At 41.0% G+C, this 263,356-nt stretch overlaps 3 protein-coding genes and 1 long non-coding RNA gene across 7 annotated transcripts; 1 reads left to right on the forward strand and 3 right to left on the reverse strand.

Moving 5' to 3' along the window:
- Positions 1–327: 327 nt before the first annotated feature.
- Positions 328–40,279, forward strand: pigx (phosphatidylinositol glycan anchor biosynthesis, class X). Of its 2 annotated transcripts, none has more exons than XM_062452700.1 (6): positions 328–449; positions 24,143–24,224; positions 38,546–38,681; positions 38,792–38,996; positions 39,148–39,248; positions 39,578–40,279. In XM_062452700.1, exons 1-6 carry the CDS (start codon positions 389–391, stop codon positions 39,713–39,715), a joined length of 723 nt encoding a protein of 240 aa, XP_062308684.1. In that variant the 5' UTR covers positions 328–388; the 3' UTR covers positions 39,716–40,279. The 2 variants fall into 2 exon arrangements, with proteins under 2 accessions (XP_062308684.1, XP_062308685.1); XM_062452701.1 differs by having other exon boundaries at positions 38,615–38,681.
- On the reverse strand, positions 16,949–17,608 carry LOC134013134 (uncharacterized). The gene is made up of 3 exons (XR_009928678.1): positions 17,422–17,608; positions 17,233–17,335; positions 16,949–17,043 (listed from the first exon to the last, which is right to left on the reverse strand). It is a non-coding gene; the product is annotated as an uncharacterized LOC134013134 (long non-coding RNA).
- Positions 40,280–48,767: 8,488 nt separating the features above from the next.
- On the reverse strand, positions 48,768–203,505 carry cdc14ab (cell division cycle 14Ab). 3 transcript variants are annotated; one of them, XM_062452672.1, is made up of 15 exons: positions 202,953–203,504; positions 191,666–191,756; positions 162,956–163,031; positions 131,981–132,073; positions 116,791–116,870; positions 108,486–108,552; positions 108,034–108,096; positions 103,665–103,752; positions 100,701–100,931; positions 99,159–99,297; positions 80,303–80,465; positions 80,007–80,107; positions 66,470–66,592; positions 65,661–66,030; positions 48,768–49,907 (listed from the first exon to the last, which is right to left on the reverse strand). In XM_062452672.1, the coding sequence occupies exons 1-15, from the start codon at positions 203,047–203,049 to the stop codon at positions 49,878–49,880; spliced, it is 1,812 nt and encodes a 603-aa protein (XP_062308656.1). In that variant the 5' UTR covers positions 203,050–203,504; the 3' UTR covers positions 48,768–49,877. The 3 variants fall into 3 exon arrangements, with proteins under 3 accessions (XP_062308656.1, XP_062308655.1, XP_062308657.1); XM_062452671.1 differs by having other exon boundaries at positions 66,470–66,595; XM_062452673.1 differs by lacking the exon at positions 65,661–66,030 and having other exon boundaries at positions 66,470–66,595; positions 202,953–203,505.
- Positions 203,506–228,010: 24,505 nt separating this feature from the next.
- On the reverse strand, positions 228,011–257,516 carry rtca (RNA 3'-terminal phosphate cyclase). The gene is made up of 11 exons (XM_062452529.1): positions 257,220–257,516; positions 257,026–257,126; positions 247,309–247,452; positions 246,971–247,094; positions 243,263–243,321; positions 242,961–243,102; positions 240,888–241,009; positions 235,731–235,789; positions 233,945–234,039; positions 233,152–233,256; positions 228,011–228,521 (listed from the first exon to the last, which is right to left on the reverse strand). Exons 1-11 carry the CDS (start codon positions 257,250–257,252, stop codon positions 228,432–228,434), a joined length of 1,074 nt encoding a protein of 357 aa, XP_062308513.1. The 5' UTR covers positions 257,253–257,516; the 3' UTR covers positions 228,011–228,431.
- Between the last annotated feature and the right edge of the window lie 5,840 nt (positions 257,517–263,356).

Genomic DNA, 263,356 nt, shown 5'->3' on the forward strand with positions numbered 1-263,356 from the left:
GTACTTGTTGATTTCCAACTGCTGCATTAAAGCTGATATTATCGGACCTCTGCGACTCCAGACCACTCTTTCTAGAACACAGACTTGTGTCATTGAATACCATCATTACATATTGGAATATACACAAAGACTTTAAATCCTTCAGTAACCAATAACCATGTCGATTTAAAGCGTCTGGATTAAATATTTTTTTTAATCTTGAGTTGATCGTGGGAAACTAAACCCTAAACCCATTCAAATTTTTAGACACACATGCACATAGAGAGATTCCTGGCAGTATTAGAGAGATGACGATTAGGTGGGACCTTTATTTTGAAAATCCTAAAATCATGTTTGGTGCTGGCTTCACAGTACTCTTCTGTGTATTCCTGAGAGAAGGATTGTTCAGATGTATCCCGTGCTGCTTATCTGTGTTTACTTGAATTTGTTTTATGGATCAACAAAATCAGGTAGAGTATAGCTATATCTATGAAACGTAAAGCATATTGCAGCATAATGTTATTCAATGTGCAGCAGACGTACTCGAAACATAGTAGCTCTAGCCTACTGTAACTAGAACTAGCCCCTTTTGATAGCTAGCCTAACTTGCTCTAACAATTGACTCCTAAAAATCTACAATCTACAAAATCCGCCATTTGAGGACTGCAATGAATAATATTTGTAGTTCATGATTCTGATACCAAAATCGCGCAAACCCAGTTAACCAGATCAGTAGTCGTAAACGGCCAACGAAAGTTTCGTCGTAGCAACGTAGTCAGTTACAGTACGTGACAACCGGAGAAATGAAAGTCTGTTAAAGGGGCGATTGATTGCAAAACCGATTTTACCTTGTCATAGTTGAAAAATGACAGTTTGGTGTGTAAAATAGACATACAGTGAACCTCAAAGTCCATTGACGCCTCTTTCCTATATAAATCTCACAATTTGTAACTGCTGCTGTGAAAAGATAGCTTTCAAAAACATTCACCGCTGTGACGTCCCAACGGGGCTCCACCTTTTTTGGCTCTTTGTCACGCCCCAACATTTACCTTCAGACCAGCCCACCGGTGTTCTGGCCCAGGAACATTACTGGAGCTCACGTAGATCTCAGACACTAGTTTATCGGCGCGCTGCTCTGTAGCCTACTTCCACGGGAATTGAAAGAATAAACTTTTTCAAAGGATATTGAAAATGGACCACGGTCGTAAATGCAGTGTTCCAGGCTGTACAGGGAATGCTGACAGTCAGTCTTCCCACGGAACCAAACACTCGACGTTCATGGCTGATGTTTGTCTACGAGAAGATCCCTGTGAAGTTCGACCCTCGGTTCTTCATTTGCTCGAACCATTTCACTAATGACAGTTTTGAAAACCTAGGACAATTTAGAGCAGGATTTGCAAAGAAGCTGTTGCTGAAAAGAGGTGCTGTTCCGACCGTATGCTCATCGCAACCGCAAGCTATAAGTATGATGTTTTCGCTAACAGTTATTAGCAATGCTAACGTCTCCTGTATCTACTACTATAGGTAGAATGTGTGATTTATTGGCAATGGGGCTAGTGCTGAGTAGAATCACGATAGTTTGTTTGCTAAGCTGTAACGTTACCCACCTAGTCGATCCCGTTTGCTTCGACAACAGAAGTGGAAACGCTAACAACGTACTTGCCATTTCTCATGATTTGTAGGTCGTGGTGCAAAGGATCACGAATTTCACGGTTCGGATTGAATCACGGTTTCTGAGTCACGTATCATGGATCAAAATAAAATAAAAATATCAGAAAAAAAGGCACATTTAACTTTTCTATGCATTGATTTATTATCACTTGTCAAAAGAAACTTTTCAATATTAAAATAAAATCATAAAATACAATCTTAAATACTCAGTTGTTAAATGAAAGTGTCCACATAATTTATTTATTAACATTTAACACAAGGACCCTTTCGGTATTTAAATACAATGTTTCAATAAAATATGACCTACTCAGTTGTGTCCATCATATGAAAAAGAAACGCAGAGCAGACCTGAGCTTATAACTTTAAAATGTTCTTCCAAAAAATGTGGATGTCGACATTCACTGGGAGGAGGGTAGACCTCTTTGCTGTTACAATGTCCCCTACATAGGCCGCAAGGTGAACCACGAAAACTCTTTTAGAAAATGATTCCCGCTCCACAGTCTGGCATCTACACAATCTTTAGCTCACAAAAAAGAACGAGTCGTGCTAACCTACCAAAAAAAAGTTTGTCGCTGAAATTCCAGTTGATTGTCGATGCGTCTATGTTTTATGTAGAACTAGTTTCTTCAGAGCGTAATAGACCAATTATTTGTTTGTAAACATTCGGGATACGCGCGCAATGTGGCTGCAGAAAACCGGGAAAGGATAGCCTTTATAATGGCTAGAGAAGTACACGGATTATACAAATAGTTCGAATTCAAAAGACCAAAAAGGTCGAGGAGGACAGCCTTTAAGAGAAAAAGCGATTCCCCATTGATCTGATGTTGATAACAAACCAAACCGTTTTAAAAATCGGTTGAAAATTGAGCAAGTTATGGTCATTTAAAAAGTACATGTAGCACCAACACAATGTTATGGGTGAGCGAGTTGACTGTAGCAAGATGGCCGCCATGTGCGGACGTTTGACTCCGTTGTCCGGCAACGCGGACGAGACATCTACCCTTTATATATATCTATGGGTCTATCCACCTTATTCCTAGCTCCCATGATCCATTTCCTGAATTATGGGCGTGACTTCCGGAGCTGGCGATTGTCATGGTAACGCTCATAAACAGTCATTGCGGTAAGCTAATTCTGATGCGAAGTAAAACATGTGGGAACGCAGCCTGTTACACCTGAAACGGGACAATTTGATCATACCTCTGCTGAACCTGTAAAGCTGAAAAGCTCTGAGTCTTATTAGTAGCTACCTCCACAGCAATAAAGTTGGTCAAGTTTTAATAAAGGAGGTGGGACACAACCTTGTCTAACTTAAAGCAGACATGGAGCCTAGTCGGAGCCCCACATCACCAGTCCTGGGTTTTAGTTTCATCGTCAGGTGAAATACAAACGGCTGGGTGCTCATGTGTTGCTGGACCAGGGCACTACTAACTCACAACAATTCCTAAATTAACACTTGCATCCCACCTTTACTGGCAGTACTGCAACTAAATCTGTGGAGGTCTTTCGTAGCCCAAACAAAGTAGGATGCGGATTTCCTCCGTCGGCTTTTTGTCCCCCAAATGAAATGAGTAGCTACGATAGTGTTTTGGGTGGTCTCTTCAATGTTAGGTTTTTCAGCTACATTCTTTTATATTCCTCATCTGTTGGCAGGCGATGGAAACTGCAAAGTTTGTCACAAGAACAATCCCTTTTTGTTGTAAGTGTGTATTCAACACACTGTCGTTGAAGCCACAGATTCAAGTCTGGTTGTTAGCTAGTACAGCCGCGAACAGTGCAACAGGTAGCCTACCAGAGTTCCGCAATGACATTTTGTAACAATAACAATATAAATGACAACATATGTTTAAAAACAAAACAGTTTTAGTTAAATTATAGTTGAAATTACTTTAGAAAGAATCACTGTTGACGGCTGGCTGGGACTAACGTATAGCAAACCGCAACTTCCGCTATCTCACCGGAAGTTTCACCCATAATAATTTCTACAGTAGACCCCCTGAGAATAAGGTGGATAGGTGGATCGTTCTACACCAATAAGGTAGCTGCTTTTTGTCAACATGGATGGATATGGTTGGCAAATAGAGGATGGGACCTTGCACGTCACCTGGATGACCAGAAATTCGGCCCCTGACAGTGTTTTGCATTATGATACACTGCGGCTGCAGAAGTGCCTGTGAGACAGGCAGATGTTCCTGTTTTTCTGCAGGACTGTCTTGCACAGACTTATGTCGTTGTTGTAACATTCAATTCATTCATTCTTCCACAAATGAAAACAACCAAGGCCGTAGCCATGGAGTCAACATTGGGGGGCGACAAATTAATTTTTTAAATAAGAATTTCGGACAGCGTGCGTGGTTGCCTGTCGTAGAGTAGAACATTTATATTTTTATATCAATATATTGGGGGGGACATTTTGACCAGATTTGGGATGTCCCCCCCCCATATATTATGATTACGGCCTTGAAAACAACACTGATCAACCATAAAAACAATCTTTATGAAAAATATGAAATATGATATATAAAACTGTACAAAACAGAATAAGGAATAACAGATTAAGGACACTCAGTCCTCACTTTCAGTGTCAGGACAGTTATCTTCCAGTTCCTCAATTTCTTTTGTGTTAGCACAATTACAACAACGACATAAGTCGAGGGGGACAACATGTGTGTGTGATAGATGGTATGACCCATCTGTACTCTACGTTAAACGCTATGATCCTTTAAAATGCATAGTAGCTAAGCTGGCATATGCCCTGCCCTAAATCAATTCCTGGTTCAGTCCTAAAGACCTACATCCTTGGTGCTCTGAACCATCTGAAAGGATAGGTCCAAAACTAAGCAGGCAACAGTAGGAAATTTAGACTATCACATAAACTTGTCTCTCCTGCAAAGGACTGGATCTAGATTTGGGATTGAGCAAGACTGAGCGCTTCATGCCAAAACTGTTTTCAGCACATGTTCTCCTTTGCTGCACAGGACAGGCTTAGAATGTTTGCCTTTGACGTGTGTTGGTGGTCATAGTTTAAGTACAGTTTGAGTATAGAGAAAGAGCCTCCATTCTGTTTTCACAGTGGTTTTTAAACAAGCCCTTTGTTAGTGCTAAATGCAACAACACGTTATGTCACTTATTGTCAAGAGTTTAATAAATTGTACTTTAGGGGTGTAACGGGGTAGACCTAGCTGTAAAACCAGCCTGGTGGGATAATTACTTGTATGTGAACAGGCCTGTACAATAGCAAAGGGTTTACAATAAAGGTGATGGAGAAGGTGTGTAGACCACAGACAGTCAGTGCAAAAATAAAGACAGTTTTTATTCTTTAGAATATTATTATTACTACAGATTTCTACCAGTATAAGTGAGTCAAAGACGGTCTTAATCTGTTAATATTTCATCTAACTGGCTGGAAGGTTGGTCCCTTCTGAGATGGCGCTAAGCATAGCCCACATTTAAACGAACAACATAAGTCTGTGCAACACAGTCCTGCAGAAAAACATAAACATCTGCCTGTCTCACAGGCACTTTTGCAGCCGCAGTGTATCACATGCAAAACACTGTTTATTTCTGGACATACTATCCAAAACCAAAGTGTGTTACACATTGCCTATACTCGTACATTGCTTGGTATTGTAGCGACAATGCCCTTGGTACCCACAATGCCCCGCGGCAAGCTGAAAAGCTACGAAGTTAAGGGCATTAGCTTAGTTAGATAAGCATTGTTCGGAGTTCTATTGTTGATTGTTTGTTCTGTTTTGTTATGTGTAATGCTATGGTCTGTAGTTGAGATAATTTGAGTGTTCACCCTGATTGGGAATGTTGTCTAGTTAGATGGCTATCCAAGCTGTCCAATAGGAAAGTGTTTCCGGGTAAATAAACAGTTGTGAGCATTGTACCGCTCAACGCTAGCCGGCGCTACGGTATTGTTGTTCCCGTTTAAAGTGCGGCCAATATTCCAGTGCGGCCTGTACTCCCGATTTTCAAACAAAGCTCCCATTCTGGTTGGGTGCAGCTTATAGAAAATGCGGCTTATTTTCCGAAAAATACGGTAAGCACTTTCATCATATTTTTAAAGCCTTTGTTTTCCACATCAGAATATGGCCTCATATCTGCAGCAATAAACATCCCAATATATTTGGGGATGGCTTTAGCCTGGTCTGACTCGGCAGCAAAGGGCTGCTTAAAATGCCGCGGTGAGAAATTGTTGTGGACAACTTCACTAAAACACCAGGGTGATGACGTGACATTTAAATGTGTGGCCATGCTTGATGTATTTCCACATTCATACGACTTACTTTCGTTACAGTGCCTACACACTGTAACAGTTTTGTCTACCACCCCTTTTCCGTTTTCATTTTTGACAGCTGTTTTTTATTCTTTGTTTTTTGCAATGCGGGGCATGTTGGGATTCAACATTAACATAAAGAGTAAACACAACCCCTAACAAATTTGATTAAATACAAACACGCATCTGTGTTGTCTTTAACTTTTTCTTTTCACCGCAACTCTGCATCGATAATTAGGGAATTGGACTGAAAAGACATAACATAACATCAACTGTATTTCACACTGGCAGTTAAACTTTGCCATTGATCCATGGATCACACGCCGAACCGTGGAGGGTGGTCTGTACGGATCACAGATCTATGATCCGTTACACCACTAGTATGCCGTATACCTGCGTATACCCCGCACTACACCACTGCTTGCAAGACTGCGAGGACGGAGAACGCACATCTAGATTGAGATGCGTGTGTGCTTGGCTATTGCGCAGACTCAGCACATTAAGGCAGCGTTATGACAACACTGGCAATATCAGAACAACATTTGATACATTTTTGCTGTGTATTACATTTGTGTTTGATGTAGTCTCATTCTTACAAACTCAAAACCAGTGTTTCCCTCATCTGTCCGTATTTTTGTGCCGGGAGTTTGATGAATGCTGCGGGCAGCTAACTATATAGAGTAAATGGCAGTCTGTCAATGCTCAAAATGTGTAAGTGGCACTCATGGAACTTATGCTTGAGTATCTCAAAAGTCCCAAATGGAATAGATAAGACTTTTGTGAACAGATTGACAAAGTTTACGCAGTGGCGTTGAAGTAATAAGAAAATCAACCGAGCATTTGGGATATGTTGCTTGAATTTTTTCCCGTTTTCCCCAAACAGTGACTTCTGTGTACTGTTACGCCTGGGACACACTGGCTGTGAAGCCCCATGATTGGCCACTAGGCTGTTCACGCCCAGGCAGGACACTGCACTGCGACCGAAATGGTCGCATATGCGACCTTTTGAAATGCCATTGCGACCGTAATTTTTAAAGGGTCGCAGATGTATCACAGATGTTATGTTTGTGCTTACCTTAGGTTTCAGGCAATGATTTATTATGAGCATTTGTTAAAACAGTAATGTGTATTTTAAGAATATGTTTTAAAACGTGCTCTGAGCATTCAACACAAGTTGATTTTAGCTCCGCGACCCCCGCTCCCGGAATGGTGTAGCCTAACGTTGATTTAAAAAAAATCTACCTCGTCAAGACGCGCGCATATAGGCTACTCAATCTGACGTGTTAAAATTAAGCGGACAATTCGCCATGTACGGAGCATGTGAATGAGAATAATACGGACATATGAATTTCGACACCAGTGGCTCGAAGAATACCAGTGGTCATAGGTGCCATCACCAGCGTATAAGTGGTATTGCCAAACTTTTTCGCCAGCGCAAGGCGCAACGTGTAGCCTATTGAAAAATCTGATGTTTTTGTTTCAGATTCCTCACTACATAAAATGTGGTTGTCATTAGAGTTTACTTAAGTCTTCTAAATTAAATAAACCTCATAAGGTCTGATAAGAAATGATGCAATACTTGTTCCAAAAGTAGTATTGCCATGGCAATACTGACGGCGGCGGCAATGGTTAAGGTACCAAGACGGAGCAATGCACTGTGTGTACCGTATTTTACGGAAAATAAGCTGCATCGTGTACAAGCCGCACCCCCCCAGAATGAGCACTTTGTGTTTGTAGATTTGAGTATAAGCCGCACCGGAATACAAGCCGCACTTTATAAGCAAACAACGTTGCCGTTGCGCGGACCAATGCTCACAAATGATTACTTGCACATTCATACTGTAGCTGCGGACAGAGATCTAACTAGACAACATTCCCAATCAGGGTGAACACTCAAATTATCTAAACTATAGACCATAGCATTACACATATCAAAACAGAACGAACACAACAATAGAACTCCAAACAATGCTTATTTAACTAAGCTAATGCCCTTAATTTAGTAGCTTTTCAGCTTGCCGCAGGGCATTCTGGGTACCAAGAGCAATGCACGAGTATAGGCGATCTTACAGCATTGTGTAACTGTTACCCACATCGGTTGTGGATACTATGTCCAGAAATAAAGCCAAGTCACTCATTTAGTTTGTCTAAATTAGTGACTTTTTGTTATGTCTACAAAATTATTTTAGATATATTATAAGTTTAGCTAGCTTGCAAATCCTGAGGATAGCCTACTGTAGCAGACCTTTCTATGTGACAACGGACAAGGGTGTTTTGTCCCTCGGGAGTTGCCGTAGGCTTGATGCTGAAAGCATTACGTGAAATCAATGAGGGCTGTTCGAATGGCGATGTCAAGAAGAGCAGTGGTAAAATACAAGTTATGAAAAGAGACCGCGTCCGTGTCTTATTGTCCACACGATCATATACAATTATATCTAAAACGAACTTACAAAGAGCTCGGTTAGACTACCAAAGTTGAATTAGTAATGTTTTTAGCGATGCTAGCGTTATTTTGCTAGCTAGCCAAGCCTATAACATTTCATTGGGTCTTGCAGCTGTTTGATTAACTGAAATTATTATGAAATGTTATGTTCTACTAGCCATTTGCCTACTTTAGCAAGTCACTGTATTTCCAAGCCCTGATAGTGTAACTGAGACTACACAGTAAATAATTACTCTTTCAAGTAATAAGCCCCCGTTCAAGTGTTGAGCATAAAATTAGCTGCACGGTCTGTAGAGATCTTGAGACGAAGACACTTTTTTGTTATAAAACTGGACTATAAGCCGCTTCAAAATATAAGCCGCACAAGCACAAGAAAAATCGGAGTACAAGCCCCGGCTTATTTTCCGTAAAATACGGTACTGTAAATTCTGTGGGCCTTCAATTGCAGGATTGTCCAAATTTGTAACAGCGTCAAAACAATTCAAACACGAAACATTGAAGCTTCACAATGACGATATGAAGCACGCGAAGTGTAGAGACAGGTAGGGCCTACATATCCCGTCTCATTCTCATCTCATTTCGGCCGCTTGTATTCGCGATCTCGTTCTTTCGGTCACTACCCACAGTTTGTGACCATAGGGGAGGGTAGGAACGTAGATCGACTGGTAAATAGAGAGCTTTGCCTTTCGACTCAGCTCTTTCTTCACCACGACGAACCGATGCAGAGCCCGCATCACTGCGGACGCCGCACCGATCCGCCTGTCCATCTCGCGCTCCATTCTTCCCTCACTCGTGAACAAGACCCCGAGATACTTGAACTCCTCCGCTTGGGTCAAGATCTCCTCCCTGACCCGGAGATTGCACTCCACCCTTTTCCGGTCGATAACCATGTCCTCAGATTTGGAGGTGCTGATTCCCATCCCAGTCGCTTCGCATTCGGTTGCGAACCGCTCCAGTGAGAGCTGAAGGTCATGGTCCGATGAAGCCAACAGGACCACATCATCTGCAAAAAGCAGCGACCTGATCCTGAGGTCACCAAACCGGACCCCCTCAACGCCCTGGCTGTGCCTAGAAATTCTGTCCATATAAGTTATGAACAGAATCGGTGACAAAGGGCAGCCCTGGCGGAGTCCAACCCTCACTGGGAACAAGTTTGACTTACTGCCGGCAATGCGGACCAAACTCGGACAGCCCCGATCAGGGAATCCGGTACCCCGTACTCCCGGAGCACCCCCCACATGAGCCCCCGAGGGTCACGGTCGAACGCCTTTTCCAAATCCACAAAACATGTGTAGACTGGTTGGGCGAACTCCCATGCACCCTTCAGGACCCTGCCGAGGGTGTAGAGCTGGTCCACAGTTCCAAGGCCAGGAGGAAACCACATTGCTCCTCCTGAATCCGAGGTTCAACAATCCGACAGACCCTCCTCTCCAGAACCCCTGAATAGACTTTTCCACGGAGGCTGAGGAGTGTGATCCCCCTAAAGTTGGAGCACACCCTCCGGTAGGGATGGGTATCGAGAACCGGTTCTTGTTTAGAACCGGTTCCCAGTGAATCGATTCCTTGGAATCGTTAGATAAATTCCTTAACGATTCTGTTAACAATTCTCTGTGCCGTTAAACAATTAAAATGCTAAGTTTAATAATGGATTAAAAATCGATATGCTCAGTTTAATAATGGGACACGCGAACGTCTGTCTGAATAAACTATAAAAGTTCGCGCATAGACAGACTGCAGCAAACATGGCAACTAGGAAGAAGCGTTCTAAAGTTTGGTTGTATTTCACACGACGAAATGACAACAACGCCACTTGTAGCGCGTGTAAAAAGTATATTTCGTCGAGGAAATACTACAAATATGAAGAAGCATTTGAACACACAGCATGGAATGAAGTTATTGGAACGTCATGTGTTCGATGCATGCAGCAGCGCAGCTAACGTTCGCGCTTCATCTCTAACTATCTAAGGTAGAGCTAAACTGCTCAAAAGTGATCACAACCACTTGTTACTGTGTGAAGCAATTTGCCTTTATTATGTGTAGTCGATCTAGTTATCTTCTGTCCCGTCGTTTGAAGCATACATTTTAGCTCCGGTATTCGTCTCCCATTAGTATTGATCTTATTGATCATTTGACGTTATCGGGGCGGCGTGTGTTATCAGCAAACGTTCGCGTGTCGCATTATTGAACTGAGCATATCTTTTTTTTATTCCATTATTAAACTTAGCATTTTAATTGTTTAACCTTTTAATAGTCCTGTTAAATGTGCCTGAAAACGCCTAAACAACATACCCAAAGTACATTGAAAGCTGTTGTTGAACCATTTGGAGTACATGCATGTAAATGGTCTCTTTTGAAAGGTGACACTGAAGTTATTTCCCCTGTTGTTAGGACCCCTGTAAGTCCTACTGGTGTTGAATAATAGAAGCTTGAACACAACGAAACTGAAAGTTTCTATCTCCGACTAGATTTTGTTTTGAAAACAGAGGCCTGAAGAGGCCTAGAGGTGGTAGGTATTAGCTCATTTCAGAGCCAGTCAAAGCCAGTTTGAGAAATTTGTTTAGAACGAGTGTGTGTGTGGGGGGGTGCAGGACGCACAGACCTATGGCTGTAGAGGGGAACATCGATGAGAGAATCGATAAGGAATCGAATCGATAAGCAGGAATTGATAAGGAGCCGGAATCGTTAAAATCTTATCAATACGCATCCCTACCCTCCGGTCCCCCTTTTTAAAGAGGGGAACCACCACCCCGGTCTGCCAGTCCAGAGGTACTGTCCCCGATGTCCACGCGATGTTGCAGAGTTGTGTCAACCAAGACAGTCCTACAACATCCAGAACCTTAAGGAACTCTGGGCGGACCTCATCCACCCCAGGGGCCCTGCCACCGTGGAGCTTTTCAACCACCTCGGCAACCTCAGCCCCAGAGATAGAAGGGACCCCCCCGATGTCCCCAGACTCTGCCTCCACGTCGGAAAGCGTGTTGGTAAGGAGGTCTTCAAAGTATTCCTTCCACCGATCCAGGACGTCCCCCGTCAAGGTCAGCAGCGCACCATCCCCACCATATACAGTCTTGACAGTGCACTGCTTCCCCCTCCTGAGTCGCCGGATGGTGGTCCAGAACCTTTTCGAAGCCGTTCGGAAGTCGTTCTCCATGGCCTCTCCGAACTCCTCACACGCCCGGGTTTTTGCCTCTGCAACCGCCAAAGCCGCATTCCGCTTGGCCTGCCGGTACACATCATCTGCCTCTGGAGTCCTACCAGCCAATAAAGTTCGATAGATCTCCTTCTTCAGCTTGACGGCATCCCTCACCTCCGGCGTCCACCACCGGGTTCGAGGGTTACCGCTGCGACATGCACCGACCACCTTGCAGCCGCAGCTCCGGTCATCCGCATCAGCAATGGAGGCCCGGAACTTGGCCCATTCGGACTCAATGTCCGCGGCCCCCCCAGAGACATGATTGAAGCTCTCCCGGAGGTGGGAGTTGAAGCTCCTTCTGACAGGGGATTCTGCCAGCCGTTCCCAGCAGACCCTCACATTACGTTTGGGCCTGCCAGGCCTGACCGGCGTCCTCCCCCACCATCGTAGCCAACTCACCACCAGGTGGTGATCAGTTGACAGCTCCGCCCCTCTCCTCACCCGAGTGTCCAAGGCATTCGGCCTCAGGTCCGACGACACGACTACAAAGTCGATCATCGAACTGAGACCTCGGGTGTCCTGGTGCCAAGTGCACATATGGACACCCTTATGCTTGAACATGGTGTTCGTTATGGACAAGCCGTGTCTAGCACAGAAGTCCAACAACAAAACACCGCTGGGGTTCAGATCGGGGGGGCCGTTCCTCCCAATCACGCCCCTCCAGGTCTCACTGTCGTTGCCCACATGAGCATTGAAGTCCCCCAGGAGGACAAGGGCATCTCCGGGAGGAGCGCTTTCCAGCACCCCCCCCAGAGACTCCAAAAAGGGTGGGTACTCTGAGCTGCCGTTTGGTGCGTAAGCACAAACAACAGTGAGGACCCGTCCCCCCACCCAAAGGCGGAGGGAGGCTACCCTCTCGTCCACCGGGGTGAACCCCAACGTACAGGCGCCGAACCGAGGGGAAACAATGCCTCGACGCCTCTCACCAAGGGCAGCTCCAGAGTGAAAGAGAGTCCAGCCCTTCTCAAGGAGACTGGTTCCGGAGCCGATGCTATGCGTCAAGGCGAGGCCGACTATATCTAGCCGGAACCTCTCCACCTCGCGCACCAGCTCCGGCTCCTTTCCCGCCAGCGAGGTGACGTTCCACGTCCCTAGAGCTAGCTTATGCAGCCGAGGATCGGACCGCCAAGACCCCCATGACCCCTCCTGCAGATGGTGATTCCCAGTTGCCCTTGCCCGGACGCGGGTCACCGGGGCCCCCCCCCTGGAACCAGGCCCGGGGGTGGGGCTCGATGGCGAGTGCCTGGTGGCCGGGCCTTTTCCCATGGGGCCCAGCCGGGCACAGCGGCAACGTGGGACCCCCTTTCAGTGGGGGAACCATTGTTATTTTTCTTCATGGTAGGTTTTTTTGAGCCACGCTTTGTCTGGTCCTTCACCTGGAACCTGTTTGCCTTGGGTGACCCTACCAGGGGCATAAAGCCCCCGACAACTTAGCTTCCAGGATCTTCAGGACACGCAAACCCCTCCACCGCGGTAAGGTGGTGACTCAGGGAGGAGTACATTTTACTCGTATTGTTAATTATCATTAAAACATTGAATCATGAATCATGAATCAATGCCTCATCGTACTTGCCACTGTCCTCAATCCAGAAGAATTTTACCTTTGAGTCACTGGCATTGAGAACACTGAAGAGCCCAATGTGACATTGAACAACGTTTTAAGATCTTGCAATGAGCACGTCTCTGTCACTTTTACAAAGTGTACAGACACAGCTTTCTTCTTCCACTGCTCATAGGTCAGGATCACTTCCTCTACCTCAGGTGTTTCAACTTCATTATAGCAGCAGTGGGGGCATACTCTGTACATACAATTTTTGTTCTTGAGGTAACACACTATTCCAGACAGGATCTCTGAAATGCTTAATGTTTTGAGCATCTTCTTCTGATTCATTTTTTCTAAGAGAAGCCTCATATTTTCATGGTCAAAGCACGCACAAGTGTTGCGGTCCCTCGGTTTTGCCTCTGTTACCCAAAAAGGGCAGTACCTTGCAAACTGTAAGACAGAGGCATGTGTACAATCTCTTGGTATTCAGCATGTAGCTCAACCAGTGGTTTTGTTAGCACACGTCGTTCTCTTTTTTGCTTTTACTTTGTAACTGTATCCTTCTTGCCAGGTAACAGTCTGCTGTTCTCATCCCGGCAGAGAAATGCCTTCACGTTGGCTTTTCTTCGAAATGCTAATTTTTTGGCACCCCTGATGTTGAATTTCTTATTTATACGGGTAGTTTGCTTTCTTTCTGAAACCTTTCAGATTCGGTCACATTGCTTTTTTGACTTTGCCAATTGTTGCTTTAGTCTTACTGTCTGCTTTATTATTCATGTCTGCTCATTTTTTCGTTTCAATTCCTTGCAATCATTTGCAAGTGAACGCGCAGATCTGGTGGGAGGGAGTGGATCTGTCAGGCCAAAAACTGTCCTAGTGCCAAAAACTGTCCTATCTGACTTAACAATGCCGTTCCGATGCAAGGACGCGTCCGTCGCTATGCCGACCTTAAATTCCTGAGATATCTACGCGTGCTAGCAGGAAACCTTCCTTTTTGCTATACTGGTTACTAGTTAGGAAGTTTTGTATTTAGGCCTATTTAAACCAATTTATTCTACTCTACTATTTGAAGTTTTCACTCGTTCGATAGCTAGTGCTAGCTAGCTTTTTTCGTCAAAAAAATAACTTATTTAGCATCAATTTTAATAGACCGGGAAGGCAACACGTATAGTATTCTACCTGCGCGCGTTGCTGTCTCAGGAATGTTGAACGAGAGCATCGGAACGGCATTGTGACGTCAGATGGTGGCACTAGGACAGTTTTTGGCCTGACAGATCCCTCTGTGGAGTTGAGGTAGCCAGTGGCGGTCCCCACTTTGTAAATGAGACCACTGGAGGTAAAGGATCAGGGGCAGGCTCCCTCTCTGATTCCAAAGGTGGTTCCTGTGGTACCTCATCCATTGGAATTTCAGGTGACACATTTAAAGACTCTGGGGTCAGGTTCAGTATATTATTTATCTTCGCTTGCTTCTCTGCCTTCGTTTTGCCCTTATCATATACACCTCCTTTTTTCTTTATCTTTTTGGCCAAGTTCATCAATTGGCAGGTGTTCTCTTTTGCCACTGAGTTTTCTTCTTTGTAAACTGAAAACAAAAAGAAAACTGTACTATTTTACAGGGTGCATCAGGGCGCATAGAACAGCACCCGGGCCATTTTCAGCCCAACCAATGTCACATACCCTATTTGGAGACCTTAAGGAACAGTGTGAAATACCCTATAAAATCAGTTAATGACCCCTTTAAAGCAGATTTAATAATTTTGTAATGAATGACAAACGTAATTATAGCCTAATATAATTTGTGATATTGTGGCATGTTAAGGCGTCATTATAGATTGTTGACATGTTTTTTCTGGAGCAAAGACAAAGATGGATAAATCATGTCTGATAACCACAATATTGTTATGGTTATGCAACATTGTCAGTTAACACCACAATGATGGCATTAACAATAACGGTAAGCTAGTAATAGTAAAGCAACACGTCATCATCATGATAATAGTAACATATATATATAGGACTATTTAACTTAGCTTTCTTTGCCGAGCTAGAACAACGAAGGAGCCAGATATTCAAGTTTATAGTTTCTTTAATCCGACACAATACTTAAGCAGTCATACTAAAAACACGAAGCAAAAAGAAGAGTCATATGTGTAACATATGTTCCATCTAGAATAGTGAACAGAATAGTATACAGTATACAGTGATAGCATTGATTGATTAGATTGAGTTTGCATCATACTGATTCTTAATCAGACTTTTACCCCATTCTACAAGTTTTCTGACTCTACTGCAATGCCTTAGCTCACACGCTCGTGACCAGATGTCGCAAAGTATGACGTATACAGCTAGTTGCAAGCGTGCACGAAACTCGGAGCTAGGAACAAGGCGAGCCACTGTTCTGCACAAGACCAGACGAGCCGGAACTGGAAAGATGGTGCGGTCCGTTTCTCGCTCTCTCTTGCCTCACTGCGCAACTGAGAACTTTTCATAGAAAAGAATGGGGACGCCATCTTTAAAGAGCAGGCTCGCTGTGTCTAATGCAAAGAGTATAGAAGAACAAGAGGCAAAACTCTGATGCTTTTTTGGTAACAGCCACTAGGTGGTGCGGCCACCATTTTGGGGTGAAGATTCCTACTGGACAACAGCACAGATAGTTAGCTACATACTACATTTACATTTAGCAGACGCTCTTATCCAGAGCGACTTACAGTAAGTACAGAGACATTCTCCCCGAGGCAAGTAGGGTGAAGTGCCTTGCCCAAGGACACAACGTCATTTGCACAGCCAGAATCGAACCAGCAACCTTCTGATTAATAGCCCGATTCCCTAACCGCTCAGCCATCTGACCCCCATACTAGCTAGTTATAGCTAACAGCAGTTATACAGAAACAGACAGAATGACAACGAAGTCCAAGTGGACTAAAAGAACGCAGTGTTCGGTAATCTACTGCAAAAACTATCAGTGTGACAGCTACAAATCTTGCCTTTCATCGTTTTCCCAAAGACCCTGACAGGTAAATTTGGCCGGTAGCGCAATCTTATGCACCTGCTAACTTTAACTGTTTTTTAGTCTAGTAGTAAACTTAATTCCTTCTAGGAACTGCAGGTCCAAGCCATAGAAACCATAATAATGATTTATATGGATATGCCACTAAGTTAAAATTAGCTTATTAAATTCATTTGAAGAATTCATTTATTTCCTTGATAACTTATTTTTGTATGTAGCCTAACGTTATGTGTACCTCCTGGGAAACGGTCTAACCCAGCTAACACAGTTACGTTGCCCTTACGTTGCCGCAACATCACTCGATGACCAAACATACGTTGCCGCAACGTCTTTGGCGACGTTGCGGGACCGTGCATCTGTGGGACGCCAGAACGTAACCGCAACGTAATCTTGTGACGTTGCCAGTCCGTAACCGCGACGTCGTGGCAACGTTATTTTCCGACGTTGCCAGTCTGTAACCGCGACCTCCTAGCAACGTCATTTTCCGACGTTGCCAGTCTGTAACCGCGACCTCCTAGCAACGTTATTTTCCGACGTTGCCAGTCTGTAACCGCGACCTCCTAGCAACGTCATTTTCCGACGTTGCCAGTCCGTAACCGCGACCTCCTAGCAACGTAATTTTGTGACGTTGCCAGTCCGTAACTGCAACGTTAACTAAGTAACCTATATTTCTCAATTCTACTGCTTATATTGGGGCGGTTCATATGCAGACCTCATTTGCCCAAAATGCTACTTGTTCTTGTATAATAGGCTACATGGTAGCCAACTTTAGGAGGACTATGTTTGTGTGATGTGTAGCCTAACTCCAGCTAATCATAAACAAGGCAGCATTTCCATGTAACATTGTCATTTTATTTCAAACAAAGTGCCAAACAGTGAATTAAAATCTTCTGCCAGTCCCCGCTACAGGTCCTGTCTGTTGGCCCTGACAATGAAGCACAAAATAAGTTAGTGTTCTATCAACATAATTGCACGTGTAAAAAGGCACTATACAAGTCATAAAAAAATCACATCTAAAATAATATACATCATCAAAAAAAGATGTGATTCTAGATTTTTGTCACATAGCCATGTGAAAGGTTGGATATGGAAGCTGCAATCATGATTCATTCACCTGGCTTGTTTTGAATGGGCTGCCGGGGTGTGTTTGAGTGTCTCCTCTATGAGGAGCTCCACAGCTTTCTCTCCCAGTCCCGTCTTCCACTTCATCACAGCGTCTGGAATTAGAAGTCATTAACTTATTGTCAGCACCAATGTGAACGCTGCGTGTAAGCCATAGTTCATGGCATCTCCAAACACTTACCACTCTCTTTCGCAACTCCAGCACCTTAAGGCGCTCCTCAAGGTCTTGGAGTTCAGCCTGTGTTTGGGCCACCTGTAGGTCCATCACTGGCACCTCTTCAGTGTGTCTGCCCTGTAGTCGCCTGAATAGGAGAGCCTCTCGCTGGTTCTCCTCCAATGTCCCCATCTTCCGGAGCATAACCTGTAATGTGTCTGTCATTAAAGACAAGTAAAACAAGTTTACAAGAGTTAGCATGATTGGCATACACTGTGGTTCTTCTAGATTAGCTGTAACAATGATGTAAATAACAAATGTTACCTTGAATGGTTGTATACAAAGCATTTTTTTTTGAGTGTCTTATATTTGCACTTGCCTGGCTGCCAGCTGTTTTCCTGGGCCCCCAATTGGTTCACCTCCAGTTGACATCTAGGGGTATGGAATCTGGTGATGCAAAAGTTTTAAGTCATGCTTTTGCTTCAAAACATAGCCTTTAGGTTGCCATGGCTCATACAATTATTGTCACCGTTTTAAACGGTCATTCATTACTTTACCATCATTTCCCAGGGACACAGTGCTAGGCCGTGTGGCGGTGGTAGGATAATCTGTACAGAAATGAAAATGGAATGTAGTTTATGTACATAGTTATAGAATATTGATATTAAAGGAGTAGCATTGCACATATGTGATCGTTCGAAAGCAGGGCCCCACATCGTAGCGTCGCACATGTGTGATTCTGAACATTCCAACCGACTGTTTTCCGATAGACAAAAACTATATGACAAACGCTATAGTAAGGCTTCAAAATTTACAATTAGTAGGCTAACAAGTAACACTAGCAGGTGGTAGCATTGCTACGAGTATTATGCTAGGTTGCTAGGTAACGGAAGCTAATTAAAGCTACCTAGCTGCCGTTTTGGAAAAATAACTGGTGGAAGCGTCGGAAATATTTAGAACTCACGCATCTAAAAGGTTAAAACGAATAAACTTATCCAAAAACAGATGGCATGTACAAATTGGAAAAATTAGTGACATGATACTTTTATAGACGCCATTGCTGTGCATACCATGGCCGACTGATTAAAACGTGATCAGCCACGCTAGCTCCACAGTCTTTGAAAATTCCGGGCTAAATAAACTATTTTGGGACAAGGTTTTTTAACAGTTCTGAACGTTTATTTTCACTGATTCTTTTGTGGGTGATTTGTGAGACGCTAAACTTTGATAACATGTAGGCCTATGCATTTTCAGTATTTCAACATAACTTTCTGGAGGGTTTAACCTCTACTGTACTGTAGCTAGCGAAATCCTAACGTAAACAATGTGAATCTGATAGCACATAAACAGGCTAAATTTCAAACATATACGTATTAGCATGCCCCATCCAATTTCTGAAAATATGTTTATATATTTAAACTATTTCTGTAAAGAAACTCACCTTTTGAAGTAGCTAATTTCCAGTTGAAATCCAATGCGTACAAGACGGTGTTGAACCCCTGCAAAATCTCTTCTGAAACCCCAGTTTCAGCGATGCGTTGAAATGGGCATGCGCAAAGTTGTTGCTCAGGGGCAGGTTTGCTAAGGAAGAATTGTAATATTCTGTGATGACTTGTCTTTGGAAATGAAACTCTTAAGAGTCGCTTACCTTTTGGTCACATTTAACAATTTTGTATCACAAAAATTATTGGAGCACAAATTTGCATTGTGTGTCATACAGCTTTGGTGTGCTATACAAATAATGTTTGCTTAATCATGTTACACATCACACATTGATTGCTTTTGTACATGTTTATAGTAAAGAATGAAAGACTAAATTATATTCCAAATTCAGTCTTTTATTTATTAAAGCTATGTTTCTGCATATGAGAAAATTGATGACCAATGACATGCTGGGGCTGAGCTGCACATGCATTGTCTACATTTATACGTGCTGGGTGCAACATTTAATATTGTGTGTGATCGAAATTCATGTAGACTATACATTGCAAAGGTGTCAGAACTGAGAGCAGTCCAGTGTGATCTCTCCATCTCTGGATAAACCACTATATTGCACTCGAGATCCGTTGTCCTGCGACCAAAGAGCGACTTAACCGCAACTTAACCCATGGTACCAAAATTAATGTATCCAGCCGACCAAGGTACAACGTCACGGCAACGTTGCCCACGGGACCAAAAAATAACGTAACCAGCAGACCAAGGTACGACGTCGCGGCAACGTTGTCCACGGGTCTAAAAATAAGGTAACCAGCCGACCAAGGTACGACGTTGTGGCAACGTTGTCCATGGGACCAAAAAATAACGTAACCAGCCGACCAAGGTACAACGTCGCGGCAACGTTGCCCACGGGTCTAAAAATAACGTAACCAGCCGACCAAGGTACGACGTTGCGGCAACGTTGTCCAGGGGACCAAAAAATAACGTAACCAGCCGACCAAGGTACGACGTCGCGGGCACGTTGCCCACGGGTCTAAAAATAACGTAACCAGCCGACCAAGGTACAACGTTGCGGCAACGTTGTCCAGGGGACCAAAAAATAACATAACCAGCCGACCAAGGTACGACGTCGCGGCAACGTTGTCCACGGGTCTAAAAATAACGTAACCAGCCGACCAAGGTACGACGTCGTGGCAACGTTGTCCATGGGACCAACTGGCAACATTCACCTTTATAACGTTGCTACGACGTTGCCACAACGTTGCCAGAAGGTAACGTCGCGGGTTACAAACTGAGCACTTACTGGCAACATTGCCGCAACGTCATGTGTTAGCTGGGAACGTTATATGAACTCATATCACTTTACCTGTCACACTTAATGTAGAGAGTAATATCATTAATTAGGCTAATGATTGTGAGTGAGTGCAGGGGAGTAGTGTGTGACACAGAGAATTGTAAAAAGTAACTCATCTACATGGTCTCTTGATACTACAGACCGTGCAGCTAATTTAATGCTCGATACGTTAACGGGGGCTTATTACTTGAAAGAGGAATTATTTACTGTGTCGTCTCAGTACACTATCAGGGCTTGGAAATACTGTGACTTGCTAAAGTAGGCAAATGGCTAGTAGAACATAACATTTCATAATAATTTCCGTCAATCAAACAGCTGCAAGACCCAGTGAAATGTTATATACAGCTAGCAAACTAACGTTAGCTATCATCGCTAACGACATTGGCTAACTCAACTTCGGTAGGCTATCCTCGGTATTTGCAAGCTGGCCAGTGCAGAATTTCAAACTAAAATGAAGATTTTGTGGAAAAAAGAGGAAGACTTGTCTGTGAAATAAACTGTTAAAAGGGATTTGATGATCACTAGTCTAGTGATTACGTTATTCTGTGTTGTCATCATTCAGTTTTTTTTTAACAAAGCAGCTTATATTGCCAAAGCGACAGCAAGAAGCTAGTGGACTGCCGAGTCGCTTTCACCCCAAAATGGCGGAAGCGTAGCGCTGCTACTGGGCGCTAGTGTTGCAATGGAACGTTCTATTGGCTTTCACTTCTTGTCAATATAAGTCTTTGACCTTGTCATCCTTTGCAGGTGTCTGAATGATGTCACATCCTGTCCACATTATATTGACCACATGACTTGATCCAAAATGGTGCCTTTATATTGGTTACTCCGAATGACATCAATGAAAATAATTTTTCCCGACATTCTTTCTCATAACAAAGCACAAGCTTCTACACATAATTTGAATACCATTTTGCACAATGTTGATATATGATGTTATAAATAATGCCAGAATAAAAAATATTTTAATCCCAAATGAAATGGCTGTATTGGCCTTTGGACGGTTAAACCGAATGACCTTTTTACACTTCAAAATCTTTACCTTTATATGTATCAAAATATATTTAAACCCTTTTAGATTCAATAAATGAGATCAAGTTGTACTACCTTACATATGTTTGATGTCATAGATTTGTTTTTTTATTATTAATAAGGCCTTTGGACCAAAAAAAGACCCGTCACGTCATTGACCCAGACATTAAGCAAACTCAGCAGATGACTTGGCGATCATTTGTAGAGCTCAAAAATATAAATCTTGACTTGAACATAATTTAAGAAGAAGAAAGAGTGGATTCAACACGCTTCATGGGGCTCTTATCTTCTCTTTTGGTCGCACTACAAACACAAAACGTAAATATACATCCCAAACTGTGTTGTGCCCTCTCCTTTCGTATGCCCCAGTATTGGGTATTGCATTTAGCTTGCTGAAAAAGGACATGAACGGTCAGGGCTCTCAAGTCTCATGCATTCGCCGTGAGACAATACATTACATGTATGGCAATCTCACACCAAACTTGAGATCAAACTTTAGAGCCCTGAAAGGTGATGTTTGCTAATTGTTTTCTGGTGATTGACAATGTTCTTAAATGTCATCTGCCTCACACCGAAACTATTTCCATACGTGGCTATTCCACGTATGGAATACGTGCCAGCATTAGCTGGTTGTCCAGTGTTGCCAATTTAACAACGTTGTCGCTAGTTTTAACGACTTTTTGACAAGTCGTCGGGGCGACAAGTGAGATTATTTTGGCAACACTGTGCTTATCAGCGTTTTTGAGCACCCACTTGGTACCCGGGTACCGTTTTTTGTGACACTAAAGTTAATGTCTTTTTTTAAGATGGTTTCTGTCATTTTAGGTAGTTATTATCACTCTGATGTCTGTGCTAATTTTTCTGATCAGTTTATTTTTCATTAGTTTGACGACATAAAAAGGGGGTGAGATGTGATTGACAGTTGAAGTTAAGATGTGTTACTTTCTAAATATGACTACGTAGTTAGTTGTTGTATTTACCTTATTTTAACAAGTCTTCAGTCCCAGTACAACCAGTGGGAAAGATGATTAGCTCTAACATTTGCGTAGCCAGGCTATGTAAAAGTTATTGGGTCGGGCGAGTATGTGTGGGACCTCGATACCGCGGCTCCACCACCCAATCACTACTGCGCAGTCTCCCGTAGCAGAAACCGTGTCCGGGATATTTTGGCTTCATTTTTGTACAGTGAGAGGAGGTGGAGAAGCGTCGTCCATCTTTATATCTGTCTGGTCTCCTTTTTGTTGAAACGCAGGAATCGCATGATTGCCTGGAATCTGTTTTGGGACATTGTTCTTGAAAAATGCATAGAAACAGACAGCCGACCAAAAGCTTGCCAAGTCCATGCTTTTTCCACCTCGCGCACCACAAATGTAGACTACAGCAATGAAGGCCTGTAGCTCATCAACTGTCATGAGCTGTTCTCCTTGACTGTGAGCCTCAGCAGCGGTGCAGTCCCTAATGTGCTTCAACATACCATCATCAACCAAACACAGAAAAGCAGTGAGAGCAACTTCAGTGTTACACTTGGCGTGCCGTATGGGGCTAGGAGCTTTTCTCATTATATTTTGACTTCTTCCTCTTTTTTTACCCGACTGTATATTAGTTTAGTTTAACCCTTAGATGCGTGAGTTCTAAATATTTCCGACGGTCCCCACAGCGCAAGTTATTTTTCCGAAACGGAAGCTAACTAGCTTTAGTTAGCTTCCGTTACCTAGTTACCTAGCATAACTCATAGCAGTGTTACTACCATGCTAGTGTTACTAGTTAGCCTCCTCATTAGTACATTTTGAAGCCAAACTAAACTGTTTGTCGCATAGTTTTTGTCTATCGGAAAATATTCAATTGGAATGTTCGAAATCACAAACGTGCCATGTTACGCTGTGGGACCCGCATTCGAACGATCGCATATGTCGCTCTGGATAAGAGCGTCTGCTAAATGACTAAATGTAAATATGTGCGACGCTACTCCTTAAAATAGTTTTATTTAATGAAATATCAATCTTATTTGGGTAATATAAACCTATTTATAGGCTTAGGAAACTCACAAGATCGCCTCGCTAAGAATCAACCTAACGTACTTGGAAGATAAGCAGAAAGAAAGAGCAGGTGCAGAATTTTTTAGTGTGCATGCTATTGACTCCAATTATCTTTTAGTAATAAGTCTTCAGGTTCACTTACTTTTTCGTCCAGCACTGTGAATGTTGAATGGGTGTGTTCAGTAAAGACATGGGAAATGTGTATTGTTTGTATGTTATCAGCTTAACCCGTGTTATCTTCGGGTCATTCTGACCCATCAGTCATTGTGACCCACCGTCGTATTGCGACAACTTTACCGCATACAAAAACAAAGTGAAGCATTTTCTTTTAACCGTTGGGCTGTCTCAGACCCCCCACATTGCAAAGGTTAAAAGAAAATTATTTGTATTTGTTTTTGTATTGGGTAAACACAACGATGGTTCGTTATGAACCTTTGGGTCATGTGACCCGAAGGCAGCACAAGGGTTAAGCACATTGTGTTTGTCTATTGTTGTGTGTGATGAGGATCAGATCACATTTGTATGGCAAATTACTGTAGAAAATCAGTTAATTCCAAGAGGTTCCCATACTTTTTCTTGCCACTGTACCTAGTTTGTCGGAGCTGCATAGAGGCACTTTCCCTGTGGCCAAGTAGCACCTTGTCAAAAACTTGATTTCCGGTGTAAGTGACGGCATTCCTGATTAACTCTACAATCATAATACCCTTGTGATTAAGACGGTACTTAAAAAAATAAAATATGCAGTTAAATTACCAAAATAAACTACATTTATAAGCCAAACCCTGCATAAACATACATTTTCTTGTTTTGATGTTATTCAACAACCAGTAATCACTTTTACTGTAACATCACATCTCATCTGCTTTACAATATTTCTCTTTTTTTGCAGATGAGAACAATTGTGGTTTGTCCAGGCAAGTGCTGAAGCATGCATTTGTTTCAATGAATATCAAGAAAAGTGGATTTCACAGGTAAATATATTGCCTGATTTAAACAGTATCTATTTGTGGTAGTTTTGAATTATCTATCTTGATTTATCCATGGTTTGTTTCAGCAAGAAAAAAGACATTTAATTAAGAGAATGGTCTTACTCTAACATAGGGGAGTCAGGTGGTGAGTGGTTAGGGAATCGGGCTAGTAATCTGAAGGTTGCCAGTTCGTGTCAAATGACGTTGTGTCCTTGGGCAAGGCACTTCACCCTACTTGCCTCCTGTAAGTTGGGACATTCCCCGTCTGCTAAATGACTAAATGTAACATGTCAGCTAAATTATGTTAGAAGTTTCACTCACAGGGCCCTAGCCAGGGTAAAAAAATGTGTGAGGTCTCAAAATCAAATAGCAACCAGCGAGGCGCACGTGCTTTATAAATGCAACAAATATGTCAACAGTGAGGAAGCATTTCAAAGTGTCTGTGAAAGATGCAAAAATTACCGTGGTCAAGTTAGTTTTAAGTTTTGGACAGGCAGTGTCCTCTTGTCTTGTTGACTTTACTACACGTTCACTCAGGCTTTAGCACCGCATGCATCAGTCTTCATTTACAACCAGCCGCCTAGCCAATGGAAATGTTTTTTGAGAACATTTGCAAGAAGTAGGCTTTTCTGTGCATACAGAGTACATTACATTATTTCAGTAGTCATAGGCCTAATATAGGATATATTCACGGAAGGGGACTCAAAAATTGCCATATAAAAGTATTTTGTTTTACAAATGTATTTATTTTAAGTTATATTGTGCTTTGTTGGTATAGTGTCTGCTGGAATGAAGACATTCTAAATACATATTGGGTCAGATGGCTGAGCGGTTAGGGAATCGGGCTAGTAATCAGAAGGTTACCGGTTCGATTCCCGGCCGTGCAATATGACGTTGTGTCCTTGGGCAAGGCACTTCACCCTACTTGCCTCGGAGGAATGTCCCTGTACTCACTGTAAGTCACTCTGGATAAGAGTGTCTGCTAAATGACTAAATGTAAATATTTAGCCATTTTTGTTTTGAAATAGTTTTTCTTTGAAAAGCAAGACAATAAAAATAAAAAGCACAATTTGGCTATTTAATTCATGCAATGGCAAAAAATATACAAAAACCGCGTTCGGTCTTCGGCCAAGTGTTTCATTTTGTTCAGCTTCGGACAATCATTTTCATTTTGGTGCATCCTTATGCACCCGTTCATTAAGTATTGTTAATTTATCTAAAGTTCAATAGTTAGTTAGCTAGCTAGCGTTGCTGTGCTTCTCTTAATGGATACATTAAGAGAAGCCGTCCAATTTACACTCATTCACCGACCCAAAGCCCTTGACAAAAAATGTATCAGACTGTCCCTGCAATTGCTTATTAAGATGCTTTGCATAAAGATCCTGTAAAGTGGACCTGGAAACGAGTTTTAAGTTCGCCACACCACAGAATAATGTGTTATTAACTACCCATCCAAATTCGAATGAAAAAATAACACCGACAAGTATGTTAAATTAGGCTTTGAAATCGTGAAAAAAAATGGAGAGCTTGCGACTTCTCACCTCCAATGATGTCGAGGACCACATCTGTGTAATCTCCCCTCTTAAATGGCTTGTTGCCTGTTTGTGGGTTTTTGGCTTCAGCATGGTGCTTTGTTGCCCTGGCCTTAAGATTCTTCCACCGCAATTTGATTTGGTCTGTGGTCCTCTTCTGGCCAGACCCTATGGCATTCACATTTTCTGTGATTAAAATCCAAACATCATTTTTCTTTTTGTTGGTATCCTTAGCAGAATTAAAACTTCCCACTATTGTTCCATAATGGCACCGAACACCCTCTAGTAGTGCATTGGTTTCAGCAGCAGTGAAGTTACAGCTTCTTGAGTCCATGGTTCCGTTGCTTTACTATAGTGAACATTGTTCATCAATTATAGGCCTTGGGTCCAATTGCCTCAATTGAACACAAGCCAAAACCAATCAGTTGTAATAGGTGTGTTTGAAAAGACCAACTACACAGCCATGTAAATCAGCCTTTCTCAGAGGATTCACAGAGAGACAGTGAAATGGCAGGTGTTGTCCACCGCCACCACCACTTTGCCAGGAGAGGATACCGTCAAAGGGTGAATGTTGAACGTACCAAGCCACTGGAGCAATACACCACTGAGGAGCTGTATGTCCGGTTTTGCTTTGGGAAGGCTGATATAGAGTACCTTGTGAACCTTCTCAGGCCAAAACTTCAACACAGAACCCAAAGGAGTCACGGTCTGTCTGTGGAAGACCAGATCCTCATTGCTCTCCGATTTTATGCATGTGGGACTTTCTATCAAGTTGTTGGTGACTATATGGGAGTGGTGAAATCAGCTGTGTGTGATGTGGTGAGAGATGTGTCAATCGCACTGGCCAGCCTGGTCAATGAATTTGTTTCTTTTCCAAAGGACAACCAGATTGCCCAGGCCAAGCGCAGCTTTTTTCTTTTGGGGAATATGCCCAATACTATTGGAGCAATTGACTGCACACATCTGCATATACAAGCACCTCATGAGAATGAATGGGAGTTAATAAACAGAAAGGGGAGGCACAGCATCAATGTCCAACTTGTGTGTGATGCTGACCTCATCATCACCAACTGCGTTGTCAAGTGGCCTGGGTCTGTCCATGATGCACGCATCCTGAGGGAGAGCTCTATATATAGACCTCCAAACCAACCGACCGGATGGCATAATATTAGGAGACAGTGCCTACCCACTCCTACCATGGCTGATGACTCCTTTTCTAACAGCAAATACACCGGCGCAGGCACGCTTCAACACTGCTCATTGCAGAGCAAGATGTGCAATTGAGCGTTTAAATGGAGTTCTTAAGAGGCGCTTTGCATGCCTTAACTACCTGAGAGCGGAACCACAGAAAGCATGCAACATAACCCTTGCCTGTATTGTCCTGCACAACATCGCTACTAAGCGCAATGTCCCTCTCTGTGCTGACAATAATGCACCTGAGCCCCTTGGAGACCCTAACCAACCTACTGCATTCTGCCAGAACGAGCAAACAGGACGTGCAACAAGGGACGCAATAGTTAGACACTATTTCTGATTTGGATTTGTTTTGGATTTAAAAAATCAGTGATTGTCATTCTTTGCATTTATTTGGTTATTCTGTAATCATTGCATGCATCACCAATAAATATTCTAAAAACAAAAATATTTTCGATTGTGATGAATATATATATCAATTAGTGACAGAATAAAATTTATTGTTTTTGGTCAATTTTGACAGCTGTTTGGGGGATTATTTTATGAGGCCAAACTCTTTCTACTTTGCTGTAGGCCTATACTGAAAGGCTGAATACGTTAAAGCCTACCTAATCACTGTAGCCTGACGGATGTACAAATAAAATTAAAACCTTATGAATAAATAGGATATCTTGTCAGATACTCATGATCCAAATATAGTATTATTTGATACATTTTAAAAGTTTTCATTACATTTTGGGCATGAAATCCACGCTGAATCCACCCTTCTGATGGGATCAGTTTAATCCAGATTTTTTGGATCAAAGTGATCCAAATCCTACAAAAAAGTTCTGAAAAACCCAAACTAAAGGTTTGATCCAGATCAAAACCAAGATTGGATTACGTGATCTAATCCGATTATGTAATCCGTTTTTTCTTTTGAAAAACCCATTTTCAAGATTTGATCCAATCCGTTATCCAAAATCCTACTGGATTACTTTTGAAAAACCGGGCCCAGAGAATCAGTTATGGCAGACCCGGGCATTGTATGGCCCGCAGGCCACAACCGGCCCACGGGCTGTCCCAATCCGGCCCGTATGAGGTAAATAAAAAATTACAAATAAATAAATGTGTTGAGCGGCAGTAAATATGTAGTCCTGAAAGACTACAGTGATCAGGCGATTTACATATGTGCGCTTGCGCAACCTCACCGATAGGAGAGTTAGCTGTTGGTTATCCCTCGAAAATGAAAAACGAAAGGTTGATATAGAATGTAGAGTTTTTAACAAGACATGCACTTCAAAGTATCTGTTTACTGAGGTCAAAGTCAAAGCTGTGTTCTTAGTTTGTGGAGAACAGGTCGCTGTGTTGAAGGATTACAATTTGAATTGGCACTAAGGGACTAAAGAAAAAAACTAACGCGGACATAATAAGAACTTGACTAATTCAGTGGGCGCGGGCTGATGGTTTGCTAGTTAAACTGCAGACCCTGATCATCACCTGTCAGCTGTCCTTCGCATATCCACCTCAGACATTCAGCCAGATTTCGATGCACTTGTTCAAGCCCACTGGATTTCTCTCACAGAACAAAATGAACTGAAAAAAAGTATAGCTTTTTGTATAAAGTTGATCAATTGCATATCTTTAACATACTGCAAAACAACTTTTCAGTGTTTGTGAAGATTAACTAGTTACAAATAAAATGAAACACTGATGTAATGATTGTTTTTACTGTTTATTACTTCTAGTCCTTTCCTATTTGACCTACACCAAAATGTAAAATATTTATATAAATATTTACAGAATATCCTTATTCTTCTGATAACCAGAAGCAGCTAATCAAAATACATACTTTATTGTTTTTTACAATGGGAGAAAATGAATAGTGAGCAGAATTAAGTTCAAGTTATCGTTGATGTGGCACTCCAACACATTTCAGGTTTCTCATGTGGCCCCTTGTAAAAATTAATTGCCCACCCCTGAGTTACGGAGCTGGACCATGGAGCTAACCCATGGAGCTAGGATTTTGATGCTAGGGAGAGTGTGGCAAGCTGGTTTAGCCAAGGCCAAAGGGCAAGAAGGCCAAATTACAGGTGTTGGCCATCTGAAGGGCATGCGACAGCAAGGGGGGACCCGCTATAAGACTGAGCCATGAAATGTTAGGTCTCAGTTCAGGGAAGCACTTTTAAACAGTAGCACTTTCTATTTTGAAATGTTTTATTTTGCTTAAAATGTGTGAGTTTGTCAGCTCAGTGAAGCACTTAAAAGATTTTTGTTTTTATATACAGTATAATTGTGCTTCAAATAAAAAAAAGATTTACCTACACCTTATTCTTGTTTAAGATAATTTACATAATATATATGAATGTATATGGAGCGTGATAAAAAGGTGACCTTGTAATTGTGGCGACGCAAGGAAAAATTTGGGTGCACCTACATTTTGTGCTGGTGCACCTAAATAAAAAAGTTAGGCGCATCAGTGCAACCAAGGCAAAAAGTTAGTCTGGAGCCCTGTATAGGCAAAAAAGTCAAACCTAAGAATGTTTGCTCAGATCTATCACCCAACGGCACGGCCGGGAATCGAACTGGCAACCTTCAGATTACTAGCCCGCTTCCCTAACCGCTCAGCCACCTGACTCCCTCCCCTTCATAATTTATTATCTTTCTCAAGGCCATGTCCAAGACTGCATCATCCAAGACTGCGCATGCAATTTCTGGAATTGTCTTGAAACTGACCAGCGGCTTGCATCGCAGCTCCGCCGCAATCCATATATGTCTGTGACAAAGGGCTCTGTCACGGGCCTGACTAGCAAATGGAAGAACCCACACCTACCATCGCAAGTTAATCTCCGTGGGTGCACACTCAAGAGTTCCTTTAGCCCAGTGGTTCCCAGGCTTTCTCTGCTGGGCCCCCCTTTGGTACATAAGAAAATTTTCGCCACCCCCCCCCCCCCCCTGTTATCAATAAACAGTATTTGTTACTGTCAGTGGCTTCATCCATCTGCAGAGAAAAGCGGCTGTCACGCACATTATCATTAAGCTGCTCCTCTATGTCCTTTGACATGTCATAAATGTGCCTGCCGATGGTGTTGTTGGACAGAGGAATAGCGCTTAGTTTGCTGGCTGCAGTGTCATCAAGCATTGTTGAAACCATGTCCATAGCACAGGGAAGTATTAATTCCTCCGCTATAGACCAATTATCACCCTACGTCACGACTGTCAAGCATGCTCAACTGCGCATGTCGGATGCAAAAAGATTAACTTCTCCCAGGTGTAATACACTTGGTGTCGATCAGGTCATCATATATCTCTGGCCACTGGATTTCAGGGCTTGACATTAACGTTTTGAGGCTCTTGTCCTTTGGACAAGTACATTTACGTTTCATTTGTCCATGCACAAAAGTCACTTGACCCCGATACCTTTAAATAGCCTGACCAAGTGATAGGGCAAAACTAGCCTGGCTAACGGAGGTCACTTTCTCAGGCAAATGATGAATGAAGCAGGCTTGGTTAAAGAAATCCGAGATGCTGGCTATCTTCAGCAGGCTTGTATCTACAAAAGGCAGTCCTCCCTGACGTTTATAGTGTAGAATGGAGTGAAATACAACATTGTGCACACTCTGAGCGACCCGAGTCTGACTGACGCTAACAACGTCAAAACAGTGTAACGGGGACGCAGTCTCACTCAGATTGCCAGTTTTACACATCCCAAAAATAATCGGACCATCTGGCAGAATTCCCATATCTCTTGAAAGCTGCCCTGCTCGACTTTTTAGGTGTAGAATTGACAGTAAAACTGTAAAATGATTAACTTTGTGACATGACGTTAAGACATGGCTGCCGCCTAAGACTATGCGGTCTACCGGGCGACATTCTCACTCAAATTTCAAGACTTTCGTAACCCAAATCAAAATTCTGATGTGACAGATCAATAGGGAATCACTTTCTCTCTTAAAGGATGCCCTTCTCGACCTTTTTGGTCTTCGAACTATTTGTATAATCCGTGTACTTCTCTAGCCATTATAAAGGCTATCCTTTCCCGGTTTTCTGCAACCACATTGCGCGCGCATCCCGAATGTTTACAAACAAATAATTGGTCTATTGTGTGCGCCTTTTTACACTGTGCCACTCGGTAGGCAACTTTATATGAGGCGAGTTGAGCATTTGCCGGCACGGATGCAGCTTTAATAAAGTGAGACTGTTGAGCACGGCAGTTTACGAGTCTTTGTCTGAAAAACTCAACTGGCTTGTCTTTGTGCTCTGGATGTTTTGTCTCCAAGTGGCGTCTAATCTTGTTCGGCTTCAAGCTGTCACAAGCTAGCACTTTAAGACAGACAATACACTGCGGACCCCCTCCCCGCCAAAAAAAATAAATAAATTGGGCAAAGATATTTATTTTTTTCAGGAATAATATTGCTATTGTTTTAAAAAAACGCAAAAGTACTTGAGTAATCAACAAAATAAACAACGTTTATATTCCAAAAATATTTGATAGTTGTATACTATTATATCTTCAATAAATAGAGTGTGTTGGGGGTGCTTAGACACAGCTCTAATGCTATTGTTTTGCACTTGCTTTTTGGATTTCTCCCTACAAAGTTGAAGGGCCCATATTGCATGGAGTACTCAGCCCCTCTAAAGTCCTATAGATAAACTGAGGGGATAAACACTCACTTGAAAGGTATCATGGTTTCTTTCTTGTGATATCTTCAAAGTGAATGTTTAGGCTATTTTTTTGTTTAATCAGTAGGACTTTTGGGGCCCTGTTAAAGACATTAATGACTTAAGCCTAGCATAAACATAGACTATGGCGCATCGTGTCATATCATCATATCAATACAATACATATCAAGTTAATAACAGAGACGTCACGCAGAGGCTCTGGGTTAGGGGCCCCCTGAGCTCATGGGCCCCTGGGCCCGGTAGGCCCGTTGGTTAATCCATCCCTGAATATCATGGTAGGGGAAACACTGATATACGCTAACATACACGCCACCTATATTCCCATTCTTGCAGTGTAACTATTTACAAGTACACACACCCATACGCACAGTAGGGTTACACTTGGTGAACTTTATTTACGTAATGTCTGTTCTGTTGTAGTATTGAGTGAGCTGTCGATGTTCTGTTTGTTTTGCCGTGTTGTCCGCTGACTTCCGGGTATGGCACATGAGGAAGGCCAATTAAAATGGGAGCCAAGGTTGGGGGTAAATGGTGTAGTTGTCGCGTTGCGCAGGTGCAGGGCGAGTGGTAGAATTGACAAACAGACACATATCGGCTGTTACCTCACAAACGGATGATAAGTGTTGTATCTGTCTTGTATGTATCTGTATATCTCTCTAATAATTACAGAAATTTCTGTGTGTGTGTGTGTGTACAAATTAGAATGGGTTTAGTTTCCCAAGCTCAACTAAAGAACCAGACTCTCTGCAAAGCATATTCATAAATTAAATAATAAAAAATTATGAAGAAAGAAAATCGCTGCAGCTTGGCTTCCTCTCCGCGTCACAGCCCCATCACTCTGATTGGTCCACTGGTCTGCAGCAAGTCTGGTCTGATATTTTGAGAACCGGGCACTCTTCAAAGTTAATATTTTGTAGGTGTCCTTTTTATGATCCTAAGGAGTGCAGTAGGCTACCGTGATTGAACTTATTCCTTTAACAAAGGCATTCGCAATGAAATGAAATTAAGCTATAGGGAAATTCTGTTTAGTTATTTAGAAGGTAATTCGCGTTTACGCTACAAACGATATTCAGCTGCTTTCAAAGGGGCTGGCTAGTTAACAGAACAACAATATAAAGTGGATATACTTTCAGTATCAGTGAATTTTGTTACAGAAATGAGTTTAATGATTTCAAAACAGTCTAAGTAGCCTACAGCAATGGAACCAATGTGATTATAAAAGGCATTCACAATGAAATGAAACTAAGCAAGGAAAATAGGGAAATTCTGTATTGTTATTTAAAAGCAAATTCGCGTAAAGGCCGATATATGCTTCTGCGTTTTGCAAAAAACGGACACATGGGAACGCCCTCGTCTCCGTGGAACGCCCTCTACGAGCTCTCCGTCAGCCCTCGGAGAGCCCCGGAGTGCTCGACGTGCACCTCCTGAATTTTCTAACTATCCGTCGTAATTTCGGAGAGCGACGGAGAGCTACGGAGACCCCTCTGGCTGTGATTGGTCAGTATTAAGAACCGCTTGCGTCAGGGGCGGGGTTGCCGTGATAAACAGGACGACTTCTCGATAACCTAGGTAAATAAACACTCCACAACGACTTACAAAAAACCGTTGCGCCACCTACTCTTCTGGCAGTGAATTGTTTTCAGCACCCACAGCCTACGGAGAACCATAAACGAAGTCTATCCGTCCGTATCCGTGCGTATCCGTGCGCCCGCCCATCCGTAAACGGAGACGCAGAAGCATATTTCGGCCTTAAGGCTACAACCGATATTCAGCTGCTTTCAAAGGCAATATAAAGTGGATATACTTTCAGATATATAGATCAGTAAATTGTTACATGATTGAATGTGTTGATTGATGTCCAAATGTATAAGCGCTGTATGGTGAATGAGGCATACAATCAGTAGCGGAGGGGTGGGGGGGTGGGGCGCCATAAACCCCGGGCCCCGCACCCGAGGGGGCCCCGCGATCTATGATTTTTTTTTCTTTTTTCATAATTTATCTTTGGCAACAAAACGTTGATTGTATCCATGGTAGACAATTTTACTAAATACAGTTTTTCCATATAGTTGTGTGCAATCTCTTCGCAAATATAGCCTATCAGATTCCTTCTTTGTAGGTGAGATTATTATTGTGGCGCAGTGTTCCTGGGCTAGTTGTATGAACAAGGATTATCGTGATCATCAGGTGGTGTTAGTTTCTCATTCATTCCTGTTACTCCATCAAGCATGGGGATTAACTAAAAGACAATTTTACTGAATATATATACATTTTCAATTTGTTTACATGACGTAGAGACGTACAGTAGGATAGACGTTGAGTAAACTTTCGCAGTTTGAGCATCGCTTTGCTGATTTCAGGAGAATGGCTGAGAAATTTTCTGTGATGAACCCGAAACATTTTTGTCACCCTGATGCTGCTCGAAACGTTAGAGCGCTTGCGGAGTTCTATTCGGAATATCTGTCTAAGGCCAATTATGTGGTTGATGAATTTGTTACACTTCGTACTATGTACCGTGAGCTGAGCATGGAAAAACATGAACTAAACACACACAGCATCCTACCATTTCTCATTGACAACGACATGGACCGTGCTTTCCCCAACCTTGCCATTCTTTATTGCATTTACTTGACAATACCGATAAGCAGATCGAGGCAGAGAGGACTTTCAGCCGTCTGAAATGGATAAATAATGTGTTTGTGTTTTGACCTGTGTGTGTTTTGACCTGTGTGTAGGCTATGAGTTTGCTGGTTTTGAGAGATGCACAATACATGTCAGTTCGGAAAAGAAAATGATTATAGTCTAGTGGAATTTTAGGTGGTCAACTGCAGTGCACGTCACGCGTGTGTGTGTTGCACACTCGTTTTTTTTTTCATGGGGGCTTGGTTTCGCGTGTAGCTTGCCCAAATTGTTGTGGAAAGAATTGTTATATAGGCCTATGTTTGTTTATTATTAGTTGTCGGATGACTATAGGCTACTGTCTTTAACTTCATTTTGGGGGGCTTATGACCGCTTATCGTTGAATTTGAATATAGTGTATTTGCTAAATGGACAGATCATTAAACCCATGTTATGCATGGATTTGTGTAGGCCTACTGTGTGTGAAAGATTCTAATGAATGCTGAATGCGAGGCTAGTGGCCTAGGCCTACATTTTGTTCGCACATTAGGGGCTATGATGACTGAACACATTTATTATATAGGCTAATATGTGCTGTTCACAATAGAGGTTGCCATTGGTTACTTTTTATTGTTATATTTTTTTGCACTGCAAAAATTAATAACAAGGGGGCCCCCAATCAGTTTCCGCCCCCCCTGAGACACAACCCTTGCTCCGCCCCTGCCTACAATTATGACAACTGGCTCAACCACTGTGCTTGTAATGACTTCTGTTATGAACTGAATGTTTAGATGTTTGTAGTGGTTAGACCATTTAAAAGAGAACCAATATAGTACATTTTGATCAACATAACAAAAGCAATTGATAACGTAGGAAACAGCAGACAAATGAAGGCTACATAATAATTTGCATGAATGAAGGCTACCACAGCATTGGCAACTTGACTAGAATAGATGTGGAGGTTGAACAAATACTTCAGAGATGACAGAGAATTTCAATTGTGATCTGAGAAATATAGGTACCAAAACCACTGAAAATAAATGTCATCACCAGTTGCATCATGGGCACTACGCTATCTATCTATAATTCCAGAAATCACTGGTGTCACCAACATAATCACGGGCACTGTGCCCTATCTATAATTCCAGGAATCCGTGTATGTGCCACCAATTTCATCACAGGCACTATTTACATTTACATTCAATCATTTAGCAGATGCTTTTATCCAAAGCGACTTCCAAGAGAGAGCTTTACAAAAGTGAAGGTCACTGATCATAACAACGAGATAGCCCCAAACATTGCGGGTAGCCAAAACATGAAGCACATATTGTGAAAAATCAAATAAGTGCCAAAGGCAAGAACCATAAGAGCATGTAGTTAAACAAGTTACAATTAAACAACATGAACCTCAAAAGTGCAAGAGTGTACCTGCAGAAAAGAAAGCAACAATAATATATTTCACAGCGAGTACAAGAATTTTAAATCAGTTACAACTAACCAACAAGAGCAACAAGTCTCTCAATGAGAGTCATTGTGATCCTGGAGGAAACTAACATCAGGTCCAGCAAATCATTCCTAAGTACCGTTGTTATGCACTGGTTATCTTTAATTACATTGTCAGTGATGTGTACAGCATAATCATTTATTGTGTAATAGGTATGTTCCTGGAGGGCATGGCTACCTGTATAAACGAAGCCTCAACCCCTATTCACACTGGACGTGTCTGCGGCTCGTATAGTCTGTGACGCGACTGTTGGAGCTGATTGCGGCCACTCTAGTCAATGGTGCAGTTCACACCAGAAACGCCGCAGCACATTTCAGAAGCATTCCTCCTCGCAGCTGTTTTTGACAGAGGTCGCGTCAGGCCGTAAGGTAAAATACAAAATAAAAGTCAGAAAAGCACATTATCAAATAAACGGGAAAGTAACTGACATGCCTGGCTTAAATTTGCTTTATGGAACATTCCGCCGGTCCCTTCAAAGTAAAAACAGTGTGTTCAAGTATTTTATTGTCAGATGCACAGAACAACACAAGGTCAGACTGGGCACTGAAATTCTTAAGAACAAGACAACGCAAAGCAACCTGGCATAACATAGATTACATCTATGATAAGCAAAAAATATATGTACCTCCTAAATATACAAAATAATATACAATACAGTATACTGAACCTCTAATACACATAATAACCTATACTGCCCTTATAAACCTATACTAACCTAAAGACAAGTGGGGTACAATTAGTGCAATATTGCTAATAGTGCAACCAGTAGCTGAAACTGACAGTGTGTACAGTTGCTAGTGAGAAAGTGTATCAATATCCATATAAATGTCCATTCAGAAGGCTGATGGTCCTTGGAAAGAAACTGTTATCCAGTCTGAGACCGAATGCTTCGGTATCGCCTGTCAGAAGGCAACGGGGTAAAAAGACTGAAGGATGAGCTTTCCTGAGGTGTGCATTTAAACACTGTGTGCAGACTCCCGATCGTATTTCACTTAATCGTATTCAGCCTCCTTTTGAGGTTGCGTCGAACTTGTGTCACATCTGTAACGCGCCTCAGACGCGTCCGGTGTGAATAGGGGTCAGGCCCTGATCCCAGAGAACAGGGGGTGGCCTTAGGAGCTGTAGGCCATGCTCTTTGGTAGGATGATTGTCATGGACTTTGTTTATTTTTGCTGTTTTCGTCCTTTTGCACTCTGTCCACTGTAAATATTAGGGATGGGCAAACGATGCCTTTTGAAGCTTTGGTGGTTTCTACCGGATTTTGCCGGCCCAAAGAGCCGAACTATCGGCGCATTGAAAATGAATAGCACAGTGACATCTAGTGTTTAACTAAAATTATAGAATGAGGCATAGTAGTATTCTCCGTTGGTAGCCTACCCTACTACGTTATTAAATTTTTTAATTAAGGCCACGTGTGTTAATTTTGATCTGCTATTAGTGCTCACACTGTTGTGTACATATGAAGGCCTATGTTAGAATTGTGTCATTTTCCCACAGTAAAAATGGTAGCTTACATCAAACCCTTTGCAATGTGCAGCAAACGGTACCTATAAAAGGAATAGGCCATATAATGGTATGGAAGCATTTAATTATTTCTTATACTTTTATACAGAGGGGATAATACATTAGGTTATTAAATAGGTTAATATGCAAACTCTTGTCCTCTGACTCACAAATGCAACGCTTTTGAAAACACAGCTTTAACCATCTACACCACCGAAAAACTTGTTCTTCTCTGATGCGGGTGGGCGGTATTTATACTGAAGAGTGAGTTAAATTAATGAAACTTGTGAAACACTTGTGATTTCTTCTTATTCTTAACATTTGTGATGTGTATTGTGAATTTGGGGAATAATTGTGGGCACTTTAAGGTTTTATTATTAATAACTCTGCTCCTCTGGCAATGTGTGATTTGTCATCAAATAAAACAAGAAGCGGTGGCTTCGTTTCCTCTATGGCTCTGGTTCAGAAGAGCTCCAAAACTTCAAACCAGTTTGTGACATTTGTAGCATCGAACGTCATCAATCATGTGGTTATCATAATTTGACACAAGCTCCAAAACACTTTTTTGAAACTGCGTATTATGTTTGCGATACAAGCATCGATGCGTCAGTCCAACCAATTTCTTACCATGCACACAGTAGGCTGCGTTATGCAATAATGGCTGTCTTATTGATAGGCAAGCTGTCAGTTTTAAGCGGTTTCACAGTATTCAGAAGCAGAGAGAAAGTCGGGTACGGGACTTTCCAATTTAAGAACATTTTTTATTTAACCTTTATTTAACCAGGATAGTCCCATTGAGATTAAAAATCTATTTTTCAAGGGAAACCTGGCCAAGACAGGCAGCAAGAACACATAGTTACAGACAGAAGAACACAGAATGAGACAAGTTAAAAGAAACTAAAAGTTAAGAGTCAGTTACGTAACCTGGTTAATTTTAAAACATTTAAATTTTTGGGAACCTGCCTCTATTTCTTGCATTTTAGATATAAAAACAGTAAATGTTATCAGTTCTTTGAGTTTTAAATCATTCTGCAACATATTCCATGATAAGGGTGCACAATACATAAAAGCCCTTTTTCCCATTTCCATTCTGGCATTTGGGACAGCGAGCATAAAGAAGTCCTGAGAACGCAAGGAGTATTGTCCGGCACTTTTCTGCATGATTATACAGTTATCTAGCACCAATTTTGTTTTCCATTCAAACCTATTTCAGACCTCGGTGACCTTATAGCTGGCCACGACCATGTTCATACAGACAACCACTGTGACAATTAAAATGGAGATTTATCATGACTGACCTTGTTTTGTTTCAGGGAGTTGGTCACCACTGTTGAGTTTAGTCCTGAGGCACCAAATAGACTCAGAATATTGCTGTCCTACAGATTCCCCAGTGGACTCTACATTGATCCATACCAACTTGCACCTCAGAAAGAAGACCAAGATGTACAGGTAATTTGATGGCATATTGTACTTAACACAAATGCAGAGCTTTGTGTTAAGTGTTGTGGTAATTGCAAGGCACATTACCAACTTAATATTTTACTACTCTGTTTTGATAGGTGCTGCTGAATTCAGCAATTGATGTAGAAACTCCTGCTCACATGTCTGCGGGATTCACTGCACTTGTGTATATGTCTCTGGTTGGCAAGAAGCTCAAATTCCCCATCCTGATCCATGGGCGCTATCACAAGCCCTCTCTTACTGAGGAGAATTTTCAGTTTGTCCAAATTGAACTTCCAAAGCTAATGTTCAAAGCTGACAATTGTGCGTTTTCTTGTCTTGTGTTCAGTTTCTCTTAAATTTACCAATCTTTAATGAAGAATACATTATTTTGTGTACTGCTGCTTTGGAAGTCCAAAGCAGTGTGTTTACTTATATTATAAACATGTAGAACTATTATTTTTTTCTCTCAAAGGTATACCAGTCCATCTTCTTCCACCTCACAACATTGTGGATGCACCATGCACAGCTGTCAATATAAGCATGTGCCAGTGGCTCAACATTCAGAATCTGCAGGTATCAGAATCAAGTTTAATCAGAATGTATGATTATCAGTCAGCCTTATTAGTTCATTACATTCTTTTGTTCAAAGTTTTGTGGCTTTTTCGCAAACTGCCAAAAAATAGATTTAATGTTTTAGAAAGTGTATCGGTGTCTTATCCCCTTCATATGAAATCAAAGTGCTTTTTAAATTTTTATCAGTGGGGGCAGTTTTCATCTGTACCTTCAGTACAGTAGATTAGGCTACTAACCCTAACTCTAGATAGACTAAGGCAAGTGAATACATGTTTAGATCCCATAAGCTGTGCTGCTCTCACTCACCACCAAATGTTTCTCTACTCTAGGAGCACAGACATGTAACTCTGGAGATGCCACTTGGGGATGAGTCTGTGGTGAACTCTGTGTGTGCAGGAACTCTGCTTGTCACACTGCTATGTTGTGTAGTTCTTTCAAGAAGAATTTTGAAGAATGGTCAATGTTAGTGATTGTTAATGTCTATTGGAAAATAAAATAATACTCCATTAAGCCATGGGATGTTGGGAAATAGCAAAACTGTACATGTATAATATTTTGTTTTGTTGAACTTTGAACTGCACTTTTTAGAGTTGTTTGTAATTTTCTTGTTCTGTAACATACTGTTCAAAATGTATTGATCCATTTGTTTTGGCATGATTGTATTCCTTAATTTTGAATGCATTTACAGCATGCTACAGTGTAATAGGTTCTGAGACAAACAGGCATTTATTTCAAATGCATCAGAATTTTTGTGGGTTATAGAGAGGTGACATATTTACAGACACTAGAGAATACAGAGCCAGATAGATTGACAGAGCTAGATATAAATAGATAGACAGAAATAGATAGATTGACATAGTGTGAGAGATATTGTCAGAGTGTGAGGCTATTGGATCATGAGACAAAAATGTACCCAAATCTATTCCGACTATGTGAAATCTACCTACATATGCCAGCAACATCAGTGCCATGCGAAAGTGTAAGCCCTGTAGAGAAAATACATTTTTTAAATAAAAAATCTTTGAACCATCCCCAATTGACCAGTTCTGTAATCAACACCTTGCATTGTTTATACAAGCACATCCAGTAGAGATCAAAATTAAAGAACAACCTACAATTTCCTACATTTCACGGTCACTGCTTAGTCCTAGTTGAAGCTATCAGTTAACAGGAGTAGAATGGCAGTTTTTAAAGCATATTTCACGAGTAAAATATTTTCTGAAGCACCGTATAAAAAACTTATATGAGACATTTGAAAAAGGCAGAGAATTTGGAGAACACTCAGCTACATCCCAGTTATTGGTGTTTATCTGGCACCTGGAAAATGTACTTAATTATCTGACAAACCCTATTTAACTGGCTGCATTCCTGTTAGGGTAACTTTCACATTTTCACTGACTTTGCAAGATGGTGAGCCGTACTAAAGTGACTGAAACCCTGCGACAGCAGGTCGTCCAGATGAAGGCCAAAGGGAAGACCCTAGCAGCCATTGCAAGAGAAGTTGGTCGTTCCAAATCTGTGATTTTTAGAATATTGCAGCTTTATAATGACACTAATTCATTCAAGTTCCCCAAAAAGGCTGGTCGTCCATGTAAGACAAATTCACAAGAGGACAGGATAATGTGGAGAGTGTCAATGGGGAATTGGTTCAACACTGCAGCTGGAATTGCTTGCCAGTTCAATGCCAGGTCAACGCCAGTTCAAGGTAAGGATCTGTCTCGGCATACAGTGTCTCGTCGTTTAAGAGAATTCGGACTGAATGCCCACACTGCAGTGTCCAACCATCAGCAGAATGAATCAAAAGAGAACCGGTCCAAAGTTCACTTTAGTGATGGGAGCAAGTTTAATGTATTTGGGTAAGATGGGAAACATTATGTTTGGCATTAAACTGAGGAAAGACTGTGTAAAGAAGTCAGTGAGAGGAGGAGAAAGTGTCATTGTGCATTGGGGGATATTTTCTGCAGCAGGAGTTCAGTTCCTCTTATACAGCTACATGGCAGGGTGAATGCAAATGTTTATCAGAACCTCTTTCGGCAACATGCGGTTCCTTACCTGCAAGGAGCTCCCAATCCGACCACAATTTTCATGCAAGACTATGCCCTTTGTCTCACTGCAAACGGGTAAAGCAGTTCATTGAAAATAAGAACATTGAAATTATTAAATGGCCAGTCCAAAGTCCTGATCTTGTCCTCCGATACTTTATGGTCTGTACTGTGTCTTTTCTACTGCTGCTGAGTGGGCTTTACAAGCCAGTAGCATCTCCACTAGCTCTTTACCTCTGCTGCAAAACTAGCTTCACAAGCTTGGTAATAAATGTCTATTGTTTTCTAGAATTATGTTTGTGTCCTATGGTGTTTTCAGGTAATATAGGCCTTTTTAGGCAGGTAAGTATATAGGCCTCTCGTTAATCAAAATTTTTCCAGTAGGTTACTCTTAAATGCTAAATGAGTTTTGAAATGTATATACTTTTAAATGCACATATATTTGCCTACCATTCATTGTAAAATGTTGTATTTATTTTATTTATTCACTTCATTTCTCTTTTAATTTTTGGTTTGTATAACATGTCATGTTTCCTATGATATAGTATTCATTCTTGCTGTGTGCGTGCTTTGTAATATGTTGTTACTTAATATTCTCCAGGAGAGTGCTTGATCATCTCATTTGAGAGAGGTCAGGGAATACTTTTTTACATTTCTCCTCTATTGGCCCAAATGGGTGATCTGTTTTTTTGCTTCCCTCTGGAAAATGTGTGTACTGTGACCAACCTCCAGACCTAAATCGGGATTAACACCAGGCCCTACTGGCTCAGGCGAGCACTTTTCTCTCCACCAATCCCGCCCAAACCAAACGCTGGATCTCTGCCTTTACAGCCTGTTTTGGAACAGCGATACTAAAGTGCACGGCTATTGTACATTCATCAACTTTGCGACACTGCACAAAAACGCAAGAGAGGGCTCATCCAAGAAACCTTGCACTACCGTGGTTGCCATTACACAAAAGATAACTACGGTCTCCCACCAAACTTGTGGAGTAACAGTTTAACAATATCCCAGACAAGCCCCCATTTGTTACATACCTTCCCCCAGAGATGGTGTGCCTAGGACGGGAAAAGGAAATGTAACTGCAGCCTCGACATGGGTACAAGGGAACTGAGAGCAGTGCCAAATAAAATAAGAGTAAAACAGCCCTTCCCTGCCTAACCATATACAAATACTAACAAACCAAAGAGCAGAATGGGTGGCACCCATATTTTCTTTGACAAAAGGTAAATCCTAAACGTACGAACACAATTACGAAGTCACAAACAAAGCTGCAGAACTCTCTCACAGAACTCACACACACAAGGTCGTGGACAACACAGCTCTCGCCTGGAGTGTTGAGAGCGGCCTTTGTAGACTGACGTGGGGGATGCCTGTAGCGCCCCTTGTGCCTCGTTTTCGGGCATAACTTACGTTAACTAAAACACTGGTTGGGGCGGCCTGAGTTCTTTTTACTATATTTACTATTTAGAATAAAATAGGTCCTTTACTTTGAAGGATTCAAAATCTTTGTGTCTATTCCAATATGTAATGATGGTATTCAATGACACAAATCTGTGTTCTAGAAAGAGTGGTCTGGAGTCGCAGAGGTCCGATAATATCAGCTTTAATGCAGCAGTTGGAAATCAACAAGTACAGAGCTCTGGGGTTGTCTAAGTTTCCCTACCCGCAACAGAGTTTGGGCTGGTTCACGAAGTCCAACTGGCTATCTTTCCCTCCCCAGCATATATTTATACAGTGCAATTGAAACACAAGTATTAAAAAAGGGTTGAGCTTGTTCTCTCGTGCATCAGGGAGTTGTTCTTGCCTACGCCCCACCTGCTCGGGTGCCGTCTCCACCCGGTTTCAAGGTTGTTTCTGAAAATGAAGAGATAGAGACACAAAGAACAGCCTGCTTCCCACACCCAGTGTGAGACCCAATGTTTAAGCCTGAGCACACTTCTAAGTTCATAACTTTAATAAGCACAATGCATAACTTTAATAAGCACAATATATTCTTTAACTTTAACAAAAATACATGTTTAATATAAGCATATCACTCGGTAGTAAACATCAATACACCATGGTTATTATCTGCCTACCACAGTCACTTGAAAATAAAGAGAAATAAAAGTCTGTCGATTGTTGCCGAATGTTGCTAATGTGCGTTGGGCCACGCCGTGCGATCTCCCTCAGTCGATGGGCAACTCGGTCGATGGGCCACTCATGGCGCACCAGCCACCTCGTGGCTTGAAGAGTAAAAGTTCGGTGAGTAGCTCAGTGTCCAGAAGAACAAGAAAGGCTCCTTGAATTGGACTGTCCGTCGAATTCGGTTCCTTTCCCGTCTCAAGTCCAGTATGCACGTGCAACCTGCTGCTGAGTTATCTGTCCGACAGCCCGCACATTACAGGTTACAGTCATTCAAAGGTCCCCTAATTGGCAACTCAAAACTGAAACTCTGGACCCGCTCTCCACCATCTTCTCCCCTCTTCTTCCGTTCCTTCCCATACATATACCTCGACGACGACAGGTCAAAGGTCAAATAAAACTTATGAGCCAATAAGCTCACAGACATTCTACTGTAAATATGAACAATCTGTTTACATTATTATATAAAATATATGAAACTTAACAGCATTAATTTATCTGAACAGAAAAACAATAAACAAATGCAATATGAAATAAAATACTAGCAAGGGGCTACATGCCGATTGGTTGTTATGGAGAGGACAGGTGAGTGGCTAGCTGAGGGAACCGGAATGGACCAATCAGGAATCAGGAAGTTTTGGCGAGATTGACTAGGAGACAAAAAGACGGGTAGAAAACACAAAACGAAACACAAAGCCAGGTGGCTTTTTAAGCCCCCCTCCAGTAAAATTTCAATTTCTCCTGCCGAATTCTCGTATAAAAGCAGACCCAGCCCACCTCCAGTTGCGCTTATGTGATTGACACAGGTAAAAGACAAAAACAAAATCATGCAAAAGGCCTAGCAGGTTGTCACAACCTCTAAAAAGGTTAAAATACTGGAGGGGGACTTTAATGTAGTTTACCTCGCCCTTACTTTTAGCTGTACACCTATAATTATTTACCTGGTCTTCTCTCCAAGCAGCCAGGGGAGAATGCTCGTGCTGGAAGATGCAGAAGGCTAGCAAGGGACATTCATGGCCAGGAGGCTGGAGAGAAATGCTGCGCTGACTTAGATGTGTCCGCTGCCAGCTGTGCTTCTTCAGTGGGGCCTCATATCAATCATGGTGAAAGCAGACCTTTATAACATAAATGTATTTTCTTCTATTGCTGTAGTTTCCTTAACTAGCATTTTTATGGTATTCTATTCCAACATATGACAAATAAGTTCACTAACGAAGAGCCATGATTGTCTGGTTTGTGATGTTGTCTTAAAACAGTCACCTTTTGATCACATTTACTACTTATTATTGGAGGGCAATTTTGCATTGTGTGTGATTCTACCATTCTAATGTTCCAAATCACCAATTGATTGCTTTTGTACTTTGTTGCTAATAAAGAATGAAAGACTAAATGATTTTACAAGTTCAGTGAATTATATTTATTTAATTGTATTTGTTAAGTTCCAGTTAGTGTAGTTGGTGTTTGGTGTGAACCACTATACCGCTTTTTCCTAATAGAGCATATGTAAAGATGTTTTAACATCCATTTTCATTTCTATCTCTACTCTTGATGCATGCCTATGTTTAGCCTCTGATCTGCACATCTGTCTCACTGACAATCTCTGGAGGAGGGGAACTCTAACTGAATTGCTCCAAGGTTTCTTCCATTTTTTCTGAATTAGTTTTCCAAAGAGTTTTTCTGTGTCCTTCTTGAAGGTTGGTTTAGGTGTAGTTATATTGATGTATGTGAATCCCCCTGTGACAGCTTGTAAAAAGAGCTATTCCACGTTACATATTTCCAGATCTGGTCTCAGACATTGATAATTAAGCTACTCAATGGTTGTCATTCTCAGAACAATAATGCCACAATACAACATAGTAAAACCATGTTAACATTAACAACTAACCTTAACTAATTTTGTTTTGTTGTTGTTTTGGTGCTTCTAGTAATCAAACATAAAATCGTTTTTCAGTACTTCATCAGGTCCACTGTTTCGTGTACATAACGTGTCTTGCATGTGATTGGAATTATTTCTGTCTGTAAACGGTAGATTATATAAAACATGCAAACTATGGAGAACTAAATGTGCCATAAATACATAAATATATAAATACATAAATAAATAGACATCTCTTAAGTGATGTGCATAAATGTAATGTAATGTTAAGTTGCATGTCTTTCAAAAGAAATACACATTTCATTTAAATGATGTGACACATTTCGATTTAAATGCAAAGGGGCGGGACATAACCCATTACATGGAGCTGTCGTCATGTGCTTGGAGCATTGTGATTGGACACTTGAGAGCAAACTGTCAGACCTGAGCTGTCAATCAAGTAGCAGACATACAAGTTTCAGTCTTATTGAAACACAATTGGGCCACTTTGAAAAATATTTAACCAGATATGTTATTGTTAACATGTGGCCAGTTCTCAGTGACGTTCATTAAAGCAAGTGCATGATCAGGTAGAGGGTCAGAGAAGTGTGTGTGTCTTGGTTGTGCCAGGCTGCCAGCACCGTTCTACAGCTCAATACCAGGCATAAACCTTTACAGGTTATGTTTTAGGGCCATTTAAAACATTTCTGTTTTACAAAGCATAAAACACTGCAGTTCAATGAGGACAGCTCTATCAAATGGCTTATGTCCCACTTTTTCTTTTCAAAGGGGCGGGACATAACCATATCAAAGTTCCGCTTTTTAGCATTTAAAATTAAATGCATCTTTTCTTTTCCAAGTTCAAGTTCAAGTCTTTTATTGTCAGATGCACAGAACAACACAAGGTCAGACTGGGCACTGAAATTCTTGGGACAAGACAACACAAAGAAACCTGGCATAACATAACATATAAGTACTCAGAACATAGATGACATCTATGATAAGCTAAAAAATAATAAACCTCCGTATTTTGTGACTATAAGTCACACTTTTTTTCATAATTTGGCTGGTTCTGCGACTTATAGTCAGGTGCGACTTATATATCCAAATATATATAATTTAACATGTTTTGAAATGTTAATTCATACTGACATGAACCAACGAGTTCAACAGATTCCATGATGTGGAATGAGATTGGGAGCTTTGTGATGCAACTTATAGTCCAGCGCGACTTATCTATGTTTTTTTTCTCTTCATGACGCATTTTTTGACTGATGCGACTTATACTCCGGAGCGACTTATAGTCCGGAAAATACGGTATTTCTTTTGAAAGACATGCAACTTCACATCACTTAAGATATGTCTATTTATTTATTTAATTATGGCACATTTAGTCCTCCATAGCAAACAGTATACATTACGCTTGAAATGAAAAAGGTAGAAGAAAAATGGGTAATAATAATAATTTAAATAATTTATTAATATCAAGTTATGAAAATAATTTACTTGAGTAAATAAGTGTGCTTGTCAGATAACAAATAATAACTAGAGAGGGTACAATTTCTGGGGAAATTGTGGGGTGTGCTTGCGTCGGTTGCAGATGGGTCCGTTTTTATCCTGAAATTTTACAACTGATATTTCTGTATATTTTATATAAAAGTAAATAATTATTTATGAAGATTGCATCGATTTAAAAGAATATATTTGTTGCTGCTCATTTACAATTCAAAATACTAAGAGTGAAGTGTAGAATTAAACGGTTGTCTTCTCATTTCCCCTGCAAGAGGGAATGGTGATAGGCTGTATAGCAGCCTCCTATAGTTGAAAAGTTGCATCAAAACAAAGAAATGGGGCAATCCTGTGTAAAAATTGTCCTAACCTCTATGACTTAAACGTCCCTTAAGTTTTTCCCTTCAAGTGATAATTTCAAGCATTTAGCCTACTCATATTGCATTCATTCATTAATAAAGAACCCCCTTTGAAACAAGCTTATTCTAACAACGTTGTCACCGGCAGCATCTCAGATGGAATCACGATTCAAACAGTACCATCTGCTAACTGGGGGCAACATCATGCCACAAAAAACGTAAATAATCTTAACATTTATTTAGGGGGAAATGGCTCATTCAAAAAAAGTTTACTGGAAGCGATCATTGTCAGTAACAACGCAAAATGTGACCATTTGGTCACAGTCTACAGCCCTGCGTGGAGAAGCTGACCCCGGTAAATTGTACTATGGACTAGCTAACTACTATACTACTGCTGTGTGGGAATCGCAGGAGCTAACCAGTTGAAGAGCATACAAAAATACAGGGTGTTGATATCACAGCCTGGAAACATACCTAGCATGTTTGGCACCAACATTGTGTATGTAGTGCAAAAAATTTACTGAATTTTAAGGGTGGGAAAATAGGTAAGCTAAGTAGAGCTACCACAGCCTACTAGTTTTGCATTTCAACCACGTTTCCTGCGATAATGTGAGATTACAATAGATTGTGCTCTTGCCAAAAGCAAGCACACCCAATAATAAATAAAAGTGATCGTAGCAAACACACTCACAAGACTGAGACAAACAGCTGACAGTGACACATAATGACACTAGTCACAGTAGTTGTCTTTCCAATCTGCTAAATAACACGATAGCTAGCTATCTTCTTATCATCAGTGTAAATTTCAGATGTCAATTTGGGGTCTCTTGTAACATTAGATTCCCCTAGCTATAATAACGTTTAATTTGTTGACATAATTAAACAGCCAACCCTGATACAGCAGGTTAGAACTGGCCCTGTATACAACTTGTCTATTTTCTCCCTCTCGATCTCTGGAAATTTCTGACGACACATAGAGAAGTCATGGACTGATAGACATGTATTAATTCATGTATACATTCAAACAGTCATTTGCTTTTGAAAACACTAAACTGTCTGGGAGACTGGTCCAGTCGTCTTATTGTTAATACTGTTTGACAGTCTTCTCTCCAGATCAACAAAAAAGGCTCAGAAAGGTGAATGTCCTACAGTTAGTTCTGGTATTTATCCCATTAAATGTGTGTTATTATTTGAAAATGGTGGTCCTCCAGCATTGTTCAACCAACCTAAACAACCTGGAGAATATCTGTGAAGACAAAAATCTCTGACACTGTAAAACTGGTACATCCTTATCCCGAAAGCTGCTATTGCAGGGAAAGGTTGCTCTATCACATATTGTGTTGGCATTGAGTACTTTTGCAAGCAAGACTTTTATTTTCCACAACATACTTTCCACCTTACAATATTTTGAGATTTTAGTGTTGTCAAACAGAACAAAATGTCAATGTAGCGCGTTGCATAGAAAAGGGCATTACTGTACATTTGTTTCAACTTAGGCAGACAAAATAAATCTTTGTGGACCTACAATGTTCCACTCACATTTATGATGTATACAATACTTTACAATTCATACATATCCCTTTATAACAGACACTCACATACGCAAACATTGGTCCCCACACAAGAAAGGTATTCATTCTTACTTTTATTTTGTGTCTTTATACACACACCCATGCTATGACTTGACTCGTATTTCCTATCTAGGTCAGGGGCTGGCTAAAGCCCAACACCATCTTGCTGACAGTCAAAACTTTGATCAACATACGTGATGTGTAGTTCACCCAGGACAAAAATAATGTACAATCAAAAACATAATGAATATAAACACACTGGTTTCGTATCCAAACACGTATCCACGTATTTCGTATCCAAACACTTCAAAAGGTCCGGGAGTCAGATGGCTGAGCGGTGAGGGAGTCGGGCTAGTAATCTGAAGGTTGCCAGTTCGATTCCCGGCCGTGTCAATTGACGTTGTGTCCTTGGGCAATTTCACCCTACTTGCTTCGGGGGGAATGTCCCTGTACTTACTGTAAGTCGCTCTGGATAAGAGCGTCTGCTAAATGTAAATGTCCCTTTTCAAATATAGATAGTTTTAAAATATATTTTATGTAAAAATATTTGCTTAATGTACATTAAATTATGTACATAAGGCACATAAATACAGAATATAAAATTATGTATGGAGGTTATAACAGATAAGCCAAACTGCTTACAGAGTGTCTAAAGTTTATTATTTAGTGTCTTAAATATTTTCTATTCAATACATCATGTCAGATTATTAGACATGTTTCTGCTCAATTCTGCCACTACAATGAATAATAACAATCATAATAAATACTTATTCATAATCATCATTTAAATTATGGATAACTTGCATTGACTTCATCCAACATTAAGGGAGTGAGAAGATACATGTAAAATAAATGAGAACCTGTGTAAGAAATTAACCTAAACTTAAAATAACAATGGAATTCCCTTCAAGGAGGTATCAAAGACATTGACATTGTAGGCCAACCCGATTAAAAGGGTTTGTATCTCTTCCAGATGCTTAGAGAGTAGTTGAGTACACAAAGCACAAGCAGGTCTATCAAAAAGATGACACAATGGAGGTCAGATGACAACGTTGATGGATATTAGAGAAAGTACTGTCTTGATGAGAAGTTAACAGAAGTCTGAGCAAAGATCGATGTATTGGGGTGAAATCTCTGTTCAATCCTATCCAAGTTGCACTGAGACTTCAGTACTGGTCATATTCAGATTGAAGGAACTGTAAGGGAAGAATTTTAGACAGAAACATGTCAAAGAAACATGACTTATGTGAATTCATGTGCATGACTATACATTTTATTGAAAATGTCAAAACGAATTGCAGTATGTAGTATTCCTTAAAATAGTCAAGACAAATTGGATAACAAATGAAGTATTGACAAATAATTATGTCTATCTCTTAATATTATTGGTAGTAGTAGAGTATTCTGTTTATTCATCAAGTTATTTTGTGAATGTTTTTTTTACAATTCATTGAAATGTTGTATTTAATTAGGTTTAGAAATATTTTCACGGTTTAACTATTTTAAATCGGTATATTTAAACAAAAATACATTTTTGTTACTGAATAATATATTACAGCCAACATCATGTTTCTAGTCATTCTTTTTTGGGGGGCAGTATTTTAACTTTTTAACTAACTTGATCAATTGACACAATTCTATGCAATCCAGATAGTCATTTGGAACAGCCTAATTATTATGATATATTTCCCATAACAGTAGTAATTTTAAAACCATACTGATCATAATAATCGACCCAATACTGAACAACTATATAAATATCAAGTGTTTAATGCAGCACTCTATGATTGGCCTTAGACATAGGCAATAGTAAAATATTACATATCTTCTGAAGAGAAGAGTCTCTTATGTGTGTACTGTGTAGACACCAGAGGTGGGAGTCCTGTCTCGAATAATGACAGAAATCTGTGTGTGAGTTTAAATTTGAATGGGTTTAGTTTCTCACACTCAACTAAAGAACCGGACATTCTGCAAAGTTCATATTCTGCATAGGTCCTATAACCCAACGGAGTGCAGTGCCGGGATCGATGTTGTTCGGTGCGTTCTGATAATCAAATAATGAAAAATAATGAAAAATAATTCGCTGCAGCTTGGCTTGCTCTCCGCGTCACAACCCCTACACTCTGGTCCTCTGGTCTGCAGGGAGTTTCCTAGGAAAATGTTGACTCGAGAACAGGGCACTGGAAAGTTAATATTTTGCAGGTGTCCTTTTTATAATCCAACGGTAACAGTAAACTACGGCAATTGAACTAATGCGATTAACAAAAGCATTTTCAACTAGAGAGGGTACAATTTCTGGGGAAATTGTAGGGTGTGCTTGCTTGCGTCGGTTGCACAGGGGTCCGTTTTTGAATGACATTTTTACAACTGATATTTCTGTATATTTTATATAAAAATGCATACTTATTATTTATAAAGATGACATAGATTTAAAAGCATTTTTTTTTTTGCTGCTCATTTACAACTGAAAATACGAGTGAAGTGTAGAATGAAATAGATGTCTTATTTCCCCTGCAAGAGGCAGCCTCATCGTTGAAACAAAACAAATAAATTGGGCAGACCGGTGTAAAAATTGACCTAATCTCTATGACTTAAACGTCATTTTAAGTTTTTCCCTTCTCATGATATTTTCAGGCATTTAGCCTACTCATTGCATTCATTCATTAATAAAGAACCCCCTTTGAAGATTATTCTACGACGTTACCCGGCAGTAGAAGATGGAATCGCGATTCAAACAGTACCATCTGCTAACTGAAAATATGCCCCCCAAAACGTAAATAAGCTTGACATTTATTTAGTGGAAAATCGCTCATTCATAAAAAGCTCACTGGTAGCGATCATTGTCAGTAACAACGCAAAATGCGATATAGCCCTGTGTGGAGAAGCTGCCCCGGTAAATTGTACTACTACGGTACAGTACTAGACTACTGCTGTGTTCGTCTTGGTAGCGATTGCGTTGGTTGAATTGGATTTAACGTTCCGTTGTACGGTTTAGGCTGAAATTAATTATTTTCATGAACAGATTGACAAAGTTTAGGCTGTGGCAATGAAGTTCAGGTTAGTAGTTAGATAGACTTTTGATTTAAGTAAGGGGAGTGCCGAACATGTTCTGTCGCCGTTTGACTTCCTAAACAGCTGTGTAGTGTAGATGTTTTTGTAGTGTGTCTCACGTAAGCTACAGCGTTGCAGTGAGCTACACTGGTTTGAAACCACACGTAATGGTAATTTCACCAACAAATCGTTTACTAATGTCAGAATAAACCCTACAACGAAAATGTATATGTGAGGAATGTTTATTTTAACGATTGAAAACAGATAACGCTACATCATAGACCACTGTAGTATGTGTTGCCCGGGCAACACAGGCTAATGTCATGATGCTAATACTTCAGTGAAATAGTAGACTACTGTTTCCGAAAGTAGATGTACTTCCTTAATAATATCAGCTTATACTGTACATTACACATGACAATTGTGTGTCATATCACAAAGTAAAATGAGTAAATAGTTATCACCCTGGCCTCTTTGCTTGTGGCGTTTCTGCAGCTGCCTTGCAGTAAAGCTATAGTTAGCCTAGCTATCCCCCAAGTTAACAGATGCGAAACGAATGTTCTGCCAAAGGTAGTCACGCGTGTTTTCGTGACGTTAGTAACGTCAGTGACTGTGGCTAGCAAATTAGCCACCGTTAGCTTCACTTTTCGCCACAAAAACGTAACTTCAGCCTAAACCTTGCAACGGAACGTAAATTCCAATAGAAGCAACTCAATCGCTACCAAGACGAAACATTTGACACCTACTTTGTCTATGTAGGCCAAATATTGACTGAGTTTTAGGGGGGCAAAAAGAATAATAATAATAATATATATGTGAGAGAACAAAGGTTGTGCCCTTGCCGAAGGCAAAGCACACCCAATGAAGTAGGCTACCGCAATTAGATAAAGGCATTCGCAATGAAATGAAACTAAGCGTAGCAAGGAAAAGAGGGAAATTCTGTCGTTATTTAGAAGCGAATTCACCTTTATAACCGAAAATCAGGTGCTTTCAAAAGGGGCTGGCTAGCGAACAGAACAGCAATATAAAGTGGATATATTTTCGGTATCAGTGAATTTTGTTACATAACTGTGTTTACTGATGTCAAAACCTAAGTAGCCTACCGCGATTGAACTAATGCGATTAACAAAGGCGTTCGCAATGAAATGAAACTAAGCAAGGAAAGTAGGAAAATTCGCTCTTACAACCGATAGTCAGTTGCTTTCAAAAGGGGCTGGCTAGTGAACAGAACGACAATATAAGGTGGATATACTTTCAGATAGCCTATATAGATCAGTGAATTGTTATAATGTGTTTACTGATGTAAAAACTGCCAGCACATTGCAAATGTACAAGCGCTGTATGGTGAATGTTAAGAATGTTTGTGCTGGTAAGACAATTTAACAAGAGAACCAATATAGTACATTTTGATCAACATAACATAAGCAATTTATAACGTAGGAAACAGCAGACAAATAAAAGCTACATAATCATTTGCATGAATATAGGCTACCACAGCATTGGCAATTTTACTAGAGTAGATGTGGAGGTTGAACAAGTACTTCAGAGATGACAGAGAATTTCAATTGTGATCTGAAAAATATAGGTACCAAAACCACTGAGAAGAAATGTCATCACCAGCTGCATCACGGGCACTGCACTATATAATTCAAGGAATCTGTCTGTTTCACTGACTGCATCACAGGCAGTGTGCACTAGTTGTTTTGAAAAACACAAGTGAGGCCAAATCCCAATACTCTGTCTTACCCTTACCCCTAGCCCTTAGTTTACCCCTAGCCCTTAGCCCTCGAAACTGAGGGGTAAAGGCTACATAGCCCTATGAAATGAGACACCACCTGGTTACGGTCACGTATATCGATGTCTCCAAAGCAAGTAGTGTTATGCACTGATATCAAACTAAATTCGCCGCTAATGGAGTTTAGTTAAAACTGTAGACATGCATGGAGTCCATTCAAGGCTAATCTGAGAAATGCGGGACTGTTGTTCAAATCAGCAATGTAACGTTAGCGTAGCAAACTAGTGATTTTTAAAAACGTTTCAATGAAGAAAATGGTTGCAAATACATATGTACAGGACTGTGTAGAGCACAAAACAAGACTCATCATTTTTTAATAAATTATTTAAGCCGAAAATATTACATTCATGGGACTCTGGATGATCTGTCTGCCATTGTTGCAGATTGAGCAGGATTCACATACCCCTAGGTTTCAAGTAAGCTCCCGAAAACACTTGGTTTTAAGGGGTGTATACCCCTTCGTCTTAGCCCTACCCCTCGATCAAAAAGAGTATTGGGACACCACTCACTCTCACGTGAACGTGAAAAAGTAAGGGCTAGGGGCAAGGGGTAGGGGTAAGACAGAGTATTGGGATTCGGCCTTAGTCTCAAGTCTTCATACTTAAGTCCCAAGTCAGGGCAGGCAAGTCCTGAGTCAAGTCCCAAATCAAGTCCTAAACTTTGAGTTTAAGTCACATTGAGCTCTTCACCAAATAATGAAATCTTAACAGTGTAATAATATCTGGAATTTACACAAATCATGAACTCTTACAAAAAATTGTTACGTTAATTTAAACGATGGTTGATTCAGGAAATGGAGGGAAATTAATTTTGGGGCACACTTTCAATCTTTGGGCTTGCGAGAAAAGTATCAAGTATTTTCAAGTCAAAAGTCTCAAATCCACATGACCCGAAGATTCACAACGAACCATCGTTGTGATTGCAATTGTGTTGCGACAACTTTACCCAATACAAAAACAAATAAAAAGCATTTTATTTTAACTTCGCGATGTGGGGGGTCTGAGACAGCCCGACAGTTAAAAGAAAATGCTTCACTTTGTTTTTGTATGCGGTAAAGTTGTTGCAATACGACGGTGGGTCACAATGACTGATGGGTCAGAATGACCCACAAGGGTTAAAGTCAAAGTTGAGTCTTTTTTGTTAAGTCGAGTCAATCAAGTTTGAGACTTGATTCCACACCTCTGGTAGATTCACATACAGGACTTCAGCCTAACAGTACCTATATAGTTTTAATTTATTTAGTTTTAAAATATTTTTAAAATGTATGTTATGCTTTAAGATTTCCAAAACGTTCTATAATCCTTAAGGCAGGGGTGGGGAACGTCCGGTCCACATTTGGTCCGGCCAGCCATGGTACTGGCAGGCACCATATTATTAGGTGCATTATTCGTTGGCAGCAGCACTATTTTAATATGTGGAGGAGGACCGTGGAGGCGCCCAGCGTCACGTACCAATGTACCAAAAAATTCCACTTGTGTGCTCTGCGCGCTCTCATTAAGTGTGGAATTCCTTTCTAGCAAATCAAAGACTCGGATCGATAATCAGTCTAAAACATTGTAGCAATATAAAAAAAAATAAGATCCCTTTCCGTAATGATACCCCCCCAGAAATGTTCACTGCACCCCCAGTCAAAGCAGGCTGCAAACGGCCCTGCCAGTTAACATCACAAACCTCACCAAAGAGAAGCAGTTCCAGCCATCACATTAGGGGTGAGTTAATTATATGTTTTACCAAATATAGCAGGCACATTTTTAAGTTGATAGTTCTGTACGGCCCCCCGATTGATTTTATAAATATCCAAATGGCCCTTGGCAGAAAAAAGGTTCCCCACCCCTGCCTTAAGGCCGCAATATGCTTCTGCGTCTCCGTTTACTGATGGGCGGGCGCACGGATACGCATGGATAGACTGCGTTTATGGTTCTCCGTAGGCTGTGGGTGCTGAAAACAATTCACCGCCAGAAGAGTAGGTGGCGCAACGGTTTTTTGTAAATCGTCGTGGAGTGTTTATTTACCTAGGTTATCGAGAAGTCGGAGCAAATTTACAAATTAGCCGTTTCATCAATAAAATACGCACATTTTCAGCAACGACACTGCCCATTTCTCGTCACATTTTAATTCAGATGCTGATTTACATGTACTGTTTAGCTGAAATATGAATTGTGAAAACTTACAGCAATGGCGGTCAAAGGATTCTGTTCGTCCTGTTTATCCCGGCAACCCCGCCCCTGACACAAGCGATTCTTAATACTGACCAATCACAGCCAAGGGGGTCTTCGTAGCTCTCCGTCGCTCACAACGGATAGTTAGAAAATTCAGGAGGTGCACGTCGAGCTCTCCGGGGCTCTCCGAGGGCTGACGGAGAGCTCGTAGAGGGCGTTCCTCGGAGAAGAGGGCGTTCCCATGTGTCCGTTTTTCGAAAAACGCAGAAGCATATATAAGCCTTTACAGTGCGTTCACACTGCAGCGTTTTTTAACGCTCTGCACCGCTTGCCTTCCTACAGTACACCACGCTCGGGGGCGTGTTAGAAAGGTTAATACAGTTGTAGTTCTCTAAGGTCACTGTTGTAGTCATGACCAAGCGTGCAGACTTAGGTTCATGTACTCACAATATCGATCAAAATACCACTTTTACACAACCTTTGTGTAAAAATACTTTTTACTAGTGCAAGATTACAGTAGAATACACGTTACGCCACCGGTCACTCAACCAGTCGTTTGTAGGCTGGGCTAGCAAGCTAGCAGTGTCACAGAACAGTCACGTAATGTGACCAGACTGAATGTAAAAGTATAAAAACACACTAGGGACACTGACAACGTCGGCAACCCTGCACCATGCATTATTAGTTTAATGTAATCTTTAAATTCAGGCTTGTCACATTACGTAACTTTGTTCTGAACAGAACTAGGTGTGCAGACACATACGATAAGTTTCTCCTCCATCTTGAAATTGTAAAACCTAGAAATGTTTACCATGACCAACAGTTGCTACGTTACAAGAAACAAGAAACCAATCCGATTGGCCAACGCTAGCGTTTTCACGCTCCTCATTTACATAAAGTTGAGAAAATCCAACTTGCAACGCTCCGCTCCGCTCGCCTTCCCACAATGCCCTACGCGAGCGTCAACGCCTGGTTTCATTGAAAATGAATTGGAAGCCGACGCCCCGCGCCGCCCGCTCCGCTGCAGTGTGAACGCACCATTAAGGGTTAAGGCCGATATATGTTTCTGCGTTTTTGCATCTGAATTAAAATGTGATGAGAAATGGGCAGTGTAGTTGCTGAAAATGTGCGTATTTTATTGATGAAACGGCTCATTTGTAAATTTGCTCCGACTTCTCGATAACCTAGGTAAATAAACACTCGACGACGACTTACAAAAAACCGTTGCGCCATCTGCTCTTCTGGCGGTTAATTGTTTTCAGCACCCACAGCCTACGGAGAACCATAAACGAAGTCTATCCGTCCGTATCCGTGCGCCCGCCCATACGGAGACGCAGAAGCATATTTCGGCCTTGAGTGTTTCAAAAGTCTTCCGGTCAGCCTTTGGCCAGTAAGGCAGTTCAAAACCAAAAACTTAAATGGTAACTAAGATAATTCAGAAGAAATATATGACATATTTGATAAAGAATGAATTTGGTAGTTCAATATGAAAAAGCAGTCATTCAATTATTAACATTATTAATGTTAATTGTTAATATCGACATTTCATATTAGAAAACTAAACCTCATGAAGCTGCATTACTACAAGCTACATTTACATTTAGTCATTTAGCAGACGCTCTTATCCAGAGCGACTTACAGTAAGTACAGGGACATTCCCCCCAAGGCAAGTGGGTGAAGTGCCTTGCCCAGGGACACAACGTCATATTGCAGAGCCGGGAATCGAACCGGTAACCTTCAGATTACTAGCCCGACTCCCTAACCGCTCAGCCACCTGACTCCCATGACTCCTGTCATCAAGGCAAAGGGTGGTTACTTTGGAGACGCTCAAATAAAAAATATATGTTAATCAGTTCAATCAGTTTTTTATATATTAGTTTTATTCTACAATGTTGAACATGGTGTGCTCAAATATTTGACTGGTACAGTGTCTGCTATAAGTGTAAGGACAGACAAGTTTAAATTACCATTATGGCTATCAATTTAGTACATATGCTAATAAGATACATTCACCAACTAAGAATTACAGTGCTTTTAAAGTTCAATTCCCCCAATTTTATGTGATATTTGGCTTATAGGTGTTTCTAATTGATCAGGTGTTTCCTGTTGCATTGCTGTTTCACACAAAATAGATGTGGATGTGTAGTCTCATTGTATATTTTTGTCCTCAGCAAATAAACCTGAACTTTGAAAAGGTAAATACAACCCCAATTCCCCAAAAATTGTGGTTGTAGAATGCAATGATTTGCAAATCTCAAACTCATGTCATTCACAATAGATCATTGAAAATATAGAACATGTTTAAACTTAAGAAATGTACAATTTTAAAGAAAAAATAAGGTAATTTGGAATTTTCAACTCAAAGTTGGGACAGGGGCAATAAAAGAAAGTGTTACAAAAAATAAACAGCTGGAGGAACATTTTGCAACTAACTATTAATTGTTTAATTGCAAACAGGTTAGTAACATGATTGGGTTAATAAAAGGTATCTTAGAGAGGTAGTCTCTCGGAAGTAAAGATGAGCAGAGGTTCACCAATCTGCAAAAACCTCCATATTGTGGAACCATTTCAAAATAATGTTCCTCAACGTAAAATTGCAAAGACTTTGAATATCTCATCATCTACAGTACATAATATGATACAATTATTCTAAGAATCTGGAGAAATATGTGTAAGGGGGGAAATAAATACTGCATGCCTGTTATCTTCAGGCATAAAAAGCAGATATGATTCTGTAACGGAAATCATTGCATGGGCTCAGAAAACCTCCAGAACTCATTGTCTGTGAACACAGTTTGCCGTGCCATCCACAAATGTAGGTTAAAACACTATAATGCAATGAAGAAGCCATATGTGAACATGATCCAGAAACACTGCTTTCTTCTCTGGGCTCTTGAAGATCCAAGATAGCGCCAATGAAGGCTGCCTCAGTCGTTATGTGCGCTCTTTTTTGTCTCGTTTTGTCTGTTAATTCAGTGTTCTGCCAAGATTTCCGGGGTTCTCTAACGAGAAGTACTTCTAAACATCAGGACTACAACTCCTGTGGATTTATTTCCCACTTTTCTGCTTCCAGCGGCAGAATTAGTGGGAATTATAGTCAAAGCCACCCTCGGCTTTGTCCTAGCAGCGAAGCGTCGTAGGAGAGGCAAACGAGCCGGTGCACTGGTGCGACTCTGTCAGCGTGGAGCACGCACAGCGTTACCGGGGATATTTCTCTCCAACGTGCGTTCACTGAGCAACAAACTGGATGAACTTCAGCTACTGGTGTGGAAAAACAGAGACTTTCATTCATCTTCCGTTTTGTGCTTTACGGAGACATGGCTGAGTGAACTGATCTCAGACTCTGCGCTACAGCTAGCAGGTTTCAAACTGCTGAGAGCGGATCGTGACCCTGTGTTTTCTGGCAAAACGAAAGGCGGTGGTATTTGTTTTTACATTAACAGTGGCTGGTGTGAAGATGTGACAGTGATTCTGCAGCACTGTTCTCCTGATCTGGAATCATTTTTTATTAACTGTAGATCTTTTTACTCGCCACGTGAGTTTGCATCATTCATTCTGGTTGGTGTCTACATGCCTCCGCAGGCTAGCGTCAACGAGGCTCAACTTGTGCTCGCCAGCCAGATACTGAGTGTGGAGCATGAAAATCCAGATTCCTTGGTTATTGTGCTAGGCGACTTTAACAAAGGCAATCTCACTCAAGAACTCCCCAAATACAGACAATTCATCAAATGCTCTACCAGAGAAGGAAACACCTTGGATCACTGCTACTCTTCAATCAGCAAAAGCATACCATGTGGCCCCCGAGCAGCACTGGGTCACTCTGACCACGCCATGGTCCACCTGATTCCTGCATACAGGCAGGAGCTAAAGCGCTGTAAGCCTGCTGTGAGGACATCGAAACAGTGGACCAGTGAAGCTATGGAGGATCTGCGGGCGTGCTTGGACTGCACTGACTGGGACATGTTCACGACTGCTACCAATAGTCTGGATGACACAGACTCACAGAGGCTGTGACATCATACATCAGCTTCTGTGAGGACTGCTGTATACCAACATGCACCAGGGTCAGCTACAACAACGACAAACCCTGGTTTACAGCTAAACTCAGAAGGTTGAGGTCAGAGAAAGAGGCCGCGTTTAGGAGTGGGGACAGAGACAGTTTCAAGGAGTCGAAGAACAGGTTTAGCAAGGCGGTGAAGGAGGCTAAACGACTGTACTCCCGAGAGACTAAAAAACCAATTCTCTGCAAACGACTCTGCTTCTGTCTGGAGAGGGGTCAGGCAGATTACCAACTTCAAGCCCAGAGCCCCCCACTCCACTAACGACTCTCGCCTGGCCAACGACCTGAATGAGTTCTACTGCAGATTTGAAAGACAATTGGAGGCCAACAGGACATAATGACATACAGACCCGTCGCCCTGACCTCTGTGGTAGTGAAGTCTTTCGAGCGCCTGGTGCTGGCACACCTGGACCCTCTACTGGACCCCCTGCAGTTTGCCTACAGAGCCAACAGGTCTGTGGATGATGCAGTTAACATGGCCCTCCACTTCACCCTACAGCACCTGGACTCCCCAGCATCCTATGCCAGGATCCTGTTTGTGGACTTCAGCTCTGCCTTCAATACCATCATCCCCGCCCTGCTTCAGGACAAGCTCTCCCAGCTGAACGTGCCTGATTCCACCTGCAGGTGGATCACAGACTTCCTGTCTGACAGGAAGCAGTGCATTAAGCTGGGAACACAAGTCTCTGACTCCCAGTCCATCAGCACTGGATATCTTCAGGGCTGCGTCCTTTCTCCTCTGCTCTTCTCCCTGTACACCAACAGCTGCACCTCGTCATCCGTCCGTCAAACTCCTGAAGTTTGCGGACGACACCACCCTCATTGGGCTCATCTCTGGTGGAGACGAGTCTGATTATAGGTGGGAAGCGGCCAACCTGGTGACCTGGTGCAGCCAGATCAACCTAGAGCTCAATGCTCTTAAGACAGTGGAGATGGTTGTGGACTTCAGGAAGAATACAGCCCCACTCACCCCCATCACCCTGTGCGACTCCCCAGTCAACACTGTGGAGTCCTTCCGCTTCCTGGGCACTATCCTCTCCCAGGACCTCAAGTGGGAACTGAACATCAGCTCCCTCACCAAGAAAGCACAACAGAGGATGTACTTCCTACGGCAGCTGAAGAAATTCAACCTGCCAAAGACAATGATGGTGCACTTCTACACAGCCATCATTGAGTCCATCCTGACCTCCATCACCATCTGGTACGCTGCTGCCACTGCCAAGGACAAGAGCAGGCTGCAGCGTATCATCCGCACTGCTGAGAAGGTGATTGGCTGCAATCTGCCTGCCCTCGAGGACCTGCACACTTCGAGGACCCTGAGGCGAGCGAGGAAGATTGTGGCCGACTCCTCCCACCCTGGTCACTCCGTTTCAGTCACTCCCCTCCGGCAGAAGGCTGCGGTCCATCAGGACCAATACCACACCCCACAAAAACAGTTTCTTCCCTTCCGCTGTTGGCCTCTTCAACAAGGCCAAGGGTTCAAACTGACTTCATGACTCAATGTCCTTAAAACACACAGCTTTTTGCACTGCACTACACAATCTTGTACCATTTGTATTTTTTGTAATATTTGTATTTTTATATTGTAAATTACTGCAACTTATATTTTATTTTATATTTTATTGTATAGGTTATTTTAATTCTAATTCCACTTAGTACTGCTAGTTATGTACCCTTAGTATAGTTAGTCCTCATATTTAAATTTTAGATTCCTATATGTTTAATGTTTGCACCTTCCTGCCAAAGCAAATTCCTTGTCTGTGCAAACTTTCATGGCAAATAAAACCCATTCTGATTCTGATTCTAAAGATCATTTAAAATGGACTGAGGAAAACTGGGAAAACTGTTCTGTGGTCAGACAAATTGAAATGTGAAATTATTTTTGGAAACCATGGATGCTGCATCCTCTGGACTAAAGAGGAGAGGGACCATCCGGTTTATCAACGCTCAGTTCAAAAGCCTGAATCTCTGATGATATGGGGGTGCATTGGGCAGTTGCACATCTGAAAAGGCACCACCAATGCTGAAAGATATATACAGGTTTTAGAGCAACATTTGCTTCCATCCAGGTGACATCTTTTTCAGGGGAGGCCTTGTATATTTCAGCAAGACAATGCTAAATCACATACTGCATCTGTTACAACAGCATGGCTTCATAGTAGAATAGTCTGGGTGCTAAACTGGCCTGCCTGCATTCCAGACCTTTCACCAGTTAAAAACAGTTGGTGGATCATGTAACAAAAAATATGACAAAGAAGACCCAGGACCGTTGAGCAGCAAGAATCCTGTATCAGACATGAAAGGGACGACATTTCTCTCCCACAACTGGACTCCTCAGTTCCCATACAGACTGTTATTAAAAGAAGAGGGGATGCTACAGAGTGGTAAACATGGCCATGTCATAACTTCTTTGAGACGTGTTGCTGCCATCAAATTCAAAATTACCGTATTATTTCCTTAAAATGGTACATTTCATTAGTTTAAACATTTGATATGTTTTTTATGTTATATTGTGAATAACATATGGGGTTCTGAGATTTGCAAATCATTGTATTCTTTATTTAACCCTTGTGCTGCCTTCGGGTCACATGACCCAAAGGTTCACAACGAACCATCGTTGTGTTTACCCAATTTTACCCAATACAAAAACAAATAAATAGCATTTTCTTTTAACCTTCGCAATGTGGGGGGTCTGAGACAGCCCGACGGTTAAAAGAAAATTCCTCACTTTGTTTTTGTATGCGGTAAAGTTGTCGCAATACGATGGTGGGTCACAATGACTGATGGGTCAAAATTAGGGATGAACGATTTCGGGGAAAAAGATAATCGCGATTAATTTGCAATTGCGATTTATTATGCGATTATTATGATGTATTATTAATATAGATATATACTAGCCTACTGATTTCCAGTCAGAAAAATAACACAAAGTTCAGAAAAACAAAGGCGAACATAACGCCTGTAGCCTACCTCATGGAAAATATTTTGGTAAATCAAAGCTAAACTAGAAATGTAAGCTTTAGTTGCACTTTCTTAACTAAAGCTAGCTAGATAGCTACCGTTTCGGAAAAATAACTTTCGCTGTGGAGACAGTCGGAAATATTTAGAACTCATGCATCTAAAGGTTAAATCTTAAAAGAAAAAGAGACACTGTCTGAACATTTCTGATCCAGTCAGTAGCCTAACAGAAACAGTATGGCACCGTCAGCCATAGTGATTCTACTGTATGTGTATCACTGAGGGGTATCATATATTTCGTGATGAACGCTTACTGCTTAAGTAATTTTGTAGTAGGCTACATTGAGTTAGGCTTTGAAACATTTCGATCAGTGATCCTGTCGGGTGTTATTTGGATTATTTGACACACTGGTGTTCAGAATTTTAGCTATGCATCGTACATGGCTTGTGGTGTTTTTTTTAGGGCCGAATTAGGTTGGTGGTGTTGCCGTGAGGTAGCAACGTTAGTAGGGTTGCCACCCGTCCCTTAAAATACGGAATCGTCCCGTATTTGAGAATAAAATAGCGGGAAGGGCAGCTCCAGATACCCCCCGCGTAAAAAGAAGTACACTTATAAAAGGAAGTAGGCTTGACATGCTTCAATACCGCACACTACTACTTCTGGTCCACTGATGTTAAAAGCCTTTTTTGTGGTCTCACTGTCAAACTTTGTTGGCCTATGGTTATTATCGTCATAGCTGTGTATTCAGCTATGACGATATGACCACTTGAGTTGTGATAGAGAGACGCATCTGTTCACACTGATTTCAATAGTTATCTTTTTATAATGTCCATGTATCAATCTTAGTATTTTTATGAAAACATGTTTTAAGTTGTGATTTACCGCCACTGCCCCCTAATCCCCCCCCCACACACACACTTGACACTGCGCAGCATCTTTTTTTTTTAAAGGCAAAATTGGCAAAGTGACTGTAGTCTCAGGTTCTGTCAAGCCTGAGGCCATGATCGTACAGGTCAAGGTACAGTGTAGCATGCAAAGTTGATCCTTCGTCTGCAAACTGCGTTACTCTCGCCTGTCACGTGACCAAAGTAAAATCGCAGCCTTTGCGATTACAAAATTGCGTTATGTCCCATCGCGATATTAATCGCAAATGCAATTAATCGTTCAGCCCCAGTCAGAATGACCCGACGATAACACAAGGGTTAACACAACATCCCAACTTTTTGGGAATTGGGGTTGTATGTGACAAGTGGGGTTACAAAGCTTTTTAGAGTGCATCCCTATAGACAACAGGGCCGTATTTACAAAACATCTCAACTTGCCAATTTAGAAGAAACGGGGGGTTGGAGGTAACGGGAAAAAAATAATAATAATACACTGCCTACGTAGCTTCTCTGACTAAAAAAACCTAAACAACGCTGTGTGTACATCAGGGCAATGTTTATTTTAATTTCAGAACATGCACTGCATGGGTGCAAAATGTAAAAAAAAAAAACACTGCAACAACCGTTTTTACAAGCAGCAATTATCCAAACGAAACAAGGCTAACAGCTAGCCTACTCAACCAGCACAAGCCGAAGTGTCACTTGAAGTGCCTCCCCCTTTGTCTTACCCTGAAAATTCAACTCAAAACGCATCGAAAATGCAAACAAGATTTTTGTGGAACTTCAATGGGGAATAAAGACTAAAAAAACAGATTAGAACATTGAACACTGCTTGAACTTATTAGTATCACCTTAAACTAACTTAATATCACCTTAATCGCAAGGGTATTATGATTGTAGTAGAGTAACACTGGAGATACAGGTTGATAACTCTACGCCAATTGGCCACAGGGAAAATGCAGCTATGCAGTGCAGACAAACTAGCAGTGTTTCCCATACATTGATTTATTTTTGGCGGCCCTCCACAATAAAAAATGTATTCTCTCTCTATGTCTCCCTCTCCCCAACGGACCCGTCAGTGAATAGCCCCCTCTCTCCGTGCACGCTCTGAATCAATGCGCGGGATGAACAGCTTTTTCCGAGAATCGACAGGAGAAATAATCTGTTTGAGTTTACGAACGGTTAGTATCATAATTCTCTGGACGAATGTTTCCAAAACGGATACATTCAAGTTAAATATAATAATATTCATAGTTAAATACATTCTGCAAACAATGAGTCCAACATAACGTTTATATTACGTAAAGCTCCAAAAACTATTTTGCTCTCAAATGAATACAAATTAATTGTACAGAGTTTTCGCATTAATTGTTGAAGTCCCTATCTATACTCACATCTAACTGATACTAGGAAATAGGTTTGGGCTGAGGCCCACATTTTTACAACATCTGGCTCTACCCCTGCATACCGCCACAAATACAATCACATTCTGTGGGAAACACTGAACTAGGTATATCTCAGCCATCCTTCAGTAGAACATTGCATCAAGCAATAAATACCCTCTCCAGACCCCACATCGACAATTAACATGGCTGCCTATTTGCTAATTTTTTACGAGATGCACATGCAAGAGACTGACATTTAGCTGAACATAAACTTGTTTAATTAGTGACGCTTTGCCTAGATTTTGAAATATTTTAGAATATGCCAAAAAAATGAAATTAAAATCTGTATTTGAATATGGTAGCTCGTTCGAAAATATTTATACGATTAAATCACTGACAGAGACCCATCAGCCAATCACTGTTGGCATAGTCAGTAAGCTTGTTGGCAGTATCCATGGCAGAGGTCAACCCCGCCCTTTCTCCTAGCTTAAGATTTCTCCCCATTCCTTAGTAAAAGTTGGTCTCAGCAACTTTATGAATAGGTTTTAGGAGGAAACTCTTTGCTTAAGAACTTTTACTGCTATTTAGGAGAACTCTTAGTGGCAAGAACTGTTTTGTGAATACGTCCCCAGGTAGAGGAGTCTAGTCACACTTACTGGAATGGAGCGGCAAAGATGGCGAGTGGAGGGTCCACTGAACCCCAAGTATCTATCCTGGGTTCGGTAGTGTCCCAACTCCTGGGACGCCGCCCCTCCAGGATGGTGGGGTGTTGAGCTACCATGGGCATAGGCAGCGCTTTTGCTGAGGCATGCAGTGCCAGCAGTAGATGTTGGTGAGTTATTGTACTGATTGTTGTTGTTAACCTCATGGTGGGGATTAACATATTTTCCATGCCCAAGTGTGGTCCTGGCTGATGGGGAAATTGTGGAGAAGGTAGAAGGAGAGGAGAATGGCATCCTACTGTCGTTACATTCCACTGCATACAAGTTGCCTAGGGAACTGGCAAGCCTGGAGTTGATAGAAGAACTGTGTATGTTTGTGTCATGTTTGTGTGTTAGGGTGTGGAGTTGGGGGTGGGGAGATGGTGGTCACAAAGAAGGCACAACAAGGTTCAAAATAAATGTTACTGATGCGGAGCCCATTAAAACTTTTTTACAATGAATTATATGTACTTTATGTATGTATTTTCTATACAAATAGATACATCCATTTGTAAAACATCCACCTTTTCAAAAAGTGTCACAGAATAGGGCAATCTCAAAAAGACCACTAAAGGACAAAGACAACCAACAAAAATAAGACTAAGACAGAACAGTGAGAAAGAGAAACAAAGTAGCTAAAGTATAAATGCAGCCTGCAGGACATTTACAAATAATAGATATCTATACAGATATAGATGATAGATATACACATAAACAGTGGAAAATCTGTTGACATCTCAAGAGCTAACATTGAGTTTGCTCACCCCTTTAGGTTAAAAGATGACGATGAAGAATTACAGCTGATCCTTTTGGCAGAAGCAGAGGGTGGTACTTTGGAGACCTTCACGGGGAATATAGGTCCCTGGGTGTTTGTTCCGAGATTTGTCCTGCTGGAAAAGGATAAAAAAAGGAAAGATGGTGGAGGGTGATTTTGGTTCAGTTTGTTCACTTTGTCAACATATGCTAACATCGATGATAAATCCAGGAAAACTTCACATTGGATTACACCCCTACTGTTAGATGATGGCCTATATTTTGGAATCGCAAAGGCTCCTTACATTGTAAGCGCTACAAATGGTACAGGCAAAATGAAAATTGCATCTTGTTGGTGTAATTTACCAGGAGTAAAGACGGACAATGTCATTCATGTGGAAGCAATAATTTATCATTTGATAATTAGGCTTATATCTATAACCAATCAGGTGCCCAATGGTACAAATGGGGGTTGTGTGAAATGAATGAGAAACTATGCAGAGATTAAGAACAAACATTTTTATGGAAATTCACCAAGGTAAAGATAAAAAAAAAAGATATGTCTAAAACTGTGTGGGAGGATTTAGTCGTGGCTGTCAGTGCATCTTTGTCTGGGCTCTGAAGAACACAGGTTTAATGAACCGTTTAATGATACCTGTCCAGAGCTTTGCTCTTGAAGACAGCAGGAAGTTAAGAATTCAGTGATACAAAAGTAATGTGCTGAGCCAGGGTAATAGACATCAGTAGGCTAACCTATTGCTTTGCAGACAACCTAAACAATTATTGAAAACCTTGCGATTCACATGTATGGTATTGTGCTCTACAAATACATTTTCTTTATTGATTGATGGTCTTAGAATAATGATTATACGTATCTCTCTAATAATGCCAGGAATCTGTGAGCGTGTGTGTGTACAAATTAGTGCTGTCAAACGATTAAAATATTTAATCTCGATTAATCGCATTAATGTCATAGTTAACTCACGATTAATCGCAATTTTTATCTATTCTAAATGTCCCTTGATTTCTTTTTGTCCCATAATTTTTTCTCATTTTAATGCTCTTATCAACATGGAAAAGTGGATTGGATTGCTTAGTTAGTGCAAATGTTTTTTTTAAATTTAAAACAACATTGCCTGGCTTTGAGAGGGGGCAGAGAATTCGCATCAGCTGTGTGCTTGGCCATCAAGTGGTATTTCAGACTGGACGTGCTGGGATGATAGCTCAGTTCACAACGACAAAACACACAGATAAATTTGGTCTTGTCAATGGAACCATTTGGCAACTTTTTAAAAGTAACCTTTCCATTCAGAATCTTATTGGCATCCATTTCGGCGTCTCGCGCTCGCTATCCACTCAAAACGTAACGTTAGCCTACTACTCTTAAGCCGGCTCGCAAGCCCAAACAAGTGTGTGCGGCGTGCCTGTTGTTTTGTTTCCGGTCTAGCTATATCCGGTGTGGTGTTGTAGTTTTTATAACGTCAGTAGTCGTTGCAACAGCATGTAAAAAAAAACGAAGTTTGCTAGGCCAAAAAGAATGTTAATTTCGCGATAAAAAAATTAACGCCGTTAAAATGGGTTTGCGTTAACGCCGTTAATAACGCGTTTAACTGACAGCACTAGTACAAATTAGAATGGATTTCGTTTCCCACAATTATCCCAAGTGCTGTGCCGCAATTGACGTTTTTTGGATAAGCATTTCGACATTTAAAATGCCTCTTCACTGTGATTGGTCCTCTGGTCTGCAGCGAGTTTCCTTGGAAAATGTTGACTTGAGAACCGGCACTGCAAAATGCATTTTTTGCTAAATTAATATTTAGCAGGTTTCCTTTTTATAAGAGTTTTCCTTTTATAGAGTGCAGTACCGTGTAGGGATGGGGATTTGAAATGATTTCACTATTCGAATAGTATCCAAAATGATTTTCGAATATCCGGATAATCTATTTTTATTAATGCGGTTCCGTTATGTAATTAGCCTGACATGACACAAAGCATACAGTAAACACATGAACCACCACACATTCTGGCAATAATTGTGACTGTTAAGCTATTAGATTAAATAAGGGTTAAATAAAGAAAACAAATGTAAGATCAATTTATTAACATGACGAAAAGACAATGAACTTGAAAAAATGCTGCGTCTTCAGACGTAGGCTCTTAAACTTGGCGGAATAGCGCTTAGCCTATAATTATGTGAAATAAAACGTACAAAAAATACATTGGACGAAATTAAACACATTGGGTAGGCTATCCTTGATAAAAACGAAAGACACACATGGAGAAATATTGCATATTAACTTGGATATTAACTTGGAACCGGAATCCTATAGGATACGGTGAGCCACCACACAATGCAAAAATAAATAGCTGATTACGCTACATGGCTACTGGTAAAAAAAATTATAAGCCACAACTGCATTAGCCCTACGCATTTTTATTCAGGAAAATTAGCATATAAACATGCTCAGGGGAGAGGCGAGTACGGAGTCGATTTACAAGCAGGCCAACGTAGAACAGACTCTCTTTGCAGGAACTGCAGGTTGCTGCGAGGTACTGCTTAGCCAGGTCACTCGCAGCAGAACGCAAGGTCACGTAGCCTACCCTTTTGGATTATGTTTTTATCATTTATAACGTCACAACTATTAGAATTCACGGTTTTTCACAAAAAAACTTTTTTTTAAATTAAACTACGCTCATAAGTATTCGAAAAAAGTATTCAAATACTAATTTACTTTAGGATATCCGAATATTCAATGAACCACGCCCATCCCTAGTACCGTGATTGAACTAACGCGATTAACAAAGGCATTCGCAATGAAATGAAACCAAGCATAGTATAAAGTGGATATACTTTCAGTATAGATCAGTGAATTTTGTTACATAAATGAATGTTTACTGCCTAAATAGCCTACCGCGATTGAACTAATGTCAAAACTGCCTGCACATTGCAAATGCAGGCTACAATTGCTGTATGGTGAATTAGGCCTACAATTATGACAACTGGCTCAACCATTGTGCATGTAATGCTGCCCTCCAGTCTGCCAGAGCGGCTTCAAGGTCATCCGTCATCATTTTGCTGGACCTTTCTGCAGCATTTGATACAGTTAACCATCAGATCCTGCTCGCCAGACTTTCTGAGATGGGCATCACTGGCACTGCACTTCAGTGGATCTCATCCTACCTGTCGGAAGATCCTACCAGGTCTCCTGGGGAGGCAAAGTGTCAGGCCCCCGCCAGCTCTCCACCTTGGTCCCCTCCTCTTCTCCCTATACACCACCTCACTTGGACCAATCATCACCTCCCATGGCTTCTCCTACCACTGCTATGCTGACGACACGCAGCTGTACCTGTCGTTCCCCCCGACTGATCCGTGGATCTCAGCTAGGATCGAGGCCTGCCTCACAGACAACTCCGCCTGGATGACCAAGCACCACCTCCAGCTGAACCTCGCCAAAACAGAACTTCTCATTATCCCGGCCAAGCCCTCCATCTACCACGATCTCTCCTTCACCCTTGGATCTGCGACCCCTTCATCCTCTGCCAGGAACCTCGGGGTTACCATGGATGACGAGCTCTCACTCACACCCCACATTGCTGCAGTCTCCCGGTCGTGTAGATTCACCCTCTACAACATCCGGAAGATCAGGAGATACCTGTCTGAGCATTCCACACAGCTGATAGTCTTGTCCTCTCAAAGTTGGACTACTGCAACTCGCTGCTCGCCGGTCTCCCAGCATGCGCAACCCGCCCTCTCCAGAGGATTCAGAACGCAGCAGCCCGCCTGGTCTTCAATCTACCTAGACGCTCCCATGTTAACCCGCTCCTCATCTACCTCCACTGGCTTCCCATCACGGCCCGTATCAGATTCAAGACCCTGATACTGACCTTCTGAGTGGTGAACGGGACTGCACCCGACTACATGAAGTCTCTCCTCCAGCCTTACACCCCCACCCGCCACCTACGGTCTTCTTCTGACAACGTCCGGTGGTCCCACCGCTCAAGAGTGGCCGGTCCCAACACAAGCTCTTCTCCTGTCTGGCCCCCCAATGGTGGAATCAACTCCCCACCTCCATCAGAGACACTGACTGTCTCCCTACCTTCAAGAAAAGGCTCAAGACGCACTTGTTCCGGGACTACAATGGTACTTACGAATAATTTGCAGGACCTGATGTTAGTTTCCTCCAGGATCACAAATGGCTCTTATTGAGAGACTTGTTGCTCTTGTTGGTTAGTTGTAACTGATTTAAAATTCTTGTACTCGCTATGAAATACATTATTGTTGCTTGCTTTTCTGCAGGTACACTCTTGCACTTTTGAGGTTCATGTTGTTTAATTGTAACTTGTTTAACTACATGCTCTTATGGTTCTTGCCTTTGGCACTTATTTGGTTTTTCACAGTGTATGCTTCATGTTTTGGCTGCTCGCAATGTTTGGGGCTATCTCGTTGTTATGATCAGTGACCTAAGCACTTTTGTAAAGCTCTCTCTTGGAAGTCGCTTTGGATAAAAGCATCTGCTGAATCAATAAATGTAAATGTAATGACTTCTGTTATGAACTAAATGTTTAGATGTTTGTGCTGGTAAGACAATTTAACGGAGAATCAATATAGTACATTTTAATCAACATCAGAATCTGTGTGTGTGTGCCACCAATTTTATCATGGGAACTATGCTATAGTGTATAGTACACCATCTATAGTTCAAGGAACCTGTATTTGTGTGTTTCACTGACATCTTAATCACCGACTGCATCACGGGCACTGTGCACTATTTTTTTTAATTTTTTTAACAATGTATTTATTGATTTTCAGTTTGAAAATCACATCCAATTGTACAACAATAGAGCATTACACAGCAAACATTATCACCCTATTCCCCCCCTCCCATAATAATAAAGTAACTAAATAATTAAGTTCAAAACATAATAAAAAGAAACACAAAAGTATATTTTACAGACTGAAAAGTGTTTTTTGTTGTGGTTTTTCCTACTAGTCAATGTACATAATCAGATAGGTGTCCTACTCCCCCATTGCCTGTTCTTGCTGAAGCAAGTTACCAACATTAGTATTACGTCTTAAGAAGTACATAAAAGGTCCCCAGATATGATCGAAAACATTTTGTTTACATCTAAGAATATACGTTATCTTTTCCATTGACATGTTTGAGGCCATTTCTTTAACCCACATACCGATTCTTGGTCCATCAACTTTTTTCCAATTAAGAGCAATTATACGTTTAGCTTGTAATATACACATATCTATGAATCTGAACTCTTTACTTTGTAGAAGTGGTATGGTAGGATATAAACCAAGAATAAATAGCTTGGGATTCAGTGGTAATTTCTGTGACAGAATTTGATCAATCATATTAACAACCTCTTGCCAGAAGATTTTCACTTTAGCACATTCCCATATACAGTGAAACAGTGTCCCCCTTGCCTCGCCACACTTAATACAGGTATCAGGAATATTATCATTAAATTTATGCAATTTCACAGGAGTTATATACACTACCGTTCAAAAGTTTGGAGTCACTTAAAAATGTTCTTATTTTTCAAAGAAAAGCACTGTTTTTTTCAATGAAGATAACGTTAAATTAATCAGAAATACACTATACATTGTTAATGTGGTAAATGACTATTCTAGGTGGAAACGTCTGGTTTTTAATGAAATATCTACATAGGTGTATAGAGGCCCGTTTCCAGCAACTATTACTGTATGTGTTCGAATGGTACATTGTGTTTGCTAATTGCCTAAGAAGACTAATGGATGATTAGAAGGATTAGAATTAGAATGCCAAAGGTCTGCAATGTTGTAATTGCTGCAAATGGAGCATTATTTGACGAAAGCAAAGTTTGAAGAACAAAATTTATATTTCAAATAAAAATTATTATTTCTAATAATAATAATTAACCTTGTAAATGTCTTGACTATATTTTCTATTCATTTTGAGTCAAGTTATTTGATAAATAAAAGTGTGAGTTTTCATGGAAAACACGAAATTGTCTGGGTGACCCCAAACTTTTGAACGGTAGTGTATGTACACATCAGCCATTTATACTGTAGGAGTTTTAGGCTGCTGCTAACTGTCTGCCTCTGTGCCTCTTTACATACCTCACCCCATTCTTTTAAATATATTTCCTCTTCTATATCTTCCTTCCATAATCTCAGTTTTGATTCTGATGATTCAATAGATCCAGCCCTAAGCAAGTTATACAGAGTTGAAATTAAACCTCTATCATGACAGTGTCTCGTGACTGCTACTTCTAATGCAGAAATGGTCGGTATATCCAATGAATGGTTTTGAATCAGAATCAGAATTCGGTTTATTCGCCATGTATGTTATACAAACACGGAATTTACTGTGGCAGGGAGGTGCAAAACACTAAACATATACAGATCTTAAATTAAGTAAAAGTACAAAAGTTTAACTATTTCTAAGAACTAAACAATCTAAGAATACAACAATTTAAATATAAAATAAAGTATATATAAAAATAAGAATAATGAGCAGCGTGAATGGTCAACATAGTGCAATCGGATTCATTGGGACCATAAACATAGATTTGTGAATTAGTATCATAACCCCTCTAGCATGAGTGGTGTAGGGAGCAGACAACACTTGACTTCACTTCAAAACACTGTCAGGGGCCGAATTTCAGGTCATCCAGGTGACGTGCAAGGTCCCATCCTCTATTTGCCAACCATATCCATCCACGTGGACAAAAAGCAGCTACCTTATTGGTGTAGAACGATCACGTGTTGAACCATGCCACCAAAATCCTATTACGCTCTGAAGAAACTAGTTCTGCATAAAACATAGACGCATCGACAATCGACTGGAATGTTAGCGACAAACTTGTTTTTGGTAGCTAAGCACGACTCGTTCTTTTTTATGAGCTAAAGATTGTGTAGATGCCAGACTGTGGAGCAGGATGAAACGATAATGGGGTTCACCTTACCATGCCAAAACTAATAGTTTCATTCATCAATCATTTAATGAAATGTATATCAGTTTGTGGTTTGTGTATGTATAAGAGAGAAAGAGAAAGTGTCAGTGTTTCATTGAGACTTGAGATTAAATAAACTGCTTAAGTATTGTAGATCTTTTAGTATTATTTTTACATGCAGTTACACATTGTCGGTTAAAAACAAGAAAGTGTCTGGTAAAAAAATTGAGTGGCTGGTAGATTTTGAAATGTAACAATAATAAACAAAAATAATAATTTCCATCCCTGCTCCCCTCCCATCCCACCCTTTTAACTACCAATAAAGCGAGTTTCTCTAACTTTTCCTTCTCCCTCTTTAGCTCTAACTAGCTTTCTCATTTTTTCGGAATACTAATCATACGTAAAAATGTAACAATGAACTATGCAACACTTGCAACCTGTAGCCTAGTCACCAGTCCTACTATAAAGTTAAACCGCCCGAACACATTCAACACAAACCTGGAACCCGCGCATGCAGGCTGAGGACGGAGATAAAAGAAAAAAAGTCCATAGCCTGGCCACATAAACTCCGCAATGCGTCGAAGCCTACGTCCGATAGGCCTAAACCAATGTCGAGTCTGTCGCGTGGGTGCTCCATAATGTCTCTCATCCAGGTTCATGTCCATTGTTCACAACCGTAAAGTAACATTTTTTACGTAGGCTATGTTAGCCATATGCCTAAGGAGGCGAAACTCAGTCCTGTCCAGGTAAAAAGGATAGGCGTTAAACAAAACAATAATAATAGACTGATCACCTATCCTTTAGTGGAGATGACTAAAAAAGAAAGTAGGGCTACTGTGTTATTTTCCTGTCGTAACCTTCCAACGTCGAGCCCGTCTCAGTCCTTAAGGCCGAATTATACTTCTCCGACTCCGTTACGGACAGACGGACGGACGGAGTCGGACGGATTGATTGAATTTATAGTACTCCGAAGGCTGTGGGTGCTGAAAACAATTCACCGCCAGAAGAGTAGGTGGCGCAACGTTTTTTTGTAAGTCGTCATCGAGTGTTTATTTACCTAGGTTATCGAGAAGTCGGAGCAAATGTACAAATTAGCCGTTTCATCAATAAAATACGCACATTTTCAGCAACTACACTGCCCATTTCTCGTCACATTTTAATTCAGATGCTGATTTACATGTACTGTTTAGCTGAAATATGAATTGTAAAAACTTACAGCAATGGCGGTCAAAGGATTCTGTTTGTCCTGTTTATCACGGCAACCCCGCCCCTGACGCAAGCGATTCTTAATACGGACCAATCACAGCCAAGGGGTATCCGTAAAATGACGGACGGATAGTCAGGAAAATCAGGAGGTGCACGTAGAGCTCTCCGAGGGGCTCGGAGAGGGCACGGAGAGGTCGTTCCTTGACGGAGAAGGCCTTCCCTGTCTCCGTCTCCGTAAAAACGCAGAAGTATAAATCGCCCTTTAGTTCAAAGGGATTGGATAAACCTGTCCACTTCTGCAGGAGTTTGCAGGGAGTCAGATGCAGGGAGTCAGATGGCTGAGCGGTGAGGGAGTCGGGCTAGTAATCTGAAGGTTGCCAGTTCGATTCCCGGCCGTGTCAATTGACGTTGTGTCCTTGGGCAAGGCACTTCACCCTAGTTGCTTCGGGGGGAATGTCCCTGTACTTACTGTAAGTCGCTCTGGATAAGAGCGTCTGCTAAATGACTAAATGTAAATGTAAATGTTTGAAAGGTCTGAGATCTCTCGGTGTGTTACCAGAAGCCGGGCTGGAAAGATGATTCTGTGCTTGTGAATCCCCTTGTCTCGCAGCTTCTTACGCACCTCATCATAATCGCGCTGCAACCTGTGCACACCAGCAGAGAGGTCCACATGGAAACGGACCGGCTCATTCTTGTAAAGGACCTGTCCCTTGATTCTAGCTGCCTTCAGTACTCGTTCCCTGTCCTTAAAGTTCAATAACTTCATAATTAATGTCCTTGGACGAGCCGTGCGAGAGTCATTGTTTGGCGGAGCGCCTATTCTATGAGCCCGCTCCACTACCAAGTTCTCTCGTGGTTCCATATTCAGAGCCTCAGGTATCCATTTCTCCAGAAACGCAGTTGCATCCTAGCCCTCTGTCTTTTCCGGTAGCCCCAGCAATCTCACGTTGTTTCGTCGACTTCTGCATTCCAAATCGTCAACTTTGTCGGTAAGGCTTTTAACTGTGCTTTCCAGCACACTAACTTTGGATGATAGCTTGTTAACGTCGTCCTCCACATCAGAAATCCGTTGTTCGGCCTGTTCCATGTGGTCTGTGCAGTCCTGTATCAGTTTTTTTTTTTACATCCATAATCGTTGCTTGCACTCCATCAATTTTCTTATAGAGTCCACTTTTCAAGGACAGTATGGCTTTTATGATATCTTGATTGCTATTCTTGTCTGGGTCTAATATTTCGTTGTCTGCTTCGTCGAGGTCGTACTCGTTAGCCATATTGTCAGCCTGCATGTTGCTAGCCTCCTCAACCTCCGAATGTTCGTCGTCTTGCCGTGATTTCTTTGTCTTGTCTTTTGCATTTTTTCCTGACATTTTAATTCTGGGTACTCTTATACAAGTGTTGTGTGACTTTGGATAGGATTCTGATTAGTATTGTAGGATTAAATTACATGCTAGCAGCAGAGCTTAAAATTTGCGACCCCCTAGCACCTCGCCATAACCGGCCACTGTGCACTAGTTTATATAAACTGCAGATGGCTATTTGGGAAGAGGACCAGGATATGAGATGGTATGAAAAATATCAATTTACAGGAACGTTAGCTATTAGACAGCTGCAAGAGTAAAGAGCACCAGCATAAGAGCCATAGCTATATGTATTTTGGAATACACCCTAGAGTAGTAGTAGCAAGTAGTAATAATATAGCTGCAAGCAGCAAACGGTTGATTCCACCTCAAAATTGCAAATAATGTTTAAATTGATGTTAGAGGGTAAGGGTTAAATCCTCCTGGCGCTTCAACCTGGTAGAATCTTAATTAAGTCCTGGAGGGACTGGGGATCGAACCATCAAATCTTAGGTTACGAATGCCGTGCTCTACCGATTCAGGTATGGCCACTATGTTGTTTGGTAAAATCAACTGTGTTGATTGAAGTTCTGTTTCTGTATAAAATAAAAACCATTGGCCCAAATGGATTTTGATTTATGGACACAAATATATTGACACGATAAGTACATTTACATATATAGGCTAATTTCAGCCATTTTGTATTCTTTATTTCTTGACAACAAAAAGGAAGACATGTATCCTATACATCTGTACCGAGTTTTCAATTGGGCCTATTGGTTCATGAAGAGGAGAATTTTGTAGGTTTTCCCAAACTTTATGGGTCCTCGAGGATTTTTTGTTACCCATGAGAAATAATGGCCTGTAGTGCATCCTATGGGCGAATGTGGTCCATATGGGGTGTGGGAGTAATGATTGGCCTGTAGTTTAAATATTCCAAATGAGAAAATGTTTTAACTTATGAGTTTGTGAGCTATTGTTTCACTGAGAATAATAATAAGCATACTAACAATAACAATTGGTTTCTTCCTGATGGAGGAATCTTAATAATAATAAGAATACTTACAATAACAATTTACTCATGTTAACGATACAGCAACAACATCCTATATTTCCAATCTATTTTGGCACTGCATTTTGTCTGTTGTGCTTACTACCCGCAATGTTTTTGGGGCTATCTCGTTGTTTATGATCATTGACCTATGCACGTTTGTAAAGCTCACTCTTGGAAGTCGCTTTGGATAAAAGCGTCTGCTAAATGAATAAATGTAAATGTACTGATTTAGTGTTGGCGCTGGTTGCATATGTGACACACACTGGTCAAAAGGGGTGAGTCAGCCAACGTCATTCCTAGTTTTTTTACATATTGTGAAAGTGCAGATTGTAAGCTTTCAAATGATGTGTCATACATTGAAATCTGAAAATAGTTGAAAATACGCGCATCTGAATGTTGATAATCCCGGATAGCCCAAATATTCGGCTTCAAAGATTCTAGACCTTTTCACACCTTTAACCCTATCCTGCCAAAGCCAAAATTCTGAACATTCCATATGCTGTTGAAATATGATTCATATTAATATTAATATTTTATTAATTTTCATATTAAATCATACACCTTAACTGTTTATACCATATTGAAGAGGAGAACTAGGGGATTTTTATGATGTGAATAAATATATGATTACTTAAGTCAAATCATATTTTATCAAGGTGATTTCAGGCAGCCATTTTTTACTTTTTTAGTTTTTTTTTCATCGCAGACTTTTTTTTGCCTTAGGCGCTCGGGATTTGTCATTGGCGCTCGGGAAAACGGCTTTGGCGTGCACCCAAATTTTCTCTATGCAGGAAAAACCCTGGAATTGTAGATTTACATGACAACATGGGTTATTTATTTGAATGAAACACAGTCAGGGACATGAAATAACGTTAGCCCCATTGCCAATAAACTATCTATCATATCATCTATCAAACTATCATCACACATTCTACCGATGCTAGATACAGGCAGGATACGTTAGCATTGCTAATAACTGTTAGCGACAACATCATACTACAGCTTGCGGTTGTGATGAACATAAGGTCGGAACAGCACCTCTTTTCAGCAACAGCTTCATAGCAAATCCTGCTTTACATTGTCCCAGGTTTTCAAAACTGTGCTCGGTGAAATGGTTCGAGCAAATGTGTAATTGAGGGTCGAACTGCACAGGGATCTTCTCATAGACAAACATCACAGCCCGTCGAGTGTTTGGTTCCTTAGGAAGACTCTGAAAAGTGTCAGCATTCCCTGTACAGCCTGGAACACTGCATTTACCACCGTAGTCCATTTTCAATATGCTAGATCAGTGGTTCCCAAACTGGGGTGCGCGCACCCCTAGTTGTGCGCAGACTGGCCGGGGGTGCACGAGAGAATGTTTGTAATGGCATATTAACGTATTTAACTGAGGTAAACTTCTACGACGCCGTATTAGGGCCAGATAGGTAAAAAAAAAAATCGGAGCCGGAGGGGGGGTAATATTCTGAGATTAAAGTCGTAAATTTGTAAGAGAAAAGTCTGAGATTCTCTGAGTTTATAAAGTCACAAATTTGCAAGAAAAATATCAGAAATATACTATTCAATAGGATTCAGCAACAAGGAAATAGGCTGCCTAGGCCTACTCCTAATTTTAGCCCAGAATCACCAGATTGTAATAAGCATTCGGACTTTGAAAATACATTGCCGTGATTTGGGCCTATTCAGAAGGAAACATCATACTTATTTGGATGAGGTGATAGCTTTTGTGCATCAGGAACTACAATGCAATGGACAGATACAAGGATATCGCTGGTTACATCTACGGACAATAGCGCAGCGTCTTGGCTGTGTCCTGTTGAACCACGAACCTATTGAAAAGTATAATTTGATCAGGCATTCATTGCTGCAGGCTTTATACATGGCAAGTGGCGGCGTCTGTGATGTGATGAGGTTGACCATGCAAAGTGAAGCGATGAGGTTCCTTGACTATTTTTTTTCTCTCAATTTCTCCATTTTCGACTATATAATAATAACCTTTTTTTGACGAACGAAAGTTTCGGAGGCAGTGTGTAAGTGTGATTGACATAACGTGAGGTTGTATTTATTTTTTAACGTGCGAACATTTCGGACACGGATTTCAGACTCAGTGTGCAAAGGCCAAGGTGTTGGGGGGTGCTTGACAGGTGTCAAACACTAGAAAGGGGTGCGTGCAGCAAAAGGTTTGGGAACCACTGTGCTAGAAAAACGTTCTTCTTTGTAATTCTGAGGAAGTACACAGAGCAGCGCGCAGCAAATTTTGGGGCGTGACCAAGGTACAGACCAGAGCCAAAAAAGGTGGAGCCACCAAACTGTCAGTCACTGAACAATCAGTTCGGTTTCAAAACCTACCGTTTTACAGCTACATTTTTTTTATTGTGAGATTTGCATAGGAAAGAGGTGTCAATGGACTTTGAGGTTCACTGTATGTCCATTTTACCCACTGAACTGTCGTTATTCAACTGTGACAAGGTAAATTCGGTTCTGCAATCAATGACCCCTTTAAGTATTTTCCAAAAGAGACGCAACCATTCACTGAAACTAGGACTAATCTCCCCACAAAACTGGAAGATGCTTTGCTGGAGCTGTCCAGTGATCGAACATTAAAAACATTATTTTCCAGTTCCACACTGCCTGAATTTTGGATCGCAGTAGCAGAAGAATACAGAGAGTTATCAGGTGTGGCAATGGATGTACTGCTTCCATTTGGATCTACATATTTGTGCGAGCAAATATCATCATCAGGCCACAGATTGAGCTTTTGTGCACCAAAAAAAGTCCCATCCCACTGAAAGGTAAGCCTGAATTTATATACAGTACATTTTTGTTTTTTGTTTGCTGTGTTAGTGGGGGTCGCAAGTTCTTGTCTATTTTAGTTTAGGGGTTGCTGGCTTAAAAGTTTGAGAACCACTGTGCTAGAGAAACAAATGACATAATTAAATACACTTAAAATTGTCTAAAGAAACACATGGGATATGGACTGTTAAACAATACATACGAAACTCCTACCTTATGGCTCTTGTGGTAGGAGACCGTGGTTGCCGTCGACCCTTTAACACACGCAATTTATCTCCTTGGGTCATGCATAACCCATTCTCGCCAAAGTCATTCTGTGGAAAGATCATATACCATGTTCTGCATCAATATAAGACGGTACATGGTAAACAATTTTTTCAATTATCCATTTCCGCCAGGAAGTTTATTTTCTAGTGCAAAGACAGTTGATGACTATTTTATTTCATCAAAATGTTATCTGCTTGGTAAAACAATAATCTAGACCTGTACTGAGTGTGTTTGGAACCCACCTCTGGAAGGTGGTCAGTGCTTGGGGACTTGCAGATGCTGGTGTTTGCTGGGCTGAGAGTTAAATCATCCATACTGGAGATCAGGTGAGACACTCCCTTCTCCAGTAACTGTTTCTGTTGCGACCGTCGAGCATCCCCCTGCATCCACATAGCAGCTTGCTTTCTGTCAAATAGAAACAAGGTGTGTTTGTATGCAGCAAAATTGTGGTTGACCCCACCAAATCTCACTCCAAGGTTTTTTGAAAAGTTGGCAGCCCTGCAGTGAAGAGAAACATTATTGTGTTAACCCTATAACTATATATAGGTTGTTTGCTAATTAAGCATTCAAAATACCTATGAAGCAGCAATATAGAGGCTGTCAGGATGGTCACAGGTAAAATCTTGTAGTAGTTTAGTCAAATAGTGTGAGGCACAATGTGGCAGTAATGTTTCATTCAGCAACCCGTATTTATTTTAACCATATTATGCCGGACCAGTCTTTTCAACAATACAGACCATATAGAACATTAGTTAATACAGAGTAGCTACATTTGTAATATGTTATTGTTGGTTTCTATGGGAATTGTGTAAGGGGACTGGGATGATAATGGCAGAACTCTGACTGACATAGGTTCCGTTGCAAGGTTTAGGCAGAATTTAAGTTTTTGTGGTGAAAGGTGCAGCTAACAGTAGCTAACTAGCTAGCCACAGTCTGAAACATCAGGACTTCACAATGTCACGACGCATGCCTTCATAAGAAGGCCTGTGCAATAAATACTAGCTGATATGTTCACTGCGTTCAGTGATCAAGTCAAGTTGGTTTATTTATAGAGCACATTTAAAAACAGCCAACCAAAGTGCTGTACAAAGTCATCAGGTAAGGCAAAACACAAAAACAACACAATTACAATAAGCAAGAGTGACCCTAAACGAAAGCCAAAGAATAAAAATATATGTTTTAAGACGAGACTTAAATGTCTCAGTGATGGGGGATGACCTGATAAAAATCGGCGGTTTATTCCAGAGTAGGGGCCATAACAGAAAAGGCACGATCACCTTTTGTTTTCATCCGAGTCTGTGGAATGGCTAAAAGGAACTTGTTTGATGATCTAAGGGGCCTGGAAGTGTGATACAGCATAAGAAGATCTGAAATATACAAAGGAGCCATTCCATGTAAAGCTTTAAAAACAAGTAACAACAGCTTAAAATCAATTCTATATTTGACGAATATGTTGACCAACTGAGTGAACGACAAGTCTTAAAAGGGTCATTCACTGCAAAACCGAGTTTACCTTGTCATAGTTGAATAACGACAGTTCGGTGGGTAAAATGGACATACAGTGAACCTCAAAGTCCATTGACACCTCTTTCCTTTGCAAATATCACAATTTGAAACTGCTGCTGTAAAACGGTTGGTTTAAAAAAATCCACCGAGTTGACGTCAACTCGGTGGCTCCACCTTTTTTGGCTCTGGTCTGTACCTTTGTAACGCCCCAAAATTTGCTGTGCACTGCTCTGTGTACTAGCCTGGTCCTAACCAGGCCCTCGTACATTTCATTTGTACAGAGGGTCTGGGATCGCTCCATTGACAAGCGTTAACTTCCTTAAAGGCGGGTACTCTGTTGAAGTTTAAAACTATTGGATCTGCCCAGAGCCACTCTGATCTGCCATAACCAATCGCTAGTGTTCGCCTAGGCCAACTCCTTCACTTCACTGTACCAGAGCTAGCTGCCGTAGCTGGAAAATCAAACTTTTCCCGAACCCCGTGGGGAGGAGGGCCACAACATCATGGCCACCAACAAAACTCAGCAAGGATTGTTCTTGCTCCGGCTTTAACTTCTGGATATTCGGCAGCGTTGCCACAACGGACCAAATAGCTTCGCTTGCATCTTTCTCCGCCGCCATTACTGAACTACAACTCAAACTAGCGCACAACATCGTCATCGTTCTCAGCCACTCCCTCTGTTCGCTGATTGGACCTACAAAAAGTTGATTTGAGAAAACCGACTTATGCCAAATTCCCAGACCTAGTACATAAGAAAAATTAAAATTGGGCGGAAGTACATAGGAGGGCAGAGCCAGGCTACTGTGTTCTTCCACGGAATTACAAAAAAGAACGTTTTTCAAGGATATTGTAAATGGACTACGGTCATAAATGCAGTGTTCCAGGCTGTACAGGGAATGCTGACACTTTTCAGAGTCTCAAGGAACCAAACACTCGACAGGCTGTGATGTTTGTCTATGAGAAGATCCCTGTGCAGTTCGACCCTCAATTACTGTTGCTGAAAAAAGAGGTGCTGTTCCGACCTTATGTTCATCACAACCGCAAGCTGTAGTATGATTTTGTCGCTAACAGTTATTAGCAATGCTAACGTATCCTGTATCTAGCATAGGTAGCTAGAATGTGTGATGATTTAGTTTGTTGGCAATGGGGCTAACGTTATTTCATGTTCCTGACTGTTTCATTCAAATAAATAACCTGTGTTGTCATGTAAATATACAATTCCAGGGTTTTTCCTGCATAGAGAACATTTTGGCCCGCGCCAAAGCCGTTTTCCCGAGCGCCAATGACAAATCCCGATTTGTCCCATGTAAATCTACAATTCACGATGCATGTTTGTCCAGATCGTCGTCGTCGTCTGCCGCCGCTTGTCGTTCTTTCGGTCACTACCCACAGTTCGTGACAATAGGTGAGGGTAGGAACATAGATCGACTGGTAAATAGAGAGCTTCGCCTTTTGACTCAGCTCCTTCACCACGACGGACCGATGCAGAGCCCGCATCACTGTGGACGCCGCACCGATCCGCCTGTCGATCTCGTGCTCCATTCTTCCCTCACTCGTGAACAAGACCCCGAGATACTTGAACTCCTCCGTCAAGATCTCCTCCCTGACCTGGATATTGAACTCCACCCTTTTCCGGCCTCAGATTTGGAGGTGCTGATTCCCATCCCAGCCGCTTCACATTCCGTTTCGAACCGCTCCAGTGAGAGCTGAAGGTCATGGCCCAATGAAGCCATAAGGACCACATCATCCGCAAAAAGCAGCGACCCAATCCTGAGGTCACCAAACCAGACCCCCTCAACGCCCTGGCTGCGCCTAGAAATTCTGTCCATATAAGTTATGAACAGAATCGGTGACAAAGGGCAGCCCTGGCGGAGTCCAACCCTCACCGGAAACAAGTTCGACTTACTGCCGGCAATGCAGACCAAACTCTGGCACCGGTCGTACAGGGACCGGACAGCCCCGATAAGGGAATCCGGTACCCTGTACTCCCGGGAGCACCCACGAGCCCCCAAGGGACACGGTCGAACGCCTTTTCCAAATCCACAAAACGTGTCGACTGGTTGGGCGAACTCCCATGCACCCTCCAGGACCCTGCCGAGGGTGTAGAGCTGGTCCACAGTTCCACGGCCAGGTCAAAAACCACATTGCTCCTCCTGAATCCGAGGTTCGACAATCGACAAGTGGGATCACACAAGGAGTGTAATCCCACTAAAGTTGAAGCACACCCTCCCTTTTTTAAAGAGGGGAACCACCATCCCGGTCTGCCAGTCCAGAGGCACTGTCCCCGATGTCCACGCAATGTTGCAGAGTCGTGCCAACCAAGACAGCCCTACAACATCCAGAGCCTTAAGGAACTCCGGGCGGACCTCATCCACCCCCAGGGGCCCTGCCACCGCAGAGCTTTTTAACCACCTCGGCGACCTCAGCCCCAGAGATAGAAGGGCCCCCCCCCGATGTCCCCAGACTCTGCCTCCGCGTCGGAAAGCGTGTTGGTGGAATTAAGGAGGTCTTCAAAGTATTCCTTCCACCGATCCAGGACGTCCCCCGTCGAGGTCAGCAGCGCACCATCCCCACCATATACAGCGTTGACAGTGCACTGCTTCCCCCTCCTGAGTCGCCGGATGGTGGTCCAGAACCTTTTCGAAGCTGTTCGGAAGTCGTTCTCCATGGCCTCACCGAACTCCTCCCACGCCCGTGTTTTTGCCTCCGCGACCGCCAAAGCCGCATTCGCTTGGCCTTCCGGTACACATTAGCTGCCTCTGGAGTCCTACCAGCCAATAAAGTCCGATAGGCCTCCTTCTTCAGCTTGACGGCATCCCTCACCTCCGGCGTCCACCACCGGGTTCGAGGGTTACCGCCGCGACATGCACCGACCACCTTGCGGCCGCAGATCCGGTCAGCCGCCTCAACAATGGAGGCCCTTATGCTTGAACATGGTGTTCGTTATGGACAAGCCGTGTCTAGCACAGAAGTCCAACAACAAAACACCGCTCGGGTTCAGATCGGGGGGGCCGTTCCTCCCAATCACGCCCCTCCAGGTCTCACTGTTGTTGCCCACATGAGCATTGAAGTCCCCCAGGAGGACGAGGGGCGCTCCTCCCATCTCCGGGAGGAGCGCTTTCCAGCACCCCCCCCCCCCAGAGACTCCAAAAAGGGTGGGTACTCTGAGCTGCCGTTTGGTGCGTAAGCACAAACAACAGTGAGGACCCGTCCCCCCACCCGAAGGCGGAGGGAGGCTACCCTCTCGTCCACCGGGGTGAACCCCAACGTACAGGCGCTGAACCGAGGGGAAACAAGTATTCCCACCCCAGCTTGATGCCTCTCACCAAGGGCAATTCCAGAGTGGAAGAGAGTCCAGCCCCTCTCAAGGAGACTGGTTCCGGAGCCGATGCTATGCGTCGAGGCCGACTACATCTAGCCGGAACCTCTCTACCTCGCGCACCAGCTCAGGCTCCTTTCCCGCCAGCGAGGTGACGTTCCACATCCCTAGAGCTAGCTTCTGCAGCCGAGGATCGGACCGCCAAGGCCCCCGCCTTCGGCCGCCCGTCTCACACTGCACCCGACCCCCATGACCCCTCCTGTAGGTGGTGAGCCCACTGGAAGGGGGTCCCACATTGCTTCTTCGGGCTGAGCCCGGCCACCAGGCGCTCGCCATTGGGCCCCACCCCCGGGCCTGGCTCCAGGGGAGGACCCCGGTGACCCGCGTCTGGGCAAGGGCAACTGGGAACCATTGTTGTGTTTCTTCATGGTAGGTTTTTGAGCCACGCTTTGTCTGGTTTTTCACCTGAAACCTGTTTGCCCTGGGTGACCCTACCAGGGGCATAAAGCCCCCGACAACATAGCTTCCAGGATCATTAGGACACGCAAACCCCTCCACCGCGATAAGGTGGTGACTCAGGGAGGGGGTTAGCAAGATAGCTTAGCTGAGTTGAATCACGATAGTTTGGTTGCTAAGCTGTAACGTTACCCACCAAAGTCGATCCCGTTTGCTTCGACAACAGAAGTGAAAACAACTAACGTTATAATTTCAAATGATATTTAGTCAATCTGTTAGTGTTATGTAGACAATATTTATTTGTACTTGTTTTTATTTCAAGTCTCCACCTTAGATGTTTCAGTGAGTGCTGTTGGCCGTGTTGTGTCTGCTCTGTAGCTTCGCTCGTTGTAAACCAACCAATCAGCGCGCAGCTCATCTATATATTCATGAGCGTTCCATAAAAGGGAGAAAACCAGCACCCGGGCCATTTTCAGTCCAACCAATGTTACATTCTATTCGGAGACCTTAAGGAACAGTGTGAAATGCCCTCTAAAATCAGTAAATGACCACTTCAAAAAAAATCCCGAATCAGAACGGGAAAAAATAATGTAATGCTATTTCACTGTTTACTGTTAAATTGCTGCGAGGTGCGCGTTCAGCCATTTTTTTTCCCTGCATTCCAAGGCTTTGATTCTCTTTTCTATCAGCAGATGTCGCAAGAACTCCCATATACGAGTCTTCTGTCAGACAAAGTTAATGTATAAATATACCTAATATGTATAGTTTGGATATATATACAATTATGTGCAAAATCTAAACAAGAATTTAACTATATGAAGTGCATTTGTGTCACATACATTTGTGTGTAGACAATGGTATAAGCGCAATTCTTATGTCCCATTATTTGAGTGGCAACAATTTACAATGGTAGATTGCAAATAAGCTATGTTTTGTAAAGCAAATAAACGTAACTAATAAACACATTTTTGCATGTATTCAAACATGGGTCAAACGAATCATTGGACGATTGTCAATATTCATAGGTGATTTTATGTGTGTAAGGCGAATTAGTGGATACACAAACTATAGTTTGCGATCTGTAGTTATATTAAAGGAGCAATTGAAAATGTCTCAAACATTCAAGGGTCTGATAGATCCAGTTATCCTGGCAAAACAGTTATTGTTCTTTATTTATTGACAGGGCACGGTCCAAATAGCCTATTGTAAAAATAAAAGAAGTGTATTAGTTTGGAACTTCTAAGCTAGATGCTACAACCTCTGCTTGCTCTCCCGTACTCTCAAATGTTTGCTCCCTGAACAATAAATTGGACTGTAGCTTGTGTGTTTACATCAAATCGAAATGGTGCAAAAACTCTACTCTAGAATTAGGCTACTGCTCATCGTTGGTGGAGCTGTTCCCATTTGTAGTTTGGTTCTCTTGGATCTCTTGGTCCATGCAATTCATAGTTTTCACGTCACGCCCCCTTGGAGGGCAAAAAAGACTTTCCGCTGCCCGCCACCCATTATAAAGTCATACATTTTCTTTGAGTCTGATGCTTTTGTGTTGCCAAAATGCCGGATAGTTGTTGTTCTATCAGATGCAGTAATCAAAGAGGAGACAAGCCTGGGCTGTGTTTCTTTAGAATTTCATCCAATAAAGAAAACCGAGAGAGGAGTAGATTGTGGATTTGTGACATTAAACTTAACGTTACTTCTGTCTCCGGGGAGGGCAAACAATGCCAGCTGTCCAAATATACACGTATTTGCAGCTAACAATTCATCAAGCTCAAGTAAAGTTAAACATAAGAATATACAGGTATATTAATTATGGTATTTTTTGCCATAAAACATTTGTTTGGTTTGACATAGTTTGTTGTGTATCGAGGCGACCAACTGCAGTGGTTGTAGTGATTTAAAGTTAGCTAGTTAGCTAAATAGTTGGGTTGTTGTGTTAGACACAACTAAACTCGAAATGCATTTGGAATTAAATTATTTGGAAATCCCTTTACACCGATATTCAACTGAATGTAAAACAAAGACAATGTGTGAGGCTTGTGTTAAGACTGATTGGTTTTTCACTAATTTGGTCCTTTGTTTTTATTTACGTTTTTCACAGCATCCCAACTTTTTTGGAATTGAGGTTGTAACAAGTAAAAATAAATTTTGAATAGTTAGCAGTTGTTTAAGAGAGAGAGGGGTTAGCTAGTTTACAGTAATAATATCACAGTCATCACATATATAAAAACCTTGCGGTTTTTAGGGGCAGAAATATGGCCGCGGGTGCTGTATATGGATCGCAGTGCACAACACTTGCAGTTTGTGTCCATATCTTTCCTTTTCTTTAGCTAAGAGGTGATCCAAAGAAACATGGGAGGGTAAATTTGCCGGCTTTTGCTGCGTCTCAACGGTGTGAGCCGCCATAGCCAGCAGCTTTCTGCCCTCCAGGTCACCGCGGATGTTACGTGACTGAAAACTATGAATACACGGACCGTGCACTGTCAATAGATAAAGAACAATAACTGGATCTATCAGACCTTTGAATGTTTATGATGTCCCTGTGTGTAAATATATGCTACTGACAATCTGACCCGCTAACCCAAAACTCCCTTTGCAGGGTCGGTACACTACTTTTGACTGGAGACAACAAAGTGATCATTGCCAGCCGACAATATGTTGATAATGTCCGGTTACGCATTTAAAGACCAAATTCAGTCTAACCCGCAACTTGTGTAAAATCCTTTATAATAAATTACATTTTGCTGAATGATTGAAGGACCAGACAACAAACGTTCTAATTAAAACGGGGTGTCAGATGGCTGAGCGGTTAGGGAATCAGGCTACCAATCAGAAGGTTGCTGGTTCGATTCCTGGCCGTGCCAAATGAAGTTGTGTTCCTGGGCAAGGCACTTCACCCTACCTGCCTCGGGGAATGTCCCTGTACTTACTGTAAGTCACTCTGGATAAGAGTGTCTGCTAAATGACTGAATGAATGTAAATAATCACCGACTAATACGGAGGTCAAGGTCATTTTCCGACCTTGCCTTTAGCTCCGTGCAAGAAGCGCCATCTAGCAACCATTACGTGACAGTAACAACATCCCTGTCTGTAGAGTCACGGGCCAATTTGACCCCTAATGGCGCTATAAGTAGGGGGAAATGGCTCGGCGCTTCGAATGTGAAGGACTGAAACTGAACATTTCAGTTGAAATGGAAAAATTACAGCAATTGGATGAAGTTTAAGCAGTCAGTTGGATGGTTTGGAAAGCAAGCCAGACACTTTGGACACATTGTGTTGCTGCTGACAGTAGCGGGTTCACAAGCCACTGAAGTATTTAATGCGTTCATCTTTGAAGATATGGAAGACAATGGAAAGTATTTTGCAAGTTTGAAGTTGAAAGAAAATTAACTGTATGACAGGTGCGTGTTGCGATCACACATGCAACAGCAAGGAGACTTGAAAGCACAAACATGTGCTTTCAAGCACATGCATGTGTTTTGTACAACACTGTTTGGTCACTGATTTAATGATGGATAATACTGTAAAGATATGTATGCAAGGAGCTTGCCAACAGATTTTCATTAAGACAGATGCCACCACTTTAAATAACAATGCTGTTGTAGTTGTTAATAGATAGGTGTGAATGTGAATTTCACAAATTTTGGACTCAACAGTTTTTTGGTTTCATTCCATTATACTTTACTACTTTTACCATCTTCCCAAACTAATGTGAGTTTCTGTTCAAATTGTATCAACCATGAGTATCTCTTTACCCATATTTTAGGGTAAGAGAAGATACTGAATCAATTGTGCAACAGTAAAGACTGCTCAATTGCAAGTTGCAGCAATAGTTCAACAGTTTCCAGATGCATTTAAAGGCAGTGGTCCACTGAGTCAAAGAACCTACAGATTGCTACTACAGCTACAGCATTGTGAAAGAGTGCACCCGATTCGGTCAGAAATGAAGAATGCACGCAAGCACCGCAGGACTTCCATAAATGAAATAGGCTTTATAGGCCGTAAGGTGAACCCTGTTAGCGTTTCAACCCGCTCCACATTCTGGCATCTACACAATCTTTAGCTCATAAAAAAGAACGAGTCCTGCTAAGCTACCAAAAAAAAGTTTGTCGCTGAAATTCCAGTCGATTGTCGATGCGTCTATGTTTTATGCAGAACTAGTTTCTTCAGAGCGTAATAGGATTTTGGTGGCACGGTTCGACACGTGATCCTTCTACACCAATAAGGTACCTGCTTTTTGTCAACATGGATGGATATGGTTGTCAAATAGAGGATGGGACTTTGCACGTTACAGTGTTTCCTCTATGTTTATTTTGCCGTGGCGGCCCGCCACGACTAAATTTCTGCCGCCATGGTATCAGAAATAGGGCTGTACAAAATTTTAGGACGTCTATGTGATCGTTAGAGTGCATGTCGAAGAATAGCATGGATACGCGCTTCACACCGCAGTTGAGTGTGCGTCTTTGAGAAGTCGTATAGCTAACTTGTCAGTTAATTTAAGCCTGTTATTGTATTAGTCTATATTCTTGCTAATTTAAATTAAGTTAACTGGTGATCTTCGTTGTTTGTATTATTCCCCTGCTAGCTAAATTGCACATGTCTGTTGATTCGATAGCGATTGCTGCCTTTGCTTACGTTTGTATTTTCGGTGCATTACTATGCAGAAGTAGTTTTAATTAATACATAGTGGGTTTATTGTTATTATTTGCTACAGAATGCTTAGCCTATCAAGCTCAAATGAAGCAGACAGTGTACATGCTTTCGAGTACCTTAATGGATAGGCTAGGCTACTGACCAACGTCAATTATTAATACATCAATTAATAATTGGCAGCATTTATGCCATTTAGAACATACTTTATGAGTGGAAGGTCTCTCAAGTAGCCTAACCTTATTGCTTCAGGGGAAATAGTACGAAAATATGTGCAATATTAAATTAGTTATTAAACTAGGCAATTACATTAAGCTGGGGGGGGGGGGCAGACAGACAGACTTATGTCGTTGTTGTAACATTCATTCATTCATTCTTCCACAAATGAAAACACTGATCAACCATAAAAACAATCGTAATGAAAAATATGAAATATGATATATAAAACTGTACAAAACAGAATAAGGAATAACAGATTAAGGACACTCAGTCCTCACTTTCAGTGTCAGGACAGTTATCTTCCAGTTCCTCAGTTTCTTTTGTGTTGGCACAATTACAACAACGACATAAGTCTGTGCAACACAGTCCTGCAGAAGAACATCTGCCTGTCTCACACGCACTTTTGCAGCCGCAGTGTATCAAATGCAAAACACTGTCAGGGGCCGAATTTCTGTTACGTGCAAGGTCCCATCCTCTATTTGCCAAACATATCCATCCATGTTGACAAAAAGCAGCTACCTTATTGGTGTAGAACGATCACGTGTCGAACCGTGCCACCAAAATCCTATTACGCTCTGAAAAAACTAGTTCTGCATAAAACATAGACGCAACGATAATCGACTGGAATTTCAGCGACAAACTTTTTTTTGGTAGCTTAGCACGACTCGTTCTTTTTTATGAGCTAAAGATTGTGTAGATGCCAGACTGTGGAGCGGGAATCATTTTCTAAAAGACTTTTCGTGGTTCACCTTGCGGCCTATTATTGTGCATAACGATTCCTCCCAATGGACATGCTCCTGCCAACCAGCCTCCTAACTGAGCTGTGCGGCCCACCTTTATTCACCTGGGTGACACCATATGACATGCGTCACAATAAATTAACAATCAATTAACCAATTAACATGCTCACCCGGTTTTCCCCCTCTAACACCATAATGACATGACACATTTCACACATACATTATGTCTTATCATGGACTGCCATAAAATCACTTCCTACATTACTTTCTTTAAACAGTTTCCTGGATTCGGCCGAGAGCCACCGATTTACGTGGCAGACGCCTTGCGTTCTGTCACAAGCATTCAAAAGCACAGCATTGAGGGACAAGAGGCCATACGTGTCAAAATAGTTGTCCTAGTGGTTTGGGGATGTATCTGAGAGGAGCACAACTTCAGGCTAAAGAAGGTGTTGCACAGCATTCAACATTGTGGGCTGAAATTCAACAAGTGTCAGTTTTGTGTCAGAAAATACATTTTCCTTGGAGACAGGCTGTCTGGACAAGATATTAAACCAGACAAGTTAAAAGTGCAAACTATCCTATACGTGTCACAAGCTGATGACAAAAATGGACCACTGCAAATAATGGGTATGATTAACTTGTCTTTAAAAATGTCTCAGAGAATTGCTGCCCTTCAAAGATAAATTCCTATGGACCGAGGACAATACTGACTACAAAAATCAGTCCTCACATTTTATGAGAAACAAAATATACAAACCCAATTCCAAAGTTTGGACGCTGTGTAAAATGTAAATTACATTTACATTTTGTCATTTAGCAGACGCTCTTATCCAGAGCGACTTACAGTAAGTATAGGGACATTCCCCCGAGGCAAGTAGGGTGAAGTGCCTTGCCCAAGGACACGTCATTTGGCACGGCCGGGAATCGAACTGGCAACCTTCAGATTACTAGCCGCTCAGCCACCTGACTTCCAATACTACACAACACTGTTTAACAAGATTGTCTAGATATCATTTGAAATGATTACGTTAGTTGTTTCCACTTCTGTTGTCGAAGCAAACAGGATCGACTTAAATGGGTAACGTTAGCACTACAGCTTAGCAAACAAACTATCAAGATTCAACTCAGCTTCAGTTAGCTCAAGCTAACTCGGGAAAACGGCTTTGGCGTGCGCCAAAATTCTCTATGCAGGAAAAACCCTGGAATTGTAGATTTACATGACAACATGGGTTATTTATTTGAATGAAACACAAGTCAGGAACATGAAATAACGTTAGCCCCATTGCCAGTAAACTAAATCATCACACATTCTAACGATGCTAGATACAGGCAGGATACGTTAGCATTGCTAATAACTGTTAGCGACAACATCATACTGCAGCTTGCGGCTGTGATGAACATACATAGAGTTATATTACTAGAGGCAGCTACTTTTGGCTTCCAAGATGGCGTCCCCATTCATTCTATGAAAAAGTGCTCAGTGGCGCAGTGAGGCAAGCGAGAGCGCGAAACCGGACCGCGCCATCTTTCCAGTTCTGGCTCTTCCGGTCTAGCGTTAAAGAGTGGCTGTTTATCAATCCGAAGTACGCTACGAACACAAGTATAATATTTTGAAGAACGTTCTTGCAAGCGTCCTTGAATGGTCTTGCAAGACCGCAAGGACAGAGAATGAATTGAGATGCGGGTTTTCTTGGCTATTGCGCAATACCCTGGACTCGCTAGGTTATCGAAAAGTCGGAGCAAATTTACAAAGTAGTCGTTTCAACAATAAAATAAACACATTTTCAGCGACTACACTGCCCATTTTTCGTCACATTTTAATTCAGATTCTGATTTTCACGTACCGTTTAGCTGAAATATGAATAGTAAAAACTTAAAGTTATGAAGTTTGTCCGCCTCTCTCCTGACATCTTGCAATGACTTCTGGGAAATCATGTGTGTTCTCGCTGGCCAAGTCACCATCCGATGCATCCTCGATAAAAGGGGCGGATGAAGAACATTTCCGGGTATTTTTGGCATTCTTGGTGACTTGTGTTCTTTGGATTGGAACCGTACTTGGGTAATGAAAGATGTCAAACGAGTTTGCAAGAACACAACGGAGAAAAACGTGGATTGATAAACAGCCAGTGTAGGCCGTAAGGTGAACCCTATTATCGTTTCATCCCGCTCCTACATCTACACAATCTTTAGCTCATAAAAAAGAACGAGTCGTGCTTTAAAAAAAGTTTGTCGCAGAGATTCCAGTCGATTGTCGATGCGTCTATGTTTTATGCAGAACTAGTTTCTTCAGAGCGTAATAGGATTTTGGTGGCACGGTTCGACACGTGATCGTTCTACACCAATAAGGTAGCTTTTTTTTGTCCACATGGATGGATATGGTTGGCAAATGCAGGATGGGACCTTGCACGTCACCTGGATGACCAGAAATTCGGCCCCTGACAGTGTTTTGCATGTGATACACTGCAGCTGCAAAAGTGCCTGTGAGACAGGCAGATGTTCCTGTTTTTCGCTAGGACTGTGTTGCACAGACTTATGTTGCTATACTTTGTTTGAAAGCTTAGGTCCTCTAGAATTCAATCATTTGATTAATTTTACAGTCAGTACATGTATTTGAGATTCCCCCGCAAAACCGACCAGCTAACATTGTTAGCAGTAGAACGTTAGCTTCTTGTTTATCTACTTGAGGCTCTAGTTTTTACATCAGGTCTCTGCTATTAGCCATAAACTGCAAATGTATGAGTGACAAATTACACAAATTATGCTGTAATAATAAATAGTAACAGCTTTTTCATCGAGGGTCTTTGGTACAAGCTTTATGCAACGTGTTAAAACTTACATGATATAGGGTGTGCACTAGTAATCTTCCCTCCTATCCAATGGCAATTAGAAAGACTATTAAATAATTTTAATGCTGCGTTGTTTCAAAAGCTTTACATTACATTTAGATGCACTGCAGCAGTTGTTTTGCTCACTGCCATGCCCATACATTTGGTTATAATCTTGTATCTACTAATATCATACATCGAGAATACTAAAACATACAAAAATATAACCTAGCTAGTTTATCTCTTATTACACACTTGATGTTGCAAGTGATACGAGCAGACAAAAGGAAACTTCAGTGGGTCTTTTAAATTCAGCGCCTTCAGCCAGGGACGCAGATCCTCAACTTTGGTTGGAGGTCGATGCAAAGTATGTCAGCCCACAACACTCGGACCTCTTCTTTCCATGGTCAAAACAATGATAATACAGGGTCTGATTCCGTTTTATCCAGCTGTTATGGCAGCCACGAACTGCAGTTGACGCTGGGCATCTCTATTAGCCTTAAATTAGTAGCAGAGCCTGTTTAAGCCATTCTCTTTTAGTACCATTATGAAGCGGAAAGTATCCCAACCGGAAATGAGAATACGCGGATGGCCGCGCCCATCGTGACTTCCGGAATAAGGTGAATAGGCTACCTATGTTACTATTATAATGATGATGAGTGTTGCTTACTATTACTATCTTATTGTTAATGCCATCGTTGTGGTGTTAACTGACAAAGTTCTAACAATATAACGACCATAACAATATTGTGGTTATCAGACATGATTTATTAATCTTCGTCTTTGTTCCATAATAACATGTCAACAAACTATAATGACGCCGTAACATGCCACGATATTATAACTAATTATATTAGGCTATAATTACATTTGTCAAGCCATGAGCATAATATGCGTTCATTACAAAATGGTTAAATCTGCTTTAAAATAACGGAAATAAACTCTACAAACAACCGTCATGTATGTCTGCAACCATTTGTAAAACTTGCTACAATAAAGGCAGGCAACTGTAGATTATCAAGTCCTTTCTCCTTGTCCTCATTCAGCTCAGGTAAGTCAGCGATTTGCTGATGTTCCCTTTTGTGCTCGTCCCCTGTTCGTATCCGCGAGCACGTTTCCAGGTAACTTTTCTTGACGTAAGCAAATAAATGGGGTGCTAGTTTACCCATTTCGTATTGGTTTCAAACTTAGCAGAAAAATTATTCTATGAAAAAGCTAGTAGTATGAGCCAGGTTCGAGAATCAAACTAAAATTATTGGGGGACATAGTTTTGTAAATGTTGACTGGAGTTAATAGAATATAAACGACCGGAAGAGCCGGGTGCCTAACCGTAAATGCAATACCACCTACATCCACCGTTGCTTCAAGCCGAGGGGCGAGGGTCTGTGAACATAAGGTCGGAACAGCACCTCTTTTCAGCAACAGCTTCATATCAAATCCTGCTTTACATTGTCCCAGGTTTTCAAAACTGTCCTCGGTGAAATGGTTCGAGCAAATGTGTAATTGAGGGTCGAACTGCACAGGGATCTTCTCATCGACAAACATCACAGCCCGTCGAGTGTTTGGTTCCTTAGGAAGACTCTGAAAAGTGTCAGCATTCCCTGTACAGCCTGGAACACTGCATTTACCACCGTAGTCCATTTTCAATATCCTTGAAAAACGTTCTTTGTAATTCTGAGGAAGTACACAGAGCAGCACGCAGCAAATTTGGGGGCGTGACCAAGGTACAGACCAGAGCCAAAACAGGTGGGCTTCGGTGGCTTTTTCAAAACCTACCGCTTTACAGCTACATTTTTTAATTGTGAGATTTGCATAGGAAAGAGGTGTCAATGGACTTTGAGGTTCACTGTATGTCCATTTTACCCACTGAACTGTCGTTATTCAATGTGACAAGGTAAATTCGGTTCTGCAATCAAGGAGTCCTTTAAATTAGCTGTCTGTACAGATCTTGGGACAAAGCCACTTTTTTTTCTAAAACCGGGCTATACGCCGTTTCGAAATATAAGCCGTACAACCACAAGAAAACTGTAAAATCGGGGTACAAGCCTCGGTTTTATTTCCGAAAAATACAGTAAGGAACATTACATCTATCAAATCCTTCTCCAAATACATAAAACATTGGTTATTGACTAATCAAACATGCAGCCATAATCCTGGATATTGTGTTTATCTTTGTCGTACTAGTATTGTCTCTGTGTGTGCTTCTGTGTGGTTGTTATGTTCTAATGCGTGTCTATCCACTTTTACTTGTGTCTACTGTATTGCGTTATGTTTTTCTCATGCCATTAACCGGCCAGCTGTCATGATCTGGAATAGTGGCTGTGTCATTTTACTTGTCTATGCCTATGTGTTTCTTGTTTTATGCTGTTATGGTTGTAACTTTTGTTTGTTTTAAGCCATCAACCTGCTAGGGACTGCAGATGAAAATGAGCCTGTATGGCTAAATCTGGCACTTTACATGTTGAACTGTGCTCATGTTGATTAATGTGCATTGTCCCTTTAAATACAGAAATTCAATGATTCTGTAATGGAAGTCATTGCATGGGCTCAGAAATACCTCCAGAGGCCTGTTCTATAAAGCGAGTTTACCGAATAAGCCAGATTTATGTCAGTTAGTCGGACTCATTTCTAGTTCATTCGGTTCCATAAAGCTAGCTCAACGTAATTCGAACTCGGTTACTATGGCAACTTAGGCTGCGAAACTAGTCTGGTCCGGGGCAGGCTAACTGTCAGGCTTAGTGTGACTTGGTGCTTAACCATACCTTCCTGTAACACTGACCCAACAGGAAAACAATGATTTACCACGGATATTCTAATTTTCAGCAGTTCAATATGTTCAACATTGATAGCAAATCAACTTAAATAGCCTACATAGGCTACAACATTTAGCCTAATGCATTAAACGATGATGAACAATGATTTGATACGCCACGTTAAACGTAGCCTATGGCTTGCCTAGTTTGTGATTTCAAATGTTTAGGCATCAGGCATAGGCCTATCTCAATCTAAATTATCTGAGTATAATTAGCATAGCTCTATAGTTGTTAACAGTAGTATACAATTGCAAAACAAACCTAAATCCATAGGCTAACTTACATCTATATCCTCCATTTTCCCGACACAACCATGTTAAAAAGTTAGGCTACTGGGTAATGTATTGATTAATAGTAGGCTATTTATTTAAAACAATGTCAAAAAAGTAAATTTACATGTGTTTAGAGGGTGTCTGTTTTTTAATCAACGAAGTAACTAAAGGTCTAAAAAAGGACCTCAACCTACGTAGCGTTCACGTCAATCATGGCGTGTCGTTTCATTTTGATGAAGAGGTGGATGAGGGAGCTGTCATAGTACAAGGCTTAAAGGGAACGTTCTTTCTGGAAGAAGTCACGTGGTCGTGTGCATTGCTTTTGACGTGGTGGATTGTATGATCCATGTTTTACCTCTCTGGCTGCTTAAGAATAGGGTGCACGTGCAATTAGCTTGATTACCTAAATCTGACTTGAATTAGTTGGACTGCGTGAGCTGAAATTGGCCTTTATGGAACCGCTTTAGCCCCGCTTGACTTGTTAAGCTAATTCAAGTCTGGTTTGGGACTTTAAGTCCAACTTATTTGAGCTGCCTTTATGGAACAGGCCCCAGAACTCATTGTCTGTGAACACAGTTTGCCATGCCATCCACAAACGCAGGTTAAAGCTCTATCATGCAAAGAAGAAGCCATATGTGAACATGATCCAGAAACACTGCCATCTTCTCTGGGCTCAAGCTTATTTAAAATGGACTGAGGCAAAGTGGGAAAACTGTGGTCAGACAAATTTAAATTAGAAATTATTTTTGGAAACCATTGACGCTGCGTCCTCCAGACTAAAGAGGAGAGGGACCATCCGTCTTGTTATCAGTGCTCAGTTCAAAAGCCTGCATCTCTGATGATATGGAGGGTGCATTAGAGCTTGCACATCTGGAAATGCACCATCAATGCTGAAAGGTATATACAGGTTTTGGAGCAACTTCCATCCAGATAACATCTTTTTCAGGGAAGGCCTTTCATATTTCAGGAAGACAATGTTAAACCACATCCTGCATCTGTTACAACAGCATGGCTTCGTAGTAGAAGAGTCTGGGTGCGGAACTGGCCTGCCTGCAGTCCAGACCTTTCACCAGTTAAAAACATTTGGTGGATCATGAAACAAAAAATATGACAAAGAAGACCCAGGACCATTGAACAGCAAGAATCCTGTATCAGACACAAATATCCAGCAACTGGTCTCCTCAGTTCCCAGACATATACAGACTTGTTAAAAGAAGAGGAAATGCTACACAGTGGTGAACATGGACTTGTCCCTACCTTTGTGAGGCGTGTTGCTGCCATCAAATACAAAATTACTGTATTTTTTCCTTAAAATTGTACATTTCATCAGTTTAAACATTTGATATGTTTTCTATGTTATATAGTGAATATGGGTTTATGTGATTTGAAAATCATTGTATTCTGTTTTTTATTTTACACAACATCACACCTTTTGCGGAATTGTGGTTGTAATTTAAGGTTTCACCAAGCCTCCACATTAGTAACTTCCTATCTAAATTACTTATTGCTTCCTGAATTGAAGGCTCTAAATTCCCCCCAGGAGGTTTTCATGACACTTGTCAGAATGAAGTTATAATGACTACCTAGATACTTTGCCTACTGAACATTTAATTTGCCAATGGGAGAATATTTGCCACACATACTAGTAAACATTTATGTTTTGCATTTTGTTGATGAGAAAACGTCATGTTAATGAGTTATCCACATCATTTTGTTTTCATCATCACTAAATGCATGAAAAGAAAACTATAGAGCCATCAATATGGTTGATTTGTCTGAGCTGGTATACTAACTGACCACTACATAAATGCCATGCACCAAACACATGTAAAAGTGTGTGGCGTAAACCATCTCTTGGATCTTAACAGAACAACAAACATACAGTACAAGCTTTGCTGCAAGTTTTGCTTTAGATTGTCATGGATGAGACAACGTTTTGATTTTGTAATAATCAGCTAAATAGCAGTGTTCTAAAGGCAATCATATTATTAAATCGCCAAATGGGTTTGCTAGCGAGAGATAACCGACAGCAAAGGCTCCAGGTTTTCTAACTAGCAAGCAGGTTCATCTGTCTTTTCATTTCATTTTCAAAAATATATAATTAGAAACCCTAGTGCAGCCACGTAAACTTGATGACATATGTATGATCTTTTGCATACAAATAATCATTTGCTCGTATTGAAGCCAATAATCACACCGGTGTAACCTTCAAAGACCATTCATTTAATACACATTAACACAATCCATAATGTATATGAAGGAATCTAGCTAGAGGTCCAAGACCCTCTACGGAGTACTTACTCTTCTAGAAAGTGCTGCTGTGGCCCAATAACGGAGCCTGGACGGCAGATTCTGATCCAGCCAATGGCCTCCGCAGCCATGAAACGATAGTGCTTCATCAGGTAACAACCGATCAGAGTTCCTGTTCGTCCAAGGCCCGCTGATCATGTTGGAGGGAGCAGCAGAGAAAGAAAGAAAACACTGAAAACAGGTTCCAAAAAACGTAATAATAATTTCAGAATGGAACAGAGAACATGGGAGACAGGATAAAATAAGGAAGTTATGAGAGCAAAAATAATTAAATATGAATGTTAATGTAATTAATAATGAATGTTAATGTAATGTTTATATGTATTTCGATTAAGTTCATTAATATTCACGTTCCTTTACAAAAAAAAGACCCAATCAGAGGTCAGGGTGAGAAGTTGTGGGGTGTGGAGAAAGAGAGAGAACGGAGAAAAAAAAGTGTGAGATTTGCGCAGAGCACTGCGGCGGTATAAATTAGTAAAAGACTAAGTAAGCCTAAACGTGAGTGTAATGTGTATGCAGACTGTACAGACAGTGAGTCTGAAGAAACGTTTGAAATACGTTGCCGGTTATGCTACTGTTGTGTAAGACTCAAATAAAGTTTACAAGAGAGAGAGCTAGCTAGTCAGCTCGAGCTAGGAGCTTCAATGAACTGTGGCCTGCAAGTAGCCTGCTCGGCTGTCTTGGGCACATGTTTCGAGAGTGCAAATCTCCAGGAGCATCGGTGGTTATGACGTCTACCTCACCAGCACCACCAGGAAAGTGCTGCAACGGCGAGGAGGACATCTAACACAGCAACAGTATTTTGGGGGTTTTGGTTTGAGGCGCCATGGCGCGAACTGACATTTTGTTGAGAACTCTCCACGCCAAGTCATGCAACGGGCCTGCATCATGGTTGGTTAATTTGATCGCCTGTCTTTCCATTTAGTGGATTAGTTAAGTTACATGTCGGCTTAGTTTAGGATACCGAAATTGAGGGGTGTAAAGATTTGTTCAATTCAGTGTATGTTTGTATTTCATGTGTATTTCTATATATTTTCAGTAAATATATAAAACGTGTTTCTTTTTGATCATTGTTTAAGCATTTGGGTTTTACACAGGTAATATTAGGGGTTATCATAGTAGGCTAAAGGAATCTAAAGTTACATTCTAGGACATTAATTAATTAGAGAGATCTTTCACTGAAAGAAGAATTCGGGGAGCACACTCTAAACTAATAGAAGACATGCTAGGGGGCGCTACATGGAAAAATGACAGCACTTGGAAGTTTAAGCAGTCAGTTGGATGGATTGGAAAGCAAGCCAGACACTTTGGACACATTGTGTTGCTGTTAACAGTAGCAGGTTCACAAGCCACAAGTTTTTATCGGTCACAGACACCACATTTTAATCTTAGCGGTTAACAGTTAATGGTCGTTAACGAGTGTCGATTATCAGTCAGAAAAAAACATCTAAATGAGCATCCCTAAACATGTGGTGAAACATTTAAAGAATTGGGTGAATACATCAAGGGTGCATTTGGATTAGACCGTCTTACCCTTGCAGTGGACAGCCAGAGCACCATCAGTGCTCTCACAGATTTGCAGAAAACGTTGAGTGATGATGTCGCTGGGAGTGCTACCATCCACAAAGAATAGTTCATGGTGGTCAAAACCAGCATCTGTGAAACGCTTTGAGTCATAGATCTTCTTGTTAAGCCGCACCACTGTAGTCACGTTGTGTTTCCTGAAGTAGGGGAAGTAGGCCTCAGGAGCATGCAGTGGGTAACCTAGAGATTTGGCAGTAAAAAGAAAAAGGTTCTGAGGCAGTTCATCTAATATATTATATTATGATCTAGTATTTATGTTTGTGTCTGCTCAAAAGATATATATTTTTTGGTCTGACAAACTGCTGCAATGTACCCCAAACTGCAATTTACCCCAAACTGCTGCAAATTCCCCTACGGCCAACTCTTTCACTCAAAAGTCAGATGGGAGTCAGGTGGCTGAGCAGTTAGGGAATCGGGCTAGTGATCTGAAGGTTGCCAGTTCGATTCCTGGCCATGCCAAATGACGTTGTGTCCTTGGGCAAGGCACTTCACCCTACTTGCCTCGGGGGAATGTCCCTGTACTTACTGTAAGTCGCTCTGGATAAGAGCGTCTGCTAAATGACTAAATGAAATGTAAAAGTCCTCTTTTATTATTATTATTATTATTATTAAACTTAATGTCTACCATAATGCATGTGCATTTAACACTAGAAGCGCCAAGCAGGTGTAATTTGGCTCCGGCAAAGAGATAATTTACTTTGCACTCAATCAAATCTATGAAGTGCATGAAGCTGGGAAATTAAGTCTCTGACTCCCGGTCCACCAGCAACGGATCTCCTCAGGGCTGCATTCTTTCCCCTCTGCTCTTCTCCCTGTACACCAACAGCTGCACCTCCCGTCATCAGTTCATCAAACTCCTGAAGTTTCGAGTCGCAATAGCAAAGATTCTACTCAACCTAAAAGGTTCAGAGTGGTCCAGGAATTACATTTACATTTTACATTTAGTCATTTAGCAGACACTCTTATACAGAGCGACTTACAGTAAGTACAGGGACATTCCCCAGAGGCAAGTAGGGTGAAGTGCCTTGCCCAAGGACACAACGTCATTTGGCACGGCCGGGAATCGAACTGGCAACCTTCAGATTACTAGCCCGATTCCCTAACCGCTCAGCCACCTGACTCACGTATGCAAAATATACCAACATAAATTGTCTGGTTACATTCCCAAAGGTCCAAACTATCTAACCATTTGACCCAATAGGAGCTTCCATGCCCTGTCCATAGCCTTCTAAAGCCAACCAGGTGGCTACCAAAATCTGTGCGTCCTGCCTTCCCACACACACACTCTTACTTTGGTACAAAACTGAAATTGGCTTCAGCTGGTTCACAAATGAGCTTGTTAGCCTTATCCAATGAAATTCTGCAGACGCTGTCCCTGTACTTACTGTAAGTCGCTCTGGAAAAGAGCGTCTGCTAAATGCCTAAAATAAAATAAATAAATCCTGGTTAATCAGATAAAGCACTCCAATTTGTTCATGCTTCAGTTTTTGTGTTTCAGCAATACTAATGGGGGATTTAGCTATAATATACGATAGTGGGGGATTTAGCTATAATATACGATAGTTCTAAGTACCACCTTTCAGCCTAATTATTTGACCTTGGTTACCAAGGCTCCTTTTGGAGTCTCCAAAAGAAAACGCCGGGATGTACTCTTAGAAAAACATGTGTAAATATGAATATATTGTGGTATTATATTTGACTTGAATTAGGTAAGGTTTCATGCTGTGGTCCAATTTTGTCTTCCAGCTAATACCTACCACCGCTAGGCCTCATCAGGCATGTGTTTTCAAAACAAAATCAAGGCAGAAATAAACCTTTCAATTTCATTGTGTTCAAGCGTCTATTACTCAGAACCAGTAGGACTTACAGGGGTCCTGACAAAAGGGGAAAGAACTTCAGAGTTTCACCTTTCAAAAGAGACCACAATCCTGCATGTACTCCAATGGGGGTCAGATGGCTGAGTGGTTAGGGAGTCAGGCTATTAATCAGAAGGTTGTTGGTTCGATCCCCGGCTGTGCCAAATGATGTTGTGTCCTTGGGCAAGGCACTTCACCCTACTTGCCTCGGGGGGGAATGTCCCTGTACTTACTGCAAGTCGCTCTGGATAAGAGCGTCTGCTAAATGACTAAATGTAATGGTTCAAGAACAGCTTTCAATTTACTTTGGGTATGCCCTTTTTAGGCGTTTTTTATTTTTTTTGACAGGATTGAGAATAGGTTTCTTATTTGTTTACTGTATGCACCTGCCCACCAAAGTAAATTCCTTGTGTGCACGACTTGGCGATTAAACTTTATTCTGAAAATGTTTCTGATTGGTTAGATTAACAATGCAAGCGTGGTATATATTTATATAGTTACACTGGCAACTCTGTGCTGGACAATTGGTTGTATACTAATATACATAGCCTTAACCATTAACTTTATTTTATAAACCTTTAGCTATGGAGCTTGCTGTGCAATCTTGGTAATTTGTCAAAGGTCAGTTAGCAATGCAATTTGTCAACTTCATCCAAATTGATGTCAAGATGGATAGATTGATGCATGTAGTAGATGACTGCTATTAAAAATTAATACGCTGGCTGTTGCACAAAAATCTGTGTGGACTAATCTTGATTAATTTTGCACCAGGCACATGCGGCCATGCAGCTCAAACCCTGTAGCCCCTACTAAAAACTATAGGCTGCTTGACGCTTTGGCAAGTGAAAGCACAATCGGCGAGGTCACTGTCTGTACATGAAATGCGCCGAAGGAAACTAACCCTATTTTGTCATGGGCTCACCTCTGAATATTCCAATTGTTTTGTAATATAGATGGTTTTGGGCTAGAGAACAATAGACAATTATGCATGTCTCTACTGAAATGGAAAATGTGACATTATACGGTAAATGACAAGTTAATTAAAAATGTATCTTACCATTTTGCACTTTACTTTTGGGGTGGGGTCCGCTGAAGGCCAGCAACTTTCCTGGCACTATCCAGTTGAAGTCACCATTCTCAACTCGCTAAAGTGAAAGAGAGGAAACACAGCAATTGCAAAATCATAAGCACCTTCACCTCCTGTGAAAATGTTGCTAGGTTTATTCTAACTAGTTCATTGCCAGTTGCCGGTAACTGCTAGTGTCCGTTGGCGGTGAATGCAAGTGCAGTGCCCTCATTGGTGGCTTGTGAGATCCATGGTTCCAACACTTCAGTGCATCTCAATTCAGTTATATTTATTTATCGCAAGATACATGGCTTCATTGCTTAGTACAGCTCAACATGGTGGCAAACGTATTTATATATTGAGGCCATATTTATTTCTCGCAAACACAAACCGCTCATCCAAACCACTTCACATGCAACACTGCACGTCCTTGGGTCCTGTGCAATACACCCAACTTTTCTGTTATTCAGACATTCAAAATATGTTAGCCTCCAGCGTGATTAAACACAAACTCAAACCAAAGACCCAGTTTCCCAGACATGGATTAAGCCTAGTCTTAGATCAAAATCTTTTTCAAAGGAGATCTTCATTGCATTGTTCTCTTTAACTAGGCGTAATCCATGTCTGGGAAACTGGGCCTGTTCAGAAGTCAGAAGTGTTCAGAAGTCAGGATTTACACATTTTATAGCAATGCTTACACGTACACACACACTGGATCTCATGACATTCCTATGATATGTAGAATATACAGCCTAGAATATATAATATACAAGGATACACTTACATTCTCGCATGTTTTATTTATTGTGTGCCCTCGCTTTTTTTGCTCAGACCGGCCCACCACAATCGGTCGGACGGAGGGGTGGAGCCTGTTAAGAGATGTGATTGGGCCAGCCCAGTGTCAGTGTGGAAAATGAACCAACGGGCCGCTGTCCCTGCTTTATGGGCCTTTTTTTACCGGCATTTGCCCGGTATGCCAGATTACCAGTCCAGGCCTGGTTATACTGCAGTTGGTCTATAGTAGTCCGACATGATCAAAGATTCATAGTTGGCTGACAAAATAGCGTTGTCCCCAGTCAAAAGTATAAACACACAGGGACATCATAAACATTCAATGGTCTAATTAGATCCAGTTATTAGTGACAAAACATACAAGTTCTTTATTTATTGTCAAGACATGGTTGAAGCAAAAAATTTGTAATTTGTTTGGAAATTCTAGGCTGTAGGCTTACTTGATGTTTGCCTACATGTTGATGCTTTGCTAATTTAACAACTTTCGGAATTGCAAGACAGGCAGTGTAGCCTATAATAGGAAGTGGATAATATAATACTGGTTGAGAATGTCTATTGTGGCTTTATGTAGGCTATTACTGTAACATTGGGACTCCAGTTTCAAATGTGGATGGCGTGTTATGCAAGGGCAGTAGCGCATATAAAATGAAAGTTGCATTTGATAAATCAAGTAGGTGGCCTATCTACTACAATTAGACTGACAGATAATTTAGAATGGCCGACGTTTTGTTCCCGTTACGTCTATGGACTAAATAGAATAATGGTAATCTCGGGTATCGCGTTGTGCACAGGATTTCTTTTTTTGCTGGTGAACCGTGAATGCATCTTTCAGGCTGTTTGACAGGTGCGATATTCCATCCCTCCTTCTAATGATAGATCGCACAGTGAATCAATGGATTTGGTTCCTTTCAACGTTGTCCAGCTTACTCAAATCCAGTTAGCCAACATTCCAAGAATTCCATTCTAATAGGCCTACTTACAGCTCAAGAATAAATGAATTTAGCCTATTGTTACCTTCACGCACTTTGTACAAAATATGGGCATTCAATGCAGCCAGATGTAAGAGGCTGTAAAATGCTCATTTATACCTCTTGATATTTCAGATATGCTTTTGTAAGCACTACTATTGAGTGGCTTGTTATAATGTTAGGCAGGAATTAGAAAAGGGGGACATTGATTGTGAAGGAGTAAGTCGAGTACAAAGAGTAGAGACAATAAAGTGTGGCCGGCCGAATCGAGGAGTCACGGAGCCCAGTAGTCTGTCCGTGTCTATAATTATTATAATTTATAAGCCTTCAAGAACGATCGGTTACACTATTGTGAATCCAATGATCATAACAGTCCCTGCCCATGCCGTCATCTCCTTTTATTATATTCATCAATGATTTAACCTACCATTTGCAAAATAGTTGCAAACTATCAACGTCATAATATGATTTGATTCGCTAATGTGTGAATGCAAAATGCATTTATTAGTTATGTTTGTCTGCTTTACAAAACATATTTGCATTTCACGATTACAATTATTATGCGCTATGTCATGACATAATTGCGCTTACCAGTTGTGGCATCACGAGAGGACGTGGTAGAGGGGCATTATGTTTCTCTCCAGGAGTGGCTACCATGCCACAAGATCAAGAACACAGAAGAACTACGTCTCCCAGAATTCCCCACGCAGACAGGTGCAAATGCCTCAGCCCTCTGAAGCGGGAGCTCAGGTGTTGGAGAGAGAGGGAACAAAAGAGTGGACACACACACCAAGCAAAGGAGAGCGTACCTGGCACAAACGGAGTTCGATGCCAGAGGAACTTTGATTTTGAGTATCCCGTTGGTAGGATCCAATTGAGGAGCAACTTTATGAAGCCTCTGTTTTGCTTTAAAATGATTTATGTTTGCTTCCTGAAATGTTTTTTTTGTTGGTGAATAAACCGGTTTCTTTGTTTGAACGCACTTTTGCCTGCTCTGTCCGGTTGTGATGCACTGCCCTACACCCCGCTTAGTGGTCCAGCCTCTCATGATACCACACAGTCAACACACAGACATCCATGTGAAGCTAATGCACTTCATAAAATTCACTTACATTTTTCACATCATTTTTCACATCATTACAGACTAGTCTGGGCATCTGTGTGTTGACTGGTAAGCGCAATTATGTCATGACATAGCAGGGGCGGATCTAGAAAAATATTCATGGGGTGGCAAGAGGGTGGCAGGAGATTTTGAGGGGTGGCATCCCGTGGCAAATGTGTGTGAGATCAAAATGAAAAAACTAAAGGCTGTGCAACATGTATGCATAGTCAGTGAACACTGAAATGAATTTGAGGATTATAGGTCACATGACCAAAAAGCTATTGAAGTTTGAAGATTTATTTTGAATAAAATATTTTTTAATAACCTGAGATGAAAATGAACAAAATAAAGGCTTTGCAGCATGAATGCATACATCTTCAACAGTTTAACATTATTTTGACGCTCCTAGTTCATGTTGTTGAAAAGCTATTGACTTTTGAATTTGTTGACGGTCCCTAAACGTACGCGTTGTTTAGGCAGCCAAAAGCATTGGCTAAGTGGCCGGTCGTAGCAGTGCTAAACACCGGTTAAAATAACACAATACTGGGCTACCGAATATCTGTTGAATATCAAACTTCAAACTAACTTTACCACAGTCATCTTTGTTGTTGCTTTGTTGCCCAAAGTATTCACGGTTAATGTTATTAACCTCAATTCAACAGGAAAAGTAACATTGCCAATCCGTATAGCCCTGCACTTTTGTAATTATTCTTAGTCATTAATAGATAATTGCTTAACACCTCATTCCTCCGGTGTGGTCTGCTGTCTGTGCCGACGATTTCTTCCTTGAGTTGAAGCCTTCTATGGTCAGTTTGCGCCTTCCTTGTGTTCAAATGAAAGCAACTTCGGTGGCGGTGTGGGGAGGGTGGATGGAGTCGTTTTCGTGCTGCATTTACTCGCATTCGGATATTAGAAATTCGCTCTCGCAAATGTCCGATGAGCCACAACTTTTCTTTGTTTTCAAAGCTGCCAACTGGGGTGGCAAGGCTATTTTTAGGGTGGCAAACCCCGGTAGATCCGCCCCTGTGACATAGCGGTAACAATAATTGTAATCGTAAAATGCAAATATGCTTGCTAGACATATCTTATTTAGGCTATTTAACTTTTGTCTGAAGGACAGACTTGTGCAAGGGAACCCTTGCGACATCTGCTGATAGAAAGGCGAATTGCAGCCTTATAAGGCAAAGGAAAAGATTGACAAATGCACAATTGAACCAAAACATGAGCAAAATAGACTTAAATTAGCTTTCCCCGGTGTGATTTTGAAAATGTTAAAATACTGGATGACAGAACACACATCTAGAAAAAGTCAATAAAGCAGGGTCCTGGAATCTGCTAAGAGTGCAAAGATAAAAAGATGTTGTCTATGGGTCAACTATGGTAACACAGCACTACCTTCTGTGAAGGTAAAGCTATTTAGGTGCAAGGAAACAAAGCACCTGTGAGAAGCAGATAAGAATGTTTGCAAGTGCTTCCTTTCTCTTCATTATATCATCACCTCATAGTGCTCATATTCATCCACATCAAAGGTCTCAAAGGTGAAGAAACCATGCTGAAGGGCCTGCAACACAAGAGCAGAGGGGATAAATTCCTCTTAAATAGTTTTGGGACTTGACCTGGGCAATCCAGACAAAAGTGTAATCTTTATGCACAGTAACACTGATATGTTGCACTGTAATTAGGATTCCTTCCTACGTCACTTGATTCCCTAATTACAGCTGACAGTCTGCACTTGTATTCCATTGTCTTTCTTAAATCATTAGGCAATAAACTGGAAAAGTAGTATTGCTCAATGGTAGAGCATTTGACTGTAGATCAAAAGGTTGTAGGTTCAAAATCATCATCTGTATGTGACTTTGGATAAAAGGCACTATGTATCCAGTACATTATTATATGAGTATACTGCCAGAATTTTCTAAATACTACACAAGATTAATAAACAAAACCTACCTTCCGGATTCCTTGAAGGCAATCAAGAATGGTTAGATTGTATGTGCAAGTTCCAAAGGAAGCATCCCTAAAAATAAAAGTGTGTGTCATTGAAAGTAAAAAATAATTTTCTAAAACTTAAAACTAATGAGCAAAGCCTAGTTCAGGCATGGCACTCGGGCAGCGTGCCTAATTACACTCATTAACTACACCTGTGTTTGCCTGCTTCAAGCCCATTGGCCCACGTCCGATAAGGCGGCATTATAAGGCTGCATGGATACTCCTACACTCACTCACGGTTATTGTATTATCGTGCTGCTGCCATCCTCCACCAACCCAATCTCCCCCATGTTGTCTGTATGTTGCGATCCATCAGGGAGGATTATTTCTCCATTTGCTCCCTGCCTCATATTCTATGTATTTTGCTTGCTAATGCTAGAGGCAGGGAGTCCTTCCCCCGTAGATACATCCACTCCGCCAAAGTCAAACCTATCTATCCATGTCTATGGTAGAATAAATAAAATGACGTGTCTTGACTGAAATGACTTAAGAATTAAGAATACATCAAACAAAATATAGCTGCAAGCAGCAATGGGGTGGCCAAGCAGGTCAGATGACCCAGAAGAAACTTTCGACATCCTCAGAAGTGTTCCAAGTACATGCAGCAAGTTTGGCGTGAATCCATCAAAGATTTGCTGAGATACGACACAACTTTCAGTTTGGCGGCTCTGCTGCCGATTTCGATTGGCTGAACCGGACAAACGGTTTCGAAAATCTAAAATCATTTTGATAGTTTGTGTGAAGATTGCATTGACTATAGCTTGTAGCTTGACTACAGGTAACTAGCGACTGCGGTGTACCTGGCTTCCTTTGCAGTGGCTTACAGTCTCGCTAAACAGAGAATCAGAGACATGACAAGCTCGTCGGCTTTGGCTAGATTCAAACCTCTGACGTTGCCGTTGCCAGGACACCAACTTATCCTAGTGAGCGATTCTCAGTGCTGCAAATCACAGTTCAGTTACTGGGTAAAAATATAAGCAGTTTTTCCTGTGGCAAGCGGTTTGTCCGATTTGGCCCAAGTTTAAACAGCTGTAATTCAGTCCTATTTTGACATCAGAATCAGAATTCGGTTTATTCGCCATGTATGTTATACAAACACGGAATTTACTGTGGCAGGGAGGTGCAAAACACTAAACATATACAGATCTTAAATTAAGTAAAAGTACAAAAGTTTAACTATTTCTAAGAACTAAACAATCTAAGAATACAACAATTTAAGATTGTGGTCGGCCACAATCTTCCTCGCACGCCTCAGGGTCCTCGAGGTGTGCAGGTCCTCGAGGGTCCTCAGGACCTTCTCAGCAGTGCGGATGATACGCTGCAGTCTGCTCTTGTCCTTGGCAGTGGCAGCAGCGTACCAGACGGTGATGGAAGAGGTGAGGATGGACTCAATGATGGCTTTGTAGAAGTGCACCATCATTGTCTTTGGCAGGTTGAATTTCTTCAGCTGCCGTAGGAAGTACATCCTCTGTTGTGCTTTTTTGGTGAGGGAGCTAATGTTCAGTTCCCACTTGAGGTCCTGGGAGAGGATGGTGCCCAGGAAGCGGAAGGACTCCACAGTGTTGACTGGGGAGTCGCACAGGGTGATGGGGTGAGTGGGGCTGTATTCTTCCTGAAGTCCACAACCATCTCCACTGTCTTAAGAGCATTGAGCTCCAAGTTGTTCTGGCTACACCAGGTCACCAGGTTGTCAGCTTCCCACCTATAGTCAGACTCATCCCCGTCAGAGATGAGCCCAATGAGGGTGGTGTCGTCCATAAACTTCAGAAGTTTGACAGACGGATGACTGGAGGTGCAGCTGTTGGTGTACAGGGAGAGGGGAGGGGAAAGGACGCAGCCCTGAGGAGATCCGGTGCTGATGGACCGGGAGTCAGAGACTTGTGTTCCCAGCTTAACGCACTGCTTCCTGTCAGACAGGAAGTCTGTGATCCACCTGCAGGTGGAGTCGGGCACGTTCAGCTGGGAGAGCTTGTCCTGAAGCAGGGCAGGGATGATGGTGTTGAAGGCAGAGCTGAAGTCAACAAACAGGATCCTGGCATAGGATGCTGGGGAGTCCAGGTGCTGTAGGGTGAAGTGGAGGGCCATGTTAACGGCGTCATCCACAGATCTGTTGGCTCTGTAAGCAAACTGCAGTGGGTCCAGGAAAGGGTCTGTGATGGCTTTGAGGTGTGCCAGCACAAGGCGCTCAAAAGACTTCATTACCACAGAGGTCAGGGCGACGAGTCTGTAGTCATTGAGTCCTGTGGGCCTTGGCTTTTTGGGCACAGGGATGATGGTGGAGGACTTGAGACAGGCTGGCACATGGCATGTCTCCAGGGAGGTGTTAAAAATGTAGGTGAACACCGGAGACAGCTGGTCAGCGCAGTGCTTGAGGGTGGCAGGAGAGACAGAGTCCGGCCCAGCTGCTTTGCGGGGGTTCTGCCTCTTGAAAAGTCTGTTAACTTCACCCTCCTGAATGGAGAGAGTTGTCACTGTAGAGGGGGTGAGGGAGGAGGCCCCGTGGGTGGGAAGGGGTAGATCAGGACAGTCCAATTGTCTTTCAAATCTACAGTAGAACTCATTCAGGTCGTTGGCCAGGCGGGAGTCTTTAGTGGAGTGGAGGGCTCTGGGCTTGTAGTTTGTGATCTGCCTGAGCCCTCTCCAGACAGAAGCAGAGTCGTTAGCAGAGAACTGACGCTTCAGTCTCTCTGAGTACAGTCGTTGTCAAGGTGATTGTGGTCTGAAGATAATCTGTCCCAAATTTGGTGAATATTTGATACATTTTGTAGGAGGAGTGAACAAAAGCGTTTTATTAATTCATTCAAAATGGCGGCATCAATTCGGCTGGTATCACAAATTAACATGTGTCAGACACGGGATCGAAACCCTAGAGGTTAGAGGACACATATATACAAAGCACAATAAATCTGACTCTTCTTGAGTATAGATCCCCTGAGAATGAAACATGATCATTACCATTATACTGTTAGACAGCTACTGTGGCATACCTGGCTTCACTAAACAGATAAACCAGTATCATGACATGCTTGATGACTGTGGCTGGGTTCGAACCTATGACCTTGCACTTCAGAGGAACCCGTCTTATCCCAGTGAGCTATTCTCACTGCAGGGAAATGCTGTGTTCAGTTACTGTATAAAAAAAAGTAAGAAGTTTCTCCTGTGGGAAGCATTGTCAGATTTGACCCAAGTATAACAAGCTGTAATTCAGTCCTATTTTGACATTTCAAGGTGATTGTGGTCTGAAAATGATTTGATTACATGTCCATGAAAATAGGAGCAACGGCGAACGAGGAGTTTGTTTTAATGAAAATTCCAAATGGCCGACGCCCAAAATGGCAGACACGGGACAGTGTGATATATTTCGACTTAGTATGCCACGTAGAATCAGAAGAGACCAATCTTGTGATTTATGACAAATCTGTTCAGAAGTTATGATGCAAGAAATCCGATGCACTGGCTAGACGTAGCATCACTATATCGACAAAGCACAATAAATCTGACTCTGAGTATAAATCCCCTGAGAATGAAACATTATCGTGACCATTATGATTATACTGCTCGACAGCTACTGTCGCATACCTGGCATCACTAAACAGATAAACCAGTATCATGACATGCTTGAGACTTTGGTTGGATTCGAACCTACGACCTTGCACTTCAAAGGAGCCCGTCTTATCCCAGTGAGCCATTTTCAGCGCTGGGAATTGCTGTGTACAGTTACTGTATACAAAAAGTAAGCCATTTCTCCTGTGGCACGCGTGGTCAGATTTGGCCCAAATTGTTGCCCCAACAGCTGTAATTCAGTCCTATTTTGACATGTCAAGGTGATTGTGGTCTGAAGATAATCTGTGCCAAATCTGGTGAATATTGGATACATTGTGTAGGAGTAGGGAAAAAACGTTTTATTCATTCATTCAAAATGGCGGCCTCATCAATTCGTCTGGGATCACGCATTAACATGCGTCAGACATGGGATCTCCTAAGATATCATGAGACATAGGAATCACTGAAATACAACAAACAAATCAACAGTTATTGGTCAAAACACAATTTTGCCTATTGTAGCGCCCCCTAGAGCTCAAATGACCCTACCTTTTTCGGACCTCTTAATAACAGGGTCATGAATCCATACACCAAGTTTGGAGTCAATGCATCAAAGATTCACTAAGATATGACCTCACTTCCCTTTTTCCGGATCTGTTGCTGAATCTGATTGGCTGTAACTAACAAACGGTTGCGAAAATCAAAGCTCCAGGGGATAACTTTTGTGAGGTTTGGTCTGAAGATCATCTGTGGCAATTTTGAAGAAGATTCGTTAAGAATTGTAGGAGGAGTAGCGAAAAAACGCTTTTCGTTAACATTCAAAATGGCGGAGAATCTATATGACTGGGTATGACGTCATAGAGTGCGTTGAACTTGTCTTGATCCAGGGAATCCAATGATACCTCATTTTGGAAAATGCGGCATATGGTTCAAAGGTAACGTGTGTAAACACACCTTCAACTTTGACCCATTGGTGGCGCTAGAGGGTTGGAATGGGAGACATGAAACTTGGTGAAAGTGATGAGGGGACAGGTCCCAAAGAGTGTGCCAAATTTCACAACTTCTGACCATGTGGTTCTAGGGGCTGCCATAGACTCCCATGGCAGATGTATAATAACTAGAGAGGGTACAATTTCTGGGGAAATTGTAGGGTGTGCTTGCTTGCATCGGTTGCACAGGGGTCCGTATTTCTGTATATTTTATATAAAAATGCATACTTATTATTTATAAAGATTACATATATTTAAAAGCATATATTTGTTGCTGCTCATTTACAACTCAAAATACGAGTGAAGTGTAGAATGAAATAGATGTCTTCTCATTTCCCCTGCAAGAGGCAGCCTCATAGCTGAATCAAAACGAATAAATTTGGCAGAGCGGTGTAAAAATTGACCTAATCTCTATGATTTAAACGTCCTTTTAAGTTTTCCCTTCTCGTGATATTTTCAGGCATTTAGCCTACTCATTGCATTCATTCATTAATAAAGAACCCCCTTTGAAGATTATTCTACGACGTTACCGGCAGTAGAAGATGGAATCGCGATTCAAACAGTACCATCTGCTAACTGAAAATATGCCCCCAAAAACGTAAATAAGCTTGACATTTATTAAATGGAAAATCGCTCATTGATAAAAAGCTCACTGGTAGCGATCATTGTCAGTAACAACGCAAAATGCGATATAGCCCTGTGTGGAGAAGCTGCCCCGGTAAATTCTACTACGGTACAGTACTAGACTACTGCTGTGTTCGTCTTGGTACTGTAGCGATTGCGTTGGTTGAATTGGATGTAACGTTCCGTTGTACGGTTTAGGCTGAAATTAATTATTTTCATGAACAGATTGACAACGTTTAGGCTGTGGCAATGAAGTTCAGGTTAGTAGTTAGATAGACTTTTGATTTAAGTAAGGGGAGTGCCGAACATGTTCTGTCGCCGTTTGACTTCCTAAACAGCTGTGTAAGTTAGATGTTTTTGTCGTGTGTCTCGCGTAAGCTACAGCGTTGCAGTGAGCTACACTGGTTTGAAACCACAGGTAATGGTAATTTCACCAACAAATCGTTTACTTGTAATGTAATGTCATAATAAATCCTACAACGAAAATGTATTTGTGAGGAATGTTTATTTTAACGATTGAAAACAGATGCATCATAGACCACTGTAGTAGCTATGTGTTGCCCGGGCAACAGAGGCTAATGTCATGCTAATGCTTCAGTGAAATAGTAGACTACCGTTTCCGAAAGTAGATGTGGGCCTACTTCCTTAATAATATCAGCTAATATTGTACATTACATTTCACAATTGTGTTTCACATCACAAAGTAAAATGAGTAAATAGTTATCACCCTGGCCTCTTTGCTTGTGGCGTTTCTGCAGCTGCCTTGCAGTAAAGCTATAGTTAGCCTAGCTATCCCCCAAGTTAACAGATGCGAAACGAATGTTCTGCTCTACGAATGTTATAATTAGGTGCCTCGCAGCTTCGCTGCTTGGCCCCTAATTATAAGAAAAGGTAGAAACCCTTAAGGTGGCTTCGCGGCTTGGCCACCAAATATGTTAATTTACCCGAGTTTAGTTCTGAACAATTCATATTTTTAAGACATTTATTCTGAGAGAATAGGCGAGTGTGATGCGACGGAGTAAAATGCAAAACAACTAAATGTATGACCATTTAAATCGGGTGGGGAACGTCCGGCGGTCCGCGAAATCATTTGGTCCGGCCCGCCATGGCACTGCAAGCACCATATTATTAGGTACATTATTCGTTGGCAGCAGCACTATTTTAATATGTGGAAGAGGACCTTGGAGGTGCACAGCGTCGCGTACCAATGTACCAAAAGATCTCGCTTGCGCGCTCTCCGTAATCATGATACCCCCCCAGAAATGTTCACTGCACCCGCAGTCAAAGCAGGCTGCATCCGGCCCTGCCAGCTAACATCACAAACCTCACCAAAGAGAAGCAGTTCCAGCCATCACATTAGGGGCGAGTTAATTAAATTTTTGACCAAATATAGCAGGCACATTTAAGTTGATAATTCCGTATGGCCCCCGAATGATTTTATAAATATCCAAATGGCTCTTGGCAGAAAAAAGAAAACACCACCCCTGATTTAAATAGTATGACACTGCCATCTAAAAAGTGATAGTTGAAACAAGCCATGTTACTAATGTTTATCAAAAACACTAAATGATGGAAAATCTATAATGGCAGATCATGATGGCTGTTTGATTCATCTTGAGGAGTTTAACCTATCTCTCTAATAATGCCAGGAATCTGTGTGTGTGTGTGTACAAATTAGAATGGGTCTATTTTCCCACAATCAGCTCAAGAACCGGACACTCTGCAAAGTTCATATTCAGCATGTGTCCTCTTTATAATCCAACGAAGTGCAGTGCCGCCCGCCACTGACATTGTTTGGATAAGCATTTAGACATAAAATAATCCCCCCAAAAAATTCCGCCAGTTTGGCTTGCTCTCGTTGCATCCCAGCCCCTTCACTCTGATAAGTCCTCTGGTCTGCAGCGAGGTTCCTAAGAATAGGCTATCTCGAGAACCGGACACTTTGCAAAGTTAATATTTTGCAGGCGTCCTTTTTATAATCCAACGGAGTGCAGTACTGCAACTGAATTTATGCGATTAACTAAGGCATTCGCAATTAAATGAAACTAAGCATAGTAAGGAAAATAGGGTGTCATACAGTGTGTTGTGAAGTAGAAACATTTTGTACTGTTTCGTTATTTTGAAGCGAATTCACAAATACAACCAATAATTAGCTGCTTTCAAAGGGACTGGCTAGTTAACAGAATGACAATATAATATGGATATACTTTCAATATAGATCAGTGAATTTTGTGACATAAATGAATGTGTTTACTGATGTCAACTGCCTGCACATTGCAAATGTACAAGCGCTGTATGGTGAATTAGGCCTACAATTATGGCAACTGGCTAAACCTTTGTGCATGTAATGACTTCTGTTATGAAGTAAATGTTTAGATGTTTGTGGTGGTAAGACCATTTAACAGAGAACCAATATAGTACATTTTGATCAACATAAGCAATGTATAACCAAGGAAACAGCAGACAAATTAAGGCTACATAATCATTTGCATGAATGTAGGATACCACAGCATTGGCAATTTGACTAGAATAGATGTGGAGGTTGAACAAGTACTTCAGAGATGACAGATAATTTCAATTGTGATCTGAGAAATATTGGTACCAAAACCACTGACAGGAGAACTGTCATCACCAGCTGCATCACAGGCACTGCACTATCCATCTATAATTCCAGAAATCTGTGGGTATCACCAACATCATTGCGGGCACTGTGCTTTATCTATAATTCCAGGAATATGTGTGTGTGTGCCACCAATTTTATCACGGGCACTATGCATATCTATAGTTCAAGGAATCTGTATTTGTGTGTTTCACTGACATCTTAATCACTGACTGCATCACAGGCATTGTGCACTAGTGTAGTAAAGTCTAGGTCAAATGGCGAGGGGAACTATGGACTCAAAGCTTAAATTTGAGCTACCATGAGATCAAATGGCAAACTACTTCATGTAAGGGTGTGAGTAAGTGTGGTACAAAAAATGTTTATCAAAATAAATAATACGTGTTATAAAATGCATGCCGAAAATAACAATTGGGGGCTAATAATCCCTTGGGTACTTCAGACAAAAAAGCTTAATGAAAGCCTCATCTGTGGTTGTCTGTCAACTCACCTGAATGGCAGATATGATGCATTGGAGCCAGAAATCAGAGCCTTGTATGCCTCCTCTGGTGTCTTCTTTAGGTAGATTACCTGCACGGTAGAAAGACAGAGGATTATTTATTTTTTTTGTCGGTAAAGTTTTGAATAAGGCTAAGTATTCAGTTAAGCATTATTCAAGTCTTCTAAACGTAGAATTCCATACAGGTATTACACAGATAGAACAGAAGCTTTTACAGCCCATCACTACCCCTCCCTTTTTGTTGTACGTATATGTCAGTTAGAGGCTTTTTGGAAGTAAAACACAGTTGTTGCCTTCATTGTTATAAGTGCTACAGATGGTGGCCAATCAATTTGAGTGATGCAGTGAGTGGACTTTTGGTACTAGAACGGAAGATAATTAATTCAAGTAAACTCCTTAGTAGCCATCTTAGAGATTTCCGGCTTTGCTCAAAACCAAAATAAATAAATGCTTGCCATCATGCAGGGCCGGCCCAACGAAATAAACAAACAAAACATTTGTTTAGGGCCCCGCGATTGTTTTTTTGTCAATCAAAAGGGCCCCATACACTATTTTTGATTAGGGCCCCCAAAACCCTAGGGCCGGCCCTGCCATCATGGTTTAGCATTGACTCAAATGTTTTCAATGATGTGACAGATTGAGGAGATTTGTTTGAAGGTGAATTTGGTTTGTTAAGTTTTGAAAGTTTAAAACTGAACGTAAACGTGGCATTAAGATTTTTATCTTCATAACCTGATTTACTTAACCCTAGAAGGAGTAGCATTACATATGTGAGCATTCAAAAGTGGGTGCCACAGCACAACATCGCATATATGTGATTCGACCATATAATATTTACATTTATTCATTTAGCAGACGCTCTTATCCAGAGCGACTTACAGTAAGTACAGGGACATTCCCCCGAGGCAAGTAGGGTGAAGTGCCTTGCCCAAGGACACAACGTCAGTTGGCATGACCGGGAATCGAACTGGCAACCTTCAGATTATTAGCCCGATTCCCTCACCGCTCAGCCACCTGACGCCCCAATATTTGAATACAATTTGTTCTGATAGAAAAAAACGTAAAGTAACATTCTCTAACCGCTGGGCTAGTTACCCAAGTTGTTTCTACCAGCCCACCCTAATATGTGACACTCTGGTGAAAAGGGGTGGTTGTCGGCCAACGTAATTTCTAGATTTTTACAGCCCCTTCTTGCCCTGCTCGCATTCTCTTTCACTACAACGGACCTGTCTGTGAATAGCTCCATCTCTCCGTGCACGCTCTGAATCGATGCGTGGGACAAACAGCTTTTTCCCTCAGAGAAGACTGCAGGAGAATCAATCCAGAGTTTACGAAATGTTAGAATTATAATTTCCTGCACAAATGTGTCCAAAACTGATACATTCAAATTAAATATAATAATATTCATAGTTAAACACATTTGGCTCATATAACAATATGAGTCGAACGTAATGTTTATATTACGTAAAGCTCAAAAACTATTTTGTGCTCAAATTAATGCCCAAAACATTCTCGTGAGCTCGCATTGCTTCCCTATCTACACTCACATCTAACAGATACTAGGACATAGGTTTGGGCTGAGCCCCTAATTTTTACAACGTCTGGCTCCGCCCCTGCCTACCGTCACAAATATAATCACATTCTGTGGGAAACACTGACAAACTCATCAAATATGTCAAGGCACAGCAACCAACCAAACTCATCTCTGCAGTTTTTTTTTATGACATTGTGGTGATATGAGACAAGGGGAAGCAATATGAGGTGACTCCTTGCTAAGCCAAGATAATAAAATAATTGATATATCCCCCAAACCATTAGATAACCAAGGATAAGAGCGAAGCGGTTTTTCCCTTCTTACAGCGCAGATAGTAGTTCACATGACCCTCTAGTCTTCAGACACAGACAATGGGCCTCATTCACCAAATGTTATTAAGAACTCATTTGTTCTTAAATCCCACTTATGCAGTTTTCACAAAGATTCTGGCATTCACCAATGTTTTCTTATTTGGGATTTGTTCTTAGGTAAGAACAGAATTTACGCACACTTGGGTGTGCACTCTTAAGGCCGATTTATACTACTCCGTTTTCACGGACACAGGGAACGCCCTCTCCGACGTGGAACGCCCTCTCCGAGACCCTCGGAGAGCTCTACGTGCACCTCCTGATTTTCCTGACTATCCGTCCGTCCGTCATTTTACGGGCTGTGGCTGTGATTGGTCCGTATTAAGAACCGCTTGCGTCAGGGCGGGGGCGGGGTTGCCGTGACCAACAAGACGAACAGAATCCTTTGACCGCCATTGCTGTACGTTTTTACAATTCATATTTCAGCTAAAAAGTACATGTAAATCAGCATCTGAATTAAAATGTGACGAGAAATGGGCAGTGTAGTTGCTGAAAATGTGCTTATTTTATTGATGAAACAGCTAATTTGTAAATTTGCTCAGAGTTTTCGATAACCTAGCTAGCAGTGCAGCGCCACCTACTCTTCTGGCGGTGAATTGTTTTGTAAGTCGTCGTCGAGTGTCGTCATCGAGTGTCGTCGTCGAGTGTTTATTTACCTAGGTTATCGAGAAGTCGGAGCAAGTTTACAAATTAGCCGTTTCATCAATAAAATACGCACATTTTCAGCAACTACACTGCCCATTTCTCGTCACATTTTAATTCAGATGCTGATTTACATGCACTGTTTAGCTGAAATATGAATTGTAAAAACAGCAATCGCGGTCAAAGGATTCTGTTCGTCCTGTTTGTCACGGCAACCCCGCCCCTGACGCAAGCGGTTCTTAATACGGACCAATCACAGCCAAGGGGTATCCGTAAAATGACGGACGGACAGACGGATAGTCAGGAAAATCAGGAGGTGCGCGTAGAGCTCTCCGAGGGGCTCGGAGAGGGCGTTCCACGTCGAAGAGGGCGTTCCCTGAGTCTGTGTCCGTGAAAATGGAGTAGTATAAATCGGCCTTTACACACAATTGAGAGCTGACATGTTTGCGCAAAATAAATAGTTATACAATTTTCGTCCGTTCTAATTTAAAATTGAATATTTCTCTTCTTTATAATTTTGCAACTAATAATTGTCATTATTTTACACGTAATTATATGTTTGTTTGTTTTAAAGGGGCGATTGATTGCAAAACCGATTTTACCTTGTCATAGTTGAAAAAATGACAGTTTGGTGTGTAAAATAGACAGTGAACCTCAAAGTCCATTGAAACCTCTTTCCTATCAAAATGTCACTTTTTGAAACTGCAACTTGCAAACGCTAGCTTTTGAAACAGTGCTCACAACTTGCAGCATCAACTTTGTCACACCCCAAAATTTACATTTACCCGCCCTCTGGTTTTGTGGTCCAGGAACATAAACGGAGGTCGCGTAGATCTCCGACACTTTTTAAGATAACTGCGCGCTGCTCGGTACTTCCACAGGAATTAAAAATAAGTAAGTTAATAAGTTTTCAAGATATTGAAAATGGAGCGCCGTAAATGCAGTGTTCCAGGCTGTACCAGGAATCCTGACACTTTTCACTATCTTTCCAAAGAATAAGACACTTGACAGGCATGGCTGATGTTTATCTATGGGATTATCCCTAATAAGTACGACGCTAAAGTATTAATTTGCTCGAACCATTTCACCGAGGACACTTTCGAAAACTGGGGACAATTTAAATCAGGATTTGCTATGAAGCTGTTGCTGAAAAGAGGTGCTGTTCCGACCTCATGTTCATTACAACCGCAAGCTGTAGTATGATGTTGTCGCTAACAGTTATTAGCAATGCTAACGTATCCTGCCTGTATCTAGCATCGGTAGAATGTGTGATGATTTAGTTTATTGGTAATGGGGCTAACGCGTTATTTTATGTTCCTGGCTGTGTTTCATTGAAATAAATAACCCGTACATGTAAATCTACAATTCAAGATGCATGTTTGTCCAGATCTTTGGCAGGTTATTTTTTATATAGCTAACTGAAGCTGAGTTGAATCACGATATAGTTTGGTTGCTAAGCTGTAGCTAACGTTCTACCCACCTAAGTCGATCCAGTTTACTTCGATAACAGAATGGAAACAACTAACGTAATAATTTCAAATGATATCTAGTCAATCTGTTGAAAACAGTGTTGTGTAGACACAATAGATTTATTTGTACGTTTTTATTTCAAGTCTCCACCTTCTTTGTTTCAGTGAGTGTTGGCCGTGTTGCGTCTTTGCTCCACAGCTTCACTCGTTGTAAAACAACCAATCAGCGCGCAGCTCATCTATATATTAATGAGTAGGGATGCGTATTGATAAGATTTAACGATTCCGACTCCTTATCAATTCCTGCTTATTGATTCGATTCTCTTATCGATTCTCCCCTCTACAGCCTAGGTCTGTGCGTCCTGCACCCCCCCACACACACACTCGTTCTAAACAAATTTCTCAAACTGGCTTTGACTGGCTCTGAAATGAGCTAATACCTACCACCTCTAGGCCTCTTCAGGCCTCTGTTCTCAAAACAAAATCTAGTCGGAGATAGAAACTTTCAGTTTCCTTGTGTTCAAGCTTCTATTACTCAACACCAGTAGGACTTACAGGGGTCCTAACAACAGGGGAAATAACTTCAGTGTCACCTTTCAAAAGAGACCATTTACATGCATGTACTCCAAATGGTTCAACAACAGCTTTCAATGTACTTTGGGTATGTTGTTTAGGCGTTTTCAGACACATTTAACAGGACTATTAAAAGGTTAAACAATTAAAATGCTAAGTTTAATAATGGATTAAAAATCGACATGCTCAGTTTAATAATGTGACACGCGAACGTTTGCTGATAACACACGCCGCCCCGATAACGTGAAATGATCAATAAGACCAATACTAATGGGAGACGAATGCCGGAGCTAAAATGTATGCTTCAAACGACGGGACAGAAGATAACTAGATCGACTACACACAATAAAGGCAAATTGCTTCACACAGTAACAAGTGGTTGTGATCACTTTTGAGCAGTTTAGCTCTACCTTAGATAGTTAGAGATGAAGCGCGAACGTTAGCTGCGCTGCTGCATGCATCGAACACATGACGTTCAACTTCATTCCATGCTGTGTGTTCAAATGTTTCTTCTTTTTTGTAGTATTTCCTCCCTTCGACGAAATAGACTTTTTACGCACGTTACAAGTGGCGTTGTTGCCATTTTGTCGTGTGAAATACAACCAAACTTTAGAACGCTTCTTCCTAGTTGCCATGTTTTCTGCAGTCTGTCTGAATAAACTATAAAAGTTTGCGCATGCGCAACGGCACAGAGAATCGTTAACAGAATCATTAAGGAATTTTGCTAACGATTCCAAGGAATCGATTCACTGGGAACCGGTTCTAAACAAGAACCGGTTCTCGATACCCATCCCTATTAATGAGCATACCATAAAAGGAGAAAACCTAGCGTTTTTTCCCGGGAAAATTTCAGAGGATGTATCAGGGAGCATAGAACAGCACCCGGGCCATTTTCAGCCCAACCAATGTTACATAACCTATTCAGAGACCTTAAGGAACAGTGTGAAATACCCCAAAAACCCAGTCAATCACCCCTTTAATAAATACACACTACGCTTTAGGGCTGGGCGATAAATCGATAAAAAAAATATCGAAGTAATGACTTCCCTCAATAAAGATATCGTGAAATGAAATGGTAGCCTACACTCACTAAAATATACTGAGCACCTCGAGTGGAGTAGCTAATGTTAACCGCGGAAAATGAGTCTTATTGTCTAAAACAGTGGCAGCGATAGCCATGGCGAGGGAGCAACTTCCAATGAAGAAATTATTGATAAAAAGGGTTAGTCTTCTTCAGTAATTTGGAAGTGGTTTGGCTTTTTTGAAATCCGACAAAGAGCAATGTTCGGTGCAAATTGTGTAGTAAACAAACAGGTGGCTACCAAGTCTAGTAATAACCTTTTTTACCACCTGAAGCTAAATCACTCGTTGGAACATGCAGAACGTGTGAGTTTGCGCCAAGGTATTGATAAAAAGCAAGGTTTTAAAAAGCTTATGTTACCTGGGTACCCCAGGTACGTGCTCCCTGGCTGCAAACATTTCTTTCACACCGCGCTGCCTAAACTTTATGCCGAGTGTAGGTAAAAATACTTATTTTGCTACTACTACGGATCTGTGGTTTATCGTCTTCATTCTCGTTATCGAATGGAAATATAAATATCTATATCGAAAAAAATTACCAATATCGCCCAGCCCTACTACACTTACACTTCTGCTAATTTGTAAAGCACTTTGAATTGCCATTGTGTATGAATTGTGCTAGGCCTATATAAATAAACTAGCCTTGCCATCAATTCACATCAATTATGTTAATGGTGAACCTTGCCATCCAATAATAACTGACTTATCACGGTATTTATGAACCCAAAGTAGGCTTATTCCGCACACTAGGACAACACCACACAATGGCGCACAATGCTGCAACATTTAGCAGATCGTGCCCTGAGGAGGGAACACATCTTCCGTGACCATACCGATTTATTTGCAGAGAGTGACAAGTACCTGTTGGGACGCTTTAGGCTACCAAGAGCAGTCCTCATGGATGTTTGTAACAGTCAACTGTCTTCTAGGCTATGTTTTTAAATATGTTTTTTTTTTTTTTAAGTTAAACCATTTATTTTTCACTTCATCAGTTCTGCGCCCTTCTCCAGATACAGCGTTCACTGCATGAGTAATTGCATTCCATGCATCGGTTTTTATTTACTGCTTTATGATGTGTCGTTTGTCGCTAACTTCTTGCAGCTGTACCTCCACTTCAGAATTAATAAAGTTTTGCTGTATTTTGTCGCGGCCTCCACCGTCTTTACCATGTCTTTTTTACATTTCTCATGGCAGGGCTGTGTGCACACAGCCCTGCCATCTCATGCCCTTTTATGGGAATTAACGGGGTGTTTACTTATGCTAAATAGGAGCCACGGGACACAAGCTTTCAACTTACAACATATTGGGATTCATCATTCTAAGACCACACCTGCGAACAATTCTGCTGTTTAGGAACACGTCATGAATCACACGTAGACTTTTCTTAGGAACTTTCTGAACCCGTTAAGGAGTAGCGTTGCACATATATGATCGTTCGAAAGCGGGCCATACAGCGTAGCGTCGCACGTGTGATTTTGAACATTCCAACTGACTTTTTCGATAGACAAAAACGATATGACTAACGCTATAGTATCGCTTCAAAATTTACAATGAGGAAGCTAACAAGTAACCCTAGCAGGTAGTACCATTGCTACGAGTATTATGCTAGGTTGCTAGGTAACGGAAGCTAACTAAAGCTGGCTAGCTTCCGTTTCGGAAAAATAACTCATTCTGGTGGGAGCGTCGGAAATATTTAGAACTCACGCATCTAAGGGTTAAGAACAAATGTAAGAAATAACTAAGGAAGATAGTGGTGAATGAGGCCCACTGTTACTGACACATAATGATCTCTTCTATACCGCGTTCCAAATTATTATGCAAATTATATCTTTCTCTGATTTTTCTAAATAGTCGATGCAAACGACAGTCAGTATAATTTAAGTCATCAACCGGGTATAATTTGAATTTTATTGAACAAACCTCCCAATGATAACCGTATTTTTTTCAAAAATGTAAAAACTCAAAATGCACTGTTCAAAATTACATTTACATTTAGTCATTTAGCAGACGCTCTTATCCAGAGCGACTTACAGTAAGTACAGGGACATTCTCCCCGAGGCAAGTAGGGTGAAGTGCCTTGCCCAAGGACACAACGTCATTTTGCACAGCCGGGAATCGAACTGGCAACCTTCAGATTACTAGCCCGCTTCCCTAACCGCTCAGCCACCTGACTCTCCCTTACCTGAAATTATTATGCACAACTGTTTCAAAACATTTTATAGGTTGTAAAGAACTGAAAGTGGTCATTTGTTGAATTTGCAGCATTAGGACATCATATTTACTGAAATCAAAAGCTATTTCAATCAAAAACATCTTAATAGGGCAAGTTACATGTTAACATAGGACCAGGGCTGGACTGGGCCAAAAAATCGGCCCTGGCATTTTTGGCCCAGGCGGCCCACACCCACCGTGATTGTTCAGACACATTCCCTGCAGACAGTCCTCAAAAAATAGGGGTGCATTCTATGATACGAGTTGCCTAGTGTTCTGCGTTCATGTGATAGTTTTGGATCCTTCAAGAAGGGTCTCAAGACTTATCTGTTGATCTTACACTTAAATAATTAATTAAATCTTAGAGTTATGATTTGTATATTTATGGTATTGTATGGTATTTATTTATTTATTATTATTGATATTTGATATTGTATTGCTATTATTACTATTTTGCTTAATATTGGCTTAACAACTTTTAAAAACTGTTTCTGTTAATTTTAACTATTGTAAGATTCATATTTTGTCGCTTTGGACAAAAGTGTCTGCTAAATACAATAACCACCACCCTTCCCAAAAGCTACAATAAAGCTGAGAGTAGTATATGCCCTGGAAAAGAGCATCAATACAAGAGAAGCAGTGTACTCTCACTTTTTATTGACGATTTGGAGGCCATATAGTACACAATGTCCATACTCAACTGCAAGTAACAGTGGAAAGCTGCATGGCCCTCTGAACAACACTGGATTATTACCATACAGATACCTTTTGATACCATTTTACCTATGCTTGGTGGCCGCAGGGGTTAAAATAGGGTAACCTAGTAATACTGTGTCCTCCAATTTAGCTAGATAGATTTATTTTATTTCTTATACTAACCTATAACAAATCAGTTGTGTGAGCATGGTATATGCCCATAATCTTCCCCTTCAGTACTTCATTCAGTATTATTCATGTTATTGGATTTTTGCAGTTACGACGTAAGGCTCACATACCACTAGGGATGTCACGAGAACCGATACTACCGATACCTTCCGGTTCTAAAATGTCAAAACACAGACGATGCCCATTTTTTTGAAGCACCGTAGGCACCGTTAGCGACGATGCCAGTGTTAGCAGCATCGGTTCCTGAACTGATGGGGGGCAGCATACGCTTCAGTGTTCCAGTATTTGTTGCACTATAAGCATTAATTGCACTTTATTATGTTGTTCTATGCTATATTGCACATGTTTTTATGTATTTTTATGACATTTTGATATTTTTCAAGTATTTTAGACGTGTGAGTTCTAAATATTTCCGACAGTCCACACAGCGCAAGTTATTTATCCGAAACGGTACAGTAGCTAGCTATCTTTCGTTAGCTTCATGGCTAAATTAGCTAGCATAATACTCGTAGCAATTCTACTACCATGCTAGTGTTACTTGTTAATGCCGAATTATACTTCTCCGACTCCGTTACGGACAGACGGAGTCGGACGGATTGGTTGAATTAGCCTTCTCATTAGTACATTTTGAAGCCATACTAAAGCGTTTGATGCATAGTTTTTGTCAATTGGAAAATATTCAGTTGGAATGTTCGAAATTGCATATGTGAGACCCGCATTCGAACGATCACATATGTGCGACGCTACTCCTTTACGGGTTAATAAAGAAGTTCAAGTAAAAAATCTTAAAAAAACTTTTTTTTTAATATGGTATCGAAATCAGCATCGAGAATCGTGTTATTTTACTGGTATTGGCACCGACTACTGAATTTTTGGTATCGTGACATCCCTACATACCACACACACACAGCCTCCCTCCCTTCCTGAGAGTCCCTGTTAATTTGCCTACTCCTTACCACATCGTAAACTACTCTTTCTTCCATCTTTGGAAGATGGAAGAAAGAGTAGTTGAAAGAAGTAGTTGTCATGGTCACTCGGCTTCTTCCCTGACCCTGTCAGTATGTTGTTTCTGCTTCTCTGAGCCAGCCACCTCTCCTTCCTCTAGTGATGCTGATGTTGAAGCAGCTAAAGCCCCCCCAAACATGTTCGAAATTTTTGCACATTTTGTGGCATTCGCCCGTAGATTTTGTATCTTTTTCTCCCTTAACTTTTCTGCACCTTCCTTGCGCTTTGGTGGTCGTTTCTCCATTTTAGCGATGCTAAACTTTAAGGATGCTAAACCAGCATACGCATTAGCCAACAGCTCGTGTCTCAGGGTCTGCGGGAGGCGATATTATGAATCAGGGGAAGGGGGTTCCGGGATTTGATTGGGTCCCGCTCTACCAAAAGAAAATTAAGCAATCCGCTGTCAGTTCTCTATGGGCCGGCCTGACCAAAAGAAAATTAACCAAAGGGCCGCTGTCAGTTCTCTATGGGCCGGCCCGACACCAAAAAAATTAACCAATGGTCCGGGCCGCTGTCAGTTCTTTATGAACAAATTTAAAGTGGTAAAAAAAAACAATAGTTACTCAATAAAATTGACATTTTGCACATAACTATATACATATAAACTATACATATTATGCTAGAATTATAAATCTTAATTAGGCTACATGTCTGAGTGACAGAAAACGTATGTACGAATATGAGGGAGTCCCTGCGACATTTGCTGAAGGAAAATAAATGCAGTCTAGAAAGGCAGGAAAAAATTGCAGAGCGCAAGGCTGGCAGCAATTTACCAGAAATAGGAGAAAAGTTGCTTTTATAGTTCTTTAGGTGATAAAACACAACGTTTTTTTAAACAGTAAAGAAAGCAGGGACCTGGAATTTGAAAAAATCCTCTTTTCACTAGCTTTGTACTAAACTCCTCAAAAAAAGTTCGGAAAGGATATTTTGATCGATTATTCCTCCCCTTCAATAATACCAATTGGTATTTTATTTTATAACGTTGGAAAGCCTGATTAGTCACCATTACAACAAGATACAACTTGTAAGGATCGTGCATTCATGGAATGAGCAACACAGCTAACTGTGTGGGTAGTGGCCCCAAAAAATGTGCCAAAATGCAATATTCTTCTGTTGGTATTCACGTTTTGAGTTGCTTGGTGGATTGGATGATTGCACTCTCCCACAGTAATAAGGAAAAAACAACACATATTGGCCATTTTTACACTTTACTCATTTTACACTGTCAGGGACCTCAGTAGCGTGTGGAAGATCCATACGCAGCCACAACAGCTTGGCACCTCCTCCTCATGCTGGTCACCAGCCTGGTCACACACTGCTGTGGGATGGCATCCCATTCCTCAACCAGGATTTGTTGCAAGTCAGCCAACATGTTTGCGTTGGTCACTCTGGCACGTACAGCGCGCCCAAGCTGATCCCATGAGGAGGAGGTGCCAAGCTGTTGTGGCTGCGTATGGATCTTCCACACGCTACTGAGGTCCCTGACAGTGTAAAATGAATACAGTGTAAAAATTGCCAATATGTGTTGTTTTTTCCTTATTGCTGTGGGAGAGTGCAATCATCGAATCCACCAAGCAACTCAAAACGAGAGTGAATACCAACAGAAGAATATGGCAGGGGATTTTGGCAAAATATTTTGGGCCGCTACCGACACGGTTAGCTGTTGCTCATTCCACAAATGCACGATCCTTACAAGTTGTACCTCGTTCTAAAGGTGACTAATCAGGCTTTCCAACGATATAAAATACAATACCAATTGGTATTATTAAAGGGGAGGAATAATCAACCAAAATAACGTTTCCAAACTTTTTTTGAGGAGTTTAGTTTAAGAGATTGATATGGTAAAATTCTAATGGCACTGTGTAGATTTGAATAGTCAAGAGATGGCGGTTACAATAAATTAATTTTGCTTGTACAAATCAAGATTGAACAAAGTACTTTGTGATCAGTCTAACGAAGGAGGTGCTAGCCACAGGTCGTTCGCCAGAGTGATGAAGAACAATCACAAACGCTACCTTATATACACGTTAGATCAAATGGCATTCTATAAGGTCAATCCATCAATGTAATCAAGTCTATGATTGGCTTACTCAATTCAGTGATAGTTTGAAACAATACATCTCTGTACCATTTGTCCCACAATCCTTTGTGCGGGCCACTTCAAACAAGTTTTTGATTAACCCCACTCAATGCAACAGGAAGGGTCAGAGCAGCAGATCACAATAACAATACAGTTGAATACACATTGTCTCTAGACCAGCTGTCTCTTCCTCCCAGGTGACAAGAACTCTCTCAGGTCACCCAGACTTCCCGTCTCTTAGACTTCACGTCTCCTAGTTATAAAACTGCAAATGGCATCTCTACCAAATGGGTTGAATCGACTGTCACTGTATTAAGCTTCTTAACAAACTTTTAGACTTCCCTTAAAACACATTATAAAACACACATATTATAACTGTATTCCAAAATTTCCATGACAAGATCCATACATGTCTCGATCACTAGTGACAATTTTTGACATGTTTAATAATCCATGTTGTGTGAGAAAGTTCACAAATGTTACGCTAACTAACTAACTTAATGACACTAGGGGTGCAACAATTCAACAAGCCTTCGGTTCGTTTTTTTGGGTCACGGTTTCGGTTCGGTTTGTTTAGCACATTAGGTGGAAGAAAAAAACATTACCATTTCAGCGTTCTCTCTGTATTTTCTCTGTATGAATAACATTGTCTTACATCCAGAGATTTGATAACATGAAATCAACATTATTTCTAAAGCAAATGTTACTCAGGCTATTTAAAGCAAACATAACAATTCTTCAATCTTGTTTTTCCTTTATTGCAAAAATAACATTTTAAATTCAAATGTTAACAATAAAATAACATTATGTAACATATAATCTTTCTAAATACTTAGCCTGCCATTTAAAACAAACTAAATACTTCAGTGTACTGCATTACAACATCTGTAGTGGCTTTACTTTAAGTTTATTTACTTTCTATTCCTCCATTGTCAGGTTCTTCTGCAAAAAGATAAGCTTATCAACACTCTCTGCATTAAGGCGAGATCTGCTTGCACTTACAATGCCCCCTGCAGTTGAGAAAACTCTTTCACTTGGTACAGATGTTGCAGGGACACAGAGGTGTTGTTGTGCAAGTTTTGCAATGTGAGGATAGTTACTCTCATTTGCCTGCCACCATGTCAGTGGGTCAGCATCCACATGAATGCTGTCTGCTGATTTGTATGAGCTGACCTCCTGCTCAATGATTTGGGAAAAGGGCTTGGTCTGCTCCTCTGCTCTGAAAAACTCTCAAAATAGCTCAGCCATAGCTGTCTTCTTCTGGGGAGGTGATGAGGATTTCTCCTGTGGCTCTGTGGCCAGCGCAGCTCCCCCTGCTTCACTGCATTGACCCTAAGAGAATAATAAATGACATACATAATTTATTAATTTGACATTAACAACTCGGAAAAAGCCTTTGGGTGAATAATAAACGATAACAACTGTAAAAATAAAATGATAAACAATACCTGCTGTTCATTCTCTAGAATGTGTGTGGTGAGATCCCTGTAGGCAAGAGGCATCATCCAGGTAAGGCAGGGATTTAAACCTTGGATCAAGGGCTGTAGCTCTCTGGAGATGGTCTTTAAGATCAGGGTCTGTGTACCTTCTTTCAAGTTCTTGGGTGATTGCTGTTTTTGCCTCTTTGCTGGTGGCACTGTCTTCATGTACTGGTACCATGGATTTGAGCAACATTTTCTTTAGTGGGAGGATCATTGACACAGAGGGAGATGTTTCAGTGCTCATGAGGGCTGTTATTGTTTTCAGCGGTTGTAGTAGCTGAATTAGTTCCTCTGCCAGTCTCAATTCACTGGCAGTCAATACGGCAATGCCATTGTCCTTGACAGACCTCTTCACAGTGTTGTCCATTAAGGCAGAGTAGATGGCAGGCTGCTGCTCCACATAACGCTTAAGCATGTCATGTACGGTATTCCATCTAGTTGAGACATCATGGATTATCTTATGTCTTGGTATGTCTAGCATCTCCTGCTTGGTTGACAAAACATGGTGAGCTGTGGTGCTTTTCTGGAAATATGCTACCACTCTTCTGACCTTTCCCAGGAGGCATTAAGTGAGACTGCCCTTTTAGCTGCAAATCTGTCCATTGTCTGTGGCGACTGGGATTGTGATGTTGGGCCTAGCCAGTTTCCACTCATTAACTGCAGTCGTCAATTCATCAGCTATATGTGTGCTTGTGTGGCTCTCATAAAGGGGACGTGTTTGTAACACTGCACTTTTCATCTCCCAGTTCAAAATATAATGAAGACTCAAGGTCAGATAACTGAGTTGCCCTTGAGGTCCAAAGATCGCTGGTGAGAGCTGTGTAGTGAGTCTGGGAGTCTCAATTCCCCCACGTGTCTGTTCAAATAGCTCAGGGATTACTTTGTTCGTGAAGTGCGTTCGCGATGGCAAAGTGTAACGCAGCTCTAGGTTTTTCACCAAATGGCAAAATCCTGCATCGGTAACAACTGATAATGGCTGTAAATCTTTATCTATAAACTTCCCTGTCAAGTCTGACTCTTTTCTCGTTCCGGCCAGGGATATGTTTGGGTGGTGCCGGCGTAGATGCCCCATCATGTTCGAAGTATTACCGTTAGCATAATTTACAAATGTCAAGCAATGCTTACAGACGGTCTCTTTTTTATTGACGACCTTTGCTCCATCGCTACTGTAGTCAACACTAAATCCAAAGTTTTTCCACACAGGTGATTTAAAAGATGATGGTACCTCCTTAAAAGCTAATCTTTCGCCTCCACATGCCATCTTGCCTAGCTTGTATGATTTGCCTCTCTTCAGTTCGTTCCAGTACGTGACTTGTCATTGATATACTGACAGTTCATTGCACAGATACTCTCCGGGAAAGGTTACGGGAACAGGGAAAGACAAAGGGTGTTAGTTTGTGTTTTCTCGTAGATACAAAAAACCGTGGTTTTCATGTAAAACCGAACCGTGGTTTGTGGGTTTAACAATTCGTTTTTTTCGGTTTAGTTTGCACCCCTATACGACACCTATACTCTCAAGTTCTCCTCACAGTTACGTTTTGTTCAACAAATACATTTAGCTTAACCCTTGTGCTGCCTTCGAGGCACAACGACCAATTGTCGTGTTGCAACAACTTTACCCAATACAAAAACAAATAAAAAGCATATTCTTTTAACCTTCGCGCTGTGGGGGGTCTGAGACAGCCCGACGGTTAAAAGAAAATGCTTCACTTTATTTTTGTATTGGGTAAAGTTGTCGCAACACGACGGTGGGTCACAATGACCAAAAGTGACGAGAAAGAGAAAAAAGAACGATGGCAATTAACCTGAGAAATGCAAAGAGAGAGTGTGGAAAAAAGGAAAAAGATACTCACAGAGTATGCACCAATAAGGACAGCAGCATTAGCTCTTTTCCTCTGGTCAAAGCTGGTGTAGTGGACAATCCTCTTTCTGGTCAATGTAAAAGACTGCAGACAAAAGCAAAAAAAAAAATATATATATATAAGACAATAGGCTACAGATGTTTCTTGTTTAACCTGCAGCAACAAGCAACATTTTCCTGCCTTCTACTGGAGTGGCCGTGGCTCATGGGGTTGAGAGGGTTACCCACTAATCACAAGGTTCACTGTAAAAACATTGTAACATCAGTGTATTTTACTGATTTTTTCAGTATTTGTGAAATACATTAAAATATTAATTAAATTACAATAATGGACTGTGAATGTACATGTCGAATATCAAATCAGATTTAAAAAAACATGTTACCGTGAATAAGCATAGAATATCCTTTTTTAAATCAATATTTTTTTTTTTACATAAAGACTGTAAAAATCCATAAGAATTCATCATAGTTAGTTTTTATCTAATAGATAGAACTGTTCAATTTAAGTTAAATAATGTAAATGATTACAATTAGATTCAATGAGCTTTCAATTCAAAACTGAAACAGAAGTATGAAATGTAATATTAAACAACAATGCTACACTTTACTATCTGTCAAAAGCCCTCCACAAAAGACAGATATACAATAACTTCGAGGACAAGTGAGTGGCAAGAGTTTTGAGGTTGATTTCACTTTTATCGGTAAACGTGGAGGCGGAGCTCTAACCTACGTTGCCCATTATCAACCCACTGGGGAATCATTTAAAAAATGCATATTACTGAAAGCCCTAACATACTTTTTCATACCTAGGCCACCCCTGCACCCCCCTGGATCCGGCCCTGTTGTAAAATTATAGTAGCTTTCACCACAGAAAAGTTTAATACATTTGTTTTTATCTGTGATTTCTGTATAATATCTATAAGCATTAGTAAACTGTCAAAATACTGTTTTTGTTATTATATTATATCTTACTATCATCTTATAATTTCATAGATGGTAACTTTTATTTTTGTTCCTATTTTATTCTTTACGTTCCTTATTTTGTTCTTTTTATCTAATTAATCAACCAAATACTAAATAATACTGGAATTACAAAAAGTTATTCATTAAGAATTTTAGATTACATTTGTGTCTTCCTGGGTCTGCATATCACGAATTGCCCGCCCTAAAACCCCAGAGAAGAAGAAGAAGCCAATCAGAATTTGTATTCTGAGTTTTGAATATAAATACCGCGACGCATACAGCAGGCACTCAGCGGTGAAACTTCAACTGCTACGAACTTTCATGTCTGCAAAAACGAGGTCAGGAAACAGGTAATTTGTTAGTCTACGCTGGCGGGGGGGGTTTATTGTTAGAAAGTGTGGATCGAAAGATCCTCTACTGTTCAGAGACGGGCACAGTGGATGGGCAGTTGCAGCTAAAAGGTAAACAAGTATAGCGACCCAAAATTTCGGGGTTCTTTAACAAGAGACATACTTCTAAACATCAAGACAACAACTCCTGTGGATTTATTTCCCACTTTTCTGCTTCCAGCGGCAGAATTGGTGGGCATTATAGTCAAAGCCACACTCGGCTTTGTCCTAGCAGCAAAGAGTCGTAGGAGAGGTAAACGAGCCGGTGCACTGGTGCGACTTCGTTGGCGCGGGGCACATACAGCGTTACCGGGGATATTTCTCTCCAACGTGCGTTCGCTGAGCAACAAACTGGACGAACTTCAGCTACTGGTGTGGAAAAACTGAGACTTTCATTCATCTTCAATTTTGTGCTTTACGGAGACATGGCTGAGTGAACTGATCCCGGACTCTACGCTATATCTGGCAGGTTTTAAATTGCTGAGAGCGGTCGTGATTGTGCTTTCCGGCAAAACGAAAGGCGGTGGTATTTGTTTTTACACTAACAGTGGCTGGTGTGAAGATGTGACAGTGATTCTGCAGCACTGTTCTCCTGATCTGGAATCATTTTTTATTAACTGTAAACCTTTTTACTCGCCACGCGAGTTTGCGTCATTTATTCTGGTCGGCGTCTAAATGCCTCCGCAGGCTAGCATCAACGAGGCTCAACGTGTGCTCGCCAGGCAGCCAGATATTGAGTGTGGAGCATGCAAATCCGGATTCCTTGGTTATTGTACTAGGCGACTTTAACAAAGGCAATCTCACCCAAGAACTCCCCAAATACAGACAATTCATAAAATGCCCAACCAGAGAAGGGAACACCTTGGATCACCGCTACTCTACAAGCAGTAAAGCCTACCATGCGGTCCCCCCGAGCAGCACTGGGCCACTCTGACCATGCCATGGTCCACCTGATTCCTGCATACAGGCAGAAGCTAAAGCGCTGTGAAGGCCTTTACTCCAACTCCGTTTACGGATGGGCGTACGGACGGCTACGATTTTCGTTCATGGTTCTCCGTAGGCTGTGGGTGCTGAAAACAATTCACTGCCAGAAGAGTAGGTGGCGCAACGTTTTTTTGTTGAAGACGACCTTAGAGAAACCGTCTTTGTGTGGAAGTCGTCGTCATCGAGTGTTTATTTACCTAGGTTAAAGAAAAGTCGGAGCAAATTTACAAATTAGCCGTTTCATCAATAAAATAAGCACATTTTCAGCAACTACACTGCCCATTTCTCGTCACATTTTTCAGATGCTGATTTACATGTACTGTTTAGCTGAAATATGAATTTTGTAAATAAAAAATAAAACTTACAGCAATGGCGGTCAAGAATTCTGTTTGTCTTGTTGTTCACAACAACCCCGCCCCTGACTCAAGCGGTTCTTACTTCGGTTCTCAATACGGACCAATCACAGCCAAGGGGGTATCCGTAACTATCCAAAATTAGGACGGATAGTTAGGAAATTCAGGAGGTGCATGTCGAGCTCTCTGAGGGCTCTCGGAGAGGGCGTTCCACGTAGACGAAGGCGTTCCCATGTGTCCGTTTTTTGGAAAACGGAGTACCCTAAATCGGCCTTTAGCCTGCTGTGAGGACATCGAAACAGTGGATCAGCGAGGCTATGGAGGAACTGCGGGCGCACTTGGACTGTACTGACTGGGATATGTTCATGACTGCCACCAATAGTCTGGATGACCTCAGGGAGGCTGTGACATCATACATCAGCTTCTGTGAGGACTGCTGTATACCAACACGCACCATAGTGAGCTTCAACAACGACAAACCCTGGTTTACAGCTAAACTCAGAAGGTTAAGGCTGGACAAAGAGGCCGCGTTTAGGAGTGGGAACAGGGACAGATTCAAGGAGTCGAAGAACAGGTTTAGCAAGGCGGTGAGAGGGGCTAAACGACTGTACTCAGAGAGACTAAAACACCAATTCACTGCAAACAGACTCTGCTTCTGTCTGGAGAGGGCTCAGGCAGATTACCAACTTCAAGCCCAGAGCCCCCCACTCCACTAATGACTCTCGCCTGGCCAACGACCTAAACAAGTTCTACTGTAGATTTGACAGACAATTGTACTGTCCTGAACTAACCCTTCCCCCCCCCCCCTCCGCCCCCCCCCCCCCCCCCCCCTATTAACACAGAGACGACTCTCTCCATTCAGGAGGGAGAAGTTAACAGACTTTAAGAGGCAGAACCCACGCAAAGCAGCTGGTCCAGAAGCTGTCTCCCCTGCCACCCTCAAGCACTGTGCTGACCACCTGTCTCCGGTGTTCACCTACATCTTTAACACCTCTCTGGAGACATGTCATGTGCCAGCCTGTCTCAAGTCCTCCACCATCATCCCTGTGCCCAAAAAGCCAAGGCCAACAGGACATAATGACTACAGACCCGTCGCCCTGACCTCTGTGGTAATGAAGTCTTTTGAGCGCCTGGTGCTGGCACACCTTAAATCAATCACAGACCCTATACTGGACCCCCTGCAGTTTGCCTAGAGAGCCAACAGGTCTGTGGACAACGCAGTTAACATGGCCCTCCACTTCACCCTACAGCACCTGGACTCCCCAGCATCCTACGCCAGGATCTGGGACCCAGCTGAACGTGGACCCAGCTGAACGTGCCTGATTCCACCTGCAGGTGGATCACAGACTTCCTGTCTGACAGGAGGCAGTGTGTTAAGCTGGGAACACAAGTCTCTGACTCCCGGTCCATCAGCACCGAATCTCCTCAGGGCTGCGTCTTTTCTCCTCTGCTCTTCTCCCTGTACACCAACAGCTGCACCTCCAGTCATCCGTCCCTCAAACTCCTGAAGTTTGGGGGCGACACCACCCTCATTGGGCTCATCTCTGGTGGGGACGAGTCTGATTATAGGTGGGAAACTGACAACCTGGTGACCTGGTGTAGCCAGAACAACCTAGAGCTAAATGCTCTTAAGACAGTGGAGATGGTTGTGGACTTGGAAAGAATACAGCCCCACTCACCCCCATCACCCTATGCGATTCCCCAGGAAGATTGTGGCTGACTCCTCCCACCCTGGACACACTCTGTTCCAGAAAGTCCCCTCCGGCAGAAGTCCGGCTGCGGTCCATTAGGACCAAAACCTCACGCCACAAGAACAGTTTCTTTCCATTTGCCACTGGCCTCTTCAACAAGGCCAAGGGCTCACACAGTCTTTAAAACCACAGACTTTAAATCTTTGCCGTATATTGCACTCATGCCATCTTTGCACTATGTGCCCTATTTGTATTTTTATCTATGTATTTATAGTGTACATTATAGCTATTTTATACATTATATTTAGTTTATTTTACATACCTGTCCCCTTAGTATTAGTTAGTATTAGTTCATTAGACTCTGCACCTTGTATAGTATAGTTAGACTTGGTTATTTATTTAAGATTTACTCCTATATGTTGAATGCATGCACCTTCCTGCCAAAGTAAATTCCTTGTCTGTGCAAACTTTCATGGCGATTAAAACCCTTTCTGATTTTGATGCTCGTGTTGATGTTTGCCTCCTACTACTGCCTGAACATCTCTTACCCAGCAGTCCAAGGAGCAACATTAGAGTTATTGCAGAGGTAAATAAGCAGAAGTCTATTGTATACATTAAAACAGATAGAGAATGACCCAAAATAATCAATTTATAAGTTACTCATCTATAATCTGATGCAGTCTAATACAACAGCCTTTTAATAAACCCTCCCTATCAGACTGTTGATTCAATTTGGTGGGCATTTTTAAGGCTGCAGTTTGTGCTGGTGTTTGATTGGATTGCACTATATTCAAATGTATTTCAAATGTTGTCCACCTACATTTTGAACGATGGGACTTTACATGGAGGTTACATGTTCTTGTTGTGTTTGCAAAGGCATGCTCCAGGGCCCCGTTCGTCGTAAGGGTTGAAGCTAAGTTAATCAATTGTCCCTTTAGCCCGTTAACATTAGCGAGATGATTGAGAACAGCAAATATCGGTTCGTCAACGGCTAATCCGCATCCAAATCATGTGGTTAATTTCAATCAGGCTAAACTTATCAGGGAAATTGCACGTGCACGTCCTACTTCAAAAGGCAGGAAAGGTCGATCACCAAAACCGTGATTTTCTAACGGTTTGATGGCGAAAATAATGATCTCAACTCTTTCAGAATAAGTAGGCTCGATAAAAACAAGGCCATGAGGATATATGTAGGCTACTGCACTTATATCATGTACTATATATGTGTATATGCATGTAGGCCTATGTGTAAATCCCTCTTTGATTTCATTGACTGGGACATGGCCAGGGAATATGATGAATTGATTCATCAGCTGGTTAAGCGCCAAGTACACTTTTCTTACAGCAACGCATGCTGCGGCTTTGCCAATGTTTTCTGCATCGCCTATACTGTATAAAAATGTAGCCTATACCTGACGCAAAAAACCTCAAGGCTATGCAGAGTCTGAAGCACAGTTAAAGTTTCAAGTAGCTTTATTGTCAATTTCTTCACATGTCAAGACATAAAAAGGAATCGATATGACGTTTCCCACTCTCCCACAGTGAAACATATAAAAAGCACAGGCACAACAGATAAGACAAGACATTTCCTAAAACATAGCGATACATATTCACATACAGCAGCATAAGCTCATAATAAAGCATAAAGCTTGCCGCGGCGTGTGATATTTGCAATGTACGGCCCGAGAAGGTCTTGCAAATAAATGAGTCCTTGTCGGCTGAATCGATATCGCTCAAACAAGAACTCATCCGTGTGAAATAAAGGATCTTGGCGATCGCAAAGAACTCTATTGGTGTGGAAAGGTAATCGAACTAGAATATAGCTACTTGGTCAACTGGGTCTCTCAAAAAGGGAGCTGCCATGTTATTTTCCGGGGGTGTGGCGAGCTTATCCAGCTACACTTACGTTAGCCTGCTCTGGAGCAGGTTAGTGCTAATTGATATGTTACTATGGTGATTTATCAAAAGTTGCTTCCATGAACCAAAAAGAGGGGCGTTTTTTATCTTAGTCTGAAAATTAGCTCGCTAAACCGCTTAGCGAGCTACGACGAATACCCCCCAGGTGCTTGGGTTAAAGTGCTACACAGATCCAGTTAAAAAAATATGTGGAAATGCAACAGCCACTGTGTGGTGGGAGTTTGCATGTTGTATTTCATTCGACAGATGCCTTTTCAGGATCAACCCAGACAAGGGATCGAAAGTGGAGAAGAATGCTTCCAGAAAGCCGCTGGCGGTCAGTCCAAAGGTGCTTTCCCTGATGACAAAAATTTAGAATTACGAATGGAGGGAGTAAAAAGAAAAACCATTCAGAAGGGAAAACATTGTAGTCCAATCTCCCTCCTTCTTTCACATGCATATTAATTCATGTCAGTGACTTACATGTCAGTTATGGAAGCAAATCGTTACCAAAATTCAAATGCAAATGCATTTCCAGAAATGCATTTGCATTTTAAGAATGTGGCTGCATTATTTGACTCATAAATGAAATTAGTAATCAATCATCCTATTTGCATTTTAATTTTCTTCTTCAAGAGTGCTCAATCTTTCACTTAATTAAAATTAAAAAGAAATAGACATTTGAGATTTGATTTTCAAAACATTCCCCAGCAAATAGATACCAAAATTCAATTTGAAATGTAAAATTTGAAAATTTTCAGAAATGCATTTTCATTTTAGGAACGAGGCTGCAAAATCGTGACCACAATTCAAATTCAAATGCATTTCCAGAAATGCATTTTCATTTTAAGAACGTGGCTGCAAAATCGTGACCACAATTCAAATTCAAATGCATTTGCAGAAATGCAAAATGAACGAAAAAGCATTCTGAGCGGCACAGCAGAGTGACGTCAGTAGCCGCTCTTCTTCAGCTCCCTGCTGACCGAGCTACCCATCTTGTTCGGTAGGGGGCGGTGTGCACATCTGCATTGCATTACATTGCAAATGTGCCGGGAAATTGATTGAAATGCCGGGTCTTTAGAGCAGCGTTCCCCAACCGGTGCCCACCGGTCCGCGGTGGGTCATTTCGTACCGGGCCGCACAAAAAAGAATTAATAACATTATTTCCTTTTAATTGATTATCAGAGTCTGAAAGACGTTTTATTCTGAAAAATGACCTGATTCTCTCCTTCTCCGCGGGCCTTTTCCCCTGAGCAAAAAAGCTCTGCAAAGACGTGTGTTTACTCATTTTTTAGCAAGTTTGTGGGCTTTATTGAGCTGTATAACGATGGAAAACCAGGCTAAGAAACTTAAAGATGGGGCTGAAAAATTGAGACAAAAATACATCACATTCACTAGACATGGTTTTGTCAATTGAAAAAACGGCTGTTTATTTTACATAAAACTCAAATCAGCTAAACTATTTTTCTCGCGCGCTCGCATTAGGTGTGGAAGTCACTAACTAGGATCACATCAAACCCAGAATGTGCATGCATTAGCAGCGCAGCTGTCCAGGGCCTATCTTTCCTTCCAGTCCGTCCCTGCCGGTCCGTGAAAATATGTCTTAGATGAAAGTGGTCCGTGGCGCAAAAAAGGTTGGGGACCGCTACTTTAGAGGACGCATCACAGATCATGGCGCTCCCTCAAATTGTGCAAACACTGTTAGAATTAGCTGAGCAGGTAGAATCTAATAATACATCTGAGTCTGATGCCCATGACCGAGTAGAACAAGTCATAGAGAGCTTGGCTGCATACTCTGCCGTCACAGATTTACACATTAATAGTAGCTCTGCCACTGTTTTAGTCATTGTTTGACATCAAGTTGCTCAGTCTGTGATGCGTCCTCTAAAGACCCGGCAATTCAATCAATTTCCCGGCACATTTGCAATGTAATGCAATGCAGATGTGCACACCGCCCCCTACCGAACAAGATGGGTAGCTCGGTCAGCAGGGAGCTGAAGAAGAGCGGCTACTGACGTCACTCTGCTACGCCGCTCAGAATGCTTTTTCGTTCATTTTGCATTTCTGCAAATGCATTTGAATTTGAATTGTGGTCACGATTTTGCAGCCACGTTCTAAAAATGAAAATGCATGTCTGGAAATGCATTTGAATTTGAATTGTGGTCACAATTTTTCAGCCACATTCTTGAAAATGAAAATGCATTTCTGGAAATGCATTTGAATTTGAATTGTGGTCACAATTTTGCAGCCACGTTCTTAAAATGAAAATGCATTTCTGGAAATGCATTTTAATTTTCAAATTTTACATTATCTATTTGCTGGGGCATGTTTTGAAAATAAAATCTCAAATGTCTATTTCTTTTTCATTTTAATTAAGTGAAAGATTGAGCACTCTTGAAGAAGAAAATTAAAATGCAAATAGGATGATTGATTACTAATTTCATTTATGAGTCAAATAATGCAGCCACATTCTTAAAATGCAAATGCATTTCTGGAAATGCATTTGCATTTGAATTTTGGTAACGATTTGCTTCCATAGTCAGTGTCTTACATTGACTTTACCAAAGCTCTCACTCTTTCCCACTGTATTATTGAGTTTGAATGTGTGTGAAGTGTTTTCAGATAGTACCACTATCATCTGTGATCGGTTTTGTTTGTATTACTCCTTTAAAAGCCATTTGGAAACAGATTGTTAGAAAATGCTCACAATGTCAAGTTTTTTAGGATACAATGTTGTTAGAGGGGCAACTGTTTAAATTTCACTGTGAACCTTAGTTGCACCTGCTGTACCTTAGTTGCACCTGATTGCACTTTTATTGATACATGTATCTGTCCATAAGTGGCCAATCATCAAAAGGTCTGTGGCACTAGGTTCCCTGGCCATGTTCAGTGAAGTTTATTTGCTAGTTTTTTTTTCTTTATCTCTTGTTTTTATGACGAATAGAGTTTTGAGTGTGTGGACAGGTGTCTTTTATACAGGTAACGGGTTCAAACAGGTGCAGTTAATACAGGTAATGAGTGGAGAACAGGAGGGCTTCTTAAAGAGAAACTAACAGGTCTGTGAGAGACGGAATTCTTACTGGTTGGTTGGTGATCAAATACTTATGTCATGCAATTAAATGCAAATGAAGTACTTAATCATACAATGTGATTTTCTGGATTTTTGTTTTAGATTCCGTCACTCACAGTTGAAGAGTACCTATGATAAAAATTACATGCTTTGTAAGTGGGAAAACCTGCTAAATTGGCAGGTTATCAAATACTTGTTCTCCCCACTGTATATTGGATATGTTATTGTTTTTAAAAGTGAAAACGTCCTTCATTAAACGTAAAACAAAATATATATACAACAAAATTCATGTAAAATTACTGCTACAAACTGTATTTTTAGTATGGAAAATTCATGTAATTTTACGTTATTTTCTGTAAAAAAAATTGACTCCAGTCCATTTACTTAGGGTGCATTTAACCCTTGTGCTGCCTTCGGGTCACATGACCCAAAGGTTCATAATGAACCATCGTTGTGTTTACCCAATTTTACCCAATACAAAAACAAATAAAAATCATTTTCTTTTAACCTTCGCAATGTGGAGGGTCTGAGACAGCCCGACGGTTAAAAGAAAATGCTTCACTTTGTTTTTGTATGCGGTAAAGTTGTCACAATACGACGGTGGGTAACAATGACTGATGGGTCAGAATGACCCGAAGAGAACACAAGGGTTAAAGGAGGGATTTTACATATTGGGGTAAGGAAACATTGGATAGATCTCTGGTCTTTGATAACCTGTGCATTTTACAGACTTAAATATTTAGATTTGGTGGGTACCACTAAAGTGGCTGCTTGTTCTGGCAGCTCCCGACGCAGTAGGACGTTCATTCCTTCTCCCCCTTGTACAACTCTCAACACCTTTTATAAGGCTTGGCTGACCATCTTGTTAATGGGGAAGTGTAGTAGCATGGTACTCGATACTGAAACAATGCTAATGATTTTATTGAAATTGAGTAATTTGACTATGTTTTGGTCTTATTTTCAATTGGAACTTTTTACAATGTGTATAGAAATGTAAGCATAGCCTAAATACAATGGTTCCCCGAGTGGTTGAACCCCTGTTCTCCCTGTGCTTTATGTTAGAGACTGTGGTAAAAAATTGTTATACATAATGATAATCGTAAAATAAGGAATAAAACGACTTTTCTAGGTGCGCTTCTCAGGAGTAAACAGGGGGGGGGGGGGGGGGTGGTTACTGATTGTATGGTAGGTAGCAGTTAATTCACAGGCAGCTATCAACTCCGCAGAAAACGTACCTCGTATGCCTGCACTTTGTCCATTAAATGTATATAGCGGGACAAGTTATCCCTTACTGCTCAGCGTGAGAAATACAAGGTGTTGTGTGAGACTTGAGTGCCCTGCATTAGATGTGTTTCAGACTCTGAAACGGCGAAAGCTAGAATTGGCGTACAACTGACTAACGATTGAGCAATAAAACCTCTGAAAAAATGGTTGAGTGTGAAAAGATATGCGAGATGATGTAGCGAGTGGTGATCAGTGAGCGTGAAGTAATATAAGGGTATAAGGGTCGGCAAACGGAGTGCAGTAACTAGAATTACTGTGGTTTGCCTTGGTTTTGAGTGTGATTTTGTTGTTATTGCAATTCTTTATAACCCTTTTCTTTAAAATGGAGCAAGATTGAACAAAAACTTTGTCACAAGATTAAAAAAAAACTGAGAAGTTCAATTTCACTCATAAGTCAATTTTGAAAGAAAATGTAGTTCAGTCAAGACAATCACGTATTAGATTTGAGCATTTATTGACCATGACATGGATATTGGTTTGACTTTGGCAGAGTGGATAATCTAAGGGAAGCACTCCCTTAGATTCCCCACTCTCGATGCGACACATACATGCATACATACATGGCATATGAGGCAGGGAGCAATGGAGACATAATCCCCTGATGGATAGAACATACAGACAGCATGGGGGAGAAGGGGATGGTGGAGGGCGGCAGCAGCACTGATCATACAACAACCGGGGTGAGTGTGTGCGTATCCACGCGGCCTTTAAATACTGTCTTATCGGACTGCTGGCTAACACACGTGTGGTAGTGAGTGGATTGCGGTTAGCCTTGGCATGGCAACTCAGATTGGTAGTGCAGGAAGCTCCACCAGCGGTTTGGATATCTTTTTTAACAATGAGGACACAAGCGCAAGCTCTGTTAAATTGTCAAGAAAAGGAAAGAAACACACTTAACATAAGCAATTTGATTAAACATCTCAACATTTACATGTAGTCATTTAGCAGACGCTCTTATCCAGAGCGACTTACAGTAAGTACAGGGACATTCCACCCGAGGCAAGTAGGGTGAAGTGCCTTGCCCAAGGAGACAACATTATTTTGCGATTTTCGATTCCTACTCGTTACAACATCACAGATACTGCTCTACCAAAGGTGCAGACTTCGTGAAAAGATACAGTGAAGACATTTCGGCCTTTAGATTCAGAACTTATTTTGGACTAGCGGTGTCAGTCCAATGTCACTCATCAATTTACCCATGCAGTGGATTGATGTCGATTTTACTGCCCCGTGAGTTACGTTGCAAGCAAAGTCGTTACGGGGCTTGCACACCAGCCTAGCTAACACTGATAACGAGGCCAAATAATCAATGCATGGTTCAAGTCCCTGTTCCCCCCCAATGAACTACGTTCTAAAATTGTCAACAAAGTTTGTACATATAAATGTAACCCTTTTCTTAACCATAAGGGACATTTCATCAATATAAAGATAAACTAAAACCTGGGTTCCCAGCAGTTGAATTGTGAGCTGGCTGAAATATATAAACGCTTACCAATTAAGTTTAAATAAACTAATGTCCAGTTACTATTATTTTCAAGCGCAGTGCCTCCACTAGAGAAACTTTATGATCGGTTTAAATCACGTATTACATTTCTCTAGAAACATATGACAAAAGGAAATAAATGAAATACAATGAAAACTAGAAAGGTACATTTCCTGAAGAAAATGTGTGTGTTTGCTGAAAGCAGTTGAAACGATTGTTTTGATGGCTTGAATAGTGAAGAAGGTTTTACAAAAATGTTAAAAGAGGTATGTGCTTTAAAAACAAAATGGTGAGAAAAAGTGTTAAAAGTATATCTGTAATTGTTATGCATTGCGATATTTTCTTACTATTGAAAATGGAGAAAAAACAGTGATGAAAAGAGTATCTTATTTACTTTCATACATTTTTAATCGTTAAAAGTAGTGGTGGGCATAGATTTTTTTTTTAAATCTAGATTAATCTCACTGTAATCTTGGCGTTAATCTAGATTAAAATGGCTCATTTGAATTCCACCGAAGGCATTCAGAATATGTGTGCTACCCAAATAATGACTAAAAGTAAGTCTTTGAGAACGGGTTTCTCAAGCCAGGTGGCGCATTAGACCAGGGGCTCATCTCCTGTTTCCAAAATGCATCACAAACTGCTTGAGAAAGCTGTTCTACTATGATAATTGGTGATGAAAATAAATTATGTTCAATAAGATGTACTTGTGTTTATTAACTGTTTATTAGATTAGTTAGCTTGGCTGATAGAGCTGTGCTGACGGGCTTGCCTCGGTTGCACTCAAACAGTAGTTTGACGACGACTCTTCCCCTGCGCTACATCAGTGCTTGGCAAGGCATCTTCCGCATTAGCTAAGGGAAGCTTTGCGTTTAGGTGGTATTTGAGACTGGAAGAACTCCTACAGTAAACTAATTCCGCATAGCACAAGGTGCAAACAACCTTAGTCTTGTCGAGGTTTCCATTGGGAAGCTTCTTAAAAATACATTTTCCTTGAAGCAAACCAGGCGGCTTCATAGCTGCATCCATGTTAGCACGTTACGTTTGATGTGATAATTTCATACACAAGGCATACACACAGGTTCAAAGACTCGTTCTCGCCCTCTAAAGTGCAATTCGGCAAGGTATACATCCGCGCTAAAATATCAAGGTGAAAGTCATTATAGCTTGCGTAGTACAGACCCAGCTCCCAACCCAACTTTGAGAATAGATTAATGGCGATATTTTTTATATCGCCCGATAAGAGTCTCAGGTTAACGCAGCGCGTTAACGCCGATAACGGCCCACCACTAGTTAAAAGTATTAAAGAATGAAAGATTGAGAAACAGAAAAAAGTTTGAAGTTAGAAAAATGAGCAAATATAGTGATGAAGAGTATATTGCATAACAGTTATCAATATAGCAGACAAAAGTATGTCAGCAGTATGAAGGTGAAAAAAAGTGTTGCTTTGAAACCAAAATGGTGAGACAGTGTTAAAAGTATATCTGTCATTGTTATGCATTGCAATATTTTCTCACGGTTGAAAAAGGAGAAAAAAGAGTGATGCAAAGGGTATCTTATTTAATTTCATAAATGTTAAAGCGTTATGTTAGAGCCATTTTATTTCATTCTAAACCTTTTACATTTTTAAACCTTAGTATTAGTTAGACTTGTACACTTCTTATTTAAGATTCTTATATGTTTAATGTGTGCACCTTCCTGCCACAGTATATTCCTTGTCTGTGTGATGTTTCTTGGCGAATAAAACCCATTCTGAAAAGTATTAATAATTGAAAGATGTAGAAACAGAAAAAAGTTTGAACAGTGGAACAGTGAAGAGCGTTGGCCAATCGGATTGGTTCCTTGTTTCTTGTAACGTAGCAACTGTTGGTCATTGTCAACATTTCTAACCTAGAATCTAGGTTTTAGGTTCAAGATGAAGGAGAAACTAATCATGTGTGCCTGCACAACCAGTCCTGTTCAGACACTTAATTTAAAGATGACATCAAAATAATAATCCATAGTGCAGGGTTGCCGATGTTGTCGTTGTCCCTGGTGAGTTTTTTAAATTCAATCTTGTCACATTATGTGACTTTGTTGTGCAACTGGAAAAGCTAGCTACTCTAACTCAGAATGCTGCTGCAAAAAAGCAGAACTATTGTGGGTGGTAAATAAGATCAAGCTACATCTAGCCAGCGGATCATTTATTGCAAGTGTGTCAAAGTGGTATTTTTACAGACTGTATTAACACCATAGGCATGAATAATGCATGCATCGTCATTGTCGTCCATCTTTAGCCGAAGAAGCTAGAGAGGATGCAATGGGAGATTTCCTACAGTAAGGTACCCAGCTAACACATGACGTTGCGGCAACGTTGCCAGTAAGTGCTCAGTTGGTAACCCACAATGTTACCTTCTGGCAACGTTGTGGCAACGTTGTGGCAACGTCGTAGCAACGTTATAAAGGGAATGTTGCCAGTTGGTCCCATGGACAACGTTGCCACGACGTCGTACCTTGGTCGGCTGGTTACGTTATTTTTAGACCCGTGGGCAACGTTGCCGCGACGTCGTACCTTGGTCGGCTGGTTACGTTATTTTTTGGTCCCCTGGACGACGTTGCCGCGACGTCGTACCTTGGTCGGCTGGTTACGTTATTTTTTGGTCCCGTGGACAACGTTGCCGTGACGTTGTACCTTGGTCGGCTGGATACATTCATTTTGGTACCATGGGTTAATTTGCGGCTAAGTCGCTCTTTGGTCGCAGGACAACGGATCTCGAGTGCATATAGTGGTTTATCCAGAGATGGAGAGATCACACTGGATTGCTCTCAGTTCTGACACTGTTGCAATGTAGCCATAGTCTACATGAATTTCAATCACACACAATATTAAATGTTACACCCAGCACGTATAAATGTAGACAATGCATGTAATTCATGTGCAGCTCAGCCCCAGCATGTCATTGGTCATCAATTTTCTCATATGCAGAAACATAGCTTTAATAAATAAAGACTGAATTTGGAATATAATTTAGTCTTTCATTCTTTACTATAAACATGTACAAAAGCAATCAATGTGTGATGTGTAACATGATTAAGCAAACATTCTTTGTATAGCACACCAAAGCTGTATGACACACAATGCAAATTTGTGCTCCAATAATTTTTGTGATACAAAATTGTTAAATGTGACCAAAAGGTAAGCGACTCTTAAGAGTTTCATTTCCAAAGACAAGTCATCACAGAATATTACAATTCTTCCTTAGCAAACCTGCCCCTCAGTCTGCCCCTGAGCAACAACTTTGCGCATGCCCATTTCAACGCATCGCTCAAACTGGGGTTTCAGAAGAGATTTTGCAGGGGTTCAACACTGTTTCAAAACAACATTGGATTTCAACTGGAAATTAGCTACTTCAAAGGTGAGTTTCTTTACAGAAATATATAAACATATTTTCAGAAATTGGATGGGGCATGCTAATACGTATATGTTTGAAATTTAGGCCATTTAGCCTGTTTATGTGCTATCAGATTCACATTATTTACGTTAGGATTTCGATAGCTACAGTACAGTAGAGGTTAAACCCTCCAGAAAGTTATGTTGAAATACTGAAAATGCATAGGCCTACATGTTATCAAAGTTTAGCGTCTCACAAATCACCCACAAAAGAATCAGTGAAAATAAACGTTCAGAACTGTTAAAAAACCTTGTCCCAAAATAGTTTAATTAGCCCGGAATTTTCAAAGACTGTGGAGCTAGCGTGGCTGAACACGTTTTAATCACAGTCGGTCATGGCATGCACAGCAATGGCGTCTATAAAAGTATCATGTCACTAATTTTTCCAATTTGTACATTACATATTTTTTGGGATAAGTTTATTCGTTTTAACCTTTTAGATGCGTGAGTTTTAAATATTTCCGACGCTTCCACCAGTTATTTTTCCAAAACGGCAGCTAGGTAGCTTTAATTAGCTTCCGTTACCTAGCAACCTAGCATAATACTCGTAGCAATGCTACTACCTGCTAGTGTTACTTGTTAGCCTACTAATTGTACATTTTGAAGCCATACTATAGCGTTTGTCATATAGTTTTTGTCTATCGGAAAACAGTCGGTTGGAATGTTCAGAATCACACATGTGCGACGCTACGATGTGGGGCCCTGCTTTCGAACGATCACATATGTGCAATGCTACTCCTTTAATATCAATATGCTATAACTATGTACATAAACTACATTCCATTTTCATTTCTGTACAGATTATCCTACCACCGTCACACGGCCTAGCACTGTGTCCCTGGGAAATGATGGTAAAGTAATGAATGACCGTTTAAAACAGTGACAATAATTGTATGAGCCATGGCAACCTAAAGGCTATGTTTTGAAGCAAAAGCATGACTTAAAACTTTTGCATCACCAGATTCCATACCCCTAGATGTCAACTCTGGTCTGGTGGAGGTGAACCAATTGGGGGCCCAGGAAAACAGCTGGCAGCCAGGCAAGTGCAAATATAAGACACTCAAAAAAATATATGCTTTGTATACAACCATTCAAGGTAACATTTGTTATTTACATCAATGTTACAGCTAATCTAGAAGAACCACAGTGTATGCCAATCATGCTAACTCTTGTAAACTTGTTTTACTTGTCTTTAATGACAGACACATTACAGGTTATGCTCCGGAAGATGGGGACATTGGAGGAGAACCAGCGAGAGGCTCTCCTATTCAGGCGACTACAGGGCAGACACACTGAAGAGGTGCCAGTGATGGACCTTTTCAATTTGAAGCAGTATCTAGATACTGCTTCAAATTGAAAACAGAGACGATCTTTCCTTAACCTCTGTTGTCAATATCGCCGATAAAAAGTAAATACTGTTACGAAGCATTTGTTTGTAGGTAACGAACGATAGACGTAGCTAGTTTCGCCGTTCTATGGCAGCTAGTACAGTACTGTATGATAACAGTCGTAGCTAGAGTTGTAAGCACTCGTCACTAGAATGACCAGAACTTTAAAACAAAAGATCATATTTCAAATCTGTCTGCTGTTCTACATTGCCCACACAATTTATGTATATATATCAACTCTAACATGGCCTGTATCTTGTATTGAAAGTGCTCGAAAATTAGCTCGTCTAATGTATGGTGGACTGAGAAAACATTTGTCAAAGCAGAGCGAGCGGATGTCGTGGGAGAATTCCTAATGTGTTAGATTTACTGCTTCAAATTGAAAACGGAGAAGATATTTAGAGTAAAGACAAGTTTCTTAACGTCTGTGTTCAATATCGTCAACTAAAAGTAAAAACTTTTCAGTTACGAAGCTTTTGTTCGTAGTAATGCCAGCTGCAGTAAACCTTTCGTGACCCCGGTTTAACTGTTCGTGACAGTCGGCTATGACAGTGTTGAGCCTCGATTTTTGCAGATTTCTGTGAAACTTTCTTAAAGAAAAATAATCTAGCTAGATTATGTACACTTTAAACTCAATGTACATACCTTGTTTGGCCAATTTGGTCGATTGTGAAAAAAAGTAGAACCGTTTTTAGTTATGGAGAGCCATCGCGCTAGCTTGGAATTGCGTTATCCCACTCATCACTTCAGTGGTCATAACTTTTAAACAAAATAGTATATCTTAAATCTGTCTGCTGTTCTGAATTCACGACAAACGTACGCACATTTCATACGCTCTAAATCTTGTCTTCAAAATGGTATAAACAGTTCAGGTATATTATTTGAAAAAGTCTGCATATTCAGGCAGGAAAGTGTTAAACAGTGTCAAAAATTGACGCGGTGAGAAACAGTTCTGTCAGTGCATGAAGTCACAATTGAATTTGACTTGAACATTCTGAACCATTGAAACCCATTCATTTTTTTTAGCACTTTAAACTTTAATACCTTAAAAACTTTAAAAGTTATCAATGAGAAAAGTAATAGCACACTAGAGTAGTTCAGACTTTATCAAATGAAGTTTGAACGGTGTTTCTAGCTTAAACGGTGTGAAAGGAGTAGGCGACGGGAAAAAGTGGGAGGAAAATAAATAAATAATAATAATAATAATAATAACTAGAGAGGGTACAATTTCTGGGGAAATTGTAGGGTGTGCTTGCTTGCGTCGGTTGCACAGGGGTCCGTTTTTGAATGACATTTTTACAACTGATATTTCTGTATACTTTATATAAAAAAATGCATACTTATTATTTATAAAGATTACATAGATTTAAAAGCATTTTTTTTGCTGCTCATTTACAACTGAAAATACGAGTGAAGTGTAGAATGAAATAGATGTCTTATTTCACCTGCAAGAGACAGCGTCATCGTTGAATCAAAACGAATAAATTTGGCAGACCGGTGTAAAAATTGACCTAATCTCTATGACTTAAACGTCCTTTTAAGTTTTTCCCTTCTCGTGATATTTTAAGGAATTTAGCCTACTCATATTGCATTCATTCATGAATAAAGAACCCCCTTTGAAGATTATTCTACAACGTTACCGGCAGTAGAAGATGGAATCGCGATTCAAACAGTACCATCTGCTAACTGAAAATATGCCCCCAAAAACGTAAATAAGCTTGACATTTATTTAGTGGAAAATCGCTTTCATAAAAAGCTCACTGGTAGCGATCATTGTCAGTAACAACGCCAAGTGCGATATAGCCCTGTGTGGAGAAGCTGCCCCGGTAAATTGTACTACTACGGTACAGTACTAGACTACTGCTGTGTTCGTCTTGGTAGCGATTGCGTTGGTTGAATTGGATTTAACGTTCCGTTGTACGGTTTAGGCTGAAATTAATTATTTTCATGAATAGATTGACAAAGTTTAGGCTGTGGCAATGAAGTTAAGGTTAGCAGTTAGATAGACTTTTGATTTAAGTAAGGGGAGTGCCGAACATGTTCTGTCGCCGTTTGACTTCCTACAGCTGTGTAGATGTTTTTGTAGTGTCTCGCGTAGGCTACAGCGTTGCAGTGAGCAACACTGGTTTGAAACATGAAACCACAGGTAATGATAATTTCACCCACAAATCGTTTACTTGTAATGTAATGTCATAATAAATCCTACAAGGAAAATGTATTTGTGAGGAATGTTTATTTTAACGATTGAAAACAGATGCATCATAGACCACTGTAGTATGTGTTGCCCGGGCAACAGAGGCTAATGTCATGATGCTAATACTTCAGTGAAATAGTAGACTACTGTTTCCGAAAGTAGATGTACTTCCTTAATAAAATCAGCTTATATTGTACATTACACGTCACAATTGTGTGTCATATCAGAAAGTAAAATTAGTAAATAGTTATCACCCTGGCCTCTTTGCTTGTGGCGTTTCTGCAGCTGCCTTGTAGTAAAGCAGTTAGCTTAGCTATCTCCCAGAAGTTAACAAGCTGCTAAACTAATGTTCTGCTAGAGGTAGTCACGCGAGTTTTCGTGACGTTAGTGACGTAAGTAGCGTCATTGACTGTGGCTAGCAAGTTACCCACCGTTAGCTTCACTTTTCGCCACAAAAACGTAATTTCCACTTAAACCATGCAACGGAACGTAAATCCCAATAGAAGCAACTCAATGGCTACCAAGACGAAACTTTTGACACCTAGGTTGTGTATGTAGGCCAAATATTGACTGAGTTTTAGGGGGGCAAAAAGAAATAATAATAATATATATGTGAGAGAACAAAGGTTGTGCCCTTGCCGAAGGCAAAGCACACCCAATAATAATAATAATAAGTATGCAGAATAACAATAGTGTTTTTGCTTGCAGCAAACACACTAATACATATCAATCCCTTTAAAAGGTACTTCACTACCAAATTTGTAAATGCACCTTTCACTCAAATCACTTATGGTACTGCCAATCATGTCACATTGATATCAGAACATTAAACTTTCTTGTTTTGTTCAAACCATGCACAGAAGATAACTTTACACTATCCTATCAGTCCTTAAGTTCCACACGTTGTAGCGGGGTTTGCTCGTTTAAAGATAGAAATACTTAATTTATCATAAAGTCTGGGGCACAACCCTAATATTGGTTTAGGACATTAGGGAATCCTATGTTTAATATGTAATAATCAGTCTCATCTTTAGGAATGAATTCGTTCTAAGAGTAAAGCCAATCGTAACATCAGTGAACACGCACGTCAAAATATCTTTACAATGAATTTATTCAAGTAAGGTAAACAGATCTTATGAAAAGTTGGATTATGGGTTTGATATGAGAGATTGGTTTCAATGAACAGAATGAAATGGTCTAACTTAAAGAAAGGCAGAAATTGTACAGTCAGTGATTACATCCTTACAAATCATAAACAGAGCTCACGCCAATGCCATGTCGAGGAGGAAAGAGCGTTAGCCATAGTTACGTTTGATCAGGGGTTGATCAATGATGTTGAGGGCGGTTTGCGCCGAAGGTCCATTTGAAGAATCTGAAGTCACAGCGCGGCTGCGCTGGGTCATGTGACTGAGTCAGCGGGATCTCAGTGAAGTCGCATTTGGAATTGCGTTTTTGGTTCTTCTGTTGAAACGTCCAGATAGTGACGCGTTCACTATAAAGTTGAATCTCAGGAGAAGCTTGGCGACGTCCTTTGGAACGCCAATCCTGATGGGGTTCATGCCATGGTCGGTTTCGCTGGAGTTCGAGATTGATGGTCATCTTAGGGCTTTATACAGTTCGAGGGAGGACCCGTCTGGGGTCAGATGTGGATTGGGGGAAGCTGGGTTCTCAACTCCCCCCTCCTTCCTTCACACCTACCAAAGGTGTGATCTGATCTCTGGCTGATCATTCGATGGTTCAAATATTGTTCTGGACATCTTGGTACAGTTACAAAATATAGTTGAATGATTGTTTTATTATGATAGCTTCGTGTAGATACCAAGAATGACGTGGTTATCTTTCAGGAAGAAGGAGTTAGGGTTAGAATCAAGATTTCAGTGAACACAACATTAAAACAAAGTAACAAACATAACACAAATATCCCTCTCATAATTCTCCACCTTGTACTCTTGTGGTAAAGGTGAAGTCTCAAGAACTTTCCTCAAAAGTTCTGATCAAGGTATGTTCTTTGTTCAAATCGCCGCCGAAAGCAAATGGTCGCTGGAGACGTGTTGTCTAAATCAGGCCCTTTGAAGCTTGCAAGCTAGCAGGAGAGCTGATTAGGTAGATTGGGGAGGTCCCCCCCCCCCCCCATTCTATGGTTCCTTTGCATCGGCGTTTGGTGGGTAATCAGCATACTGAGGGTGTCACAAGGGCTGATTAGGTTTGTCTGATGTGATTGAATCACTCTTCAGGTGTGGCAAGATGTTGGCTCCGTGTGGTCTTGTGGACCTCACTACAACGTGTTACCCAAAAGATAATACCGGAGCACAGGCTTACGTTGGAGCTTTTTACGCAGGTGCACTTGAAATAATGAAGTTCGGATGTGCAATATAGCAACAGTTTGCAAGATCCAATTCAATTACATAGTCCTCCTTAGGAAACGAAAAAGAAAAAGTTGTTTACTCCGTAACTCACAATTTTCATCATCTCCCGTCCCACGTGGAATGAGAACGTGGTGTGCATCAGGTGAATCCAGTCTCAAAGAAACTCACGCATCAAGCTGCTCATCCGAGGTCAGATGCACAAACTGAATATAAAAGGGGCCCAGTTCTTGGTTTGGGCCTTATACCTGAAATATATTAGTCTCCAAACGTGCAAAACGGAGTGGAGGATCAGACCCTTTTTTTCCCCTCCAAGACAAAAAAAACCTCCCTCTCTTCCCTTCCTGCGAACAAGGACAGAACACTCGGGTACAGTCACTGATTGGTCAGTGAAACACTACCTCAATTGATTACTGCTTTAAATTGGTTTAACCCCAATACACCAGCCTGGGAAACTACTACAAAGCATTCTGGTACTTGCAGTTGACATATTTTACATGCCATAAATTATAGTAACAAAAATAAAAGAACAGAAACTAAATATTTTAAACGTACTTCACCAACTGTTTCACTCAGTGTGACAAGATACATTCAAAATAAAATACTTTGTAATAAAAAATAAAATATACATTTTAGGGATCCCTACATAAAGATGGAAATGCTGGGATGCATGTAGTGTATGAAGAGATCGGCGCTCGACAGATGCTTACGGTGCGTTCACACTGCAGCGGAGCGGGGCGTCGGCTTCCAATTCATTTTCAATGAAACCAGGCGTTGACGCTCACGTAGGGCATTGTGGGAAGGCGAGCGGAGCGGAGCGTTGCAAGTTGGATTTTCTCAACTTTATGTAAATGAGGAGCGTGAAAACGCTAGCGTTGGCCAATCGGATTGGTTTCTTGTTTCTTGTAACATAGCAACTGTTGGTCATGGTAAACATTTCTAGGTTTTACAATTTCAAGATGGAGGAGAAACTTATCGTATGTGTCTGCACACCTAGTTCTGTTCATAACAAAGTTACGTAATGTGACAAGCCTGAATTTAAATCTTACATTAAACTAATAATGCATGGTGCAGGGTTGCAGACGTTGTCAGTGTCCCTAGAGTGTTTTTATACTTTTACATTCAGTCTGGTCACATTACGTGACTGTTCTGTGCCACTGCTAGCTTGCTAGCCCAGCCTACAAACGACTGGTTGAGTGACCGGTGGCGTAACGTGTATTCTACTGTAATCTTGCACTAGTAAAAATTCGGTATTTTTACAGAAATGTTGTGTAAAAGTGGTATTTTGATCGATTTTGTGAGTACATGAGTACAAGTCTGCATGCTTGGTCATGACTACAACAGTGACCTTAGAGAACTACAACTCTGTATTAACTTTTCTAACACGCCCCCGAGCGTGGTGTACTGTGGGAAGGCAAGCGGTGCAGAGCGTTAAAAAACGCTGCAGTGACGCGAGCGACGCGACAACATGCTTTCCATTCATTTTCAATGGAGCCAGGCGAATCGCTTGCGTGGTGCATTGTGGGTAGCGACGCGATTCGAGTTGAGATTTTCTCAACTTTATGCAAATGAGGAGCGATTTTCACTAGCGATGGCCAATCGGAGTGTTCTTGTTTCTCGTAACGTAGCAACCATGGTTAACATTTCTAGCTTTCAGTTTCAAGTAGTGATGGGAAGTTCGGATCATTTTACTGATTCGGTTCTTTGAATCTCGTTCAGTAAAATGAACGAATCTTTTTTCGAGTCATTCGTTCATTTCAACGTCATATTCTCATGTAGGTTAGTGCATGACATGTGCACCAGCAGATACTATTTTAAAAAAAATTCCTGCATTAAAATAATGTATCATGACAGTTTGTACGATTTGGTCATTTATTATCACACTAGCATTTAATTATCACGGCAAACAATTACACTGCACTAAACTGTAAGTGTAAATGTAGAGTGAAAATAACAAAACCAGTCAGTATGATGACTGGAGCGAATATCATTCATGTCTTACTAAAACAGCGGCCACGCGAAAGGGAATGAGGAAACTTTCCTCTACTAAAAAATACAATGCGGGTCACGTGAAAAAAGGATCCAAAGACTCGTAGAAAGTCCGAGTGGGGAAATGAACGAATCGTTCGTTTCCTCCAGTACAGAGCCTATGCAGGTCACGTGAAAAATTATCCAAAGACTCGTAGAAAGACCGAGTCGGGAAATGAACGAATCATTCGTTTCCTCTAGCTAGCACTACAGAGCCTATGCAGGTCACGTGAAAAATGATCCAAAGACTCGTAGAAAGACCGAGTCGGGAAATTAACGAATCGTTCGTTTCCTCTCGCTACCACTACAGAGCCTATGCAGGTCACGTGAAAAATGATCCAAAGACTCGTAGAATGACCGAGTCGGGAAATGAACTAATCGTTCGTTTCCTCTAGCTAGCACTACAGAGCCTATGCAGGTCACGTGAAAAATGATCCAAAGACTCGTAGAAAGACCGAGTCGGGAAATGAACGAATCATTCGTTTCCTCTAGCTAGCACTACAGAGCCTATGCAGGTCACGTGAAAAATGATCCAAAGACTCGTAGAAAGACCGAGTCAGGAAATGAACGAATCGTTCGTTTCCTCTCGCTACCACTACAGAGCCTATGCAGGTCACGGGTCACCTATGCTTCTCTTTGCTCTCTCGACGAAGGCGGTCGCATTTTTCTCTCCTCCCCTCCTTGACCTTCCCTGCTTGGCTGTGTCTTGTCTCAAGATACTCTCTCATCATCACTCTCTGAAACTAGAAGCATGGAATTAATTAGCTGGTCTCTCAATGCTATTGACACCATCTTCTCGAAGAGAAGCTCGGGTTCGGGGGAACCCAACTGTCCGGACGGGACGTTCGCAGCTGGCTACACGATGGACGCGTGGGAGAATTGGCGTGTCGTGTGTCTAGCGGCGCTTTCCGTGGAGGACGTTGAAGACATCTTCATATTCGGTACCATGATTACAGGCTTTCTGCTGTTTGGAATAAGCGCTGGCTTTGTATATCGGAAAATCAAGGAAACGGCTGCAGCCATCAAAAGCCCCGTTAGGCTGCCCGACATGATTGATGCGTTGGGCAGAGCTGTTGGAGCTCAGACTGTGAACTTACAACGCAGCATTGATTACAACAGGGATAAGTTTGCGGCTCTGCAAAGGAAGATGGAGGACATGGAGACATTCCTGAAGGGTGGACGTGAAAATTGAGTTGCGGCTACTCGTCAAAACAACTACCCCAATCTTATCCACTTTCGGCCCCGTAACCAGCACAGGCCTTGGCCAAGGCCGTCGCTGGAAAACAACTCCCCTGGAGAGCGCTGAAGCGAGACTATCTTGCTCCTCCCTTCCCCCCCCCCCCACCGACATCTGTGGTTTGGTCTCTGCCTGGGTCATGACCAAGGATGTCTCCTGGCCAACATAATCTGCAGAGGGAGAATCGGACTGATTGTGGCCTAGGTCGAGGGCGCCAACCCAGACCTACTCACACATTAACTTTCACCTACTACAGATATCACCACCCCCCCACCCCCATCCAACGCCTTCGCCTGTTTTTGTAAATGTTGTTGTACTTATGTGCTGAGGTTTTTGTCTGTTCCCACACTGTACTTCTCTAGGAGCATTGTCTGGGTGTTGCCTTTTTTCCTCCTCTCTCCTCATGTTTACCTTGTCTTGTCCTGTCTACCCCCTTGTCATGTTTGTGTATTAGAAACTGCAAGTGGCAGCTCGGATCTAAGATGGATTCGAGAGACCGCAGATAGAGTGCGGCTAGTTTAGATCAACACTTGTATTATTGTTTTGTTGATTTTATGTAAAGCACTTTGAGCTGCAATTCTTGTATGAAAAGTGCTATATAAATAAAGTCTTACTTACTTACGTGAAAAATGATCCAAAGACTCGTAGAAAGACCGAGTCTGGAAATGAACGAATCGTTCCCTCTAGCGTTTCCTCTAGCTACCACTACAGAGCCTATGCAGGTCACGTGAAAAATGATCCAAATACTCGTATCCGAAGACCGAGTCGGGAAATGAACGAATCATTTATGTTTACTTGGGCGAGCCTATGCAACAGTCCCGATGCGCGGCCACAAGAAAATGAACGAATCACTCTTTGAGAGGACTTGTTACTCCCGAGTCCTTGTAACAATTCATTCAAAATGAACGAATCGTTCACGAACGACACATCACTAGTTTCAAGACGGAGGAGAAACTAATTGCCTGTGTGGCTGCATATCCAGTCCTGTACGATACATCTCTGTATTTTGTACAGATACATTAATAAAAAGAATGAGGCCTGGCGCAGGGTTGCCGACGTCGTCGGTGCTCCTGGTGGGTTTTTTGTACTTTCAAATTCAGTCTCGTCACATTACGTAACTTCGTTCTGTGGTAACTAGCTAGCCTGGCTGGGACTCCCTACAGTAGTCGTATCGACAGATTAGCAGAGACTTCGAGTAATATAATAAAACGTTTTTACACATGTCAACGTGTATGTCTATTAAACAGTTTTGTACTTTGTATACAAGTTGTATTTTGATCGATGTTGCGAGTACGTAAACCCAAGTCTGCATACTTTGCAACTACATGACAACTACAACAGTGATTTTTGAGAACTACAACTCTACATTAATCTGATACGCCCCTGAGCGTGGTGAACTGTGGGAAGGCGAGCGATGGCAAGCGATTCGTGTCGCTGCAGTGTGAACGCACTGTTAGGAAGACTAACAATGCCTGGATGGTAGCAAGAAGCAAGGGGGAGGTATGCAACACTGCAATTGTATGGCAGGGTATGTTTATTTGCTGGTTACTAGTTGAATAACTGCTGTGTTTTACTCTGAAATTGTAGTCATTAATAAACACCGGTAAATATCCAATATGATCAGCTGTTTCTATATCCTTGAAGAAGTGTGCAGTTGCATAGCGTTGATTTATATAACCCGCCTGTCATATCTGAAACGTACGACGGCGTATTAGTAGCCTGGCTCTGCCCTCCTATGTACTTCCGCTCAATTTTATTTTTGCTTCTGTACATAGGTCTGGCCATGAGGTACGTGAGTCAGATTTTTCAGGTTGATTTTCTACCGGCGAATCAGCGAACAGAGGGAGTGGCTGAGAACGATGACGTTGATGTTGTGCGCTAGTTTGTGTTGTAGTTCCGTAATGGCGGCGGAGAAAGATACGAGCAAAGCCATTCGGTCCGTTGTGGCAACGCTGCCGAATATCCAACAGCTGCCGGAGCAAGAACAAGTTTTGCTGAGTTTTGTTGGTGACTATGATGTTGTGGCCCTCCTCCCCACGGGGTTTGGGAACAGTTTGATTTTCCAGCTACGGCAGCTAGCTCTGTTACAGCAGTGGTGAAAGAATTGGCTAAGGCGAACGCTAGTGATTGGTTATGGCAGATCAGAGTGGCTCTGGGCAGATCCAATAGTTTTAAACTTCAACAGAGTACCCGCCTACAAGGAAGTCAACGCTTGTCAATGGAGCGAGGCAACACTCTTTGTACAAATGCAATGTACGAGAGTCTGGTTAGGACCAGGTTAGCGTATTAGGGCCAGTGTAGGTAAAAAAAAAAAGAAATCCGATCCGGAGGAGGGGGGATAATATTCTGAGATTATAGTCGTAAATTTGCAAAAAAAAAGAGATTCTCTGAGTTTATAAAGTCACAAATTTGCGAGAAAAAAACTAGTAAATTTGCGAGAAAAAAACTTGCTGATTGGACATTATAGTCAAAAATAAGGATTTTTTTTTTTCAACCTCATCGCTTCACTTTGCATGGTAAACCTCATCACAGCACAGCCACCGCTTTCCAGGTATAAAGCCTGCAGTAATGGATGACCTGATCAAATTATACTTTTCAATCGGTTTGTGCTTCAACAGGACACAGCCAAGACGCTACGCTCTTCTAAACTGATCCACACCTTGAGGATCGAATAATTTGAGGATCTGTCGTATTGTGTTCTGTTGAACCACAAATCGAATTTGAATTGCTCGTAGATGTAACCAGCGATATCCTTGCATCTGTCCATTGCATTCCTGATGCACAAAATATATCACCTCATCCAAATAAGTATGATGTTTCCTTCTGAATAGGCCAAAATCACGGCAATGTCTTTTCAAAGTCTGAATCTTATTACAATCTGGTGATTCTGGGCTAAATTCAGGAGTATTTCCTTATTGCTGAATCCTATTGAAAAGTAGCCTATAATTCAGATTCTCCCCCCCCCCTTTTTGGGGCCCCTGACTGACAGGGGCCGCAAAAAATAGGTAAAGACTACATACATTATATTATATATCATATTAACCATCATCATTGAGTATATATATATTTCAAATATAATAATACAATTAATGATCTCTTTGTTTTTACTTGTGTTTGGCAATAAAAGTTAAATATCCCCATTGACCAAAAAGTAAACATCCATTGACCGACCACCCCCCTGTATCGGCATGACATGGTTTGTTCCTGCCTTAGCTCACTTATCACTGACAGTGTTTAGTTGCAGTCTGTAAATGCGCTAGTCGCCAGAAATAGTGATCACAATGTCGACTAGTAAACATAAATCAGGTTTTCAAAAAAGGTCAGAGAAAAAAGAGAGAGGAAAGACAAAGGAGAGGTTTTCAATCTGTAACCCAGTTTTTCACCGAAAAAGGTGGGTAGCCAGTAGTCTGTGGTATTAACCTGTTGGCTTAATGTCTATCGTGAAAAAGCTAGCTAGCTACAGACTAGTGTTAGCCTACATTTCATCAACATTTAATCAGTACAGGGAAACGTTTAGCAAGATATTCATATTAAATCATTGTCCCGACTCTCTTCCCCTTTTTGCAGACTTAACAACAGATGAGTCAGCAGCACCCCAGTCCCATAACTGTACCCCTCCCTGTCCCAGTGAAGAAGGTGAGCAACATTGTGTTAACGACATGTCAGTTAAAATCATTCCAGGATTTCTCTGTCCCTCTTGCTCTTTTTACCATAACAAAGAAAATGAAATATTTATTTATGACAGAAATTCAAAGTAATTATTTTCTCACATAATGATCTTTATGAAATAAAAAATAAAAAACTACTGTCTGTACTGGATGATGGACAGTTGGAAACAGTGAGTATCTTAACACCGCCTGCATGTAAGTTACAGACAATATTAAAATAATCTAGTTTGATACGTTCATTTAGATTGAATTATGACTGTTAAATGACATCTATAGATACAGACTTTATTATTCCCATCATGAAGGGCAATTTATTTGAGAAGCTTGCACACACACACACACCAAAAGATCTATTGGATCTAATGTATGTAATCAAGTGGTGGTGATACAGAACTGTACGTAATTTGGGTCAATGTTCTGTGTTAGTGTCATTTATTGGTATATGGCATATTTTTATATATACTGTATATATCACAGTATATATGTATATATCACATGCATTGTGTACATCCTACAGAGCCAGGGCCCTCTCAGGTAGAGCTAGAAAAGGAGGTGTGTAAGCACAGGAAGAAGGGAAAGAAAGTTACAGTGATGATGATGATGTACACTTGCAGACTTGCATGTACAAATCACCAGCAGTAAATATTGTGCTAGTACTAGTATTGAACTACAAGAAGCAAGACAGTTGCAAGGCTTTAATTAGAGTTATGTAAAGCTTTTGATGGGACAGTTAGGTCCTAGATTTGTGGTGACAACAGCTGCGCAGAGGGGGCCCAATTAGATTTTTTTGTCATGGGCCCAAAATTCCTGGCGGCGCCCCTGGATGGATCCCTTGGCCGCGAGTCAAAAAACGATAATCCGATTCAATCACCAGTTCACATGAGGACTCTTGACTATGTTTAGTAACACATTTGAGAAATCGGTGAATGTGAGAAGACAAATAGATTCATTGTGGATATAAAAAATATGCATACTCGGCTGAATGCTTGTGCACTCAGCTAGTGGACGTCTTCCTTCCTCCACAGTTCGCGTGTGCTCCAAATGCTCATGTAGATTCATCTGTGAGATACATTTCTCTCCCATGTCAATATTTAAATGGTTCGCAGTATTGAGGAATCCCCATTGCTGCTTGCTGCTATATTTTATATCAACCAGTGTGTATGACAAATAAAAACTGTCTTCAAATGCATTGCCTTTTAATGGTAATTGTCATTTTTATCAGAGAAATACTGCCTTATTAAGTACTTGATATTGGTACTATGCCAAGTATCCTCGCAATACATCACTTGCCAGTATCGCTGGCAGTTTTTGTTTTTGTTTTCCCCCAGTCAAGTGTCAATCTGTCAACCACATCAAATTGGTGGCCTATTATCCTATATGGGGGTAAAAAAAAAAAAAAAAAATCCAAATAGGTTTACAAATTACTTGTATATAATATTATATTGAATATAAATTGGCTTTCCTCTCCAATATGTGAGAAAGCGCGTCAGTTAGTGACGTTACATGCTCTGCTCTTTAGTTATGAGGAAGTCAGCAATGTCATGTTTGATGCACCATGTTGTTTCCCCTTGCTTAATGTTGTGCGTGAATGCAAGATGTGAGTACCCTTTTGAATATTGTTTCATGTCTTTTCACTGTACATAGGATTACTACAAGTAGCACCATTATAAATACCTAAATGTAATTTGTATATTTACTTATATTTCGAAGCTAGATTTTATCCGTTTGGTTGGCTGGTTATTCAGGTAGTAGCTACTTTACCAACATTAACATTTCTCGTTCTTGCTTCAATTAGGAAACATTGATTTTCGTAATATGTTTTGCAGGCTGGTTATTGAATTGTGTGTATGGCCTAAAAGGGTTATCTTTCCGTGTTCGTTATAGGAATAACGAAGTTTGTACTTTCATTCTGCTGTTAGATTACTGTTGATATTGTTTGGCAAGACATCATTTGTAATCTACTGTTTGTTTCCTGTTTAGCAACCACACCAATCAACTCATCAAAATAACTGCAAGATCAAATCTACAGAATAAACATAATTCAACAGGCATCTGTTTATCAGTGATTCTCTAACCGGAATCACACATCCATATATTCACCTACTCAGCGAGTGATAAAGAAACACCCTAGTCTTAAACATAATACAAAAGAAAAGATAAACATTTATATCCAGGATCGGGAAAATATAAGAATGTACAAAAATACAGACTTGATGCCTCTTTATTCATAGTGACTCTCCCCATTGACATGTAAAAGGTGCAGTATGTTGGTACCATAGCATGTCACTGTCACTTAACTGACTATAGCTGGCTAGCTAAATCTCTACACGCATAACTAATTAACAGAATGATGAGCATTCACTGATCTCACACGCAAAATAAACTGGCAAAAAGCTTGGCAAACCATTCAGTTATTTTAGGTTAACAAACCAATTTGTCTTTAAACAAAACTGAAAGAATTGAGGGTGTTGAAATATCACGTCATCACACAGAAGCAAAAGTAAGCACGGATAGACATTCCATTGTGTTTGTTTGTCCTGACTTACCTTTAGTTTTTTGTTGAGTTTACAACAGTACCGGTACAGCATGGCAAGATTGAGGGGTCCAAAATCAGCATAAAAACTGAAATATAATTGAGGAGACAAAGCGTGAAGACAAAGAGTAAAACATGCTAATTCAAAACAAAACTTATTAAAATGTATGATATGGATTCCATTTGACCTTGAGGGTTTAGGTTGGTTGAGGGGCAGTTCTATGGGCGTATGTGAAGCCCTCTGTGACATGCTTGCGTGTAAAAAGGGCTATACAAATACATTTTGATTTGATTTGACATTGTCTCACACACTGTAGTGTCCAACCTTTTTTAGGCATTTACACAAAACAATGGACTGAAAATACAGGGACCCGCACAGGTCAAGCATTTATAAATGTGCTCAATACAACTCATGGCAAACTCAAGCCCAACAAACAAAATATATTCTTAGTTTATACCTTATAACAGTGTTCATCCAAAGTTGGCTTGACAGCTAGCTAATCTTTGCTGCAACTAGCTATCCATTTGTCATATCGTATTGGGTCAATGACATGATGCACACATTTGTGTCCATATGTTTCAGTTACCTTTAAAATGGTTAAAATAAGAAAATAAACATTAAAATGTTTATTTTATTTTTGAGAACTTTTTTATATTATGAGAATATTTGGGGGATGGTGGCAAAAATGTGGTGCAACTGTAAAAACTTTGTACCAAATAATTAAAAAGGGGAAATTCTCAACTAGCATGATCTTACATTATAACTATTTAATAGTAAAGGAAATTTAAAACAATTGTTCTGAATATCTCTGGAATAATTCCAGGAATCTGTGTATGTGTACCTGTATTTTGAATGGAATTTTAGGGTAACGAGTTTCCAATGATTATCTCAAGAACCGGGCACTCTGCCAAGTTCATATTTTGCAGGTGTCCTTTTTATAATCCAGCAGAGTGCAGTGCCGGAGTCAGGTGGCTGAGCGGTTAGGCAAGCGGGCTTGTAATCAGAAGGTTGCCAGTTCGATTCCCGGCCGTGCCAGATGACGTTGTGTCCTTGGGCAAGGCACTTCACCCTACTTGCCTCGGGGGAATGTCCCTGTACTTAATGTAAGTCGCTCTGGATAAGAGCGTCTGCTAAATGACTAAATGTAAATGTAATGTAAATGTTCTGCCAGAGCCTGTTTAAGGAGAGCCTGACCACTCCCTATTAAGCCCCATTGTACCGAATTTGGTTGCAGTTCCACCAGAGTTCCACTGGGGGTGATCGCAAGCGAGTGCATGCTGAATGGGAGTCTATGGAGCTAAACGGCTAAATGTGTCTCTCGCCTGATTGTTGTTGAGAAATCTCAGATTTGATTGTAGTTTTTGCATGTTCAACATGGATTATAGGTCAAATTTGAATGAACGAGTACTTATGTCCTTTCGATTTCTTACAGGGTGAGTCGTTGTTGCCCATAACACGCTAGCATTCTGCTAATGAATGCTGATTGGTTAGTGGAGGACTGACTACGACCAGAGATCCCGCTTGATGGCATCCGAAGTGGAATCAGAATGTCAGAGCATTAGCAACATTAGCAACAACATTAGCAAGCCAAAACTCTTTCTAGCATGTGTATTGACAGGGAGAGCCTAACCTGTCAGCTGTGTTGTCGATGCCTCGAGAGAAAAAAGGAAGTGACCAGAGCTTGCCGTAATGCGGTATCTATGGCCGTACAATGTGTATGACGTCATTGACATTTTAAAAGGCTTTGTAGAACAAAAGGCGACTTTAAAAAAATCTAAAACCCAGCAGTGTGTATATTTTTTGCCTCCCCTTTCGAATTCAAAATTCAAATTACTAAACAAAAAAAATACTAAACTAAAAAATTATATCCTGAGAAAAGTGGATTTTGAGGGGTATAGCTCCATAGACCTCCATTCATTCTGCACTCGACCGTTAGCGCCCTCATATGGAACTAAAGTGGAACTGCAGAACCCGGAAGTTTCCCGAGAGTGGGAGTTCTCCCCATATTAGACATTCTCTGGTAAGAAGTTAAATGTGACTGTTTACAAAATAGCTGATGTGAGAGTAAGTGTAACATAAAGCAATTTGGCAACCGTGTTAATCTCTTGTTGCATGGTATGCATTTCTAACAACATAGGGCTATTTAGATAAACAATCTGGCGAGCGTGTTGTTTTAGGCTAATACACCAACAGCAAATTTCTGTATAATAAAGGGCTACATTTTGCATCCAAGTATATCATTTGAAATCTTTACATTGTATTGTAGCTCAGAATTCGAGTAGCCGTGTATCTCGAAACACAGATCAGTCCTTGGACCAATGAGATTGGCTAACTTATTGTGATTTTCCATTTCAGAATTAGGGAGCTTAATGAGGAGGACTCATTATATATAGCACAGCTAGAATCAGCAGGGAGGTGCAAGTGGAGCTGGGCATGGCTCAAGGTGGAAGTGAAGCAGGAAGTGAAGGGAGTTGCACATACACTACCACTTTCATTGTGTTTTTAAAAAGTAGATAAGGCAGGACATGCCAAATGTACCTTATGTACAAAAGAGATCAACTACCATATTTTACGGTAAATAAGCCGTATCGTGTATAAGCCGCACCCCCCCAGAATGAGCACTTTGTGTTTGTAAATCAGAGTATAAGCCGCACTGGAGTACAAACTGCACTTTATAAGCAAACAATGTTACCGTTGCGTGGCCCAATGCTGACAAATGATCACTTGCACGTTCATGCTATGGCTGCGGACAGCTTGGATAGCGATCTAATTATACAACATTCCCAATCAGGGTGAACACTCAAATTATTTAAACTATAGACCATAGCATTACACATATCAAAACAGAACGAAAACAACTTCAAACAATGCTTATTTAACTAAGCTAATGCCCTTAACTTAGTAGCTTTTCAGCTTGCCGCAGGGCATTCTGGGTACCAAGAGCAATGCACGAGTATAGGCGATCTTACAGCATTGTGTAACACACTTCGGTTGTGGATAGTATGTCCAGAAATAAATCCAAGTCACTCATTTAGTGGCAGAATCCATTGTTATGTCTACAAAATTATTTAGATATATTATAAGTTTAGCTAGCTTGCAAATCCTGAGGATAGCCTACTGTAGCAGACCTTTCTATGTGACAACGGACAAGGGTGTTTTGTCCCTCGGGAGTTGCCATTAGGTATGGGCGATACCAATAATTTTCTTTTCGATCCGATACCAAGTACTTTCAAGACCAGTATCGTCGATATCGATACCGATACTTCTATTAAATATTTTTTGAGTATTTTTGAGCTTCATCGTTGTTAACTGGAGTGAAATAACTCCAGATTCTTCTTTTTCTTTCAGTCATGACTGCAGCAATGTACTTGAATCTGCACTGAGTGTGCTTTCACTGAGTGAGAGTGAGATAGCGCAGCGCGCTGCCGCTGATGAACTCATGATATGTACAGACACAGCAAAAGAAAAAATATTTCCCATTGACTTTCTTATTTAAGTACATTTCTATACTATACGGCCTACTACTATTATAAAAAATATTCTAAATCACTTGTTTAAAAGAAATCCCAGGTAGGATCGATATTTCAAATTGAGAATCGATCCTTTTGACACAATGCTAGTATCGAAAATATCGATACTTTAGGATCGATCCGCCCAGCCCTAGTTGCCATAGGCTTGATGCTGAAAGCATTACGTGAAATCAGTGAGGGCTGTTCGAATGGCGATGTCAAGAAGAGCAGTGGTAAAATACAAGTTATGAAAAGAGACCGCGTCCGTGTCTTATTGTCCACGCTATCATATACAATTATATCTAAAACAAACTTACAAAGAGCTTGGTTAGACTACCAAAGTTTAATTAGTAATGCGTTATTTTGCAAGCTAGCCTACCCTATAACATTTCACTGGGTTTGCGGCTGTTTGATTAACTGAAATTATTATGAAATGTTATGTTCTACTAGCCATTTGCCTACTTTAGCAAGTCACTGTATTTCCAAGCCCTGATAGTGTAACTGAGAAAACAGTAAATAATTCCTATTTCAAGTAATAACAACCCGTTCAAGTGTTGAGCATAAAATTAGCTGCACGGTCAGTAGAGATCTTGAGAGAAGCCACTTTTTTGTTCTAAAACCGGACTATAAGCCGCTTCGAAATATAAGCCAAAAAAATATAAGAAAACTGTAAAATCGGAGTACAAGCCGCGGCTTATTTTCCATAAAATACGGTATGCCAAGAAGGGGGTGCATGCCCTAACATCCCATTGTGACACAGCCAAACACAAAGAAAAAGTGTTTAGCATTTTGACAAACAGGGCTATTCGTAGTCCCCCTGAAAATGCAGTTCCTGAGACCCAGGGACCAGAAACAATGAGAGAGAGGGAGAGAGGGAAATTGCCTGTGTCCATGTTTCAGCGTGTTGCGAATGCAGTGGTTTAGTACCTACCTAGATTGCACCATTGGTGCCATTTTCCATTGGAGCTTCACCATTGGAGCTTGCAACACTTCGTCTGATACATATAATAAGCCTAGTCATATTTTCGTTATCACACGATGACTGACATAGTCACATTATAAACATCTCTTTCCAAATACGCGTAATAATTTTATGTGTTTTGCATAGTCGATGTTATAGGTCACTTTTAAAATAATGTCATATTTTATAATTATATCCTGGCCATGGATGCATTAATCATTGCTGCCTTTCAAAGATGTCAGGTAAAAAGCAGGGGGGGGGTATGGGGGGGAATGTCACTCTTGCCCGTCTTCAAAACTTAAGAGCCCTGGTATTTCAACCTAATACAATTTACAAGAGGTGACTCTGCAAAGTGCTGCTAATATCTCTTTTACTACTATTGCTAATGGAACTGTTTCAGCTATGAAACAGTTGAAGCTTATGATGCAGTTCAGTTTCCACACTGCCTCTTTTGTGTGACTCACACATTTTTGAAATTCATTTCAGCTTGCGGGTATTTTCTCATTTCTGTATTTTCAGCAATTTAAAAAAAATAATTTCATCTTTCAGCATTCCAACGCATTTTCTGCAGGAAATGCCTTTCTAGTCTTATTTAGGGTTCCTCCGGTAGGAGGGAACCTATTGTTTTTGTTAGTATTCCTATTATTATTATATGTCTCCGTTAAATGGCTCAATAGCTCAAAAAGTCCTTGACCCGATTTTTTCAAATTTGGCCCAATGATACAACAGGTCACTCACTACTCCCAGACCGCTAATGGCCCATGTATGCCCATAGGTGGCGCTATAAGCCACGCCCAAAGTCTACGTGATTTCCCCAGCGCCCCATTATTCCAAAATGCCTGAAAATTGGTATACATACCTTATTTCTCATGGGGAACAAAAAAGCCTCAAGAACCCATAAGGTCCGCCATGATAGATTTTGCTGGACTGTCCAAATGTGGTGCTTGCTTGCGTCGGTTGCACAGGGGTCCGTTTTTTAATTCAATTTTTACAACTGATATTTCTGTACATTTTATATCAAAATGCATACTTATTATTTATAAAGATTATAGATTTATTAATTAATTATTTTCATGAACAGATTGACAAAGTTTAGGCTGTGGCAATGAAGTTCAGGTTAGTAGTCAGATAGTTTCACCTATTGAAAGACTTTTGATTTAATTAAGGGGAGTGCCGAACATGTTCTGTCGCCGTTTGACTTCCTAAACAGCAGATGTTTTTGTAGTTTGTCTCGCGTAGGCTACAGCGTTGCAGTGAGCAACACTGGTTTGAAACCACAGGTAATGATAATTTCACCAACAAATCGTTTACTTGTAATGTAATGTCATAATATGTCCTACAAGGAAAATGTATTTGTGAGGAATGTTTATTTTAACGATTGAAAACAGATGCATCATAGACCACTGTAGTATGTGTTGCCCGGGCAACAGAGGCTAATGTCATGCTAATGCTTCAGTGAAATAGTAGACTACCGTTTCTGAAAGTAGATGTGGGCCTACTTCCTTAATAATATCAGCTAATATTGTACATTACATTTCACAATTGTGTTTCACATCACAAAGTAAAATGAGTAAATAGTCACCCTGGCCTCTTTTCTTGTGGCGTTTCTGCAGCTGCCTTGCAGTAAAGCTATAGTTAGCCTAGCTATCCCCCAAGTTAACAGATGCGAAACGAATGTTCTGCTACAGGTAGTCACGCGTGTTTTCGTGACGTTAGTGACGTTAGTAACGTCAGTGACTGTGGCTAGCAAATTAGCCACCGTTAGCTTCACTTTTCGCCACAAAAACTTATCTTGAGCCTAAACCATGCAACGGAACGTAAATAAAAATACAAGCAACTCAATCGCTACCAAGACGAAACTTTTGACACCTAGGTTGTCTATGTAGGCCAAATATTGACGAAGATTTAGGGGGGCAAAAATAAATAATAACTAGAAAAGGCTGTTCCTGCGAAACAGCAGTGAGAATGCTGAAAACCTGAATGGGGATAGCTGACCATATTAAAAAAGCTGAAAAGTGAAAATTTAGTAGAAAGTTATAAGCTGAAGCTTCAAAGCAACCGAAAGGTATTTTTGAAAGGGGCTGGAGCAGCATTCTAACAATGATTTGAAAGGATTTACCATTACTTTTAAAGGGAGAATAATTTGCACAAAAACCTTAATATTTTAAAAAGTATAAAAGTGAGAAATTAGAAAATACCCGCAAGCTGAAATGAATTTCAAAAATGTGTGAGTGACACAAAAGAGGCAGTGTGGAAGCTGAACTACATCATCTAACAAAGCTAAGAGCTAAAATATCCTACAATGCGGGAGAATCTGAAAGCTGAACTGTTAAACAGAAGAAGTAGGCTAGCTAGTCGTAACAAGAATATTATCGTTTTAACAGCTGAAATTATAGTTGGGATAGTAATAGCAGTAGCAGATGTAGCCTACCATTGAGTGCGTTTACTCGGCTTTCTTAGTAGGATTCAATGTGTTGATGGAATGAAACATACAGCAGTAGGGCCGATACAGGAAGACACGGCGACAATTTGTTGCAGAAGGATGATGGTGCAAGTTTTGTCCGTGGAGCATACAACGATTAATAAAAAAGAATCATGTAGATGCATTTATTGAGTAATCGCATAACTAATTACACATGTAAACGGAGTAATCGTATAATTGGCATAAACCGACAATTGCTAGTAATCGGGTTTCTCATGGTCAAGTAAACGCACCAATCACCTGTGTGGTGCGTGTCTGTCGTTGCCACAGTGATGGTGCAGCTATGATTGCTGACGCGCTGAGGGCAGAGAATAACAGAAATGTAGCTAGAATCCACACCTCAAACAAGTTAACCTAGACGCAAAATTGTACGTCCAATCCAAAAAATAAGGATATTTTCCGAGACCCAAGACTCTGCCGAAACCAGAGATATTCTTTATATGTCTGTGCAGTCAGAAATACGACTCTACCGGCAGTTTCAAAATCTTGTTTCTTTCGCTTTCTCTGACGAATTTTACCCGCCTCTCCATTGAAGTTAGTGAGAGAATTTGAAAGGCTGCTCTCGCTTCAAGGCTCATAGCTGAAAATCTGTAAATGTGAGCTCTTTCGTAGTTACATTGGCTGAAAGAGGACAATTTTTCCTACATTTTAAGGTATAACTTGTTTCTGTAAGTTAAACTATATGAACGTTAGAGGAATTTGTTTGACAATTTAGTTGAACTTCAGAAGAGCAGCCAGCTTGCTGCTCATTCATAAAACTCAAGAAGGAGCAAACATTTTAATGTATTTCAAACTGTCATAATTCAAAATTGGCTGAATATTTGAAAAAGCTGAATCATTTGGGAATAGCTGAATGTCTTGTGAACATTTTAAAGGTTGAATGGTGTCTCTAGCTGAAAGTATGCTGAAGTAGTTACGTTTAAAAGAGGAGGAAGCTTTTTAATGATTTGAAAGGATTTACCATTACTTTTAATGGGAGAATAATTTGCACAAAAACCTTAATGTCTTAAAAAGTATAAAAGTGAGAAATACCAAAAGTCATAGCCAACATCTCCTGAAGGAGCTGAACGTTTTGATACAAAAATTGTAGGAATCTGTGAAAGTATGCAGAACTAGTTAAAGGCCAAAAAACGGCGGAAGAACTAAGAAGTTGATATAATAATAACTAGAAACGGCTGTTCCTGCGAAACAGCAGTGAAAATGCTGAAAACCTGAATGGGGATAGCTGACCATGCTAAAAAAGCTGAAAATAGTGACAATTTAGTAGAAAGTTATAAGCTTCAAAGCAACCGAAAGGTATTTTTGAAAGGGACTGGAGCAGCATTCCAACAATGATTTGAAAGGATTTACCATTACTTTTAAAGGGAGAATAATTTGCACAAAAACCTTAATATTTTAAAAAGTATAAAAGTGAGAAATGAGAAAATACCCGCAAGCTGAAATGAATTTCAAAAATGTGTGAGTCACACAAAAGAGGCAGTGTGGAAGCTGAACTGCATCATCTTAACAAAGCTAAGAGCTAAAATAGCCTACAATGTGGGAGAAGCTGAAAGCTGAACTGTTAAACAGAAGAAGAAGTAGGCTAGCTAGTCATAACAAGAATATTATTGTTTTAACAGATTAAATTATAGTTGGGATAGTATTAGCAGTAGCAGATGTAGCCTATGCGTTTACTCGGCTTTCTTAGTTGGATTCAATGTGTTGATGGAATGAAACATACAGCAGTAGGGCCGATACAGGAAGACACGGCGACACTTTGTTGCAGAAGGATGATGGTGCAAGTTTTGTCCGTGGAGCATACAACGATTAATAAAAAAGAATCATGTAGACGTGTTTATTGAGTAATCGCATAACTAATTACACATGTAAACGGAGTAATCGTATTATTGGCATAAACCGACAATTGCTAGTAATCGTGTTTCTCATGGTCAAGTAAACGTACCAATCACCTGTGTGAGAGACTGAGTGGTGCGTGTCTGTCGTTACGGTGATGGTGCAGCTATGATTGCTAAGGCGCTGAGGGCACAGAATAAGAGAAATGTAGCTAGAATCCACACCTCAAACAAGATAACCTAGACGCAAAACTATACGTCCAATCGAAAATATAAGGATATTTTCCGAGACCCAAGACTCTGCCGAAACCAGAGATGTCCTTTATATGTCTGTGCGGTCAGAAATACGACTCTATCGGCAGTTTCAAAATCTTGTTCCTTCTTGCTTTCTCTGACTGATTTTACTCACCTCTCCATTGAAGTTAGTGAGATAATTTGAAAGGCTGCTCTCGCTTCAAGGCTCATAGCTGAAAATCTGTAAATGTGAGCTCTTTAGTAGTTACATTGGCTGAAAGAGGACAATTTTTCCTACATTTTAAGGTATAACTTGTTTCTGTAAGTTAAACTATATGAACGTTAGAGGAATTTGTTTGACAAATTAGTTGAATATCAGAAAAAGAGCAGCAAGCAGAGTGTGCCACTCTGCTTGCTGCTCATTCATAAAAATCAAGAAGGAGCAAACATTTTAATGTATTTCAAACTGTCATAATTCAAAATTGGCTGAACATTTGAAAAAGCTGAATCATTTGGGAATAGCTGAATGTCTTGTGAACATTTTAAAGGTTGAATGGTGTCTCTAGCTGAAAGTAAGCTGAAGTAGTTACGTTTGAAAGAGGAGGAAGCTTTTTAATGATTTGAAAGGATTTACCATTACTTTTAATGGGAGAATAATTTGCACAAAAACCTTAATGTCTTAAAAAGTATAAAAGTGAGAAATACCAAAAGTCATAGCCATCATCTCCTGAAGGAGCTGAACGTTTTGATACAAAAGTTGTAGGAATCGGTTAAAGTATGCAGAACAAGTTAAAGGCCAAAAAACGGCGGAAGAACTAAGAAGTTGAAAAACAATAGTGAGAATGCTGAACAGCATTCTCACAACTAGAAACGGCTGTTCCTGCGAAACAGCAGTGAGAATGCTGAAAACCTGAATGGGGATAGCTGACCATGCTAAAAAAGCTGAAAATAGTGACAATTTAGTAGAAAGTTATAAGCTGAAGCTTCAAAGCAACCGAAAGGTATTTTTGAAAGGGGCTGGAGCAGCATTCCAACAATGATTTGAAAGGATTTACCATTACTTTTAAAGGGAGAATAATTTGCACAAAAACCTTTATATTTTAAAAAGTATAAAAGTGAGAAATGAGAAAATACCCGCAAGCTGAAATGAATTTCAAAAATGTGTGAGTGACACAAAAGAGGCAGTGTGGAAGCTGAACTGCATCATCTGCATCATCTTAACAAAGCTAAGAGCTAAAATAGCCTACAATGCGGGAGAAGCTGAAAGCTGAACTGTTAAACAGAAGAAGTAGGCTAGCTAGTCGGAACAAGAATATTATCGTTTTAACAGCTGAAATTATAGTTGGGATAGTAATAGCAGTAGCAGATGTAGCCTACCATTGAGTGCGTTTACTCGGCTTTCTTAGAAGGATTCAATGTGTTGATGGAATGAAACATACAGCAGTAGAGCCGATACAGGAAGACACGGCGACACGTTGTTGCAGAAGGATGATGGTGCAAGTTTTGTCCGTGGAGCATACAACGATTAATAAAAAAGAATCATGTAGACGCGTTTATTGAGTAATCGCATAACTAATTACACATGTAAACGGAGTAATCGTATTATTGGCATAAACCGACAATTGCTAGTAATCATGTTTCTCATGGTCAAGTAAACGTACCAATCACCTGTGTGAGAGACTCAGTGGTGCGTGTCTGTCGTTACGGTGATGGTGCAGCTATGATTGCTAACGCGCTGAGGGCAGAGAATAAGAGAAATGTAGCTAGAATCCACACCTCAAACAAGATAACCTAGACGCAAAACTGTACGTCCAATCCAAAATATAAGGATATTTTCCGAGACCCAAGACTCTGCCGAAACCAGAGATATTCTTTATATGTCTGTGCAGTCAGAAATACGACTCTACCTGCAGTTTCAAAAACCTGTTCCTTTTGCTTTCCTGGTGCTTGTTTGTTTGGTTGCCACGGTGATGGCGCAGCTGTGATAGCTAACGAGCTAGGCAGAGAGAAAAACGAACATTTACCTAGCATCCACACCTCAAACAAGTTGACCTAGACGCAAAACTATATGTCCAATCCAAAATATAAGGATATTTTCCGAGACCCAAGACTCTGCCGAAACCATTGATGTCCTTTATATGTCTGTGCGGTCAGAAATACGACTATCGGCAGTTTCAAAATCGTGTTCCTTCTTGCTTTCTCTGACGATTTTGTCACCAGATTTGCATTGGTCTCTATGGGGCGAGAGTTGGACTTTGTCTCGCTTTCGTGGGGCTCTGAACAAATGTGTACGTCTGTTGGATTCCACAGACAACTGTCTACGACCAGCACAAAATTAGCTATCTATTGATCCAAAAATGAAGCATGAAGAGCGAAAATTGTGGCAATGCTGGCAAACTAGAAATATTTTTTCAACGACATCCGAAGCTGCCCTCCACTCTAAGCGTTTCAGTCTGCACTCTAGGGTTTCACGTACACACCCATGTAAATCTCAGAAACGGCTTGAAAAAGTCATGAAACATAATCAGTGATATTGAAAGAAGTTGAATACATTTTAAAGTTTAAATGGTGGCTCTAGCTGAAAGATTGAGGAAGAAGAAGGATTTGGAAGTTGAAGAAGTTTAAAGAAGTTTGAGAGGATTTGAAAGAAAACTCCATTGGAAACCCATGTTAAAAATATTATGAATATTGATTTATATTAATTCAAGCATAAGAGGTACAAAGCTGAAAAGTCATAGCAGGAATGGCCTGAAAGTGCTGAATTTTTTGATAGCTGAACGGTTTTAATAGCTGAAGATTTGAAGGCGCTGAAAGGTGTCTTGGAAGAAATAGAAGAAGTTGAATAAAGATTCAAAGAACAATACTTGGAATGCTGCTTCAGCATTCCAACAATAAAGAGAAACAGGAAAACAATAGTGAGAATGCTTAACAGCATTCTCACAATAAATATATATGTGAGAGAACAAAGGTTGTGCCCTTGCCGAAGGCAAAGCACACCCAATTATTTTTCTGCGGCCATTGTTGTTTTCAACTGGAATCGCCAGATAGTGTTGGAGGCAGCCACGTTTGGTAAGTCATTTCACCCATTTTTACACATTTTAAGCTAGAATCAATGATTGGGTTCGTGAAAGTACACTACTCTTGAATTATGGTGAAGGTTTTAGCACTTTTAGACCTTTAGATCGTGATTCTGAAGTGACGGAAAACCGAACTCGAAAAGTAGCTACTGTAGCTCTAGCTTTTTCCCTCTGTTTTTAATTGGGGAGTCATTTTGCATCTCGGCGAATTGTTCATCAAAAAGGTCGAGGAGGGCAGCCTATAGGAGAAAAAGCAATTCCCCACAGACCTGTCGGCTCAGAATTTTGATTTGGGTCGTGAAAGTCTTTGTAATTGGAGTGAGTTCGGACGCCAGGGAGACCGCATAGGCTTAGGCGGCAGCCATTTTTTGGTTGCATCATGTTCACCATTTTATTTACAGTTCGGTAAATTCTACCCCCGAAAAGGGCAGGGCAGCCTCAAGAGATGTGGGAATTGTGCTTTTAGCCAGATGGTCCTATTATTTTTGTGATTTGTGGAAAACTTGCAATTTGAGTGAGAGTGCATTGTTTTGACGTTAGCCTCGGTTCGCTTACTGGCAGTGACTGTATTTCACTCAATTCTACTCCAAAAACGTCAGGGAGGACTGCTTTTTGTAGACAAGAGCCTGCTGAAGATGGCCAGTATCTAGGATTTTTCAAAGCAATCCTGTTTCCTTCGTCATTTGCCTGAGAAAGCGACCTACGTTAGCCAGGCTAGTTTCACTCGGTCAGCCTATTTAAAGGTATCTGGCAGTCAGAATCACTGATTACAGGCAAAGGTCGAGCTGGTCTTTGGTCAGATGTGTACATTGACCAGTTTAGAGCTAAATACTCTTGCCAGAGCCTGGAATCGAACCCGCGTTTGAGTGACTTTGCATGGGTCTCCATCAGGTCAACACATTTGGATTCAAGTTTTAGATCAAAATTTAGATCGTGAGTCTGAAGTGACGGAAAACCGAACTCGAAAAGTAGCTAGCTCTGTGTTTTTAATTAGTGAATCATTTTGCATCTCTGCGAATTGTTCATCAAAAAGGTCAAGGAGGGCAGCCTTTAGGAGAAAAAGCAATTCCCCACAGACCTGTCGGCTCAGAATTTTGATTTGGTGCGTGAAAGTCTTTGTAATAAGCCTATGCGCCAGGGAGACCGCATAGGCTTAAGTTCACCATTTTACAGTTAGGTCTACACGAAAAAGGTCGAGGAGAGCAGCCTTTAGGAGATGTGGGAATTGTGCTTTTAGCCAGATGCTCCGATTATTTTTGTGATTTGTGGACTTGCAATTGGAGTGATACTGCGTCCCAGGGGTACATTGTTTTGATGTTAGCCTCAGAGTCAGACTCGGCTCGCCCACTTGCAGTGTGTAAACAATTTGTATTTCACGCAATGCTTATCCAAAAACATCAGGGAGGACTGCTTTTTGTAGACAAGGGCCAGCTAAAGATAGCCAGTATATCTGATTTTTCAAGGCGAGCCTGTTTCATTCGTCATATGCCCTGAGAAAGCGACCTACGGTAGCCAGGCTAGTTTTGCCAATTTCAGTAAGTCAGGCTATTTAAAGGTCTCTGACAGTCAGAATCACTGTTTACAGGCAAAGGTCGAGCTGGTCTTTTGTCAGATGTGTATATATTGACCAGTTTAGAGCTAAATACTCTTGCCAGAGCCTGGAATCGAACCCGTGTTTTGAGTGACTTTGCATGGGTCTCCATCAGGTCAACACATTTGGATTCAAGTTCAAGTAATGCCACTGCATTTCACAGTCAAAACTGTAGTTTATGTCAAGTGTAGATGGAAAAAGCTTTGTTTTTCACAACTGAACTGACATGGATCCTTTCTTCACTTTTACAGGTCTGGAGGGTCATGCAGTGGCCTGCTCAACAGAGTTCAACAGAGGATGCTGAGATCAACACAGACCCCTTGCTGGACTACCCCTCTCTAGCTGGACAGCTTCTCTTCAGCCCTGACCCCTGGACAGCTTCATCCAGCTGGCCTGCCCTGCCCTGCCTGCCTGCAGGCCCTGCTTGCCCCTGCCTGCCAGCCCTCCAGAGACAGTCACCCCACAGACACAGTAGCTCTGCAGCCTGCTTTTTTGAGGACATTGATGAAAAAGGACAAACCATAATTTGTTACTTTGATTACAAGTTTACAATTCATATTTCAGCTAAACAGTACATGTAAATCAGCATCTGAATTAAAATGTGACGAGAAATGGGCAGTGTAGTTGCTGAAAATGTGCTTATTTTATTGATGAAACGGCTAATTTGTAAATTTGCTCCGACTTTTCGATAACCTAGCTAGCATCGCAGTGCAGCGCCACCTACTCTTCTGGCAGTGAAGTGTTTTCAGCACCCACAGCCTTCGGAGTACTATAAATTCAACCAATCCGTCCGACTCCGTCCGTCTGTCCGTAACGGAGTCGGAGAAGTATAATTCGGCCTTTATTGGCTTCAGGTGACATCATTCTGATGTACCATGCGCAATTTTATGCAATTTTACCTTGAAATGTCAACCGTTTCTTAACCCTTGTCCCAAAGCTGACCAAAGCTAATACTCTGCCCTTTCTATTCATAAAATCTAAACAGTTGGTGTGTAGCAGAGAGGATAGAGAGACTGACTTGTAACCTCATGTTCATGAGTTCAAATCCCCATTCAGCCTATTGTTGTTGGCCAAACATGAAGTAGTTTTGCTCTCTTGTGGTCCAACTCTTGACCTTCTACAATGTACATTTTTGTAATATTTTACCATTTTGCGGAGGAACCCGCATCGCTGCTTGCAGCTATATTCTTATTCTTCTATTTCTTCCGCGACACCTTTCAGCGCCTTCAAATCTTCAGCTATTAAAACCGTAAAGCTATCAAAAAAATCAGTTTCAGGCTGTGACTGCTATAGCTTTTCAGCTTTGTACCTCTTATGCTTGAATTAATATAAATCAATATTCATAATATTTTTAACATGGTTTTCCAATTGAGTTTTTTTTTCAAATCCTCTCAATCCTCTTAAACCTCTTCAACTTCCTCAATCTTTCAGCTACAGCCACCATTTAAACTTTAAAATGTTTTTTTTTAATTCAGCTTTTTGATATCTATTCAACTTTTTTTAATATCACTGATTATGTTTGATGAGTTTTTCAAACCGTTTCTGAGATTTACATGGGTGTGTATGTGAGAGCCTAGAGTGCTGACTGAAACGCTTAGAGTGGAGGGGAGCTTCGAAATCAGTTTCAAAAAGTATTTCTAGTTTGCCAGCATTGCCACAATTTTCACTCTTCATGCTTCATTTTTGGATCAATAGATAGCTAATTTTGTGTTGGTCGTAGACAGTTGTCTGTGGAATCCAACAGACTTACACATTTGTTCAGAGCCCCACGAAAGTGAGACAAAGTCCAACTCTCGCCCCATAGAGACCAATGCAAATCTGGTGACACATTTCTCTGAGAAAGCAGAAGTTACACGTTTTTGAAACTTCCGGTAGAGTCGTATTTCTGACTGCACAGACATATAAAGGATATGTCTGGTTTCGGCAAAGTCTTGGGTCTCGGAAAATATCCGTATTTTTTGGATTGGACGTATACTTTTGCGCCTAGGTTAACTTGTTTGAGGTGTGGATTCTAGCTACATTTCTGTTATTCGGTCTGCCCTCAGCGCGTTAGCAATCATAGCTGCACCGTCACCGTGGCAACCAAACAGACATGCGCCACTCAGTCTCTTACACAGGTGATTGGTATTAGCTTATTAGTGGTGACACAATACAAGCTATTCAGTCAACTCGTCTCATTAAAGGACTAAGAGCACCTACTAATTCTGCAGATGCTGCTAATATCTCTTTTACTAACTACTATTGCTAATGGAACTGTTTTGTTCTACTACGCCACTGAGTGCGTTCGACCATGAGAAACCCGATTACTAGCAATTGTCGGTTTATGCCAATAATACAATTACTAGTACTCCGTTTACATGTGTAATTGGGTGTGCTTTGCCTTCGGCAAGGGCACAACCTTTGTTCTCTCACATATATATTATTATTATTGTTTCTCTTCACACCCCTAAGTCTTCGTCAATATTTGGACTACATAGACAACCTAGGTGTCAAAAGTTTCGTCTTGGTAGCGATTGAGTTGCTTGTATTTTTATTTACGTTCCGTTGCATGGTTTAGGCTCAAGTTAAGTTTTTGTGGCGAAAAGTGAAGCTAACGGTGGCTAATTTGCCAGCCACAGTCACTGACGTTACTAACGTCAATACGTCACTAACGTCACGAAAACACGCGTGACTACCTGTAGCAGAACATTTGTTTCGCATCTGTTAACTTGGGGGATAGCTAGGCAAACTATGCCTTTACTGCAAGGCAGCTGCAGAAACGCCACAAGCAAAGGGGCCAGGGTGATAACTATTTACTCATTTTACATTGTGATGTGAAACACAATTGTGAAATGTAATGTACAATATTAGCTGATATTATTAAGGAAGTGGGCCCACATCTACTTTCGGAAACGGTAGTCTACTATTTCACTGAAGCATTAGCATGACGTTAGCCTCTGTTGCCCGGGCAACACATACTACAGTGGTCTATGATGCATCTGTTTTCAATCATTAAAATAAACATTCCTCACAAATACATTTTCGTTGTAGGATTTATTATGACATTACATTACAAGTAAACGATTTGTTGGTGAAATTATCATTACCTGTGGTGTCAAACCAGTGTTGCTCACTGCAACGCTGTAGCCTACGCAAGACACACTACAAAAACATCTACACAGCTGTTTAGGAAGTCAACGGCGACAGAACATGTTCGGCACTCCCCTTAATTAAATCAAAAGTCTTTCAATAGGTGAAACTATCTGACTACTAACCTGAACTTCATTGCCACAGCCTAAACTTTGTCAATCTGTTCATGAAAATAATTAATTTCAGCCTAAACCGTACAACGGAACGTTAAATCGAATTCAACCAACGCAATCGCTACCAAGACGAACACAGCAGTAGTCTAGTACTGTACTGTCTGTAGTAGTAGAATTTACCGGGGCAGCTTCTCCACACAGGGCTATATCGCATTTTGCGTTGTTACTGACAATGATCGCTACCAGTGAGCTTTTTATGAATGAGCGATTTTCCACTAAATAAATGTCAAGCTTATTTACGTTTTTGGGGGCATATTTTCAGTTAGCAGATGGTACTGTTTGAATCGCGATTCCATCTTCTACCGCCGATAACGTCGTAGAATAATCTTCAAAGGGGGTTCTTTATTAATGAATGAATGCAATATGAGTAGGCTAAATGACTGAAAATATCACGAGAAGGGAACACTTGAAAGGACGTTTAAGTCATAGAGATTAGGTCAATTTTTACACCGGTCTGCCAAATGTATTCGTTTTGATTCAGCTATGAGGCTGCCTCTTGCAGGGGAAATGAGAAGACATATTTCATTCTACACTTCACTCGTATTTTGAGTTGTAAATGAGCAGCAAAAAAAAGATGCTTTTAAATCTATGTAATATTTATAAATAATAAGTAGGCCCTATGCATTTTTATATAAAATATACAGGAATATCAGTTGTAAAAATGTCATTAAAATCCCTGTACAACCGACGCAAGCAAGCACACCCTACAATTGTACCCTCTCTAGTTGGGTGTGCTTTGCCTTCGGCAAGGGCACAACCTTCTCTCACATATATCTTATTGGTGGCCAAGCTGCGAGGCACCGAGGCACCTATTGTAATTGGTAGTATTATTGGTGGCCAAGCCGCGAAGCGGCGAAGCCACTAAAGTGTTTCTACCTTTTCTTATTGGTGGCCAAGCCGCGAAGCCACTTAAGTGTTTCTACCTTTTCTTATTATTATTATTAATCATCTTCCTCTCCCATTGGAGTCTATGGCAGCCCCTAAAACCGTATTGTAAAAAGTTGTGAAATTTGGCCCACTCTTTCAAGACAGTCCCTTCTTTCTTTTCACCAAGTTTCATGTCTCCCATTGGAGCGTTCTAGCGCCACCAATGGGTCAAAATGGGACTTGTGTTTACACACGTAACTTTTGAACCGTATGACCGATTTTCAAACATGAGGTACCGTTGGATTCCCTGGGTCAAGACGAGTTCAACACACCCTATGACGTCGATTTCCGGTTATAAAGATTTTCCGCCATTTTGAATTTTAAGAAAAACCGTTTTTTCGCTTCTCCTCCAATTTTGGTCAAATCTTCCCCAGAATTGGCACACATCATCGTCACAGCAACCCACACTAAACATTTCGAAAGGATTTTTGATTTTCAAAACCGTTTGTCCGGTACAGCCAAACAAAATCGGCAGCAAAGACACCAAACAGGAAGTTGGGTCTTCTTGAGAAATCAACACCAAACTTGGTGTGATGACTCAGAACCCTCTTTTGAGGATGTCCAATCAATTTGGTGCCATGTGATCACTGGGCGTGGCCGCAGGAAGCAAAAATGTGTTTTGGCCAATAACTGTTGATTTGTTTGCCTTTATTAAGTGATTCATTTGTCTCATTGATGCGGCCGCCATTTTGAATTCATTGAAAAACGTTTTTTCTTTACTCCTCCTACAAATGTTGTCCAATCTTCACCAAATTCGGCAGAGATTATCTTCAGACCAAGCCTCACAACGCATTTTCGATTTTCGAAACCGTTTGCCTGTTACAGCCAATCAAAATGTGAAGTTAAGCCATCAAACAGGAAGTTGGGTCGTATCTCAGCAAATCTTTGATGGATTCACACCAAATTTGGTATAGTGACTCGGAACCCTGTTCTAAGGATGTCCAAAATGTTTTCTGGGTCATATGACTGCTTGGCCACCTCATTGCTGCTTGCAGCTATATTTATATATATTGTTTTCCCACCCCTAAGGATCAGTCAATATTTGGACTACATAGAAAACGGCGGTGTCAAAATGTTCGTCTTGGTCTCGATTGCATTGCTTCTATTGGGAGTTACGTTCCGTTGCACGGTTTAGGCTGAACTTAAGTTTTTGTGGCAAAAAGTGCCTTTTGTCAACAAAGGGTACTCAGTGCTAGCCTACGTCACAGCGTCAGCACACGTTAGCAACGACGCATGGATACAACGTGCATAGATGTTGCACGATACAGCGAGTATCGTGCCGTGGTGTACTAACAGCATCATACATGTACATTTAAGCAAATCAAGACTTGCATGTACAGTAAGTAATGTAACATTAAAATATAGCTGCAAGCAGCGATGCAGGTTCCTCCGCAAAATGGCAAAATATTATAAACATGTACACTGTAGAAGATCGAGACTTGGACAACAAGAGATCAAAACTACTTCATGTTTGGCCAACAATAATAGGCTGAAAGGGGATTTGAACTCATGAGCATAAGGTTACTAGTCAGTCTCTCTAGCCTCTCTGCTACACACCAACTGCTGAGATTTTATGATTAGTAAGGGCTGAGTATTAACTTTTTATAGGATACTGAAACTCTTCTTGAGTTGATCTCTTTCCAGACTCTTAGTCAATGCACAACAAACAATAGTCATGTGGGCAACTGGGCTAGGGCAGCGCTCATATTCAGCTCCTTGCAAGAATAGCCTGTGACAGTACAGCAGCCGACTCTCTGGTCCCATTAAACTACACAACATGCACAATCAGGGTGACCAACAAGATTATATTAACTAACAAACATCTAACTGAACGAACACAACAACTGAAATCCCTTGCACGGCTGTTGTAACCAACTATTTTCCACAAGTCTTTGCGTTTTTTGATATGCCGCACTGCATGCTGGGTACCCAAGGGTGCTGACGCTGATTATCTAGCTGTGCTCCGACTGCGTGATATGAGTATTAGTTTTTGGTCAGCTTTGGGACAAAGGTTAAGAAACGGTTGACATTTCAAGGTGAAATTGCGCATGGTATTTCAGAATGATGTCTGCCTGTTTAACTAAACAAGTAATCAAAATTATGACAGGCCAATAGACTGTGCCTGGATACGAACCTGTGACCTTGCACTTTGTAGGACACCGTCCAACACACACTGCCTCTTTTGTGTGACTCACATTTTTGAAATTCATTTCAGCTTTCAGCTTACGGGTATTTTCTAATTTCTGTAGGCCTATTTTCAGCAATTAAAAAAATTATAATCCAACGCATTTTCTGCAGGAAATGCACTTTCTAGTGTTATAATGTAATGCTTGTTTGTGAGTCTTGTGTGGATGCTTTTGATATTGTTGTTGTTTATTTTTTAACCCTATATTTTACTGCTGTGGAGGTTAAATGTCCCTGGTGGGATAATTAAATGCTTCTTATCTTATCCTAGGTTCTCCAGTATGGCGTAGACCAGAGTCTGCCAACTTTCAGAGAAGGAGACAATGCTGTCAGCTGGTGGGCAGCTGTCTTTGAAACAGGAAGGTACCCAGGTCTCAGCATGGCAGTAAAGGCAGCGTTGTCGGTGTTCCATGGGCCACTGGTGGAGTCTTCATTCAGTCTTATGTCTGAAATCATTGACTCGAGAAGTGGCAGCATGAACATTTCCACTCTGAGTGCCATCCAAACTGTGAAACACACCTTGCTGACCCGGAAGCAGACGGCATTGCAGATGTTTAAAAGAGAAGACCTGAAGTATGGGCCAGTGGACCAAAGGATGTGCCACAACATCATGTCGGCCGGAACCAAGGACAAAGCTCTGAGGAAGCAGGCAACCCTAAAGGAGATGGAACGAAGGAGGGAGTTTGACTGCCAGCCATCCTCAAGTGCTGCCGCAGCAAGAAGAGCCAAGGCAGAAGAGGAGGCGCTTGCCAGAAGGCGACATGCAGCCAGGTGCAAGAGAGCTTGTGAAACACTCGTCAAAGCTAAGAGACAAAAAAATGTTTTTCATGTCTGTCAGTCTTTTATTTTTTATTTGTGTCATGCGTCACAACACTTCCTTGAGTTCCAGGCGTTTCCGTGTTGTAAATAAAATCATTTTTAAAATATTAAATGTGTCATTCTCTTTAAGTTACACTCAGAAATGTGTCATTTGCATATTAAAATCACAAAAAAAAAATCGAGCCAGGGGCACACCCCCCCTCATCCTCCGCGACACTGTCACCTTTTTTACTCTGAGGAGTTTGCAGGTCTGAGTATTATTAAGTGACTTTATTTGGTAAGAGTACAGTGCCTTTATTTTGAAGGCCTTTTGGAACGCTCGTGAGTTAGAGTTGACAAGCTAACAGCAAGCGAAGCACGGACAATTTAATGTTCTGATAAAAGTTTAAGGTTGTTATAACGGATGTTAGCGATCTAACGAAACCTCTATTCCATTGAGTACAGCATGCAGCCAACGAGGTATGTTGTTTTGTGTCTGTATTTTACTTTGCATGTTGCGCATGTCATTGTATGTTCATATGAAGCTAATGTGGTCTTTATTTTGTCTTTATACTGTGAGTTTAGTTTTCACGGTGGATTTGGAGAAAGGCTTCAAATAAAACAGTGTCATTGTGGGGTACATCATTCTGTTTGGGCTCATTAATGCCCTTGATCTAAGCTTTCCAGACAACCTCAAGTACACCTTTGAGTTTTTCCAGAAGGTCAATTAATTTGGATGGGCACAAGCTGAATGCAAAAAGGTACAGCAAATACTAATTACATAAGAAAAGAAACCCTTGTGTCCGTTGTTGGTACATTGATGTTAAACCTACCTTTTTCTGTGTTATCTTTGCCTGAGATGGTATAAGTACTTTACAAGTGGTTTTTGGTTAGGTTTATGTGATGGATCTTAACCTTGTTTTTAAGAATTTGGAATTTACATTTAGTCATTTAGCAGACGCTCTTATCCAGAGCGACTTACAGTAAGTACAGGGACATTCCCCCGAGGCAAGTAGGGTGAAGTGCCTTGCCCAAGGACACAACGTCAGTTGGCATGACCGGGAATCGAACTGGCAACCTTCGGATTACCAGCCCAATTCCCTCACCGCTCAGCCACCTGACTCCCGGAATTAAGCTGCACTTTTCTCTTTTTTGGGAAAATCAAGTTTGCATAAAAAGGCAACATGGGAGTCAGGTGGCTGAGCGGTTAGGGAATCGGGCTAGTAATCTGAAGGTTGCCGGTTCGATTCCTGGCTGCGCAAATGACGTTGTGTTCTTGGGCAAGGCACTTCACCCTACTTGCCTCGGGGGAATGTCCCTGTACTTACTGTAAGTGGCTCTGGATGAGAGCGTCTGCTAAATGCCTAAATGTAAATGTAACATTGTCCTTATTTTGTCAGGCTTGCCTTATTTTGCTGACCTTTATTACGTTTCCTGATCTTTGTTTTTTTGACGTCATGGATCCTTCTAGATTTTTAAGTGCGATCTTCACTTTTTTATATACATGTTTAAATGTCCTGCTCAGTCACTGTGGTTACTTGGATTCGAATTATTGGCTTAATTGGTCTGAAATAGAATTATCCCTTTCTTGTAAACACCTTTGTTCGAATAATTGCGGTCCGACTACGATCCGATCGACACCCCGAGATAACTCGGTCCGAGTCGGTTGATAATTCGGACATCGCATGCTTGTAAACGGTGAATTGGGCTATGAACTGGACTCTGCGTCTTTGCGCATGCTTGAGATCCCACCGCCCTCCTGCCCATGGAGAATTAAATTATCCATGTTCCTTCGGCGGCGGCGTCTTCTCTCCATTATCAATCTAGCCAATAGCGCCGTTTGCATTCGCAGTACTTCTATTGTCATCATGCACGAAAAGTAGAGGGACGTAGCTTCACCTTGCTCTCCGTTCGCCATCTTTCTCGAAATGTTGATGTTGTTGTTGTTGGTAGTGGTGAAGAGGTCAAGCGGAAATGGCTGTATCACCACTAGTTGAAAACAGCGCCACGTATCGTACTGGGATATGACATGCTTTCGGCCAATGATTCACTTTATTCACTGCCATTCCATGACATTCCAACTGAATATTTTCCGATAGACAAAAACTATGCGACAAACGCTTTAGTATGGCTTCAAAATGTACTCATGAGAAGGCTAACAAGTAACACTAGCATAGTAGTTGCATTGCTACGAGTATTATGCTAGCTAATTTAACCCGGAAGCTAACGAAAGCTAGCTACCGTTTCGTATAAATAACTTGCACTGTGTGGCCCGTCGGAAATATTTAGAACTCACACGTCTAAAATACTTCAATATAAATATATATAAAATATCAAAATGTCATAACATTACATAAAAACATGTGCAATATAGCATAGAACAACATAATAAAGTGCAATTAATGCTTATAGTGCAACAAGTACTGGAACACTGAAGCGTATGCTGCCCCCATCAGTTCCGGAAGAGGCGCAGCACCGATGCTGCTAACACTGGCATCGTCGCTAACGGTGCCTACGGTGCTTCAAAAAAATTGGCATCGTCGGTGTTGTCATTTTAGAACCGGGAGGTGTCGGTAGTATCGGTTCTCGTGACATCCCTACAGTACTGTGCATAAGTCTTGGGCACCCAAGATTTTTTACACAAATAATGTCTTATACTGTATTTCTTCAATTAAATGCTACAGCTTTTCTTGAATTACATGTTTCGATGAGGGCGGTGTGTACACGAGGGCAGCTTTTATTATTATTATTTAATCGTAATTAAGAACAACACAGGAATTGCGCAAAACAGTTTATGAATTAGTAGGCGACATCTCTGGTGTCTCGTCAGTGAGGAGGCAGATGAGGATACTAATAGTGATGCATAAAGTTTTTTTTAAAGTTACCGTACCTATTTGTAGTAAAAATAAATTAGAATTATAGTAAATATAAATTTAATGTTGCTGCATTTTTTCGTTTAAATGTATCAGATTTGAATGCAACGTTTAATCAAAGAAATATATGTAATATAATTTTTTTATTTGTGCAGCAGTATAAAAGTGCAATATTGCTAAACCCTTTAAAAAAATGTATTTCATTATTTCTTAAAGCATTTTTCCTTAACCTTTTTTATTTTGTATTGTGCCTAAGACTTTTGCACAGTACTGTATATTAGTATAATAACAGTTGCCCCAAAAAATATCATTGTTCGAATAAAGCTAGATTCGAATTGATACCATCATGGAAACTTACTGAGTGTGTGTGTGTACACATTTTCAATAAAAACACCAACCAGGTTTAGTCTCTTGTACGTGTTAATGAGGGATTTCATCAAGTTTGAGTTGGACCAATGTGAATGAATTTCACTTAGTTAATTGAGTTAATGTAATTATTTCCTTTCAGCTGTATTTGTTGAAAATGAGTCAGGGAAAAATATTGTTATTGGATGGAAATCCTGCCCACAATTAAATTGAGTTCATCCAATGACTTATTTTACTACAACTAAAAGAAAAACTGTCATGGTAATGTTAATTTCCAGTGAGCTTGACATTTTCCCCCAACCTTGGGAGATACCTGGATCCGTAAGATCACGACCATGCAACACGTCAACATTTGTTTAATAGAGATGACCCCCTTCAGTCTTCACTGTTTTTCATGACTCAGTAGGCGTGGTTCTCATTTCATTAACCGTCACTGTCTTTGCAGAGCTTAACCCCATTCAAAAAGTCATTGTATCTACACAAATGACCTACTTGGGATTCAAATAGGTGCATCATTCCTTCTTTCACTATTCAGTTGAGAAAGCTCAGTGTTTCCCACACATAGACTAATTTGTGGCGGTGCGCCATAGAATCAACACCGGCCGCCACATATTGCGTTTCGTTATTCTTTTTAAAATGTATTTTTGCTATTTAAAACACGCAGCGTATTCTTTCAGCTGCATTTCCTTTCCCTACTCTCCCTCCATCTCTGTCACTCACGCGTCTCTCTCACATACACACACACACACGCGTCTCTCTCACATACACACACACACACACACACACACACACAGCCTCTCCCCTCCGTGCACACCATGTCTGTCTCCATGAAAACGAGATCATCCCTGGAAGCGTGGAAGCTTAGCCTATTTGGTACAGAGAAGATGGCTGGCGAAATTCACAAGTTCACGAAAGGTTGGTATCTTGAACACCTTTACACAATTACACATTTAAAAAGTGCTATAAAAAATATTTTATATTCTGAATACAATGTTGTCAGTGTGTTAATGTTGGAGTCCCCACCCGACCCTTAGCAAACAAGCGCATTCTTTAGAAAGTTAACTAGTCGCAAGTTTGCGGTAAAATGCAGTTGGGTTGTTGAGGTCAAAACGCTATCGGAAGCAGCTATGATTCAAATAAAATTATTATAAATAATGTTATACCATTTTTTTTACTCTTACACTGAATGTTTGGTGCTTCAATCCAGAGGAGTATTGAAAAGTATTTTCAGGCACGTGTTGAGGATGAGGACCATGTCTCGCTCTCTTTTAGGGTGTTAGATGTGTAGATTTTTGGTACGGCGTGTGGATTTTTGTAGAGGTTTTTGCTGCTAAATGACTAAAATGTAAAGAAATTTGAATGGGGTGTGAATTTTGTATAGGGTGTTAAATGTGTGGATTTTGGGTTGGGCGTGTGGATCTTGTGAAGGTGTGAATACTTTTTTATTAATATTTAATATAATAAAGTTCTGTGAAACAAATTATTAACGAAGGAAATATTTTGAACCCACCCGGACCCGGTCAGACACTGGGCGACACCCCCCCTCCCACACACACACACACACACCACCACAAACTGCTTTCTAATCTGTGGGAAACACTGAACCTAAATCGGAAAATGAAAAAAACATTTGTTTGCATTTTCACAATTGAGAATACGAAACCAAAAGAAACGTGAAATGGCAAAATATTATACAAATTTACATTGTAGAAGATCAAGAGTTTGACAATAATAGAGCAAAATTACTTCATGTTTGGCAAACAACAACAGGCTGAATGGAGATTCAAACTCAAAAGCATGTGGTTGCAAGTCAGCCTCTATCCTCTCTGCTACACATCAACAGTTGAGTTTACATGAATAAAAAAGGCAGAGTAATAGCTTTGGGACAAAGTTTAAGCAGCTGTCATTCAATCATCTTTTGACATATCAAGGGGAAATTGCGTATGGTACTTCAGAATGATGTCATCCTGTTTAACTAAACAGATAATCAGAATTATGACAGGCCCAAAGGCTGTGGCTGGATTTGGACCTGTGACCTTACACTTTGTAGTACACCATTGGGCATATGTGGACCATTAGCGGTCAGGGAGTAGTGAGTGACCTGGTGTATCATTGGGCCAAATGTTTTAAAATCGGTTCGAGGACGTTTTGAGATATTGAACCATTTCATGGAGAAGATGGAAAATAATAAAAATACTAACAAAAACAATAGGTTTCCTCATACCGGAGGAACCCTAATAAAACTAACAAAAACAGGCCACGGACCTTTTTTTTTTTAGAAATGTTGTTGTGTGTCGTGGAAGTTATTGACTTTTTTGGTTATTGACCTCTTTGTGTGTTGCACTTATACTGTCTTGTTAGCTGGATTCAGTTTTGCTAGCCTCAAGTAAGAATAATGGAGTCTTATGTTTAGAGGAACTAAAAGTGTAGCTGTCAAGGAAGACGAGGTGGAAAGCATTGTGTCTGCATGCGTCTTGCCAGTTCATATAACTCTTTAATTAAATGAATGTACGGTTCCAGTGCGGCCATGGTGTCAATATCAAATTACTCTGGTATGGTAATATTTAATACTGAATGGTTGGTGAATTTGCTGCAAGCTTATCAAGTGCAACACACAACAAAGTCAACTAGAGAGGATACCATTTCTGGGGAAACTGTAGGGTGTGCTTGCGTCGGATCAGTGTTTCCTCTAGAATTTTTTTTTAGCAGTGGGGGCAGGTCTGTCTGTCCGACCGCCCCCCCCCCCCCCCCCCCCGCTGAAACCCAGTTCTAACCCTATATTTCGGAGCAGGTTAGTGTAATAGTCTAATAACTAATGTCATATTGCACATACTTTCATCCTATTTCCCCTAAAGCAAGAAGGTTAGGCTACTTAAAGAGACCTTCCACTCAAAGTATGTTCTAAATGGCATAAATGCTGCCAATTAATAATTGATGTAACAACGTATTGTAAATGGTCAGTAGCGATTAAGGTCCTCGAAAGCATGTACACTGTCTGCTTCATTTCATCTTGATAGGCTAAGCATTCTGTAGCGAATAATAACAATAAACCCACTATTTATTAATTAAAACTACTTCAGCATAATAATGCACTTCAAATACAAACGTGAGCAAAGGCAGCAATCGCTATCGAATCAACAGACAGCAGACAGTGCAATTTAGCTAGCATGGGGAAGAATACAAACAACGAAAATCACCAGTTAACTTAATTTAAATTAGCAAGAACTATAGACTAATACAATTACAGGCTTAAATGAACTGACAACATAAGTTATACGACTTACAGTTCTCAAGGACGCACACACGCAATCTCAACTGCGGTGTGAAGCGCGTGTCCGTGCTATTCTCTGACATGCACTCTAACAATCCCTGCTGATAGACGGCCTACAATTTTGTACAGCCCTATTTCTGATACCGTGGCGGAAGAAATGTTTTCATCAACATAGAGGAAACACTGGTCGGTTGCAGGTGGGTCCGTCCCCTTAAGTTTTTCCCTTCTAGTGATATTTTCAAGCATTTAGCCTACTCATATTGCATAATTCATTAAGAAACCCCTTTGAAACAAGCTATTGTAACAACGTTTTCAACGGCAGTATTTCAGATGGAATCGCGATTCAAACAGTACCATCTGCTAAGCTAGGGGGAAATGGCTTAAGCGCCGGAAATTAGAATGTTTCTTTTGACAAAGTTTAGGCTGTGGCATTGGAGACAGCGACGCACCACACAAGTTTGAGTTTAAATACATTATTTAACGTGACATTACTTACTGTACATGCAAGTCTTGATTTGCTTAAATGTACATGTGCTGTTAGTACACCACGGCACGATACTCGCTGTGCAACAGCACATCTATGCACATTGTATCCATGCGTCGTTGCTAACGTGTGCTGACTTTGTGACGTAGGCTAGCATTGAGTTCCCTTTGTTGACACAAGGTACTTTTTGCCACCAAAACGTAATTTCAGCCTAAACCGTGCAACGGAACGTGAATAAAAATACAAGCAACTCAATCGCTACTAAGACGAAACTTTTGACACCGACGTTGTCTGTGTAGTCCAAATATTGACGGATCCTTAGGGGGGCAAAAATAATAATAAATATAGCTGCAAGCAGCAATGGCAGATTCCTCCTTCAAAATGGCAAAATGTTGTAAAATTGACATAATAGATAGTTACACTGGGATTAACCAGAAGACTTGAAACTGTCATTTCTGTCAGAATAATAAAAAAAAAGTTTATACCTTTGCCTGGATGAGAACCCACCACCCTTCGCACATCAGCACTGCGTCTCATCCTACTAAGCCATATATTATTATATGTGAGAGAACAATGGTTCTGCTCCCCGAAGGCGTGAGCACACCTAATAACTGCCAGGTCACAACTAAATTTCTAAATCAAGTTTGACCCGTGGCCTGTTAATGTATTTCGTTTGTTGGTTTTAGATTCTCAATTGAAAAATTAAAATATGAATGATACAAGGATTGATTCAAAACTGCAATTTTAGTTTGATTTGGTGACAAGTTTGCATGCCTGGTTGATACGAACAACAACAACATTGAAACACAAGTGAATATAAAATAAACTTACTTTTCATAAATGAATTCGTCATCCGTGCAAAAGTAGTGCGTGTTTGTTGTGCTTTTGGGCTTGCTTCTCAGTGTAGCAAAATACAGTCGTTCTGTAAAAAGATATAAATATATACATTAATAACAAAAATACATCAATGAAAGTCTGTGATAATTGTCTTACAGAACATTTCTTTAGTTGTTTAACCCTTGTGTTATCTTCGGGTCATTCTGACCCATCAGTCATTGTGACCCACCGTCGTATTGCGACAACTTTACAGCATACAAAAACAAAGTGAAGCATTTTCTTTTAACCGTTGGGCTGTCTCAGACCCCCCACATTGCAAAGGTTAAAAGAAAATTATTTTTATTTGTTTTTGTATGGGGTAAAATTGGGTAAACACAACGATGATTCGTTATGAACCTTTGGGTCACGTGACCCGAAGGCAGCACAAGGGTTAAAAAGAAAGTCAACAGACCCTTAAAAAGGTGCCTTTGCCATGCAGTTTACCTTAAATAATGAAATTTGAGACCTGTACCACAGTTAGAGTTCAGATTTAGTTAATTAATAACCATTTCTGCCTTCATTAACTCAAAAAAATTGGAGCACCCACCGAATATTAAGGAGCACCACAACTACAATTTTAATATTATAGATTTTGCGAGCTAGTTAGCTTGTCACTTGACAAAAAATCTCTTTGAGAGCGCTTTCTGGTGCATATGCAACCAAAATGGTCGCAATTGTAAACCCAGTAGATGAATGAAAACAAACAAGTTCATGGTAAAAAATACAAAGCTCTAGTGTACACATCTTGTGCCCAAGTACAAAATAATAACATTGGGGTGATCAGATTAGCCCCAATTTTCCACAACTTCGTCACAGAGAGGGTGGGGATCATATTGGCCCGCATAATGACCATTCACACAACCCCCCCCCCGCCCCCCATCAATATTTTTAACAATTCTTTCAGATATGAATATTAAAACAGCCACTTCCAACATGAGGTTAAGTACATTGAATAATAAAATTTTAATTTTACAAAATGATGTCATTGAACAACATGTTTCCAAAACATTTCAGGTCCATGAAATAAGATAAAGTCTAGAGCACGTCCGCTTTTAATGTTGGCGTCATGGCCGCGGGAACTAGGGGTGCTGAGGGTGCTGCAGCACCCCCTGACAGCACGAGAATTTAAAATGATATGACTTGAAAATCCACCACCGTGGCACAGCCCCGCAGTAGTGACTAGCCATTGGGAACACCAGGAGAAGAATAACGATGGAAAACCAGGCTGAGAAACATATGGGGGGGCTGAAAAATTAAGAGAAAAAATACATCACCTTCACTAGACAAGGCTTTACCAATTGAAAAACGGCTATGTTTATTTTACATACAGCTCAACTATTTTGCGCTCAAATAAAGGCCAAAAAAATGTGTCTCGCTCGCACGCTCGCATTAAGGATCAAACTCCCGAACTAGCATCACATCAAACACAGAATGTGCATGCATTAGCAGGGCAGCTGTGGTGGCGTATACGGGGGCCGGTTCTGGGGGGACGGTTCTGGTGGGCCGGTCTGGATCAATGTCCAGGGCCTATTTTTACTCCCAGTCCGTGCCTGCCGCCCCGCAACATTCTAGTAGTAGCTTTTTTATGAGAGGAGGCACCACGTTATCCCACACTCTACATTGCAACACACTACCTTGGCGTGCTCCGATAAATTCTGACAGGGCTGAAGTTTGCAGTGGTTTCTTTGTTTCCATGTGGGTTTCGTTTTGTTGTGTGATTGATTAAAAAAAATCCCCAAAACACATTAAAAAGCACTGAAGTTTAAAACTTTATAAAAGTCACATAAAATCCAATACATTTTTAAGACCAGTCAAATTAAAATATTAATTATTAATTAATTAATTAATTAAAATATTACCATATTTCTTCGATTAAACGCCGCCCTCAAATTAACGCCGCCCTTGAATAAACGCTGCACCAAAAAACCCAGAAAACGGTTATTTAATTGGTTAAATTTAAACACAGTATTTATTACACAAGTAAATCACAAGTGTACAATATAAAATGTAAAAAACGAATTTGCCTTTCATCAACCCCAAGTTCGCGTGCTACAGATCTGTTGCTGCATGGTGAGTGCATGCTTTCTGCACAGCTTTCTGTTTGAAAGCTAAAGTGTAAGAACGTTTCGGCATGCTGCTTCAGATTTCGACACAATGTAGAACACTTGTATTTGAGACAGTTAAAGTACTACCAACTTTGTCTTTGTAAAAGCGCTGTGAATGGTTCCCACTTGTACTCCCGACTTACACTAGGCTTTGTGTTTGACCTTGTCTATTCTTTGTTTGTCTATGGCCGCACTGCAGCTACAATTCACTAAATCTCTAATTAAACGCCGCCCTTGAATAAACGCTGCACCAAAAATGAACAATGTGTAATAAACGCTGCAGCGTTTAATCGAAGAAATACGGTATTTGATTTTAGACTTCCGCGGAAACCCTGAAGAAGAACGTCAACTTGACAGTGACTAGTTTTCTTTTTTAAAGGCTTCTCACAGAACTATAAAACAACTAACTAGATGGATTGATGCTTTTCCATCAGACCTAGACAATGATTGGAAAGCACAAGTAGGCTACTATCCATAACTAGAGCTTGTTTGTAGGAGCAAAGAGACACTTTAGTCACTGGCTATTTCAGCTCAACCTAATCAATACAATAAAGTACTCTTGTTATGTACTTGGCTGAACAATATCAATAAGATGCCTTACTGCACTGATCAAAGTGATCAACTACTGTATGCCTGGCAGAATAATGGCTCTGTACTGAACCCAAATCTCTATCAACCTGCTCCCTTAATCTATAAAAGTCGCCTCATTGTGTCTTTGATCTTTCTCAAAATATTGCTACCAATACTGTATGTTGCAAATGGTGACAACACCCGTCTTGTGTCTTGAAAGAGGTACTACCTTTACACTTTACAAATGTGTACTTTAGCTGTGACTTACAGCAGTTATACTGGTGTGTGTCTAGTGTGTCTGTTGTGTTGACACAAAAACAGTACTCAGGTACCAAGTTGGTCCTCAAACGAAAATAACGGTACAATACCAGAATTTCTGAATATAAGGTAGTACCGAGTACCGGGTTTTACCCCGGTACCCATACAGTCGGACGCTGACAAGCACAGTTTGTCGCTAGATTAGACTCTGTCGCTAAAAGTTGCTAAATCTAGCGACTAAGTTGTTAAATTGGCAACACTTGACAATCAGAAGACACAGACATTGTGACAAGCAGCTAATGCTGCAGGGGCACCACTAAAGGTTGTCGACAAGAAAAGTGGAAGAGCCATGAATGGAAATACTTTGGGTGTGAGGCAGATGACAATGAGAACATTGTCGATCACCATAAACCAATTAGCAAACGTTATCGTTTATGTACTTTATCAGGGTTTCTGCAGGTTTCAGTAAGTCAAATTTAAGACCTTTTTAAGACCATAAAGATCGAAATTTAAGACCTACACGATGCATTACCAAAATTCAAATCAAATCAAAGAAATTCTGAAAAAATCATTTTATTTAAATTAATTCAGTAATTGAAAAAGCATTAATTTTACACATAGGTTAATCACATTAGTAACCTTCCACACCCAACAACGTGCCAAATCCCCAAAACCTTACCCCCAAAATAAAAATAGGGTAAAACAAACTTGCCCTCAAATAGAGAGAGAAAGTGTGTGAGTGTGTGACTCCAGCACCTTCACAGTTCACACCAAATGTAATATTTTTTTGGCAAAGTTTGCAGCGAGCCTCGTACCTGGAGCTGGGTACCGCTTGTAACCAACAGCGTAAATCGCTGTGATCTAGCCATGTCTCGTTGAAAGTACACTTTCCCATTTTCCAGACGTAGCCGAACTTTAACAAACTGTGAGGAGACGCAGACGTATTTCGCGGGCAGGTATTGCATTTATCACAGGATTTGTAGTTTTATCACTGCATACGTACCAACACCAAGATCCCACAGAAAGAACTACAACACACCGAACCAACGTTCTGAGGGCAGCGTTCTGCTGGTTTTGTAGCAACGACTCTGGAGCTCCACTCTGTAGGCTACGACTCAATAATTTGTTGCTACTTTATAAAAACGCTGCGATCAGCGTTTCTGGAAATTAACGAGGGTAAAACTTTTTTTAGACTTGACTAGATTAAATTTAAGACCTCGGATGAAAATCTAGCCGTTTTTAAGACTTTTTAAGGCCTTAAATTTTAAGTTCAGAATTTAAGACTTTTTAAAACCCTGTGGAAACCCTGTTTATGGTTTGCAGCATACGTATATGACAAATAGTGGTTCATATGACAAACCTTGGTTCACAGCTAAACTCAGAAGTTTGAGGTTGGAGAAGGAGGAAGCGTTTAGGACTGGGGATCGAGACAGATTCAAGGAGTCGAAAAACAGGTTTAGCAAGGCGGTGAGAGAGGCTAAACGACTGTACTCTGAGAGACTACAACACCAGTTCTCAGCTAACAACTCTGCTTCTGTCTGAGGCAGGGCTCAGGCAGATCACCAACTACAAGCCCAGAACCCCCCACTCCATTAAACTGGCAAAACGATCTGAATGAGTTGTACTGTCGATTTGAAAGACAATTGGTCTGTCCTGACCCACACCTACCCACCCCAGAGGCCCCCACCACCATTGAGACGACTCTCTCCATTCAGGAGGGAGAAGTTAACAGACTGTTCAAGAGGCAGAACCCCCGCAAAGCAGCTGGGCCAGACTGTGTCTCTCCAACCACCCTGAAGCACTGTGCTTGACCAGCTGTCTACGGTGTTCACCTACATCTTCAACACAGTGGCGGTTGGTTACTCAAAAAATCGGAGAGGACAGGAGAAAAGAAAACTACGGCGTGTTGTTTGTAGCAATAAGCCGATTACATCTTCCATAGCTCTCAGTAGCAAATATAGTATCATACTGTATAGCCTATTGATTGTAACACAAAGGATGAAGAAAAAAAAGGGCCAGTTGACCAAGAGGGAAAGACGCATCTAATCACTGCGGGCATGGGACCATTTTACAAAAGAAACCCTCCGTTTAAAAAAAGGAAAAACAAGATACAGATAACTTTATTAATACCAGGTAGGCAAATTTGGTCAATGCGGTTTTTCCCCAGAAGCTTGAATCTTATGTCGGCATTTATATGCTCCCTGCTTTTGTTTTGCCGCTGTTCCTAAGGTCGCACAGTACCCCTTGAACCTTCGCACTTACAGTCTAACGTTCTCACCTATTCCGTGTAGCCCATAAATGAAAGGGGTTCTTGATTTAAAAATCCTCACTTTTTGGTAGGGTTAGTCATTCTGGAGGAGAAAAGTGCTTGCTCTCGCACACGCTGTAGCTAGCTACTAGCTGCTACTGATGATGGCAACACAAAGTTAATGTACCATAGTTTTATCACAGAGAGTGCTGTTGAGTGACCTTCAGTTTAATATTGTGTATTTTAATACATTTTCCGGTGACAGTAATATATTTAGTATAGTTTTATCTAAAAAGTAACTTTTTGAAAGTAAAAAAAAAAAAGATTACTATTTTAAGAAATGTCACTGAGGACAATCCTCCTCTTCCTACCCTGTCAAGCCTCCACTGCTTCAACACCTCTCTGGAGACATGCCATGTGCCAGCCGTTTTCAAGTCCTCCACAATCATCCCTGTGCCCAAAAAGCCAAGGCCAACTGACTACAGACCCGTTGCCCTGACCTCTGTGGTAATGAAGTCTTTTGAGCGTCTGGTGCTGGCACACCTCAAATCCATCACAGACCCTCTCCCGGACCCCCTGCAGTTTGCCTACAGAGCTAACAGGTCTGTAGACGACGCAGTTAACATGGCCCTCCACTTCACCATCCAGCACTTGGACTCCCCGGGATACTATGCCAGGATCCTGTTTGTGGACTTCAGCTCTGCTTTCAACACCATCGTCCCGACTCTGCTACAGGACAAGCTCTCCCAGCTGAACGTGCCTGACTCCACCTGCAGGTGGATCACTGACTTCCTGTCTGACAGAAAGCAGTGCGTGAAGCTGGGTAAACATGTCTCTGACTCCCGGTCCATCAGCATTGGATCCCCTCAGGGCTGTGTTCTTTCCCCTCTGCTCCAGTCTGCAACAGCGTGGAGTCCTTCCGCTTCCTGGGCACTATCCTCTCCCGTGACCTCAAGTGGGAACTAAAAACCAGCTCCCGCACTAGGGCTATCAACGAATTCGAATATATATTCGAATAGTGGTTAAAAACAGAAATTCGAATGTGAAAATTAATATTCGAATGTAAAGAATATGTAAAAAAATTAAAACAACGCGGCAGCAGCGGCGCGTCTGTCTGCTTTGCGGGTGGGCGCGCGCCTCAGCGTCACTGCTGACAGTTGACTTGCGTGGAAGATGGCAGAAAGTGCAGAACCCAGCTTGACCGCAGCAAAGAAAGTGATTGTAACCCCAAAAAATCTAAAGAGTGATGTCTGGAAATATTTCTGATTTTGGTCAGTTGATGGTAAACTTGTTGAGCCTACAGCTTAAGTAGTGTGTAAGCTATATGAGCTAGAGTTAGCTTACCATTCAACAACTAGCAACTTGAGGCTTCAATGTCGGTTCTATACTCTAAAACTTCAATTAATGTTAATAATATTTGTTTCAATCACTGAATGAAGCCTGCCATATTTGGGAAAAGAATCGCGACCTTAAATTGCTTGCACAAAACTCTTGATCAGAACTCGGCATTTGTTTATTGTTGTCGTTCATTTTACACCGATATGCGCACAGAGCGCGACGGTGCGGGAGAGAGAGAGAAAGAGTGCGTGTGTGCGAGCTAGAGGCCAAGGTCTGCGGTCTTGGCCATTAGTTCATTTACTTCTTTTTGTGTAGGTAATATGTTGTTAAATATGTTTAAACTTAAATAAATTAGGCCTACCTACAGTATACAAGTAGTTGTATCTCGTTGTATTAATTTGTCCTGTTATTGACGTGCCTAATGCGCAACCAGAAATTCGAATATATTCGAATATATGTGTTTTTTTAAAGGGAATATTCGAACATCATTTTTGAGCAATTTTGACAACCCTAGTGGGAAGACCGAATTGCAGCAATAAATGAATGGACAATAAAATTTAAAATAAAACACAATTTCTCCAAGAATGCTTAGGTGGGGTGAAAAAAGCCTTGGGCGGGGCACCTTAACCTTTTCAAAGCAGGAAACACACTGGTATTACAGGGAGGGGCTGTTTAAGACGATACCATGTTATTGTCTTACTCAGCATTTCAGAAAGACCCTAAATGAATATCAAAACTTGAAACTGCAGCTGTAAAACGATCGGTTTTGAAAAAGCTGTATTTGTGACGTCAAAAATGTAGCATCACCTTTGTCACGCCCCAACATTTACATACAGACCAGCCCTCTGGTGTTCTGGCCCAGGATCTCAGACACTAGTTTAGCTGCGCGCTGCTCTGTGTACTTTCATGCGAATAACAAAGGAGAAAGTTTGAAATATTTTAAAGTATATTGAAAATGGACCATCGTAAATGCAGTGTTCCAGGCTGTACTGGGAATGCTGACACTTTTCATAATATTCCCTAGGAACCAGACACTCGACGGGCATGGCTGATGTTTTTCTATGAGAAGATCCCTGTGAAGTTCGACACATTTATTCATTTGCTCGAACCATTTCACCAAAGACAGTTTTGAAAAAAAACCTTGGACAATTTAAAGAAGGATTTGCTAAGCCACTGTTGCTGAAAAGAGGTGCTGTTCCAACCGTATGCTCATCACAAACGCAAGCTGTAAGTATGATTTTGTCGCTAACAGTTAGCCTATTAGCAATGCTAACGTCTCCTGTATCTAGCATAGGTAGAATGCTAAATACGTTTCAAAACACATCAACATACCTTACTTAGCAAATGACTCTAGCAAGACCATCTGTAGTCGGCCTTAGAAGGGAAGCTTCCGAAAAAATAGCCAGAAAACGAATAGCAGTCTAGCCTATTGCTAACGCCTGTCTAGATTATCTATTTGAAAGAACTGGAGAAAGGCAGGTGCTAGTGATGGGCATTCCGGCTCTTTTTCGTGAGCCGGCTCGTATGGCTCAGCTCACTAAAAAGAGCCGGCTCTTTTGGCTCCCTAACGGCTCTTTAAAAAATACATGTTTTAACTATGAATTTGACTATGATAGGTGTGAAAACAATTTGATTAAATTATGAAATGAAATCATACTCGACCGTAACCACATATCTTTAAAAATGCATTGATTTGTCATGGCTCTCCTCCGAGTTTTGACTACTCTCTGACTGTGTGAGTTGGCTTGGCCCTCCCTCATGCAGGATTGACAGGAACAGACGATGATCGTGTGCGCCTGTAAGCCTACAAGTATTTTTTCGTTGTTCTTTGAATTAGTCAATTATTTTAAATACAATTAAAATTCATTATTTCATAATCATTTAGTTGTTATAGGCTGTATTAATCTATTAAAAATAGAGTCGGCTCTTCAGATATGCGAGCCAGCTCCCGACGTTCACCTTCAAGAGCCGGCTCTTAGAGCCGGATCGTTCGCGAACGACCCATCACTAGCAGGTGCTAGATACAGGATACGTTAGTATTGCTAATAACTGTTACCAACAAAATCATACTACAGCTTGCGGTTGTGATGAACATAAGGTCGGAACGCACCTCTTTTCAGCAACAGCTTCATAGCAAATCCTGCTTTACATTGTCCCAGGTTTTCAAAAATGTCCTTGGTGAAATGGTTCGAGCAAATGTGTAATTGAGGGTCGAACTGCACAGGGATCTTCCACGCTACGGTATAGACAAACATCAGCCATGCCCGTCGAGTCAATGTTAGCTAGACTCTAGCTCATCTGCTTTTTATTAACGCTGATTTTCAAGGAATGCAAGAACAGCTAGATAGCGAAAACACCTAGACTGTAAACTAGTTTAGCTTGCTAACGCAAGAGTATAGGTAGAATGTGTGATGATTTAGCCTAGTTTATTGTCAATGGGGCTAATGCGTCATTTCATGTTCCTGACTGTGTTTCATTCGATTAAATAACCTGTGTTGTCATGTAAATCTACAATTCACTATGCATGTTTTTCCAGATCTTTGTCAGGTTATTTTTCATTTTATTGTTCAGTAAGATATCTAGCTAACTGAAGCTGAGTTGAATCACGATTTGGTTTGGTTGCTAAACTGTAACGTTACCCTCCTAAATCAATCCCGTTTGCTTTGACAACAGAAGTGGAAACAATCTGTTGAAAACAGTGTTGTGTAGACACAATAGATTTATTTGCACATTTTTATTCCAAGTCTCCACCTTCGATGTTTCAGTGAGTGCTGTTGGCCGTGTTGCTTTTTTGCTCCGCAGCTTCACTCGTTGAAAACCAACCAATCAGTGCGCAGCTCATACATATATTCATGAGCATACCATAAAAGGGAGAAAACCTAGCATTTTTTCCCGGGACAATTTCACAGGATGCACCAGGGGGCATAGAACAGCACCCGGGCCAATTTCAGCCCAACTAATGTTACATACAGGCGCGGATTAATGCACAGGCATGCCTAGGCTGCAGCCTAGGGGCCCCGTGTGTGCAGGGGGCCCCGGATTGGCCAGATTGTTTTTTAATATTTTAAATGTACTTTAGCGCGAACAAAATAAAGACGCTAATTGGCCCATAAGAAAAAAAAATACAAAATAAAAAGCAGATGATTGGGTAGATGTGACTTGGGTCACATCTGTCCAATCAGCTGCTCCTGGTCAAATCATGTCAGAAAATAATTTTCATCACTCACTGCTATATGGCATAGTGCAGAATGGCCGAAAGAAAATATTTAAGTGGAGCACTAAAACGCAAAACACAGAAATTAAAAGAACAATGAGACCAAGATATACAAAAACACATCCCTAAATTGACAGGATTCTTCAAGCCTGCTGAATCTCAATCAACATCCAGTCGAAACCATGATCCACAGCAGGACTGCCAGCTAGCATCATCGTCTAACATCGTTCACGTTATCAGTGATGTCAGACAATTCGTCAAAGAAAATGAGGACACCTCAGGAAGGTCATTACAGCAACATATAAGAGCAAGGAAACTACAATCAGTGTTTCCAAATGTTGACATAGCACTCCGGCTATTTATGACTTTGCCTGTAACCAACGCCAGCGGGGAGCCCTCTTTTTCGAAACTGGGACTAATTAAAAATAGACTCAGATCCACGATGGGCCAAAACCGACTCAATCACCTGTCTCTGATGTCCATTGAAAATGATGTTCTGCGCAAATCGTATTTAACCGGCCTCATTAAGGACTTCTCTGCCAGACAATCAAGAAAGAAAACATTCTAAAGGTAGGACTAGAGATACAATGCTGAGGGGGTGGGGGGGGGGGCTCACACAAAGAGCAGCCTAGGGGCCCCTGACCACCTTAATCCGCCCCTGGTTACATACCCTATTCGGAGACCTTAGGGAACAGTGTTAAATACCCCCAAAACCCAGTCAATGACCCCTTTAAATAAATTGCCACTGTTTCTAATAAGTGACTAATGCACATCCCTGAAACTCTACTCCAATAATACCCTTGCGATTTAGGCGTTTTAAAAAGCTCATTATGTTTCTAAAATGTTAACGTTCCCAGCAACAGACATTTTAGGATTGTTTGTGATAGGGTACTAAGCTCTGGATAAGAGCGTCTGCTAAATGACTAAATGTACTTAAGAAGAGTCCTCTTGAATGACTACCCCTAAGTTTTCACCGATTTAGGGGCTGGTTTTACCGCAAAAATGCTTTGAGAAATACACTTACAGTAACAACAAAAAATATAGGCTATAAACAAAAAGGAGTCCTACAATTAGGACCGACACGCCCATTATTTTGTAAAGAGTTTCTCCTAAATCGGTAAATTAGGATCTACTCAAGATATTTTGTGAAATCCCTTAAAATTACTAGGCCGATTAATTTAGCAGACGCTTTTATCCAAAGCCAAGTACAAACCTTAAAAAGTTAAACCTAAAGGCTTGTTGTTAGCCTAATCTACAATAGATTTCCATCCTCCTCCTAAAAGCTTGCTAGTTCACTAGTCTAGAATGCGCACAAGCGACAATTAGGTGGCTGGTCAATCAAGTGTGGTAGTTCACGAGACGGGAAAATATGTTAAAAAAAACTACATTTTGCCGACTTTAAGTTAATTATTCCAAACGGGAAGTAGGATGATGTATACTATTGCACAATTAATCAACTGTTCATATTGCAAACTTTAGCTGGCAGATAGCTAAACGTAATTCACCTACCTTTAATAAACTCAGACGCTCCCATTATGTCGACATCGTCAGCCATTTTAAACAAAGTTGATAGGATGGCAGAATGTTTAAGGCTTTCGAAAGTCATTCCCAAAGTCAAATTAAGTTTCAGAGCATGTCTTGGCCGAACAAAACTTATGACTTTACCTAGCGTAGGCTACCTACTCACTAACAATTATAACCTTAAGAACGGCAAGACAGTGATAGTTTTGGTTTTAGTTAAGTTAGTCTTAGGAAACTTATGTCTGCTAACCTGGCTGGTTGTGGCGAACTAGAGAGAACTTAGAACCGGCTATCTGCTACTTCCTCCCAGTAGCCTATTTCCCAAAAGAATGTGAGACGTCATAGCCAAACCTTCAAATTCGAAATTCGCGTCTAAGTATGCCTAACTATTCTAGCACCGTAATATAACTTTGTTGTTCTCTTTGGTTCATATTACGGGGTGTTTTGTTGATTGCTGTAGCTGGTCTAAATACATTTTCGCTGTTGATACGTTTCTCCGTTTTAGCTGCCCTTCTCACTCCAGGTACCAAATCACAGCTCCCAAACCATGTACTCACATCCCCTCCTTTTTGAACGCATGTGACAACCAGAGCCATAGAAAAAGAGTTGCGACACACTTTGATCTCGTCGACACGTGATCACGTGGTTCAAGTAGCTCGCTGTAGTTCCAAAAACCCCACTGCTGTCAACCTGTTTGAATGGTTTTCAATGCAGCTGGCTTTCTCAGGCAAATGATGAATGAAACTAGCCTGGCTCTGCCCTCCTACGTACTTCCGCTCAATTTTAATTTTGCTTCTGTACATAGGTCTGGCCATGAGGTAGTAAGTCCGATTTTTCAGGTTGATTTTCTACCGGCGAATCAGCGAACAGAGGGAGTGGCTGAGAACGATGACGTTGATGTTGTGCGCTAGTTTGTGTTGTAGTTCTGTAATGGCGGCGGAGAAAGATGCGAGCAAAGCCATTCGGTCCGTTGTGGCAACGCTGCCGAATATCCAACAGCTAAAGCCGGAGCAAGAACAAGTTTTGCTGAGTTTTGTTGGTGGGCATGATGTTGTGGCCCTCCTCCCCACAGGGTTCGGGAACAGTTTGATTTTCCAGCTACGGCAGTTAGCTCTGTTATAGTAGTGGTGAAGGAATTGGCTAAGGCGAACGCTAGCGATTGGTTATGGCAGATCAGGGCAGATCCAATAGTTTTAAACTTCAACAGAGTACCCGCCTACAAAGAAGTCAACGCTTGTCAATGGAGCGAGGCCAGACTCTCTGTACAAATGCAATGTACGAGAGTCTGGTTAGGACCAGGCTAGAATGAAACAGGCTTGGTTAAAGAAATCCGAGATTCTGGCTATCTTCAGTAGACTCGTATCTACAAAAAGCAGTCCCCCCTGACGTTTTTGGTGAAGAATGGAGTGAAATACAATACATTGTGAACACTCACTGCCAGTGAAACACAGAGGAAAAAAAGCTCGCTGCTGTTCCAAAAACCCCACTGCTGTCAACCTGTTTGAATGGTTTTCGACGGGACAGACAGCAGCACCATCTCGATTCACGGACATTTTCGGTATATTAACACATAATATCAATTGGTTACTGGTGTGTTGTATCATGTATATGTCTGATACTTTATTAACATTTATGTATATTACATTAACTTATAATACATAACGCAATATTGTGAAGCAGAGCTAGAAATGGCTATGCTAGCTACCATACTGTACCAACTGTACTATACTGTACAGTAGCCTAATGAGGACTATATTGTTCCACTTAACGTTTAACCTTCGACTGTTGAAGTAAATAGGACTTGTTAAAGGTTTTTTTATTCATCAGTTCACTTACAATTTACCACATTAACAACACTTATATTTGTAGTACTTGATGCAAGTTGAATCTAACCATTATCACCAGCAACTGCTCAATTTAAGACAAGAAAGGAGTTTGGTAAATAGAACAGAATATACAAGGCAACCAATTGCATTCAATAAAACATTTTATTGTAGGCCTACAATATGTCCAGTGTTCTTCCACTCCTTTTGTTTGTAGTGATCCGGTGATCTTCTGGCTATGATACATGTAGCCTACTCTCAAGCTAGCTACAGTAAATGTTGCTTACGTTAGATAGGCCTACTAGACCTACAGTCTAGCTCTAACTGCATTTAGAATCTAACAAGCTATATATTACTATAAACTTTAACTTAAACTGGCTATATAAAATACTACTAATAACAATTCATATGTGGTGGTTGAAATATGAAAAAATGCAGGATTTTCATCAATTTACCAGCTAATTGCTTCGGACCCCTTAATCTGCAATTCATTGTTGCTAGCTCTACTAACTAGGCTAATAAGAGAAGTATTACTTTGTATGCCAACAAACACCAATAACTAGAACTAATTTGACAGAATATAAACCAACTGACTTCTGGTTATGATACACGATGTTATGATGCTCTCTAGCTAGCTTCAGTAAAAGTGTTGCTTACGTTAGATAGACCTACAGCTCTAACTGCATTTAGAATCTAACAAGGTATAATCTTACAATAAACTTTATCTAAAGCTAGCTATATGAAATAGTACTAATAACAAATGATATGTGGAGGTAGAAATATGAAAAAATGCAGGATTTTCATCAATTTACCAGCTAACTTGCTTCGGAGACACTGAAAATGAATGGGGTTGAACGGTGGAAAACACAATGTTTGGAACTACAGGTCGCATGTGACACGCTTTACTTCCGCATTCCTCGATAACAATGGGAGTCTATGGAAGTTTCGCAACTCTCTTTTTCTATGGCTCTGGTGACAACCAGGAGGCAACAACATTACATAGCAACCACACGGGCTGAGACATTGTCATATGCTCACAACAGCCACCAGAGGTTGCCTAGTATTTCAGGTATAGCAACTTGTTAAAAGGAGTTGCATTTTGTTAGCTTTTAAAACATTTACTTGTTAGAATTGACGGCAATAAATAATACATGAATAATGAAAAAAGATACAGTTTGGATTGGCAGGAGGTAAAATGTGTAGGCCTACACAATATTCACAATAATTTTAGTTTTCATCTTACTCACCTATTTATCAAATGTGGGACTAAACATTGTCAAGAGGTTAAATTATCTGGTGATAGAATATTTTGGTTTAAGACAACCAGTTTTGTATTCACAAAACATCTCAAGGCTAAAAAGGAGGTCCTAACTTGCTGATTTAGCAGAAACTCTTAAAATGATGGGTATGTCAGTCCTAATTTTAGTTGAAAGTATTTCACTGCTTCATGCTGTAAGTATTTCACAAAGCGTTTTAGCACTAAAACCAGCTCCTAAATCTGTGAAAAGTTAGGGGTAGTCAAGAGGACTCCTACCAAATCAATCCTAAAATTGATTTTGGCTACAAACCGCCACATAACACAAAACATTTTATAATAATGAGCTTTACAAAAAGTATTGCCTTAATCGTGAGGGTAATATGATTGTAGTAGAGTTAGTCAGTGATGCAGTCACTTCACCAACAAATAAAAACCACTTAATAACCCTAACCCAATAACACGACAGATCAAGATTGACAACTCTATGCTACTTGGCCACAGGGAAAACCCAGATGAGCTAGGTATATCTCAGCCACCCATTAGTAGAATAATTGCATCAAACAATAAATGTCCTCTCCAGACCCCAAATTGTCCGACAATTGATATGTCTGCTTATATACATGTCAGATATTTGTTTAGTTGCTGCAGACTTGTAAGAGGTTGACAATTATCTGAACATACTTGTTTAATTAGTGACACTTAGTCACACAAATCTTTATATGTATATGGAAACATGATACCCCGTTCTACAATATTTCGAAGATGAAATCACTGACAGAGACAAGTAGGAGTCGTAGTAAAAACGGTACTGTACTCTTGATAGTGGTACATGACAGCGCTGCCACTGTCACGGAACATCTTACCAGTGTCTCGTGGCAGATGCACTGTCTCGCAGAAGTGTCATGCTCTGTTGATAATGGTACATGACAGCGCTGTCACGGTGGCAGTTGCACTGTCTCGCAGCAGTGTCATGCACTGTTGATAGTATAGCATAGCAGATCGAGCAGAGTTTAGGAGGGACACGAATAATGTATGCTACAGATAAGTATGTTAAATAATCTGCTAAAATTATTGTTCTTTGTAGGGTTATTTAGAGAAGGGATTAGCTATGGGTTGATATCAATTCATTTCAATATGTCAATAGATAGGTATGTAGCAGGAACTCATTGTCGACCGGCGGTGGATGGTGCATTTGATTACACTGTATGTCTGATAGGCTAATATAACTCAATTGCATTGTCTCCGGTGTAAATGAAAATCTACGGTGAATATAACTAGGCTAGAGTAGCAGATCATCTCATTGCATTGTCCATCTGATCCAACTATGTGTATTATGTTTCAATTCACAAAAACACTGAATTGTCTCCTCTAGGCTATGTATGAAGACTAACAGCGAATATCTATAGATGTTTAATTCAAAGTGCAGATCATGACACTGTCTTATATCAACGTAACGTTTATATTTAAATTCATAAAACCACTCAATTAGTCCACGTTTATGAATGAAAAATTACTAGACTAATAATCTAAAATATAGCCTACTATATATTTGCGTATATATATTTCCCCCCATTTATAACTATATAAAGGTTAGTAACTGTTTAGAAGAGTGGGACATTGTAGCTATCTGACAAGGGTATTAAGTTGGTCTAAATTAGGTAAAAGGCCATTGCTGATATACAATTCAACAAAGTTAATTTCTTAAATTGCAGAGATAAACTGCAATGAAAGATGCAAACAGAAGCCTATTTTTAGGCTTTGTTTAGGCTACTTGGCAAAGTTTGTTGCCTATAAAATTAACTCTTGATGTCATTGGTAATAGTGTGCATATTATGGAAGTAAAAAAATATAAAGCCTTAACATTATTTCCCCATATAAACTCCTCCCCCTATAGGACGCATCAGGAACAGCAGGGTCATAAAACTGTCAGGGCAGGGCCGTAAAACTGTCAGAGCCATATAAGTGTCAGCGCTACAGGTCCACATATATGACTGCAAACCATAATTTTAATGTGTAACTACAAGCTTCCCGTACAAAGTAGTCATGACATTATACATATCACAATAAACACAAGTGCAATTGCAAAAACAATGCTTTCGTGAACTAAACTAAAGAGGGTACAATTTCCGTGGAAATTGTGAGGTGTGTTTGCATCGGTTGCAGATAGGTCCGTTTTTTTACTACATTTTACAACTGATATTTGGGTAGTTGACAAATACAAATTTTGGATGACAAAAATCATGTATTTATGTAGGGTGAAATTGGATATTTGAGAAATATAAGGGGTCACTAACGTTGTAAATCTTGTTGTAAAAAAGTATTAAATAATATACAAATAGCATGAGAGAGATGTCTTCATTGTTACACACTTGTTTTCATATAGTGTTATTCAAGACTTTTCTGTCATCCTTACAAAACTGTAAAAAAAATTATACCAATTTAAGATGAGTTGAATGAAAGATATATATTTTTGCTTCAACTTTGAATAATAAAGAATATTTAATTTTAATTAACAATACAAATGTACAGCATCATGTATAATTTTAATTAATAATACGAATGAACAGTATCATGTATACCTTGTTTTTAGAAGAAGAAAAAAAAACTTCTCACCAACAAAATGAATTTGATCATCAAAAAATCTTAATTTCATGAATGTGTCTATTTGTGATATAAAATAATATAAAGTAGCTAATCAAAACGTATTTATTTATTGAAATTGCTTGAAAATTACACTGTCCTCTTGTGTGACGTCTTGTCCTGCGGTGTGACAGACAAAAAGGTGGACTTTTGGTGGTCACAGCAAAGGACGTTTCAGCTTTTGTGTCAGTTAAAGATCCTGTAAAGTGGACCTGGAAACAAGTTTTTAGTTCGCCACACAACAGAATAATGTGTTATTAACTACACATCCAAATTCGAATGAAAAAATAACACCAACAAGTATGTTAAATTAGGCTTTGAAATCGTGAAAAAATCAGCAGTCTTCTCTGCTTGAGACTGGGGGGGCGTGTCGCCAGAAGGAGCTGAAGCTCCGCCCCTCGCTGCCTAGTGCCTACCTCCGACCCAGATAATGGACGCTATGTCAAGCCGAACAAAACCGTATAGAAATATAGCTGCAAGCAGCAATGAGGTGGCCAAGCAGTCAAATGACCCATAAAACATGTTGTACATCCTCAGAAGAGGGTTACGAGTACACGCAACAAGTTTGGTGTGAATCCATCAAAGATTTGCTGAGATACGACCCAACTTCCTGTTTGCTGGCTTAACGGCACATTTTGATTGGCCGTACCGGGCAAACGGTTTTGAAAATCCAAAAAACATATGATGGCTTTTGTGAGGCTTGGTCTGAAGATGATCTCTGCCAAATTTGGTGAAGATTGGAAAACATTTGTAGGAGGAGTACAGAAAAAACGTTTTTTCAGTAATTCAAAATGGCGGCCGCATCAATTCGGCTGTTATCACAAGTTATCATGTGTCACACACGGGATGTCCCAAGATATCATGAGACAAAGGAATCACTTAATAAAGGCAAACGAATCAACAGTTATTGGCCAAAACACATTTTTGCATCCTGCGGCCACGCCCAGTGATCACATGACACCAAATTGTTTGGACATCCTCAGATGAGGGTTCCGAGTCATCATACCAAGTTTGGTGTTGATTTCTCAAGGATTGGCTGAGATATGACCCAACTTCCTGTTTGGTGTTTTTGCTGCCGATTTTGATTGGCTGTACCGGACAAACGGTTTTGAAAATCAAAAATCTTTGGATAACTTCTGTGAGGGTTGCTCTGACGATGATGTGTGCCAATTCTGGGGAAGATTAAAAAAAAATTGTAGGAGGAGTAGGCTTTCAAAGGTTTTCGATAAAACCGTAAATGGCGGAAAATCTATATAACCGGAAATTGACGTCATAGGGTGTGTTGAACTAGTCTTGACCCAGGGAATCCAATGGTACCTCATTTTTTAAAATCGGTCATACGGTTCAAAAGTTACGTGTGTAAACACAAGTCCAACTTTGACCCGTTGGTGGCGCTAGAGTGCTCCAATGGGAGACATGAAACTTGGTGAATATAAAGAGGGGACTGTGCTTAATGAGTGTGCCAAATTTCACAACTTTTTACCATACGGTTCTAGGGGCTGCCATAGACTCCAATGGCAGAAGAAGTGTAATAATAATAAGAAAAGGTAGAAACACTTAAGTGGCTTCGCCGCTTCGCGGCTTGGCCACCAATAAGAAAAGGTAGAAACACTTAAGTGGCTTCGCCGCTTCGCGGCTTGGCCACCAAATATAGCTGCAAGCAGCAATGGAGGGGCCAAGCAGTCCAGAGCAGGACATGGCCTCCATAGCACTTGCGCAACAATTAAGTCACAACAACCTGTTGCACTCATGCAACACACCAAGTTTGGTTGAAATATATGTTTGCGTTCAAGAGTACTGAGAGTTCAAAGTTATTTTTCTGGTATAACACCGCAGGCCTCCTCTGCTCCTCATAGGAACGATGGAACCCAAGTCTGGTGACAATCGCGCAAATGGTTGCTGAGATATGCTCTTGCGCCTCGTTTGGCGGCTTTGCCACCGCTTTTGATCGTCTCTACCGAACAAACGTTTTTGAAAATTGAAAATTCATCTGATTGCTTTTGTGAAACTAGGTCTAAAGATCATCTTTGCCAAATTTGGTAAACATTGGACAAAAATTGGGGCGTGCAAAAGGTTTTTACACTTTTCCATGAAATCCAAAATGGCGGCCAAGTCCATTCGAAGTTTATGAAAAGTTATTAATAGTCAGGCTTGATATCTCACAAGACATCAACAGACAAAGAAATTACTTTATTAAGGTAAACACTTCAACCGTTATTAGCCAAAACACGTTTATGCTTCCGGCCACGCCCCCTTTTAGTCACATGACACAATTTTTGGAGGACATCCTCAGAATAAGGTTCCGAGGCGGCGTACCAAATTTAGTTTCACTGCCTCAAACAACTGCTGAGATATGACTTCACTTCCTGTTTGGCGGCTTTTCTGCTGATTTTGATTGGCTGTCACGGACAAACGGTTGTAGGTATCAAAATTCTCTACCATAAATTTTGTGCGGCTTGGTCTGAAGAGCATATCTGGTAATTTTGAAGAAGATTTGACAAAGATTGTAGGAGGAGTAGGCTTTCAAATGTTTTTGATAAAACCGGAAATAGCGGAAAATCTATATAACCGGAAATTGACCCCATAGGGTGTGTTGAACTCGTCTTGGTCCAGGGAATCCAATGGTACCTCATTTTTGAAAATGGGTCATACGGTTCAAAAGTTGCGTGTGTAAACACAAGTCCAACTTTGACCCATTGGTGGCGCTAGAGTGCCCAAGTATGGGACATGAAACTTTGTGAATTGGACCAGGGGACTGTCCCTAATGAGTGTGCCAAATTTCACAACTTTCGACCAAGCGCTTCTAGGGCCTGCCATAGACACCCAGTCTTAAGAAGTATAATAATAAATATAGCTGCAAGCAGCAATGGAGGGGCCAAGCAGTCCAGAGCAGGACATGGCCTCCATAGCACTTGTGCAACAATTAAGTCACAACAACCTGTTGCACTCATGCAACACACCAAGTTTGGTTGAAATATATGTTTGCGTTCAAGAGTACTGAGAGTTCAAAGGTATTTTTCTGGTATAACACCGCAGGCCTCCTCTGCTCCTCATGGGAACGATGGAACCCAAGTTTGGTGACAATCGCGCAAATGGTTGCTGAGATATGCTCTTGCGCCTCGTTTGGCGGCTTCGCCACCGCTTTTGATCGTCTCTACCGAACAAACGTTTTTGAAAATTGAAAATTCTTCTGATTGCTTTTGTGAAACTGGGTCTAAAGATCATCTTTGCCAAATTTGGTAAACATTGGACAAAAATTAATTGGGGCGTGCAAAATATTTTTATACTTTTCCATGAAATCCAAAATGGCGGCCACGTCCGTTCGAATTTTATGAAAAGTTATTAATAGTCAGGCTTGATATCTCACAAGACATCAACAGACAAAGAAATTACTTTATTAAGGTAAACACTTCAACAGTTATTAGCCAAAACACGTTTATGCTTCCGGCCACGCCCCCTTTTAGTCACATGACACAATCTTTGGAGGACATCCTCAGAATAAGGTTCCGAGGCGGCGTACCAAATTTAGTTTCACTGCCTCAAACAACTGCTGAGATATGACTTCACTTCCTGTTTGGCGGCTTTTCTGCTGATTTTGATTGGCTGTCACGGACAAACGGTTGTAGGTATCAAAATGCTCTACCATAACTTTTGTGCGGCTTGGTCTGAAGAGCATATCTGGTAATTTTGAAGAAGATTTGACAAAGATTGTAGGAGGAGTAGGCTTTCAAAGGTTTTTGATAAAACCGGAAATAGCGGAAAATCTATAAACCGGAAATTGACGCCATGGTGTGCATTGAACTCGTCTTGGTCCAAGGAATCCAATGGTACCTCAATTTTTAAAATGGGTCATACGGTTCAAAAGTTGCGTGTGTAAACACAAGTCCAACTTTGACCCATTGGTGGCGCTAGAGTGCCCGAGTATGGGACATGAAACTGTGTGAATTGGACCAGGGGACTGTCCCCAATGAGTGTGCCAAATTTCACAACTTTCGACCAAGCGCTTCTAGGGCCTGCCATAGACACCCAGTCTTAAGAAGTATAATAATAATAATAATAATAATAATACTAACAATAACAATAGGTGCCTCGCAGCTTCGCTGCTTGGCCCCTAAATATAGCTGCAAGCAGCAATGAGGTGGCAAAGCAATCGAATGACCCATAAAACATGTTTTACATCCTCAGAAGAGGGTTAAGAGTACACGCAACAAGTTTGGTGCGAATCCATCAAAGATTTGCTGAGATACGACCCAACTTCCTGTTTGCTGGCTTAACGGCACATTTTGATTGGCCGTAACGGGCAAACGGTTTTGAAAATCCAAAAAACATATGATGGCTTTTGTGAGGCTTGGTCTGAAGATGATCTCTGCCAAATTTGGTGAAGATTGGAAAACATTTGTAGGAGGAGTACAGAAAAAACGTTTTTTCAGTAATTCAAAATGGCGGCCGCATCAATTCGGCTGTTATCACAAGTTATCATGTGTCACACACGGGATGTCCCAAGATATCACGAGACAAAGGAATCACTTAATAAAGGCAAACGAATCAACAGTTATTGGCCAAAACACATTTTTGCATCCTGCGGCCACGCCCAGTGATCACATGACACCAAATTGTTTGGACATCCTCAGATGAGGGTTCCGAGTCATCATACCAAGTTTGGTGTTGATTTCTCAAGGATTGGCTGAGATATGACCCAACTTCCTGTTTGGTGTCTTTGCTGCCGATTTTGATTGGCTGTACCGGACAAACGGTTTTGAAAATCAAAAATCTTTGGATAATTTCTGTGAGGGTTGCTCTGACGATGATGTGTGCCAATTCTGGGGAAGATTAAAGAAAAATTGTAGGAGGAGTAGGCTTTCAAAGGTTTTCGATAAAACCGGAAATGGCGGAAAATCTATATAACCGGAAATTGACGTCATAGGGTGTGTTGAACTCTTCTTGACCCAGGGAATCCAATGGTACCTCATTTTTGAAAATCGGTCATACGGTTCAAAAGTTACGTGTGTAAACACAAGTCCAACTTTGACCAGTTGGTGGCGCTAGAGTGCTCCAATGAGAGACATAAAACTTGGTGAATATAAAGAGGGGACTGTGCTTAATGAGTGTGCCAAAATTCACAACTTTTTACCATATGGTTCTAGGGGCTGCCATAGACTCCAATGGCAGAAGAAGTGTAATAATAATAAAAAAAGGTAGAAACACTTAAGTGGCTTCGCCGCTTCGCCGCTTCGCGGCTTGGCCACCAAATATAGCTGCAAGCAGCAATGGAGGGGCCAAGCAGTCCAGAGCAGGACATGGCCTCCATAGCACTTGTGCAACAATTAAGTCAAAACAACCTGTTGCACTCATGCAACACACCAAGTTTGGTTGAAATATATGTTTGCATTCAAGAGTACTGAGAGTTCAAAGTTATTTTTCTGGTATAACACTGCAGGCCTCCTCTGCTCCTCATGGGAACGATGGAACCCAAGTTTGGTGACAATCGCGCAAATGGTTGCTGAGATATGCTCTTGCGCCTCGTTTGGCGGCTTCGCCACCGCTTTTGATCGTCTCTACCGAACAAAAGTTTTTGAAAATTGAAAATTCTTCTGATTGCTTTTATGAAACTGGGTCTAAAGATCATCTTTGCCAAATTTGGTAAACATTGGACAAAAATTGGGGCGTGCAAAAGGTTTTTATACTTTTCCATGAAATCCAAAATGGCGGCCACGTCCGTTCGAATTTTATGAAAAGTTATTAATAGTCAGGCTTGATATCTCACAAGACATCAACAGACAAAGAAATTACTTTATTAAGGTAAACACTTCAACAGTTATTAGCCAAAACACGTTTATGCTTCCGGCCACGCCCCCTTTTAGTCACATGACACAATCTTTGGAGGACATCCTCAGAATAAGTTTCCGAGGCGGCCTACCAAATTTAGTTTCACTGCCTCAAACAACTGCTGAGATATGACTTCACTTCCTGTTTGGTGGCTTTTCTGCTGATTTTGATTGGCTGTCACGGACAAACGGTTGTGGGTATCAAAATGCTCTACCATAACTTTTGTGCGGCTTGGTCTGAAGAGCATATCTGGTAATTTTGAAGAAGATTTGACAAAGATTGTAGGAGGAGTAGGCTTTCAAAGGTTTTTGATAAAACCGGAAATAGCGAAAAATCTATAAACCGGAAATCTCGCGTAAGCTACAGCGTTGCAGTGAGCTACACTGGTTTGAAACCACAGGTAATGGTAATTTCACCAACAAATCGTTTACTAATGTCAGAATAAATCCTACAACGAAAATGTATATGTGAGGAATGTTTATTTTAACGATTGAAAACAGATACATCATAGACCACTGTAGTATGTGTTGCCCGGGCAACACAGGCTAAAGTCATGATGCTAATACTTCAGTGAAATAGTAGACTACTGTTTCCGAAAGTAGATGTACTTCCTTAATAATATCAGCTTATATTGTACATTACACATCACAATTGTGTGTCATATCACAAAGTAAAATGAGTAAATAGTTATCACCCTGAGTCACCACCTTACCGCGGTGGAGGGGTTTGCGTGTCCTAATGATCCTGGAAGCTATGTTGTCGGGGGCTTTATGCCCCTGGTAGGGTCACCCAAGGCAAACAGGTTCCAGGCGAAGGATCAGACAAAGCGTGGCTCAAAAACTACCATGAAGAAAACGAACAATGGTTCTCAGTTGCCCCTGCCCGGAAGCGGGTCACCGGGGCCCCCCCCCTGGAGCCAGGCCCGGGGGTGGGGCTCGATGGCGAGCGCCTGGTGGCCGGGCCTTTTCCCATGGGGCCCGGTCGGGCACAGCCCGAAGAGACAACGTGGGACCCCCTTCCAGTGGGCTCACCATCCGCAGGAGGGGTCATGGGGGTCGGGTGCAGTGCGAGACGGGCGGTGGCCGAAGGCGGGGGCCTTGGCGGTCCGATCCTCGGCTGCAGAAGCTAGCTCTAGGGACGTGGAACGTCACCTCGCTGGCGGGAAAGGAGCCGGAGCTGGTGCGCGAGGTAGAGAAGTTCCGGCTAGATATAGTCGGCCTCGCCTCGACGCACAGCATCGGCTCCGGAACCAGTCTCCTTGAGAGGGGCTGGACTCTCTTCCACTCTGGAGTTGCCCTCGGTGAGAGGCGTCGAGCTGGGGTGGGAATACTTGTTTCCCCTCGGTTCGGCGCCTGTACGTTGGGGTTCACCCCAGTGGACGAGAGGGTAGCCTCCCTCCGCCTTCGGGTGGGGGGACGGGTCCTCACTGTTGTTTGTGCTTATGCACCAAATGGCAGTGCAGAGTACCCACCCTTTTTGGAGTCTCTGGGAGGGGTGCTGGAAAGCGCTCCTCCCGGAGATTCCCTCGTCCTCCTGGGGGACTTCAATGCTCATGTGGGCAATGACAGTGAGACCTGGAGGGGCGTGATTGGGAGGAACGGCCCCCCCAATCTGAACCCGAGCGGTGTTTTGTTGTTGGACTTCTGTGCTAGACACGGCTTGTCCATAACGAACACCATGTTCAAGCATAAGGGTGTTCATATGTGCACTTGGCACCAGGACACCCGAGGTCTCAGTTCGATGATAGACTTTGTAGTCGTGTCGTCGGATCTGAGGCCGAATGTCTTGGACACTCGGGTGAGGAGAGGGGCGGAGCTGTCAACTGATCACCACCTGGTGGTGAGTTGGCTACGATGGTGGGGGAAGAAGCCGGTCAGGCCTGGCAGGCCCAAACGTAATGTGAGGGTCTGCTGGGAACGGCTGGCAGAATCCCCTGTCAGAAGGAGCTTCAACTCCCACCTCCGGGAGAGCTTCGACCATGTCTCGGGGGAGGCCGGGGACATTGAGTCCGAATGGGCCATGTTCCGGGCCTCCATTGTTGAGGCGGCTGACCGGAGCTGCGGACGCAAGGCGGTCGGTGCATGTCGCGGCGGTAACCCTCGGACTCGGTGGTGGACGCCGGAGGTGAGGGAAGCCGTCAAGCTGAAGAAGGAGGCCTATCAGACTTGTTGGCTGGTAGGACTCCAGAGGCAGCTGATGTGTACCGGCAGGCCAAGCGGAATGCGGCTTTGGCGGTCGCGGAGGCAAAAACCCGGGCGTGGGAGGAGTTCGGCGAGGCCATGGAGAATGACTTCCGAACGGCTTCGAAAAGGTTCTGGACCACCATCCGACGACTCAGGAGGGGGAAGCAGTGCACTGTCAACGCTGTATATGGTGGGGATGGTGCGCTGCTGACCTCGATGGGGGACGTCCTGGATCGGTGGAAGGAATACTTTGAAGACCTCCTTAATCCCACCAACACGTGTTCCGACGTGGAGGCAGAGTCTGGGGACATTGGGGGGGGCCCTTCTATCTCTGGGGCTGAGGTCGCCGAGGTGGTTGAAAAGCTCCGCGGTGGCAAGGCCCCTGGGGTGGATGAGGTCCGCCCGGAGTTCCTTAAGGCTCTGGATGTTGTAGGGCTGTCTTGGTTGGCACGACTCTGCAACATCGCGTGGACATCAGGGACAGTGCCTCTGGACTGGCAGACCGGGGTGGTGGTTCCCCTCTTTAAAAAGGGGGACCGGAGGGTGTGCTCCAACTTTAGGGGGATCACACTCCTCAGCCTCCCTGGGAAAGTCTATTCAGGGGTGCTGGAGAGGAGGGTCCGTCGGATTGTCGAACCTTGGATTCAGGAGGAGCAATGTGGTTTTCGTCCTGGCCGTGGAACTGTGGACCAGCTCTATACCCTCGGCAGGGTTCTGGAGGGTGCATGGGAGTTCGCCCAACCAGTCTACACATGTTTTGTGGATTTGGAAAAGGCGTTCGACCGTGTCCCTCGGGGGCTCATGTGGGGGGTGCTCCGGGAGTACGGGGTACCGGACTCCCTGATCGGGGCTGTTCGGTCCCTGTACGACCGGTGCCAGAGTTTGGTCCGCATTGCCGGTAGTAAGTCGAACTTGTTCCCGGTGAGAGTTGGACTCCGCCAGGGCTGCCCTTTGTCACCGATTCTGTTCATAACTTATATGGACAGAATTTCTAGGCGCAGCCAGGGCGTTGAGGGGGTCCGGTTTGGGGACCTCAGGATCGGGTCGCTGCTTTTTGCGGATGATGTGGTCCTGTTGGCTTCATCGGGCCGTGACCTCCAGCTCTCACTGGAGCGGTTCGCAACCGAATGCGAAGCGGCTGGGATGGGAATCAGCACCTCCAAATCTGAGGCCATGGTTATCGACCGGAAAAAGGTGGAGTGCAATCTCCGGGTCGGGGAGGAGATCTTGTCCCAAGCGGAGGAGTTCAAGTATCTCGGGGTCTTGTTCACGAGTGAGGGAAGGATGGAGCGCAAGATCGACAGGCGGATCGGTGCGGCGTCCGCAGTGATGCGGGCTCTGCATCGGTCCGTTGTGGTGAAGAAGGAGCTGAGTCGAAAGGCGAAGCTCTCTATTTACCAGTCGATCTACGTTCCTACCCTCACCTATGGTCACGAACTGTGGGTAGTGACCGAAAGAACGAGATCGCGAATACAAGCGGCTGGCCGAAATGAGTTTTCTCCGCAGGGTGTCCGGGCTCTCCCTTAGAGATAGGGTGAGAAACTCGGTCATCCGGGAGGGGCTCAGAGTAGAACCGCTGCTCCTCCGCGTCGAGAGGGGCCAGTTGAGGTGGCTCGGGCATCTGATAAGGATGCCTCCTGGCCGCCTCCCTGGTGAGGTGTTCTGGGCACGTCCCACTGGGAAGAGGCCCCGGGGAAGACCCAGGACACGCTGGAGGGACTATGTCTCTCGGCTGGCCTGGGAACGCCTCGGGGTCCCCCAGGAAGAGCTGGTGGAAGTGGCCGGGGAGAGGAAAGTCTGGGCCTCCCTGCTTAGGTTGCTGCCCTCGCGACCCGACCCCCGGACAAGCGGAAGATGATGGATGGATGGATGGGTTATCACCCTGGCCTCTTTGCTTGTGGCGTTTCTGCAGCTGCCTTGCAGTAAAGCTATAGTTAGCCTAGCTATCCCCAAAGTTAACAGATGCGAAACGAATGTTCTGCCAAGGGTAGTCACGCGTGTTTTCGTGACGTTAGTGACGTAGTGACGTTAGTAACGTCAGTGACTGTGGCTAGCAAATTAGCCACCGTTAGCTTCACTTTTCGCCACAAAAACTCAACTTAAGCCCAAACCATGCAACGGAACGTAAATTCCAAAAGAAGCAACTCAATCGCTACCAAGATGAAACTTTTGACACCTACGTTGTCTATGTAGGCCAAATATTGACTGAGTTTTAGGGGGGCAAAAAGAATAATAAGAATAATAATATATATGTGAGAGAACAAAGGTTGTGCTCTCGCCGAAGGCTTGAGCACACCCAATAATAATAAGAAAAGGTAGAAACACTTAAGTGGCTTCGCCGCTTCGCGGCTTGGCCACCAATAATAAGAAAAGGTAGAAACACTTAAGTGGCTTCGCCGCTTCGCGGCTTGGCCACCAATAAGAAAAGGTAGAAACACTTAAGTGGCTTCGCCGCTTCGGGGCTTGGCCACCAATAATAAGAAAAGGTAGAAACACTTAAGTGGCTTCGCCGCTTCGCGGCTTGGCCACCAATAATAAGAAAAGGTAGAAACACTTAAGTGGCTTTGCCGCTTCGCGGCTTGGCCACCAATAATAATAAGAAAAGGTAGAAACACTTAAGTGGCTTCGCCGCTTCGCGGCTTGGCCACCAATAATAAAAAGAAAAGGTGGAAATTAGAATGTATTTGTTCAATGAGTGAAACATACAGATGCATATAAATTAAATGTTCCCCTGAGCTGTAACAGTAAAAATGGACACCAGAGACAGCAGACAGTGAGCTCTCCAACTAGGCTACTTCTAACACATTAGCTACCATTTCATAATTCAAATACCATCATTCTACACCGAGTAGCCTAATATCAATTTAGCGGTTTGCACTAACTCATAGCAGAGATACCTCTGGAAAAGTTATCTAGTATAATTATAACAAGCACACAGAACTGAGTGATGAACTGCTAGCGGCGGTGTATGGTCCAGGTGCGACCGGAGGAGGAACGGCCGGAGGGGCGATGCTCGGTACGGCTCTGCGCTGCACGAGAAGCCGTGTGTTGGTGAACCCCGTCTGTCTCTGGTCCATGTTAAAACTGTCAACTGTGAAATGGTCAGTGCAGAGGCGGCTGTTGGAGTTTATCCGAAGCTTTCCATGAGCGTGGCTCTTCACAAAATCTATCCACCTATTTTTCCTTTCATTATCAATAAGGGAACTTAAATGGCGTTGCAGCGCAGCTGGAGTTCTTGCATCAAGGGAAGATGCAGTTGCGGGTGGTGGGAGACATCCTGAAGCTAGCTAGCTAGCTGATGTAGGCTACAATAACAGTACAGCAGGAGGAGCCATTCAGTGATCTGACGTAGATAGGGCGAAATGACGTAGATAGGGCATATTTTGGCTCCGCCCATTAAAACCTGATCTGAAAACGGAAGAGAAACTGTTCTTCGGTTTAACTCCACATTTCAGTGTGACAAAGTTTTAGCGCTTTGCACATGCTTTCAGGAACTAATTTCACACATATATAATGTACTTAGAAGCAAAACATGGAATTTACTTTACAGGATCTTTAAAACTGACTTTTCTGTATGTACAAAAACATTCCTCAAGGACTACACATAAGGATAAAAGGAATTTATGTGTGATAACGTGTGCTATCCTTCTATCTTTTCGGTGTGATTTATTTGATGTTTTAATCAAGTCAGTCAACTTTGGTATCCAATTTATTGTAATCTACTAACAAAACCATTTATCAATGTTGTATAGATATATGTGTGGCGGTCTGCAAGAACCCGTCGGATGTCGCGGCCGCTCATTGTTGGCTATAAGCCAAAATATATTGAAAATCTTTTTTCTGTCAAATTGAGATTTTTGATGTTTTGTAGAGTTAACACCCTAAACTTAATTGTAATGTACAAAAAGTATATGATTACTTATGAAAAACAGTTAATTTCAACGGTTTTTGGACATGTTAGCTAGCAAGAGTTTCAAGCCATGTCAAATGAAATGCTCAGTTTGTCTGCTCTTTTGAGTGCTGCAGCAGCCCCAAACAACTGATCAATGAAATCAGGCTGTTAAACTTAAAAATAACTTGCTGAGAAGTTATTAATGTAAACAGATCTGTGTGAAACAGTCGAGTTGAGTGTTGGTGTTTCCCTCATACATCACAATAGAATTAGAATGAAACGGAGTGGAATCTTTGAATGCAGTTTCCTCCCTTTTCACTTTTTGACACAGGTCAACTTTAAAATTATGTAACTTCAGTTGTGCTAAAGATATCTGAGTGATTTATACAGATTTGTATTCAGGAAAGTTGGTATATTCCAAAAATGTATACCACCCAGAAAGTCAAATTTTGTGTGAAGGGTTTCCCCAGGCCACCACACATATTATGAAGTATGTGCAAGGTATGATAATTTTAAGTCCACATGCCTAAAGTTACAGTCCCTTTCACACCTCTGTGACTCAACTTGGGGAAGACCCAAACCAAGGAACTGACCAAATTTTGATCATCATAACATAAGCAATTTATAACGTAGGAAACAGCAGACAAATGAAGGCTCCATAATCATTTGCAGGAACGTAGGCTACCACAGCATTGGCAATTTGACTAGAATAGATGTGGAGGTTGAACAAAACACATCAGGCCTGACGCGACCACAACTTAACTGGAAGCTTTTTTTATGATTAAATTATGAGTATTTAGTGATCCTAAACATGTTGTTTATTATATTGAGTGGCTTCTTCAACACTTTAACTTTTGTAATATGCAAGAAAATGAAAACTCCCCCAAAAAACTAAAAAACAAAATGTTTGCCTTCTAACGGACAATACGGAATGCCGACGAGCCCCTTTTCACTGGACCGTGTCACATTCTTGACACAGTGTTTTGTCTCAAAATGACTTTTAGTTACATTCTTTCATTACAGGTTTTTCTTTATGGTCAACAAGTATTCCCAACTCCCTACCGTCACTGATTTTTGCCATCTTCTGACTAATTGACTGCTAGCTAGCTAATACTGTATTTTTTTTAAATAGGAAACAATGCTGTGGTTGAAACTGTAAACAAAATTAATATCCAGATAGTCTGAATCAACTGTATTCTGCGTGTGTGTGGGTGAGAGGAGGAGGGGTGGTGGTAACCTGACATTTAGGGCCAAACAGTCGGTCTGCGGGCCTTGTATTTGACAAATTACTGCACAATGCCCTTGACGCAGTTGGTGATTAAGATGTCAGTGAAACACACAAATACAGATTACTGGAACTATAGATAGTGCACAGTGCCTGCAATATAATTGGTGGCACACACACACACACAGATTCCTGGAGGGCGATGATGTTGGTGACACACAGATTTCTGGAATTCTAGATCCCGTGATGCAGCTGGTGATGACAGTTCTTCTCTGACATCTCTGACGTACTTGTTCAACCTCCACATCATCTCTTCTAGTCACTTATGCACATCATAAAAGCAATTTCTCATTATTTTAAATGGGTCATTGACTGGGTTTTTGGGGTATTTCACACTGTTTCCTTAAGGTCTCCGAATAGGGTATGTAACACTGGTTGGGATGAAAATAGCCCGGGTGCTGTTCTATGCGCCCATATGCACCCTGTGAAATAGCCCTTGGAAAAAACGAGAGGTTTTCTCCCTTATATAGTATGCTCATGAATATATAGATGAGCTGCGCGCTGATTGGTTGGATTACAACGAGTGAAGCTGCGGAGCAAAGACGCAACACGGCCAACAGCACTCACTGAAACATCGAAGGTGGAGACTTGAAATAAAAACGTACAAATAAATCTATTGTGTCTACACAACACTGTTTTCAACAGATTGACTAGATATCATTTGAAATGATAATGTTAGTTGTTTCCACTTCTGTTGTCGAAGCAAACAGGATCGACTTCGGTGGGTAACGTTACAGCTTAGCTCTAGCAACCAAACTATCGTGATTCAACCCAGCTTCAGTTAGCTCTAGTTATCTTGCTGAAAAATGAAAAATTACCTGACAAAGATCGGACAAACATGCATCGTGAATTGTAGATTTACATGACAACACAGGTTATTTATTCAAATGAAACACAGTCAGGAACATGAAATAACGTTAGCCCCATTGCAAATAAACTAAATCATCACACATTCTACGTATGCTAGATACAGGCAGGATACGTTAGCATTGCTAATAACTGTTAGTGACAAAACCATACTACAGTTTGCGGTTGTGATGAACATAAGGTCGGAACAGCACCTCTTTTCAGCAACAGCTTCATAGCAAATCCTGCTTTACATTGTCCCAGGTTTTCAAAACTGTCCTCGGTGAAATGGTTCGAGCAAATGGTTAACTGAGGGTCGAACTGCAGAGGTATCTTCTCATAGACAAACATCACAGCCCGTCAAGTGTTTGGTTCCTTGGGAAGACTTTGAAAAGTGTCAGCATTCCCTGTACAGCCTGGAACACTGCATTTACGACCGTAGTCCATTTTCAATATCCTTGAAAAACGTTCTTCTTTGTAATTCCGTGGAAGTACACAGAGCAACACATAGCACATTTTGGGGCGTGACAAAGGTACATACCAAAGCCAAAAAAGGTGGAGCCACTGAACTGACGTCAGTTCGGTGGCTTTTTCAAAACCGACCGACCGTTTTACAGCAAAAAAATTTTTTGTGAGATTTGCATAGGAAAGAGGTGTCAATGGACTTTGAGGTTCACTGTATGTCCATTTTACCCTCTGAACTGTCGTTATTCAACTGTGACGAGGTAAATTCGGTTTTGCAATCAATGACCCCTTTAAACAAATTGCGTTTGTTTAAACAAACGTTCATACACATTATTATGTAACCTTCTGCTGTTTCCTACATTGCTTATGTTATGTTGATAAAAATGTATTATATTGGTTCTCTGTTGTCTTACCACCACAAACATTTATACATTTAGTTCATGACAGAAGTCATTACAGTAGCGTTTAGAACCGAAACTGTACTGTACTGTAGCGAGTGGTACGTGACAGTGGAGCGAGTGGTACGTGACAGTAGCTAGTGGTACATGCCAGTGCCTCCACTGGCACGTGACAGTGGCTAGTGGTACGTGCCAGTGCCTCCACTGATACGTGACAGTAGCTAGTGGTACATGCCAGTGCCTCTACTGGCACCTAGTGGTACGTGCCAGTGGAGCTAGTGGTACGTGACAGTAGCTAGTGGTACATGCCAGTGCCTCCGCTGGTACATGACAGTAGCTAGTGGTACGTTACAGCGCCTCCACTGGAACATGACAGTTACTGTTCTGTTGATAGCGGTATGCAAGTGTGTCGTGGCAGTTGCATTGGGTGTCTTGCAGCTTTTGTTTACTGTCGTGTAACTGCCCCGCGGCCATTTTAGAATAGGAGAACAGGCTATAAACTTTTATTTAAAAAAATAAGTTAAACTGTTCGTGCTAACAGACTCCAAACGATGTCTCACTACAAGCTCACCATACAAAGTAGTCGATTTAAACATTATATTGCATATAGTGTAATAGTGTGACTGTAATGTAAAGCAGACTTGTACACACATAATGAATTAGTAACAAATTATTTTACTCAGAGTAACTGAATTTAAGCGTGCACATGAGCCACCGTTGTAGACTCTCGTCTCTAATGCACATCGTTGTGTTGTTATCAGCGCCTCCCAGTGGCGTATATCATTAATTGTAATAACTGAAGTCAATATAGGTAGCCTACATTTGGATTTCGATACTCTGAGTAAATATAGTTGTTAATAATAATTCATTATTTTCATATGAAGAACCTTGTCAATTAATGACACCCTATGATTGCAAATGTACTTTCTGGGTATTATACATATTGGAAACTACAAACTCTCCTTTATACAAATCTGTTTAAATCACTCAGATATCTTTATCACAGCTGAAGTTACATCATTTTAAAGTCGACCTGTGTCAAAAAGTGATATTGGAGAAAATCCTTTTGTTCGTAATGACGTTGTGAATGTAAATGTCAGTTTAAGTATAGGCTACATTAATAACTTCTCAGCAAGTTATTTCATTGATCAGTTGTTATGGGCTGCTGCAGCACTCAAAAGAGCAGCATTTGATTTGACATGGCTTGAAAATCTTGCTAGCTGACATGTCCAACAACCGTTGAAATTAATAGTTTTTCATAAGTAATCATATACTTTTTGTACATTACAATTAAGTTTAGGGTGTTAACTCTACAAAACATCAAAATCTCAATTTGACAGAAAAACCCCGCGACACATACAATACAATTCTATTCTAAAATGGCCGCGGGGCAGTTAGGCTACATGACAGTAAACAAAAGCTGCAAGTCACCCAATGAAACTGCCACGAGACACTTGCGTACCACTATCAACAGAACAGTAACTGTCATATACCAGTGGAGGCGCTGTCACGTACCACTAGCTACTGTCATGTACCAGCGGAGGCACTGGCATGTACCACTAGCTACTGTCACGTACCACTCGCTCCACTGGCACGTACCACTAGCTACAGTACAGTACAGTTTCAACTGCCTCTCAGTCATTACATGCACAACGGTATTGTGCATTTTTGTGCATGTAAAGGCCTAATTCACTATACAGCGCTTGCATGTACAGTTCTGCCTAAGGGGTGTTTGCTATGTTTACATTAACGTTTGTATTTTTGCCCATGTCCGTGATGCAGCTGGTGATTATAATCTCGTAATTGATTTGGTGTTAACAGTTTGTGCACATTTGCAATGTGCCGGCAGTTTTTACATCAGTAATCACAAGTTACGTAACAGAATTCACTGATCTATCTATAGGCCTACTGAAAGTATCCACTTTATATTGTCGTTCTGTTAGCAAGCCAGCATTTCATCCATAAACAAACCCCATTGAAAGCAGCTGATTCAATGTTATGCCAGCAGTCAGCATTGCTAACCTGCCATATCGCTTGTAAAAGGGATTTTTTACTTTACCTTACTACGAACTCCAGTGTGTAAAGCGCTTAGTTTCATTTCATTTCGAATGCCTTTGCTGATTGCATTAGTTCATTAACGACACAAAATTCACTGATGTTATCATACAGCCTCCACCCTCTAGGGCACATTAGTCCAAGTGCTTAGTGAAGCCTATAGTGTATGGAGGACTAAAAGTGCCACAATGATTTTAAATAAATACACCATTAAATAAATAAATACACCATTAAATAATTACTTAAATGTGTCATTAATTAATTAAAATAGGAATTAAATACATAAATGTGTTCTTAAATGTGTCATGAATTAATTAAAATACCAATTCATTTTATGTAAAATACATATATAATTATTTCACTATTTAAGTATTTCATGGTCCATTTCCCAATGGTCCATGGTGAAATGGACCATGAAATACTTAAATGCGTGGGACATGAGCCCTGTATATTTAGCACACACAAGTGCAACCTGCTGACAATGAGCCCCTCCATGTTTGTTTTCTTCTGAAGTCACATTTGATCACGTGAGTTTCTGTGAGATCGCGTCCCTGGAATTGCCGCTCTGAAATCGTTGAGTAGGCTACAAACGCCAAGTGTGTGGTCCTGCATCTTGATTGAATCGTCTAGTGTTCTTGAGATCGTGAATTTGTTTGTGTCTGTGGTTTCTCAATTTTTTTTCTTTAAATCAGTTTTAATATGAAAATCCAGAAAATCCCCCCACCACCCAGCCATCAAAGCAGTCTAGAACCGAGCTGTTGGTCAGTTCTGTTCTATCACATGCCAAAATCTTTAAACCACAGAGTATCCAGGGTACAGTCAAATCATGATGGTTTTTTTTGCTTAAACAATTTACCCAGACATCTGTGGGATGGGTTTCATAATGTTGGTAGAATAATTGAATAATTTGGCTGAAAGATTATTATAAGATTTATGGAGAGGTTCCCACAGATTGTTACATCTAGAAACATGTGCGGGAATATATCAGTTGTCAGGGCATTGTCATCTGGGGTCTCAACAATACTTGAGCATTGCAAAGCCAGACTCAATGACTTGATAAATTGCATTCATGAAAAATTGCCTTTATGAAAGCTATTTAAATGTTTGTTTCCATCCATTTCTGAAATACAAAACACCAGAATATTCTGTACAGAAACACTGTGCTTGAGCAGGGTCTACAGTGGAAGGCACCAAGAGTGGATGGTGCCAAACTTGAAAGTTGTATGTTTAGTTAAATAGCTATCAGTGCATTTAACCCAACAGTATTACACTCCACTATGGGTGCAAGTGGTGTATAACAAACTTTCATTTTTCTTATACTTAAAACTGATGTTTTTATACACTAGCCCTTTTTGCTATTTACATTTGAACTTAATAAGACTTTATTTATCTCTCCTTTACATCTCTCTCCTGACAAAGTATTGTTTTTATATGGGTCACCGACAAGTCGAGTGAGAATGGTCTGAAAACAAATCTGTCATCATGTGGATCAACACAGTTTACACAAATACAAGTTTCACAAATGTTTATCCTTATGACACGGTGTACGATGGTTAATTTGTTGTTGTTGTAGGCCTATAGGTAAAACTATAATTTAATGATCTATTTAAATTTGTGCATATTTTGCATAACCAAAACAACTAAATCATTTATAGTTTATTCTGCACAATGATAATTTCATCAAATTTGCCTTCGAGCTAAAACTGGAAAAAGAGGGACCTCACCTGCTATGAGAGAGATCCAGACCTGCTGATGTGCTGAAGGAGGCTGGGTCCATTCACTTTGTTCCTGTGTCTTCCAGGACACAATGTCAGACATGCCTTCATTGAAATGCCTCAAAATGTGAGGTTCAAGGCACCCAGCATACCAATAGTTCAGTAGATTATTCTTACTTTCCTAATCCCATCTGTACACTATTGTGATGTAGCCTGTGACAAAATACAAAAAGATGGCTTTAAGAGCTGGGCCTTTAAGAGTCACTGATCGTCAGCATTGGTAACCTGTTCAGGTTACTGAAACAAGATCAACCCTCACATGGTAACCCTGTTCTTATTACACAAACGTGTACATTTCAAGCCTCCTTTAAGATTTTATTCCAATAGTTATTTTATTATTTCTTCTCTCTTGACATCACCATGATCACCTGCTTTTCTTATTCCTGATTTTCATCCATTTGTAGTTGAGTGGTACATAATTTGTCATACAATTCACAAAATGGTTTAGGTGTTGTTAGCTGGAAACATGTAGTGACCTGATACTTTCAAAGTCTGGCATCATGGAAAACCCTGAGGACACGCTAACCTGCAAACCTATTGGTTCACCTATAAAGGGATGTTCATTTGAATTGCATTGAAAAAATAGGACAATCCGGATCAGATGGTCACATGTATTTTTATTTATTTTATTATTTTTTTTATCAGCCCTAAAACTAAATGTATCCATTTCATCAACCTTGTGATTAACAGGGTAAATGTGCTAATAATTTTAAGATATTACATTTACACCCTATTAATTGTGTTGTTCAAAAATTAAGCTTCATCCTAAGGAAACAGATTGGAGAGATTCAGAAAGAGCATCCAATCTGTTTTTAAAGAATATTTGAAACGGAAAAAATTCAATTTATTTCATTCAAATCAGTCTAAGGTATAAGCAGCTTAAGTAATTACAATATAGGACTGACTTTTCACAAAGTAATTGGCACTTAATTGACATGTATATAAATACACACGCACACACCTATTGATTAATTCCATCAATGGAGCTGTGTACAGAATTAAACATCAAAGGTGACAATAACTACAAATTAGAGTTGCTGGTACCCACTCCTTGGCATTCAATGATGTAAGTCTCATTGTCGTCATCTGCCTTCGTTATTGTAAACTTGGCCTGAGAACAGAGACATTTGGAAATTAAAAGGTTACAACATTAATGATCAAGACAGTTCAGGTTCTGTGTCCATTTTCAGAATTGTAATGGCATTTTTTGATATAGTTACTAAGAATGTATTTTTAATAGACTGAGGTTGTGTTTAAACAAATGGATGTTGCAGTTGGTCTTAAGGTATTTATGGTATTGGTTTATGATGCCTGATTGAGAAGCTAGGGGCACAGAGGTTGGGGGATGTTTGAGTTCTGTGGCCTAAAGGGAGATGGATAGATGGATTCAGTTGATCTAGCAGCCCTGACCTTTTGGCCAAGGAGATTGTGTCCTGTGTCCTGTTTGTGTTTCATTAAGGGTATCTTTACTGTCCTCATTTAGAGAAAGAGCCGTGACATCAAAAGACTTTGGTCACTTGACCTGGGGGGTTATATTGTCTTAACTGTCACTGAGCAGTGCTGACCAATCACAGAGTTCAGAAAAACCATTTGATCTAAAGTTTATATAAGGCAGGGTTTTGGGGTTGTTCTGTATCACTCTGGCGAACGACCTGTGGCTAGCACCTCCTTCGTTATGACTGATCACAAAGTACTTTGTTAAATCATGATCTGTATAAGCAAAATAAATTTATTATAACCGCCATCTCTTGACTATTCAAATCTGCACAGTGCCACTGGAATTTCTGCCATATCAAGAATCCAGTCCAAATATTCAACCATTTAAATATGATGCTTTGAAGTACAACAACACGAAAATGCTTTCCCGTAAAAAGTTGTGGGTTGGGGATTCTCTCATGAATATTCCTTTACGGAATAGATTAAATATTTGAAGTGCCACTTACAAGCCTAATTATGTTAATCCTCCTTGCCATATTATTCAAAATAACTATGGGAAGCATTTAGAAGTCTATAATCAAAATGTGACATCCGTAACAGAAAGGTAATACCGTAAAAAATAATTTATTTCAGGTGCAAATGTGCTAAAGCCTTTCTGGTTGAAGAGTGGATGTGCACAGACACATGCCCTTCATTTTAGCAGCCAAATTGATTCAGATATGTTGTAGCTTTGCTGTGCCATGGCACAATTCTACTGTATAGGCTAGCCTAGGGGTATTTCTTGCAAGCACATCTCAGGGAAGGGTACTTCAGACTCAATACCACATCCTGTTATACCTCAGTATCTAAACTCCTCAAAAAAAAGTTCAGAAACGTTATTTCGGTAGATTATTCCTCCCCTTCAATAATACCAATTGGTATTGTATTTTATATCGTTGGAAAGCCTGATTAGTCACCTTTACAACGAGGTACAACTTGTAAGGATCGTAAATTCGTGGAATGAGCACCACAGCTAACCTTGTGGGTAGCGGCCCAAAAAAATGTGCCAAAATCCCCTGCAATATTCTTCTGTTGGTATTCACTCTCGTTTTGAGTTGCTTGGTGGATTGGATGATTGCACTCTCCCACAGTAATAAGGAACAAACAACACATATTTGCCATTTTTACAATTTATTCATTTTACACTGTCAGGGACCTCAGTAGTGTGTGGAAGATCCATACGCAGCCACAACAGCTTGGCACCTCCTCATGCTGGTCACCAGCCTGGTCACACACTGCTGTGGGATGGCATCCCATTCCTCAACCAGGGTTTGTCGCAAGTCAGCCAACATGTTTGCGTTGGTCACTCTGGCACGTACAGCACGTCCAAGCTGATCCCACTTGAAGCTCAAAACGAGAGTGAATACCAACAGAAGAATATTGCAAGGGATTTTGGCACTTTTTTGGGGGGCTGCTACCCACAGGGTTAGCTGTGTTGCTCATTCCACGAAGTTGTACCTCGTTGTAAAGGTGACTAATCAGACTTTCCAACAATATAAAATACAATACATTTACATTTAGTCATTTAGCAGATGCTCTTATCCAGAGCGACTTACAGTAAGTACAGGGACATTCCTCTGAGGCAAGTAGGGTGAAGTGCCTTTCCCAAGGACACAACGTCATTTGGCATGGCCGGGAATCGAACCAGCAAGGAATAATCGACCGAAATAACGTTTAAACTTTTTTTGAGGAGTTTAGAATAGACACTCATTTGTCACAATCTTTCCAGAATGGGAGCTTTGTGTTTTTATGTCTGAGTATAAACCGCACTGGAATATATGCCGCACTTGATACGGGAACAATGATACCAAGCAATGCAAGAGTATAGCCGATCTTACAGCATGCCGTTGTGTAACACACTTCGAAAACGAAAGTGCGTAATGTATGTTATGTATTGCCCGGGAATTAACTAATATTTACCTTTAGACGCGCAAGTTCTAAATATTTCCGACGGTCCCCAAAGCACAAGTTATTTTTTCCGAAACGATAGCTAGCTAGCTTTAGTTAGCTTCCGGGCTATGTTAGCTAGCATAATACTCGTAGAAATGGTACTACCATGCTGGTGTTACTTGTTAGCCTTCTCATTAGTATATTTTGAAGCCATACTAAAGCGTTTGTGGCTTAGTTTTTGTCCATCGGAAAATATTCAGTTGGAATGTTCGAAATCGCATATATGCGACATTACGCTTTGAGACCCGCATTCGAACGATCACATATGTGCGACGCTAACGGGTTAAATAGTAATTAACACTATAAATTCAGTGTGTGACAACTTACTGGGAAAAAAACTAAATAAGGGACTAGTGACTTAGAGTGGAAGCATTAAAACTGAAGCATGCAGCGTCTAATGTTTCACTGTGTAACAACATTCATTGTTTTGAGCTAATGTGTAGGCCACCTTGTAGGATGCGATTTGGGCATTTGAAAGCACAGATGCTGCTTTCGCAAAAGCGACTGTTGTGCACGACAGTTGAGTAGTTTTTTTCTGAAAAAATCAATTGGCTTCTCTGCGTTTGTGATGCGACGTCTCTAAATGCCGTCTTAACTTGTTTGGATTCATACTGTCAGATGCTAATGTTTTGTGGCGCACAACACACTGTGGTCTCTTCATCCCCTACCTTTGTAATGGTGAATCCAAGTGTGAGATATGCCTCATCATATTTTCTTGTCTTTCTTTTAGTTAGATGTTTTAAGTAGATAAATCTGCTTTACGCTCACATGGCACTTGCTCTTTTCAATAATGTGTGTATGTTTAGAGCAGAACTATGCATCATTCATTTATACATTTACTCAGCTCCCTGCAATACTAATTTCAGATTCATCAATTGCGCTAGCTAGTTTGTTACTCCATGACAACAACAGCTACAACTATAACAGACCGCTCGAGCGGGTACTGAAAGTCTTCTTGAGGTAATAAAATATACATCTTGTGTTCAGTTATTTACTGCAGCACAATAATCAAGATCATTTCAGAGTGGGGTCTTGTATCACTGAAGAGGTTTCTTTTTACATAAAAATCTGCGAAACTATTTCTTAGCCATGCCACGCCCCCCTTATTATAACTGTGCCCCCACAAGGGGTCACGGCCCCCAGTTTTGGAACAACTGGCCTAATGTACTATAACAGTAGGGGTGGGCGGTATACCGGTATGAACGAGAATACTGGTATTGCGTTGTGCCATGATATGGATTTTGTCATATCATTGATATCACGATATATTAATAAATGTATTAAGTAAAGCTTTTCTGTTTGCTAAGTAAAGTCATACTGCCTAGTGGGCTAGTTCAAATATTTTATCTTTTACTAAAAAAACATGCAGCATGGACGCTGCACGCATTGTGCCAGCCAATGAAAGTAAACAAATAAGCTAGCGCAACTCCAGAGGAAGCAAACATTCATATGAGTAAACTGCTTTTGTTGGCAAGTGTAAGCAAGCGTTAATGATGTCTGAAAATAACGCCAATGGGGTTGATTTGCCGGACTAAGAAGAATTGGTTAAAAATAATGGGGCCTCTTCTGTCATTTGGAAATGGTTTGGTTTCAAGTTATTCGACATCGACCAACAAACAGTAGCCTACTCTAAGTTGTGTCGTCGAATTGTGCTAGCCAAAGGTGGAAACACTAGCAATCTTTTTCACCACCTGAAAGCCATGCATGTGCGCGAAAATGAATCTACCAGAATGCGTTTGACAAATCCAATGCCAGGTTGATTAGAATTGTGAAATGTTTATTGTATGCCAACAGAATCGAGTATTCAGCCATGTAATAATAACTACTTACTAACCGAGAGTGAGGTCACGCCGGGAAATCAACCTCGCTATTGCTCAGTCGATACGTTAAAGCCTCAGTTTGATATTTCCCGGCATGACCTCACTCTCAGTTAGTAAGTAGTTAATAGCTCGAGCCATCACTTGAGTTTTCTTGCGATCCCATAAACGTAGGCTACGGTTGAACGCGTAGGCTACTGAGAAGTCGCTTTTCCGTGGCAATTAAACACTGCAAAATTTTGAAAATTCAACTTGTGACACACCGGAGTTACCCAATCCAAATCTGTCCGAGTGCGGTAGATTAGACGCTGCAGTGCGGATTGCATTGTCATTACATCATGTCATTATTTTAAGAATAACTAATATATCGTGATATATACACCGATACCGTCAGTGCTTACGAATTATACCGTGATAAACATTTTAGGCCATACCGCCCAGCCCTATAACACAGGGAAAATATATTTTAATTAATGCTCGTTCATTAAGTGGACAAACCTGAGTGAGCTGCTCTGCCACATGGATTGCCGTCTCTGTATGTAGAGTGACAGGGCCAGAGCGGATTCTGGAGGTGCCTTTTGCCAAGGCCATGAAGATGATTACCTTGAAAATGAGGAAACGGTGAAGTTAGGGCTGTGTTGGGGTCTCAATGACACCTAAGCAATGCAAAACCAGGTTCAATACCTCAGATAGAGGGCCAAGAGAAAGTCGTCAGGCACAAAAGGTGAGCGCCAGAAAAGGAGGTTGCCGTCTCTACCCTCATGAACGAAAGGGTGGAAGGATAGAGGCAGGAATGTCTAGTACCACAGGTAGGCTATTTACTGTATGCTAAATATGTTTCCTATTTAGTAAACCTGTCTTTGAAATTCCAACCAATGGATCACAAAACCTCCAATAATTGTGTCTATAGTCTGCCCGTGCTGTGGGTGAAAAGCCCTGATCGCTTGCCACCAGCTCATCTAGCTATCCATCATGTTGCCTACAGCCCTGAAAAAAATTCAATTTACTACGCATGCAGATATTATGCAAAACACAACACTTTTTTATGTTTAGTGCCCCCTGGTCTATAATAAACGTCAGAAACGAATGTTCAGGTCTAATAGTCCTGGTGGTGATTTAATACATTGTGTCTCGAAAAGGTGGGGGCTATATACAACATGGTGTGATTAGCCTGGTCTTTAATGGATAATACCTGACTATCAGCAGCAATTAGACAGCTGCAAGAGCAAAGATCTGCAGCAGTGTGTCTATGGAAATACTCCAATGAAGACATCATGGAAGTCTTTATTACCTGGTCTTGAAGGAACTCGTCCACACAGCCATTGTGCCTTATATTTCTGAGCAGCATCTCAGCAGCCTCGATACCCACTTTATCAGCATACACACCTATGGCACAGAATGAGAAAATATTCACTTAATCTCTTATGGTTTTGCATGCACCACCGCACATTGTCACCAGTCTTCTAGTGAACAGCATGCTTTTCCAATTAAAATCCAGTATCTGAATAAAACAAAATTAAGTGACAGCCCGTCCTTCTGGGAAATACATTTTGTATACATATGACAGGCTCCTCCCTCTGTCGGCCTTTATGCACTTTCTCTGTTTTTGTTTTAGGGAGGTGGGTACAAGTTGGACGGGGAACAACTGGATGCAGTATCCTTTGAAGCCTTAAAAGTTCCTCAGCCAGATGTATAAGACTCATGTTTATAAGACTCATATGTTTATTGTATGCAGCTGCCCACCAAAGCAAAATCCTTGTTTGTGTACACTTGGAGAATAAACCTGATTCTGATACCCTTCTCCAAGTAACACCTTATTGTTTAGTTGTGGAACTACCAAGAACTGTTGCTTCTATATGCGTTTCACATTGTGATATGAAACACTAGGGTTACCAGGGGAAGCCCGGAAGCGAGAAAAGAAATCCCTGCAAACCTGCCTCTTAAGACAAGAAAGAAGAAGAACGGTAAACAAACATGCATGCATAGAAGGAGCAACCAACCCTGACGTAAACAGATAAAAATAAAAGTTAACATGTAAGTTAACTTTTTTTAACACAAAGCTCACTGATGGTGTAGGTTGTCTAGGTTGTGTAGTTCATCAGATTTTGCAGATAATGCAGCAAAGTGCTGTCCCATTCCCATTTATAGCATTTTGAGCCCTTTCAGCCTTTTGCAATCAATCACTTACTAGGTGACGTCAAATAAATCTGTGAGGGTTCAGGCCTTAGGGTTTAGGGGGGACATTGGGATTGGGCCTTAGTATCATAGTTCTCTGCACACATTTGTTAACACTGATACATTAAAGTTAAATATAATAATATTCATAGTTAAATACATTCGGCAAATATAACAAAACAAGTCCAATGTAATATTCATATTACGTTGTAATATATGCGCTCTGCGCACTCACATTCACATCACACAAAGGTATAAATGAGTATTTTACGACCTCTTCTGGCTGCAATGAATGCCCATATTTTGTACAAAGAGCACATGAGTGTAACAATAGGGTAAGTTTATTCTTGAGCTCTAAGTAAGCCTATCAGAATGGAATGCTTCGAATGTTGGGTAACTGGATTTTAGTAAGCTAGACAACGTTGAAAGGAACTGTTGAGACCAAATCCATTGATTCACTACGCGATCAATCATTAGAAGGGGGGGATGGGATATCGCACCTTTCAAACAGGTGGTATTGTACTTTAATATAGATACACCTATAGTATAACATTTTGGTTTTAAAATCCAATAGGGATATGCCTAGAAATTGTATTTTCCTAGCAGTTAGCCCCATTATCGTCCATCCAACCACTTTCAATAGTGAAATCTAGCGCCGCAGTAAAAAAAAGTCTGTACCAAAAAAACGATCCTTAATTATTTCAGGCCTACAATATTAGAAGGGTCATTTCACGAAAAGTGGACATTGTGTCCGTCTTAACAGACTTTTAAAAAGTTTTGAATACACATTCAAACATTCATGTTTTTTAAATAATAAAGCACAATGACATTGATCCTAGCTTTTTTACTTTTTACTTACTTTAAGTACTCAACAACGTTCATACACAGTACATATTTCTTACCTTTCTTTCCAAGTGATGACCCTGCAAATATACAGCCAGTGGAAGACTCTGCAATGATTCTGAGTAAAAAGAGTGTAAAAAGACTGTTATAACCACCGTTTAGTGGGAAAGCATAAAAGTTTCATCAAGAACATTTCATTTCAATCAAACTCAGTCAAACTTTATATGTAGGCTTTCGGTTCGGCATACATATGGCATGGCACCAGAGCCTAGACAACTGTAATTTGCTGTCATGTGACAATGTTTTAGGTATAGATTTTTATATACAATCATGTCATTTTAACACTAGAAGAGCGACTTATAGTCCAGAAAATACGGTACCTATAAAGGCCAACCTAAGAAAAAGAAATATTAGATCTATACATTTTACAAGAGAGATACACAAATTTATTGACCAACTAAAAAGCTACCTTCAATGTCAAGTTTACAAGTAGCTGGGACACAATGAGTGTAGCCCATCTTTCAGGCTGTCTGTGAGCAAGATTCCACCCCCCTTCCTAATACACCACGGTTAGGTGACCTCAAGTTCCCTTCAACCTAATGTTTTGCAAGTAGATTTATCAACATTCAGAGTACATCTTCAGTGTATTTGGCTTACATTTCTGGCAGATGGTCACAGGTATTGCAATGTGCTCATGGTAAAATGTCTGTTGTTTGGGCTGGTAAACTGTGAGTACATCTTTTGGGCTCTTTGTGTAGGTGAGTGCATTATCCCATCCCCCCTTCAAATAACTGCATCCAAAAATGTGTCTATAAATGCAAAGCTCAACTTTTTCAACAGTCTATTGTCGGCTGACAATGATCACGTAGACCCCGGTCAAATCAGTTGATTTGGTGACCAACTCCAGTCAGGTTCCCTTCAAAATAAGTGCATTGTGCACATTTGTGCAGTCTTAGAGCATTTTCCACAGTCACCAAAGTCACTTTCATGTCTGGCAGATCTAAAAAGTTTTGTTCCCCAAACATCTGACGACTTTGTCACTGTAAATAATGCACACATACTGTGCAACCACCAAAAATAAAATATATAATACAGTTGTATGTCTAGTAAGCACTACACATACAGCAAATGTTTACTCCTCGACAGGTCTGCAAACGCCTTTGTAAACCGAGATTTGTTAAAACGTTTGTTAACCGAGACCGTAGGTCGCTTTGTCGCCTCGATTTGTTAAAACAATTTGTTTTAGACAAATTGTTTTAACAAATCGAGGCGACAAAGCGTTTGCTGACCTGTCGAGGAGTAAACATTTGGCTTCTTATATACTACAACAATACGTGGGAAGATCACAAATCAAACAGGTCGAATCTGGAGCAGACGCCATGTCAGAGCAATCAGCTGCACTTGCACTGGTGACGTCACTACACCTCCAAGGCAACATATCAACATCAATTTGTCTTTTGTCTGCTTCAGATACTTTTTTAAAACGCGAAGCGATTGCGGGGCGTTTGCGGACCTGTGCAGAAACCATATTTGGTTGTTTTAGTTTTTTTTAGGCAACTTAGCAGATGCTACGTTGTTAAGGTCAATGGCTACATCCCAAGGCAACCGCTTGTTGCTAGGTCCAAAAAACCGTTTATTTACCTCTGCGAACATTCGGGAGGTATATAAACGGTATTATTAACTTTTGAGAACGTCTTCTGGACCAATAGGAACAGCGAATTGGTCCAATTATTACACTAGTATATACGAAACCTGTGTACTAATTTATAGCTCTTAATATTGTGAATACTATAATCATAACACAGGGTTTTTCCTGGGTGAAAATGGATCTTCGGTGCTCAAAAAATTAAAATGTATATGTATATATATTCTTTGTTTTCTTATTTTTTCTAATCAATGTATTTAGGTAGGCCACTCTGAAGCATGTACACTGCCTGCTTCATTTGATCTTGATAGGCTAAGCATTCTGTAGCAAATAATAACAATAAACCCACTTTTTATTAATTAAAACTACTTCAGCATAATAATGCACCTAAAATACAAACCTGAGCAAGGGCAGCAATCGCTATCGAATCAACAGACAATTTAGCTAGCAGGGGAAGAATACAAACAACGAAAATCACCAGTTAACTTACATTTACATTTAGTCATTTAGCAGACGCTCTTATCCAGAGCGACTTACAGTAAGTACAGGGACATTCCCCCCGAGGCAAGTAGGGTGAAGTGCCTTGCCCAAGGACACAACGTCATTTGGCAGAGCCGGGAATCGAACTGGTAACCTTCAGATTACTAGCCCGACTCCCTAACCGCTCAGCCACCTGACGCCACCTGACTCCAACTGACTCCAACACTTAACTTGATTTAAATTTGCAAGAACTATAGACTTATACAATAACAGGCTTAAATGAACTGACAACATAAGTTATACGACTTACAGTTCTCAAGGACGCACACACGCAATCTGAACTGCGGTGTGAAGCGCGTGTCCGTGCAATTCTCTGACATGCACTCTAACAATCACTGCTGATACAGCCAAAAATTTTGTACAGCCTGATTTCTGATACCATGGCGGCAGAAATTTAGCCATTGAGGAAACACTGCACTATAGATTATCATTCCAGGTTAAGAATACCAATGGAGGCTTCATTTGCATTTGTACAGGTGTATTCGTGCACGTCGGGCTGGCCCTCGCAGCGGAACGACAGTTTACTGGCCGCTCTGTCCATTCGCGCACCTCACAGTTGCGTATTGATCAGACAAGAAGACACGCTTATCAACTCGATTACTATTGATCAAAACAGAACGAGGGTCCGGCTGTAGCCTACTTGAAACATACTATTGAGAACATATTGTCTGAGCTGACATGCATTGCACGCGTGATGAACACAGCTTTTTTCTTTTCTTCACCGCAGACTTTTTTTTTTACCTTTGGCGCTCGGGATTTGTCATTGGCGCTCGGGAAAACGGCTTTAGCGCACGCCAACATTTTCTCGATGCAGGAAAAACCCTGTAACAGTCCCTACCGTGCCGTAATTTCCTTTCATAACCTGTCCATTAGCATTTGTGGATGTGTAGATTACATTCTGTATGCATATTGATCAGCTGATCACCTGTAAATTGCCCTCAATAGTTGTATTAAGGGGTTATTATATTATTGAATCAGTTGCCATTTATCAATATTTACAAAGTTAAGTCATGTAGTTATTAGTTTATACATTCAGCCTTGTTGCATCCAAATTGAATGAAAATGTTCATTCTTGGATCCTGCAGTTTTTGGGGGGAACTAACTAGCTAACAAACCTATAGCTTCCAAAATTGTCAATGCTCACACAGAGTTGAGATCAAGACCGAACAGGGCAATACAGAGCACTGAAATAAGTGCTTGTGTGAATGCCCCTGTAAAATGGTGGTCTCTGCTATAACTTTGGTTTTACACTCACTTGCAGCTTTGGATGAAACATGGGCGTGGAGGTGGGCATGGCTCCGTAGGCCTGGGAAAAGTAATGGTCGTCTTTGGATGTTGCTATTCCAATAATCCCTTGGTAAACAGTTGGGTAAATCAAGTGAAAATGGGTGGTTTTGGAAAAAAGCTAATGCTAATTTGTATCACTTTCTCAGCAGTTTATCACATTCTCTACCTAGACAGTATGTAGGGCTGTGCGATGTGACCACAATCTAATATCCTGTTTTAGATATGTCCATTCATAGGCTGATAATGATAGATTTCATGATATTGCACACTCTGGAAATTCAATGAATAAATAGTTTATATTAAATGACAACATGGAGGCCAATTTCTTATAAAACAAGTAGTGACCATTTTGGTCGCATATGCTACCGAAACTTAGTCTGTGTGACCTCAAAATATATTTGGGAGTGTAGCGGACAACTTGTACAAAATTCACTGGAAGGTTCAAGTGGACACTGAACCTTCAAGGGAGCAGTGAGTTCTGGGCCAAGTTGTGGGTAGCTACCCATGTTTTCTGTTTAAAAAGTATTCTTTGTAGGCCTACTTGAATAAACAACACAAAGTTGTGTGCCAAAAGGGAGAAGTTTGCTAACCTCACATCTTTCCAACTCCTTACAGGAGCATGTGCGAGCAGTGGCGTTTTTATTTTAATTTTATTTTTTAAACCTTCCTGGACAGAAACGGTATAAAGCTGAAATAAATGCTTTAGTATTTTTTTTATAAAGTCGTCATTGGCATTTGTCACTTATGCTACAAGCCCCATATTCGCAACATGTTGGGCCACGCCCCCATCAACAGTGCAAGACACAAACCAACGTACCTGCATTCTGACAGCGCTTCAATGGAGACTAGCAGCTAACCACTGGATACCGTTAGAAAACTGCTGCTCTGAGTGATAGTCGTGGTGCGACCCGCTTTAATTTCTCTTCAAAACGCACGTTAATTACGTACGGGATAATGCCCGACGAGGTGTCCAATATCACCTGATAATGGACAATGCGGAGGCGTGAACCGTCCTCCGCTGCGCGTCGGACGGTTGCTTCCGCGGAGGCCATTATCCTCGAAGGGCATTATCCCGCTTATACCATGGTCACTTTTTTTTTTTTTTTAAACATTAATTTGTGTTTTCAGGCGTTTTGAAAAAGAAATCAAACGTTTAACGTTCAACTATGATATTTTATAGTCCGCTCAGCTCATAGAACCAACACCGGCTTTCCCTTGGCTGAGCTATTAGCCCGAAAGCTAACGTTATGCTAGCAAGATTCAGAGGCAATAACATTGTGTACGGTTGACAAACAGTAAATATAATTTTACAGTATGTTTGACAATAAGATTAGCTAGCTAACCAGCCATGTCACTGTCCCAAAATCAATATCAAGATTTTCACAAACAAAGTATCGGCCATACTAGTACTAGGCTACAGTACGGCCGCAGCATGTGGAGCGAGTTGAATAGCAAATGGATGTGAGATGACCGCATCAAAGTTGACATTTTCTCCAAACAGTAATTATAGTTTGACAGTTAATTTGTTCCCGGTCTGTAGTGGTCAGTGCTTATCACACGGTTCAAGGAAAGAAAAGCGGTGAACTGGCAACAGGGTCATGGGCAGCCAAGGCTTATTGATCCACATGGGGAGCAAAGGCTGTGTGGTCCGATTCAACTGAAGTGATACAGTATCGAGATACCTAAAGGATAGAATTGTATGCATTAGGTACACTGAAGGAATGTAAAGGTATAAAAAGCTCACATGATTCCTTGACCATTGCCACATGCTGTATCTTTCTCGTGCACTGACTGGATGTTAATGTAGAGATCCTTGATCTCTCTCCTGATGGTCCAAACTGCTGCGGTTGACATGTCCTTAGCCAGCTAGGAAATGGGGAATGTATTACTTATTTTAGTTTTAATTTAGAAAAAATCCTACAATTGGGTTTTTTACAATCATATACAATTTTACCATCAATACAGAAGTTTCGCACTTATTCCTTTTGCTCCAGGAATGTATGTGATGCAAAGCAGTTAATATTTAGATAGAAACACACAAAAAGTATCTTAGTAAGTTGTGGGGCCTTAGCATATATTCTACAAGTGTCTGGAAGTCTACAGGAGAGATTTCACACCAATAGGTATTCCCCAACTAGGTGCTTTATGGTGATGGAAAGTGCTGTCTAACACCAACTCTGTCCAAAACCGGAATGATCAACTGGTTTTGGATTTGTTGACTGAAGGTTATAGTATGATTCACATTTTCATATTCATCAAACCATTCAATGATGCCTTGTGCCCTGTGGATGGGGTATTGTAATCCAGGAAGAGCTTACATAGAAAGGTTTGAGCATAGTTTAAAGGTAATTAATTAGCTGTTAGCTTCCTCCTAGGATGACAAATGGACCCAACACATGCCTGGAAACAGCCCTACAAAGCATAAGAGCTACCCACTATTACTGCCATCCATACAAACCCTTTTTCAAAGTCACTTAGATCTTTTTGCTCTTGTGATCGTTATCCTAAATTGAGGTCAACTGGCCCTGGTCAGCATTGTAGAAATGTTTGTAAAAGAGTCAACCAACAATAGAAAATATTGACCCATGTATTGGTTGGGTGGCTTGTCACATCAATGATTAAACTAACTGTCACTGGTAACAGGAAATAAAAAATGAATAAACATATCAAGGTAGCCCTCTCCAAGGTAGTGTGTGTGTGTGGGGGGGGGGTAGTGGGGGGACACCTTCAAGGTCCCCCCCCACTATACCTTATTTTCCACAGAGCCCATCGTTTGCAGACGGGCTGGATGAGTGGTGTAACAATAAGCTTCACTTTCACGCCACACGTAAATCTTGCCTTTTCTCAAAATACGGGCTCAAAAAGATCTGTGCATAGAGACAACATTAATACGCATCTTACTAAAGTCATAAATTTGATCATTTCCAACTTGAGGTCTCGCCTTGACATTTCCTTACTTGGCTACATTTGTCTGACCTCCTACATCTACACATATTGCAAACATATGTTCTACTTGAATCTGCTATACATTTGCTGTAACACGTGCACTAATGTTCTACGGCATAACTTGATCAATTTGGCTTTGACACTGGTGCGTCTTTACTCCCCCTCAAGGTTGTGATATGAAGCTATATTCATATGCTCATTGGAACATTGATGGAACATTGATGGGATGAGCAGTCATACAAATCTGATTATATTCATGTGCTTTTTGGTCCGTTCCAACCATTCCAAAACAATGATAAGACTTATCACAAGTTCAACATTACCTGAATTGAGTTTTTGCTTGTGATTGTGTTGCAGAAAGTACAGCATATAAGGCAAAAAATACAAGATAAACACAAGCCGGCCAACTACACATGCTAAAATATGTATAAATGTACAACTATTGAGTTGTACATGTACTACATGTACAACTAGTTGAGTAGTCATTTAGCACACAAAAAAATACCGCACAACTAAAAACATTGGCAGCCTCAATTGTTTTTGTATGGAAACCTTTTAGAAATGTAGAGGAACCCTGTACCTTTCCTCTAAAATATTAATGAATGAATAAAAAAGTGTGAGAAGAATGAGAAGAGTGAAAAATATGCTAGCAAGAGATTTAACTTAACTAAAGCCATCAAGGCTGCAAAGGTGAGTGAGTTAAGGCAATAAGAGTGACAGATAATGTCATATGAAACAACTATTAAACCCAGTGAGTTATCGGCATGCAGTTGTGAGATCAAAGAAATAAATAATTGTAATGCTGAATAAAAAATATGCTTCTATATTAATAGCCACATTTGTACTACAATTATCCTCAACTACTACATACCTTATAGGGCAACACTCCAGCAACAAAGGCTCTCCCATGTATCTTGGTTATGGTTCCTCGCTCAGTCATGCTGATAGGAGTCAGTTCTTTCACTGGATTTATTTTTACCATCACTTCACCCCCACCTTTAGGATAGTATCCCCTATTTTAAATGTAAACATATTTTCATACTGTGTATACACACATGAACAAACATCACTGTCTGTTGAATACAAAAATAGTTGCAAAACAAAAAAATAACTTGGTAAAATATGATAGGGCTCCATGTTAATAGAGCAATATAAGAATTTTAGACAGCTCACCTCATTTTTAAGTCACAGTCAAAGTGTACTCCAAATCTTTCCACAATAGGTTTAAATACCTGAAATATACATGAACATAAAAAAGCATTACTCATAGTTTGTATCAACTGACATTTAATTACTGTCAAGTTCAAGGAATACTTGAAACATTTCAGCTTTCAGAATACTGATTTTGGTTTTAAATATCTGTTGGCCTTTACAGAAGGTCAACAGTAAGGGTAAAGATAAATTAAACATATACCTTAACATTCCATATTTTAACACTCCCCATTTACAAATATGTGTAAATACACTTGACGTTAACAACACCATCACATCTTAGATACTTTGTTTTAATTTTGTTTAGTTGGTTTCAATTTTTTTTTTGGTCATATCAGTCCACTTGGTTTCAGCCTAATATGGTATGTGGAGATAAATGTTGCATACATATTTATGGGCGTAGGCACAGCGTCATTTGTTTCCACATTATAAAAGGGCAAAGTCAACTTTCAAACAGAGAAATGGTCGGAAAAATGTAAGCAGAGGAACTCTAGGAACTCACACTCATGGTTGGATCATATCGTGGTCTAAACCAATCAGAGACAGAGATGGGGCGGGTCTTTGCCTCTGATTGGCTGTGGTCCAGATATCCCTGTCGGCCTCGTGTGGCAGATAGGAGTTTTGCTTACTCAAACATGTTCTGAGGGCAGAAAGGAAAGTGATTGGTTTGCAGATTCAACCAATGAAATTGAAGGAGAGGCGGGCTCAAAACGTTTGAATTGTGTAGGGGAATCGGACATTTGAATTGTGGAGGAAATCGTCAAGACGTTTGGAATTGTGTTTAAGTAAATATTTTGTTAAAATTCAACAAACTCTGACGTTTACAAAGATAATTGTCAAACATTAAATCACAGAACTAATAATCATCTTATCGTATGCATTTTGATTTGACTCCATCAGTCGCACCAAAGCTGCTCATGGTTAAATAGGGTCAAATGTGCTTTTTTAAAATGTTAGCCCGCTTTCTATAAAGCTTTTATGCGACAACATAATTGCTTCAGATCTCCATGACATTTCATCACCCGCTCTAGCGCTGCAAGATAGCCTTCCTTTCGTTTGTTTCCTTTCTTTAACTTTCGCATTTAATTAAAAACAAAATGTAAAAAAATTCTGGTACAAAATTTAAGTTATACGTACACATACATGTCCTTAATACTTTGTACAGAACAATAACACTAACGAAAGATGAAACTATGGTGCACTCCTGCCCTGAGAGCAGCGCATAGTTGACTAAATATAGAAACAGGAAACGAACCTATGGCGCACTCCTGCCCTGAGAGCAGCATAGTTCGAACCTATGGCGCACTCCTGCCCTGAGAGCAGCATAGTTTGAACCTATGGCGCACTCCTGTCCTGAGAGCAGCATAGTTCGAACCTATGGCGCACTCCTGCCCTGAGAGCAGCATAGTTCAAACCTATGGCGCACTCCTGCCCTGAGAGCAGTGCATAGTTCAAACCTATGGCGCACTCCTGCCCTGAGAGCAGCATAGTTCGAACCTATGGCGCACTCCTGCCCTGAGAGCAGCGCTAGTTGACTAAAAACAGCACAGCGCTATCTTGCAGCGCTAGAGCGAGAGATGAATACGTTGTATAAATGTATGTAAGAATAAATTAAATGTCACGGAGATCTGGAGCAATTATGTCGTCGCATAATGGCTTTATAGAAAGCGGGCTAACATTTTTTTTAAAGCACGTTTTACCCTATTTAACGTTACACCATGAGCAGCTTTGCTGCGACTGATTAAGGAGTCAAATCAAAATGCATACGATAAGATGATTATTAGTTATGTGAATTAATGTTTGCCAATTATCTTTGTAAACGTAAGTTTGTTGAATTTTAACAAAATATTCACTTAACCCTTGTGCTGCCTTCGGGTCACATGACCCAAAGGTTCATAACGAACCACCGTTGTGTTTACCCAATTTTACCCAATACAAAAACAAATAAAAATTATTTTCTTTTAACCATTGCAATGTGGGGGGTCTGAGACAGCCCGACAGTTAAAAGAAAATGCTTCACTTTGTTTTTGTAGGAGGTAAATCTGTCGCAATACGACGGTGGGTCACAATGACTGATGGGTCAGAATGACCCGAAGATAACACAAGGGTTAAACACAATTCCAAACGTCTTGACGATTTCCTTCACAATTCAAATGTCCGATTCCCCTACAGCCTACACAATTCAAACGTTTTGAGGCCGCCTCTCCTTCAATTTCATTGGTTGCATCTGCAAACCAATCATTTTCCTTTCTGCCTTCAGAATATGTTTGAGTAAGCAAAACTCCTATCTGCTGCTGTGTGATTGAAATTACGACCTGAGCACCAGAGAATCAGTTATGGCAGACCTGGGCATTGTACGACCCGCGGGCCAGAACCGGCCCACAGGCTGTCCCAATCCGGCACCGTGAGGTAAATCAAAAATTTAAAATAAATAGTGTTGAGCGGTAGTAAATACGTAGTCCTGAAAGACTACAGTGATCAGGCGATTTACACGTGTGCTTGCGCAACCTCACCGACAGGAGAGTTAGCTGTTGGTTAGCCCTCGAAAATGAAAAACGAAAGGTTGATACAGAATGTAGAGTTTTTAACAAGACATGGACTAAGTATCTGTTTACTGAGGTCAAAGTCAAAGCTGTGTTCTTAGTTTGTGGAGAACAGGTGTTGAAGGATTACAATTTGAATCGGCACTAAGGGCCTAAAGAAAAAAAACTAACGCGGACATTATAATAACATGACTGATTCATAAACTGCAGGTCCCTGATCATCACGTCAGCTGTCCTTCGCATATCCACCTCAGACATTCAGCCAGATTTCGATGCACTTGTTCAAGCTCACTGGATTTCTCTCACAGAACAAAATGAACTGAAAAAAAGTATTGCTTTTTGTATAAAGTTGATCAATTGCATATCTTTAACATAGGGCCTACTGCAAAACAACTTTTCAGTGTTTGTGAAGATTAACTAGTTACAAATAAAATGAAACACTAGAAGTAATAAACAGTAAAAACAAAAACAATCATTACATCATAGTCTTTTCCTATTTGACCTACACCAAAATTTACAATATTTATCTAAATATTTAAAGAATATCCTTATTCTTCTGATAACCAGTAGCAGCTAATCAAAATATATACTTTACTGCTTTTTACAATGGGAGAAAATGAATAGTGAGCAGAATTAAGGGGGGACCCGCTATAAGACTTTGAGCCATGAAATGTTAGGTCTCAGTTCAGGGAAGCACTTTTAAACAGTAGCACTGTTTAAAAGTGTATTTTGAAATGTTTTATTTTGCTTAAAATGTTTTAGTTTGGCAGCTCAGTGAAGCACTTAAAATATTTTTCTATACAGTATAATTGTGCTTCAAATAAAAAAAATATTTACCTACCTACACCTTATTCTTGTTTAAGATCATTTACATAATATATATGAATGTATATGGAGCGTGATAAAAAGGTGACCTTGTAATTGTGGCGACGCAAGGAAAAATTTGGGTGCACCTACATTTTGTGCTGGTGCACCTAAATAAAAAAGTTAGGCGCACCAGTGCAACCAAGGCAACCAAACCACAAGCCCTGGTGCTTGTGGTTTGTTTCCAATAGTTTTCCTGTGATAAATATGGATCTTTGAAAGCATCAAACAAAATTACTGTATTGCTGAAGTATCACTGTACCTTAATAGTGTAGTCAATTTGTGGGGCCATCTCTGCATTGGTGCCCCCCTTCAGACAGAGATTCAAGGGACCATCTGCATACAGGCCACATGGTAAAGACACCTGCAACAGCAGCCCAATACTCCTAAAGTCAACAGCAAAAATAGAGGGCAAAGAAATAAAAGAGTTTAACAGAAGCCAATACAAATATAAGCATTATTGTTGATGTTAAAACAAACAAATCAGACTTTTCATATTGTGTACTTGCCAAACAGCTTTTGTCAATTTTGTTTATTTTCATATTTCTTAAAGTGGGTGGATGTATTGGTAAAATTATAGTAATGAAACAACTGGCTTACCCTGCGGTATGGGTGTCTGCAATGTGACTCCCAGCCTTGATTTTTCCTGGGATGAACACTACTTCTGTTGATCCAACAGTGCCTCCCTCTAACCTGCCCCCACAAATGTCCCTCACCAATTCCAATCCAGACAGATGCTGTGGTCTGGTGAAATGAAGATGGTGGTTAACAGTTAAAATATTTGACCAGTGGGCAAAAAATTGGTTGAGCTTCACATGTAATACCGTACACCGTAAATTACCGTACAGAGCTTTCAATGACATGACGCCTACATTTACTGTCCGACTGCATTTTTTCCAGTTAAAAATTGTCTAGATGTATAGAAAAAAAAATATATATATTTAGTGTCTCCCCTTTATGTAACCACATTCATTTTCAAAAATCATATGGCATTTCAATTATTATTTTTTTACTGAAAGTGTCAAAATATCATGTGGTGCGACCGGTCAGGCATGACTGCTATTTTGGAAACTTCTGCAAATTTGCTAATAATATATTAAAATGTATTTTCTGCCCTGTTTGGCATAATTTACAAAACACTACAGTGTTTTGTAGTGTTATATGAAATTACAGTGCTCTTGTATTGATATTTCTGTCATAATATATAAACAAATTTGTCAGAGTATGCCCATTTTATGAAATATCATGTGGTGCGACCATCAAGAAATTACCATTTTGGAGCTATTATTTTGAATTCCACTGAAAGACAGGAAGTTGTCTACTTAAAGAAAGATGTCCAATCAGTGATCTCAGAACCTGAGCAAGCAACCTCTAAATTGAGCAGCAATGACTGGGAAAAGTTTCTGGGGTTAAAGAAATGCCTATACCCCAATCCCAATGGTCCCATCAGAATGAGTAGGATTACCGTATATTTTATTTTCTATAAACCGCACCCCACCAGGGTGTGTTTGTAAATTGATACGGGAACAATGACACCAAGCAATGCACGAGTATAGGCTATCTTGAAGCATGCTGTTGTGTAACACACTTGCGTGTATAATGTATGCGTAATGTATGTTTTCTATTGCCCGGGAATTAACTGATATTTACCTTTAGACACGTGAGTTCTAAAAACTTCTAAAACATTCTAACTGAAAATATTCAGTTGGAATGTTCGAAATCGCATATGCGACATTACGCTGTGAGACCCGCATTTGAACGATCACATATGTGCAACGCTATTCCTTAACGGGTTAAATAGCATTCACGAAAAAAAGTGTTTCTACTGTTGTTTGTAGTAAAATTAGCAATTTGATGTTTTAAAAAAAAGTGTTGTGTTTGTTGTTCTTTTCTAGCCTGGAAATCCAGACCCAAATCCGAAAGATTAAGGGTCTGGCTATGAGTAATGAAAATGGCCCAACTTAAGGGGCGGCACCAAGCATGCATTTGAAAATATCACTGCACGAATTGGATAACAGTACGACCAATGTTTACTGACTGATTCAGGACTTCGACCTCACAGCGCCTCTGGCCCACCTATCAGATACACCGATCTGATTGGTGCAGATCGGCTCCAAGGGAATGGGTAATGAGCATCATCACTCGATGAGCAAATTCAAATTGTACTCTTGCGAGAACTCTGGATTTCAAGGATAGTTCTTTCCAACAATCCTTGTTGTACATTTACATTTGTCATTTAGCAGACGCTCTTATCCAGAGCAACTTACAGTAAGTACAGGGACATTCTCCCCGAGGCAAGCAGGGTGAAGTGCCTTGCCCAAGCACACAACATCATTTTGCACGGACGGGAATCGAACCAACAACCTTCTGATTAATAGCCCGACTCCCTAACCGCTCAGCCATTTGACCCCCCTGTTCTTTTAATCTCTCATGAAATGTTTACAAAATGCCATGAATGGTCTATTCTCTTAAGCGGTTTGTGATTGTGTTTTTTAATGAAAGTGGTATGTTGTGGAAATGAAAATTTAATGTTTGCCTTCACTGAAAAATCAGTTCGATTTGAATAAAAATCTGTTTTAGATTTTTGCATGCAACTTATTGCTTCCTAATCTATTTATTTTTGACAATATATGGTTGCCCCTGATTTGGTGTGACCAGAAATGGCAATAACTGTATTAAAATAAAAATGCAATATGTAATTTCTGAGGCTAAAATATTAATCTCTGATTGAGTATGCTGAAGGGAATTATATTGTTTAGACATTCAGACATTCAGTGTTGTGCGATTCACAGGAAAAATGTGTATGTTAACTACATGTAGGTAGGTGACTGATTGTTATAGAACAAAAACAAACTATAGAATTTCAGAAGAAATCCAAATAATTTGTTTCTACAGACTTCATATTACTGAGAACTTGTAAAATAAATGTAAATGAGTTCAGGAAATATGTTCATTATTTAAATAATTCACGGTCGCACCAACTAAAATTTTTAAAAGGTCATGGCCAATTCATGAACATGAAAAAACTAAAATAATTTTAAATAATTGTTTTATATACATTCATACATACACACCATTGTTAATGTTTGAACAAATGAAATACAAATTTATATTTATTGTATTTTAAAATTGGCCTGTTAAATCCTTTAACGTCATTGACCTCAATCTACGCAAACATAAGCATGCAATCTTACGCTGTCGTTTTCGGGTTTTACTATTTAGTTTTATATGAAAACCTTCAACGTTTAGCCTACAAAGACTTGAATGTCAAAAGTGTAGCATTGAAGAGTTTAGCGATGCAAGCAAAGATGCAAGGTTAGCCATACCGCCCAGCCTTAGTTTGAATTCTTTCAAACTCAAGCCAAAGGTTTGCAAAACTTACCTACCCTATATTTAACAAGTATTTCCAAAATTGAATTAAAAATTCAAAACATGTATTGTAAAATCTAACTACTGGTGAAAATATAAACAGTTTGACTTACAAATGCTTCCCTACATGATGTGGCAGAAACACTGCAATAAGTCGCTTAGCTTAGCACGTTTGCAAACAAGACATTTGTTGACCTGCATAGCAACATTTACCAAGGTATTTAAGGTCGTAACATTGTAGCCTGGGAACCAGACAAATCTGCAAGTTCAGGTTTCATTTGCTCTGGCATATAGCCTTTGTCTGGCTACCCTCCCGTTCAGACCATAGACCAAGCATCACAGCTGTTTAAAGACGGCGTACCGTTCTATTTCAAGTACTAATAGGCGCATTAAAGCTTGCAAAACTGAGTTATGGTCAGCACCATGTTGAACTGCCGGATTGTCCAGTCTTGAGCAATACATTGGCTTGATATGCTCTTCGCATAATTATAAGTGTTTTTGTTGATGTAAGAAAAGACATCAACAAAAATATATATATATATATATTGGAGCCAAGAACTTCTCCCTATTATTGGACCACCCATGCTTAGTATTATTAATGAATCTATTGGAACTGGCCAAGTCCCCAACGATTTCAAACAAGCTATTATTAAGCCCCTTCTTAAAAAAACAAAACTGGATCCAGGTTGTCTTAGCAATTACAGGCCAATTTCAAATTTGCCATTTCTCTCCAAAATTTTAGAAAAGGATGGCACAACAGCTCACTGAGCACCTCTCCTCAAATCAGCTTTATGAACCTCTACAGTCTGGATTTCGTCTCCACCACAGCACTGAAACTGCATTAGCCAAGGTAGTCAATGATCTATTATTAGCCTCTGACGCGGGCTCTATCTCTGTCCTGGTTCTTCTAGACCTAAGTGCAGCTTTTGACACGGTGGATCATGAGATTCTCCTGGAACGTATGGAGAACTATGTTGGGATTTCTGGTACATTTACATTTAGCAGACGCTCTTATCCAGAGCAACTTACAGTAAGTACAGGGACATTCCCCCGAGGAAAGTAGGGTGAAGTGCCTTGCCCAAGGACACAACGTCATCTTGCACAGCCGGGAATCGAACTGGCAACCTTCTGATTACAAGCCTGCTTCCCTAACCGCTCAGCCACCTGACTCTCCATGGTACGTCACTTAAGTGGTTTAGATCGTATCTATCTGATAGATCACAATATGTTCACTATGATGGCTGCTCATCCAGGAGCTCCACTGTAAAATACGGAGTACCGCAGGGTTCAGTTCTAGGCCCTCTGTTATTTTCACTCTATATGTTGCCTTTAGGAAACATAATTAGAAGCTCTGGGGTAAATTGTCACTGTTATGCAGATGATACTCAGCGATATGTCTATAAAGTCTGGAGAATTTCCACATGCTATGGAAAAATGTGTTTCTGGGTTAAGAACTTGGATGACTGCAAATTTCCTTCTTAATTCGGATAAAACCGAGGTTCAAATTTTTGGTCCTAAAAAATACAGAAATAATTTATCCAATCTGACCTTAGACCTAGACAGCGTCAAAGTCTCTCAAAGCCAGCTGGTAAAAAAATTTGGAGTCACAATGGACCCAGACCTTTCGTTTGAGTACCATATTAAGCAAATTACCAGAACTGCATTTTTCCATCTACGTAATATTGCCAAAATACGAAAATTCCTCTCAAAGGATGATGCGGAAAAACTAATACATGCATTTGTTACGTCCCGATTGGACTACTGCAATGTGTTGTTCTCTGGCCTCCCAATTACCTACCTAAAAAATTTACAGTGGGTGCAAAATGCTGCTGCTAGACTATTGACCAGAACAAGAATCAAATTCCCCTTTTTTGCTCTGTTAAATTGCTGCACCAGTCCACACTTGACCGGTGGGGATCTCATTCTATTATGACTAACTGTTAGCTGCTCCTGGCATTCTCTAATCCCTGCTCTCCTCTCTCTGTCCCCCCCCACACACATCCCTTGTGGTGTGGGGGGTTTGAGCTGTCAGCACCTGCCTGGTCGTCGGTCGGCCAACGCTGGACCTGGTCGCGAGTCTCCCGGTCCTGTCCTACATCTATAAAGTTGAACAATGGATTTTGGTGTTTCAAAACCCATTGACACTGTATGACTATGTTTAGCCTGTGTTCTGCTCCTCTCTCCCACCAACCGTCTCTGGAGGAGGGGATCCCTCTCTGAATTGCTCCTCCCAAGGTTTCTTCCATTTCTTTTTCTCCTTTTGAGAGTTTTTTGGGAGTTTTTCCTTGTCTTCCTTGAGGGTTTAGGTTGGTTGAGGGGCAGTTCTATGGGCGTATGTGAAGCCCTCTGTGACATGCTTGCGTGTAAAAAGGGCTATACAAATAAATTTGATTTGATTTGATTCAAGAACAAGAAATTGTAGTTTTTGATTTTGATTGAGAGATTTTGATTTTTTGTTTATGGAGTCAATCTAACTAAATCCAGGAATCTCTCCAATCTGTAGATTGCTTAATACTTATAAACTCAAAACTAATCTACCGTATTTACATGTCTGATGAAAATGAATATTACACTAATATTTCCATCTACATGCAGCCGTCTATTCTCCGATAAATGTAAAACGCCCCTTTGACGTAGGCCTATCCTACAGAGGAATTTCCCTCCTTTACAAACTGCAGTCATTTTGCTCCCGTGGTGTATCCTTATTGTCGCCAACCTACCTAATTCATTGATTCTACCACCTTCTTGAAAAGGTTAGCGTTGCGATACTTTACACATATCTAAATACCTGTTTAAATCTAAGTTTTTCATTTTGTTTAAAAGCAGGTGTGTCATCTATAGTACTATTTGGGTGTGTGCATGCCAGTATACATACAAAGACTTTAAAAAAAAAATATATATATATATATATATATATCGGCATATCCAAGAAAAGGCTACATTTTGAATATTGCTCAACTCAGAATATCCAAACAGAAATTGCTGTTTACGTGACATGGGGCCTGTACTACGAATCAAGATCAACATGCTCTGGATTACTTTCAGTTGCCCGGCTACACGAAGCCTAACAATCGCAATCACGATAAGCGCTATCACAATGGCGTTTAACAACTCTCTAACTCAACCCAGATCTTTCCCATCTAGAGACGTGCGCATTCACATAAAGGGGCAATAAAAGACAATAATCTTACAAACTTTGTCTACTCCTCCTGCGTGAAATATTGTAATAAACATATCAGGAATACAGACATATAATACAGTCAAAAATCAACAAAGTCGCTGATGCCAAGCTGGCATAAAATAGCAGACGCTGTAAATGCGTACGCTACATGACTTATTGATATCACCGCCCCAGGCACAAGATGTGACCATACTTACACTTGTGCATTCCATAACATTAAACCTTTGTTGCTGTATTATTTTAGTTGCAAACCTGGCAGTGGCAAACGATCGTGGGAGAAAATAAAAATATAAAAATATAATTCAAAACGGTAAGTAGCAGTAGGCAATACTAGCTCATATTTTAAGGTCGACAAGTACAAGGCTGAATTGCCTGAGTCATTCCCTTTTGTAGGATATTGGTATAAAAAGGGCCTATAGAACAATGAAATTGCTTGCAGCCAACAGGAAGAAAAATTAAGCAAAGAAAACTGGAGGGGGCCCTCCTCCACAGGACTTCACTCCTGCTGAGGAGCTGGCCCTCTCCAGCAATCGGGGTCGCCCCATGATGGAAGGAGTGGAAGGGGCATTTCTTCAGACCCTGGTGGCAGCAGCTCTGAAACCCCTCTTTTATCCGGACATGTCCTCTTTTCCAGACCTAAAAAAAGTGTCCGGCTGGGATTCCAAAATTGTCCGGGATTTTGCCTTGTCGGATATTTGTGTTTCTCTGGGTCTTTCACAAACTAGTCATTACGCCATTACACGTTTTGGAAAGGGTATCTCCCTTCCGTTCCACCTCAGTGTTTCCTCTGTTAAATTTCTGCCGCCACGGTATCAGAAATTGTTAGAGTGCATGTCAGAGAATTGCACGGACACGCGCTTCACACCGCAGTTGATATTGCGTGTGTGCGTCCTTGAGAACTGTAAGTCGTATAACTTATGTTGTGAGTTCATTTAAGCCTGTTATTGTATTTGTATATAGTACTTGCAAATTTAAATTAAGGTAACTTGTGATTTTCGTTGTTTGTATTCTTCACCTGCTAGCTAAATTCGATAGCGATTGCTGCCTTTGCTCACGTTTGTATTTTAGGTGCATTATTCTGCACTATTATTACTAACCCTGCTCCGAAATATAGGGTTAGAACTTTGTTTGGGGGGGGGGGACCTACGATACTTAGCCATTTCCAATCTGGCAACACTGAGCACCTTGCCGCTTTTGTTATCATTATTGCTTTAATATATGGGGAGGACTGAAAAGTGTCTTCATTTTCTTATTTTAATATGTGGCCATATAAATAATTTTTTATTTCGATTTTTTTTATCATTATTGCTTTAATATATGGACAAGACACATTAAACAACCACTGAAAGCCACAGAAGCACTGGACTAAATGCCACAAAAAAGACACAATATTGTAATTTCATTTGTGACATTTGTATGCATTCACATGGTCATGGGGCGGCATGCAATACAGTACCACCGCCGCGATGAAGTGTCCTCTTTTTCGCAAACTCAAAGCTGGTCACCCGAATTGTGACGTTAGTGACTGTAGCTAGCTAGTTAGCCACCGTTAGCTTCACTTTTCTCAACAAAAACTTAAATTAAGCCTAAACTGTGCAACGGGACGAAAAATCCAATACAAGCAATGCAATCCAAGACAAACATTTTGACACCGACATTTTGTATTTAGTGCAAAAACTGAGAGACAAGTTTGGGGGGGGGGGAATAAATAATAAATATATATGAGAGAGAATATAGGTTGTGCCTTGTCAGAGGCAAACACCCAATAAAGAATACATATATTCATTTGAGTCAGGTGGTTGAGCGGTTAGGGAATCGGGCTAGTAATCTGAAGGTTGCCCGTTACACTGTTTTGAGCCTCGGAGTCAGACTCGGGCACTCACTGGCAGTGTTCACAGTGTACAATGTATTTCTCTCCATTCTACACCAAAAACATCAGGGAGGACTGCTTTTTGTAGATACGAGCCTGCCGAAGATAGCCAGAATCTTGGATTTCTTTAACCGAGCCTGTTTCATTCCTCATTTGCCTGAGAAAGCGACCCCCATTAGCCAGGCTAGTTTTGCCCGTTTCACTTGGCCAGGCTATTTAAAGGTCTCGGACAAGTGACTTTTGTGCATGGAACGCAAGTGCCCCAAAAGTTAATGTCAAGCCCTGCATCTGACATTAAAGAACATTGGGCCTCATTCTCGAACGCAGTTAAGAATTTAAGAAGGAATTTCTTCTGAATTGGATTTAGGAAAACATTTGGCATTCATGAAAGTTCTCTCATCTGGAATTTGTTCTGAACTTCAGAAGACTTTCCGAACTCGAAATAGCAGTCGTAAATCGGCCAGAGTTGTCTCAAATGCGATTCCTTAAAAAACCACAAGAGGAATCGCATTTAAGAAAACTCTCTGTGCTAGAAGTGTTAATGAATTTGTGAGAAATCGTTGGTGATTGCGTTCACATCAACTCTACAGACATCCTCGGATTAAAATATTTATAATAATTTACTTTGCTTAGTGTGCACTGTTAGATCCAGTGGAGAACAATTCCACTGCTCATCTTACTGGTATGATGTTGTATGTGACAAATAAAACCTTTAAATTGCACTTGGACTTGATCATATAAATTCAACCAGGCCATCCAATCATCACTGATCACTCCACCTATTTAAAGGGACGAGTGTGCACCCTAGGCATACAATATGGCACAATTGCTTTTCGCTTGGACATAACGTGCGTTCCGGTTGCTTTCCTAATTGTGTCGATTCTGACTGCACACGTCACTGCTGTTGCGTGCCCTTATAAGGAGCTGTCGGGGCGTGTATGTATGCAAATTCAGGAGCACGAGGACGCGCTTTCAACTTAAGAAAACTTTCGGGGGAGCACAGCTCAGAAAACTTCTGCTGCGTAGGAACACATTTTCAAGCATTCATGAATTTGGCGGACGTCTTGCTAGCGGACGTCTTGCTAGCCCGTAAGAAACATTTCAGAAGAAACTTCAGAAAATGTTCGAGAATGAGGCCCATGACAGCTAGCAGTGAGCTAAGTGGCACTAAGATGAGTGCTAGCTAGCTGTTAGCCACTTAGCTAACAACTCGCTACCTAGTCAGAGTAAACTACCACCAAAATCATAATTTTTTATTTATTTTACTTACTTTTAATACTTAAATTTCCCATGATTAAATACAAGTCCTTGGTGGCCAGGTGCCGCACTTTCACATCATTCACCCATCCAGCCACAGCATATTGATAAGCATCTGTACTCTTGAAAGCCTTCAAGGTATCCCCACTGTATGGGGAGGGTTATGTACAAGATAAATGTGTATAGCTCGCTCTGTCATGGAAAGCCAATTGGGAAAAGCCTGGGGCAGATAATAAGGAACCAAAGAAAACTGGGGGTAACAAATAGGCTAAGGATCGGAGCTTAAAATTGATTTTTTTCCGACATATCTCTGTCTCACTTTCTCATTGAAATCGGCAGTGTGGGCGGCCATACTGGGCGAGATCGGTAGTGCATATGGCGGCGGTCTGTTTGGAAGTGACGTAGGTGGCATCTATGTTGTGCCTTGTCAGGGTGAAGCACACCCAATGAAATAGCCTGAGGAGAGCTCTACTGGTAGGCTAACTTTAGCACACAAATACGGCACAAAGAAAATTTGCATTAAAATAAAGCGACACTGAATTAAATGACTTAAAACGGTACAAAAACCGTAAACATGTGGAAGATTATGTGGACACATTTTATACTTCCACATCATTATAATCCAACATGCATTCTTTACCTTAATCCTGGCGTGCTTCTACCTGCGCGGATCTTGTTGATTGTAATCGACGTGCCACTGATGCAACTCAACGACGCTGATAGTCTTACAACTTGTCCGCCCTAAAAACACAAGCAAAAAATAAAATGGCTAAATACTATAACATATATTTATTGTTTACAAATAATTCTTCATTTGAAATGAACGATACCTACACCCTCCATGATACTTCCGTCAATTTCAGCCATTCTTGAACAGAACGGTATCTAACTTTTATCAAACACCGTGCTAAAATTTGATGACGTTCGCAGCCTTCGTACACCGGCTGGACCCTGTCCTTTCTGGCAAACTACTCTGCAGGATTGAAAAACACGAACTACTCCACAGTTAACACAAACTAAGGAGTCGCAAATGAAACGATTATTCCCCAAATCTAAACAATGCCGTAATGTGGTTGAAATCCAACAAGACCGTGTCAATTGTGTTCTTCTTCTTTCCAGTAGAACCACCATTGAGAGGTGCACTACCGCCACCTACTGTTCGGGAGTGTCGGGTATCAAATATTATGGTATGGAAGCCCGTAGGGGACTATATTTAAATGACAATGCAATTTCGTCATTTTCAATTTATGTAAGTGTTATTTGAGACAATATTAAAATGAAAATGCATTGGTATTTTCACATCATATGACAATATGATGTGATTTAATATGATTTAATATTGTTCTATGACAATATTAAAATTAAAATTGAATAACGGTTTGACATTTTGCCCCTTGTGTTCCAAAACATTAACATACATTTGTAAAGAAGAGGTGGCCTTCAGGCGTACTGTTTCGTCATCATAGAAAGAATGAAATTGTATGTTTTTGGCCGTGTTCATGAACACATCCTAATACCAATACCACCATACTATACAGTGTACCAGAAACTTTAGTATAGTCTGACAAATGCAGCATGCCAAAACTACCAGGATGTACCACACATTTTGTGGTACGCAAGCCACATACCGTAAGCCTATTATTTGGTAGACTAAGCATCAAAGCTGTTTAAAGATGGCCTCTTGTGAGTTTCTACGGCAAATGCTCACTGGCACATTGAAACCTGCAAAACAAAGATATGGTCAGGGCCATGTTGAACTTAAAGCTTATCTCTTTTTGCACAGTTGAATGGCTCGCCGTGCTCCTTGCTTCATGATAGGTCTATGCCAACTTTAACGTTTGTAAAAATATGTTAGAGTTTCTCAATTTCAGATTTGTTTAAAATTAATCATCTTCAGCAACAATTATTTTATTAAAAAGCTATTATTCTGAGCCAGGTTCCAGATTTTTTTTTTGTGGGGAAACATAATTTTTGATATTTAATAGAAGAAAATGACCGCAATAAGCGGGTTAGAGGTAGGGGCTTGACAAGCCAGCAAGCTTTTCTGGCTATTCTGACCCCCAATTCTCTGCCCAGCCAATGAGACGTCACTAGGCTTGTTTGAGATCAGTTAGGTGGACACAGCACCAATCGCTGCCTGGCTCAGTGTAGTGCATGCTGGTTAGAAATATTGCCTGACGCTTTGAGTTGTGAAGACCGACATTCACCTGCCTCTCAACAGGATTTACAGCACAGGAACATTCAAATCCAGCAGCACAATAACTACAAATAAATTCACCCGTATCTCAACAACCAGGATTTACAGTGCAGGTACACTCACTTAAAGCAAACAGCATATGAAAAAATACACCGTTCTCAACTACAAAAAACGATACATTTAGGCTTAATTAATGTTAAGGTAATTTTTTTCAGTAGGACTTTTGGGGCACTGTTATTGACATGAATGACTAAATACTCTGACTATGCGACAATAAATGCTAAGTTAATGACGGCGACTTCATGCAGAGGCTCTAGTAGAAACCCTCTGGGCCCTTGCGCCTGGAATTGGCCCAGGAGGCCAACAGCAGAGGCCTGTTCCATAAAGCGAGTTTACCAAATAAGCCAGGCTTATGTCAGTTAGTCTGACTCATTTCTAGTTCATTCGGTTCCATAAAGCCAACTCAACGTAGTTCGAACTCAGTTACTATGGCAACTTATGCTTCGAAACTAGCCTGGTCCGAGGCAGGCTAACTGTCAGGCTTAGCCCGTGTTGTTGCTTAACCAGGCGTTCCTGTAACACTGACCCAACGGGAAAACGATGATTTACCACGGACATTCTAATTTTCTCATTCTCATCAGGTCAATATGTAGGCTACATTTATAGAAAATCAACTTGTACTGTTAAAAATGTTAAAAAGTTAGGCTGATGTATAATGTATTGAATAATATTAGGCTATTTATAAAACAATGTCAAAAAAGTCCATTTAGATGTGTTGACAGGGTGTCTGTTTTAAAAATTTTAAAAAAGGGAGTCAGGTGGCTGAGCGGTGAGGGAGTCGGGCTAGTAATCTGAAGGTCGCCAGTTCGATTCCCGGCCGTGCCAAATGACGTTGTGTCCTTGGGCAAGGCACTTCACCCTACTTGCTTCGGGGGAATGTCCCTGTACTTACTGTAAGTCGCTCTGGATAAGAGTGTCTGCTAAATGACTAAATGTAAATGTAATTGTAAATTAATGAAGTAAAGCTCTATAAAACGTTCTATGTTCCTACCCTCACCTATGGTCACGAACTGTGGGTAGTGACCGAAAGAACGAGATCGCGAATACAAGCGGCTGGCCGAAATGAGTTTTCTCCGCAGGGTGTCCGGGCTCTCCCTTAGAGATAGGGTGAGAAGCTCGGTCATCCGGGAGGGGCTCAGAGTAGAACCGCTGCTCCTCCGTGTCGAGAGGGGCCAGTTGAGGTGGCTCGGGCATCTGATAAGGATGCCTCCTGGACGCCTCCCTGGTGAGGTGTTCTGGGCACGTCCCACTGGGAAGAGGCCCCGGGGAAGACCCAGGACACGCTGGGGACTATGTCTCTCGGCTGGCCTGGGAAAGCCTCAGGGTCCCCCAGGAAGAGTTGGTGGAAGTGGCCGGGGAGAGGGAAGTCTGGGCCTTAGGTTGCTGCCCCCGCGACCCGACCCCTGGAAAAGCGGCAGATGATGGATGGATGGAGGTCTATAAAAAAGGACATCGACCTACGTAGCCTATCGTTCACGTCAATCATGGCGTGTCATTTTGATGGAGTGGTGGATGAGGTGGATGTCGCTTAAAGGGAACGTTCTTTCTGGAAGAAGTCACGTAGCCGTGAACATTGCGTTTTGCCGTGGTGAATCGATATGATCCATGTTCTACCCCTCGGGCTGCTTAAGAATAGGGTGCACCCGCAATTAGCTTGACTACTTAAATCAGACTCTAATTAGTAGGATCGCATGAGCTGATTGCTGGCCTTTATGGAACCGCTTTAGCCCCGCTTGACTTGTTAAGCTAATTCAAGTCCGGTTTGGGACTTTAAGTCAAGCTTTTTTGAGCGGCCTTCATGGAACAGGCCTCAGACCTCTCCTGGGGGGTATTCCAGAAAGCGGGTTTAGTGAAAACCCTGAGTTGGGTAAAATGAGGCAAACTCTGGGTTTTCTGTTCCAGAAAGAGAGGTAACGAAAACCTTTGGTCAGTGTCCATGGTAACTTACTCTGTGAACCTAACCTACCCGCGAGCAGGTTTTTTCATGACAAACTATGCATTTCTACCTATTCCCTCCCACTTTCTGAGCCTGATACAGTTGGCAGACATGGGGTGTCATTTCCTGGTTCAGCTGACCAATCTCAGACTAAATGTAATTCGCTTAGTTATACGCCAGGAGAGGATTTTAAGACTGCGATACGATGTGCTTTAATTCCCTGATGAATACCTAAGTTAGCGTTACCGTTTCCCGTCACACTCCATAATTTATTTTAGCAACATTCACAGCCCTGACAGCGCTGAGAATGTTGCGTATTTTTATTGGCTATTGTTCCTACAATTTACATTACATTTAGTCATTTATCAGACGCTCTTATCCAGAGCGACTTCAGTAAGTACAGGGACATTCCCCCGAGGCAAGTAGGGTGAAGTGCCTTGCCCAAGGACACAACGTCATTTGGCATGGTCAGGAATCGAACCGGCAACCTTCTGATTACTAGCCCGATTCCTTAACCGCTCAGCCACCTGACTCCCCATGATTGACCTATGACCATCTACCCTCCTGTAACTGGTGTTCCAGCAAATCAATTTCAAGATTGTAGGGGGTCAATATTGGCCTAACAACCGAAACCAATTCCCCTATGGTTTGAAGGAAGATGGGAAACTGAACAGTGTATTAACATTAACCAAATAATGCCAATACCAATGGAATTACAGTTATTTGATTTGGGTTAAATCAGAGCAAGAATGGTCAAAGTAAGGTTAAATAAAATAATAAGTTAATCATATTGCAAATTAATGAAATCAATTACAAATGAAGGTTAACTCTTACCTACTCTACCATGATTATTGTAAACTAGAGATAGAAAGCAAGAGGTGCCAGAGCAAAAAACAAAAAACAAGCCAGAGCTGAGGAGACGGTCTCAGGATATCAAGAATCCACAGAACAATGCTTCACAATTCCTTTTATACCCAAGAACAACCAATCACACCACAATCTTGGCCCTTACTTATCGACATCAAGTTGAGACTCCATCCAGTAACTACAGATTTTAGCATATGAGAGGTGGGGGCAGGTTGACACTTAGCCTTTCAAGATCAGCCTTTATTCTTCTGCCCTAAGTACACCATCTCTCGGTCAGTTTTTGGCACTTGCTTCATGAGATGCAGTTTGTACAACTCCTTTACTGGTAACTGGGAATACATGAGATTACATTAAATTCCTCATGCAGAATTCACCTGCCATGAAATGAACATCTCACTGTGTACAGCATCCATGTTCGGTTCAACAGGATCAGAATGTGCAAATAGTTTTCTATTCGTTATTCTCATCATTTCAGTGTAACTGAATTCCACACAATGCTGTAAATAAAAGTAGGCTACATGGGGAGAGAACTACCAGTAGCTACCATACTTAGGCCTCTCTGCATCCATCTCTGTGGCAGCAGTCAACATCTCTTCATCATCATAATCATCATCATCATCATAAAATAAAAAAAGACTAAATGTAATCATCCTGTGATGAAAAGCATTCTGTTGGGGGTTACTGCTACTACAAGTTGAAATAGGCACCAACTGATATTTACTTTGTATCATGTCAAATATGATTAAAACCAAGGTGATGTATAGGCTACAATCACAAGCTTATAAGCCTAAGCAAAATATTTCTTACCTGTTCGTAGTATGTTTTATATTTAATATAGCCAGACACTATTCCACCAGTAATATTAACGGACAGTGTGGTTAAATGTTCAATGTATGGACTGGCTACTGCATTCAAATGTATGCATTGACTCGGCCAGCAATTGCCTCCCACGCCAATTGTCTCTCCTACGCTGCTACAGCGGTGTTACTTTTTTGTGGAATATGTGCTCAGATTCACCATAAACACGTATTAACATCTGAAGTGTGGTGAAGTAGGACAACGTTTTTGACGCCGGGTGCCATGGTGGATCCTAGTATCGGAGTTCCATTGATGTTGGGTTTTAATAGGCTAGTTCTTAGCCCACGCTTAATTCAGAGTGGATGTACTCCGAGTTGATTTAACTAATTCATATCATGAAAGCTGCAGCTTTTCTGGAACCTAAAAATCGGGGTTTCCCATTTTAGAGTAAATCAACTCAGAGTTTAGGGTTAGGTTCACAGTTTGTTGAACCCGCTCTCTGGAATACCACTTTCTGGTTGCCTTCCAAAAGTATGTATCTCTTGACAGTTTTGTGTATTACATCTTATACCTATACCTTATATATCTATAAGGTAAAAAATATTGCACCAACAATATAATACAAATAAAATTGTGACAAACTATGATGAATGTATGAGCATGATAGTTCAAGGCTCAAGTAGTTGTACCAATTGTTTGTATACTGCATGCAACAGTTAGCCTGGCTCTGCCCTCCTACGTACTTCCGCTCAATTTAGATTTTGCTTCTGTACTAGGTCTGGGCATGAGGTACGTAAGTCAGATGTCTCCGGTTAATATTCTACCTGTCCAATCAGCGAACAGAGGGAGTGGCTGAGAACAATGACGATGATGTTGTGCGCTAGTTTGTGTTGTAGTTCCGTGATGGCAGCGGAGAAAGATGCGAGCAAAGCCATTTGGTCCGTTTTGGCAGCGCTGTCGAATATCCAGAAGTTAAAGCCGGAGCAAGAACAGTCTTTGATCCCCACGGGGTTCGTTTGATTTTCCAGCTAGGTCCGTTCGTCGTGAAGGAGTTGGCTAAGGCGAACGCTAGCGATTGGTTATGGCAGATCCAGAGTGGCTCTGGGCGATCCA

This window comes from Osmerus eperlanus, chromosome 26, assembly GCF_963692335.1.
Source record: "Osmerus eperlanus chromosome 26, fOsmEpe2.1, whole genome shotgun sequence".
NCBI lineage: Eukaryota > Metazoa > Chordata > Actinopteri > Osmeriformes > Osmeridae > Osmerus > Osmerus eperlanus.

Bases quoted from the DNA above. Each gene is read 5' to 3' on its own strand.
- pigx (XM_062452700.1), top strand. From the start codon at position 389: ATGTATCCCGTGCTGCTTATCTGTGTTTACTTGAATTTGTTTTATGGA. The intron at 24,225-38,545 runs GTAAATATATTG...GTTTTGTTTCAG, and splicing joins AAGAAAAGTGGATTTCACAG to GGAGTTGGTCACCACTGTTG. The intron at 39,249-39,577 runs GTATCAGAATCA...TCTCTACTCTAG, and splicing joins TCAACATTCAGAATCTGCAG to GAGCACAGACATGTAACTCT.
- cdc14ab (XM_062452671.1), bottom strand. From the start codon at position 203,049: ATGACTTTCGAAAGCCTTAAACATTCTGCCATCCTATCAACTTTGTTT. The intron at 116,871-131,980 runs GTGAGTATCTTT...TCTACCGTGCAG, and splicing joins TCCTTATTGGTGCATACTCT to GTAATCTACCTAAAGAAGAC. The intron at 66,031-66,469 runs GTGAGCAAACTC...AAACATACACAG, and splicing joins TCATCTTTTAACCTAAAGGG to TTCTTCTATCAACTCCAGGC.
- rtca (XM_062452529.1), bottom strand. From the start codon at position 257,252: ATGGCTGAAATTGACGGAAGTATCATGGAGGGT. The intron at 257,127-257,219 runs GTAGGTATCGTT...TTGTGTTTTTAG, and splicing joins ACGGAAGTATCATGGAGGGT to GGCGGACAAGTTGTAAGACT. The intron at 247,453-257,025 runs GTAAAGAATGCA...TCATTTCACCAG, and splicing joins AGAAGCACGCCAGGATTAAG to ACCACAGCATCTGTCTGGAT.